The sequence below is a fragment of the Lynx canadensis genome, chromosome C1, assembly GCF_007474595.2.
Source record: "Lynx canadensis isolate LIC74 chromosome C1, mLynCan4.pri.v2, whole genome shotgun sequence".
NCBI lineage: Eukaryota > Metazoa > Chordata > Mammalia > Carnivora > Felidae > Lynx > Lynx canadensis.
This window is the reverse complement of record NC_044310.1, coordinates 10,768,309-11,048,645: the sequence shown is the minus strand read 5'-3', so window position 1 is coordinate 11,048,645 and position 280,337 is coordinate 10,768,309. Positions and strand designations below refer to the sequence as shown.

Here is a 280,337-nt window from a genome sequence, read left to right as displayed (position 1 = left end):
TTTTTTTTTTTTTCTTTGTGGGAGGTGCTAGGGTGGGAAGGAAGGAAGAAGGGGATTCAAGACCGTGTAATGTGGGCTTGGTCGGATGAGACAGGCGAGTTTGGAACAGTAAACGACGAGATCTGGGCACCGGGCGGGGGCAGGAGAATTATGGTTTTATTACTGGCGGGAAGGGGGCTAGAGGACACTGAGGCAGGGAGGGGGTTGAATGGGGCTGGACAGACCATCGCCCCAGGCATGGGTGTCCCTCTTGCCAGCAGTATAACCCCCTCCGAGCTTTTTTTTTTAAGTTTATATTTATTTATTTATTTATTTATTTATTTATTTATTTATTTATTTAAGAGAGAGAGAGAGAGAGAGAGAGAGAGAGAGAGAGAGAGAGAGAAAGCGAGCAACTAGTGGAGCAGGGGCAGAGAGAGGGAGACAGGGTCGCACGCAGGCTCTGCGCTGACAGCAGAGAGCCCCATGCGGGCCTCCAACCGTGAGATCACGACCTGAGCCAAATTCAGACGCTTAACCACATTTAACCGACTGAACTACCCAGGGGCCGCCCCCGCCCCCTACCCCCGAACCCCCACCCTCCGAGTTTCTGTAAAAGCGGAATGAGGATACCTTTTGGTTAGGGCTGGCTGCCTGGACTAGGGGCGCGCCCTGGGGGCGGTGCCCGTTGCGGGGTGTGTCTTGGGGGGCGGTGCGGGGCGCGGAGGCGGAGTCGCAAGGCGGAAGTGGTGCCGTGGGTGGCCTGGGGCGGGCCCGGGGGGCGAGGGGCGATGCAGGGGCGGAGCGCGTCGCGGCGGCCGGTGCCGGGGCGGGTCCTGGGCGGCGGGCGGGGCGCCGCGGCCGAGGCCCGGAAGCGGACCGAGGCCGCCCGGGTCCCAGCCGTCGGGCCGCCATGGACGAGGCTGACCGGCAGCTCCTGCGGCGGTGCCGGGTGCGGCTGGTCGGCGAGCTGCAGGTGGCCTCGCTCTGGGACGCTCTGCTGACCCGCCAGCTCTTCACGCCCGCGATGATCGAGGACATCCAGGTGCGCCCCGCTTCCAGCGCGGCCCGCAGACTTCACGTCCCGGCTGGGGTCAGCGAGGCCGCGCCGAGAGGGTTGCTGAAGGCACAGCATGTCTTAAAGGCCGAGCTCCTGCCTTCCCCTCCCCGCCTGTGCCCCCGGTACCCATCCCCTTTGGGGAATCATCATGTGGGAACCCCCTTTTCCCTCACGGCGTTGAGCGCACTAGATCGCCCAGCCGAACCGTGCAATACCGAACACCTCTTCCAGGGCTTGCTAGAGCGATTCCACGCCCAGCACCACCAGCGTGCACCGTTGGCTGCTGGAGCCCTGTGCTTCTGGCCGGGATGGAGGCTTGTGTTTTACTTGCTGGCATGAAGGTTCAGGGCGCCCAGCTGGGGTGTCACACTGCCTGGTTCTGTGTCCCTGGCTAAGTCATTGATCCACTGTGAGCCTCAGTTTTCTGGGCTGTGAAATGGGACAACAGTAGTATTGTGAGAGCTACATGAGATAGTGGGTGTGGAACACAACTGCGTCAGGCCCGGAGTGAGGGCTTAGCTGGCTGTGCCCTGTCCTCTTTGGCCAGCCCCTCCTGTGCTGAGTTTATGTTTCCTAAGGGGTTTTAGAGATGGGCGGGGGGGGGGGGATGCTGATGCAGGTAATGAAGAAAATAATAAAGTGAACATGTGAGGTTCTCTTTATTTTTTATTTATTTAAAAAAAAATTTTTTTTTTCAACGTTTATTTATTTTTGGGACAGAGAGAGACGGAGCATGAACGGGGGAGGGGCAGAGAGAGAGGGAGACACAGAATCGGAAGCAGGCTTCAGGCTCTGAGCCATCAGCCCAGAGCCTGACGCGGGGCTCGAACTCCCGGACCGCGAGATCGTGACCTGGCTGAAGTCGGACGCTTAACCGACTGCGCCACCCAGGCGCCCCGTGAGGTTCTCTTTAAAAGCAGTTTCATGGCTTTGTGTTATTTGACCCTCGCCACAGGCCTGTGAGGTAAGGAGGAGGTTCCAGGAGGTATTTCCTACCAGGAGGGGCAGTGGGTGTGTGCGGCTTCCTGGGGGCCTCTGGCCAGTGCCCTGTGGGCTGCTTGCAGACTGTCCATTTTCTGCATCATCCAGGAGCTTGGCCTGACCTAGTGAGGAAGTCTTTAATAGGGTAAGTGTCGTATGAAAAATTAGCAGTGAATATTAGTATTAGAAGAAGTCTCATGAGAATCTGCTGTGTGACCTGAAGAGTGGAAATGGTTTGAGACCATTTCCTTGCCTTCAGATACATTCACAGGGGTTGCAAATTCAGATGCCCGCAGAGGCCCAATAGATGGGCACCGCGGTGGGTGGCCCCCCCAGCTCCAGCTCAGTCTGGCCATTCCAGAATGCTGGCTCCGTGTTTCCAGATCTCTCACGTTATGTAAAAAGAAGTTGAAAGTCCTGATTTTGATGTCAAATTCCCTGATTCTAGATGTTAGCAACAGAGTCAGGTTTTCGAAGTACTGTCACATGAACAAGAGGCTGCCATTTGCCACCCCTGGTTTGGCTGAGCCACATGGGTCCTCATCCTGGCTTTGGTACATATTAGTAAGTCGCAATGCCTTGCTGCGACTCCGTTTCCCTCATCTGTAAAGTGAGGAGAATTGTAATTTAACCCCGTAAGGTTACTGAGGGGGGGACTAGATGAAATGATGCATTTAACACGGGGTCTGTCTTACTGTGAGTGTTCCGGAAATGCTGAAAGGCATTAGCTGTTTTGTTAGTGAGGATCATCTTTGCAGTGACATTACAGATCTGTGGCGTTCAACTTAGCGGCCGTTAGCCACATGAGGCTATTTAAGTGTAAGTCTGAAGTAATTAATGTTAAATAAAATAGAACACTTACAGGGCACCTGGGTGGCTAAGTCAGTTAGGCATCCATCTCCGGCTCAGGTCATGAGCTCGCAGTTCGTGAGTTCGAGCCCCGCTTCGGGCTCTGTGCTGACGGCTTGGAGCCTGCTTCAGATTCTGTGTCGCCCTCTCTCTCTCTCTCTGCCCCTCCCCCACTCACATTCTGTCTCTCTCTCTCAAAAATAAATATTAAAAAACCCGTAAACCTCGACCTTTTCTGCATCGTCACAGTCCACCCAATTGATGCCCAAATCCCGTGCATTCTCCTTCCTTATTAAAAAAAGTTTTTTTTTTTGTTTTTTTTTTAAATTTTTTTTTTCAACGTTTATTTATTTTTGGGACAGAGAGAGACAAAGCATGAACGGGGGAGGGGCAGAGAGAGAGGGAGACACAGAATCGGAAACAGGCTCCAGGCTCTGAGCCATCAGCCCAGAGCCCGACGCGGGGCTCGAACTCACGGACCGCGAGATCGTGACCTGGCTGAAGTCGGACGCTTAACCGACTGCGCCACCCAGGCGCCCCAAAAAAAGTTTTTTTTTAATGTTTATTTATTTCTGAGAGAGAGAGAGCATGGGGGAGGGGCAGAGAGCGAAGGAGACACAGAATCCGAAGCAGGCTCCAGGCTCCGAGCTGTCAGCACAGAGCCCGACGCAGGGCTCGAACCCACGAACCGTGAGATCATGACCTGAGCTGAAGTCGGACGCTCAACCGACAGCCACCCAGGCGCCCCTCTCCTTCCGTATTTTTCTGGTCTGTCCACTTATTTCTCTCCATTCCTGATGCACTGTCTTTGCCACCACTCGACCTGGCTGTGGCTCACCCCCTTCCACCGTCTACCCTGCCTCCAGCATGATTTTTCTCAGAGGCAGCTCTGACTCTGTCACTCGTAAAGGTCCTCAGCGGCTTCTCCCGGCTGTTTCGGCACACCGCACAGAGGCCCCCCCCCCCCCCCCCCCCCCCCCCCCCCGCTGCTGTTTCCCACTCCAGCTTACGTTTCATTTCTCTGAATTCGCGATTCACTTCCTAACGTTCCCTGGGGTCTCCGTGAAGACATCCCCTCCTGGAGGACTCCCTGGCTTCCCAAGGCTAAGTTGGATGGCCCTGGACCCTCCTGCTGGCACTTCTCTCCTTGGTGTCCCACTGTTGATTTGTCTGTTTGCATTCCGCGCCCAGATGTCCGCTTCTTGAGGACTGAGAATGTTCGCTGCTGTATTTTCATCACTTAGCACAGTGCTGGGCTCATGGGAGATGCCTCCAAAATGCGGAATGAATAGATAAGCAAAGGCTGGCCGGTGGCAAACACTCCGTGTAACTGCAGGCTCAGTTTTTGCCCTCGTGCCTGACTGGTCAGACTTATACCAGATGGGAAGTGTTGGGGGCGGGGGGGGGGGGGGACATGGTGAGAGTCCCAGGATATCGTGTGGCTAATAGTGCCGTGTCTTTTTTTCCAAACAGCATGCGGGCTCAGGGTCTCGGAGCGATCAGGTCAGGCAGCTTGTCATAGATCTAGAGACCCGAGGGAGTCAGGCCCTTCCTTTGTTCATCTCCTGCTTAGAGGACACAGGCCAGGATGCGCTGGCTTCATTGCTGAGAATGGGTCGGCAAGCAGAAAAGCAGAATCCACAGGCCATCAGACCCCTGGACCTCATGCCTGTGGTGGTTGGACCAATGGGCCTCAAACCAGAGGAGCTCAGAAGGAGGCAGTATCCTTTAAAGCCGACTCCGGAAAAACTCACTCCAGTGGTGTTGGGGCCCGAGGAGCTGTGGCCAGCCAAGCTCCGGCCAGAGGTTCTCAGACCAGAGGTGCCTAGGCCAGTGGACATTGGTTCTGGACCATTCAGTGATATCTGTGAGTACCAAGACAACGGTCGGTATGCAGTTGGAACTATGAGGTTAATGAACTTGTATATCCAGATCTCTCCCCAGGTGTGGGAAGTTCTCAGCCATTAGTTTTTTTTTAATTAAAAAAAAAATGGTTTTTGATGTTTATTTGCTTTTGAGGAAGAGAGAGAGACAGAGTGTGAGTGGAGGAGGGGCAGAGAGAGAGAGGGAGACACAGAATCCAAAGCAGTCTCCAGGCTCTGAGCTGTCAGCGCAGAGACTGATGTGGGGCTTGAACTCATGAACTGTGAGATCATGACCTGAGCTGAAGTCGGACGCTTAACCTTAACCAACTGAGCCACCCAGGAGCCCTTCAGCCATTATTTTTTTAAATAAGCCTGCTACCCCTTTCGCCCTCTCTTCCTTCTTCTGGGACTACAATAAAGCATAGATTGTTTCTTTTCATGATAACCCATCATTCATGTAGGCTTTCTTCACTCTTTTTTGTTCTTTTCTCTTTGCTCTCTGAGTGGGTAATTTCAAATGAGTTGTCTTCTACTTCACAGATTCTTTCTTGTGCATGATCCAATCTGATGTTGATGGTGTCTGTTGCATTCCTTTCAATTCATTCAGTGCATCCTTCAGCTCCCGTATTTCTATTTGGTTCTTTTTGTGTGGTTTCTATCTTTTAAACTTCTTGTTTTGGTCATGTATTGTTTTCACGATTTTGTTACATTGGCTTTCTGTGTACTCTTGTAGCTTACTGAGCTCCCTTGAAACAGTGATTTTGAATTGTCAGGCACATTGCAGATTACTATTTCTTTGGGGTCAGTTACTGGGAAATTACTGTGCTCCTTTGGTGGGGTCCTATTTTCTTGATTTCTCATGTTTCTGGAAGTCATGTGTTGGCTTTGCATTTGAAGGAGGAGTCAACTCCTCCAGTACTTGCTGACTAACCTCTTCAGTGCGTCCGATCTCGGATTTTTTTTTGCACCAGCTTCTCTGCTGGATTCCCAGAGTTCGACAAAGGTGGTCTCAATTATGGATGATGTCAAAATTGGTGTTCTTTGTTGGGGAAGGCAGTAGAAAACTCTTATTCTGCCATTTTGTTGATGTCCCTCTCTCACTTTGTGTATGGATACTACTGATTTGGGGAATGAATGAATTTTTCAGTCGTGGATGATAGTTATATTTTTGGGGGTGCAGTGAGATTTTGGAAATGAGCAATGGTTTCAGATTTAAGGCTGTGAACTGTAGGATTCTTCAGGAAGATAAAACCATTTCCTTTTTGTTTGGTTATTTAATTGAAGTTTATTTTGAGAGAGAGAGTGCGTGCAGGGAAGGGGCAGAGAGAAAGGGAGAGAGAGAGGATCCCAAGCAGGCTCTGCACTGTCAGCACAGAGCCTGACGTGGGGCTTGAGCTCACAAACTGTGAGATCATGACCCGAGCTGAGACCGAGAGTCGGACGCTTAACTGACTGAGCCACCCAGGTTCCCCTAAAACCGTTTCTAATTAAAAATGGGATGTGAATGCTCTTCTGGCATGGCTTTTTAAACTCATAAGAGGATAGTTCCCCGTAAGGGGTCCAGGCGCTCTGTGAGCAACGAACGGCACCATATTGTTGGATCATGAGAGTAGATTCCAGTGCAACTCAACTCAGCATTGCAGCTCTGCGATAACCACCCAGTTCTCTTTGTTTCAGAAAGAAAAGAAGTCCTAACTACCATAGAGGCTGGGGGTCATTGGACTTCTTGCTAATTGAAATGAAAACTCCTTTGACACCGAAGGAAACATTGCCACCGTTACTCGTTTAGTCATTCTGCCAATCTTTCCCGAGGACTTTCTGGGTGCTGGGCTCCATGGATTCCACAGACAGGAAGTGTCCACTCTCCTGGAGCTTCCCTCATGCCTTTCTGGTTTAGAATTTCGTATAGATGGAATCACACCACATACACTCTTCTGGCTTCTTGTCCCTGGCCGAGTGTTTCGTGGCTGTCCGTGGCAATGCACGTGTCAGCGCCTGCTTTCTTTTCAGTCTGTGGAGTGTTGCCTTGCATGGCTTTTATCATAAATTGCTTGTCTGTCGACTTGTTGATGAACATTTTGGGTTGTTTCTAATCCTGGGCATGAAGAATAAGGCTTCAGTGATCCTCCACGGCTGGCTCTTTTTAATGCCCCATTGCGCTCCTTTCTCTCGGGCATATACCCGGAAATGGAATTGCTGGTCAGAGGGTAGGTGTGTGTTTAACGTCATTGGAAACTTCTAAGCAGTTCTGCAAGGTGGCCGTGCCCCTAGACTCCCACCAGCAGTGCCGGAGGCTTCCCGAGTTCTTGCCCTTCTGTTTTCAAAGTCCCTTGCCCTGCTCCTGCTGGGCCAGACATTCACGTTTTTCTCTCCTTTTCTCTCTCTCCAGGTGCTCAGGAAATTTCGAAGCGAAATGCTGATTTGGTGAGTCTTTATGTGATTTGGGGCCAGCTCTGTTGGCCTTGGGCTCGTCTGCTCTGCACTTCCCAGGCCCTTCCCTCTGCCGGTGGGTCAGGAGCCCCAGCTGAGAGAGGGCCCCAGGCCCCCCCGTAGCTCCCTGGCCCTGGCACAGCTCTTCCCGGAGCAGGCTGTCCAACCCTACCTGCTCTTTGCTCCTCTGTGAAGTCAGGGGGTCAGACCTCACGTGAGGCGGGCCTCACCACTGGCCGTGGGACTGAGTCACTCCCTCTTGTTGACAGCATTTGTTGGTTTGACCCCTGCGTGCCAGTCCTGGGCCCCATGCCGGGATACCTGGGAGCGGACCCCTTGTGTTTCTAGCCCTTGTGGAGCCATCAGCCTAGCAGAGGCTACTTGCACAAAGAAATATCTAAATCTAAATCTTTTTTTTTTTTTTTTTAACGTTTATTTATTTTTGAGACAGAGAGAGACAGAGCATGAACGGGGGAGGGTCAGAGAGAGGGAGACACAGAATCGGAAGCAGGCTCCAGGCTCTGAGCCATCAGCCCAGAGCCCAACATGGGGCTCGAACTCACGGACCGCGAGATCATGACCTGAGCCGAAGTCGGACGCTTAACCGACCGAGCCACCCAGGCGCCCCCTAAATCTAAATCTTAAGTACTGTGACAAAAAGGACAGGCTGCGATGAGGGAGGATTCCAAGGGAGAAGGGGAGTCTGGCCGGGAAATGGCATCCATACTCTGAGGGTGGATCTGGGCACAAGTCTGCCAACACAGCGCTACCCCCGCCCCCCCGTGGCTCTCAGGTGCTCCTCGGACGGGACAATCTGTCTGGTCCTTTGGGGGCGAACGGCTCTGGGGGTTGAGTGCTGCCATGGGAACTGGTCTTCTCTCCCGAGCTGGCTGTTTGCGTGTCGTACCGTTCGTGCTCACGCCCATCTGGTTTGCCGTCCGTTTGCTTCTGCCCTGGAATGCCGGGTGTAGGCCTACTGCTCCTCGGTCAGAGAGAGGGCAGACCCCACTTTCTGTCCCACGTCTCCAGACCGTCAACCGCATGAGTGCAAACCTGGGGCTCGCCTTCGCTCCTGGGGAGTGCAGCGAGACCCCGGTTGACGTGGGTCCCTGTGCTTGGGCAGGCGTATGTCCTGAACGCGGACCCCTGTGGCCACTGCCTCATCATCAACAACGTGAACTTCTGCCTCGAGTCGAGGCTCCAGACCCGTACCGGCTCCAATATCGACTGTGAGAAGTTGCAGCGACGTTTCTCCTTGCTGCATTTCGTGGTGGAGGTGAAGCACGACCAGACGGCCAAGGTCCGGTCACTGCCTGTGGTCAGGGATGGGGGGTGGGCTGGGACAAGGGTCCTGGGAGAGACCCGAAAGCAAGCGACTCCCCGACACCCCCCCTTAGGACTGTAGCCCCGGGAGAGGCAGCGTGGCTCAGTAGGTACCAGTTCGGGCTGCAGGCTCAGAGAGACCTGGGTTGTGGACTCCCGCTCCCTGCCGCGTGACTCCGGAGTTTTAGTCTCCTTGTCTAGGCAGCAGGCACGGTACTCACCTCCTAGGGGCATCGTGAACAGCACCCAAGCACGGCACCTTGTCCCCAAGAACGGTGGCTACTGTGGCTGTTAGGACTGTCCTTACTGCAGTATTGGCCCTGGGAGCAGGGAAAGTGCTCTGCCCGGGAGGGCCCAGGATGGGGACCTGATCCGTCAATGGCCTGGCTCATCTGTGACCTTGTCTTGTAGCAAATGGTCCAGGCGTTGGTGGAGCTGGCGCGGCGGGACCACGGTGCTCTGGGCTGCTGCGTGGTGGTCATCCTCTCTCACGGCTGTCAGGTACGAGCTGCCCGGAGACGCTGCGCTGAGAGGCCATGAAGGAGCCCCGTCCCTTCCTGTGTCCAAGACACCCTGGGCTTTGTGGGCAGAGCCGTGGGGCCCTGTCTATCTCCTGTTGTTTTCCTGGGAGCCATCCGGCCCTCTGAGGAAATGGATGCCCCTCCTGGGAGAAGCCATCTGGGAGAGGCAGGGAGGAGACGAATTCTGCTCACAGAGCTCCTAGCCTGGATTTTGTTCAGAGTCGGGCACTGCACACAGGGGCTCGCAGCTCCTGCCTCCGTCTTGCATTGTCCCAGGCCCTTTGCTATGGGCTGGGTGTCAGGACACTGGAACCCCCTCTGGGCTTGGCCACTAATGTGCTGGGTCATCGTCGTGGCCCGGCACCTCCCGCTTCCTGGGCCTCAACTTCCTCATCTTTACAGCTGAGCGTTGGCACAGGTCAGAAGCTCCAAGCGGGAGGCCTGTCGTCCCCTGTGGGGGTTTCACAGTGTTTTCCAAACTGGCAACTGTCGCGCAAAAATCAGGATTTCCAGCTTCTCTTGAAAAGCCACAGTGGTCGGGCCTTACTAGGCCACATCCTCACAGAGCAAAACTCTGGCCTACAGCTGGGCAGGGACTGCCCCTTTTCATTCGTGGTGTGACCCCTGGACCGGCAGCATAGGCCTCACCAGGAAATCATGGGAAATTCAGTCTCTCAGGCCTTGCCACAGACCTTTTCACGGAGAGCCTGTGCTTTGACAAGGTCCCGTCCACATAAAGTTTGAGAAGAACTGGCCTAGAGCAGTAGTTCTCAATGCTTACCTGCATCAGAAGCTCCTGAAAGACCACATTGCTGGTCCCCACCACCAGGGTTCCTGATTTAGATCTAGGGGGGAGCCCAGGAATCAGCAGGTCTTACAAGTTCCCAAGTGATGCTGATGCCTCTGGTCCAGGGACCACACTTGGAGAACCACTGATCTAGAAGAAGCTGGCTGGCACTCTCCCATTAGGCTGTTTTAGCCATGGGAGTCTGAGACCCTTGGAATAGATGCTGACCAGGGCCCTTCCAGAACCAACCTCTGTCTAAATCAGCCTTATGCCCCTGGCTGGGGCCTTCTAAATGCTTGACCCCCATAAAGCCTCTGGACAGTGGTTGGATTCCTCCTCCAACTTCTTGGTTTTGTAACCGGGATTCTTGGTCTTCTAGGCCAGCCACCGCCAGTTCCCAGGGGCTGTTTATGGCACAGATGGCTGTCCTGTGTCCATCGAGAAAATTGTGAACATCTTCAATGGATCCGGCTGCCCCAGCTTGGGAGGGAAGCCCAAGCTCTTCTTTATCCAGGCCTGTGGTGGGGGTAAGCAGGTTCTCAGTCTCCCTGCAGGCGACTCTAGTGGGGAAGGAGCCGCCCCCCTGCCTCCTCCTCCGTCCAGCCCCTCCTGATGCCCAAGGGGGTGTGTCCAGGCAGTCAGAGGGTCCCAGACATGGTCCCTTTGTCCACACTGCAGTATCTCCCTCCGGTTAGAGTAGGCCCCAGCTGTGTCCACCCTGTAGAGGTTAGAGCCTCTACCGTGTCACCGTGCGGTAGCCTCAGGGCCTCATTCGGCTCTGGCAGCTTCAACTCCAGAGACTGAGTAGTAACAAAGCAGGGGACAGAGAAAAAAAAAAAAAACCCTTTCATTTTCCTTATCATTCTCCCGACCTCCCTCAGCTAGACCCTCTTTCCATTGGCCCAGAGGAAGGGAGGCCAGAGCTAAACCAATTATTAGAATTGCCAAAGGCCCAAGTACTGGAGATGTCAGTAATTTTTAAGGATCGTTTGGATCCTTTGCGATTTTGCCATATGCCCGACTTTAAACCTAAGTCCGACGTCACCATTACCTGGTTTCCTTATAAAGTGAAAAAAAAAAAAAAAAAGGAAGAAAGAGAGAACATTGTGTGTCCTGAATGGTGGGACATGATGGCAGAGGTGGGGGACACTGGGCATCCTGTCCCAGGCGTTCCCTTGGCCCAGGGCTCTTCAAGGGCAAGCATGTCTGAAAGGCATGCCAGTTCCTTGTCCCCCAGCCCCCTCTGCGTTGTTGTACCACGGAGCTATCCAGCCGGCCCAAAGGGGGCGCCATTCGCACCAGTGACCTGTACCTGTAGCATAATCTTCTGAACGCGTCCATCTGTCCCATACTGTTCCACGTTGGCAGGGGTGGTGTGAGGGGATGTGGCTCGTCTAGGTGAGCAGGCTCTGGTCACGTGATTCATGTGATACGTGTTTACTGAGTATCTGCTGTATACACCAGGCTGTGTGTTAGGTGTTCGAGATACAAGCTACACAGGGTCTCTGTCCCCTGGAATTTATAACGTGACTGGAACTGTATCAAGTCACTGTCGTGACCCATGTCCATAACTCGGCCATGGGTGACTGAGAACCCCAGGTTCGATCTTGGTGGCTACTTCGTTCCTGCACAAACACAGGCCAGCTAATCTCTAGAAGTCTTGGCAAGTAGGGATAACAACAGGACCCACGTCCTAGAGTCCCCGTGAAATATTTAGCGCACGAGTTGGTGCATGTGCAGCACTGAACGCAGTGCCTGGCTCATTTGCATCACTGGAAACCTGGACTCTCCCCCTCCCCTAACCCCAGAGCACCCCGTGTCACCTAAGAGCCCTCTGAGCCCAGCACAGTTACCTGAGAGTTCCGGTAATGGGAAGGTGGAAAGGCTGCTGCTCTCGGAGTTGTAGAAATCCTAGCTCGTCGTTGTTTTACGACCCAGAATGTGTCACCAAGTGACGTTGTTAACTCTGAAGCGAGTGGTCCTTTCCTGTGTGAATAGAATAAAAGATGAAACAGGCAAGGGAACTGTGGATGAAGGGCGAGCTGGGACACCTGCTTTCTGGAAAGTCACGCTTAGCTGGTCTTCCGGCTCAGTGCCCCCTCATCGCCCACTCTCGGCAGCACGGAGGGTCTTTCCCGTGTCGCTCTCTGGACTCCTCAGCAGGCCCACAAGGTCCGCGGGGATCTGGCCCGGGCCACTTTTCATCCCCCAGCCTGGCACGCTGTGTCCCGCCCCAGCGCCTTTCAGCCCTCCCTGTGCCATCCCTCTGCCTGCCCTCCTGGCCTACTCTTTAAAAAAAAAAAATTTTTTTTTAATGTTTGTTTATTTTTGAGAGAGACAGAGCGTGAGTGGGGGCGGGGCAGGGAGAGAGGGAGACACAGCATCCGAAGCCGGCTCCAGGCTCCGAGCTGTCAGCACAGAGCCCGAGGCCGGGCTCGAACTCACGAACTGAGAGATCATGACCTGAGCTGAAGTCGGTCGCTTATGAGTCACCCAGGTGCCCCTCTTTTTTTTTTTTTTTTTTTTTTAAGGGTTTTACTTTTAAATAATCTCTGTGCCCAACGTGGGGCTCGAACTCACAACCCTGAGATCAAGAGGCCTGTGCTCCACCAACTGAGCTGGCCAGGCACCCCTCCTGGCCTACTCTTAATCATCCATTCTTCTAGTTACAGCTTATTGTCTCTGTGTCCGGGAAGTCTTCCCTATACACCCCCTCCCTTGCACAGAGTCAGGGTTAGTCTCTGTGCTCACGCAGCCCCTGTCCTTCTCTTGTCACAGCGCTTTCTTCTTGTATTGAGATGGCCTCATCCCCTGGTCGGCTCTTCGAGGCCAAGGCCAGGCCCCTCTGGTCCCCCCAGACCTGCCACTAAGCTCACAGGATGGTTGCACCTTATGTGCATCCTAATTATTCGATTTGAAACAGAACCATATAAAAATCACATAAGCAAAATTTTAAGTAATGTAGACTCCCTCCACCACAAAACACCCACCTTAGTGGGAGGAGCAAGATTTCAAAGCTGCAATGCAGTGATCACGATCCTGCCTTTGGAATTCTGGGCCCTGCTCAGCCCCCCGGCCCGCTATTGACCTTGTGTGTAACGCTGTGGCCACACGGGGGCGGCACGGTGCTGAGAACAGAAATGCTGCCGGGTCTGCAGTCTGCACCCGTGTCCTGCAGGGTGGCCTCTTGGTTACGGCCATCTGACCGTCTGCCCTGGGTTTCGGTGACTCTTGTGTTGCTTTGGTAAAATCCACTGTCGTTACAACTTAAAACAGTTTTCAAATCCTTTGACGTGTCGTGCCCCCCACTGGTAAGAGGTAGGGGTGCGGACCCTGGAGCAGAGATCCCTGCCTCCAAGTGAGTAGCGCGGGTGTGGAATGTCAGTGAGTAGATAGCGTAATTCGGCATCTAGCGTGATGCACTTGGCCGAAGCTGAGCGGCCTCTGTTAGCCCGAGCTGTTCATTTTGGGGCAACCCCTCTTTAGACTTCTAGAAATCACTCCGAGAAGGCAGAAGGAGGAACAGCGTGTTGCCGCGGTGGTTGTGGGTTTTAGATGCTGATAAATCCTGCTGTGTGTTCATTTTTCTGGGGAAGTCAGTCTGCCTTACGGAGGGGTTTGAATTTGCGAGTCTGTCTGAGAACAAACCGTGTGTAAGACAGATAACCCCGGGGGCGAGGCTTTCGCATCAGGTTTGTCTGTCGCATGAGGAGGACGCGGGAATGGAGATTCCTGTCTCTCCCGGATTCCCCTTTCGGATCCCACCGTGTCTTCTCCGGCTTCCCCAGGTCGTCCCTCTGCCCACCTCTGCCTGCTTAAGCCATTCCTGTGGCTTCCCCCGCAGCAGTGCCCCAACCTTTCCTGCCACCCACATCTCAACGTCCCTGCCCCTGTTCCACTGCAAATCATTTCCAGACACCCGGGCAGAATCCCAGCCCCTGAAGGTTAGCTGTAAGAACAAAAACAGATTACCAAGTTCCCGAGTCAAGTGTATGGAGTGAGAGGCCCATAGATGTTGGGGCTATCATTATGGGGTTGCCAGAACCATCCTTGCCCTGTCTCTGCCCCCTGCCGAGGGAGCCGACTGAGCCAGCCGGGTGCCCCTACAAAGCCTTCTTTAAAATCACGGTTTGTGGGGCGCCTGGGTGGCTTAGTTGGTTAAGCGTCTGACTCTTGATTTTGGCTCAGGTCATGATCTCGCGGTTCATGAGTTCGAACCCTGTGCTTGGGATTCTCTGTCTCCCTTTCTCTCTGCCTCTTTCTCTCTCTCTCAAAAATAAATAAACGTTTTTTAAAAATTAAAAAAATAAAATCATGGTTTGTGACACACATAGTAGATACACACACACACACACACACACACACACACACACAGACTACCCCTGGGGTACAGAGCACCCACACAGAAACCGAAGAAGACACAAAAGAAGAAGACGGGGTCCTGCTTTCTGGGGAGCTGAATGCCCAAACAGAAACATCTGTGCCCTCAATTTACATTGAGACTTAGGTTTAAAAAACTGACATCGAACTCGCCTCTTTCCTTTTTGGGGGTGGACAGGGATAGAGTTGAGGGAACAGTCCGTCATATGACAGTGTTCCTTCCCTTTCAGACAACCGAGCGGAGAAAAATTGCCATTCTTGGCTTCTGTCTTACGAATGCCAAGTAAGGTGGATGTTGTGAGCAATTCGACCTTATGCAATCTTGCCTCGGCTGCTGGAAAGCACAAAGCCAAACGCACGGGCCGCCTCTAGCAAGCACGCGGAACCTTACAACATGCGTTTCTAGATCCCAAATGTACTCTTCTTCTGCCCTTGAAGTTTTACTTCTTCTCTATTTTATTCTACTCTTATCATTTGTGCCTGCTAAGCTATCTTTTAGGGAATCAAAGAAGGCATCAAATCATAGGTCATGAGATTTTGGCCATGTTTATACCTTCTGACCCAGTAATTCCCTAAGGAAATAATTCAAGTGAAGTCAAAACGCTCTACATAAAACAGGGTGCCTGGGTGGCTCAGTTGGTTAAGCATCCAACTTTGGTTCAGGTCATGATCTCGCGGTCCGTGGGTTCGAGTCCCGCATCGGGCTCTGTGCTGACAGCTCAGAGCCTGGAGCTTGCTTCAGATGCTGTGTCTCCCTCTCTCTGCCCCTCCCCTGCTTGCACTCTTCTCTCTCTCTCTCTGTCTCAAAAATAAACGTTAAAATAATAATAATAATAAAAATCCTCTATGTAAAGACACCTGTGGCCACGTGAGCCAAAAACTGGATATCATCTAAATAGCCAACATTAAGGAAATGGATTAGTGAGGGCGTATCACTGAAACAGACCATTATAAAGCCATTTGAACTAGCTGTGATGGGGACTGTGGAGACGTGGAGAAATGCTCCCGGAACAGTGTGCCCATGGGCCACAACCCAAAGGTTAAGAGGCAGAAATGGGGGTAGCTATGTCAGGCCTGCAAGATCCTGGATGATTTCCTTAGCCGTATTTTCTGTCTTTTCCATTTTAAAATCCTAATTCCCCCCCACACAGCAGCAGACCTGGAAAACAGGGGTCAGGGCAGGACTCGGGCCACACACAGCTCCCATCACAGAGCCATCGGGATGGCGACATGGCAGGAGGTTCTCCGGGCACAAGCTCCCCGGAGGGAGAGCTCACTGCAGGGTGCAGTGTGCTACTCCAGATAGAAAGCAGCTAAAAGGAGCTTCTGTAAAAGCAGAGGGCAGAGTGGCCCGGAGGGTTCCTTAGGGAAGGGTTTCTGGAGCCCTTCCGGGGGCTCAGGCACGCCCCCTTTCAAGGCTGAATAAAGTGAATTGTTTTTTTCATGACGTGAGGTTGACCGCTGTAGCCATTTTCAAGTGCATACAATTCAGCGGCTGGGAGTACGTTCACAAGTGTGCAACCATCACCATTCCCTGGTTCCAGAACTTTCTCATCGCCCCAGACTGAAACCTCATACCCCTCAGGGCTCACTCCCCCTTCCTGCCTCCTCTCAATCCCGGGCAACCGCTCACCTGCTTTCTTCTCCATGGATTTGCCCCTTCTGGGTCTTTCACATGAACGGAGCCAGATACGTGGCTTCTCGCATCTGGTTCTTTCGCTCCGCGTGTTTTTCGTGTCTACCCACATGGCCCTAGGTATCAGCACTTTATCCCTCTTTAAGCCTGGGTGAAATTCCAGTGGCTGTCTGTGCCACCTTCTGTGTACCCGTTCATCTGTCAGCGGACACTTGGGGTGTCCCCACCTGTTGCCTGTTGCGAATGCTGCTGCTGTGAACTTCGCTGTGCCAGGATTTCTTTGAACTTCTGTTTTTAGTTCTCTTGGGTGTGTACCTCTTAAGTTGCTTTTACAGCTTTTGTTTTTAGTAGTTACTTATTTTTGAGAGACAGAGAGACAGGGAGTGAGCGGGAGAGGGGCAGAAAGAGGGAGACACAATCTGAAGCGGGCTCCAGGCTCCGAGCTGTCAGCGCAGAGCCCGACGCGGGGCTCGAACCCACAAACCGTGAGATCGTGACCCGAGCCGCAGTCGGACACAACTGACCGAGCCACCCAGGCGCCCCTTGTTTTCACAGCTTTAGAAAAGCAATCTCTGCACCCCCCGTCCCAATTTCTACCTAATGGGTGTGCAAAACTTTTGTCACAGTAAAAAGTAAAGCTTCGGTTTCTGTTTCTCGCTCAGCGCTGGAACCCTGGCTCCAGAGGGAATCAGGCAGTCTCGGGCTGGGGCGGGCCGGGTGTCGCCAAGAAGCAAGGAGCAGGGGCTCTGGTCGGTGTTTCAGTGACGAGTGCTGTCCGTTTTTGCTTCCTGCAGAGCGGAAAGACCATGGGGTTGAGGTGGCCTCCACGTCCCCTGAAGACAGGACCCCTGGCAGTGACTCCGAGCCAGACGCTGTCCCGTTCCAGGAAGGCCCAGGCACCTTTGACCAGCCGGACGCCGTGTCTAGTTTGCCCACACCCAGTGACATCTTTGTGTCCTACTCCACCTTCCCAGGTGAGCACATCAGGTGTCCTCCCAGCCGGCGGGGCCCCCCGTCAGCCCTAGAAGCAGCGGTGTTGTTAAGGAGCGACCTGGGGGTGACTTGGCCCTGAGTCTTGCCATCTGCGGGACCCCGAGCAAGTCACTTCGCCTCTCTGAGCCTCAGCTAGGATGCAGAATTCAAGGAGGCCTGTGCTCTTGGGTTTCTGTGCCTCACTTGCCTCACCCGTGTCCTGGCCCCGCCTCAGTATTCTCATCTTTAAAATGGGAAGAGCAGTCGTACGTCAGGGGTCGTCGCGGGGATTAGCAAGGTGGCTAGCGCATCCCCGAGCACAGTGCCTGGCACGTAGCAGGCGTGACGGGCATTAGTGTCCTTCCTTTCTTAGCCCTTGGGTGAGTCACTTGACTTCTCGGAGCCTCGGTTCCCTTGCTGGGAAGGCGGGAACCAGAACCAAAGTCCCAAGGCGGTGGTGGCCTCACGACCACGCAAGAAGGTCGTGAACAGGACGGGGCGCAGAGATGTGTGGATGTGTGAATGGGTCCAAGTCCACAGGTGGCCCCAGTCGGGGTGTGGGGGGCTCTTAGCGGCTCTCCGATAAAGTTCCGCCTCTCTGCTTCTGAAGGTTTTGTTTCCTGGAGGGACACCAAGAGCGGCTCCTGGTACGTGGAGACCTTGGATGGTGTTTTCGAGCAGTGGGCTCGCTCTGAGGACCTGCAGACCCTCCTGCTCAGGGTGAGCGTTGCCGTCCTCTGGGAGAGAGAGGGGAGGCTTCTGGGAGGGGCAGCGTGTCCTCCTCAGGTGGGGCGGGCGGGGCCCCAGGCCCAAACCGGAGGTTGGCTTGCTGTGAGGGCTGGTGTTGCCGTTACTGTAACGGTGACAGTGACACTTGCCCATTACTCGGAGGGCTGCCTTCCCTGGCTCCTCTGAGGTCCCAGGCTGATACTGGGACCCCCGCTGGCAGAGGCAGCCCTCCGTGCCAAGGCAGCTCAGTGGCCGGAGCTGAGTGGTGTTCCTGAAGGCGGGTCGTGAGGCATGCCCCACTGTGTAGTCTTCTCGTCTTTTACATTTCTTTAAACATATTTTCATTTTTGAGAGTGAGAGAGACAGAGCATGAGTGGGGGCGGGGCAGGGAGAGAGGGAGACCCAGAATCCGAAGCAGGCTCCAGGCTCTGAGCTGTCAGCACAGAGCCCGACGCGGGGCTTGAACTCACAAACTCCAAGATCACGACCTGAGCCGAAGTCAGACGCTTAACCGACTGAGCCACCCAGGCGCCCCTTTGTCTTTTAGTCTTGACCCTCAAGTATATCCCCTTGTCTTGGGGGTCCCCTGGGGGGAGAGCAGGAAGGATGGTCTGATAGGGCCCCAGACTCACTCAGTGAAATGCCGCTCAGAGCACACATGGGCCTCTCCTGCTTGCTCAGGTGTTCTGTGTCATGAGAAGGATCTAGAAGGTCTGGGACCCCGCCTTCCTCCTGGGGAGGCTCTGGCTCTGTGCTTTGCTGAGCAGAGCAGCAGAGAAAGAAAAAGCAAGTACAGGGTCCCCACCTGGTACAACTCCAGGGGGCGCCATGACTCTGGGCAGGTGACCTTGGGAGCAGCAGGGGGGCCTTGCCGGTTGGGGGTGGGAGTCCATCAGGGCCAAGCAGTGCACTTGACTCCTGGGCCTCATCTCTTCTCTCAACTTTTCTTTAAGGAAACCTTTCAATTTGATTTGAGCCTTGTGAAGTTTTGAATTTTCTCATTTCTCATTTTGAGTTTTGTAAACTCATAGTGGAGATGCTTTTCTCTGTTAAACACTGTCCCTCCCAGCTCAAGGAGGTGGGAGGTAGAGCTGTTTATTTTTGTTTTTTAAAAATGTTTATTTATTTTTGAGAGAGAGAGCAGGAGAGAGAGTGCAAGCAGGGGAGGGGCAGAGAGAGAGGGGGACAGAGGAGCTGAAGCAGGTTCTGCACTGACAGAAGACAGCCCGACGCGGGGCTGGAACTCAGGAACCGTGAGATCATGAGCCAAAATTGGACGCTCAACCAACTGAGCCACCCAAGCGCCCCTAGAGCTGGTTTTTAAAGTAGGTTTTAAGGGGGCGCCTGGGTGGCTTGGTTGGTTGAGTGTCCTACTTCGGCTCAGGTCATGATCTCACGGTCCGTGAGTTCGAGCCCCGCGTCGGGCTCTGTGCTGACAGCTCAGAGCCTGGAGGCTGTTTCAGATTCTGTGTCTTCCTCTCTCTCTGCCCCTCCCCTGTTCATGCTCTGTCTCTCTCTGTTTCAAAAATAAATAAACGTTAAAAAATAAAAATAAAAAAAAAAATAAAGTAGGTTTTAGGGTTTTATTTATATATTTTTGTATGTATGTATTTATCGAAGTGTAGTTGACATATGTAGTCATGTTACATTAGTTTCGGGTAGCGATTTGACAATTCTGTACATTGTGCTATGCTCACTACAATAAGTCTAGTCGCCATCTGTCGCCATACAAAGTTATTACGATAGTCTAGACTATATTCCCTCCCTATGCTGCACTTTTCATCGCCCTGACGTATTTCGTAACTGGAAGTTTATTCCCCTTGCTCCCCTTCACCTATTTCGCCCATCCCCCACCCCCATCCCCTGCAGCATTATTTACAACAGCCAAGATACAGAAGCAAGCTAAGTGTTCACTGATAGATGTATGGATAAAGGAGGTGCGATGTCTATATATGGTGGAATATTACTCGGCTGTAAACAAGAATGGGATCTTGCCATTTGCGACAACATGGACGCAGCCAGAGAGTATTATGCAAAGTGAAATAAGTCAGACAGAGAAAGACAAATACCGTATGCTTTCACTCCTGTGTGGAATCTAAAAAAACAAAACAAACGAACAAGCAGAAACAGACTCCTAAACACGGAGGACAAGCCAGAGCTGTTACAGGGCTGGTTCAGTGGACATCCCCCTTCCTCCTTCTCTGGAACCCTTCCTTCCATCGAGAGAGCTCACGGACTCCCCTGTGCTCCTGTTTTCACAGGTCGCTAATGCTGTTTCGCAGAAAGGGATTTACAAGCAGATTCCTGGTTGTTTCAATTTCCTCCGGAAAAAACTTTACTTTAAAATGTAATGAGGCCAGGGCCCCTGCACCCTTTACCCCAAAACCTTCCTGCTCCAGGCCCAGCGGCAGTGGACGTCTGGTCTTTGCTACAACGACAGCTGTCACTCTTCGAAGGGGTTTGTGGCCTGTAGTGGGTCTGCTCTTTCCCCACCAGTGGCAGACAGGCTCTTAGCGGCTTCCAAATTGGAGACGGATGACTGGCGACACAGGAAGCGGAGCAGAAGAAAATCAAGGACACCCAGGACTCTTACCGGTGGCCTGTTCTCCGGCTAGTGGCTGTGGCCTATGACCCCTGTGTTTTCTGTAGAGTAAGGCTTTTTAACCTCAGTCTGATTGACATTTGGGGCCAGATGTTGGGGGGGGGGGTGGCGCGTCCCGTGCATGGTGGGACGTTTAGCAGCATCCCTGGCCTCTACCCTCTAGGTGCCAGGAGCACCTCCCCCTGCGTCGTGACAACCCAAAATGTCTCCAGACATTGCAGGATGTCCCCTGGTGGGACACCCCTTGAGAACCACTGATCTACAAGAAACTTTGGTTACAAACAAACCGTCTCTCTTAGATCAGCAAGTTTGGGGCTACTAGTCTGAAAAGCTGGAGTCTGCAAATCCTCAATGAGGTTTTAAAAATGATCAATTTTTCTTATATTCTAGTCTTAAAAAAATCTTAGGGGCATATGGACACTATTCCCCCCTTGTTTCCCCCCTCATTTTGCTCCAACTCTTTGTTTTTCCTTATAAAGGGGATTTTTGCTTTTCTGGCAACATTTCCCTGTCTCTTACTTCATGTGAACCCCACCCCATTCCAGGGAAGGATGACAGGTCTGGGAGCCGTGTCCTCAGGGAAGTTAGGTCACTGAGCCAAGGGGAGCGTAGATACGGCCCCACCCCTGAGGTCTTGTATGCGATCCTGACCCTGGCCAATTTGGAGCTTTTAGGGCCTTGGACTTGAGGATTGTTTGCTAAGACTCACCAAGATGTGATTCACGCAGTTGTCTCTTGGTTATTATCCGCCCCCCCCCCCCGCCTGTGACCTTTCCAAGTGTGAAATAGTCCCGGGGGCTTCTGGCGATTAGTTATCTGTGGTCACCTGCGGGATGGTACAAGGAAACAATCCAATTAACCCGACAGAGCCAAGCAGCGCTTGGCCCTCTGCCTGCTTCCTGCTTCCGGGCTCTGTACTCGCCCCTCATGCGAATCAGGTGGTCCTTGCCCGAGGCGCCCGCCCGAATCGTGTTCAGGACGAAAAGATGTTATCACACCTTTTCACTGACCTGGCGGGGACTTCCTATAAAGGGGTGGGGTGGGGGGGGGGGTCTTAGCCCGGAGTTCTGTTTGGACTTCCGAGCAGCGGGCCTGTGAACTCCTGAAAATCATACGCCGAATGTGTAGAGGGACAGGTGCTGAGATTTCATTTGTCTCTCAAAGGGATTGAGAGCCTCAAAAGTTTAACAACTAGCGCTGTTTGCAAGGCCACCCCCATGGCGTGTTTTCAGAGGCTGGGTAGCAGTGTCATGAAACATTTTACTGCCCCAACTCCATCGTCCAGTGACGCTGCTGGGGCCAGCTCTCCAGCACAGATACGCAGACCAGTGTGCAAGAATGTGTGTCCCAGGATGTTCGCTGCAGCAGTGGGAGAGAGAATAGGGAGTGGGTGAAAGTGTCACTCCTTCTATTCATAATATGGAATATTATTTAGCTGTCCAAAAGAATGGCCCGGATGTATGTACTGACACGTAAAATGTGACACAGTGCCGAGTGAAAAACACCCAGTTGCAGAGCAGTAGGAGGCATACAATGCTATTTTTGGTTAGAAAGCTATGGTATATGAATGTACCCATACGGACGTGTGATGTATGCACATAAATAAAGTCCAGAAGGCCATACACTATGCTGTTAACAATGATTACCTCTGCAAGGTGGAACCGGAGAAGTAAAATGAGGGGGACTTCGCTTTTTGACTCGATACGCTCCTAGATTCTTCCCATATTTTTACAAGGAGTATATGTATTGCCTTCTAAAGTAAAACTAAAAATCGTGGATACGAAGACGCACGTGTTGTCGCCGTTCAGCGAACATTTGTTGAAAGGACGAATGCCCTTGGCCACCTGTCTCCTGCCACCTCCCTGCTCGCGCTTTTCGTTGGCAGCCTCCTGACTTCGGCTCGTCACCTGTCTGGGTTTGCGTGGGCAGGTGTCCCCAAGCGCAGTGTGGGGCTCCAAGCTGCACATGCACGGCCCCCCTCCCCCCCGCCTTTCTGCAGCTGCTGGGGGGGCCTCCACCCGGGGACAGCTGGCTGCTGGGCTCTGCCAGTCCTGGAGCCCGTTAGCATATGTGCCTGTCCTGGCTGCTGTCCCACAAGCCCAGGGCCTCTGCCCAGCTGCCTCACGAGGCTGGCCTTCCCCGTTGATCCCCTCCGACATCTGGCCATGCTTTCGGCCGTGGCCTGCTCTGTTGTGCCTGTGTCTGCGCCTGGGAACAGCCAATGCTGGGGCCAAAAGGACAATTGTCCCCGGCAGTTGGGTCCCCGAGGTGCTGCCCGGACCATCTGCACGGTGACTTGCACAGCAGCCGGGGCTGGAAAGGGTCCTAGGATCTGGCTGGGCAAAGGCCCTGAGCAACTTTGCAGCCAGCCAGCCTGGGGCCAGGCTCCTTTGAAATGCTGGTGGCTCCTCAGAACCTCAACTCCAGTTCTCCTCTGCCCAGACGGAATCGTGGCCTTTCCCCAGGGGAGCAAACAGTAACCTGTGGATTAATGGGCACTCGCTTCTTGATTTTACACAGTTCTCCAGCAAACTTTTCTGGAATCTCCGGTGCCTGTGACCACCCGATGGCGAAGAGAGGCAGGGGGACAGACAAATGAACAAGGGGCCGGCGCGTATTAATGAGACGTGGAGGCAGCCACCTGCTTATTTTCACGGTGCCCGTCTGACAGTGTAGTTTTCCTCCCATGACCACATGCTCATGGCCGTGGTTTCATACTTGATTTTAAACTTTTAATGTTTATTATTGAAAGAGAGAGTCAGAGCATGAGCAGGAGAGGGGCAGAGGGAGAGGGAGACACAGAATCCAAAGCGGGCTCCAGGCTCCGAGCTGTCAGCACAGGGCCCGACGCGGGGCTCGAACCCACAAACTGCGAGATCATGACCTGAGCTGAAGTCGGACGCTCAACCGACGGAGCCACCCAGGCGCCCCCATACTTGATTTTGAAACAAGACTGTTGGTTTGACTCAAACAGTTCTCTGCAGATTACATTTAAAATAATGAAATCACATGCCCGCTTTCTCTTGTTTTGGGGCTCTGTGGCAAACCACACGCAACTCCCACTTGTTCTGGCTCCTGGTCTGGTTCAAGTCCATTTTACAGAAGAGTAAGTTGAGGCAGTGGCAATGCCAGGAGGTGGGTAAAAAACATCCGCGATCAGCATAGAGTCCTCCTGTTTCCTCCCAGCATCCATCACTAGACACCATGCCTCCTCCTCCCTCCCCCCGGGCCCCCCAGGCCCCTCCTCCATCCCCCCAGGCCCCCCAGGCCCCTCCTCCCTCTCCTCGGCGCCCCCAGGCCCCTCCTTCCTCCCCCAGGCCTCCCAGGCCCCTCCTCCCTCCCCAGACCCCTCCAAGCCCCTCCTCCCTCCCCCAGGCCCCCCAGGCCCCTCCTTCCTCCCCCAGGACCCCCCAGGTCCCTCTTCCCTCCCCCAAACCCCTCCAAGCTCCTCCTCCCTCCCCCAGGCCCCCCCAGGTCCCTCTTCCCTCCCCCAAACCCCTCCAAGCTCCTCCTCCCTCCCCCAGGCCCCCCCAGGTCCCTCTTCCAAGCGTGCCTCTCTTGTGATGTCTCCCTTTTAGGGTCGCTTACACCTGTTGCTGATTGTATCCATGGGTACGCCCCAGATTGGTGCCAGGTGGCCAGGTGTTTTTTTTTTAAATAATTTTTATGGTTTTTATTATAAACAAATGTGGGCCATTGTTTAAAAAATAGGAATTGAGCTGGTGTGGAAGCTTATGAGGTACTGGGTTTGAGCTCACCAGGAGGAAGCTCTCAGGACACAGTCACACTAACAGAGGGACCCACTCAGTCCTGTTTGCCTGGACTATCCCAGTCTAAAGAGAAAACCCTGAACTCTCTCAGTCCAGGGCAAGCTGCAGGACAAGGAGGTGGGGGGGACCCTTTAGAGGGACTGATTTCCAATCATCAAGGCTGTGGAGGTCTCAAATGATCAGGTTTGGGGCTTTACAGATAAATCTATTTATAGCATTGGATGGTAGGGCCTACATACAGCAAAAAGCAAAAATGAGATAAAATAATTAATCCTAAGGAACCTGCCCTTGCAGTCTCCGCGGCACAGAGCCCGACAAGGGGCTCGATCTCATGACCCGTGAGATCACGCTCCGAGCTGGAACCAGGAGTTAGACCCTTAACCCACTGAGCCACCCAGGTGCCCCTAATGAACCTACTCTTTTTTTTTTTTTCTAATGTTCATTTATTTTGGGGAGCGAGCGAGGGAGCGAGCGGCAGAGAGAGAGGGAAACAGAATCCGAAGCAGACTCCAGGCTCTGAGCTGTCAGCACAGAGCCCAGTGCAGGGCTCGAACTCATGAGCCGTGAGATCATGACCTGAGCCGAAGTCCAACGCTCAACTGACTGAGCCACCCAGGCGCCCCTAATGAACCTACTCTTAATCCCTGAAGAGCATTCTTTGTTTTCAAGCTCCCTGGACAGGGCCACCCTCTGTGTGCCTTTTGCTCACACAAATTGTGGGGTCCCAAGGAGGGGGACCCAGCAGGGGTTCCCAGGGGGCTCCTGCCCAGCTCTCAGGAGAAAAGAGTGGATTCTCAGGCCCTAAGTGGGCATTGCTCTTGTGGGGCCAGGTGAGCAGGACAGGGCCCATGAGGCCCGGGTGTGTCTGGTTCTCACCGAATTAATCCAGTCGATGTAGCTGGAGATCCAAGTGAAGGCTTGCGGTTGCGTAGTTGCAGGTGAGGGCAGACCCGAAGCTGACCTCGGCGCGCACTTCCCCCTGGCTATTAGTCCCCTGGCAGGGTCCTGCTGAGGAAGGTCACAATTCATCAGGAGGAACCTGGGAGCTTCTGTGGGGCCACGGAGGGCAGGGGGTGCCCGTTAGAGCCTCGCGTTTTACATGTTTGCAGTGACTTCATGTTGTTGCATCCTGGCTCGTCCTGTTCTCTGACGCCAGACTTTGTGGTCACAGCTCAAGACGACACCAGAGTACCAAGAGCCAACATTTATTCCTTCTCTGTGCCTGGAATGCAGCTAAGCACTTCATATGCCTTCTGTCACTTAATTGTCACAAAAACCTGCCACACATGACAAGGTGTTAGTACTATTGTAATTCTCCACTTGAACTTTATTAAGCATTTTTTTTTTAGAAAAAAATTTTTAATGTTTATTTTTGAGAGAGAGAGAGCATGAGTGAGGGAGGGGCAGAGAGAGAGAGAGAGAGAGAGAGAGAGACAGGCTCCAGGCTCTGAGCTGTCAGCACAGAGTCCGACATGGGGCTTGAACTCATGAATCGTGAGATCATGACCTGAGCCGAAGTCAGATGCTTAACCCACTGAGCCACCCAGGTACCCCTACGCTTTTTATAATATGCTAATCCTCATAGCAAGTATTTATGCCTTAAAAAATTTTTTTTATTAAACAAAAAATTTTTTTTTTTTAATTTTTTTTTCAACGTTTTTTATTTATTTTGGGGACAGAGAGAGACAGAGCATGAACGGGGGAGGGGCAGAGAGAGAGGGAGACACAGAATCGGAAACAGGCTCCAGGCTCTGAGCCATCAGCCCAGAGCCTGACGCGGGGCTCGAACTCACGGACCGCGAGATCGTGACCTGGCTGAAGTCGGACGCTCAACCGACTGCGCCACCCAGGCGCCCCTAAACAAAAATTTTTTTAAATGTTTTTATTTATTTTCGAGAGCGAGAGCATGAGTGGGGAAGGGGCAGAGAGAGAGAGAGGGAGACACAGAATCGGAAGCAGGCTCCAGGCTCTGAGCTGTCAGCATAGAGCCTGACGTGGGGCTCGAACCTGTGAACTGTGAGATCATGATCTGAGCTGAAGTCGGATCTTAACCAACTGAGCCACCCAGGCACCCCCTGACTGTTGGACTTTATGTCAAAAGGAGACTCACACTCAGGTGTCCCACGAGACAGGAAAGTTTTGAGGTTGGGAGTGGAGCATCTCATGAGAACCCGGGGGACCTTTGCGGAACCCCAGAAGCCTGAGGTTACAGCGTGAATGCTGTTTGGGACTCTGACCTTGGGCCATCCAAAGGGCCTTCTTTGCCCGATGCCACGTGGTCCTTGTAACCCTCATTCCATCTTCGTGGCAATGCCAGCCACAAACACAGCAGCGACTGTGTGCCAGGCATTGGTCTAAGTGCTTCCCATGGATTATCTCCTTCCCTTCTCTTACCCTGTGATGCAGGTGCTTTCATAATCCCCATTTTACAGATGAGGAAACTGCAGTGTGGAGAGAGGCTAAGTAACGTGCCCACGGTCACACAGCTAGAAGGCGGACGAGCTGGGCTTTGAACCCAGGCAGAAGTCTGCCTTCTTATCGGTCCATGCAGTCCTGCCTCCCCAAGGCGGCCGCCCTTTCTTCCAGACACCCTGGGGTGGTGAATGTGGGGAGAGCCCCTGCCTGGACAGGGGTGACCTGGCCTCCTCTCCCCTCCGAGCCCCGGGCCCCCGGCGCCCACTTACCCTGCAGCCTTCTCCGGTCCGTGATGTGGCAGGCATAGTTGTTGGGTAGGATGTCGCCCCACTGGGTCTTGGTCGGCGCTGGCCAGTCCGAGCAGGGCAATGTCGCTCCTAGGTCGGTGAAGAGGCGGAGCACAGAGAGAGAGTTGACTGTTCCCTCCCTGGTTTCATTTCTGATCTAGCCCCAGCTGGCACCATGGAACCCCCTTCCTTGGCCGGGCCGATTGTGAATCTTCCTTCTGGGGGGGCTACCAGGGACTGGATCAAACCCCGAGATTCCGTTTAAGTCCCCGGTGGAGCTGGGAGCCCCAGATTCCTCCGAGCCCTTTCTTGGGACTTCTCAGAAGAGAAAGGGCGAATAGGTTTTGTCTTGCGATGTGCGCCCGGATGGATTAGTCAGGGCTGCCCGGCCGGCTGTGTTAATAAGGGTTCTGAAGCTCGGTCCAAACTTGGGGATGGCTGCCCTGGCCTTGAACTTTGTGCATTCGGTTTGGGAAAACAGCAGGAAGTGCTCAGATCAAAAACCCCTTGGCTTCTACTCTTGACTCTCCCTCCCACCTTGAGATGTGCTGCCATCCACCCCTCTGTGTCACTCTCTTGCCCCGGGGAGCCTTTAGCGGTCGGCACTTGGTATTTCCCACGATGGCTGTGAGATCTCGCATCCCGTAGGCGCCGTGACAATGTGATGTCGACACTCCGTCCGCTGAGAGCTGGGGTCTGGGTTCCTTCCCCCTGGAGAGGGAGGCCCGTGGGGTGGGGCCGGTGATACCGGACAACAGTCCCAGCTGACTCCCCTCCCCGCTCCCACAGGTGCGGGAGGAAACCTTCCAGATGATGCAGTCCAGACACCACCGTGTGTCTGTCACCTCGCGAGAGATCCAGCGTGGGAACCACCCACTTGAACCCATTCAGCTTTCAGTCCTGAAGTTCGAGGGTGATTTGTTATGTGGCAATAGGTAACAGGAAGAGTGACAGATAGGACACCAGTAGGACAGATAGTAGATGCCCTCAGTGCTGACGACCTTCTCGGTTCTGACGCACATTCTTAGCCATCTGTCCCATGATGTCACTTCGGATAACCGCTATCGCCACGGGGCTGCTCCGCTCACTGGCCCCAGGACCACTGTCCCTGCTGTGACCAGTCCCTGGTCCTGGCAGTTCTCCCCTCGCCCCCCCCCCCCGCCCATCTCCTTCCTCCCCATCCTTGACATATGCTGTGTCATTTCATAGCTTTCCAGTGTCTTGTCTGTGTGCGTCTCATCCAGTTGACAAGCCCCTTGAGGGTAGGGGCCGCCAGGCTGCCTCAGGGACCCCCTGTGCCCTCTGTGAGCCGTCACGAGCGCTGGATCGCAGCAGGCTGACTGGACGAAGGAACGCCGAGGGTTACGGCCACAGGGCGTCCTCCTGCTCTCTGTGGGTCTGTGATGAGGCGTCTTCTGGAAGATTTGGCAGCGTGAGCTCTCTGGGCAGCCGTTCAGGAGTGGCATCTTGGGTTGCAGAAGTGGCTCTGTGTGTGGATAAATTATGCAGATTTGAAGTCCTGGCTGGGACGCTTCTTGTTCAAGGCCCTTCTGGAACTGCAGACCCGCTCTTTGGACTGGGAGAGGAGGGCTAACAGGGCATCTCTGGGTTCCGGGAAGGTGATGGGGAAGCAGGGAAAAGGGAAGATAACTGTCTGGGGCACCTGGGTGGCTCTGTCAGTTAAGCATCCGATTTCAGCTCAGGTCGTGATCTCACGGTCCGTGGGTTTGAGCCCCGCGTCAGACTCTGTGCTGACAGCTCGGAGCCTGGAGCCCACTTCGAATTCTGGGTCTCCCTCTCTCTCTGCTCCTTCCCCGTTCGTGCTCTCTTTCTCTCTCTGAAAAATAAATAAAAATTAAAAAAAAAATTAAGATCAGGCCCTCTGCCAGGTACATCACACCTCATTTAATGCTCCTTTCTAGATCTGTAACTTTGGGCAAGTTCTTGAACCTCTCTAGGTCACGGTTTCCTCATGTGTGAACGGGGGATAATAAAAGTACCTCTCGCCCAAGGCCGCTGTGCAGAATAACTAAGCTCGTTTACTAGCTGGGGGAAACATTTAGCACAGGGCCTGGCACAGGGGAAGCACTAAGCGTTGGTTTGTATGAGTGACAGAGAACTCGCTGGAAGGCATCTTGGGTTGCAGGGTTTCTGGAGGGTTGGTGACCCTCGACATTCTTGTCTATCCTGATAGAAGGCGGAGTTAGCCAGGCACAGACACCACACTCCCACAGGAGCATTGGGGTAGAAAGTGGGGCTCCCCTGAGCCTCAACTTCACAGGGCCGGGGCCCTCACGCGTCTCACAGGGCCTGGCACATAGTAGGTGCTCGCTCAACAGATATTTGTGGAACAAAGGCGTGAGTAAACCTGTAAGAGCTCTGGATTTTGTTTAGCGCCACCTGGATCTCAGGATTAGTGGTCACAAAGGAAGCCTGATGGTCCAGCAAATGTCCCCTGGCTCTACTCTGTGCCCCTCCCCGGGTTAGGGGCTAGAGATTCAGGGGTGAGGCAGGCACCGCCCAGCCCTTGCAAAGTCTCTGACGTGCCTCGATGGGGCCTGCACCATGACAGCGGAAAGGGCAGGGGTGAGTGGCCGATTCTGCCCAAATTCTCTCTTGGGCAGAGGACCCTCCTCTCCCCACTTACTGGGGCCGTTCTCCGCTCTCTCCACGGCTCAGACACGTCCCGCTGCACTTACACACCTTTCCTGCACGATGATTGCACCAAGCACTGGCTTCCGCGCGCGGCTTCTGTCACGTGCCGGGCTGCTTTCCGTGTGCTTTAGTCCCTGATCCTCGTAACATCCCTGCTGTCACCCCATTTTATCGAAGAGGAAACTGGGGCACAGAGAAGCCGAGGAACTCACGCGGGGCCACCCGGTCATTATCCGTCCGTAAGGCACCGGGCTCCACGAGCCCACCCCCTAACCGCTACCCCGCACTGCCTCACAGACACACGTAGGTCCCCGCGCGCTGGCGGGGTGACCGGTGTTTCTTCCTGCGTCCAGCACCCAGAGTCCAGTGCCCAGCACGGCACATGGTCCGTGGGGGTCAGCGAAGGTGCCAGGTGAACAGAGGATGGTCTGCGCTTATCTAGGAGGAGAGGTGGGCGGGGGCCGTTGCCATTTCCCTGCGGGGTGGGGGATACTTCCTGGGAGGCGTTGGAGGGCTCAGAGACCCTAGTTACCCCAGGATGTCCCTGCAGGGTATCTGGGACTCTTTGAAAATGTGAAAGGCCTTGTTGGGAGGGGTCAGCGGGTGGGCAAGGCAGGAGGGAGTGTGTCCTACTCCACTGACAGCTGTGGGGCCTGCAGACCCTTCCCTGTGTCCCCAGGTCTTGGCATGGAAGACCACCATCAGTGAGTGCCCCGGGTGAGCGGGGGACCTGCAGGCTTAGCGGGCAGGAGGCTCAGGTGGCTCTGATGGTCTTTGCCTCTCCCTCCCCTGGTTCACAGCCCCACCTGCACCCCAGGTGTCTTCGGGGCTGGCTCTGCCTCTCAGGGGTCAAAGCTTCTTCCCCCTCCCTGCAGGAGAAGCAAAGGAGGGCATGGGGTTGCACCCACTGCCTCCCGCCGGAACCGTGCCCCCCCCCCCCCGCTCCCCTCCAGCCTCTCCTCCGCATCTGCACCCCTGCCAAGCTAACCTGCAAGGGCACTCAGACGGAAGGGACCCTTCGTGGAACTGGTCGCGGTTCCAGTCCTTGAACACCGTGAGCTTGGGGACCTTGACACCAGTGAGCTGCGTTCATCAGTGGAAAGACTGCACCTGCCCAGCTCCATGGGGAGGGCCCGGAGGAGCCGGGGAGAAAGCCCCCGCCCCGCCAGCTGGAGGGTCGGCTCCCATAGTCCTTTGCTCTCTCCGTCCCCCCCGCCCCGCCCCCACCACGGTTAGGGACACTTCAGAGGCCTGACTCTGGACGATGTTGGGATGGGCCCAAGTAAGCCTGGGAATTTTTCTTCCCCAGGGACAATGAGTTCATTACAGCATAATAATTAGAACTACATAATAATTATAACCACATCATAGTAACTATAAAGCATACTAGAAAATAAAAGTTATAACATAAACTCATGGATTGGGCACAAAGAAAATAGGAGTCATTTGCCCTCACGGGCATTTTCTAATTGAATCTCCTAGCCCTCATTTTTATTTCTTTTAAAGTTTATTTATTTTGAGAGAGAAAGAGAGAGGGAGGGAGAGGCAGAGAGAGAGGGAATCCCAAGCAGGCTCCGCATTGTCAGCGCAGAGCCTGATGCGGGGCTTGAACCCACGGAACCGTGAGATCGTGATCTGATTTGAAACCGAGACTTGGGCCCCTAACCGACTGCGCCACCCAGGCGCCCCACCCCCGCCTCTATTCCTTCCCCACCACCTCACTGAGCTCAAAGACTAGGTGGGCAGTGGGAGAGTCCCACTGATGCCAGATAAGCAGAAGTCATTAGGGAGGAAGGAGGACAGGTGAACAATGAATGTCACAGAGACTCTGCTTTCCCTTGTGGGTCTTTATGACGTTAACCACTCACTTTCACTGAGCACTTACTAAGTGCTGGCCCTTTAACTCATCTCATTTAATCCACGCTAAATTCTATTGTCTGCTGTGTTTTTTTTTGTTTGTTTGTTTGTTTTTTGTTTTTGCCAGTGATGGCGTTGAGGCTTGGAGAAGTCATTCAAGTCGCTCATGGGAACCCAGTTCCAGATCTGGAGGCCACATCTAGCACCCCTACGAGGACAGGACATGGGTCTCCTCCTCACACCCCCTCGCTGCCCTGCCCAGGTTCCAACTTGCGGAGACTGGTGTGCTGGCTGGCGGGGCGAGCGGGCTGGGGTCTGGGGACCAACGGTCACCTGACGCAGCCGGCAGCTGTCAGGGCCCAGCTGTTGGCCGCCAGAGACCCTGTGCAGGGTGCAATGGCAGCTGTGCTGCGGGGACACCTGGTCCGGCAGCCACAGGGGGCGCCTCTCAGCTCTTCAGAGTCTCATCCCCGAGAGCAGGGCTGGGGTAAGGTGAGCGAGGCACCTGTCTCAAGCGCAAGATTTGAGGGAGCACCAAGAAACTCAGTAATCGGGTAAATGGCATTCTAATGCAATATTTAAAAAAATGTTTTCTCTGGAAAATGGAGCTCATCACGCCTACGGTGCAGGGCTCCCAGGATGATTAGTAACCAAAGCTCATGCTTTGTCTGATGGTTTGAACACTTGCCACGAACCAGACACTGTTCTGAGCTCAGAATGTGCATCAGCTCACAACACCATCACAGCAATCCCAGGAGGCACTGTTATTATTCCCATTTCACAGATGAGTGAACTAAGGCAGCCGAAAGAAATTTGTGCAGTATGGTCCGTGGCATAAAGGCCGTTAGATACCTAGCACTGTATCTTCAAGTGCCTGGTGGATCGTGAACTAGGGCCACAATCTTGGGTGAGTGTAGACTAGAGAGGTCTCTCAGCAATTGCAGAGCCAAAGTTATATTAATCCTGGCTTTGTTTAAAATTTTGATATTTTGTTCAATGTGAGTTCTTTTTGCATCAAGTTTGATTTAAAAACTGCATTAAGAGACTATTCATTTGGTGTGTGAGTCGTGTGGCATCCCCTTAAATCTTGTCCCAAAGTGGGGGCGTCTGGGTGGCTCAGTTGGTGGAGCGTCCGACTTCGGCTCAGGTCATGATCTCGAGGTTTGCGGGTTCGAGCCCCGCATTGGGCTCTGTGCTGACAGCTCGGAGCCTGGAGCCTGCTTCGGATTCTGTGTCTCCCTCTCTCTCTGCCCCTCCCCACTCACGCTCTGTCTCTCTCTCTCAAAAATAAATAAAAAAAATTAAAAAAATTTTTAATAAAAAAATATCTCGCCGCAAAGTAAATGTCTTGCTTGCCCCATCCTAGTCCCCACCCTGCTGGACCTGCCCACCCACCCCAGTAAAAACGAAAAAATCTCCCAGGGAAGCAGAAGCAAGGAATGTAGACTCTTCCAGGACTGACTGGTTCCCAAGGCAAGGGTACGTTTGCACGAGAGAGCGGCACCAAATGGCCCAGAGGGTGGGGCGATATTTTCTTGGGCAGCACTGGTTGGCTGTGCACAAAGGAGACCTCTGTGGGGAGAGCGGACGGCTCCTCTCCCAACTTTCCGGAGAAAAATTATCGCGGGAGGCTGAGAAAAGTAGGGGAGCTGGCACGAGCCACAGACCCAAGTTCTACGTTGTGAAATATTTGAAATATCCATCACCATTCTGTGAGAGAATCTCTCTTTAAAAAAATTGTCTTTTAACATTTATTTATTTTTGAGAGACAGAGTGCAAGTGGGGGGCGGGGCAGAGTGAGAGGGAGACCCAGAATCCCAAGCGGGCTCCAGGCTCCGATGTCAGCACAGAGCCCGACGCGGGGCTCGAACTCACGAACCGCGAGATCACCACCTGAGCCGAAGTCGGAGGCTTAACCCACTGAGCCACCCAGGCGCCCCTGTGATGGAAGCTCTCTTAGTGGAGAGGCCGGCATGGAGTCTGGACACTCACCCCCTTCCGGCTTCTTTGTTCCCAAATGGCTTACGCCAGCTGTGCTCACGCTGCCAGTCTGTAAACTGATCAAGCGTGTAACCCATGAACAGGAGTTCAGAAAGTGAGTTGTGATTTATGTGGAAACTAAGTAAAACGCTTGGAAGAAACTGGATAACCGTGACCTTAAAAAATTGCTACGGCATTAGGTGTCTGTGCAAAAGCTAAAAGATGGGGGAAGAAAGGCCATAAAAACGTGGAAGGGTTTGTGCAGGTTGCTTCATACGTGTCTCAAAGTCATTGTGCCATTTTAAAGAAAGGGAATTATAGGTGATTTACGAGGGCAGCGGTTTATATAAGACAGTTAAGAACTCAAAGGATTGATGAACACACCTATAGTTACAAGTTTTAAATTAAAATAAAATGTTTACAGAGTATGTGTGGTTTCTAATAATTTCCCTCTGGCCAGTTTTTCACTTACTCAGTCCCAATCATGTCAGAGAAGAGAGATTTTACTATGTTTATTTATGTCAATGCCAGCCTCACATACTTCCTTTGGGATTCCTACCGCTAACACGTCTTTGTGTCTGTGCCTCACGCAGCATCTTAATCTCTATATCACTCTATTTCCAGGTAAAGGAAACATTTACTTTCATTGGTAATGGCAGTTTGCCTGTAGTTGAGATTAATTTGAATAAACAGCACCGATTGGCTCCTTAAAGCAAGGAACATTTGCATAGGTGCTGTGAATGGTTCGTAGGGGAACAGTACATTTGCAAGCAAGCTTGTGGTTGGTCGCCAGAGTAAGACTGCACTTGAGAATTTGTGTGCGTGGAGAGCGGAGAGGAGCAGTTCTTTCCCGGAAGCCGGAGAAGACTCCTCTCCCTCCACCTCCAAGGTTGACCAAGGCCGTAGCAATCTAGTGACTTTTCCCATTTTGCCCTCCCAAGTCCCCACTGTTCCTCATCTTTGCCAGGGCAACAGACCCCACGGCAGAGGGCAAAAGGGGTGATGTGAGGTAGGTGAGTACGGGGTGCGGGGCCGGGGGGGAAGACGCGGAGGGAGGGTTTACTCACCTGTCAGGGCCGGGTGTCAGGCCTTACACCTTCACCTCCAACCATCCCGGGCAGTTGGGGCAGGTAAGTGGGCGGCACACAGCTGAAATTCTAAACAGAGAAAGGGTTTTGGGTCCAGGAAGTAGTGACCCAAACAATAGAACCCACACTTGCTGCATTCCCAAAGCCTAAAGAGAAAATGCTTGTTCTGGAAGGATCCCAAGAAGCCATGGAGTCCTGCCCTTTGCTCTACTTCTTTGGAACTCCACTCCAGCTTTCTTATAACCATAGGATTGAGTCCAGTGTGGGCAGGGAGGTCCCCAAACCACCAGGGGGAGGGGACTGGGAAAGTTCCTCTGAGTGACAGGGCTTACCCCCTACCACCAGTGCAGACAGCAGTAGGCCCCTGATCTTGGTGAGTCCGCGGGAGTCCTGTAAGTGTCGCTCTGCCTAAGGCCCTGGTTTTACGAGTGGGCTTACAGGCCAAAGATCTCCTAGGAGCACAGAAGATGTGGATTTGCTCAAAGCCAAGTGTGTTTTCAAGGAAACGCTGGGCAGATAGCACTCCAGGCCGGTGGTTCTCAGCGGGGCTGGTGTTCCCAGTCAGGGGACGTGTGGCAACGGCTGGAGGCATTCTTGGTTGTCATGGCGGGGCCCGGGGCACTATTGGCATTTAGCAGGTAGACTAGAGGTGCCACTAAACATCCTACAATGCACAGGGCCGCCCCTCAGAAGGAATTATCCTGTCCCCAATGTCAACGGTACCGAGGTTGAGGATTCCTGCTTTAGGCTAGGCCCTGGCTCGTTGTGTGACCTTGCGTTAGTCATGGAAGTCTCTAGGCCCAGGGCCCACCCATCTGTGAAACAGGGAGAGAAATGTGTGCTCAGTCTGTACGGCAATCTTGTGGTGGGGATTTGAAAAACACAAGGAACACGCTTACACAAGAAAAGCACAAGATAGGTCCACACAATTGGGGTTTGGCAGAGCTCTAGCCATGGAGAGAGAGAGAGAGAGAGAGAGAGCGAGCGCGCTGGCAGAGGGATGGACCAAGATGTGTTTTATTGTCTGCTCCCAAGACGACAGCAGTGTGCACCTTTTCCAATAACTTCATCTTCCAAATGGGGTCAAAGCAGGACCTTCTCAGAAAGGGGGCTGACACCCACCGAACACCACACAGACGTCAGATGCATTCGCATGTCTCATCTCAGCTTTACAAAACCCTGCGAGAGGGTTCCATATATCCGACGAGGAAGCTGAGGTTCAGAGAGGTCATGTGACTTGCCCAAGCTCGCACAGCCTCTGAGGCAGAGTGTGAATTCCAACCTAGGCTGATGCGTTTCCAAAGCCCCTTTACTTGATGTCCCTGGCGATGGCCTTCTGACTCTCCTCCTGGGACCGCGGGAAGCCCCTTATTTTTGGTGGGAGAAGGGTGGAGCAAATGAAGAGTTTCCTCACGCTTTCTTCCACCCTCGGTCTCCTTGTGGTCAGAGCCCAGCCCCAGGCAGGCCAGGCTCTGGTGAGACGGCCTTGCTCTGTGACCACAGCCAGAAAGGCAGAAATGAAAGTGGGCATCAGCAGTTAAGGCCTGGGCTCCAGTCCTCAGTCAGATTCAAACATTATGTCCTGGACGATTCACTTACCTTCTGGGCCTGGGTTTCTTAGTTCCCCGTCCAGGCCGTGTCACCGGTGACCCCTTGACCCCCTGAGCTCAGGAGTGATGCCCTGACTGACCTCCTAAACTCAGAAAAGCCCTAGAAGCTTCTGCTTATCAGCTTTTAGAAACGAAGAAACGTTCGAGGACCACGCCTGCCCTGCCGGATGAATCAGAAATCCCCTGACAGTGACCTCAGCTTCATTAGAATGTTAAAACCCCCCTCTGAATATTCATCTCAAGCCCTTACTGCTGCCGGGGCGTCCCAGCTCTGGAAACCATTCCCCAGCGATCTCCTTGTTGGTACAAATACGGTGACCTCCGCCCAGCGTAGTCTCGGTCTCTAGCTCACCAAGAAGCAGGCCGCCTTTGGTCCAGCAACAGCCTTGACTGCAGGATCGCCGTAAGGCTGAGAAAACGGGTGTGAAAGATTTCGTCATCACCCATGGGTAATTTGAAGGTGAGGGAGGTTGGGGTGCAGAATCCTGTTGAACTGGAGATCAGAGCGCCGGAATTCTAGTCCCAAGGTTTGTCCTGTACGAGGTTACTGAACAAACACCAGTGTGATGCATGTTGTGGGCTGGCTGTGTGACCTCGGGTAAGTCACACAGGCTCTCTGGCCTGGGACTGCCCATCTATCAAGCAGAGAGAGGGAGAGGGACACAAGGCCAGTCTATTTCACCACGTTGCTGTGAGGAGGTAAAGGTGGCAGAGAAACTTCATCAAACAGCCTTAAGCCGGTCATTGGGCCACAAAATGGAAAAGTCCAGGAGCGGTGTTAGCTTCAGGCAAAGCTGGATCCAGGACTCGGATGATGTCCCCAGGACTCGGCTTCTCTCCATCCTTCGACTCTGCCTTCCACTGGGAGGGGCCATTCTCAGGCTCCATTGAGTGGCCTGTAACAGCTGCAGATTCTTCCTTCCACAGGCACAAGACGGTTACAGAATCTCTGGCCCAGGGTTTCTCAACCGCAGCACTATTTTGGGCAAGGATTCTTTGTTATCAGGGCTGTTCCTTGCACGGTGGGATATGTGGCAGCATCCTTGGCCCCCACCCCCTAGAGGCCAGTAGCCCCTTCCCCCAAGTCATGGCAACCAGAAATGTCTCCGCATATTGCCAAATCTACCCTGGGGAGCAAAACGACCCCTTCTTCCCCTTTCCCAATCTGCTCTCGTAGTCTCCCACCCGCTCAACCTCAAACCCAACACAGAGGTGGGTGGGAGTCTTCCGGCAGGGCTCCCCGAGAAGCCCTGGGACTCTCTGATTGGACCGGCTTCAGGTCACATGCCCATGCCTGAACCAATTGCTGTGCTGGGGAAGAGGATACAGTGTGTTGATTGGCCAGGCCTGGAGCTCAAGTCCTGCCCCTGACATTGGGGTGCGAGGCTCCACCCAGGCCGTGGGTCTGAAGAGTACGGGAGGGGCGGCCTGGACACCAACGCGCAGGCTTCAGGGAGAGGGGATGGAGAGCCTGGGCAGGTGGCGGTGACGTGCCAACACAGCCTGCTCTCCCCTCTGGGGCTTCGTTCCTTATTTGTATGTTGTTGGGCAGCAAGGCAGTCGGTAAACTTCGCTGGGCAGGGAGATGTGGTTGTGAACTTCTCGTGGCTTTTATGACTCATGCAGGAGGATTCCTCTGAGAAGCCAAGTTCAGTGGTTAGGGCCGGGGGTTTACACCCTGGTGCTTCCGTGTAGTGACTGCATGGTTTGGATCCTTGCCGCTCAGAGAGCGGTCTGGACCATGAGCAGCAGCAGCACAGTTTAGGAACTGGTTAGAAATGCAGATCCTCCCTCCACCCTGACCTGCCTGTTCAGCATCTGTGGTTTTTTTTTTTTTTTTTCATTTTTATTTATTTTAATGTTTATTTTTGAGAGAGAGAGACAGAACGTGAGCAGAGCAGAGAGAGAGGGGGACACACAGAATTCCAAACAGGGTCCAGGCTCGGAGCAAGTCAGTGCAGAGCTGGATGCGGGCTCGAACTCACAGCCGGGAGATCATGACGTGAGCCGAAGTCAGATGCTCAACGTACTGAGCCACCCAGGCATCCCTATTTACTATTTATTTTTGAGAGAGAGAGAGAGAGAACAAGAGCAGGGGAGGGGCAGAGAGAGAGGGAGACACAGAATCTGAAGCAGGCTCCGGGCTCTGAGCTGTCAGCACAGAGCCTGACGCGGGGCTCGAACCCACAAACCCATGAGATCATGACCTGAGCCGAAGTCGGTCGCTTAACCGACTGAGCCACCCAGGTGCCCCGCATCTGCAGTTTATTTAACAAGAAAGCCCAGGGGGTTCTTCTGCATGTTGAAATTTGGGAAGAACCAGGTTAGGGTAAATTTCATGGCTCTTCCTTCTCCGTTTCTTTGCCCAGCAAATAGAAACGAGAACAATCCCATCTGTCTCTCAGCGTTGTTGTTAGAATAAAAAACACCGGGAATAGTAAATGTGCACCAAAACGTTCACCCTTAAATCCTCGGACCTGCGGGCCTCCGGCATTAGAATAGCACAGAATTCTTCAAATGCTTCCGTCAAAGGATCCTAGTAGATTGAGGTTGGAAGACTTCTCTGTAAAGGACCAGATAGTAAATATTTGAGGCTTGCGGGCCATATGGTCTCTGCTGCAACAGTCAGCCATTCTGTTGCAGCACAAAAGCAGCCATATGGCATAGCTGTGTTCCAATAAAACTTTATTTACAAAACAGAATTTGGCTTGTGGGCTCTCGTTTGTACTAGAGCAATGATTTGGGGTTTAGCACTCAGCAGTCACCACACAGCAAAATGTCTCAGAAGTCTCATTTCTCACCCGGAAGGCTTCATCTGAATTCTGCGGCTGACTTCATAGCCAGAGCTGGGTTTATTTTAATTTAATTTGTTTTCTTCCCACCCAGGCTTCAAAGAAAATTGATGCTTCGGGGAGAGGCTTTGTGTTTATTCTCTGCCTTACGCCTTCACCCTGGTCTGCCACCAAGTTAACCCTTGCAGACACATGCCCCAGCCTGGTAAGGGTGAGCTTCGGGGAATTGGCCCCAAAGGCCTTCTGGGAATGAGGCCCGGTCTCCTAAGGTACAAGAGAGAGAGGGAAGATTTGCTAATAGGGCCCAGATGTGAGATCAGTGGCACTAATGACACCTATCACAAGCCTCTGTTATTTCACTGGCTTCCAACAGGGAAGGGGGGGCGGAGGCCCATTTTACAGGTGGAGAAACTGAGACTCTGAGCGATTAAGGGACCCTGCTTGTCAGTGGTGGAATTCAGACCTCTGGCCCCATGAGCACCCTCCCTTCTGCCCTGTCGTAGTTCATGCTGTTCATTTGTGTCAGAGGTCCTGTGGATGGGCAGGATTGCCAACATGGGGCTGATTCCTCCCCCTCCCCTGTGTTCACGCCTTTTGCCATATCACTTTGCAGTGTCCTTCCGGGAGGAGGGGGAGAGACAGGTGGAGCCCAGCTCCCCCGGCCAGACCCAGACTAGACCAGCTTACCCATCCCAGACCCCTGGAGAGGAGTGATTCCAGCCGAAGTCATCAGGGCCACCTAACTGACCCCCGACTGACCTCAGATACGTGAACCAGAAACGCTGGTCATTGGATGCCTCGGAGGGTTTGTGGCTGGTGGTTATAAAGCATCATTACTTACCGCTAACTGATACGGTGCGTGCAAGGCGCCTGTGAACACCTGTGAGCCATAATTCGTTCAGTTTTCGGTCTCTCCAGACTCACCGCCAGCTTCCTTGAGGCTGGTCAGCACACCCACGTTTCACCTGTCCTTGTCAGGGCCACTACGAGGACCCCAAGGTGGGATCCTGAAGATCTGGGGCTTAGTGGCAGAATAACATAGTTGTTAGTCCCACAGGCCCTGAGGTCACACTGCCTGGGTTTAAGTCGTGGCGCCCGTTACTAGCTGTGTGGTCTTGGGAGAGTTTTTAAACCTCTCTGAGCCCTAGCGTCCTCATCTGTAAAGGGGGGATACTAATCAGGGTTGCCACGATTATTAAGAGATTGTGTTGGGTCGGTGCCTGGCACACGGACTACCCAGCGCTCAGTACCCAGCGACTGCATGAGACTCACAACAGCACTCAGGGCTCATTGGCATGTGGGGCTCTCAGCCCCTAGGCCAGGGTTTCCTCTGCCCGGGGAAGAAGGTGGAGGTGGGAGGGTCAGTGCCTCGCTGCCCCCTTTCCCTCGCCTCCAACCGTAGGTTTGTGACCCCTCGACAAAGCACACAAACCCTCGCGTCACCCAAGGGAGTCCTTCGTGTCCCCTCCCTTTCCTCTCCCCTGTGCTCCCACAGCGTACTCTAGATCTTGCCAGAAGGGAAGAGGGATGGCGTGGTGATTTCCTCCTGCTGCTTTAACAAATTATCACAAATGCAGTGGCGTAAAAACACATAGAGTTACTATCTTACGGCTCGGAGGTCAGAGGTCCACAGTCAGCCTCAAGCGGGGCTGCAGCAGCACCGGGTCCGTCTGGAGGCTCCAGGGGAGAACCCCTTCCCTGGCCTTTTCCAACTTCTCCGGGCCGCCTGCCTTCCTCGGCTTGTGACCCCTTCCTCCACCTGCAAAGCCGGCAGCGTAGCACCTTCAACTCGCCATCGGACCCTGCCCCCCTGCCCCCGCCCTTATATCTCCTCTGCCCCGACCCTCCTGACTCCCGCTAGAGCCCTTAGGATGACATTGGGCTCACCTGGGTGACGCAGGACGCGCTCCCATTCCCAAGATCCTCAAATTAATCGCACCTGCAAAATCTCTTTTGCGACACAAAGCAGCACGTCCGCAGGTTCTGGGGATCAGGCCGGACGTCTTTGGAGGGCCATTATTCTACCACAGACTGGCCTCGGAGGGGACAGTGACTCTGGGCCCCGAATCTGAGAATTTTACTCTCTTACTGAACCAACAGAACCGTGGATTATATTTTTATCGTTTATTAGCTAATAACAAGTCATTTTTTTTTTTTTTAATTTTTTTTTTTTCAACGTTTATTTATTTTGGGGACAGAGAGAGAGACAGAGCATGAACGGGGGAGGGGCAGAGAGAGAGGGAGACACAGAATCGGAAACAGGCTCCGGGCTCCGAGCCGTCAGCCCAGAGCCCGACGCGGGGCTCGAACTCCCGGACCGCGAGATCGTGGCCTGGCTGAAGTCGGACGCTTCACCGACTGCGCCACCCAGGCGCCCCTATAACAAGTCATTTTGATAATTCAATCGCATCCCCAGAGGTTTATAGAGATTTGAGACTGGGGGTGGGGGGCGGCTAGTCCACACGACACGTGTGCCTCTTAAGTAAGTACCGAATTATGCCCGAATTACTGAGCCCCTCTCTCCATCACCGCCTACGTGGACTGGTTCATTGCAGTAGCCTCTCAGCTGGCCTCCTTGCCTCCCCTCTTGCCTGCTGCTGTCAGATGAACGCTCTGATGTGTGCATCTGAACACGGCGGTCCCCTCTCTATCTATAACCTTTCTGTGGCTCTCCATTGCCCTCAGAATAAAGTTCCAACAACCTTCCACCACAACCACAAGGCTGTCCGTGAAAGGCCTTTGCTCACTTTCCAGCCCATCTCTTGCCACTCCCTGCTTGGGTGACCAATCATCCCAGTTTGCCTGGGACTGTCCCCATGTTAGCTCTGAAAGTCCCACATCCTGGAAAACTACTCCGTCACTCCATCCCTGCCCTTCACCTTAGGCTTTAGCAACACCTGCTGCTGAGAAACGTCTTCCAAGCAGCTATCGTGACGCTGCTCATCCCCTCTCTTAGTAGGAAAGCAACCCCTTATATTATCCCCGATGGTACCAGTGAGGGGTGTGCTGAACTTCAAGTAACTGACGACCTGGTTATGGTGGTTAAAACACATGCAGGTTTATTTTTTTCACATAAAAAGACATTCAGAGCATGGTTGCTGGCTTTGGATCTTGATGATATTGGAGCTCATAGCCGCAATTCTCTTGGCCACAAGATGGCTGCCTCAGCTCCAGGCATCACATCCGTATTCATATTCTGGCAGGGCAGTAGAGTGTGGTGGCCAAGAGCATGGGTTCTGGAGCCCGATTACCAACATCTGGATCCTAGCCCCATCACCTCCTGGTTAAGTCACCTTGGGAAGTCACCAGCCCTCTCTAGCCTCAATTTTCTCATCTCTAAAATACCTCATAGGGTTGTTTTGGAGATTAAGTGAGGTAATACATGTAAAACCTGTAGGACAGCTAGTTCCTGGCACATAGGAAGTGCTCAAGGTGTGTTAGCTTTTATTATTATAACTGTAAGGGACCTGAGGACATTTAGTATTTATAACCTCCAATATACATAACGATGGACATAAAAGGAGTTGTCTGGGAATGAAGTTTGGGTCAAGTCACCAGCAGCATCTTCTGTATTTGGGTACCTTCTATTCAGATTTTAAGACTCAGGGGCGCCTGAGTGGCTCAGTCGGTTGTGTCCGACTCTTGGTTTTCGGCTCAGGTCATGATCTCGCAGTTCATGGGTTCAAGCCCCACATTGGGCTCTGTGCTGACAGCTCGGAGCCTGGAGCCTGCTTTCGATTCTGTGTGTGTGTCTCTCTCTCTCTCTGCCCCTCCCCTTCTCACACTCTGTCTCTCTCAAAAAAATAAATAAACATTAAAAAAAAAAAAAGACTCAGCTTGGGCGTCACCACCTCCAGGAAGCTACCCTGGACTCCTCCTGCCAACTGACACTGGGTTAAGTGTCCCCTTTCTATGCTCCTGGTCTGTATCCCAACCTTCATACTTGCACCCAGTAAGTATGATCAAGAAATCTGTCTCTCGGTCTGTCTTCTGCAGAGCAGAGATCTTGTCTGAACCATGCCTGGATTCCCAGGACTGAGCTGATGCCAGGCTGCTTGAGGGCCTCTTTGTTGAGTAGATAAAGTCTTTCCTGAGAATCGCCTTGGCCTAGTAAGGTATGGGGGGGGGTCTGGCTGGTCCCTACGTCCAGGAGCCAGACTCTGATGGGGAAACCTGACAGCTCATGGGCCAGCCAGGGACAGCTGTGGCTGAGGGCTCTCCCAGCAGGAGTCCAGAGGCCGGGGTGGCGGCGCTCCCTCCAAGCACGAGTGCGTGGTCAAGGGCCCGGGGCCCAGGTTCCCACTTGGACACTAGATCTCTCTCTTTTTTGGCCCCACTTGCCCTCTAGTTGGCCTCAGGGGGGCTCCCTTCCCCGAGCCTCTGTGGCTCATGCATTACTGGCCCTCCGTGCCTGTGACCTCGTCCTGCTCTTTCTTCTCTCCGGACCTCTGTTTCCCTGCCAGTCTGATACAGCAAAAGCTTTTCCAGCTCGGACCTGCTGTGACTGTGTGTGGAGGTCACCGTTTCCCTCGAACCTGCGCCCCCTGAAGGAGGCGCTGGGACCCTCCTCCTTCTCACGGTGCCCAGCACAGGGCTGGCGTAGGTCAGCGCTCATTGGACATTTCTCAACCAAGAAAGCCCGAGCTGACAGCAGCCCTGGGGTCTGATCCGGGGTGGGCGATACTGGGGAGTCTCTTTCTCAGGGAGCCAGTGGTCGTCCCTGAGCAACGGGCATTCTCCTGTGGCCATCCTCTCTGGGCCGGGGAGCTGTTCTTGGGGAGACCCCACCCTCTCCGGGCCAGGGGGCTGTTCTTGGGGAGACCCCATCCTCTCCGGGCCGGGGAGCTGTTCTTGGGGGGACCCCATCCTCTCCGGGCCGGGGAGCTCTTCTGGGGAGACCCCATCCTCTCTGGGCCGGGGGGCTCTTCTGGGGGGACCCCATCCTCTCCGGGCCGGGGGGCTGTTCTTGGGGAGACCCCATCCTCTCCGGGCCGGGGAGCTGTTCTGGGGGGACCCCATCCTCTCCGGGCCGGGGAGCTCTTCTGGGGAGACCCCATCCTCTCCGGGCCGGGGGGCTGTTCTTGGGGGGACCCCATCCTCTCCGGGCCGGGGAGCTCTTCTGGGGAGACCCCATCCTCTCCGGGCCGGGGGGCTGTTCTGGGGGGACCCCATCCTCTCCGGGCCGGGGAGCTGTTCTTGGGGGGACCCCATCCTCTCCGGGCCGGGGGGCTGTTCTTGGGGAGACCCCATCCTCTCCGGGCCGGGGAGCTGTTCTTGGGGGGACCCCATCCTCTCCGGGCCGGGGAGCTCTTCTGGGGAGACCCCATCCTCTCTGGGCCGGGGGGCTGTTCTGGGGGGACCCCATCCTCTCCGGGCCGGGGAGCTGTTCTTGGGGGGACCCCATCCTCTCCGGGACGGGGAGCTGTTCTTGGGGAGACCCCATCCTCTCCGGGCCGGGGGGCTGTTCTTGGGGAGACCCCATCCTCTCCGGGCCGGGGAGCTCTTCTGGGGAGACCCCATCCTCTCTGGGCCGGGGGGCTGTTCTGGGGGGACCCCATCCTCTCCGGGCCGGGGAGCTGTTCTTGGGGGGACCCCATCCTCTCCGGGCCGGGGAGCTGTTCTTGGGGGGACCCCATCCTCTCCGGGCCGGGGAGCTGTTCTTGGGGGGACCCCATCCTCTCCGGGCCGGGGAGCTCTTCTGGGGAGACCCCATCCTCTCTGGGCCGGGGGGCTGTTCTGGGGGGACCCCATCCTCTCCGGGCCGGGGAGCTGTTCTTGGGGGGACCCCATCCTCTCCGGGCCGGGGGGCTGTTCTTGGGGAGACCCCATCCTCTCCGGGCCGGGGAGCTGTTCTTGGGGGGACCCCATCCTCTCCGGGCCGGGGAGCTGTTCTTGGGGGGACCCCATCCTCTCCGGGCCGGGGAGCTCTTCTGGGGAGACCCCATCCTCTCCGGGCCGGGGGGCTGTTCTGGGGAGACCCCATCCTCTCCGGGCCGGGGGGCTGTTCTTGGGGAGACCCCATCCTCTCCGGGCCGGGGAGCTCTTCTGGGGAGACCCCATCCTCTCCGGGCCGGGGGCTGTTCTTGGGGGGACCCCATCCTCTCCGGGCCGGGGAGCTCTTCTGGGGAGACCCCATCCTCTCCGGGCCGGGGGGCTGTTCTGGGGGGACCCCATCCTCTCCGGGCCGGGGAGCTGTTCTTGGGGGGACCCCATCCTCTCCGGGACGGGGAGCTGTTCTTGGGGAGACCCCATCCTCTCCGGGCCGGGGGGCTGTTCTTGGGGAGACCCCATCCTCTCCGGGCCGGGGAGCTCTTCTGGGGAGACCCCATCCTCTCTGGGCCGGGGGGCTGTTCTGGGGGGACCCCATCCTCTCCGGGCCGGGGAGCTGTTCTTGGGGGGACCCCATCCTCTCCGGGCCGGGGGGCTGTTCTTGGGGAGACCCCATCCTCTCCGGGCCGGGGAGCTGTTCTTGGGGGGACCCCATCCTCTCCGGGCCGGGGAGCTGTTCTTGGGGGGACCCCATCCTCTCCGGGACGGGGAGCTGTTCTTGGGGAGACCCCATCCTCTCCGGGCTGGGGTGATGTCTGAGGACCCACCAGGCTCCTCTGTGGAGGCAGGATCAGGAAGGGGGTGATTTGATCAGGCCACTGTAGTCCACAGCCTGTGAGATGTTGGGGGGTAAGTGTCTGGTGTGGCCTTAACTCTCATCTTTTGAGGCTACCATGTGGCTTTCTGGGGTTCCCTCTCCACCGGCACCCCAGCAGCATCCTCCACAGCCGAACCAGGTGGGCCGAGGGGGTCTCTCCCTGCATCCCTGGTGTGGAAAGGGGCAGCCCCTACAGAGCCCGGGGGCCCGCGGGGGAGGCACACATCACAAATGCAGGCAGCCTGAGGGGGAAGGATGTTTATTGGGGTTGTAGGCTCCCAAGGATGAATCACAGCTGCATTTTCTGGAAGAAGAGAGAACAACAGGGGATGGGACTTGGGTGGAGGTTGTGTGTGCCCCCTTCTGGGGCAGCACGAGGCTCTGCCGGGTGCCCGAGAGGAGGAAGGGGGCGTGGCAGGCAGCCCCAGGGCCTTGACAAGCCCGTCTCACCTCTGCCCAAGGGGTCTGAGCCCCCTGGGGACTTTAGACCACTGTGCAAATGGGGGCTCAGAACACATCCTGTCCCCCCCGGCATGAGGCTCCGAAGTCCAGAGTGACCCTCTATTCCCCCATCCTCGGGTACATGTGGCCACCCCTGCTGACCCCCTCCCCTGCTGGGCCCTGCTCTCATGGGGTTTCACTTTGGTGGCAGGGGCGGGGCCGGGGGGGACTGGTGTGGTGCCTGGGGTGGATAAAGGGATGAAGTTAGTGACTGTTTCCTTCCCTGCACCTGACTCAGCATCCGCAGACAGGAAGCCCGTGGCACTTCCCGAGTGGGCGAGTGAGTGAATGAGCGAAGGCGCGAAGGAGCGAGTGAAGGGATGGGTGGGGGGGTGGGTGAGGGGCTGGTGGGGGCGGGAAGAAGGGCCCGGAGACGGGCACCCACCTCATTGATCCAGTCAATGTAGGCGGACACGCGGGTGAAGACCGTGGGCTTCTTAAGGGTGTTGCAGCCCAGCCCGGAGCCAAAGCTCACGATGCCTCGCACCTCCCAGGAACCGTTCTCAGCCTGGCAGTTCAGTGGGCCGCCCGAGTCTCCCTGTGGCCGACGGGGCAGAGGTCAGCCCCCGGGCCTCCCCCAGAGGCTTGGGAAGCAGGGGCGGGTCACGGGGCTGGGGGGATAGGGGGTTGAGACCCCCTGTTTTGGCCTCGGCCTGTCCACGGTGAGGGAGGCGGCGGGGATGCGGTTTGGGAGTCCCAGGCTAGCTCTTAGGTTGCTGTGTGATCTTGGGATAAGGATAACCCTCTCTGTGCCTTGGCTTCCCTAGCTGTTCAGGTCGTGCCTAAGGCTCTGCGAGCTGCACAGAGAGGTGAGGATGCCAAGAGCCACACTGGAGACCCGGGGAAGCAAGGAAGGGTGGGAGTGGGGGGAGGGGTCGTGTGTTTGAAAACAGGACCGTTTCTGATGGTTTTAGATGTTTCTGGGTCAGGTTGCCTAAGCCCCCTGCCCCTGACTTCGATGAGGTCTCTTCGACGCTTGTTAGACTTGGTCCTCACATCAACCCTGTGCTCACGGTGCCTCCATTTTATAGCTGGGAAAACTGGGGCTCAGAGAGGGGAAGCAGCCTGCCCAAGACTGCACAGCTACCAAGTGGCGGGATTAGGACTCGAACTCGCTCCACACCCCTGCCCGCACGATAGCACGGAGGGGTGGGGCTGACAGGTTTCCCCTCAGCCTCCCGGGCCCAACCAGGGAGAGGGTTTGCTCATGCGGGTCCCCCCCCCCGCCCCCGCACCTCCTTTGCCCTCCTCACTGCCCCCTTCCACTTGGCCACGTGGGGCAGGGACATGGTGCGGGGTGCGGACACTCACGTTGCAGGCCGAGATGACGCCGTCCCCGCCTGCACACACCATGGTGTCCTTCACCATGCTTCCCCACCAGTCCTTCTGGGTGCACGTGGTGTGGTCCACCACGGGCTGCAGGCCCTGCTGGAGCTCGTCGGCAATGGGGCCGTTGGCTGGGGCGGGGGAGAGGGGGACAGATGTTGGCCCCGCGTCAGCCCGGACGGCGCCAGGCCTTCGGGGAACAGAGGGCTGGACGGGGCCGGGGCGGGACCCAGGTGAGCTCTGGCTACCCTCGGGGGCAGCCACACACACACACACACACACACACACACACGGGCCCTCAACCGAGAGGAATGACTCCGAGCCTGCGGTCCCAAAGTCTGAGTCGGAGACCCTTCTGAGGGTGGGGAAGGGAGCCCGCGGGAGGCAGAGCTCATCTGTAGGAAGCCCTCCAGAGATAACCACCGAGTTGACTTATCTTTAACTTGGATTCTGGGGTTTCCCCAGGGTCCATCATTTCCTTGTCGCGTCCGCCTTTGGTGCCCTACCATCCGAGGTCTTTCTTCCCCCCGGATTTTCCCAGGACAGACCTGCGTGTTTCTGTGAGTCTTCCGTGCGTTCACTTATTTGCATGCAGCCTTCTAACTTAGGCATATGGTTTTCCAGAAGCTCCAATCCCCTGCCCCCAGCGGCTTGCCTGGTTTATTTCGTAGTCAATTAGACCAGGCGCCGCTCCGAGTACTTGACAAGTTCCAAGCTTACAACACCCCTTAGGTGCCCTTGCGAGAGGGTCTGACACGTGGTAGGTGCTTAACAAATACGAGCTGTTACTATCACGAAGGTAAAACAGATGTGAAGATGTGGAGACAGAAAGGAAAAGGGTCGGGCAGAGGCGGGCGGTGCGCTTATCGTGGGAGCCGCTTCCTCCAGGAAGGCTCTCATGATTTGCCGGGGGCTGTACTCACTCCAGAGGCGGCCCCAGCCTGTGACGTAGCAGGGGTAGTCTTGAGGTAGCAAAGAGCCCTTCTCCGGCAGGCATGCCAACTGGATGGTGTCGCTCAGCTGCACGGGCTCCGCCAGCTTGATGAGGGCAATGTCGTTGCTGGAATCCAAAGTGGAGGTGGTAAGTGTGTAGGAGGACGCTGGCTCCGCGAGCTAAGGCTAAGCAGCCCAGGCTGTCAGCCGGGAGCCACGCCTAGGGTGACCAGGAGTCCTCCTTGAGGACAGCGAGTTTCCTAGTGGCAGACAGAGACGACACCCGCCTTCCAACACCGCGGCGCGCCCCTTGAGAGGAAACTTCCGTCTCATGTGCCTTCCCGTCATGTGAGGCTCTATGGAGGGGAGACTAGAGCAGGAACTTTCCGAGCCGCTGTAGGCTACGTACCAACGAGACATGACCTTAAAGCCAATTGGAAATGATCGAAGAGGGGCCCCTGCAGATGCGAGTTTTAATATTTTCATGTGAACAGATTGGAAGCTGGTGAGACTAGGCGGAGCTGGTTTGATTCCCTGTTCTGCCACGTACTGGGCTGTGTGACCTGGGATGTGTTCCCTCACCTCTCTGAGTCTCGGTTCCTTGTCTAGGGCTGTTGTGACAATTAAATAAGATTATTGCAAGATGGGCACGCAGGAGGCACTCAGTAACGGCGAGTCCTGGCTTGGCCTCTGGCTGAGAGACTTCAGGCAAGACACCGCGGGGGCCTCGGGGGTCTTTATTCCACGTGGAGGTTCTGGGAACCCTTGGCCAATGATGGAGACGGAAGAGGCGTCCGTCTCCATTTAGCATTTCTCCGTTTTGCATAAAGGGGTCATCTGCCGGCTGGTCAGGGTGAGGACGGGGTCCAGGGACGGGGTGGGGGCAGGTTCTGTCATATCGGGGACCCCCCCCCACTCTGCGCTTCCCCCAGGGGCCGTGAAACGGCGGGCACTCACCGCACCAGGAAGGAATTCCACTTTTCGTGGACAAAGATGGTGTCCACATTTGCGAACAGGGAGCCTTCCTCATTGTCCACCACCAGGTTGTTCTTGCCCAGGGCCACGCGGTAGGTCTTGGTGTTGCTGAGCAGAGGAAGGGGACTGGGTCAGGGTGGCTGCCTGCCCTTGCTGGCCAGAGGGGTAGGGAGGGAACTCGGAGCTTTGGCGGCCCAGGCCTGTGGCCACCGTGGGCATCGTTTTGGGGAAGCGAGTCTCCACCGGCACGGACCCTCCCCGGGGCGCAGGGTAGGGACCCTGCTCTCGGAGTCGAGTCTACCCTGATTCCCAAGGGGGGCGGCCCTGGGCCTCGGTTCCCTCATCTGTACGGCGGAGACGGCGTTGGCATCGCCTGCCCAGGTGGCTGTGACGCGAGCCGGTCCAAGCCGCCACCGCCTCTCGCCCGGATGATCTTGCGTTCGTTCCTGCCTCCCCCGTCTCCTGCTCTCCTCGCGCACCCCTGCTCGCACGCTATTTCTCACTCCTACCAAGTAGCCTCCCTCCTCCTGGTCTTTGCACTGGCTGTTCCCTCTGCCCGGAACACCCTTCCCTTACTTCCCTCGGGTCCTCCCCTGGCCACCCCGTGTAAAATGGGACCCTTCGGGGCGCCTGGGTGGCGCAGTCGGTTGAGCGTCCGACTTCAGCCAGGTCACGATCTCGCGGTCCGTGAGTTCGAGCCCCGCGTCGGGCTCTGGGCTGATGGCTCGGAGCCTGGAGCCTGTTTCCGATTCTGTGTCTCCCTCTCTCTCTGCCCCTCCCCTGTTCATGCTCTGTCTCTCTCTGTCCCAAAATAAATAAAAGACGTTGAAAAAAAATTTTTAAATGGGACCCCTTCCGCTTTCCAGCCTGCCTTATTTTTCCTCGTTGCCACTCGATACGTCAGATGGCCACTTGTTGAATGGCCTGTTGCTCTTATGCTAGAACGTAAGCTCCCTGCGAGCACGGAGTGTCCTCGCCGCCGCGTGCCCCGGCATGCTGTGGGCGCACAATAAATGCTTGCTGCATGAAGAGGTGAACGGCGAAGTTACTGGGTAGGAGCGGCTTCGGGAGCCCAGTGCCTGGGGTGTGTAGTAGGTGCTCAATAAAAGCAGTCATCAGGCTGGCACCCCGGGGCGGGGGCGGGGTCCCTGGGCGTCACCCCGCTCACCTGATGCAGTGGGCGGCTGTGAGGACGAAGCTGTTGGCAATCAAGGTGCCGCCACACGTGTGTCTCCACGTGCCATTCTTGAGGTACTGGAGAGAGATCTGGAGCGGGGGGCCACATGTCAGCCCCGGGACCCTCACCCCGCCACCCTCTCCAGCCCACCTCCCACCCCTGCAGCGGCATGCTTACCTGCCAGGGCCAGCTGTGGGGCCTGGCATTGTCTCCTCCTACCACTCGGGCCGATAGGTTGGGCAGGAAGCTGGGGACCCCGCAGCTGGAGGCTGGGGGATTCGGGAGGGGAAGCGCACGGGTGAGAGGGGCCGGCGTCCCCAGCAGGGAAGGGGCAGGTGGCAAGGGCACAGGCTTTGGGGCTGGGCAGACGCGGGCTCAGGTTTTACTGCCTGGGGAGGCCGTCTAGTTCTCTGGGCCTCAGCTCCCCTGTCTGTGAAATGGGAAGAGTGGCGCCAGCTTGGTGAGTTTGAACTGAGGACGAAATCAGACAACGCGTAGAAAGAGTTTGGCAAAAGGCCTGGCGCGGAGTGAATGTCTGAGGCGTTGAAGGAACTAAAAAGGCAGCTGCGTGTGTGCCCCCAGATAAAGCTGCGTCTCTCGTTCTCTCCCTGCTGTCCCTTTTTAGACCGCGGCAAAATGGGGGTGTGTGAGCACCGAATCCAGGGTTCCAGACCGTCAGAGCTGGGGAGCTGTGTGGAGCGGTCAGGAGCATGTGCTCTGCAGCGAGATGGACCGGGACCCAAATTCCGGCTCTACCGTTAACCAGTCATGTGATCTCGGGCAAGATCCTGAGCCTCGCTGAGCCTCAGTTCCTCGTCTGTAAAATGGAGGTGTTGATAGACCCTGCCGTTCAAGGTTGCTGCGCCAACCAAATCAGCTCCTGCCTGTCAAGGGCTTAGCACGGTGCCTGGCATATGGTAAACATGTAACAAACAGGAAGCTGCTATTATTACTTAGGACTGTCCTTGTCGTTAGCCGGAAGGACTCTCAATCAAGTGCTCTCATCTGTCAAAGGAGCCAGTGAGATCTAGAGAGGTGAAGTGGCTTGTTGTCCCGCCCAGAGTAAGTGACGTTCAAGCCAAGTCCCTTGATTCCTGTCTGGGAGAAGGTCACCAAAATGGGTGAACGAAGCATCGGTCCCCAGGGAAGAGATGCCAACGCTGAGAAAGCCAGGCCCTTAGGGTCCCTGGAGAGAGCCCAGGATGAGGCGGTGACTGTCCCCCGGCCACATCATCAGCCTATTTTGCAGATATGGAAACAAGAGCTGCCCAGCAGGCGAGTGGCTTGTTTGACACACAGCTGGTCGCCCCAAATCCCCTTTCCTGGAACTGGGGAGAACCCCCCGCCGCTCTCCTTGTCCCCGGGGAGGCCAGCCTGAGCACAGAGCCTGCCGGCCACAGCGAGTCCCCGCCCCACGGCTTACCACAGGCCAGGAGCGCGGCAAGGATGGTGAAGCCCAACATGTTGCGAGTGGGACTGGCTCAGGACCGAGTGGCCGTCGAGGTGGGCAGGGACACACTTATAGGCAGGTGTGGGGGTGGGACCACCTGCTCAAGGCCGAGCCGCCGCTCGGAGAGAAACCTGTTCCGACAAGGCCCTTTCCCTGACCTTGGGCGGTTACTGTTTAATTTGGGCAGGAAATGGGGCTGGCTCAGAGGCATGGGTTTCCCAAATCTCCCGAGACAGAGCAAATTCTGAGGCCCGCAGGTTTGGGGGGACCCCCCGCCACTCTGCCTGGAGCGTGCTCTCCTCCTCTGTCCCTAACTCACACTGTTTAATTAGCATTGATCGGGCACCTATCATTTATTGGGCCTCGTGCCCGGTGCTTCCCGCATTCACTCAATTGTTCCGACGTGAAGTAGGCGCTTTTATCCCTGCAGCGAGGAGGAGCAAGCTGAGACTCAGGGGGTCAGCGACTGCCCAGGGTCACACAGCTGGGTGACAACAGAACCCAGATTTGAAGCCGGGACTTCTAACGCCAGCCCGGGGTTCATCCTGCCGCGGTCCGCCGTTTCCTTCTCTCTCTTCCCCTTTCTTCTTTCTCCTTCATTCAACTCATATTGTCTGGTCTTGGGGTACCCCCTGCCTTCCTGCTGTGGATGGAGGCGGAGGGCCGGCAGCCCCTGGGAGGTGCCCGGTTGGCCGAATTCCTCCCCAGAGCCACAGTTATCTCCCTGCAAAGTCCCGGTCTCCCCGTCTCTAAAAGGGGCGGAGAGGACTAAATGCATCCCAGGCGACTGTTGGTCCCAAGGCGCCCTAACTTGAGCGTCAAGGTCGAGTGGCAGATGTGGGCTGGTGGCACTTGGTGTGGGTCCAGAGCACTGCGTGTCCAGAGTTTCCATCCAGAGCCCCGGCAGTCTGAGCTTAGTGTTCGGTTTCACCCATTTACCTCGAGGCCTGACTTGGGCCTGGCCAGTTCGATTCTCCTCTCCCTCCCCTTTCTGCCCTTTGGATGTTGTAACAGTGCTTATCTGAGGGGGCTAACTATTTTATTCAGCTTAAGTTCTTTCTTAAAAGCGAGCATCCACGACTTTGGTAATAGAAAGATCAAGAAACGTTTGGTCAAAAGAGACCGAAAGACAGGGAGCGGAAAGGTATGTGTAGGGGTCTTTCCTGCTGCGTTGGGGATCTCAGGCTGCGGGGAACTTTCTGTTGCGTTCTCGAGGCCGGTCCTGACAGTGGGGTCGGTGGCTGCTACACCTCGGACCCGGAGCAGACCCGAGCGCTGCAAAGGGTCAGCCTGGCCTGCAGACAGACCTTGTACGCGGAGAGGTGGCCTGAGCTTCGTGGCGGATCTTGGGAGCGGCGGGAGATCAGACTTCTGGTTTCTGGCTCCGTTAGTGACTTTCTGGATGGCCCTGGGTCTTGGGGAAGCTCTTTGGGCCTCAGTTTCTCTTGAGCAACGTGGGGAAATGATGAACTGGGACTTTGCTGGTGGACACTGGGGGACGCAACGACACACCCACAGCTACACGAGCTCGCGGGGACAGGCAGACAGACACACGCGCATACATGCGCCTCCCTATGTGTGCACGTGTCACAAGTGTAGCCCGTTCACTTATACACAGATACACGCAGGGCTATGTGCCTCACCTTCAAACATGTACACAAACCTAGAAATGACCCCAAACACACACACACACAAGTACTGAGGTACCAGATGAAGAGTCAAGAATTTTCTTCTTTTATGGGATGTTTGCAGAGACACTGACCTTTTTTTTTTTTTTTAATTTGTTTTAATGTGTATTTATCCTTGAGAGATAGAGACACCGCGAGCAGGAGAAGGGCGAAGAGAGAGGGAGACGCAGAATCGAGAGAAGGCTCCAGGCTCCAAGCCGTCAGCACAGAGCCCGACGCGGGGCTCGAACCCACGAACCGTGTGGCCACCGTGCGGATGGACCAGTCAGCCCTGGCCGGACCCCTCCTCGCGTCAGGTTAGGCGTAACTGAGTGGCTGCGTCTTTGGGGACCGTTCTGTGGCTCGTCATGGGAGCCTTCTCTGGGCCCCAGAAGGTGCCTCTGGCTGTGTCCCGGAGCAGCTAATTCTGGAGCAGAGAATTGTGTTCTCACTGGGGGCAAAGGGGCAGAGGTGGGACTGCCAGCCCCTGCTGGCTTGGAGCCCTGGTCAGAGGACGCCATTACCCCAGTGGTCCAAACTGTCTAAGTTACGGCGGTGACATGTGGTTGGCTGACCTGATTTTCTGGCCTTGGGAACAAGAGGTAAAGAAGTTGCCATGGTGGGGGTGTGTGTGTGTGTGGGGGGGGGGGGTTGTTACACTTGATCTTAGCCAAAGGCCGAGAAGCGATGGGGAGGGGTTGTTAATATCTGCAGAGGGGGGCTCTGTGGAGTGAATTTCCTGGATTAACTTGATGAAACGCTTGACTGTTTTGTTTGTCCAGACTGTGAGGTGCTGACGGACTGTGTACATACAGGCCATCCCTCCCTCCATCCCTCCCTCTCTCCATCCCTCCCTCTCTCCATCCCTCCCTCCATCCCTCCCTGTCTCCCTCCCTCCCTCCCTCCATCCACCCATCCCCCCCTCCATCCATTCATCCATCCCTCCACTCCTCCCTTCCTTCCTTCCTTCCTCCCTTCCTTCCTTCCTTCCTTCCGCCCACATTTGCTTGGCCTTGTGCTAGGCCTGGGGCTGCAGAGATAAGACCCCCTCACAACTGCTGGAGCTCCCTGCTGGGCATGGCAACAAGTGTTTCTCAGAGTGTTCGGGCCGAGGGCTGGCAGCCCTCTGAACGAGAAGAGGTTAGTTCTGGGAGCTGGGAGCTGGGTGGGGGTGCAGATCGCAGAAGGATTCCTTCTCTACAGCCTCCAGGTCCAAGATGAACTTGAGGACTTGAGGGTGTGAGAATGTTGGAATCCTCATTCTCACCACCCTTGCAGTCTGTGACTCCCGGGGCCTCCCAGGGCCCAGGCACTCAGGGCCAGCCTGTCCTGGAAAAATAATCAAGGGTGACTTGGCAGTGGCTGAGGTCGTCGAGGGGGTGGGGGGAACCTCAGGAGAAGCCGTGCCAAGGTTGGGAGCCAGGGGTGGTGAGAGCCTGAGAAATGGGGCAGGTGTCACTGACGGGGGCCCATATTTTCTAGTCGCCGGGACAGGACTCTCTGGTGGCAGCTGCTACTTGGGTGAGGGCCACTAAGGGACCAGCTGGGGGGGGGGGGGCGGGGGCTGGCAGGGCTTCTCCTTAAAACCAGATGTAAGTACTGGGGGTTCAGAGGCGGTCTGGGGGCTCACTGCAGGGTTTTGGTGTTTGGTGATGGAGGCCGAGGGAATGGGGCCTGGGAGGGGATTGAGGAACTACCTCCCTTTCCCACTCTTGGGCCCTGAACCACTCGGGCCTCTTCGCGCCTCAGCCTGTTCCCTCCGCTGGGGCTGGAGTGGGGGTCTCGTGCAGGCCGAGGCTGAGGGACCCCCCCCCCGGCGGAGCCCTGTTGGTGGAGGGTCCCGGTGTGGGACCGCTGGCTTGTGTCCTCCCATTTGGAGGGCTCGGGGCCCACATCCATCACCGGGTCAGCTGGAAGGCGAGGGCTCTAGAGGTTGAGTTTTAGCCCTTCCCTGTCAGGGTCCTCTCTGCCTTTCGTTCTGAGACCCTCTGAGCTAGGACATTAGGGGTTCTGATGTTCATCCCTTGGGAAAGGAGTATCGAGGGGCAGCGCTTCACCTAACATGCTGTGTTAATGATGGTGGCATTGTAGGCACTGGGTGGCATTCTCCAGGAAACACACTCCAAGGACGATGTCCTCCCCGTGCAGGGTCTGTGACAGAGCCCCGGTGGGCGGGCGGGGGAGGAGGGGGGTGGGGGATCGGAATGGCATCCTGGCTGCTGCAGTACCAGCCATGTCCACCTGGGGGCAGTGATGCCCAGCCTGCTCGCACACTCCCACACCCCAAGTCAGGTCGCACCCCCTACCTGGAAACTGCGGGGCTGGGAGGACCCTAGAGACCCTAGGCCACCCTTGCACTGGACAGATGAGGAGACTGACACCCGGTGGGAGCCTGATCTGTCCAAAGCCACACAGGGAGCACCCCAGGTCTTTCCTCATCGCCTATCACCACAGCCTGTGTGTGTGTGTGTGTGTGTGTGTGTGTGTCTTAGGGGTGGGGAGGCTTGAGGTGTCTCTGTGCGGGAGAATCTCGGGGGCTCTCGGGTGCATCCATCTAGAATCCTCAGAGTATTGGTGCCACTCCTGGTGCGTGTCCTCCTCTGAATCCGCCCGGCAGGGTGGCTGGATGCGCCCCCCCCCCCCCCAACTCCCCCAGCCTGTGTGCTTCTGGGAGAGTCTCTGGGAAATAGAACAGCACCCCCTCATGGGCTGGTTGTGAGGATTAAATTAGTAAATATACATACATACATACATATATATATGAGCTACGGCGTTTAGAGCAGCCCCTGGTGATAGGGGGTGGGCGTCCCTCAACCTCCATTAGGAAGACTCTCCTCCCTGGTCCCTGATGTGACATGGAGGCCACCTGAGCGCGCACTGCCCCAGCACCCAGGTGACTTGGTCCCCTTCCTTCCCTTCCCAGCCCCTCCCCTCTTCCACCAACCAACAAAAACCACACACACGTAAGAATATAGAATTTTATCTTATTTTAGTTAAAAAAAATAATTGTACCACCAAATGAAAAAGTAGCTTTCTTTGGGGGAAGGTGAGAAGGGAGGGAAAAAACAAAAGCGAGAAGCCGAAGGAAAAGAACTTTTTATAGTCATCTGTATAAACACATCCGCTAAGGCAAACGCAATTCAGGACCAAGGCTGCCGCACTGGGGTCAGCACCTCCTAATTTCTGCAGATTCTAAGGCCAAAAAAATAAAACCTCTGCAAATCCAACAGTTTTGTGGACTCTTGGGGGGCATTTTACTAAAATAAAGAGTTGTCATGTTTAAAAAGCAGTGACGTTGTCATGACACACACCGAAAGTTGCATAACCGTGGCCTCGGTGGCCATTCACGTGTTTGGACTGGTGACGGGCACAGTTTCACGACACGGCAACGGACACACACACTCACACGCACACACACGCACACACGGAAGTGAGCACACCGGGAGCTGCGCAGGACCGGGCTGGTGGCACAGGCTTGGCCGCAGCCCATCTGGGGATGGGCACAGGGAGGGCCGGGGTCCCCATGCTTCCTCAGGGGGTGGGGGTGACGGGACGGGTCCCATCGCTGGTGACAGGGTGGTGCACATCGCATGGGGAAGGATGGCGTGAAAGGGCCGAGCCAGGCCCCTGCTCCCCGCCGCCTGGTCCGTGCAAACCACTCAAAGCACTTCCCGGACGCCTCCCGGAGCACGGAGCCCAACACTAGTTTCCTTCCCAGTGAAGGGGCCAATCCCTCCTCCTCACCCTGCTCTCTCAGAGCCCCTGGGCCCCCCGGGCTGTTCCAGGGAGACCAGGGGGTGGCGTTTCTGCCCCCAGAGCCTTCCCTGCCCGCGATCCACGGCGTGGCCGGCAGTGTGGGCCCGTGAGGTAGATGGGCACGGCTGCCCCCTCACCCTGCCTGGCGGGGCCCCAGAGGGCCGGGGTCTCCGTGTGAGCACGGGGTGCCAGGGCCTGGGTCCCTTCACCGAAAGGGAAGCGCCCTCCCCTCTGGCAGAGAGAGGAGGCAGGGGCTGGAGGAACGGCTGTCGGCTGTTCGGGGGGGGGGGGGGGGCGGGAAGCCCTCGTGTCTCTGATCAGCCCCTTGGGTCGTGCTCTGCTCCAGAGCGCCTCCCCGAGGGGCAGGGCCCCCGGGGGGCAGTGTGGCCTGTAGGCTAAGGGCAGGAGGCCTCTGGGAAGGGAGGAGGAGAGTGTGTGGAGGGCAGGCACCTGGGATAGGGAGGACCCTAGGGCCGGGAGCTGGGCTCGGGGGCCGCTGCAATGCGAGCAGGCAGAGGGACGGCCGGGGGGGGGGGGGGGGGGGCGGGGCGCGACAGACGCGCAGGAATCGCCAGGGAGGGCTGGGCCAGGCGAGGAGCCAGCACTGGTGTCGCGGCCTCGGGAACAGCGGGGGGGGGGGGGGGGGGGGGGGGGGGGGGGAGGCAGGGCCGCCTTGGACACCCCTCCGCTGGCTCCGTTCACAGACGTTTTAGGTTTGAAGTACGGTCCCTTCGGATGGAGCCCGGGATGCAGGCCTGGCCTCCGGTCTGCCCGCCTCTGCGGGCCGGGCCGGGCGCCGGGGGCCGGGGGCCGGGGCCGAGCGGTCAGGCCGCAGCCCCTTGCTACTTGAAGGTGGACTGCAGCTCCTTGAAGGCCGCCTTCCGCTGCTTCATCTCCTCCGCCTGCTTCTTCCTTTCCTCCTGCTCTGCCTTGATCTCCTCCTCGAAGCGGCTGGACACGTTGATGGCCTGGACCTACAGCCGAGCGGGGACGAGGGGGGTCAGGCAGGGCGGGAGAGGGATCTGCCCCCAGGTGTCCCGCCGGCCCACGCCCGGCTCGCACCGGCTCTGGCCCTGGGCCTCAGTGTCTCCATTCAGAGCCTGCTGCCCGACAACCGGCCTCGTGGATTCACCGAGCGGGGTGGAAGCTCGAACGTACGTTCGGTGGCCACCGCCTAGTGTTAAGTCCCGGAAGGGGGGGCTTTCGATGCTGCTCTTCGGGTTTCCCGTCCCGAGAAGCCCGGATGCACACCTGTTCCCACTGACGATCCCTGAAATGGCCCATCAACCCCAGAAGCGCAGAGGGAGATGGGAGGTGACCTTCAGAAGGAATGTTCTTAGCTAACATGGGAAGAGAGAGAAACTAGGGAAAGCAGGTGCCCGGGGGCGGAGAATCCAGGAGCCCTACTTGTTCTCTCCACCTGAGCATGTGCTGCACGGGGAGCGCGCTGTGCACGGGGACGGCCTCTGGGGCCCACACCCCCTCCAGGCCGGGGGAGGCCCGTGAGCTGGGCCTGCTCTGCTGTCTCCTGGGCCCAGCGTTCAAGGACAGGTCTGCCAGGGGCAGCACAAAGGGGTCCATGTCCACTCTTTAAGAGTCTACGCCCTTCACCTGCCCGGGGGCCAGGGAGACAGAGGAGAAGCTGGCAGGGACCACAGCCTGGCTGGAAGGGGACAGAAGCCAGGAGTGCTGTGGGCCTCGCGCGGTCCAGCCCGGGCGTCAGTGCTCCGCTCCTCAGCGGGGACAGGAAGGACGAGCGCTGACCCTCATGCTAACTCGGGTCCCGTCACACCCCGGCCACCCCTCTCCTCGTGCCGGGGTCGGGGGACCCCCACCCCCTACCCCCCCGAGCCCCACACATCCTCTGGTTCCGCACCTTGGCCTCAAAGAAACTCTTGGCCCCCTTGACGCCCTCGGTGGAGACATCGATCTCGGAGAGGCGGGCGAGCACGTGCAGCCCGCTGTCCTCCTGTAACTCCCCAGCCGCTGCCTTGCGGAAAATCAGGAGGAACTGCGGAAGGGAAAAGGCACGAGGTGTCAGGGAGGGGCACGGGGCCAGAGGTCTGGGCTCTCCCCCTCCATGCTCTGGGCCCCTCCATCTCTGGGCCTCAGCTTGCCCACCTGTACAATGGGAGGCAAGGTGACACATCTCCCGCTCTCCCAGGATCTGGGGCTACTGCAGGCCTGTTTGCCCATGTTCAGATCCCACGAAGAGCCCCAAGCTACCCCTTTCATTGTCTCACTGCTCCTCAAACTAATCTGCTCAGAAGTTCCATTTACTAGGGGCGCCTGGGGGGCTCAGTCAGTTAAGCAGCTGACTCTTCATTTCAGCTCAGGTCATGATCTCAGGACTCATGAGTTCGAGACCCGCGTCGGGCTCTGCACCGACAGGGCGGAGCCTGCTTGGGATTCTCTCTCTCTCCGTCTCTCTCTGCCCCTCCCCTACGCTCTCTCTCAAAATAAATAACTTAAAAAAAAAAAAAGCTCCACGCACTGAGTCCTGAAAGTATACGATTGTGACCATTTTACAGACTGAGGCAGACTCAGAGGCAAGGAAGAAACTTGCCCCCAAATCTCAGCGGCAGAAAGTGACAAAAGAAGGTTCTGAACCCGTGTCCTGCCTCCGTCATCTCGCACTGCCTGCACCTTCCTCCCTGGACTCGTCCTCCCACCACCGTTCTCTTGTCCTGCCTCCTCTATGGTTCTTGCCAGTTCTCCGAACGAGGCCGCCCCTGTCCTTCGGCCTGGGCTGCCTGCGGTCCAGTGCTGCTGTTATCTGGCTGGGAGCCTCCACTGCCTCCTCCAGAGAACAGGCCTGCCCACGACTCCTGTCCCAGAGTGAGAACCCAGTGAGATCCAGGGTGTGAAGTCACCCAGAGCAGAGCCTGGCCCCTCTCGGACCACAGTCGTGTCACTTCCTCCGCCTGTCCCCCTCTTCTCCTGAGTCACGGCACTCTGCCGTTTCACTCCCTGGGAATCTCCCCCTCTGTGCTCCAGGGCCCTTGGAGCACAAGGCCTTTCTCTGGACTTCCAAAGTTGCACCCAGGGTCAGAAGTCACTCCATAAGTGCTTACTACATGAAGGAATGGATGTCCCTCCTTCTCACTTCAGGCACCTCAGGATCCCCACGGTGGCTGCTCTAGGATCCCCACTGGGGCGTCCCTCAGCCAACTATGAGCCATTCAACGGTCGAGCACAAGCCCCCCAGTCGTCCACGTGGGGAGCAGACTTACCTCCCGGAAGCTGAGCTTGCTGTCAAAGTCCTCATCCACCTCCTTGATCATGTTTTTCAGGCCCAGGTGGGTCTGCGGAGCCCCGAGCTTCTCCATCATCAGCTTCAGCTCCATCAGGTCAATGAAGCCGTCCCGGCCGGCGTCGTACCTGTGGGAGGGACGAGAGAGGCCAGGGATGTCCTGACACCTCAGACTTGACCGGTCAGAGCATCACAGGCTGGGCTGCAAGGAGCCTGTCATCCTATCCATTGCAGCTGGAATGGGCTCCGGGTCTGTGGCTTCCACTTGGTTATCTCTGATGACGAGGGACTCCCTACACGGCCCGCAGCCTCTTACGTGTCGAACACTGTGGCTGAAGCCGCAGCCTCCCTGCACTGAATGTGACGTGAACCAGCAGGGAGAAAGAATTCATGATTCCATGGGGTATGGACTGCCGGGGGGGGGGGGGGCTTTGACATTATCTCCAGGGTCAGCCTAGCACCTCTACCAGCGCTCGAGGGACATCTTGGCCCCGTCTCTCCCCCACTCCTGCCCCAACTCAGGAGAGGCAGAAGGTACCACATGTCACAGGGCAGGGCCGGAGGTCACAGGAGGGAGGTCCACTTCTAGTTTTCTGGGAGGTGGCCTGGGGTGAGTTCAGGGAACAGTCTGTGCAGTGAGTGGTGGGGACATGGCTGGGTGGCTGGAAAGGGCTGGAACACTGATAAGGTGATAAAAGCGTGCCTGCACATTTCAGGTCTGTTTTCTTCCACCAAAGGTCCAGGAGACGCAGGGACTGTGTGTGTGTGTGTGTGTGTGTGTGTTGTCTAAACACCTCTCTTGACTGGCCTCCCTGTGGCAAGCGCCTGGGTCAGAGATGGCCTCCCGGCCCGGTCCCCTGGCCGGGGAGGTGCCTTGAGTGCAGAATATATCACAGCATGACGGATGTGGGCACTGTTTGCACAGCCTAGCCATGCCCTCTTATCAGGCTAACCAAACACTTGCCCGGACCGCCTCCTGGCGGGGGCTGGGAAGAGAGTGGTCTCAGGGCTAAAATGGGCCTTCTGAGCCTAAAGAAACCTTGTGTAGTCCCCAGGCCTCAAGCTGGCTGGGTGAGTGTTGGTGACGGTAGAGTGACATTGAGGGGCTGAGCTGCAGAAACCTGTGTCCTGGTCTGAGAGTTCTACGTCCACACTTCATTTCTGTGCCTTCTTCAGGGCTCCCCAGTCCCCGTCCCCCAACTCTAGTTATATATAAGCTTCGCATGACCTTGAACAACTAGTAGAAACCACTTTTTGACGTCGGTCTTTGGGCCGGGAACTTTACTGTACTTAAGTCCGGTGAGAACCGTATTATATAAATGGAGGCTCAGAGAGGTTAAGTGACCTGCCCAAGGTCCCAGAGCAGTAAAGGAAAGGAGTGGAAGCCCAGCTCATAAACAGGCTCATAAAGCTGCACATTCGCCTTCCGTGTGCCCTGGGGCTACGCAGCAGGGTGTATGTGCAGGGGGTATAAATAGTTCACACACGAGTCAGTGGCTGGGAGTGACGCAGCACAGGGGAGGCTCTGGGAACCCTGCAGGGAACGCAGGTCCTGAGGCCTCTGTCCCCCGCCCTGCAGGGGTGGGGGGGGGGCTGGAGCTGGGGGCAGATGGGCCAGAGGTCCCTGCGGGCGAGGCTGACGCGAGAGGATGTGGTAGAGGGCTGTGGGCCTCAGGAGGGTCAGGCAGGCCTACGGTCCCAGGCTCCAGTTGAAGCTGGAGGGGCCCTGTGGGGGGCGTGGCAGAGGCCCCTCTTCCCATCTTTGGAGTCGGGTAAGGGGCCGCTGCCCGAAACCCTGTGACGTGCCGCGGACGGCGGCCTGGGGCGGGGGTCAGTCTTTCCTGGGGCAAGACACATGGGCGCTGCTGTTCAGGAGAACAAAACCCCACCGCTTTCTGGACGGCAGTGAAAAGTCAGCAATGACACGTCAGGGCTGGGGACAGACTGCCTGGGCTCTGGCAGACCTGCCTCTCGAGCCTCCGGCCAAGGCGTGATGGGGACTCTCTTGCAGGGGCACCGTGAGGACTGACCGAGCTCATACATGCCAAGCGCCCAGCACAGTGCCTGGCATGTGGAGCTGACTCCAGAAATGGGATCCAGTTGCCTTTATTAAGCTCCTACTATGTGCGAGGCATTTCTTTACAGCTTCTGTGCTCAGCAGTCCTGGAGGGTCGGGATTACTTCCCCACGTGACTGACCAGGGAATGGGGATTGTAGGGGTGAGGGCACCGGCTCGGAAACCAGCTGGCCAGGGACTCACACCCCATCCCTGTGGTTCCCACACTCTTCTCCGCCGGCCCCCCTGCACCCCCTGAGCGCCGCCTTTATTTACCGCTCACGTGTACGGATCTCTCCTGCAGCTGGGGGGTGGCTCAGTGTCAGAGGAAGTGCAGACAACGTGTCCGAACTTGGACAGAGACTTGGACTCTGTATTTCTTGGTTTCTGGCAGCTCCCAGGCCTGGCTGGGCTGCGGCTTGAACCACTGCCTGCATCAATCAAAGGTCAATCAATGACTGGGTCTGGGCTCTATCCCGGGCAGGCTCTGAGCCCCAAGGGGACAATGCAGGGGCTGGCCATATGCCAGCGGATCAATCACCAAGAGGAGGTGACAGAGGTCAGGTGCTAGGTGGGAGTTGCGTCCCCCCAAGGAGGAGACACTGGGGGGAGGCTGTTACCATGAGGCTTGGAGGGAGCAGGCAGAGATCATGTGCCCTGGGCTCTGAGGTGGGTGGGCTTTGGGTCACTGGATCAAGCAGGTGCCAGGGTGAATGTGACTGAAGATGGCCTTGAAGGTTCTGTGTCCACATCAACTCTGCTGAGACCGACTGGGGTCCAAACCCCAGATCTGCCGCTTGGCTGGCTGGCTGACCCTGGTTAAATCACCTGACCCCGCCCCCCCACCCCAATTTTCCCATTTATATCATGGAACTCAAAGGACCCATCTCAGGACAAAGGCACAGATTAAAAGAGACAATCCAGGTAGATTCCTAGCACAGAGCCTGGCCCACGGTAAGCACTTAATTAGCACAGCCGGTCAATAACGACGGTAATAATAATAGAAACATTGTTATTACTACCCACCTTGAGGATTAAAGATTAAATGAGATGACGAACATAAAATGCCTAGGACATAACAGGTGCTTAGAGCCTGCTAATTTCGTTGGAACAGTGGCCACTGAGAACTTTTTGTGTGCCAGATACTACATTAAGTGCTTTGCACACACAACATAAAAACGGCGCTGATAAGAATGAAAACGGCAAAGAAATACGAGGGCTTCTCCCTTGGGCGCCCGTCCTGATGGCGCATGGCTGTGACGAAATGCTTGCTGCAGACTGTTCTGGAGGCAGGGGGTGGGCAAGTTGGTCCGGGGCCACCCCCAGCATCTCCCCCTCCTCTGAGGCTCCCACGACTCCCCCCACGAGGCCCGATTCCCAGACCCCACCACTTGGGGAGGTGGACAGACAGCAGGACAGCCGTTTGCTCCCTCGCCGGCTAGAGAGAGAGCGGGGGAGCCTCAGCCCTGGGTTACTCTGTCCTTCCTCTCACAGGAAGGAAGGGACAAGGGGAGGGGGCTGTCACTGTGCCACCAGCAGGTTGATGACTGGCAACACAGGAGACACCCCCTGGCTGGGGAGACCCTCTCATCCATCACTCTCCCTGAGCTGGAACTGAGGGTGCAGGTGGCTCAGAGGGATCAGGGCAAGACAGGCAGCACAGCCTGGTCTATCTGCTTCATGATATGTGGGGGAAATTGGGGCCCAGAGTAGGCAGCAACCAGCCCAGGGTCCCACAGCGGGTGGACTGCAGGGTCCCCAAAGCCAAGGCTTTCCTTCTTCCCGCCTATCTGCGTCCTTCTCCTTCCTGGTCCCAGAGAGGGTCCCGAATTCTCAAGCTTGCAGGGCTGGGGGACGCGGGGTTGAGAGCCCGGCCTGGGGCCTGCCTGGGAGGGCCAATTCCATCGGGCAGGACTGGCAACAAAGCTCGCGGGCTGGGAGCTCAGCACTTTTCTGCAGCACCGGAGGGAGGCTGCGGGCCCTGGCACCGTGCCCACATTCCTACCCGCCTCCCCCTGAATAGTTCTCGGCGGGCAGGGCTCGGCAGCTGCCGCCCCGGATGCTGGTGACAAAATCCCTCCCATCTACCCTCGAGAGCGAGAGCGGAGTAGACGGTCACCGCCCAGACAGACTTTGCCTCGTTGCACCCTTGCGCGGAGCAGGTCCCGCCCGGCCGGCTGCTCCTCCGGCCTTGGCTCTCATATCCAGGAGTTACGGCAGTGGGCAGCGGCTGGCTCTTACGGTGTGCGTCCCTGCTTCCTAACAATATCATCCTTAGTGGCTACTCTTTGCTGAGCACTTACTAAGCGCCAGGCACAACGCCAAGTGTTCCGTATCAGACCCTCACAAGGACCCTGCGAAGCTGGCATGACTATCCCTCCATTACAGACGAGGAGACAGAGGCTCAGGGAGGAAGCCACTTGGCCAAAGCCCTGGTTGACAAGGACACGGCTGGGATCCGAACCCCGATCTGACGAAACACACATGCTTTTAGCTGCCATGTTATGTCCCGATGCTCACACACCCTGTACGAGAGAATCTCGGGCTGGGAGGGATACCGGAGGTGACTCATTCAGCCGTTCGTGAAGGTCAGATTCCTAACGCAGTTTTCCTGCTCGGGTCTTGGAATATCTCTGGGCACAGGAAGCTCCCTACTTCACTCAGGGTAGCCCATATCGGCTCTGGAACGTTCTATCGGAAGGTGGTTCCTCCCGCACGAGCCTCCCCATCCACCAGCTGTGCTGCACAGTCTGATGGCAGAACGAGGGGGAAGGTGGGAGCACGGGAGACCCCAATTTTGTCCCTTTGCTTCCTATCCCAGGCCTTTGTGCGTGGCTCCTCGGCCCACGGGGGTCCCCAGGAGGACAATCAGCTGGGGAGGGTGGTGTCTGCGGGCCAACGATCCCCCAGGCCCACCTGGCTTTGGTCTCGGCCTTCACAGGCCTGGTCCACCCCCAGTGGCTCCTAGGCCTCTACACACTTTGCCCCATGAAGTGGGAAGGTCCCTTGGGGCAGGAAAGTCCTGGACAACAGAAAAACTCGGGCTTTGCTCGCTGTCACAGCCAGCGGGCCCTGCCCACCTCCCTCTGCAGGTGGCCACCCACATGCTCGATGACAGCCACTCGGCCCTGCCCGTGGGGTCCTGCGTGCCCCCGCCCCCAGACTGCCTGACTCATGAGGGGAAAGCCCGGCCACTCACCACTTCCTCCAGCCCTATCTACAGAATTGGACACTCGATCTGTTGCCATGTCAGCCAAGGAGAGGGTGTGAGGGCGTGAGGGTGTGTACGTGCGTGTGGACGAGTGCACGAATGCTGCTCATGGCTCTCCCGTAGCTTTTTAGTGGACCAGGCAGCAGCCCCCCAGGCTGACGGCCATCTGCTGGGGGCTCTCAGGGCTTGGGACCTGCTAACCTTGGGTTCAAGCACAGCACGCTGAGCCCCATCTCCCCGGGCTTGTAACGTCAGCGGTGGGTGTCCTGCCAGTAATTCCTGCACTGCCTCCTTCCTGCCGGCGCTTAACGCTTATTGTTGCATCAGGGATCGCACCGAACACTCATGGAGCGTCTCTTACAGGCTCGTGTTTATTATTTCACTTCCTCCTTCCCTTAGCTGCTCAGACTTGCCTTCCCTGTAGGAAAATCTTAGGCCAGTGGCAGAAGTCCCCTGTGGGCGGCCTAGAGCTTCTTACACTTGAGCGTTAGGACGCAGATTCTGATCCGGTAGACCCGGGGCGGAACCTGGGCAACCACACTTCTAACGAGCCACCCTTTCTGGGTCCCGTGGGAGCGAGGGACTTGGAGTCGGACAGACCCCAGTTCACACGCTGTCCCCACTCCTTACTAGCGGCGTGACTCTGGACGGGCCACGCACGGAACCTCTGTGGGACCCAGGCTTCTCGTTTGTGAAAATAGTAGGTATGATCTCACCGGCTGTCATAAAAGGACTAAACAAGAGGCAAAATGCCCAGGAGGGAGGGGGCCGACAGTGGCCACGGTCTTAGTCACATGAGGGTCTCCACACGGCTCTAGCTGCCCCCTTCTGGCACGGGACTCTGGCTTCTCTGCAGTCAGAGAAAAGCGGAAGTCAGCCAAGGAGAGGGCTGCTCGGCAGTCAGAGGGAACTCGGCTGCCAGGACGGAGTGGGGACTGTCCCTGCTGAGGTCTCAGAGCGACTTGGCCTTGTCTCCTGCCTCCGGCTGGCCTGGCTTTGCTAAAGGGCCTCCCCTGAGGCAGCAGGGCCTGGTGCCTCACTGCTGAAGCCAGGCCTTGGACCCAGAGGGTACAGACGGACGGACAGACAGGAGAAGGCAGTCAGGAAGGTGCAAACCAAAGGGGAACCAAAAGTCCCCAGGCGGGGGAGGGGAGCAGTGACTCAGAAGCGGAAGGGAAGTAGGAACAGCAGAGGGTGAGCACCAAGTTCAAGAAATCCTCCCTCCCCAGGGGTGGGGCATCTTCCCAGAAAGCCGGGCTCCTGGCTGCTACAGGTGGAAGGACCTAACCTCTGTACCCACCCTCCCCCCGCAGAGGCCCTGAGAGCCCCCTCCAGCTCCCATCCATACACACAGCCCTCTTTTGGTCTCTGGGGCTCCCCGCAGGCAGACCTGCTTCCAATCCTGCCCCTGCCACTTATGATTACCTTGGATAAGTGACTCAACCTTCTTGAGCCTCAGTTTCCTCACCTGGCAAATGGGGATAACGATACTACCCACCTCACTGTGCTGTCGTTCGGATCCAATTCAATCCCTGAAATAGACACACAGGCTCCTCTGGGAGCAACTGGACCCGGTGTCTCCATTTAATGAGGAGAGGGCGTGGAGGCAGGGGGCTGGCTGCGGAGAGGGCATCACCATGGCATCTCTCATGAGAGCGTTTGGTCCTCGTGGTAGGAATAAATGGAAACTTCAATTTCTAGCCCCCGGGGCCCATCCTCTCTACTACCGTTGTTCAGGAGACTAAGCTTCCTGACGGCAGGAACTTTATTCTTCCCTGGATTGTCTAGAACTTAATACAAGCCGTGTTTGATGAATGCTCAAACGAAGGGCTTTTATGTTTTTCCACAGCATCTATGTTTTTAACAGCCCACAGGCGGGACATGATGGTGGACTCTTTACAAAGAGTCAGGACTTTTTAAGCTGCATCCCCTGAACTTTACCGGGTAGGGTCCCTAGCCCAGGGGGAAACTGAGGCTGAGAAGCTGAGCACCCTTTGCCCCGAGCCACGCAGTTGCACAGATGGGCGCTGGAGTCCCAGTTCTGAATCCCTCCAGAGTGTCGCTTGCTCTCTCCTTTTTCTCTGCCACCTGCCTTCCACGTAATTAAGTGATAATGAATTCATTTCCCTACTTTTTGTTATTTACGAAAGCCGCACGTAGCTGTCGATCAGAGCGTCTGTTCAGCAAGAGAAAAGGCAGGGGGTCTCATGCCGGGTCCCCATCACTCCGGCCCACAGCGTGAGGTGGTCGGTGGCCCGGCAGCTCTACGTGGGGTAAGTGGAGGCAGCCGACAGCTTTTGTGCAGCGACCTCCACACCTGCACAGACAACCACCGCCAGGGCTGGGGGTGTGGGTGACAGGAACAGTACTTACTTTGTGCCAAGCACCGGGTGAAGGACTTCACAACTGCCCTGTGAGGTGGGTGCCAGTACTCTCCCTGTTTTTAGGGTGACGGACGGAGGCCCGGAAGGTTTAGGTGCCGTGTCCCAGGCCCACAGCTGGGATTCAAACCCAGGACCACAGACCCCGAAGGCCCTGCTCTGAATGACTGTCCCTCATACTATCTTTCAGGAAGGACACCGGGGGACGTGCCGTGAGGCACAGGGTCTGAGGGGACATGTGGAGGAGGAGCAAATGGAGAAGAGGGGAGGCAGAGGCGTCCAGAAGGAGAGGGAAGCCTGCCTCTCTGACGCAAGGAGGGGTCATGAGACACAGCGTCTGGGGACGAGGCTGGCCAAGCAGGGAACTAGGGCATCTTCCTCAGATTCCACGGCAGGTTCAGAATTACATGGCTGCCTCCCTCTTGGGCAGGTCTCGACTCACGAAACCCCACAGAGCCTCGTGCAGGCTGCTGCTGGCCCAGAGGTGGGCCCCCTTGAGGCTCTGTGGGGTCATACCATTCCCTCTTTGGCTGGAAGGTTCCAGAAACAGCCCTGGATGGATGGGCAGAGACAGAGGTGGGGAGAGGGGTTAGAGGTGCTGGGGCAGCCTGAGGCCGCCTGGGGAGGGAGGACTGAACATCCAGGCTCCACGGACGCGGGGACCTCCACGAGCTGGGCACCAGGCCAGCCCTCTACAGGCATCACCTCCTCGCAGCCCCGACCGAGAAGCAGGGACCATCATCCTTAGTGTACAGACCAGGGTGCTCTGGCTCAGCCACTGAAAACTTCCCTGTGATCCCAAGCGAACCACCACACCTTTCTGGGTCTCACTTTCCTTTTCTGTAAAGTGGGGGGAAAGGCTGGAGTCCACCCTCGAGGTGTCTCTCCCAGCCGGCACCTGCACAGCTGGGTCGTGAGGTCAGAGGCGGACTGCCTCCCTCAATCTCCTTGACTCTCCTTCTGTCTCCCGGAAGGCCCTGGGAGGCAGTCTGGCATCCAGAAGGGTTCAGGACCTCTCAGAAAGAAGGAGGTCATTGCTGAGTACAGCCTGCTCCTTTTACAGATGGGAAGACTCGCGCCCAGCAAGGGCAGAGCCAGGAGGACTCAAGACCAGGCTTTCCAGCTCCTGCCTCCCCAGGAAGGCCAGCCCCCGGTTCCTTATGACCTATCTCTTGCCCTCAGCTCTGGTCAATAGCTTCCAGGAGGGCGGGGCAACCCTCCTCCCTGCCAGGGAGCTAGAGACCAGGGTGGAAGTCTCTCAGCAGGGTCCTGTTTGGACCCAGGAGGCTGCAGCCCCACCAGGACAGCAGGAGCAGAACAGGGGTTTTGTCCTTCCCGACAGCCTGTGTGTCGGCTGTTCCCGGCCGGGACTCAGCTGGGCTCAGCTGGGCTCGGCTGGCTGGCACAGAGAAGCCTTGTTTCCTTGAATACAAAACCGGCAGCTTTCTCTCTCCCCGCCAGGGCCCCCCCACCACTGCGGGCGGCACTTCCTTCCCTAGAAGGGCAGCTCCCTGGCCCCTTCCTGCCCCCTACACCGGCGGTCAGTCGTGCCAAGAGCTGGTTTGCAGGGGTGTTGGGAGGGCTTAAGTTCCCCCCTAACTTCATCAACATCAACCTTGTCAAACTAACACCCAAAAGCAGCCTCTCTAGCAAGTGAGTTTGCCTGCAAATGCAGCTTCAAGGCCATTGCTCTGGTCACGCGCCCTTCTGATCAAGCCGCAGCCTCCCAAGTCCCAGATCGTTTTGGGGGTGCATGGGTTCTCCCAAACAGCTCCGTCCTTTTTTTTTTTTTTTTTTTTTTTTTTTTCTGGCGGGGTGGAGGAATGCTGTGGAAGCCCAAGAGGAGGAGGATTCTGGGAGAGAGACACGGGACGGTGGTGGGTCCACAAGGTGGAAAATCAGCCACGCACATGGAAGGGGGTGTTGGCGAAGTGCATTTTCCCACACGGAAGCAGATGTTTGTGATGGAAAACCCAGAAGGAGGAACGTGGTTTTTAGACTCATAGACCTGAGTTCAGATCCTGGCTCCGTCATTTTCTAGCTGTGTGGTCTCGGCAAGTTATTTAACTCTTCCGTGCCCAGACTGCTCAGCTGTGCCACGGTGGTGCTAGTTCTAGTCATGGGAATGCTGGGTGGAATCGAGGAGTTAGTACCTAGCCACTATTGACGCAGGGATCATGGCTGCATTTAAACGACCCCCCCCACCCTCCCCACCCCCCGAACTCCCTGCCCCCAAGGCAGGGGGCAGGCTCAACAGGGAAATTCCAGACAGTGAAGCTATCTATACCTAGCCCTGGGCTCAAGGAGCTTTCTATCAGTTTGGGTTGGAATCCTGGAAATCCTGCTCTCCAGATGGTGCCAGTCTTTGGCGGGGAAGAAACTTTAGAAGAACTCCCGACAAAGACCCTGGAGTCAAAGAAGCAGGCTCCTCAGGGCCCGGAGGAGGGTTAAGGACTCAGTCCCCCGCCCCAGGCTGACCCTTGGAGAAGTATGGGGCTCTCAGCCATCCAGGTCTGGGAAACAAAGCCCTCTTCCCCTGTGTTGGGGCCAAAGGCAGAAGCAGCAGCAGCATCGAGAAGTGGGAAAGAGCCTTTCTCAAGCTGCAGGGGTTGCAAAACACCCTGTTCCTGGCTTCCTGCTTGGGCGCACAGCCCCATCCTGCCCTGCCAAGGTGTGCCAGCACCTCTCCACTCCAGACCATACCCTGGGCTGTTCCCCCACCAGAAAAGGGGCTGGGCAACAACAGGTGGGGAAGGGTACCAAAGGGAAGGGGGCTGAGCGCTTTCACAACATTCTACCACTAGTGCCCCCCCCCCCCCCCACTGTGGTTGTGAAGAGGTTGACTGTCCATCTCAGTCCCAACTGGATGTTCTCAGGGATGGACCAGAAGGGGACCATTTAGTCCCTTCACAGAGGTTTTAAGTGTTTTTTTTTTTGGGGGGGTGGGGTGGGGAGGGCTGAGCCGCAGACCTGGGGGTGCCTGTTCAATCTGCTAAGGGCACAATGTGTGGAATTAGAGGAAAAGGGAGGGGTGAGAACAACCAGGCAAATTAGATACGGAGGTATGGGGTGTCGGAACCCCATGAAGGAGGGAAGAGGGAACATAGTGGGGGAAGGGGGGAGAGACGGGGGCTTCTGACAGACTGGGGGGGGCAGTGACTGCAAAGCTGCTGGGGAGGGCTTAGGGCAAGAGGAGGGAGGGACAGTGTGTGGAGGGAGGAGGGGACCCAGCCCTGAAGGGAGGATGGGAAGGGGTGGTGCATACCTGCAGAGTGGGGGGCAGGGATGGAGGGGTCTCTCCCTGGGGAGACCACCCGAGGGTCAAGGACAGGGGCCCTGGATAGCAGGGTGGATGGGGTTGGGGTGAGAAGGTCTGAAGGGTCTTTGATGACAGTTTGCTACCAGATGCTGAATAATTGGAGGGGAAGAGGGGGGGTGTCCCTGCCCAGAACCTATGTTGAGGGGCATATGAGATAAGCAGAGGAAATCAAAGGACCCCGATGAAAACAATGTGTATGGCAAGGGGTGAAGGGACCGGTAACGTTTGTTGAGGCGCTGGGGGTGTGTAGAGGGGGGTGTTTTTGACCAGGAGGTGGGGGTGGGGAATTCGAGTCGCTAGGGAGAGGGAAAGGGGAGCCACGGGGTCTTCAAATCGCAGTGTGCGCCGGTGTCTGGTGAGAAGCTTCATTAACTGGGCAGGGGTCCTAGGCCGGAGACCCAGAGTCTTCGGACTCATGTGTATGGTGGTAGTGGGGGGCTCGAGGGGACTCGGGATTACCCAGGAGAGCCGCACGGTCCCCACACCCACACTGACCCCACAGGAGTGCGCGCGTCAGGTGTACTGGGGACCGCGTCACCGTGAGGAGGGGGTCGCGTGCCAGGGCCTGGGGGTCGCCAGACTCACACGCGCGGTGGGGAGGAGGTCCTGAAGCCTCGTGATTAAATGAAAGGGGCCGCGGGGTCGCCACCCCTGGTGCGTCGGGGTTCGGGGGCGCAGAGCTGGCGGCAGGGGGTCCCGCGCGGCGCGGGGTTCGGGGGTCTGGGGCCCAAGGCCGGCGCGCGGGGTGGGTGGGTAGGGGGCCGGGTCGGGCGGGCACTCACTGCTTGAACATCTTCTCCATGTCCTTGATCTGCTTCCTGGAGAACTCCTTGAACTCGGTGTAGGGGTTGAAGACGCGGCGGCTGGGCGACTGGGGCTCGCCGATGCCCTGGTTGAGGTCGGCGCGCCGCAGTAGCTTGGCGCTCAGCTCGCCGTCCGCGCTGCCCAGCGCCTCGGCCGCCTCGTCGGGCGCCCCGGCCGCCGCCGCCGCCGCCGCCCCGTTCAGCCCGGGCTGCTCCGGGGCCTCGGCGCCGCCTTCGCCCTCCATCTGCAGCCGCCGGCTCAGCTTGCTGGCCAGCTCGTCCGTGGCCATGGTGGCCCGCTCGGCGTCCGCCTGGGCCCGGCCCCTGCTCGCCGCGCGCCCGCACCGCCTCTGGCCGCGCTCTTCCTCTTCCTGACACTCCCCGGCGCCAGGCGCCGCCCCCGGGGGTGGGACTTAGGCCCCGCGCGGGGCCCGCCCGCTCCCCGCCCCCGCGCCCGCGCCCGGCCCTGCGCCGCCCGCGTGCGCCGGGGCTCCGCCGCCTGGCTCGAGGGCGCGGGGCGGGGGCGGGGTGCCGTGCCCCGCGTCCCCGCTCCCCCGCCGTCGGGGTTGGGGCCCCCGTAAAACTCCACCCCCCCCTTCCCCACCTCGCTGTGGCCCCTGAGCAGCAGAGGTCGTGCTGGGGGCCGGGGACCGAGGCGGGAAGGACGGGGATCCATCCCCTCAATTGGGGTATGGGTCAGGGCCTCGGAGGGACGCCGCCCCCAACCCCTTCTCCGGAATCCCCACGCCGTGAAGTCGTAGTCCCGAGTCTCTGACACCCCGTCGGTCGCCATGGAGACGACTCGCTGTTAAACACAGGCGTTCTCAGTGAGGGTTGCAGGGCTATGAAGGTGGATCCGGTGAGCGGGAACCCCCCGTTTAGATCTAACTGCGGTTAGAGCCGCGGGAGCTTCTGGAAAGGGCTGGACCAGCAATTTCGAGGGAGACTGGGGCCGGGCCTCAGCCCCGAACGGTTCTGGGAGACAGAGCGAGAGCTAAAGCGGGGAAGGGGCTGGTCCTCACGCCTGGGCCGGCACATCCCATGGATGACTTGGCAGAATAGAGCTGCTGAGCCCCGGTCGTCCCCTGGGACTCTGCTTTAGGGGAACTGGCAGGGACTCTGGCTCCTGCCATTTCGGTGAGGGCCCCAGAGGAGAGATGCCCTCTCCAAGGCTCCATGGGATACGCCTTCGGGAAGAAGCCTGAGAGGCTGTCTCTCTGTGGCCTCGTGTGTCACCTTAAAACTGCGAAGCTGTGGGGGAAGGGGGCGGGGGAGGGCTGGTTAATACTGCAGATTCCCAGGCCCCAGTCCAGACAGATCTCTGCATGGGGCTCAGAAACCTGCATTTTAACAAGCACCCAGGGGGAGTTCTGCCCACTGAAGTTTGAGAATCTCTAATCGAGAAGGAGGACTGTGTTTGGGGCTTATTCTCTAAGACACTGGGACAATGCTGAGGATCGCTTTGCAGAAACTGCTCCCACCAGTTCGTGCAGAGAAAAGATGGATGCAGGGCTTAGAAACCCATACTCTGGAGGCAGAGAGCACTTGAGAATGTAAAGCCAGCAAGCTGTTCCAGACCGATTTGCATAGAACAGACCCTCATTGGTATTTGTGGGTTTGCCATAGTTCAAGAATATTGCTGAATTAATTTAAAAAGCATTTAAAGAGAACAAAGTTGAGAAAAACACTTTAGGGTTCAGGAAATATGATGTTTTCATTCATTTATTTCTGAGGTTTGTTTGAGTCTCATGAAGATGCTCAGCTTAAATGACATTTTTATTGTTTTGAGCTCAGAATCAAGTTTCTGTTGGAGTTGGGCAGTTTACTTCAGCTACTTGGAAAAGGCAGGTTTCTGTATCACCAGTATGGGGCCTTGAAGGACCCAAAAGAAGTAAAATGGTTAAAAAAATTTTTTTTTAATGTTTATTTATTCGTGGGGGTGGGGCGGGCAGAGAGAGAGAATCTCAAGCAGGCTCTGTGCTGTCAGTGCAGAGCCTGATACTGGGCTCAAACCCACGAACCACAAGATCATGACCTGAGTCGAAGTTAAGAGTTGGACGCTTAACCGACTGAGCCACCCAGGCGCCCCTGGAGCCAACTTTTAATAGTGACGAGACTATGTGGGGGTTTGCCTTCTTGAAAAACAACTCACATATATGTGAAAGCCAGATATGGTTTTGGTTTGAATTATTTGGGTGGGCTGTGGGTATTAAAGTCCCCGGTCACTTACCCTTTGGGTTTATGTGGACACAGCCCTCAGAAGGCTGGCCAATCTCCATGATGCCGTGGGGGAATTCTTGGTCATTACCTATGGTGTCCTGTAAAAGGAGAGAGAGGATCGCCCAGGCCTGCTGCTCTTATCGTCAGGCAGAGCTCAGGAAATGCTGCCCAGATGGGTGAGCCCTTTTCACACCTCTTGTGTTGGTTTTCTCAAGGGTTCTCAGGGTTTTAGGCAGGATGAGAACTCAGTTCCCTGCCTCATTTCTGAGGCCCTGGGCCTGGGCCCTGCTGGTAGACACAACCATTGATCTGCCAACATCTGAGATGCATGCTGGGGGCTGCATTTTCCTTGAACTTTTTCCTTCTGAGGCCACTCATCTTGAGGAATGGCACCTTTTCAGAAATGAAAATAGTGGAGGAGGAGCGGCGGGGACTGCCCATGAGCAGTGACTGTAGAACTTCCAGCCTGTTCGTTAGGGGGAATCGTTTCTGAATGACCCTGAGGGCTGTGCCCCCAAGCATGGATCTGGGCAGAGAGAAACGATCTGGACTGGCTACACATTACAGCATTTGGTCATGTGGAAAGAATGAATCTTCAGGAAAAAAATCACACCCTCCGCAAAGGATTTTTACAGAGGCAGGGGTGAGCCAGAGCCAATTCTGACAATATTCCAGCGGCAAGGGAGCTCGGCGGACTTAGTCATCATTGACTTATGTTTCTCTTCTTCCTCCCACATCTACTTGTGTAACTGTCTTTCGGGGAGGGGCGAAGTAATATTAAGAAAAACAACAGCACTTCTGTGAAGAGGAGGGGGGGGAGGGATGGGGAGGGGTTGGGAGGAGCTCTTGCGATTTGGGGGCAGATGGAGTGGACAGTGAGGGGCATTCCAGAGCCTTACAGAACTGGGTGGTCCCCGCAGCCTGAGTTGCTAGAAAGGGATTAGAGAGGCCGACGGAGATATCGTTGGCTCATAAAGCACAGCACTCACTTAGCACTTTATAAATACCAGCTTACTGATTAATCATCACAAATGCTCTCCAAAAGCACCGGGAAACCCTTGACTGATTGAGAAAGATACACAGAGGTCAAGGTTCAGGGACAGCCCCGATAACTCTTTTGAGTGATTGGAGGAGTGAGAACAGGGTATGGGGTCACAGCCGGGTTGGTCTCAGGGGCTTTCTCGCCTCCTGCAAAGTCTGGAAGTTGTACACAGGGTGCACAGTGGGGGCGGGGGGACCCGCTTGAGGCAGGTGCTCGTGTGGCTGCTGAGCAGGACAGGGGCATCGGGCACCAGCTGCAGGTAGACCCATGTGTAGGTCATCAGGACCCCACCTATCCATCTGTAGAGCTCTCTTTTTGTGCTTTTCTTGGATGCGGTGAATCTCCTTGAGAACCAACATCATCTTTCCAATGAGTTGCATGTGCTCAACTGGGCAGGGTGGAAAAAAGGAAGCTGAGTGGGTTTTCTGCTCCTGTGAAATCCCAGGCAGTTCAATGTCCCAAGTTTACACCTGACAGCCCTATTGTAAAGTCTCCAAGCGAGTGAGTGAGTGAGTGTGTGTGTGTGTGTGTGTGTGTCTTGTGGTTAAAACCTAGTAAGGCTGCACCTCTCATACCTTCCTGGACCCCTTCCAAATATGGCAATAATATGGGCAGCTGATTTCGACTTTCATACCACTCTGTGAAAGCAGTGTGACTCTCCATCCAGGCAGTCAAGACCTATTAAGTGTATTGGGCACCAGGCTCTGGTCCTGGAATTCTTTTGGTCACTGGCAAAGGGTGGAGGGGTGGGAGGTGCCCAGCTGGAAGAGTGAGATTTGCTGGACACCACGCTGGGGGACAGAGAGGTGACGACAGTTTGAGCTGGACTGTAGCACTTGTTACAACCCACAACGAAGTTGTTCGTAAAGTGTCTGACACCCTTTACCCCCCTCCCCACCGCTGACACAACCTCCTGGGGCAAAGGACCTGTCTGTCTGGGTCAACTTTGGGTCTTCAGTGCCCAGCGTGGTGCCTAGTCCAAGATACTGCTGGAGAAATCTTTTTTTTTTTTTAAGTTTACTTATTTATTATTTGGAGAGCACACACACACACACACACGAGGGGGAGGGGCAGAGAGAGAGAATCCTAAACGGACTCCATGCTGTCAGCTCAGAGCCAAAATATGGGGCTCCATCCCACAACCGTGAGATCATGACCTGAGTTGAAACTAAGACTCCGATGCTTAACCGACCAAGCCACCCAGGTGCCATGAGAACTCGTGGTCGGATGAATGCATGATGGCATGCTCCGCCTGCGGGCTTGGGGCAGACGAGGCATTTTCTCAGTGTCCCCTCCAGAGCATCCGGTGGCCCATTTTTAGGTCTCAAGGTCACTGCCAAGAAAGAGAAGCTGCTAAAATGACACTTCTCTGCATCCACATGACTCAACACAAAAGTTAGCAGGAGCTCTTGAAAAACAAGCCTCTCAAGTGTCTGTGCCCTAGCGTCAGCGGCATCAGAGAGGGATCGGGGCCCGGTGACCTGCTGGTCCTTGGTCATTTATCAGTTCTCTGCTCAGCAGATAAGGTGGAAGAAACAAATTGGAAGGAACAGATAAACACTGCATGTGACTGCTGCAGGGGCACCCGAGGATTTGGGAGACTTGCAAGGGAAATCGTAAAATTAGCACAGTGTAGAGATAGGCAATGTCAACTGAAAGGGAGAGCATAGTGCGTGGGCCAGGGGCACCTGACCTAAGGTATTAACTGAGGAAAGCAGATGGCTCTTTCAGGAGGTGGCTGATAAACCCAGATGCCTGGAGGAAGGGGCATGTCCTGAAGACATCATTCATTCTCTCAGGTTTGGTCCTGCAGAAGGCAGGTCTTCCAGACTCACTGGAAAAACTCCTTTCTCTCCAGCTGCCGGGCTCCAACTGTGAAAGGTGGTGTGGTTTCGTGGCTAGGAACTGGGTTTGAACATCCCAGGGGGGTGGCCTCGGGTAAGTTCCTCTGCCTTTCTGGCCTCAGTTGCACTGTCTATAAAATGGCAATAACTGTCTCGTCCCAGAGCACTTGAGAGGATTAAATGAGAAAATGTGTCTGAAGTGTTTAGTGTGTGGTGCATGGTAAAATCTCAAGATGCTCTCAGTGACAGACATGATGATAGTCCGACTTCCTGGGAGTCAAGTGGCAGGGAAGAGCCACACCGATGTTAATAATCTAGTCTGGGGGAGAGTTTAACACAGAGATGGGCAAATCTGGCCCACTGACTACTTTTATAAACAAAGCTTTATTAGGACACAGCCACGCTCATTTGTTTAGAGATCATGCCACGATGGCAGAGTTGAATAGTGGTGACAGAGACCCGGTGGTCCCTGAAGTGAATGGCCCTTTACAGGAAAAGGGTTTTTGCTGTCTGGCCCTTTACAGAAAAAGTTTGCCGACCCTATCGTCTCTGATAAAGAACCAGCTGGTTTCTGGACTTCTCTGAGGAAAGGGATATATTAGAGCAGTTAAGAGTAAGACGTCTGGGTTCTGAGGCTCTTGTTCTGGGGCGAGTTCCTTCCTTACTCATCGCTTTCACAGGTAAGACGGGAGTGATACACACAGCCAGCACTAAGTGGGATAATGTCTGGACTGTGCTTAGCACAGTGAGTGTTTGATGGTTGGCAAGGACAGTATAAAAAAGTTTGCTATTATTAGCTATTGAACTTCAACTGTTGAAAGGGACAAAGAAACTCCCGGGAGAGGGTCATTCACTGCAGGCAGCTCTCTGTACAGAATGCCCAGCGGTAATCCCATAGGAAGCCCCAAAAGAGGGTGTGGACATCAAAGGTGAACTCTCCCGTGCAACATACCCAGTAAGTTAATGATTCTAGCTCCTCTCCAGGAGAGCAGCAGATCAGAATATGAAGGGGCAGCCAAGGTCAAGGCCACGAGGTCTAGCCACTATGTGGTTCCACATAGTAGGTACCCATTATGTGCTGCCTGAAGGAATGGAGGCTGGTTGTTTAACCACAAAAGGGATTCATCAGTCACAAAGAGAGATGAAGAAAACAACACCATTTACAATTGCACCAAAAAATAATAAAATACCTAACCAAAGAAGTGAAAGACCTCTACTCTGAAAACTATAAAACGCTGATGAAAGGGACTGAGGATGATACAAATGGAAAAATATTCCACGCTCAGGGATTGGAAGAATATTGTTAAAATATCCACGTTACCCCAAACAATCTTTTAAAAAAATGTTTATTTATTTTTGGGAGGGGGGGGAGGGGCAAACAGAGAAGGAGACACAGAATCCGAAGCAGGTTCCAGGCTCTGAACTGTCAGCACAGAGCCCGATGTGGAGTTTGAACTAAAAAATCGTTGGGGCGCCTGGGTGGCTCAGTCGGTTGAGCTTCTGACTTTGGTTCAGGTCATGATCTCACGGTCTGAATGACCCTCCCCCATTCACGCTCTGTCTCTCTCTGTCTCAAAAATAAGTAAACATTAAAAAAAATTAAAAAAAAATCATGAGATCATGACCTGAGCCAAAGTTGGTCGCTTAACTGACTGAGCCACCCAGGCGCCCCTACCCAAAACAGTCTAAGGGATTCAGTGCAATCCTTATCAAAATACCAACAGCATTTTTCATAAAACTAGAACAAATAATACTAAAATTTGTATGGGACCACAAAAGCCAAAGCAATCTTGAGAAAGAAAATCCAAGCTAAAGGTATCCCGATCCCAGATTTCATACTACATTACAAAGCTGTGGTAATCAAAACAGTGTGGTACTGGCACAAAAACAGACACACAGGTCGAAAGAACAGAATTGAGAGCCCAGAAATAAACCCATGAGCATACGGCCAATTAATCTATGACAAAGGAGGCAAGAATGTACAATATGAAAAAGACAAGCTCTTCAACAATGGTGTTGGGAAAACCAGACAGCTACACGCAAAAGAATGGAACTGCACCACGTTTTAAAATTTATTTTATTTTATTTATTTTTGAGAGAGAGAGAGAGGGTCCCAAGCGGGCTTTGCAGTGTCAGCACAGAGTCTGACGTGGGGCTTGATCCCATGAACCATGAGATCATGACCTGTGCTGAAACCAAGAGTTGGATGCTTAACTGGCTGAGCCATCCAAGTGCCCCAGAAATTGGGCCACCTTTTAGCACCCTACACAAAAATAAACTCAAAGTGGATTAAAGGCTTAAACGTGGAACCTGAAACCATAAAAATCCTAGGAGACAGCACAAGCAGTAATTTCTTTGACGTCAGCCGTAGCAACATCTTTCTAGACACAACTTCTGAGGCAAGGGAAACAAAAGCAAAAATAAACAATTGGGACAACACCAAAATAAAAAGCTTTGGCGCAGCAAAGGAATCAACAAAACAAAAAGGCAATCTACTAAATAAGATATTTGCAAATGACATATATCCTTTAAAGGGTTAATACCCAAAATATATAAAGAACCCTACACAACATAACACCAAACAGAACAAAACAAAACAACTCTCTAGGGGCGCCTGGGTGGCTCAGGTCATGATCTCATGGTTTGTGAGTTTCAGCCCCGCATCGGGCTCTCTGCCCCTCAGCACAGAGCCCACTTTGGATCCTCTGTCCCCTTCTCTCTCTCTCTCTCTCTCTCTCTGGTTCTATCTCAAAATAAACACATAAACTTAAAAAATAAACTATGTAGGGGGCTCCTGGATGGCTCAGTCGGTTGAGCGTCCGACCTCAGCTCAGGTCATGATTCCATAGCTCGTGAGTTCAAGCTCCACGTCAGACTCTGTGCTGACAGCTCGGAGCCTGGAACCTGCTTCGGATTCTGTGCCTCCTTCTCTCTGCCCCAACCCATTCACACTCTGTCTCTGTCTCTCTCAAAAATAAATAAACATTAAAAAAATAAACTATGTAATTAAAAAATGCAGAAGACCTGCATAGACATTTTTCCAAAGAAGACGTTCAGATGGCCAACAGACACATGAAAAGATGCTTAACATCACTCATCATCAGGGAAACGCAAATCAAAACAAAAATGAGATATCACTTGCCACCTGTTAGAATGGCTGATAAGAAATAACAAAGTATCGGGGCGCCTGGGTGGCGCAGTCGGGTAAGCGTCCGACTTCAGCCAGGTCACAATCTCGCAGTCCGGGAGTTCGAGCCCCGCGTCGGGCTCTGGGCTGATGGCTCAGAGCCTGGAGCCTGTTTCCGATTCTGTGTCTCCCTCTCTCTCTGCCCCTCCCCCGTTCATGCTCTGTCTCTCTCTGTCCCAAAAATAAATAAACGTTGAAAAAAAAATTAGAAATAACAAAGTATTGGTGAGGAGGAAAAGGTACCCTGGTACACGGTTGGTGGGAATGTGAATTGGTGCAGCCACTGTGGAAACGGTATGGAGGTTCCTCAATTAAAAGCAGAAATACCACATTATTCAAAAATTCCACTATTGAGTATTTACCCAAAGAAAATGAAAACACTAAATCAAAAAGATATTTGTATCCCTATGTTTATTGCAATATTATTTCCCATAGCCAAGACAAAGAAGCAACCTAAGGGTCCATCAGTAGATGATATGTATATATATATAACAAAATATTATGCAGTCGCGAAAAGGATGGGATCACCACTTTTGAGACGATGTGGATGGACCTAGAGGTATTACGCTGAGTGAAATATGTCAGACTAAGAAAGAAAAAAACCCATAAGCTTTCACACAGAAGTGGAATCTAAAGACAAACAAACAGGGGCGCCTGGGTGGCTGAGTCGGTTAAGCATCCCACTTTGGCTCAGGTCGTGATCTTGCTGTTGGTGAGTTCGAGCCCTGCGTCGGGCTCTCTGCTCTCAGCATGGAGCCCTCTTTGGACCTTCTGTCCCCCTCTCTCTCTGCCCCTCTTCTGCTCGTTCTCTCCTCTCTCTCCGAAGTAAAAAAAACAATTGAACAAACAAAAAGCAGAAGCAGACCCTATAAATAGAGAAGAAATGGATGGCTGCCAGAGGGTGGGGGATGGGCAAAATGGGCGAAGGGGAGTGGGAGATCCAGACTTCCAGTTATGGAATGGACAGGTCACGGGGATATAAGGAATACAGTCCATGATATTGTAATAGTGATGTATGGTGACAGGTGGCGGCTAGTGAACATTGGGTGCCAACTGTACTTAAAAAAGTGATTTATCGGGACGCCTGGGTGGCTCAGTTGGTTAGGCCTCCCACTTCGGCTCAGGTCACGATCTCACGGTTCGTGGGTTTGAGCCCCGCGTCGGATTCCGTGTCTCCCTCTCTCTCTGCCCCTCCCCCGCTCGCACTCTGACTCTGCCTGTCTCTCAAAAGTGAATAAATGTTAAAAAAATTTTTTTAATTAAGTAAAAAATTAAAAAGTGATTTATCAAACAGCACTCCTGATTTCTATGACGATAACACCGCAGTCATCCGGAAGATAAAATTTCTGCCTCCAATAGCGTAGGGTCTTAGGAAGAAAGCAACAGGCTCAAGAGGAGAGGAAACTCAAAATGGGGGGCCTTCTACTGCTTCCTGCCGTAGGATACAGGCAGAGGCGTCGTGGTGGGTTCCTGGGGGAACAACATGTTTAAAAACCAAAGCAGGCGCGTGGGGTCATGAATTGGCCCCAAATAGCTTGGGACACCGAGCACACGGACGCAAATGGCACATCTTGATGGAAGCGAGTGCAGGTTTGATGCGCCGAAACGGTCTGCCCTCCCTGGGCGCCCCACCTCCTGTGTCAGGAGGCCTCAGCACGAAACAGGGGGACACGTACGTTAGCATTAGCGGGTTTGGGGTTTCCTCTCCTCGTTGGTTTCATTCCTAAGACCCAGAAAAAACTGGAAACCATTCCAACTTACCAGGAGCACGCTTTGGCATGCAGATCTGGAAGCTATTTTTTTCTGCAGACACTCATGACTCTGGTTTTCACAGCAGCAGGCATGGGTGGCTTTGCCAAAAGCTGCTAGAGAAGGGCATCTTATCTGTGAAGTCACGAATCCAAGAATCCAAACAGGCCACCATCGGCGAGGGTGGAAGGAAGTTGTTTGCCTTAGCTTCTTGGGGGACCAGAAGATTGGGAGGCTTTGGGGACCGCAGGTACCCTCTACCCCGGGGGAGAGGCTGCAGGCAGCTTCTCCCAGCCACCAGTGGAGGCAGTGTCTCGGTAAAGGAGATGTTGGTTGCAAATAACAGAAAGTCAAACCAGCTGAAGGGAAAGGCGGGCATCCATGGGGGAAGAAAAGTCGGCTCCTGACCACCCTGCCTCTTCTGCTTTGTTTGTCCTTTGATTCTTAAGCGTCCTCATTTTCTGTGAGTAAACTCCCTTTCTGCGGGAGTGAGCTACAGGAGGTTTCTGTTGTTGGCACCCAAAGAATCTTAAGTGATACAAAGGGTCCTAGTGGAACCCAAGGGCAGGCATTGAAATTGGCCTTCCCCAAGAAAAAAACCCGGGAACCAGACAGTCGTCAGCAATCAAGGTAATCAATCTGTGTCCTTGGAATGCCTTCAGCTTCAAATAACAGAAAACCGAATGTGGGCAGACTGTAAAAATTTGGAGTCCCTCCCAAAATGACTCTGGCCGTGTGATTTGCTTTTGTTTGATGGGATGTTAACCACCACCAGGCACAGACACTTGATAAGTATTTGTGCTTTGGGGCTTGCTCTCTCCTGCTGCTCTGGGAACGCGTGCCCACCGCCCTGTGAAAAGGCCTGGTCTAGCCTGCTCAGTGATGAGAGGCCATGACAAACAGAACCAAAAGGTCCCGGCTGAGGCCTCTCTAGACCAGAATTTCTCATTCTTGGTACTACTGACACTTTGGATCAAGTGAGTTTTTGCTGTGGGGAGGCCGTTCTGTGCACTCTGGGACGTTCAGCAGCATCCTTGGACCCCTCCAGTCGTGACAACCCAAACTGTGTCCAGATGTTGCCCTAGTGTTCCCTGGGGGGAGGGGTGCAAAACTGCCCCTGTATGGGAGCCACCCCCTTAACCCAACTTGCCTACCAGCGACCAGGCATGTACGTGGGGTCACCCTAAACCATCCAACCGCAGCCAAGCCAGCCCAGATCAGTACAAGTGCCGTGGAATCATGGCTCGACACACGGACCCACGAGAAATAATAAATCTTTGTCATTTTCCATCACTAAGTTTTGAGCGGTTTGTTCCATGGCACAAACGGGTGCGCCTGCCTGCGGTGGCTCAAACAGGGGTTTGTGTGACACGGCAACAGGCACAGAGGGAGGCAATGCAGGCACGGTGTGGAGTTCAGGGCGGCCGCCAGGCACTTGCCAGGCCTTCCTTGTCCTTCACTCCTCTGTCCTTGGAGGTGAGCGCCGGCCTCTTGCCTGTTGCCTGACGTTGTCCACGATGGCCGCTCCAGCTCCAAGCCTGAGCTCCAGGGATGAAAAAGGAGACAAGGCAAAGGGACAAAGGGCAAAATACTCTTTCCTAGTGGAGACTTGCCTTTTATTACAGAAGGTAAGTCCTCCCCACGGGCCTTGGCTCACAGGTCATTGGCCAGAACTGAACAACATGGCCAGCTCTAGTTGCAAAGGAGGCTGTGCAATCAAGGCGTTCAGGCTTCAGCCCATACGGTAGAGGAAGGCGATGACTAGGGGGCTTGTGGTGTCCGTGTCACTGTCTCTCTGGGAGTCCTGGTTTCTTGTCTTTCTTGTTGTGTATCTACCCCACCCTTCTCCTTCTGAAGGCTGGTTTTTGTTTCTCCGAGCACGAGTGGGGAAATGGCCACTCCAGCCCTGGAACTGCATCGACTTTCAGCTCCAGTGCCGTTAGGGAACGATCTGCGTGGCATCCCAGTGGCCATCTTTCAAGCACCAATGGCAAAGATAGCATTAGCCCGGCTTGAGTTAGAAGAGAAAGCTGATTGGTCTGGCCTGGCTTGGGGATGTACTGCTCAGCCAATAGGGTGTGGCCAAAAGAACCGTATTAGGTAGGGCAAATCTGATTGGTGGAGGGGGTGGTGGTGCGTTTTCAGGGAGACACCCTCAAAATGGTGTATCTAGTTCGAGGAGTGGAGAGAAGAGATTGCCATCGTGGGCTGTAATGTGATAGGGTAAAAACTAACGTGTCCTCAGAAGGCGTAAAATACAGTGAAGTCATACAGGCATTGCGTTTACCTTACGCAAATTCAAATACACATGTGCAACCAACAAAAACATCTTTTCCCACACGATTTGGCTTCCAGACATGAGCCAGCTACTTGAACGGCTGCCTGACTAAGTGATCTTTTCTGGTGCTAGAGAAAAACTTGTTTTGGACTTTGGGGATGTGGTACAGTATAAGTCATACCATGTTCTTTATGGAAAATTTCCAGGATCTTCGGGAGTATTTTTAAGGTCAGGTATACCTTTCTCACTGTCTTTAGCTCCTAGCCCTGCGTAAGATGTGCTTTCAGTGGAATATCACACAAAGAACATACCCTATCTCCTTCCGGTTTTAATCGGTATGAAGAATCCATTTGGCTTTAAAATATCAAAATATTTTTATTGTGGCTTCTTAAAAATAATAATAATAAAAAAAAGAAATGGCATTCGTGACTTCTGGCTCTTCCTCCCATTTTGTTTGGCTGTCCCGGCCACACCAGAAAGGCAGCAAGCGGACAGATGGACGGAGAGAGGGCAGAACACGGGAGCAAGAAAAATGAGGGTTTCTCCAAACCCTGCGAAAAAGGGGTGTGTCCCCCTGGGCAGTGTGTGCCCTGGGGCGCCTGGGTACTTGGTCTGTCCTGGGTGACTGGCTCCTGAAAAACTGGGATAGCAGAACGGGCAGTATGGGAGGGGAATCAGAAACCGGGGTCCAGGCCCCACTTGTGAATCTAGACAGGCACTTTAACCTCTCTGGGCCTTCTGCATCTGTAAAATGGGGATCATGATACAATTTACCTCCCAGAGTTTGGGGGGGGGATTAGGTGAGAAGAGTGCCATGTTATTACAGACGCGGTAAGACAACTGGGCACGCCCATTTTATTATAATAAACTCAATATGAATGTGCTGTACCACAGACAGCCTTAGACCTGAGGCTGCCATTCTGTCCTGTGGCCCCAGTACCGGTCTTGTGTTTTGCCAGCTGTGGGTTTCTTGGAGCTCTGCGGAGGTGGATGTGTGGGTACCCCACGACTCAAAGGTGGAACCCCAGAACTGTGTCCGCCGGGCCTAGGAGTCTGCTTCAAACTTACATTTTTCATACGCCTGAGGGTGTATACCCGTGTAAGTAATTTCAAACAGAACCCCTCTCCCTGCACCTTCCAAAATACAGCATCGCGCAAATATCAGTCTAGGAAGCAACAAACTGGGGTAACAACCTTTAAAGTCCTAGAAAAGCATCTTAGTATTTTGACACAGAAGGGTCACACACGGGACTCACGGAGCATCATGCGAGGCCCGACGGGATGGCATTTCTAGTTCCTGCTACCGGGCTTGGAAAACAGAAGGCTCTGGCTGGATTTGCTGGCTGTTTCTCCCTTCGGTGTCTCCCTTTCTTGGTCCATCTTTTGGGTGGCTTTTCTGGCTCCAACCTTCAATGACAAGAGAAACACATGCACAGATTCTGTAATTGGGGCAAGGTCTCAAAATGTTCCACTCAAATGATTTTTTTTTTTTTTTTTTACTGAAAGAAAAATGTTTGCTGTAAAAAACCATCCATATATATTAATCATATTTATATATATTATATTTATTAATATTATATATTATATATACTATATATATACTATATATACTATTACTATACTATTACTATATATAATATATATATTATATTATATATACTATACTATATACTATACTAATATACTATTATATATATACTATTATATATGTATATATATATACTAATAATTATAGAGAGAGAGGGAGAGAGGGAGGGAGAGAAAGAGATACATAAAAAGAAACTAAAGTGAGGGGCACCTGGGTGGCTCAGACGGTTATGCATCTGACTTTGGCTCAGGTCATGATCTCATAGTTTGTGAGTTCGAGCCCCGCGTCTGGCTCTCTGCTGTCAGTGCAGAGCCCGCTTGAAATTCTCTGTCCCCCTATCTCTCTGCCCCTCCTCTGCCCTCTCTCATTCAAAAATAAACTTGAAAGAAAAAAAGAAGCTAAAACGATTCACCATGATCACACTACCCGAAGGTAAGCGTCACAATGTTTTGTTGTGCACGCTTCCAGATATACAAACAACATTTCCCCCTTTTTTACAGTTTTGTGGTTTTGAAAACTACGAGCTTCTTATGATGGGCACATTCATTGTGATGGAATCTCTGTCTCCTGGAAAGCTGTCACCTAAGTGCCTGTGTCTTACGTCTCTGATGTTGGAGGGGTCTGTCTAGGTCTTTTCTGAGCGCTGCCCCTCCTCCCCGACACCTCGTGTGACGCTGTCCCTGGTCACAGTTGATTGGATGCTTGGCATGGGCTGTGCTTTTCAGATGATCACGCCCAGGATTTGGGGGTATCGGCTCTGAGATGCTACTTGCTCCCTGAGTCGGTCCTTTAAGCTGGGGCCAGGGAGGGGGGAATGGTGAGGTCATCTCTTCCCGTCCCATATAACTGGAGAAAGTAGAGATGAGCAGGTACAGGGAGACGCAGAGAAGGGGTGGGGTAGGGAGATGATGCCTGGGACCTGAGGCTTACCAGTTCCCTTTTGAGGCCAGACCTCCTCTCAGCCCTTGGTTTTTCTGACGCACGCACTCCTGTATCCCTGTAAAAGCCCCTCTCCCCATTTCTGAGCAGGTTCCCACTAGTTGCCCCCCAAGAATCTCCCTCTGGCACATTTCTGCGTACTGTACATGGGATCGTAGCTTGAAGGTTTCTTTCCAACAGGCTTCAAATTCCAGCCCTATTTCCTGCAAGTTTTGGACTCCAACCATGAGGACACATGCCCTTGGGTAGGAGGGGGGGTTGGGAAGGGGGCTGGTGGGTGGTCAGGTTTCAGCTCCGCCACTTACTCTATGACCCTCGGTTTCCCCATCTGTCAAATAGGGGCCAGAATAGCCATCCTGTCTTCCTCAGGGACTGAGAGAAGATTCCGGCTGGATTTTAAAGGAAGGGGCTGCTAGGCCCATCTGTGGAGCTCTCTTCACTCGGGAGGTATAAAAACCACCTCCTGAGGCCTGTGCCAGTGGCTGACAGGGGCCTTATATGTGCTCTGAGACCGCATCCAAAATCATTTCAGGGTGAGAAGAGCTAGCTTCCCTACAAGAACCTACATAGGAAATCTTGGTCGGAATGCCCAGCGACAATGAAAACAGACAGCGAATGTCAAAACCCTCCCCCAAGCCACCTTTCCTTTACATCCCTTTTTATTGGATTTTCAGTAAGATTGCCGGCCCTGGATGGTTCCCGAGCACCCGTGCCCTGGCCTGATGAGGTTGGCGGGGAGCAGAGGGCAGAGGGCCGACCTGGGAAAAGGAGGACGCTGAGGCACATGGGAGGAAGGGCTGGGAAATCACGCAGTGCCCTCCCTGAACAGGGACCACTGGCGAGCGCCATGCATTAGGGCCTAGACGTCTGGAAACCACATGCATCACCTTTGGAACGAACGGGCAGGGATAGAAGCTGGGCATTTAGATAGTGACACCCAGCTGGAAATGAACTCGGGACACACCGGGTGGCCGCCTCAGGCAACTAGAAGCCGTGGGCTCTAGAAAGGCCCCTTCTGTTTGTTGCCACCCGGCCTCAGGGCTCTGCTTAAGCAGCTCCTCTTTGGGGAGGCCCTGCCTGGCCCTTGCACTGGGTGAGTCCTTGTGAAATATGCTCATGAACTCAGGCAGCCGACCTTTGTTCCCAAAACATCGCGTGCAAGGTAATTATTGCATCGTTATTGTATTTACTGAAAAAAAAAAAAATGCCGGAGAGTGTAAGCTAGAAAGGAGGGGGGGTGGATTTTGTGTGTTTCTCCTTTGATCTAACCCCACAGTGCTCACCCTTGTTTCCATTATTGTCCCCCACTAAGGAGTCTTCTTAGACAACAGATTCTAATTGCTCCAGTCCCATGAAATTTTAATAGGACAGATAGCACTCTATATGTGTGTGTGTGCGCTTTATATATTAAAAAAAAATAAATTTCGCCCCCTCAAGGGGTGACCTTACCCCGACTGGGAATTCCTGATTGAACCCCAACACCTGGACAGTACCTGCCACGTTGTAGGCTCTCAGTAAATATTCCTCGAGTAAACGAGGGCTGGGACAGTACCTTTTTGTCCACTCTCCCATCGCTCCGTGTGGAGGCTGGCATGTGTTAACTAGGTTTTCCATTTTAGCATCCAACTCCCCCCAAACTATAAATGACTTTTAGCTGCAGTGGGAGACAGTACAGAATCACTGAATGGCATTACAAAGGAGGGAAAACCAAAACCCGCGGGGCCTCGGAAGGGAAGGGGGTGCCATTTCTGAGGCTTGCTAGAAATGGAGACTCTTTTACGAGTGAGCAGGACTGAAAAGCAGATTTTACACGTCCTTTTTCAGGATGGTCGCGGTGATTCCCTCCCTCTAAAGACACAAGGCACACAGTGGAGAAAGGGGATGGCCAAGCTACACTTTGTAAAGAATGTGGAGAGAACCTTTCTGCACCAAGGAGATCCTAGACACCCAACCTCTAAGCTCGGGCTGGAGGGCTGGGAGCAGGGTCAGGCTTTGCTCTTAGCTGGGGTACCATCTGCCACATTCTGTTACGCCCAGACACGGCCTGAAGTTCCGGGGAGCTTCACATCTCAGAGGAGCACAATGTTCCTACAACATCTAGGGACCATCCTGGTATCTCCTCTGTCACCTTACATCCCAAGGTGGTCCTCGGACAAAAATCCATATATATATATATATATATATATATATATATATGGATGAATAAATGACCAGTCTCCCACTCGTGCCCACTTGGCAGGCTGGCAAAGCTGGGGGAGCCCTCAGGACACTCTATCACGGTAACGTCCTGCTCTGGGTAGTAACCACCTTCCAGCCTTAGAATAAGGGTGTTGGTTGAGAAGAGGGTTGCATCTTCCAAAAATGTCCCTTACCTAGGATAGCTTTGGTTTTTCTAACGCTAATTTTGTTGTCTTGCAATTATTGTGACCTTGTCTCAAAAGCGAATATGGTTCCTGTTTCTTATTCAACCACAGTGTGGTTAGCTTTCAAGCTTCCTGAGAGCTCACCTCTATTTTCTGCACAGTGGGAATGTGGTTGGGTCAGCTCCAGTTCCAGGGCTGAATTGTGAATGGCAGCGTTTCAAAATGTTTAAGATTTCATAGTCTCGACTCTCAACTCTTAAAAAAAAAAAAAAAAAGAGTATTCTAGAGGTGTTTCCTCGAAATTCAAGAGAAAAGTCACCCGAAGTGTATCTGGTTTCTTATTGGGAGGTTTATTACCTAAAGCAGGGGAAGCAGTGCTCGTCTGGGTGCCAGATCTGCAATGAGCCGCACCTCTTATCCAGCTGTGTGGCTCCGGACAAATAGCTTAACGTCTCTGACTTTCAGACACCTCGTCTGATGACGGAGGACAGAAACGAGAGCTGCCCCGTGGGTTTGTTGTAAAGATTAAATGGGATGATGCACACTGAGCGCTTAGCTCTGTGCCTGGCACATACTAAATGCTCGATACACAACACATGTGCTGGTATTTTTGTCAACTGGCTTTTCCGCTGACGTCCTATTGTTCTCCTTTTCCTTCTGGCTCACCTGGAAACCTGAGTTTTGCATCTGGTTCTTCACTGTCTCTACAAACATTCGTCTCTTTAATACAGAAAGAATATTGACACAATTTAGCTCATGCGCTTCTCTCAAAGAAAAATGGTTTTTCTCAACTTTCAGATGCCACCCGTTTGGATGAAATGTCGGGCTTTCCTAGGGATGGGGGTGGGGTGGGGATGCGCACGTGCAGAAGGGGGCATGGCCTCCGGGCCATGCTACCCTGTCCTGCCGAGCTCCGTAGGGATGGCTCTCTGTTCCGGATTCCAGAGGAATCTGAGAGGTGGAGGCTTGTCCAGCAAGGGGCCTTTGGGGGGGAACCCTGCGGTTCTCTTGGAGGATAAATCTGCTTTGGGTGGAAGTGGAGCCCCCCTGATCGACGGAAGAGGCTCAACGGACGTGGGCTTCTACCTTGGCACCCAACAGCCCGGGCATGACGAAAGCCACAGCGGCGAACTAACCTCCCCGGCGGGGACTGCGAGCTCCTTGGGAGCCAGCATCACTGCTGCAGCTTGCCCTTTCCCTGGGACTGGCTAACTGTTGCTGACCCTGGTGTCCTCGAGACCTCAGGGACAGTTCGCTGAAGGAAGAGCATCTCCCAGGCGCTGGGGACGCAACGGTGAGAGAGAGCGGGGGGCCTCCCTCGCCGATTGACACTCCAGCGGGGGACCGTGCAGGGATATCGGGAAGGCGGGAAGGCGGTGTTTCTCAGAGAGCCCCGAGCATCTCCTGGGGAGGTGCCAGCCAGAAGCCTCCAGGGGGCCGGGGAGGTAAAAAAAGTGGGTGAAGTGAGCCGGGTGGGGGGGTGGCGACAAACCCACGAGCCCGGCGCCTTTCGAAGGGGCCTGCAAAACGCCGGCTCGTGGGCCTGGTATCACCAGATCTTTCTTCCCGGTTGCCCAGAGAAGCTGGACATCCAGAGTGTTTCGTGAGAGTGACCTATTTGGAGAGGTTACTTAAAAAAAGGAAACCCTTGAGCCGAATGGAACGCCTCTGTGGGCTGCCATTTTGCGACATCCGCTTCAGAGCCTGCCCCCTCGGCTTCCAGTTGGTTCTAGTAAATATTTGTTGGCAGGGTTGCCAGATGAAATACAGAACGCCCAGTTAAATTTGAATATCCGCGTGAAAAGATAGATATATATATAGGTATAAGTATGCCTCATGCAATATTTGGGACATACTTCTACTAAGTGACTCTTTGTTGTTTTTCTGCAGTTGAAGTTTAACTGGGCATCCTGTTGGGTTTTGCTTTCCCTTAGATCTGGCAACTCTGTTGGGTGTTCACAAAACTCGCGGAGGAAGGGAGTGGGGCCATCTTTGGGATGGGGCATGGGTACGTGCAAGTCTCTCTCGTATCCGCAGAAGGGTGCTAACTCCATCCTTACGGCAACTGTCTAAGGAGGCTTAGGGGCCCGCATTTAACTGAGTTGCTCTCTGGACATTTTTCGTGGAGGAGGCCTTGAGCCTGCAGCCCCTCAACATTCATCACAGACTCAGCCGAGAGGCGCTAAGCTTAGCAGATAGTCACCAACCAAATTCCCAGATAACTGTAAAGCAGTAGTTTTAAGCCAGCAACCTCCTTGTTTTTTTTTTTTTTTTTTGGTTTTTGGTTTTTGGTGTTTTTTTTACCCAGCAGAATGCTTCAAGCAAAATCCCATGAGGAACTTGGCATATAAAACAAATAAGGGAGAACTTTTCTGGGGGAAACCAGGCGTATGTATGTGTGTGCCTGTGCGTGTGTGTGGGCTGGGGATGTTGACGGTCACGCTTTTCCACGGCACCCAAGGGCTCCAGGGAACCCCAGTCTGAGCATTGCTCCAAAATATCTTCCTCGGATTGAATGCAATCGGTGGACAGCTGAGCGCTGAAGGGCAGATCTTGGGCCCTCCTGCACACCGGCTTTTCCTGAACTTTCCTGAACTCGCTGGGCTGTAATGACAGCAGTCTGTCTCAAGAGCTGTCCTCAGACCTGGCCCTCAGACGTGGCCCAGCCAACGCTGAGCGGCTCTTCGTAGGGATATCGTTCATTGGATCACGCAGCGTCCTCTCTAGGGGACAATCCAGTGCCATCGTGTTCTAAGAGCACTGAGGTGCACTGCATCCATCGTTAGCTCATGGACGCCATGAACTCTGGGTTTTCCAGTTCCCATTGGCTGCCAGAGAGCCCAGTCACGTGTGACTCCCCCTTGACAGGTAAGAAGGGCGTTAGAGTTGGCACTCTCCTCCTCACTCTTGGCTCCTTTCACCCATTTATTTTACTCTTAGGGCGGGGGGTCTGGGGCTCCCCACTCCTCTCTTCTCCTTTTCTTATGACCTTGCCTCCAAGTCCCCAAATCACTTAGTGCCTAGAATGGTTGCTCAGCCCAAACCACACCTGCACCTGCCCTGTGCCTTACCTCCAGATAATAGGTTCGTTGCTTGCCCCTCTCTTAGGTCATCTGTTCAGACTGCAGGCAAGGGAGGGGCAGGGGCTGGGGCGGGGGAAGGGAAGGCAGTGGAGGTGTGTGGATGTTTCCGGCACAGCACACGGTGGCTCGTACACCCCCTTGAAAACACCGTATCTGCTTTGTGTCTGGCTACAAGATCAGAAAACCTCTCCAGACCTGCCTCTCTCTCTCTCTTTGAAGGAACAGTTGCGAGAGGTTCGTTCTTTTGCGCTTCCCTGTTCGAGATCCTCTAAACGTTCCTGAGTGAAAATATCAGGCGAGCAAGAGAGCGTTTAGTGTGTCCGGACCTGTTCCACTCTGGGACGCACCTCTGAGGTTTCTGGGAGACCCTGGGGCTCACTGGCGGGCAGAAGATGCGGGCAGGAAGGGCTTCATCTTCTAACCACGCGCCGCACCGCACAAACCACACTTCACATTCTCATCCTTTCGTGGGCTGGAGGGTACGGCCCCCACCCCCTACCCTCCCATTCTTATCCTGTACACCATCTACCGATTTCTACTCCTCGGTCAAAAGCACCCAACTGAGGGATCCTGGATTTAAAAAAAAAAAAAAAATTTTTTTTTTTTAAACCTGGATCTTGAGAATGCTTGGGCTCGACCTGTTTCCGATTCTGTGTCTCCCTCTCTCTCTGCCCCTCCCCTGTTCATGCTCTGTCTCTCTCTGTCCCCAAAAGAAATAAACGTTGAGAATGCTCGGGCTCGAGAAAAATTTCGGAAAATTGTGATTTGAGTAGGGTAGTGAGGACATCGATGACGGTACAGAAGGTCGTATGGAGCAGTCCTGTGTGCTAAGGGTCTTGTATCCACACTCTCCTTGAATTGGAAGCATTGGGTTACGAGCCACCTCTATTCTCATCTGAAGGATGAGGGATCTGAGCTAATTAAGCAGAGCGAAGGTGGTGTGTGTGTGTGTGTGTGTGTGTGTGTGTGTGGAGAGGGGGCGGTGGTCTAGCCCCACTGACCCCACCCGGCAACGCTGTGGCCACGCCCCTTGGCCAGGATTTGATTGGCTGGAGACCTGAGGGGCTTCCCCAGCCAGAAGCGGCCAGCGCACCCCGGAGCCTTCCAGACGCTAGGAGCCCTAATAAAGGGCCAGGAAGGGGAGTGCGTGCTGCCCCGATGGCTACTTCTGTGCATTTGAAATTCTCCCATTGAAAATTCCAGCCTTCGCCCATTCACAAAAAGTATCTGAGCTCTTCTTGGCCGGAGCCCTGGTTGTATTCACCAACTCTAAAGGGGACCTTCACAAAACAGCTGCTGGCTCCCGGAGCCCCGGGATCGCGTCTCGGGGTTTGGCGACAGCGTCAGCCGGCGGGAAGCTCTTTCAAGGACCTGCCGGCCTCGCCCCACCCGTCCACGAGCTGCCTTTTCTCCCCCCCGCCCAGGCCCCGTAATCGTGCTTGCTGTGCGCCTGGCACTACAGGCTTTATGGCATTTAACCCTCCCCGGGCCCCGTTGTTAATCATCTTTGGGTGCTTTGGGTGTTGAGGAATCTGAGACGCGGGGGGCATAAACCAGTGGCTCGGGGTCACTCAGGGCCAGGGGTGGGGCTTCGACTCTAGCCGTTTGGCTCCAAAGTCCGCCTCTGAACTCGGAGAGACACAGCTGCCTTATACGGTGGTGTGGGAAGCGGATGAGACCGGGCGCAGCCTGCACGGCTGTCATTGTCCCTCTGTCACAGGGCCAGAGCTCCAGACCGGGGGCCTTCCAGGGTCCGGAGCTGATGACCGCGAGGTTCCCTGTGAGTGCCCAGCACTGAGGTTTTCCCCAGTATTTTACATCAAGTCTCATTGCCACAGCCAAAGGTATGAGTGTGGAAGTGTGACTTTTGATTCCAGAAAGTTCTGCTTTGGCGAACAGATGTTTGAACATTGACACTAAAAACTACTTCCTGCTTTTCGTTTTTCCTTTTTGAGGAGGGTGATGGTTCTGCCGGTCTAGTGCCTCAGCCACCCCGTTCTCTACGGATGGGGGGAATTTTATACGTGAGACTGAAACCACGAAGGCTCCTTGTGAAGATGCTAGGTGTCAAACTTAAAACAAAAATCACTTCCATGATGAATATGTTCCTTGGAGGGAACTGAGGCCAAGACAGATCCTGAAGTTCCCTTTAGAACGCAGCAAAACCCTAAAATCTATGTTGGTGGTTGTTTTTCCTCCTGATAAACAGGAAGTTCTGACGTGTTAATAATACACCTTGCATGCCAACCCTAGCCCTGGGATGAGCGGAGACCTCCTGGGAAAGGAGGCGCACAGAGCAACGGGTGGGGAGAAGCGAACTCGGGCTGGGGAGGGCAGCAGGCCTGGGGCGGGGGTGGCGTCCCGTTTCTGCTGCCCGGCAGCCAGGTGACGCTGCCCTCTGTCAGCCGCTCTGAATGGGCGGCCACTCGCCAGCATCCCTCGCGGGGCTGATGGGAGGGATGAAGCATGTGTCGTGTGGAGCAGGTGCCTGTCCCTCGGTACGTGCCCAGGAAATAATGCCACCGGCAGCGCTGTGATTGTGGCTCTGCTTTTCGTAATCTTTCCCTAAATTGTGACTTCCATGAATTTGAAAGTTCTCAGCCCCGGCTCTTCTGGGGATACAGATGCAGGTTTGACTTGGCCACTTCAGCTCCTTCTCCACAGAAGGATGTCTAGTGCCCAACAGGCTGGCATGGCCCCTGCATTGTGTATGAATGAGGCAGCTCATGAATAATGCATGTAAAGCCTGATTATGTAAATCCTCAGGTTTTCTTACATTTTTAGCCAGCCCCATGACAATGGCCTTTTTTTGGGCCCTTTGCTGCCCCATTCTGTGGTCTGGTGTCTCAGCTTTGGGGGCTAGCCTGCCAAGTCCTGGGGGGGGGCACCTTAGGGAGGGGTGAGCTCTCTGGCGGGCACATCAAAGGAAAAGTCAGAGCTCTGTCACTGGCCCAGCTCTCCCTGGTTGCCTGGTGTGAAAGGAAATCGTCCTTTGCCTGAGGCCTGTGATGTTTAATTCAAGACTGTGGACTCTAGAAACCCCACATCTAGGGCTCCTTCTGAGCACGATGGCTGGATTCATTTCTAGCGCTATAAGCCAGGGAACCTGTGGTCTGGGAGGTTTGCAGGTTGGAGGGCAGGCTTCTGCGAGTAACTTGTCTGACCAGGGCCTCCTGGTTGGGGAGGAGGGCACCCTTCTATAGCCTTCTATGGCTTGGCCTCCTTAGAGCTCCTGCAGGCAACGCACACACACACACACACACACACACAAATATACACACAGAAACACACATTACAGCACACACACACTTATTATACACACTCACATACACGCACACGTGCAAGCATGCATGCATAAATACACAGCCCTGAGCCAGGCAGACTAACAATTACAAGAAGAACGGGGAGAGCCCAGCAGAGAGCTCGGAAACTAGAGTCAGAGATCTGGGGCCAGGTCTAGGCTCTGCTTACCAGCTGCTACTGTGTGAGCTTGGGCAAGTCTCTTAACTTTCGGAGGCTCAGTTTCCTCATCTGTAAAACGGGACTCATCATACCAACCAGGCAGACCTACGAAGGCATGAGTCACCCCGATCAGGGCTGCAAAGCCTGGGTGGAGCCCGGTGCCTGGAGATGGTCACGAGATGGTTATGAGAATTTTCCTTGTTTGTCCTATTTTAGTTTAGGCAAGGGTTGAGAAGAAGGGAGAGTCTGGTTTGGAAATGAATGCAGGAGCGAATGGCTATGGGTATAAACTGCAGAGAAGACAAGAGAACATCTCTGCCAGAGTTTTAAAAAGGGGGGCGGTGCGCCTGGGTGACTCAGTCGGTGGAGCGTCCGACTTCGGCTCAGGTCACTATCTCACGGTTCGTGAATTCGAGCCCCGCGTCGGGCTCTGTGCGGACAGCTCGGGGGCTGGAGCCTGCTTCGGATGCTGTGTCTCCGTCTCTCTCTGCCCCTCTTCCACTCATGCTTTGTCTCTCTCTCTCTCTCAAAAATAAACAAGCATTAAAAAAAAAAATTAAAAAAAAAAAAAAGAGAGCCCCTCTGCCGACCACGGGGCAGGCACAGGTCTGCCGGGAGCTTCCGAAGCACCTGTTTGGCTGTGGGTCACGCGTGCCTCACCGTCAGCTGCAACTCTCTCGGGTCTGAGGCAGAGCTTGCCCCAGTGACCCCACGTGCAGGCAGCTGGCCACACGGAGGAGAGTGGCATCTACCCGCCGTGAGCCAGGCCCTGGGCTACCCGCTCTAGAGGGAGCACACGTGTCCCTCGCCGTCTGAAGCCACACGGCCTGTGAGTTCACACCGTGAGAGCCTGGATGGTGAGGGTGCCAGCACTGTGCCCACAACAGCCCTGCAGGGCAGGGGCGGTCAGTTCCCGTTCACCGGTGAGGAATCGAGGCGCAGAGAGGGGAAGGGATTGGCGCGAGGCCACGCAGTGAGTGAGTGGGGGGATGTGAACCCAGGACTAGCTGACTCCCGTGCCGCGTGACAGAGGAGAGGACAGGTTGAGGGGAGGAGGTGGCTGCTTTTGGCTGGATCGCCAGCCTGAGTCTCAGATCTTGGTTTCTCAAGGCAATGCTACGGCCAAGTTCCTGCCAGGAGCCGGAGCTCTCGTCCTCCTGCCCTTCCTCCGGGTTCCCGCAGCCCGGAACGCACGCCCCCCGCCCGTGCCTGTGGTGGGCAGAGTCCAGCTCCCCTTTGCAACTCAGTGCAAAGGTGTCACCCCTTGGAAGACACCCCTGGGACGTTCCGGGCTGGCCGAGCGCCTGCCTCTGGATGACACAGCTTGCGCGCCCTTCAGACAGAGACTCTATTTTTTTATTTACTTTTTAATGTTTATTCATTTTGAGAGAGAAAGAGTGCGAGTGGGGGAGCGGTAGAGAGAGAGGGAGACACAGAATCTGAAGCAGGCTCCAGGCTCTGAGCTGTCAGCCCAGAGCCCGATGCAGGGTGCGAACCTAAGAACGGTGAGTTCATGCCCTGAGCCAAAGTCAGACACTTAACCTACTGAGCCACTCAGGTGCCCCAGACAGAGACTTTAAATCATTAAATCAGCCAGCAGTCAGCGCTTTACCTGTTATGCTCTAAAGGATTATGTTCTTCAAGGACACGCATCCATCTGTCCCCGTCCATCCATCCATCCATCCATCCATCCATCCATCCATCCAATATTTCCTATGTCAACTATGTGCTGAGCACTCCGAGTAGTGAACCCACATCTTTATTCACAGGGAGCTTTTTCATCTATGTATCCCTACCACCTGGGAGAACCATCAAAATACAAACAATAGCCACTGGTTAGGAAGACACGGATAAGCTACATTAGGAGTTTCAGAGGGGTTAAGGAAGCCACCTGAGGTCACACAGCAAGTGGCAGAACCAGGGTGTAAACCCGGGCGTGTCTGACGCCCCACGGGCCACCCCGGGCGCTCGCTTTGCCATTTCCAAAGGGAGCCAGGGGGCGGCCTCGGAGCTTGCGCTCCCCGCCAGGCCCTCTCACCTTCTGCTGCCTGATGGCCCTGTTGAACCTCTTCTCCTGGTACAGCTGGAGCTCCACGCGCCGCAGGGCCTCCTTCAACAGGGCCTTCTCTTCGGCCTCTTTGTAGATGTTGTCCTCTAGCTTGGCCACCTGTGACTGGTACGTCTGCACGGATACTTTGCTCTGCCTGAGCGGACGGGAGAGACACGGCCTCTTTCTCCCGCATCTTCCTCCTTCGCCACCGATGTCCCCAACCTGGGAGAATCTCAGAACACTTCCCTAGGCGGCTAACTCGGTGGCTTCGTCGCCAGCAGATTTGGGGCGCACGGGGCAGGACAGATACCTCATCAGCGGCCTACGTGCTACCAGCCCCCCATGTCCCAGAGAGGGTAGGGGAGCGGCGGCCGCTGAAACAGGGCGGGGCCTTGGAAAGCACACAAGGCGAACCCTGAGTCAGAATTCGTACGAGGCGCCTCTCGCTCGTGGCGAGCGAGGGCAGGATGAACCCCGACCCCCTCGACCGCTGCTTTCTCGCAGACAGACTCGCTTCTGTCGGGCCCCAGGCCCCCTCCCCCGAGGCCTCTGCCTGTCCCGGACCTGCGTCTGCCGCTGCCCGAGGTTCAGCCGCGAGAACAGACACCTGGCCCTTTCTGCGGGGACACGGGCGGTACCTGAGCTGTTCTATGTCTTTCTCGTAGCCTCTCAAAAGCTCCTCTTTTCTCTCCAGCCGGCTCTTGAGTTGGGTGATCTTCTCGAACACCAGATCGAGGTCCCTTTGTCGGAGCTGGTTGACTCTCTCTCTCTCTTTGGGGGAGAGGTACTTCATGGATATGTGACCTGACATGTCCTTGATGTTCATCAGGCTCCCGAGTGTTTTGCTCATGTCCATGTACTACGAGGAAAGCGTTTGGCAGTTAAGAGGCCTGGCGCGAGACCGCTGGAGGCCACTTTGAGGAGGCAAGCGTCTAATTTTGTTTTGTTCAGTTTCTGCAATTGCAGAGAACGAGCCCGTGCTTGGAAGTGAATGCGACCGGGCTGTTAGTGCGACTTTCGTTTCCTCCGTATCCATTTACGCTACGCCTTTTTGAGAACCAGGGGGAAGAGTGACAACAGACATAAACATTCATGCTAACTACCCAGTTTTTCAAGGAATTGCAAAGTCTGGGCCACGCTGGGACAGTAGATGGGTCCTGCAGAGCTCTTTTATAACAACGAAATACGCACGCGAGGCTCGTGTTTAGTTACCCTATCTGGTGGTTAACAGTGACTGCAGGGGACCCACGTTTGGACGGGGGAGGGGGGGGGAGGGGGGGACCACGCTGGATGCACCTACCAACTTTTCACTGAGATCTAAAGCCTCAACCACATCCATCTTCCCTGACTTGATGTCCGGGACGGCTGAGTTGACAGGGCCGTTCTGAGGCTGGGGGGAAAAAAAAGAAAAAAAGAAGTAAAAACTCTCTCTCTCGGCATTCCATCGTGAACTTCTACATCCTGGAGGTAACACCCTGTGGTTCCCGAAGAATGACTTTAAGAGAGTTGATTTGCATGTCGGTTCCTGACCATCCAGTCCGAGTCCTCTGTCGACTGTGCTGCTACCCTTCAGACTGTGACTCTCTTTGGAATGACACATCACTCGCCTTGTTCTCTGGTTACTGCCGGTCTTCCCTCCGGACCAGTGGTTCTCAACCGAGGGGGTTTTGTCCACCCTCTCCTGCGTGCCCCAGGACCTTTGACAATGCCTGGACACGTTTTTAGCCGTCGCCAACTAGAGATGGGGAGTACTAATGGCACGCAGGGGGCCGAGGGCACGGATGCTGCTAAACACCCCACGGTACGTAGAACGGCCTCTGCCACAAAGAATTACCCGGCCCAAAATACCAGTTGTGTTCCGGTCGGGAAACCCCGGTCTAGATGACGAGCTTCCTTGCTTTTGCTCGCTGTTCCATTTCTCGTGCCCAGCATGGCACCTGGCACAGAATGGCACCTGGTGGGCATGCTTGTTGAATCAGTGAGACTCCTTTTATTAAAGGAGTCTCCTTTTCAGGCAGCAGAGACGATACCCTCACCCGATTTGGCCAAACCCTCCCCCAGTGCTGGAACCTGGTGGGCGGCCATCACTTCAGGCCCACGCTGTTTAGAAACAGTGCTGAAGGGTGTTTGCAGCTGTGCCCTAAGACCCTATCAGCCAGCTGGCTGCTGAAAGTCCCTACGGACCGCACGGAAAAGCCACCGGCCAGATCGGGGAGCCTGACGGACCACAAATAACTGTCATAAATCTCCCCCCAAAGCAGATTGGGTTAAGTGCTCGCCGTGAGCATCTCTTGGCCCGCAGCATTTGCTGGCATGATACTGTAAACGTCTGAGATTAAAAGGAAGCCCAGCTACAAAAACGGAAAGCTCAGAAAGTGACTGGGATAGAAAAGCATGGACTCTTTGTCTCCACGTCTATAGCGAGGAGCGTAAAAGAGGGGACTTGATGACAGTCAACGGGGCACACCTGCTGCAAGAGAGTGTGAAGCATCACTGAGCGTGCCTGGCTCTGGGCGCTGTCCTCTGCACCCCTCTTCTGGTTCCCTTCTTCCCCGATGGAGGGTCACCTAAGGCAGAGTCTGGTCTACAAGGTTCAATCATGCAGTCCCCTGGTCCTTGTCTGCAGACTAGCAGAGGGCTAGGGACGGGCTGCCACAGACACAGTCCTGGCTCTGTCATTCATTATGCTGTGACCTTGGGTGACGTACCTGATCGCCCGAAGTCTTGACTTTTCCTGTCTGTAAGATGGGCATGATAGTAACTCCAACACAAGGCCGCTGGGCGGGGTGACTGACAAATGAGAGTTTAGCTCAGTGCCCAGCACCCAGGAGGCACTTCACTGATGTCAGCCAGCCTTCCTCCAGCTCCTTCTTTTAATTTTTATTATTGCCAAGCTTGGAGGATTGGGGTCTTCTGAGAGGGTGTGTGTGTGGGGGGCGGTTCCTGCTCTGCGGTGTTGGTGGTTGGAGAGGGTCAGGGCTAAGGCAAAAGTAAATCTTGGAAGCAGGTTAGGATATGTTCTTAGCTGAGTCTGCCTTTTTCTGGAGACTGTCCCTCCCCTTCCAACCTCAGACAGTGGGGGGTTTATCCAGAAAGCCAACACATTTTTGAAGAGTCACATTCCTAGCGAGTGTCTAGAAAAATTGCACAGGGGAATATTGGTACAGATAGGATGATTTTCTTCCTTCCTTCCTTCCTTCCTTCCTTCCTTCCTTCCTTCCTTCCTTTCCTTCCTTCCTTCCTTCCTTCCGACTTCGTGCCCAGCACGGAGCCCAATGTGGGGCTTTTATTCATGACCCTGAGATCAAGACCTGAGCCAAGGTCAAGAGTCAGATGCTCAGCCAACTAAACCACCAGACACCCTGTTATTTCTTCTACAAGCCTGTGCGTGGTTTAGATCCAGCTGTGGTGGGGCGCCCGGGTGGCTCAGCCGGTTGAGCGGCCGACTTCGGCTCAGGTCATGATCTCACCGTCTGTGAGTTCGAGCCCCGCGTCGGGCTCTGTGCTGGCAGCTCAGAGCCTGGAGCTTGCTTCCGATTCTGTGTGTGTGTGTGTGTGTGTGTGTGTATGTCTCTCTCTGCCCCTCCCCTGCTTGCTCTCTGTCCCTGTCCCTGTCTCTGTCTCTCTCTCAAAAATGATAAACGTTAAAAAAAGAAAAATTTAGATCCAGCTGTAGCAGCAAGCTGAGCCCAGGGGATCCCATGAGTGACGCCGACCTGAGCTGTCCACCATCACGTGTCAGACACCCACCAGACATCCATTTAGGGTACAGGGCACCTTCACCATAACAATCGAATCACTTCTGAAAATCCTAGCAAATAAAACTATTTCCCTTAAGGAAGGGGGGTTTTCTTGAGTGACGCTATTTAAATACCTCGAAACTGTCATTCACAGCTACAATTTATTAAGTGTTCGCTCTGAGCTAGGTGGCGGGGCTAAGCACTTACCACCGCCACCTCTAAATCTTCATCATTTCCCAGCTGGGGAAGGGAGTCCCAGAAAGGCTGAGCCCACCCAAGGCCACACGGCTTGCAGGGCTGGGATTCTGACACGGGCCCCTCTGATTCTAGAACCTGTGCCTCTTAATCAGCCCTCCTGCTACCCTTTACACGTTCGTGTTCTTCAGTTCGCCACGAAAAGCACACTTGAGGCAAACTCACGGCGTAATGTTAAGAATTAGCCTGTTGAGCTATTTTCTGCGGAACAGAACACATAACGTGAAAAGGAGGGCCCGCCAGCGATTACCCTGGCCCAGTGTCAGTGCAAGGGTTTACCACGCTGGCCACAAACGGAAAGCAACCTCTCTGTTCAGACACGGGGTCACCGCTATGGCAAAGCCACCGAGGGGTCGGCACAGACGCTGGCCCGCCAGGGAGGGCCGGCCCTGAACCTCTGACGCTCACGGCTGTGCCAGAGCGCACAGCTGGTGTCTGCCCTCAGGCCCACGCACTCCACGTCTCAGTCACCGTGGGGACAAACTTTCTTTGGTTACCGCTCTGATCTCTATTCTTGAGAAAGCTGGCACGTCAGGTTTTGCGTCCGATGTCTTCTGGACATTTGTTTCCATTCTGACAGCCTTTAAGTCTAGAAATGATTCATTCGGGTGGTCCTTATGATCTATAAAACAAGTAAGTGAGAGTCAAAAGAAAGGGTCGGGAAGAAGTTATTGTACGTAATGATCACAGCTGCTCTTTACGGGACCCTTACCGTAGGCCGGTGCTGATCTCCAGCCCCCTCCCTTGGCAGGTGAGAAATAGGCCTAGACAGGTAGGTGGCTTGTCCAAGGTCACACAGCTAGGAGGAGGCTGCGGCCTCGCAGGTGTCAGTGCCAAGGCACAGAGGGTGAACTTTCAGCTACAGGAGCAAGGACGGAACTTGAACCCTGGCCTCTGGGTCCTAGCTCAGCGCTTCCCCCAGCAGTGTCTTGAGAATGCTATCCCCTCTAAACAGGGTGTTCGAGGAGGTTCCCCAAGGCCGATCCTTGCAGTGTTAGTCTATGACCAAGTTCCCGCCGGGCCACAGCGAAATGAGAAAAAGGAGGACAATGCAGTGACTTTTCCATGAAATCCTATCTATTTAAATACCAAGCCTTGCCCTTGACTCTGAGACCATGCCTGCCATCTCTCCTTGTATCACTACGTCCTTTCGGTTATGAAGTGATGGGGATAGGAGACAGTGGTCCTGGCCGATTGTCGGCGTCCAGAGTGATCCCTAGAGTCTGGGGCTCAGGACTGTGAGCTGGGAGAGGGAGACCAGCAGGGAGGGAACTTACTTGCTGAGGATGCCTTCTCCAGCTCCTTAATTCGTGCACGCAGTTCAGACAAGGCTTTTTTCTGACGCTGAATGACTTCCTCATGTCGGGACCCTTTGCACTTGGCCCCTAGATCACTGAAGGATTCCTGCGGCCAGAATGGTTCAGATAGCAGCGTTATTGGGGGTCAGAATTTCTCCCTTATATTCCAAGAAACACATACAATTCATGGCTAGCAGGGACCCTGTCACTCAGTACCTTGGAAGCTACTATAAGGGGCTTTGGCACAGAAGGGATTTAAAATTTTCATTTCAAATATAAAGTCACATCTAGGAAGATTTTCAACTTTCTTACCTACTTAGCATATCTATAAATAAAACCCCCTCTCTGTTCCCTCCCCACATTTTATATTTTATTCTAATATTCTGCTCAGCCCGGGTTTCTATTTGTTGTCATTTTGGATCTTGTTTCAGAATAATCCCATCAAATCCTGCTGCAGGAGGGGCATTTTTTGGATGAGAACACATGATATTTTCTTCTTGACAGGTAATAAGGATGCTTGTCCAATATTTGCTAGGGGGGGAGTTTGACTGGCTCATGGTTGGTCTGGAGAGAGGAAAACCTTTCTCTGAGACTTCTGGAGCCTCTACTGTCCAACAGAGGTCTCTGCGATGAGGGGAATGTTCCATATTCGCACCACCCAATATGCTAGCCACCAGGCACAGAGCTAGAGTAGGGCTGATGAAGGGCATAGACAAGGAGAGGTCTTCTCTTATCTTTAAAAAAAATTTTTTTAAACGTTTATTCATTTTTGAGAGAGAGAGCAAGAGAAAGACAGAAAGCATAAGCAGGGGAGGGGAAGAGAGAGAGGGAGACACAGAGTCCAAATCAGGCTCCGGGCTCCAAGCTGTCAGCACAGAGCCCGACACGGGGCTCGAACTCACGAACTGTTGAGATCATGACCTGAGCCGAAGTCAGACACTCAAGCGACTGAGCCACCCAGGCGCCCCTTGGTCTTCTCTATCTTTTAAGGGTCATATCTACCTTTCAGATTCGGAAGAATCCGAGGTTCCATCTTTCAGAGGAAGTCACATATACACAACATTTGCATGCAGTTTCTGGAGGTTCCGGGACCCCCCTGAAGCCCCCGTGTGTCACACGGGCTCCGTGCGAACAAAGTCCCGTCTCCAGTGGTGTTCCCAGAGTCCAGCCCCGTGCCCCAGCTTAGTAGACGCGCAATAGTTACGGAGACTGAATGGACCAAGGTCAGAAACAGGAGTGGGAAGGAGCCTGTCCTGGCTTTCTGGCCGGGACCAGGCTCACCAGCAAAAAAGAAGGGGGTGCTCCACCCGTCTGCACTTAGTAGGACCTCATTTGACCTGGATACTGTCTTCAGCCTCCTTATAGACTGCACGGCTGGTTCACTCTTCCTAGGTTGGTTCTATACTAGCCTTGCTGTATTTGAGAGTGTAGGTCAGCCCAGGAGTAAACACCTGAAATGTCGTGTGTGTGTGTGTGTGTGTGTGTGTGTGTGTGTGTAAGATACATGTGTGCACACGTGCAGGGGTGCAGAGAGGAGAGCAGGGGCTACTGACCTGGGGGTTGGGGCAGCCACAGCAGCGAGGCTGGGTGACAGCCTTTATTCTGTCTGAAGAGTATGTCTGAGCCCGATGTGACCCTTACTCATGGCTCTTCTGGGAATTTGTTTATTTAGAGAAGATGAAGATTCTTTCTCATACAACTCTTACGCCCTCTGACCCACTCTGGCTTAGAAAGCAGGAAGTAGCCCGAGTTTGGAAAGCCATTCTGAGGAGGAACAAATACTTTTTCCCTTTTATCTTGCAGCCTCCCCGCCCCCGCCCCGCCCATCCTCTTCCGTGAATCCCCCCACATAAGAGAAATTACTAATTTCGGCATCAGGTCAGCAACCCATTCTGGCAAACTCGTGCAGAGCCTGAGGGGGTCTGGTGCGAACAGGAACCCCGTGCGCCTTCCTCTGTGCCCAGCGCTGGGCCTGGCATACAGCAGACGTTCAGTAGGTGCTGGAAAAGCGAACGAATATGGGCTGCGTCCCGCACTAAGAGCCTGGGATTCCAACGGGTCGGAGACGGGAGTGAGACCCGCTCCCCGCCCCACCGAGGCTGCCCCGAGGGCTTTTAACTTCTGTTAAAGTGCGCTGGACAGCGACGGTGACAAGGACAGCTGGCTGGGCCGCCGAGCCCTTTCGTTCGAGCTGCGTGCGGTCCTGGCTCACTGCTGTTTGGCAGGGGGACGGCATCTTTGAGGAAGCAGGGAGGCAAGCTGACACATTTGGCCCCGTTTCCGAGTGAAAATCCAAAGCCCATTGCCTGTTCTCTAGTTTCCTAAAGCAAAGGGGAAAAGGAGGTCCTGCCGGACTCCAGGAAACCCGAGGCCTCGAGGAACCACTGCAGCCCGCGGTCAGCCTTCCACGGACTGTGGGAGGCACCACGGCCCCCGCCACGGGGGCAGAATGTGAGTGTCACCTGCGGGGGCCGCGTGGCATGGGCTGCTCTCACTCAAAGACACGCGCCCTCCCGGGCCGGCGGGGGGCTGTGCAGCCGGGGCTCCCAGGCAGGCACCCCCAGAGAAGTCACCGAGAGACAGGCCTGGAGCGTCAGTGGTGTGGCTCTCTGGGAGGGCAGTTTGGCTCCTACCCAGCATGGTTCAGGACGCCCTCCGGACCCAGCACTTTCACATCCGGGAATCTGTTCTGCATACATACCTACAAGGACATCAACTATAGCAACGTGTGAAAGTAGAAATAACGTATAAATGTCCACCAACAGGGGACAGGGCTGGATAAAAGGGACACCGTGGAATTCTATGCCCTCGTTTAAAAGAACGAAGCAGGTTTTTGAATACTTACTAGAGAAGGTGGCCTTTATATTGTGTCAGGTGGGGAAAAAAACAAGTTGCAGAATGAATATATACGTATGGCTTAATACCATCATTCTGCAAGCAGATTATATAGACATGTATGTATAGGTTGTATGTGCTTATGTGCATAAATCAAATTTGTTTCTTTATGACCCCGTGGGGTGGTGGCTGTCCTAACTCCTGCTTCCCAGACAAGGGGGACGGCACATGTAACCTCCCTGGGGTCAGCATTTCCGAGTGAAGGAGTCCCACTCAGGGATGAAACCCGGGCAGCCTGGATGTGAGCCTGGCCTTCGAGCACCGCACGACCACGCCTGTCTGGAGGGTAGGGCAGTCTCTGTGAGGCAAAGGGCTGAGGACACAACGTGACAAATAGCATGCGACTGGCAGCGGTGACCTCCAGTGACTGGGGGGTTGGGGGGGGTTGGAGGGCCAGACGGCCGCTTTTCACTTTGAACGTTTCACAGAAGCAAGTGCCTACATTTGGAACTCAGAATGAAAATATTAATCAGCATCGAAGACAGCCACCACTGGGCTCCCGTGTAGCACATCCCGCTGGCCGCCCGCGACCGGACGGCACTCACCTCCTGACTGCTCGAGAAAATGTCAGTGTGGACAGGTTCCATCTGCACTGAGATGTCACACATCTGGGTCATGTTCTTGGGCTTCTGTTCCTTTTCCTTGTGCAGCTGGACTCGGTGTTTCTCTTGAGAGGCCCTAGGGCAGAGAAGATGAGTCACTGGACAGCAGGACGGCTGGCAGCATGAGGTTCCGGAAGCCACGAGTGACCTTTGTAGCCACTGGCAAAACGGGAAAAAGAACTCTGTGTTTACAGGTAACCGAAACCCCCAGGCCTTCAAGTCTCCTGCCAGCAGGTTTCTAGAGAATTTAGTTTCAGGGGACTTCAAAAGTCGTGGTCAGGACAGTAGGCACCTGTCCACCCTTGTTTCCCATACTAGGTCCGTGGGACACCTGCTGTGGCATTCACTGGGGACATGTACTCCCTGTCTGCCGTTTCTAACACTTTTATGTGTTAACCCTTCTGTTTCACGTAGAGTCCCACGAGCCGGAGACTCTCCTTGTCCCATTTTACACACAAGGAAAACAGACACACAGCAATTTGCCGACGATCGTGAAACTTGTAAGTGAAGGAGGCTGGCTTTGAAGTCGGGCAGCCTGGGTCTGGAACTTGTTCTTTCAGCCACTGGGTGAACCTGCCTTGGCTATGAGCCATGAAGCACATAGAGCTACAGGGTTTTTCACGAGATGTGGATTTTACTCAACCTTTCTTGGAGAAAACATTACTCTCAGGTCAAAATAAGGATACGTTACGGATGAAAATGCAAACTCAACACGTATTTTTATGGATGAAAATGCAAACTCACATGGACTAACCCATGGGACGACAATGAAATTTCACATTTATTTTAAGCTAACCTCTGGTACCCCAGTTCATACATTTGTTCAATCGATATTCATTAAGTTCCCTATGTGCCGGGCACCATGCAAATGCTGGGGAGTCAACAGCAGGCAAGATCTACATCGGGGACCTCGTGGGGAAGGCGGACAATTAAACAGTCAATAGTAGCATAGCTATGTGAGAAGTGCTAGGCTGGATGGAGTCCAGGGGATGAGGGACCCCAGGGAGAGGAGGAGCCCTTGGCTATGTTTGGTGGGGGTGAGTGACAGAGGGCTTCCTGGAGGAAGTGGCATTTAAGCAGAGACCTATCACTGGAATATGGGGCAGGGATGTTTGAGGAGCATAGAACTAAGCAAAACCTTCCTTTACATGATAAGGCTGTGAAGCATGAAATACATGTCACCCATCCATCCACCCACCCACCCAACTACCCACCCATCCATCCATCCATCCTTCATCCATCCATCCATCCACCCACCCACCCAACTACCCATCCACCCATCCACCCATCCATCCATCCATCCATCCATCCATCCATCCTTCATCCATCCATCCACCCATCCACCCACCCACCCAACTACCCATCTACCTACCCATCCATCCACCCATCCATCCATCCATCCATCCATCCATCCATCCTTCATCCATTCATCCAGCCAGCCACCCAGCCATCCTTCATCCACCTATCCATCCATCCACCCACCCAACTATCCATCCATCCATCCATCCATCCATCCACCCACCCAACCAACTACTCATCCACTCATCCATCCATCCATCCATCCATCCACCCACCCACCCACCCAACTATCCATCCACCTACCCATCCATCCATCCATCCATCCATCCATCCATCCATCTATCCATCCTTCATCCATTCATCCAGCCAGCCACCCAGCCATCCTTCATCCATCTATCCATCCATCCACCCACCCAACTACCCATCCATCCATCCATCCATCCATCTATCCTTCATCCATCCACCCACCCACCCATCCACCTACCCATCCACTCATCCATCCATCCATCCATCCACCCACCCAGCCACCCAACTACCCATCCACCTACCCATCCATCCATCCATCCATCTATCCATCCTTCATCCATTCATCCAGCCAGCCACCCAGCCATCCTTCATCCATCTATCCATCCATCCACCCACCCAACTACCCATCCATCCATCCATCCATCCATCCATTTATCCTTCATCCATCCACCCACCCACCCATCCACCTACCCATCCACCCATCCATCCATCCATCCATCCATCTATCCTTCAGCCACCCACCCACCCACCCACCCACCCAACCAACTACCCATCCACCTACCCATCCACCCATCCATCCATCCATCCATCCACCCATCTATCCTTCAGCCACCCACCCACCCAACCACCTACCCATCCACCCATCCATCCATCCATCCACCCATCTATCCTTCAGCCACCCACCCAACCAACTACCCATCCACCTACCCATCCATCCATCCGTCCATCCATCCATCCATCCATCCATCCATCCATCCATCCATCCTTCATCCATCCATCCATCTCTCCAGGATTTACTGTGTACCCTCTCTGTGAGAGGCTCCCTGGGCACTTGGGTATCTGGGCTCCCCACCCCATGAGGACCTTCCCACACACCTGAGTGCCTCCTTGAGGACCTCCAGCTCCCTGTCCTTCTTTTCCACCAGGCCTGTCAGCTGCACCATCTTTTCCTTGAGCGCTTTTAGTTCGTTGCTTTGTTGCTGGACCAGGGCCACGTTCCGCTCCAGTTCCATCTTCTGCTTTTCATTAAGCTCCCCTGGGAGAAACAGGAAAGCTGGGGAGGGGGTCTCCTGCCTCGGGTCTCCGCCAGGGCCACAGCAGCTCTTCCAGGCCTACAAGAACCACGAGGCGGGCCTACCCTCCAGGAATTCTCCCGGACGTGTATGTGTGTGTGTGTGTGTGTGTGTGTGTGTGTGTGTGTGTGGTGGGCGGGGGCATTAGGAATGGCCAGGGTCTGCTTGCACCTTAGCAAACTACAGCAGAGTACAGCCCCAGGTTCCAGAAGCTGTCAGGGCCCCGCCTCTGTGCTTCTGGCATTTTGAGCTCCCTGGCCGACCTCCAGCTGCCTGCCTCTGCACCTGTTTGCCTAAGGGCGTTCGTGCTAAGGACTCCGGAGTCTGCTCTCAGCCTCCAACCGAGGCAGGTGAGACTGGCTTCCTCCCCCTCAGGCGGGCAGCCTGGAGGCTGATTTGTACCCTGCTCCCCGCGTCCTTCCCCCGCAGGGCTCAGCCCCAGCTGCCCTCTCTGCCCTTGACTGACAGCACAGCTGTTATTCCCGTCCCTGTCCCGCTTCTCTGGCCCTTCCTCCACTGCCTCCCCCTGGGATCGCCTCTCAAATACACCACCTGCCTCGGAATTCTGGAATTCTGGCCTCAGGGTCAGCCTCTGGGAAAATCCAAGCTGAGACACTCGCATGGCCTCAGATTTTCATGGTAACCCGGCAGGTTAGTTACCAGGAACACCCCCACTTCACAGATGCACAAACTGAGGCTCAGAGAGGTAAAGTGACTTGCCTAAACAACTCATGGGACTAGCAAATAGCAGACCCAGAACCGGGTCCAATGTCTCCTGATTCTAGAGCTGGACTCGGCGGCCTCTCTACTACACGTTCTCAGACCTCAGCATGAACGAAAATCGCGCTTTGAAAAAGTCAGCCGTGAACGCCTTGGGAGCATTAACCGTTACAGCCGCAGGGAGCAAATGCCACTGAAGGTTTTGGGGTGCACGGGGTTTGAGGTGGGGACAAGAGGAGTGTTCCTCGCCCTCTGTCGACTTCCCTAAACCTGGTTTTATCTCCTGACAGCCTGCCTGTGCCTTTCAGCCTCACGGAGGCTGGAGCTGGGAAGGAGGAGAAGGGCTACGAGAAGCCGGGAGAGGCCGAAATAAAAGAACGGGGGTGGGGGTGGGGCGAGAAGAGCAAAGTCGGAATGTTCAGCCAGACTTGCTCTCGCTCTTTTGTCCCTCCCCAGTGTGAGGGGCCCCTGCCGTCCGGCCAAGTCCAGGAAGCAGGTGTGATGTAGGTGATTTTGCATCAGAGGCAGGGGAGGTGTGGAGAGATTACCCCCGCTCTAGGTCCCAGAGCTGGGGAGGGCTAGGGTTTGTGCGGGCCCACGACTCCCTCCCTCCCAGCCTTTGCCTCCAGAGACAAATCCTCTTAGGTAAAAGGAGATTTCCCCCTCCCCCAAAGAAGCTGCATCTCAAGGCGGAGAAGATAAGGCAAGTGGCCCCTGATAAGGCACGTGTCTTGCTGACTGAGGTACAAACGCTGTGACCGCCCAGGAAAGCAGGTCACTGGGATTTAAAAATGCGGTTTAAACGTTTATTTTATTTTTGAGAGAGAGAGAAAGAGAGAGGGAGCAAGCGAGCGAGCGTGGGAGGGGCAGAAGGGAGGGAGACACAGAATCCGAAGCGGGCTCCAGGCTCCGAGCTGTCAGCACAGAGCCTGACGTGGGGCTCAAACCCACGGACCGTGAGATCATGACCTGAGCTGAAGTCGGCCGCCTAACCGACTGAGCCGCCCAGGCGCCCCCGACCTTTCCAGCTCTTAAGCCTGTTCTTTCTCGAAGCGGGTCAGGAAGCCAAGAGACACAGGCCATCATACAAACCTCTCAAGTCTGACATTCGGTTGTGGGCTTCCGTGAGGTTTTTCCGTAACCTCATGATGACCTCCTGCTGAGACAGGATTTCCTTCTGAGCGGCCAGTAGATCCCCTCTGAAATTCACAAGAGACGGGCCACGTCAGCTCACCCCGGGCTCGGTGGCACCCCCAGGGCCTGGACCCGGACGGGGCCAAGTAGAAACGCAAAGTGACCCTCCATCAGTGGCGTCCACGGGACACCAGTCCCAGCAGAAGGGATCGGCGCGTTCTTTAAAAATCCTCAGAACAAAAACTGAATGCGATGCAAACACACCCGCGGCGAGAGAACAGAGGATCCCCTCTGGATTTGGGCTGAGGCCGAGATATGACAAGTGTCTCCTTCTTTCACAGACGAGGAAGCTAAGGTACAGTAAGGTGACATGACTGGGGGCCCAGGGCCCCACAACCGGAAGGGGTTGTATTTCGGGATCCGGGCATAGATCCACCCAGAACTTTCCATGCCACCATCCTGACTTGCAAAAGGAACTGAGAAATTCAGGTAACAGCAGGACGGCCCCGGACTCTGCTCCTCTTCTCTGCTCTCAGGACATGGCCAGAAGCAGGGGTCTCCGGCCTCGTGTGCACACACCCCTCAGGTACTCACATCAAGGTGTCACCCACTTCGTCTTTGACACTGGTCTCCGTCGGAGGCACCGCCGGGGGCTCTCGCTGCATCACCTCCTCCTGGGCTGAATCAGGGGGACACGCGAGGGTCATCGCTGTCCTCGAACACCTGCGTCTTTTCCAGCTTAGCAGCCCTTCCCACCCCGCCGCCCTCTCTGCCTAAAAAGCCCCACATGTGTTCTGTGGCGCCGGCTGGCTCCCACCCACCGGCCACGTATGAGCGAGCGCACGAAATCTTCCCGGCTACTCATTTTCAGATGGGAAAATGGGCACAGGAGTGACAGGACCTGCCGGTGGCCACTCGGCTAAGCTGGTGACAGCCAGAGCCCGAAGCCCTGGGCCGCGCCTCCTCCCTATCCCTCCTCTCCTCCCAGACAGGTCTTGTCCTGTCCTCGCCTCCCACTTACTCCTCACCCTCAGTCACACGCTGGCCCCCTCACTTTCAATCACCAGGGGCTCATGGAATGTCTGCTTTATGGCGGGGACCGCGCTAAACGTGGGGTCACAAGGAAGTAGTCATTCTTGGGGTCCCAGCTTAACCGTCCTCCCTCTGACCTGGAACTGGCTTGGGAAACTGAGTCCTGCTTCATGCCCTTGTCACAGTGCCCTGTTCACCCTGGGTCACCTGTCAGGGCGGGAATTCGGTTGACAACCAAGACCATGGTTCTCAATCAGGGGCGAGTGTGCCCCCCCACCCCGGCCAGGGACACTTGGCAATGTCCGGAGATGGTTCTGGTAGTCCCACTGGGGTGGGGGGTGCTGCTGACGTGCCGGGGGTGGAGGCCAGGGACACTGCTCAATGCCCACAGTGCGCGGGACGGCCCCCGCGACAAAGGCCTAGCCAGTTCCAGATGTCACTGGAGCCGGGGTCGAGAAACCCTGGTCCGAGGCCTCCAGTTCCAGAACTCTCCCCCCGAGAGCTCAGCGTCTTTGCAATGTATTGCGTTGCCTGGGTCATTTGGGGTGAGTAAGGGCTCACAGCTCTGAGTTCTTTTGTCAGCCCCTTTTGGGTTTATTTTTTAAGAGACCAACACTGGCTGGTGACGAAAGTCCATTAGACAAAGTCGCAAATTGCTGAGGGCAGAGAGAAGCCTCTGAAAGGCCCCCGCGCGGGATGTTTTCATGCGGAAAGGACACCCTCTGTCATGCTGCTCTGATACCCTCGGCAGCCTGTGCGTCCCCACCGGCTCACTGGCTCGGCACAAAGGACGTCCCTTCACATTGCCGTGACTTCTGTCTGACGTGGGCCTCGAGGGCCCCAACCTTGCGGTGTAACGGGAAGCAAAGAGCATCTGCAGACAGTAAATGAGCGAGGGGCAGCCTTCTCCTACCCATCAGCCTATGGGGACCCGCAGGGTGACCAGGCCCTGTCCCGAACGCTAACGCCTGCTCGGCATTTCTTTGGACCGACCTGGGTCGTTGTCCTTCAGAGTTGCAATCTCTCCTTCTATCTTTCTGTGGCGCGCGGTCACTGTTTGCAGCCTTTCTTCCAGGCTCACGATCGTCTGGGAGTGCTGTCTGATTTGCTCCTTGTATTCCACGACTTCGGTTTCAAATCCGTGTTTCTGGGCTTCCTGTTCGTCCCGGAGGGCCTTCACTGTGTGCTGCAGCCGCTCCTCCATCACGATCTGGGGGAACAGGGGGTCCGTGTGCTCCTGGGAGCCGGGCGTGACGCCACTGACGACGAGAGCGAGCTGCCCCCTTGGCACCCACAGGCACGGGACTCAGACCCACCTCGGGGCCTTTGCCTGGGCTGTCCGTTCTGCATGGTACCCTCCTCCCCCAGCTCCTCGCACGGCCGACTCCCTCTCGCGCGCGTCAGGTCTCAGCTCCGATGGTGCCTCCTCGGAGAGGCCCTTCCTGACTGCCTGTCTAAAGGAGAAGCCCGAGACAGCTCTCTAGTCCGTCATCCTCTTTCACGTTCCGTGGTCTGCACGATCTTGTTTCTCTCCCATTCCCGCGAGAACGGAAGGTCCGGGGGAGCAGAAACTCGCCTTAGTTACCAACGGACCCACAGCCTGGATCCCTGCTCGGTACATGTTGGTTGAATGAATGAACGGACAATGTTGTAAGAAAAGGCCAAGGCATTCGTAGCTCTTAAAAGCAAAAGCTACCAATCATCACCAAGTGGGGAGTCGGACCCCTTCCCGTGGCCGCCCTGCCCGTCTTCAGTGCCTCATTCCTCGCCCCCTCCTGCTTCTCCGACCACACGTTTCTTGGCTCTCTTGCTTTCCCCCCACATCTACCGGACCGCCAAAAGTCCGGGGCACTGTCGAACGTGGAGACCCCACCCGCGCCTAAGCCTGAATTCTTCGTCTTCTCTGCAACAGAGACCCTGCCCCACAAGAGCCACCGTGACCTCCATGTTCCCATCAACATGTCACCCATATGCCATCGTTGCCCTGGGTGCCCTGACAGCCCAGGCTGTCTCGATCAGCACCCTCCTCTCCTTGGTGCTCATGTCCCGTCAATCAGTTATCGAGTCCTGCCATTTCTCTTGTCGGAACTCCTTCTGGCCTGCTCCTGTGCGCAGGTCCTTATGAGCCTAGACTCTGTAATGGCCACTGTGTGCCCCGGCCTGAGCTGGCCTCTCCTACTCTAGTCCCTCTCAAATTCACTTTTGGGGCGCTTCTGCCCGATGAAGCCTCTATTACCTCCTTGCCCACAGACCTGTTGGTTGTGTGTACGAATGACAAATGAGTGAAATATTGAGCCCCGAGGATGGAGGGCCTTGAATGCCGAGCTAAAATTTTAAGCCATCACCTTCAAGTCTGTGGAATAGTCATTGATCGCTAAGTTCTGGGGCTGCTCAGTCCTTCAGCCAGATGCTGTAAGGACCCTGCGTTACACCTTACGACGCCTGGAGAGAGGCCATCGTAGCCTCTGTTTACCTTTCAGACTAGACCACTGCTTCTCAATAGAGGGTGATTTTGCCCCCCACCCCCCCAAAGGACATTGGGCAAAGTCTGAAGACATTTTGGGTTGCCACAACCGGGGGAAGGATGCCACTGACATCTAGCAGGTGGAGACCAGGGGCGATGTTAAGCAGCCCGTGACGAACAGGACAGCCGCACACAGGAAGGGGTTATCCAACCTGGAACAGAGCAGTGCCCAGGCTGAGAGCCCCCGGTCTAAATCACGAGTTCTCCCTGTATCGTGATCTTTCACTGAGGGAAAGAGTCTCCCGTCCCCGGAAGGCACCAGCTCACCATTTTTGTCCTGGCCGTTTCCAGTTCGGCTAACGTTTCGTTTAATTTCATGCTGAGGCTCTCAGCTTTCAGGCTCTCGGCCATCTTGGTTTTCTGAATCTCTTCTATCATGGCCAGCGCGTCATTTAACTTATTATTTAAAACCTCTTCTTTTTGCACTTTCAAGTCTATTTCCTGGACAAACGGCAAACAGCAGATTAACAGAAATTCAGGAATAAGCGTTTACCCTAGCCGCCCCCCTCCCCTTGCTTCCAGAGAGGAGGTGCTTTCGTTCTGCCACCTGGAGGGCACTGAGTAAGTTTTTCTTCTATTTTACGAGGCGACCCTTTAAATATTTGAGGAGGGATGTCATGTCTCTGTCTAAATTTATTTTCCGGGATAAATGGGCCGAGCTCCTTCGGCCCTTTGCCACAGGGTCTGCCTCCAGCACCTTCCTCCCTGGCTTCGGAGGGAGACCCTCCCCTCTTTGCTCTGGGCTCCGGCAAGGTGGACTCTAATCGCCTCGTTCCTCTTCCTGGAACCCGCTCTCCCAGCCCCGGACTGTCCAATTCCACTCTCCTCCCTGGGTCCCTCCTCAACCTCGTGGAATGTGAGCTTTGTGACAGGTCCTGTGGTGGGGGCTCCACAAACTTTGTTCATTTACTTGACTTTATTTTTTGTAAGTTTATTTACTTATTTTGAGAGAGAGAGAGAGAGAGGGAGAGAGAGAGTCCCGAGCAGGCTCCGTGCTGTCAGCGCAGAGCCCGACGTGGGGCTCGAACCCACGAACCGTGAGATCAAGACTTGAGCTGAAATCAAGAGCTGGACACTCAACTGACTGAGCCACCCAGGCGCTCCTACTTGACTTTATTTTGAAAGAGGGGAAAATCTGGGGCACCTGGGTGGCTCAGTCGGTTAAGTGTCTGACCAGCTCAAGGCATGATCTCATAGTCCGTGAGTTCGAGCCCCGCGTCGGGCCCTGTGCTGACAGCCTGGAGCCTGCTTCGGATTCTGTGTCTCCCTCTCTCTCTGCCCCTGCTGCTCGCACCCTGTCTCCCTCTCTCTCAAAAATAAACATTAAAAATTAAAAAAATAAATAAATAAAGAGGGGAATATGGGTGATGGGCATTGAAGAGGGCACTTGCTGGGGTGGGCACTGGGTGTTGTATGTAAGCGACGAACCACGGGAATCTACCCCCAAAACCAAGAGCACACGGTACACACCGCATGTTAGGCAATTTGACAATAAATTATATTAAAAAAAAAAAAGAGTTTTAGGTTCACAGCAAAATCAAGAGGAAAACGCAGAGCCCTCTTACGTGTGCTCTCATCCCCCGCCAGAGGCCCCGCCCCCATCATCCACACCCCGCACCAGCTGGTACCTTTGTTCTAACTGATGAACTGGCATTGACACCTCACGGTCACCCAAAGCCCATAGTCTACTCTAGGGTTCACTCCCTGCCGTGCCCTCTGCGCGTCTGACCAAACGTATGAGGACACGAATCCACCATTACGTTATCACACGCGGTAGTTTCGCTGCCCTGAAAGTCCTCTGTGCTGCACCCATTCACCCCTCCCCTCCGCCGACCCCTGGTCCTTTCGCTGTCTCCGTACTTCTGCCTTTTCCAGAATGTCACAGGCATAGTTGCAATCACACCGTGCGTGTGCAGCCTTTTCACAAGCGTTGTTTAATCCAACCTAAAATACATTCTTGAGGTGTGGCGCCGGGCACTGTCAGACTCTGTTGGTGGCAGTGCGAACTGGCATGACCTTCTTGGAAGGTCACTGGGAACGTACATCAAAAGGCTGAAAACGTTTACCCGCCGTGACCCAGTGATTCCATTTTCGGGAATCTGTCCTAAGGACGTCGCCTCACACCTGCACAAGGACCGATGCGCAGGGATGTGCAGCCAAGCGCTGTTTTTACTCCGATGAAAACGCAAACAGCCCCAGTGCCCAACCACTGGGTGGGGGAGGCGGGGGAGGTAAATAAACTGGGGTCCATCCAACGGAGTGCAAACCCAGGTTATCCGTCCAAGGCAGGTATTGGAAGAATGTTCCATGACCTACAGACATTTTTGTAATGTATTAAGTTAAAAAAAAAAAAAAAAAGCATTCAGATCAGCGTACACAGTGTTAACAGGGTAAGTCACTTTGTAACGAACTGCTGGGTGTCGAGGTCTATGATAATGATCAGCACGTAGAAGGTCTGGAAGGAATCCTATCAAAATGTCACTAATGGTAAATGCGCTCAGTGGACTCATGGGTAGTTTTAAATTTTCTTCAAAATTTTTAGAGCAAATAGTTGCTCCTTTTATCACTGGGAAAGGAAACGGATTTAAAAACAACAGGAAAAGCCCTTTTTTCACCGTGTGACTCGTGGGAGCCTCGCCGGGGAGTTGCTCCAGTCCCTTCGTGTCGCCACTGAACTCCAGCCGATTCTGTCTGGGGGCCTTACCATCGCTGTCACCGTTGAGAAATCCCAGGGCGGACAAGGTGCAGACCTGGCCGAAGAAGGTGCTCGCTGAGGACACTGGCAGGCCTGCCCCACAGAGCAGCCTGTCACCTACAGCTCACGGCAAGACCCCCCCGGCTGTCCCGGCGAATCCACAGCAAGCCAACGGGTTCTTTGATGGGCCACGAAGCCACCCCAGGGCAGAGGACAGTGCTCGGCATCTCTGCTCCTTGCCGGCAGCTCGGTCGCTTCCTCGAGGACAGGGACAAAGTCCACCGTCCGCACGGGTCTGGATTGATGTTTCTTCTCCCTTCTCTCCTCTTTCTCTTATGCCCGCTTCGGCGAACCTCAATCGTTCCCTTGTTCTTCTGTGTAGACGAGTGTAACAGCACGGGAATAAACAACTCTGTGTCTGGGTGGTTCTTTGACCTTGTACTTCCCTGGTCTTTCCTGGTAAATGGCGAGTTCCTGGTGAGGGGGGTCCTGATTCTCCGTGTCTGGTGTGATGCCACCAGGGTAACTTGCGGGCTGTCGCAAGACCTCAACCCTCTGATGTCACTGTCGTTCTAAGGTTGTTGAGGATGTTGTTGGATACGCTATGTGATGATCCTTAGGAGAGATCCTCTCGGGGTCGAGTACAAAGAATGGCCCAATATCCGTGAACAATCGGCCCATTTTCTTTCTTTCTTTTTTGGCCGTGCTTTGAAATATTTATTTTATTTTATTTTATTTTGTTTTGTTTCGTTTCGTTTCATTTCATTTTATTTTATTTTAAATTTATATCCAAGTTAGTGAGCCTATAGTGCAACAATGATTTCAGGAGTAGATTCCTTAGTGCCCCTTACCCAGTTAGCCCATCCCCCCTCCCACACCCCCTCCAGCAACCCTCTGTTTCTTCTCCATATTTAAAAGTCTCTTATGTTCTGTCCCCCTGCCTGTTTTTATATTATTTTTGTTTCCCTTCCCTTATGTTCATGTGTTTTGTCTCTTAAAGTCCTCATATGAGTGAAGTCATACGATATTTGTCTTTCTCTAATTTCACTTAGCATAATACCCTCCAGTTCCATCCACGTAGCTGCAAATGGCAAGATTTCATTCTTTCTGATTGCCGAGTAATACTCCATTGTGTATATATACCACATTTTCTTTATCCATTCATCCATTGATGGACATTTGGGCTCTTTCCATACTTTGGCCATTGTTGATAGTGCTGCTATAAACATGGGGGTGCATGTGTCCCTTCGAAACAGCACACCTGTATCCCGTGGATAAACGCCTAGTAGTGCCATTGCTGGGTCGTAGGGCAGTTCTATTTTTAGTTTTTTGAGGAACCTCCATGCTGTTTTCCAGAGTGGCTGCACCAGCTTGCATTGCCACCAACAAGGCAAAAGAGATCCTCTCTCTCCGCGTCCTCGCCAACATCTGTTGTTGCCTGAGTTGTTAATGTTAGCCCTTCCGACAGGTGTGAGCTGGTATCTCATTGTGGTTTTGATTCGGACCATTGTCATCTAGACAGCTGTACAGCCACCTGCGTCTTCCCTTCCACTGTAACTGCTACAGTAAACCCTGTGACGGTTCATCAATTTCACTGATTCACATTTTTTTTTTGTTTTTAGCATCCACCTCCTTCCTGATCCATTTGATGTCCTGACGAACCTACTTGAAAAATGTTAATTTCTCAGGGCACCCGGGTGGCTCAGTTGGTTAAGCATCCGACGCTTGATTTTGGCTGAGGTCATGACGTCTCGCTTTGTGGGACCGAGCCTCACATTGGGCCTTGTGCCCACGGTGTGGAGCCTGCTTGGGATTCTCTCTCTTCCACCTCCCTCTCTCTGCCCCTCCCCCGCTCATGCTCGCTCCCTCTCTCTCTCTCAAAATAAACAAGTAAACTTAAAAAAAAAAAAAAAAAGCAGTGCCCGGGACTGATGCTAATCCGGATGTGGGTTACTGACACTCACTGCTCTGGAGTAGTGTTGTTCCAAGCACAGCACATCACTTGGGCGGCTCGTCCAGTCCCCTTGGGATTGGTGAGTCCACCCTATAGACAGAGATTGCAAATCTCTCTCTTCCAGGGGGTGAGGCCCAGGGAATGGGCATTGAAAACCACCCCAAGTGATCCTATGCATGCTAATGTTGGGGAAACTTTCTTCAAAGAAAATGATCAGAAGAGTGATGTGAATGGACTCAAAGGCATTTTTAGTCCCATCCGGTCTTCAAAATCCTTTGAAATGGTATTTACCTGCATTTAAATTTAACCCCCTACAGTGAGGTTGTGTGTTTAATCCCTTGCCTTGAATTCTGCGATATTAACTCGTGTGTGTGTGTGTGTGTGCGTCCCTTGTACTGTTGGGACCCAGGAGGAGTGAATTGTGTCCTACAGCTAGGAGGTGCCTAAGATGGGGTCCTGTGCAAAAGCCTGGGCTCCCACTGTGTCTGCTGCTCCCAGGGATAATCGTGAATGCAGTTTGACTGGGAAGGTCGTGATAATCACAATGACAAGTTCCGGTGGAGACATCGCTGTCGAGGTGACTGGCAATTTAGGCACCCATCTCCTGACATCCCCTCTTGGGCCCCAGGCAGCTGAGCCCACGCACAGGATAGGAGGGAGAGGAGGGGACAATGCAGGGTTCTGGAGTCAGATAGTCCTGGGTTTGGTTCTGCCCCTCCACTTCCTTGATGCGGACTCATAATAATAGTAACAATAAAAAATAATAAAAGCAGCTAACACACAGAACATCCACTGAGTGCTGCGTGCTTTTTTATGTGCGGGTGTGCTTGTTAGCGATCAAGCCTCACAAGTCGATGAGGCTGATCTATTGGCATCACCTGGACTTCCTAGGTGGGGCACCACAGGCACAGAGATGGTAAGAAACTTGCCTCAGGCTGCACAGCCAGCAAGTGGCAGAGGTAAGATCTGAACCCAGCCTTCCTTCCTCTCCGAGACTCTTACCTCCTTCTGCTTGGTTATTCGGTTCTCCAGATCTTGCACCTTTTTCTTTTCCTTCTCTATGGCCTCTTTTGCTTTGTGTTTCTCGTAGGCGATGCTGCTCTCTGAGATCTGGAAGTCAGAGACAACCGGTTTGAGGGAGTGTACTCGAGAAAGGAGGGACAACGGAACCTTGAGGGAAGCCAGGATTGCTAATCACGGAGATCAGTGAGTCAGGGTTTGGGAGCGAGGGCTCAAGGAACAGGATACTCGCGGCCCATCGGAGAGAGGGATGCAAGTCTTGGCACGCCCGCCACGGCGAGAACCTGGAGGTCGTGTCTGGTCAGTCACCGCATAACGGAGAGGGTTGTTCATCACTCAGGATTTCTGGGCTGTGTTCAGGAAGTGACGCGCTGGTGAGTGGTCGGGTCCAGGCATTTGGAGCTGGGCCACCAACTGCACCGGCCTGTGTTGGCATCGGTGTGGGCCCTTGTTGGGAAGTCCCTGGCTTCTCGGGAGATGGGGCAGGAGAGCCTGAGTTGGGGGGGTGGGGAGGGGCGCCTCCTGTCCCAGCAGGCCTGATGCCTGTGGCTTCAGTCTCTGGCCTTCAAAGGCTTGGGTCCACAAATGGATGTGCAGGACCCTTTGGAACAGAGAACATATAGCCTCCAGGTCCGGTGACGGGGAGGGGACTGAGGCCCAGCCTCGCCTACACCAGCCCAGGAGGTACGCGGTGCAGGGGGGTCGGAAAACTCTTATTTGCTGCTTGGAATTCTTGCCGTTGTGCTCCCGTACAAACACAAAGTTCACCAAAAAATATTTTGAATTTATGCATATATGCACAAAGCCCTGAAGTGATACATACTGAAATGTAAATAGCGGTTATTTTGGGGGATTGAGATTATGGCAATTTACATTTCCCTCTTCCCGCTGGTATCTTCCACATTTTGTTGAGCGAATGTACGTTATTTGGCAAAAAGAAAATGGATCGGAAATCGGAACAGGGAAGACGACTGCTGGGGCTGGGACGAGGCTCCGGGGATGCGTGGCCCTGGAGAAGACCGTCTTCCCGACGGCCCTGAGGTGTCCGCGGCCTCCCTCCGCCCTGCCCTGCCCTGCCCTGCCCTGCCCGGGCCTCCCACCCCACCTGGGCTCTGACTCACCTCCCGGCACGAGCTTGGCATTTTCCCACTGCCAAGTCTGCTTAAGACGGTCCGGCCCCCGCCCCGCCAGTCATAAGAGGCTGCCAGCCCCCTTCCGCACGCCCCGTGGGATCACGCGCTGCCCGGCTCGTCACCGTTGAAGATAATGACGACGATGCCGACTCCTCTCGAAAGGCCGGCAACGTGAGTGCCGGCCACCGTGCGCTATCTCATCCGCAACCCCCCAGATGGCATCTGCCCGGTCACCCACCTTTGACCCGTGAGCACACGGGGACTGCGGCGGAGGAAGAGGACGGGCAGCGCGCAGACATCATGCCACCGGGGAGCGGGGGCGCACGCTTGGGCACCTGGGTCCCGACCTACCCGTCCTGCCACCCGGCTTCCGGAGCCTGCCTTCCGCGTCCTCCTGATTAAAACCCCAGCCTGCCCAGAGGCACAGACCTGCTTGTACGCTCGCTGCTAGTCTGGCACAGAGGCCACCGCCCCGCCACCGCAGGGCCCCCGAGCTTCGAGACCCCACCCCTGGCCCACTTGTATACGGGACCCTCCGGGCACAGCAGCTGACAACAGTTTGACCTCACTTCCTGCCTGGGCCGACGGGGTCCTGCTGCCGAGGTCTCTGCTCGACTGTCTGCCCTCCCCCCACCCCCCACGTGGGACAAACCACCCTCCCCACCCCACCTGGACTCTGACCTCACCCGGGTAGGTGGCTCATAACGAACACAACGACTCCGCACAACAAATCTCTACGGTGGTTCTGTCTCTACAGCCACGTTACAGATGGCTGCACAGAGAGGGCAAGGTGCTTGCCCGGGGTCACACAGCCTGGTAGAGCAGGGCTGGGGACATGGACCAGAATCGACACTTGTAGCCTCCCAAGCGCTGCTGCTTTCCCCCGCGTGGCTCCCTTCCCCGACCCCTCATTTGGCTTCCGTCTCGTTCCAGCTTTGCTCCCTTCGTCACGGCGCTGCCCCCGTCCCCCTGGCGAAGCCACGTCCCCGTCCTCTGCAGTTGGGCCACTGTGGCCAGTGGCACTTTCTCCCCCCGGATGTTCCCTTCGTGCTCCGTCGCCCCTCCAGCTCTCACTCACATGTCACCCCTCAGAGAGGCCCCCCCGCCTGCGGTCACCTCTAGCCCGCCCGTTTGATCTTCCCCCAGGCTTGGGGCTCTGCGGTTACCCTGTGCATTTATGTGGTGTCTGTCCCTCCAGCCTAGTGTGGAGGCCCTGGGACGGCACGGCCCTGGTCCGTCTCGTGCTCAGCCGTATCCCCAATGCCCCACGGGGCCTGGCACGTGCCGGGCGCTCAGGAAGTATTTGCGGACGGATGAACGCGACAGGATTAAACAATCCATGGAGTCATTAGCCCTGTTTCTGGAACTTCCAGGGGAGCCGGCACGTGTCCAGTGCCCGTGCCCCCCGTGTCCCGGAGCCCAGCTCGTGGAGCTGTCACTACGGGTCGCCTCTCCCTGGCCTCCAGCTCCTGAGAGCCCTTCGTTGATTTCTCGGGGGGCCGGAGGACGGTGTGGGTGTCTGGGCTAACCTGAGTGACACCCCCCCTCTCAGCCGTGGGCCGGCCTTCAGTGGTGGCTCCAGGCAGGCGTGGCTGCTGGGCCCAGGCCCGGGCTGGCAGATGCCTCCGGCTCTCCCCGGGCACGGCACTCGGGCCTGCCCGAATCACTGTCACTCTCTCCCTGCGGGTACGCTTCTTCTCATCCATCCCAGACCCTGGTACTTATTTGCGTGACTGCCACGTGAGCGTGTCCACGCCGTCTTACTCTGCACTGCCTGGGTCTCCACAAAAGGTCTATGAAGCCGGGAGACCAGAGCCAGGAGCCACGCTGGGCCGTGTCACGAACACCTCTGAATGAGGAGGAGGAAGGTGCTGGCGGAGGGACTGACCCAGACTCCAGACCAAGGGTTCTCTCCCAGAGCGCGTCTCTCTTCCCTGGGGAGCCGAGCGTCTACACGCAAGGCGCGGGTCTAGGTACTCTGTATACATCAATCCGCTTGGCCCTGAGAGGCAGGGACTGTTACGACTCCCATTTTACAGAGGAGACAACTGAGGCATAGGAGGCTAAGTGACCTGCCCCGGGTCCCACGGCTAGTAAGTTGCGTGTGACTTCGGCCGCGTGCTGCCCAGTGCCTGCCCACTTTCCTGCCAGACTCTATGTCCGGGCGCGGAATCGCGGCCTCGCGCCTGGCTTCGGGGCTCCTTCCGCAGGGGTTTGGACGGCCCCACTTCTCTCTCTGCTTCTCATACCTCCTTCTGTTGGGTCAAGTGGTTCTCCAGATCTTGAACTTTTCTCTTTTCTGCCTCTATCGCTTCCCTTGCTTTCCTTTTCTCGTAGGCCACGCTGCTCTCCAAAACCTGAAAATCAATGACCAGCCTTTTTGGTCGCCTGCACGTTTGGGGTCGGGGCGGGGGGGGGGGGATGCTGCTCATTATGCTAATGGTGATAGTAGCTAAAACTCTGGGTTGGCATCACGTGCCAGGGCCCGTGGCTGGCACTTCACATCCAGCGAACCCTCTCCCGGGTGGAGGAGTCGGTGGTCCCATTTTATAGATGAAGAAACCGAGGAACAGACGGTGAAGGCCCGGGGTCATGCAGTCTGTTGGTGGTGAGGTCAGGGGTTGAGCCCTGTGCAGAGGAAAAGTGCCCTGCGCGTGCACAGAGGCCCTTGGTGAGGGGCAAGTGAACAGGTCTTTTTTTAATTAAAAAAAAAAAAAAATTTTTTTTAAGTTTCTTTATTTTGAGGGAGACAGAGACAGCGCAAGTGGGGAGGGGCAGAGAGAGAAGAGACGGAGAATCCCAAGCAGGCTCCAGGCAGAGCCTGACGTGGGGCTTGAACCCACGAAACCAGGAGATCATGACCTGAGCCGAAACCAAGAGGTCAGACACGTAACTAACGGAGCCACCCAGGTGCCCCCGTCTTATTTTGGAGTCTGAGCTCTCGTCCCTGTGCCAGGCAGTCTCTCTGATAAGAAGGAGAAGCTCATTAATAGTGGATTTCCTATCACTGAAATAAATCTCTTAAAGAGAATCAGGCCTCAGGATGAGGGCAGTGTCCCACACTCATGAGCCACAACAGACCAATTTCTGGAAGGGGCGGGCTGGGGTGAACCTCACAAGTGACGCTCTAAGAGGACGGAGGGAAGAGAGTGTGGTTAGGCGCTCGTGCTCGCGGAATTTTATTTAGGAAGTTATTTGCTGATACGCTATTCAGTTAAATGGCCTCATGCAAATCACAAAGATACGGATTAGTGGCGAGGCCCCTGTTTCCAGTCACTGCCAGAAATGGCACCTCAACTTTCAACGGGGTTGAGTCATAAGCATCAGCTTGGCTGCAAGACGTCTGGAACTCGGAACCTGGTTTCCGTTATATAACCAGTGGTCAGGGTCCCAGGTCAGCCTGCGTGGCGTTTTTAAGCCGTAACATGGCTGAAATACTATATATTTTGCAGTGAAAAGCCGTTTAAGAAATCCCAACGCTCAGCTGTTCCCATAGCACCCAAATGAAACAGAAAAGCAGTAACATCGTGGATTTTGAACATGTGAGGTGGGATTCCGGTAAGACATCTTCCTGTAATTTGTGAAAGAGACTCCAGGCCACTTCCCAGGGACTTCGACTCGTTCCACGGCCTCTGATCTCACAACTACACTCAGGACCTTCCTCTCGGCGGCTCCTTTGAAGGAGAAGAAGATTGTCCCTTGCGTGACTCACACACACGGGCTCTGTCCCCCTCAGCCGCTTTGCTCCCAAGTTCCTGGGCAGGTAATGGGAGTTAACCTCTAGCGGTAACCTCAAAACCCCCATCATGAACTAGCATTCTGCTGTCCTTAAAGATTCATCTGGAAATGTGGCAGCAGGTCTAATAAAAAGAAAAATCAAATACCAGTTTGAGGCTGGTTGGAGTCTGTGTCTGGGACTTTTATCTCAGAATCTGCGTCAAGAAACCCCAGAGAAAAAAAAAGAAAAGAAAGAGAGAAACTGCCGAGGGGTTCTGTCAGGAGAGGCGGGCCGACGACGTTTGCCTGGGCCTGGGGTGAGGCTCCTCCCCGCTGTGAGGCTGACCTCATCGCGCTTCCTTAAATATCTCTCCTGAAGTCCCCTATGACCTCAAAATCTCTAAATTCAAGGGCCTTCTCCAGGCTCTTGAGCTGAGCCGTTGACCTCTTGGTGGCATTTGGCCCCAGTGAACCCTCAGGAGTTTCTGCTCCTTGTCACCGTCCCCGGAGAGATAACCCAGGGCCAGGCCTCAGTGACACTGTTTACCTGGGGCAGCAGAGCACGGCTGTGCAGGAGACCTGGGACATAAACATCTTCCCTCCTTGGATCAGATCAGATTGACCTTATGCCTCCCGTGGTGGGTGGGCGAGGACTTTGCTCTGAGGAGTGAGGGTAGGGAGGGGCTTGATGGGGAAGAAGTGCCTGGACAAGAGACACAAGTGGTGATCACGGCGACATTTACTGAGCAGCAATTCTGGGTCCGACACTTCACTGCACGTGACCGCCAACGCCTCACGGCCACCGTTTAAAAGAAGGGAGGTACTGAGACCTCTGTGGCCAGTAAGTCGTCCAGCCGGGATCCGAACCTGTGTCTCGTCTGGCTGCAAGGCCTCTGTGCTGCTTCACAACTGAAGAGTTGACGAGAGCAGTGCGTGAAAGAGACCTCGAGGTCCAAGGGCGACCCCAAGATAAACCTGTGTCGACAATGTAACGGCGCTTGCCCCAAAGCTGGCGTGGGAACGTCAGTACAGGTATGACGTCTTCGAGGAGGGAGCAGAGTCCTGGCCTGGGCCACCACGGCCAGAGAACTGGGTCCGGTTTGGGAAGAAAACAGCCCATGGGTTGCAAACTCAGACATCTACCGAGGCCAGACAGGTACCGGCACTAAAGTGGGCTGCGTTTACCGCAACAGGGTGTGGTGAGGGCTGTGGGAAATCACTGCTACTTGGCTGAGCTCCCGTCCAGTTCCACCAAGTGGAAATGGGGCCAGGTCGGCTGACTTTTCAGGAGAGGAAGGAAATCTGGATTTTTTAAAACTGTTTGTTTATTTTTGAGGGAGAGAAAGGGCATGCACACGAGTGGGAGTGGGGCGCAGAGGGAGGGAGAGAGAGAATCCCAAGCAGGCTCCGCACTGTCAGCGCAGAGCCTGATGCGGGGCTCGATCTCACGAACCACGAGATCATGCCCTGAGCTGAGATTGAGAGTTCGACGCGTAACCCACTGAGCCACCCGGGTGCCTGGAAATCTGGATTTTTAAGTATATTTTATGAATTCAAAATAAAACACTCTGGGGCCAAACGTTAACATGTCCACACACCCTTTCCAGCCAGTGAGCAGCCAATCTGTGACTTCTGGACAACAGGACAGGTCAGGGGAGGGGACCAAGGCCAGGCTCCAACCCTGGGATGCACACAAGGAGACACAAGGGCATTTGGGTCTGGAGAGAGCAGGTGCCTCTATTTCCAAGCAGCTGAAAGGTTATTATGTGGACGAGGAGGGGGACAGGTCTTACAGGAGCCAGCGATGCTCTTCTGGGAGAATGAGTTTGAGGCACTTAACCAAAAGGAAGAATTTTCTGCCAGCCGAAGGCATCACCACTGGGACGGACTGCCTGGCCTGTCGAAAATTCCTTAATGGTGGAGCTGAAGGCTGGATGATTTTAGGATGTCGTTGGAGGACTGACACAGCCCTGAAGTCCCGGGACTCTGTACCTTCTCCACAGCTATGCTTTGGGACATCATCTCTAGGCCGAAGATGTTCAGGTCACCAGCCCCAACTTGTCTCCCAAGTCCTCTCTGTGACTGTATTTTGTGCTGTTTACAATTTTTCTGACTGGCTGTCCAGGTTACAACTCCAGAGCTCTCTCCCTGAGCTCCCAAGCGTCCCGGGGTAGCAGAGCCCTCCCAAGGACTGATCGCTGTAGGAAAGCTCTGTCACGCTCTACCCCCGTCACCTGTGGCTCACTGCCACGTGGCCCTCAAGCCAGGTTTGGGCTTGAGCTCGCTTCCCCACCCCCCCCCCTCCACCCCCCCGTCCACTGCATACCTCCTTCTGGCAGGTTAAGTGACTCTCCAGCTCTTGGACTCTTTTCTGTTCATCTTCTAATGCTTCCTTCCCTCTGTTTTTCTCTTGAGCAATGCTTTCCTCCCAAACCTGAAATCCAATGGCCATTGTTTGACAGACACAGTTACCATGGCAGGAATCTGGCCTCTGTGCCAGGAACTGCAAGGGTAGCTTTTTGCTGCTCACCACAATCCCACGGGGCAGACGGGGCAGCTAGGAGCAAGGGACCCAGAGCAGGCAGGCTCAGATCGGAGCCCGAGGTCGGTCCTTCCTGGGGGCAGGATCTTGACGGGGCTCAGGCGGACTGTCTCCCCCAGCTGCTTACCTTCTTCTGGCGGGTTAGGCGATTCTCCAGCTCTTGGACTCTCTTCTGTTCTTCTTCTAATGCTTCTTTTGCTCTGTTTTTCTCTTGAGCGATGCTTTCCTCCAAATCCTGAAAGTCAATGACTGTTGTTTTAACAGACACAGTTACCATGGCAGGAATCTGGACTCTGTGCCAGCCACTGCCCGGGTTCGCTCTTTACTGCTACAATGACCCCACGGGGGGGAGACTGTGGGCAGCTAGGAGCAAGGGATCTAGAGCAGGCCGAGATCAGAGTCCCAGGTCAGTCCTTCCTGGGTGCGTGACCTTGGGCAGGTAAGAAGCAAGAGAAGCCCCCGTCTCACTATCTGTACAACGGGGACAGAAACGGTGCTTCCTGCGTTGGGTGAGCGTGAGGGGCAGACAAGAGGCTGAACGTGAACTGCTTGGCATGTGGTCACCATTCATTAATAAGGGTCGGTCGGTTAGTTCTTCCGTGATCTTCACTTTGCAGAAGGGGAAACAGAGAGATTGAGGAATCTGCCAAATTTACTAGTAAATCACAGGAACAGGGATTCGAACCCGGATCCATTTGACTCGAGAGCCTGTGTTTCAAACCTGGGGTTGGCAAACTAGGGCCCACTAGCCAAATCTGGCCTGCTGTCAGTGCTTTGTGAATAAAGTTTTATTGGCATACCTCCTTGCTCACTGTTTGTAGATTGCCTAGGACTTCTCCCGCACTATGACGGCAGACCTAAGCAGTCGCGATAGAACAGTGTGACCTGCAAAACTGAAAATATATACTATCTGGCTCTTCCTGCAAAAAGTTCGCTGACCCCAATCTAAACCATTTGTGTGAGCAAACGGTTGTATGTTGTTACATGTTGTTACCTACGTGTTGTTAACCGTTCGTGACAAAAAAGTATTAGCTCGATGAAAGAACCTAGAATTTCTTACTAGTGAAAGAGTGTCCTCAACAAGTCAGGATGTGTGAGAAGGAGTTCAACTAATGAATTCTGACACACGTATTTCGAGAAAGGGTGGGGGTGATGGGGTCGTATGGTGTGGGGAACCCCTAGAGTTAAGTCTGCAACAGGACTTTCAGATGAGTCCCTTGGGTCAAGGAGATCGACTAAGTGTCTGGGGAATGATGACCCTCAGCAGGATAGTAATGACCATGAGCAAGGGTGCTGTCTGGGCAGGCACCTGACCGTGCTCTCTGCTCCTCGTGGGCTGGTGTGTGCCGAGGTTTGTTCTGTTTAAAGGGGGTTTGAAGCCAGCCCTCGAAACCCTGTCTGCATCAGGACTGAGGTTATAAATGCGCGTCGGGGAGGCTGGTACCCAAGTTGGTGTTGAACATGGTAGGGCGGAAATACCGTATACCCACAGTGGAAAAAGTCAACCCCAAATTAAAAGTGAAATAAGACATTTGGAAAGGGAGAGGGTAATCAGGGAGGAGCGAGGAAGCAGGGGGAGAGCTCTGTGAGGCTTTTGCAGAGTTCCAGCTCTTTCTGGTTTTATTTTCCTCTCTCTCGAATGACACACTGGCTTTTTCTACGTCTAATTGACCTTCGAAATGGACTCATCTGGATTTAAGGCTATTAATACTGCCTTACGTACAATTTTGGTCAGATGGTTCTTCCCTTTTTAGTCTTTCTAGTCCTTTTTTTTTTTTTTTTTCATAAAAGGCAGAAAGGCAGAGAAAGGGGCAAACAAAAAAAGAGGTAGAAGGAGGAGAGAGATTTCTTGAAATAACCGGGCATGAATCAGAGGCTTAACGAGGCAGAGAGGTCTGCAGAGCTGACGTGTGACAGAGAGGGATGGTCCGAGCCGGAAGTCAGAACTGGCAGGTGCAATCTGCCTCGGGGGGAAGAGCTGGGGTCCAGCAGATCTGGGGCGGCTGTCTCGAGGTGGGTGGGAGCAGGCAGGGGCAGCCTGTAGTGGTTATCACCCGTGGCTGCATTCTGGAACCACCCAGGAGCACTTTGAAATCCGAGTGCATGAGCCACACCCTCGCCTCAATTAGATCAGAGCCTGGGGATGGGGGTGGGGGAGAGGTGCAAAGTGCTAGCACTCTTTAATCTAACTGACAAAAGCACAGCCAAAGTCAAGAGCCACTGATCTAGGATGATGGCAGTGAAGTAAATTCATGGCCGTCCCTGAACATCAAAAAGGGCTGAATATAGGCCAAAGGTGAGAATCGACTCATTAAATGCAGTTTCCTGGACTTCTCCAGAGATTCTGATTTAGTGGGTCTGGGCTGGGGCCCGAGAATCTGTATTTTTAACACGTGTCCAGTTGGTTCTTATCGGGCAACTCTGGGAAAACCTTCCTCTAAGACTTTGCTGCTGAAAAGGTAGTCTAAAGACCTGTGCTCTCAGCACCAGCTGGGAGCTTGTTAGAAGTGCAGAATGCCAGTTTCTGCCCCAGACCTGCCGAGTCAGAATCTGCGTTTTAAAGCCTCCCCAGGTGCTTCGTGGGCACCTTTAAGTTTGAGAGGTGCTGCTGTAAAGTATCTCCTAGCTGGCTTGGGTTTTAGAAAAGTAAGTAGCCATTTTGTCCATTTGTTTCCTATGATATGTACATGAGAGCGGAAGACGGAAATAATATGAAGTCGGTCCCGCACGCCCTTAGAAGCGGTCCGTCACTTGCAAACCAGGACCTGTAACAGTGACCTGAACTTGTTAAATCAACTGCGATATCTAAGCAAATAAGCTACCGTTTCCAGGAATTTCAGTAACCTCGATGTTTCAAGCCAATTTCGCTGTGAGTTTTAGAACTCAAGCTTCATGTCAATTCCTCCAACGTTACTCACTCATTTAATTAATTTAGTTCCATAGCACTGAACAAGGAGTTGTTGAGATTTCGCCCTCTAAGAACACGCCCTCGGGAAAGGCCACTCCGTCACTTTCCAGGAGTAGAGACAACGACAGGGACCGCCTTACCTCCTTCTCTTCCAACAGCTGCTTGATTCTGTCTCTCAGCTTCTCCTCTTGCTGGAGCCTATCCTCATTCAGCTTCTCCTTCTCTGCCAGATGCTCCTGCAGCTTCTCTTGCATGAAAGACTGCTGAGCTTCCTGAGAGCTGTGGATCTTGATCTGAAACGAGAGGAAAGGAAACTGAAGCTGATGGGGGGCGGGGAGGGGGGGAGGGAGACAAGACTAATTAGAGGAGTCATTTCAACTTGTTTTCTTTGTATAAGTTCTTTACCTCTGGGGGCAGGACAAAGGTTTACACAAAACTTTCTTAATGCTTAGCCTAGTTGCCAGTAGTGAGGCAGTTGAGTTCAGTGGTTAAGAACTCAGACTCTGGATCTGGATAGAATCTCAGCTCTGGTTCTTTCTAGGTGCTTCTCCATTTAGAAGATGAGGTTAGTAATAATATCTACCTCTTAGAGTAAAGATTAAGTGAGATCGTGGGGTGCCTGGGTGGCTCAGTCAGTTAAGTGTCCGACTTTGGCTCAGGTCATGATCTCACAGTTTGTGAGTTCGAGCCCCGCGTCGGGCTCTGTGCTGACAGCTCGGAGCCTGGAGCCTGCTTCTGATTCTGTGTCTCCCTCTCTCTCTTACTGTCTCTGTCTCTCTCTCTCAAAAATAAGTAAACATCTAAACAATTAAAAATGAAAGATTAAGGGAGATTGTGATGGAAAGCTTTTAACACAGTGCTTAGCACATAGTAGGTGCTTAGTAAATGGCAGCTAGAATTATTAGTTATTATTAGCTGAGTGGAAGAGAAAAAGCAGTTAGTTAGGGTCAGAAGGCCTGAAGTTTTGTCTTGATTCTTCCATCAGCTAGCTGTATGACATTGAAATAGTCACTTAGCCTCTGAGGCTTCATGTCCAGACCTGTAAAATAAGGAGAATGGACTAGATCGTGGACCGACAAAGGACTATCTACAGGCCAAATCTGGTCCCCTCCCAATGTTTATAAATAAAGTTTTATGGGAACAGAGCCATGCCCATCGTGCTCATTCATTTATATACTGTCTGTCTATGGCTGCCTTTACAGCAGCAGAGTTAAGTAGGTGTGACAGAGACTTTATGGCCTAAACTATTTATCACCTGGCCCTTTGCTTTAGATAAAGTTTGTTGACCCCTGGACTACATGGTCTGTGGGGTTGATTGCAATGGTTGCAATACCTTCCCTTCCCTCTATCCATATGTCTTCGGCTATGTACCTTTTTTAATTTATTTTTTAAATATTTATGTTTGAGAGAGAGAGACAGACAGACAAAGGGCAAGTGGGGGAGGGCAGAGAGAGAGCGAGACACAGAATCTGAAGCGGGCTTCAGGCTCTGAGCTGTCTGCCCAGAGCCCGATGGGGGCTCGAACTCACGAATCATGAAATCGTGACCTGACCCGAAGTCAGATGCTTACCCGACGGAGCCAGCCAGGCGCCCCTCTGGCCATGTGCCTTGCAGTGCCCACCCATATCCTGCCCTGACACTGAATTCAGCCATGTGACCTGCTTTGGCCAACGGGATGTTAGCAGACGTATCCCGGCAGAGAACTGAAAAGCATTCTACGATCGGGCTGCTTTCCCTTGTACTTCTGCGTCGCCATGGGAACGTTCCCAGGCTAGCCTGATGGAGGATGACAGACAGATGGAGGAGAGAGTAGAGGTGTTCCAGCTGAGGCCAGCCTCAAGGGCCAGCCAACACCCAGATACTTGGGCAAGCCCGTCCAAGATTGGTGCACCCACCTAGCGGCTGACCCTAGACACGTGAGCCACGAACAGTAATTGTGGAATGCCACTGAAGTTTTGCGGGTGTTCATTACACAGCATTGTATGTCAGTAGCTACGAGAGTGGTCCGATCCCTAACCATCAACTGCCTCTCAAATGTTCACATTACGCAACTGTTGCTAATTCGTCTCCCTGTACTGTTGCTAGTCGTGTTGTTCCACTGCATTCAATAAGCACAATTTTCAACATGTGGTGGTATTTATGTCTTAATTTAAAGAAAATTTTTAATTAAGTTCGAAAAAGAGAGAGAGAGAGAATGAGTGAACGAATCCCAAGCGGGTTCCATCCCACCAACCGTGAGATCGTGACCTGAGCTGCAATCAAGAGTTGGATGCTTGGGGCGCCTGGGTGGCTCAGTAGGTTGGGCGACCGACTTCGGCTCAGGTCACGATCTCGCAGTCTGTGAGATCGAGCCCCACGTCGGGCTCTGTGCTGACGGCTCGGAGCCTGGGGCCTACTTCAGATTCTGTGTTTCCCCCTCTGTCTACCCCTCCCCTGCTCACGCCCTGTGTCTGTCTCTCAATAAGAAATGAACGTTAAAAAAATTAAAAAAAAAAAAAAAGACTTGGCTGCTTAACCAACTGAGCCACCCGGGTGCCCCAAGATGTGACGGCATTTAAATCTTTCTGATAATTCTGACAGAAGGAAACAAGCATCCTCTCCTTGCCCTTGCCCTCCTGGGAGATCTTAGCCACCCTGTCTGAATCTTTTTGTGTCAAACGGAGATACCATGTCACCTCTTGGGGAAGGTGGACTGACTGGTTAACAGAGAAAAAACAGTGCACAGTGCTATATAGATGCCAAGGAGGAGCTGAAATGAACTTTCAAAGTTAAACTATTACCTGAAGTTCCTGGCTTTGGTTTGTAATTTTCTTGTAATGTATCAGAAGATATTCCAGATACAGAGACAATCCTTGAAAAAAGAAGCAAAGAGAAGTATTAATTCATTTCGCCTCCTTTGCTTTCCGAATAACGTAGTAACAGAGCTTGCGCACAGGTGGATGAGGGCAACGCTGTCCTCCCACCAGGAAGACCGGAGTCTCCGTCCGATGTGTGGTTTAAAAATGGTTGGCCAGTCTTGGCTGGGCTCAAATCGAGTTTCTTGTTGAAGGTGGAAAGTAAAACCCATCCGCAGAGCACCTACTGACTGTGTCCACTGGGTGCAAAGCCCCGAGCCGAGTGTGGGGGATGCTACGAAGCCATTCGTCAAGGTTCAGTCTGAGAGACGGGGTCTGACTGCCTGATAGGAAACATGCCGCGGCTCCAGCTGGCACCTAAGTGACTACTGACAGAGCGGGGGAGTGTGAGAGCCTCAGAGGAGGGGAGATCATTCACCCAGAGTGATCACAGGAGGCTACCGGGCCAAGGAGCCACCGGGTGTGGGCACTGCTGGGTAGGCAGCATTGAGAGTTGGCGGGGAGGGCATTTCTGAATGGACGCTGTGGAAATGGCAGGCTACGTGCTGACGGCCCTCAAAGGTAACCGGGTCCCGATCTCTGGGAGCCTGTGAATGCTTCCTTACGGGGCATGAGGAACTCGGCAGATGTCATCAAGTTAAGGATCTTGAGATGGGGGGTGGGGTGGATTATCCTGGCCTACTGGGTGGACCCAATATAATCACACGGGAAGACCAGACAGAGGACGGGCGATGGGACAGGAGCAGAGACCGGAAGATGCTTCACTGCTGGCTCTGAAGATGGAGGAAAGGCAAAGAAATGGGTCCTTTCCTAGAGCCTTCGGAAGGACCCGGTCCCTCTGACACCCTGACTCGAGCCCAGGGAAGCCGATTTCAGGCTTTAGGCTTCGGGCTGCGCGAGAACACACGTGTGCTGTGTTGAGGTGCTGCGTTGGTGGTATTTGTTACAGCAGCCATAGGAAACTAATGTGGGGGTGAAGGCAGGTGGGGGGTCGGGGAAGGGAGTGCACAGCCCTCGAGGGCGCTGAGCTTAACTGGGCTGCTCGGACGCCGCCAGCAGGGAAGCAGAAGGTGGAGCTGGGGGGAAGGCTGGGGTCGAGTGGTGGCCGGTCCGGAACAGTAGCCACAATGTGTGAACTGGCTCCAAACGTCACTGACGTGTACAGAGTAGGTCCCGTGTGCCCGGCCCTCTGCCAAGCGATCAGTGCATCACCGCACTGTGTCACCGGATCGTCACCCCGTGTGACAGGGGAGGCAGCCGGGCTCCGAGACGTGCGGCTGCCGAGTGCCGCGAGGCTGGCAAACAGCTGAGCCGGGCCTCGGGCTCGACTCGGTGGGACCCTAGCATCCGTGTCACTGCTGCTTCAGTTGCCGATGGAGCAGGTGAACTAACTGCCTTGACGAGGAGTGTTTTCTTGTTTTGCTCCTTTTGTCTTTTCAGAAAAATAGCTGAGGCGAATTAGAGGCGGAGGAACTAGCACGTTCCCTGATGGCAGCACCGTGGATAGGCTGGGCTAGACAAATTCTCTGCTGTGGGGGCTGTTCTGGGCACTGCAGGACGCCAGGAGCGCCACCCCCCGTCTTGGGCGTGACAACCGAAATGTCTCCGGACGTTGCCGGATGTCTCCTGGTGGCTGAATGCCTTCCTGAGAGTTAGAGGCTGGGAGCCCACGGACGTCCAGGTCTTTAGGGCCGATGTTGTAAACTAGGGTGGGAGAAGGGAGAAATGGGGATAAGCAAAAGAGAGAGAGAAAAATCTCCTCTTAGGGGTAGAATGGTGGCTCCATTGTCAGACAGAGAAGACAGGTGAGGGTGGTGTAAGGGCTGGTGAGGAGGCAGGAGCTACAAGCTCGGTGTCAGACGTGTTGAATTTGAGGTACCAGAAGGACTCTAAGGAGAGGTGGTTGGACGAGAGCAGGACCACCCCGGCCCAGTCCACCCAAGGTCTTCATGGGATCAGGAGAGACCACCCTTCCTCCTGGTGGACACGGCCCCTGCCAGGGGTCCCACCTGCTGCCTTATGTGGTGCCCAACCTGTACTTCCATTCTTGGTGGCACGGCATGTGGAGATGTGCACGTGGCCATCGCCGCCACGGGAGTGGTTGTGGAAGTGCCTGGATGGAGACTGCCTTCATAAGAAAGGAAACGAGAGAGGGGAGGGCCAAGGACTCCACTGGAGGAAACACTCAGGTAGGGACAGGAATAGGGGAAAGGGGCTGCTGAAAACAAATGAAGAAGGTCAAGAGACAGGCAGGGTGCACCAGGCCTGGGGGAGCCAAGGGCTGAGCGTGTTTCCTGGAAGAGATCCGAGAGCGTTGGGGGAGCCGGACAGAATGCAGGCTGGGGAAAGATGGCGGGTCTGCCAGTCCAGGCGGGGCTCCATGTCAGTTACACGCAGGGGTAAAGCAGGCAGGCAGAGCCAGAGTAGGAAATTTGCAATGAAGACACAGGGCGTAACACACTTCTGCAAGATCCAAGGTGGGATGGGAGTGCCAGGAACAGAAAAAGAGCTAAAGAGGCAGCCGGTTCCAGGGAACGACTGCCATCTTGAAACGCATGTTTGATGGCAAGAGAAGGATTAAGAGGAAGAGAAAAGCGGTTGATGCCAGAGAAGGAAGTTGTAATTCCAGACCTTGTGCACGGGTTCCCCTGGGAGGGACAGAGAATGGGAGACACAGGGAGGGAAGAGCTGCATCTGGCGAAAGCAGTGAGACTATAGCGGGAATTTGGAGGGGGAAGGGAGAAAAGGTGGGGGGAGAGAGAGAGAGAGAGAGAGAGAGAGAGAGAGAGAGAGAGAGAAAGGAAGGGAGTTGAATATGTTCATGCCTGGGGCCTTGATCCCTGGCAGTGCAACTTTCTGAGAATTTCCAGCCTGCAAGAGTAGAAGAGTAATATTATAATGATAGCTATCAAGTATTAAGTACCTGCTGTGTGCCAGGCACCACGCCAGGAGTTTTACACGTGATATTTTCTAGCCATGATAAACAGCCCAGCAAGGAAATGTGTTTGCCCTTGTACGTGAAGCAGCAGAAATTCAGCAAGGTTGAGCTACAGAGCTGGGAAGTGGTAGGCGCAGAATCTAGCCCCGGGTCTGTCATTCTCTTTTAAGTGACGGGAGAAGTGCTCTGTGAGGACATCAAGATGGCAGGGAAGGCAAGATGGCCTGGGTAATGTTGGCGACGGCTATAGGAGCAAATGGATTTGGGGTGGCTCAATTGGGGTACAACCCGTGACTCAAGAACCCAAGGGGAGGGATCAAAGCAGGAGTGGGGATCCAGAGAGGATTAGGGAGAGGAAGGACTCAAGGATGTCGAAGGAGAAGAGGGAGTGTGTGATCGTGCGTCTGGGTTCCATGATGAGCCGTAGTCATTACGGGGTTTCTCTCTTTTCGAGAAGAGGCAATTCTTCATTATATTTCTGGCTACAAAAGTTATATGTGTCTATTACACAAACCCAAACATTACAGACATCCATAACGTGGAGACTGTTCCCTGCTCTAGCCTCCCTGGCTGGCACACAGTAGGCCTGCAATCAACAGTTGATGAATGACCAAGTGAAGGTGAAGGTCCTACACAGTCCCACCACGCTGGGAAAATACTCCCAACACCTGTGTGTCTTTTTCTTCGGACTTTTCTTTTGATTCCGTACCGATACTTAAAAACGGGAGCACTGTGCGTATTGTATTACAACTTGGCTTTTTTCATGTAAAAATGCTGCATATTTTGGATATCTGAGAAAGAGTGATTTTTTATGGATGCAGGGAAGCCTTTTATCTGTAACAAAGTCTTGCAGAAATAGACACAAACAACTGACCTTGCGAGAAAAATGTAGAGTTCTTTCTTTTCCTTTATCAAAAGAAGCCGAGAAACCAGGCAGGAGGAGTGGGGGCTAACTTTCAAGGTCCCTCTTGAGACGTTTTGCATCTTCCCAGATGGACCACACAGCAAATCCTTGACCAGTCACATCTTTAGTGGCAACACCGACCTTCTGAGCCACCGAGGACAGTGGCCAACAATACTCCAAGTCGAGTCTCCCTTAACATTAGTCGACCTGCCTTCTCCCGGGGGATTCATTTCAGGGTTTATAGACCCAGTCTGTTAGGTGAACTCTATCTTTTAGGACAGTATTGGAAAAGGCAGGTAGCGTGGTGGTTAAGAGTAGGGGCTGGGGGGCGCCTGGGTGGCGCAGTCGGTTAAGCGTCGACTTCAGCCAGGTCACGATCTCGCGGTCCGGGAGTTCGAGCCCCGCGTCAGGCTCTGGGCTGATGGCTCGGAGCCTGGAGCCTGTTTCCGATTCTGTGTCTCCCTCTCTCTCTGCTCCTCCCCCGTTCATGCTCTGTCTCTCTCTGTCCCCAAAATAAATAAACGTTGAAAAAAAAAATGAAAGAAAAAAGAGTAGGGGCTGGGAGGTCAGAGGAATCTGAACCAAATCCCACCTTTACCAGCTGGCTGTTGAGACACTGAGCCCATGGTCATGACTCTGGGAAGGAGGCCTGGGAAGGGCTCTTGTGGGTTCAACCCAACTGAGTGCTCATGGCTCGGAAAATCCCATTTGCTGCCAAATGGAGATGGGCGAGAGGCTGCGGGTCAGGTTACCTTGGTGAGAATAAATCAAGCTGGAGAGCCCGTGCGTATACCTATCTGACCCACATTTAGGTCAAATTAGGTCCACAGGTATTTCAGGCTGGTGACAATGGCAGCTCTCGTTTATTAAGTCTTACCGCGTGGCCCAGGCTCCGTGATCGGCACATGCATCTCAGCATTTTAATCCTCACAACATCTCTATGGGACTTTATTCCCATTTTACGAACAGGTAAACGGGCACGCGGAAGTCGAGCAACCTTCTCACACAACTAGTAAGCGCACAGCTGAGATTCAGACTTGGCAGCTGGTCTCCGAAGCCCGGGCTCAGAAACATTCTGCTGTGTCGTGCAAATGGAGTCTTCCTTGGGCCTGGCTCGTGGTGCACATCAGAGAGGGCAGCTCACCTTGGGGAGGGAGAACTCTTAGCTCCGTCTCTGCCCAAGCTGATGACAGAATCTGTCCTCTAGGAACTGGGTGTGTACCTGGTACCTCTCTGGATCTTCAGAGAGAGCGTGGGGTCACAGACACACACGCATTAGGATCACAACGACCTGTTTGAATCCTGACCTTCCCATGTGGCAGTTGTGTGACCTTGAACAAGTTTCTTAACATCACTGAGACTTGCTTTCCTTACCTGAAAAATAAAGACAATAATAGTACCTCGCTCGCTAGGATATGGGAGGATAAAAGGACACAACACAACACACATAAAACACCTAACATGGTGATAAGTTCTCAGGAGCAGCTAAATAAACCATGGTTCCTACCCTTTTCTCGGGAACTGGGAACACAGAAGGCCTTTAGGAGTGTTTGTGGATGGCGGTGAATGACCGGGGACCCCCTGCTGGCCTCGGCGATGTGAAGTACCTGAGTCTCCCTACCATGCTGGAATACTCACAAAAGCAGTTTTGGGGCCAGTTTCTTCGTTTCTAAAATGAGGATAATAGTACCTGCCTCGCCGAGTTGCTGTGAGGATGAACTGAAATGATATATGGAAATGCTGAGAATAGCTTCTGGAAGAGAAGGGCTCAGTAGTGAATGGTGACCACCATCATCGCAGTCATTGCCATTATCACCTCTACCATCACCACCATCGCAACCTGATCACCGCCACGATTGTCGTACTCAGCACTACCACTGTCCTCCTCACCACCATCATCACCACCGCCATCATAATCATACCACCATCACCCTCCTTACTTACTCAGACCCCGACTGTCCTCATCATCCTCACCATTTTCACCACCCTCACCACCACGGCCACCGCCATCCTTGGGTAGATGGTTCTGGGCTAGGAATGAGGTACGGAAATCCTTAACACAGAGGATAGAGGGAATTCTCTAGTCCATCCCTTTCTTTTAGTCTTTTGGGACCTTGCCATAATCCTGCTCGTACTGGAAGAGAAAATGCCCTTGCCATCAACTTCTCCTGCTGAAGGAATGAAGGACAGGCCCCACTTATTGACCTTTTTGTTGTTACCCTCCATGCTTCCTGTCTGACTCCTTAGGACCTCGTAGTTGCAATCATGGAATACAGTCTGTGTTTCCCCCACGGGTGTTCCATAGGACATTATTCCCAAAGATGTTAGATGAGGGCAAGGACAGTAGAAAAGGAGAAATATATTTTGGGAACACTACATTCTTTACCTCGTTTTTCTAGATCCATAGTGCTTCTTAGTTATAGGAGGAACTCTGCAGACCTGAGAGGGCAGGTCTGAGAAATGCTGCCTGAAATAACTCGAATCGCTGGCCTGAGACTTTATAATTCACTTTATAATTCACTTCTCTTTATGGTAGCATGTGTATGACTAGATTTCTGGACGTAAGCTACAATGACTAAAATGGCCTTGAACATGGGGAGGGGACAGTACACACGTGGCTTGGCCCCACTGTTACTGGGATAGAAATGATGGTTTTTGTAGGCACCCCCTATGTGGTATATGCCTTTCTGGGTTCTGGAGATATACCACTACTAACATCTATTTCCAGATTAGACATACAGGGTAACAGCTGCATCCTTCGCACCCCATCTGGAATGTCTCACAGGCACCTCACACTCGTCTTCTCCTTCAAACCTGGTCTTCGTGCAACGCTCCTTAGACTGGATTTTAGCGAAGGAAGCGCGTCTGTCCTTTCACACAAGCCAGAAACCTGGAGGTCTATAGACTCCCTTCTCTCTGTCACTTCTCTTCTAACCATATCCAATTCCGCCACAGAGGCTGTTGATGTGCCTGGGGACCTTCTCTCTTTCCCTATCCCACCCCTGCCCTAAAGCCACCATCATCTCCTGGGACGGCGTCCCAACGATTCCCTGGCGCTCCGTGTTGGCCATTTTCCCACACATTTTCCACTCCCAGCTGAGACCGTTATCTCCAAAAGCAAACCTGTTCCGTCCGTTTCCTACTTAAAGCCTTTCATTGGCTCCTTGCTGCTCTTAGGATAAAGCAGGGCTTCTTACGGGGGCCCTGCCAGCCCGAGGGGCACAGCCCCCGCCCACTTCCCCTGCCAGCCCTGTCCCACCTCCCACCCCCATTTCTTTCAGACCCTTCTGTTCTTTATGCTCCCCTCCCCGCCGCCACACAGCTCTCTTGGCCCAGAATTCTCTCCCCTCCCCTCCCCTCGCCTCCCCCTTTTGCCAAATAACTCCTACGCGTCCTACGCGTCCTACGCGTCCTCCTACCCTGCCCTCCCTGACCGGCTCAGAGTCCCGCGCTTCTCCTTTGTAGCACCTGTCACCATCCAAGTTTTATGTGCGTGTGAGTTTTCAGTTAGTGCCCAACTCCCCTCCCCAAGACCACAAGGTCTGTGAGGGCAGGGACGGTGCCTATGCCCCCTCAATACTTCACTACGAAAAATTTCAGACAAAGTTAGAGGAATTTTATAGCGAACACCCATACACCCTCGACCTGGAGTCCACCTGCTTCTGACCCCACTACATCTCTGCCCTGCACAGGGCTGGTGTCTCGTAGGCACGCAATGAAACTTTGTTGAGTGAAAACGGTTCAATGTCCTTCCCCCTAGAAGGCGATAAAGATAAGGCGACGAGATATGTGTTCAGTCGTGTTCACGTCAGCACTATCTGTGAGTACGGAAAACGGGAAACAACCTAAATGCCCACGATAAAAAAAAAATGTACAGGTAGTGCCTATTCTGTGCCAGATACTATTCTAAGTACTTTACATATACCAATATTTTTCAGTCCTCACAACAGCCTTGCGGTGGCTATTCCTTATTATCCTCATTTTATAGGCAAGCAAACTGAAGCAGAGAGAAGGTAAGTTACTCGCCTAGAACCACATAGCTGTTTCCCCGGGAAGATGCTGTGGAAGTTACGCCCGAAACAGAACGGCAATGACAACATCAAATGCTGGCAAGGATGTGGAGCATCGGGAACCCTCTCACTCGCTGCTGGCGGGGATGCAAAATGGGGCAGGCCCTTTGGAAGACAGTTTGGTGGTTTCTCTCCAAACCAACCATCCTCGTACCACATGCTCCAGCAATCATACCCTCCGGGGTTTACTCAAAAGGGGTAAATGGACGGCTAAACAGATTGTGGTACGTGCGGACGGTGGAGTATCATTCAGTGCTAAGAAGAGGTGAGCTAGCAAGTCATGAGAAGACACGGAGGCAACTTAAACGTAGATTAGAAAGAGAAAGAAGCCGATCTGAGAGGTGGTAGGATTCCAGCTGCACGGCATTCTGGAAAAGGCAAAACCGTGGTAAAAGGGAGCTGGAGGCTGGGGCGGGGGGGGGGAGGGACGGACAGGTGGAGAGCAGAGGATCTTGAAGGCAATGGAACTGTACTGCGTGACCCGACGATGGCGGATACACGTCATGATACCCCTGTTCAAACCCCTAGAATGTGCGACACCGAGAGTGAACCCCAACTCAAAGCATGGACGCTGGGTTTAGCACTGATGCGTCAGTGTGGGTTCCCCAGCTGTGACAAATGCACCACTCTGGTGGGGGATCCTGACAGCGGGAGGCGGGGACTGTGCAAGCCGGGGGGCAGGGGGCACACGGAAGTCTCTGTACGGTACTTTCCTCTCACTTCTGCTGTGAACCTAAAACTGCTCTATAAAATATATATATATATATATATATATATATATATATATATATATATATAAAATGGTAGTTCCTTCTGAAAGGGAGGATTTAGCAGAATTTTGATTTAGTTTTCCTTTTGCCTCTGTCACGTCTCATTTTTCTTCAGTAATCATGTCTCACTTGTTTTTTTTTTTTTTTTTTTTTTTTTTTTTTCCCACCCCAGGAAAATCACTTCTCCAAGTCAGTCTGGAGAAGGGAGTTCTTGGCCACATCCCTAAGAAGCCTTCCTCAACAGATGTCCCCTCGCAATAAGATTCAACGCGACATTTCAGAGTCATGCAACTATGGGAGGAAGAGAAAAAAAAAAAGGAAAACGCGCCAGTCACCTGCGTCGGAGCTGGATAACTGGATCCCGACGTCCCCGAGGAGACGCTCCGTGTCCTCCAGCCAGGACAGCGCCAGGCGCAGGATGTCCAGTGCCACCTTCTGGAGCCCTGAAACGGGCGGGCTCACCTGAAGGCTCTGAAGCACGTCCACCTCCTTCTTCAGGTCCTTGCTACAGCAGGACGTTTTCATGCACGCCTGGCAAGAGACGACACCATGAGGAGCCCAGACGCGCGCCAGAAACCAGCACCCGGACGGCCGCGCTCCCGACCCTGCCGTGAAACGGGCCGTGCCACGTGCTGGCCGCGCGGGGCGCGCTCCGTTGTATTTACCCCCCCCGTTTTGGGGGCCGCTTTGGCCTTTGTTTGTGTGTTTGGACTCTTAATTTGGACTCTGGATGGTCAGAGAGACCCCGCTTTTAGGTCTCTGCAATTCCAAAGCCAAATGGCCCAGGACCACGGGCTGAGACGAGAATCGGATTGGGGTGCTTCTGCACGTCAAACTCCCTGTGGAGATGAACAGAGGGGCTGGCCAGAGAGTGGGGTTTCCTGATTTGAAAGGGTGCTGACGAGCCCGCGTCTGCACAGACTCCCCAAATAGCAGCTGCTTATTTCCAGAGGAAGCAGACAGGGCTGTCTGCTCGATGGGCTCTGTGCCCGCGTGGGAGCCCTGGGGGTTCAGGCCGACTTCTGGTCCCAGTCTCCACCGGAGTCAAAAGCAAAAGGGGCAACAGACAGACAGACAGACAGACAACAAAGACCACCAGGCTTTCCATCGCTGGGCAGAAAAAGAAGCTGCAAATAAAGAGTAGGAACATTTCTTTGGTTTCTCTGGAAATAATAGGGGGCTATTTTTTTTTTTCCTGCTGGGGTCGGGGACCTCCCCAAGTCAGTACTAGGAGTGTGTCGGGCGTCTTTCCCTTGGCCACACCAAGTTCACCCGGGGCTCTTTGTTTTCTATTCCCAAACAAGTTTCTCCAACAAGAGAAAAGGACAAAAAGAAAAAAGAGCAGAGCATTTCTGCCCCACCTGCTCCAAAAGCGCTGGGTAATTTCCCAAACAAGCAGCACAAGAATGAGGCGAAAAGAGGGGCGCCTGGGTGGCTCAAGTCGGTTAAGCGTCCGACTTCAGCTCAGGTCATGATCTCACGGCTCGTGGGTTTGAGCCCCGTGTCGGGCTCTGTGCTGACAGCTCAGAGCCTGGAGCCTGCTTTGGATTCTGTGTCTCTCTCTGTGTCCCTCCTCCACACACACACACACACACACACACACACACACACACACACACACACACACTCTCTCTCTCTCTCTCTCTCTCTAGATAAATAAATATTAAAAAAAAAAAGAATGAGGTGAAAGAGACGTTTGTAAAGAGCAGAGGGGGGCCACCTGGCAGTTGTCTAAAGATGTCTTCAGCTTCTCAACGTTCTCTGTGATTTCCTCCCGTTTGGAGCTGTGGAGCTGAGTCTCCTTCTGCAGGGTCCATTTTTTCTGCTGAAGGTTGATGCTGTCCTCAGTGACCTGGGTAATCTTCTCTATTAACTGGTGAGAGAAAAGGAAAGAAAGGTTTACGGCACAGGGCGGCCCTGGGAAGGGAGCTGGGGGCATTGGGTTGAAGCTCCCGGCTCGACAGGTGAGAAGGGAGGTCCTGACGTGTGCCTTGGGGATGGCTCCGGAGGAGGACATTGGCTCTGTCCCCAGGATGTGTTTCCCAGGATCAGAGATGACTTTTAAGAGCCAAGGATCTGTAACGCTGTCACGGGTCTGTTCTAGATACTTCTGCACTGTGGTGGTGATTCATAACACGGAGCCTGATGCTGTGGGCTCATTAATAGAAGGTCAGTGTCTGCAGCCGCTGTAGAGCAGGTCCTGGTGTGGTTTCTTATGTGTGTTGACACAGAGGGATGGAAAGAAAGTCGGGAAGGACGACGAGGCAGTCATTACAGCCAGAAGTCCATCCCCACTGCCCTCTTTTCTCTTCGGAAGGAAGGCATGGTTTACGGAGAGGCCGCCCCCCCACCCCTTTTTTTAAGGTGCTAACGAAAGGTAAATGCGTGTGTCTGGCGACCAGAAATAGGCCTGAGTGGTTTAATTTGATTTTCAGAGAAACGTTTCAAGGGAGTTTAACTGGCTTTTACTTTAAAAGCCAGGAAATCCCATAAAATCAAAACAAATCTTTATGGTGTAGCAACAGCGTGAAAAATATGTGCCATCAACCAAAACCAGAAACATATGCTCCCCGTGTCTGGGGGCCCGGGTCCCGGGGAAGGAAGTGAAAACTCCAGACAAACCTGCTGATCGGTGATGGATCTGTCCAGGAACGGCTTCACCTGTCCGTAGGTGGCCTTGATGATTTGAGTTCTGAAATGCTCCAGCTGTAGCACAGAAAGGGAAGGCGACAAGAGTCGGCGGGGCCGCCCGGAGCCGGCAAGCCCGCGCGTGGCACTTCCAGCGCCAGGGTCCGGGAGTCAGAAGGGTCCGCGCGCCTTTAGTGGCCGCCACGGGTCACTGAAACGGTCACCTCTCGCCGGAAGGGGCGGGGCCCGCGGAAGAGAGCCGGACAGCAGGCTTTGATGACTGTTTGGGTCTGCCTGCCTAACCCAACCCGCACGCGTGGTCAGCGCACGCGCTCGCGCCCTCGGAGGAGCCACTTGCTGCCAATTACCCGGCGGGGAGTCTGGGGCCGGGAGGCTCTTCCATAATTGCTGAGCTGGTGCCAGGCTGTGAAATAAATATTGAGGCTGTCAGCCCCAGGAGATGGTGCAATCAGCTCGGGTGCCCGGGCAGAGAACAGTGTGCTCCCTTCTGCCATTCTGGGCCTTGGACCACGCGTGTCCTGGAGACTGTGCCTACGGTCTTCGTGTCCCCAGAGCCCGGTGCAGTGCCTGACGGAGTAGGCCCTCAGTCCCCATTCACCGAACGCTTGAATGCAGAGACGTCGGTCACATCAGCCAGCTTTTATTGAGCGCCTCCTTGGCGCGGGTGTTTTCAGATCGCAGCTGACGGAATGGCACAATGAGATTAGATCGGGGCACACAGAATGACGAGCTCGAGGTGTCCAGTTCCACGAGAAGAGGGGGCAGAGGCAGCCCGCCTTTCTCCGGGAATGTACCAACATGGCCCGGGGTTTTGGTTCGCTGGTAAAATACGGTCACTGCCTCTAAAACGGAGCCCTGAAGGGACCGTAGGTGCCACCGAATCAACTTAAAAGTCAAAGGGTCCCGGGGCGCCTGGGTGGCTCAGTCGGTTAAGCGTCCAGCTCTTGGTTTCAGCTCAGGTCATGATCTCATGCTTCGTGGGTTCGAGCCCCTGCGTTAGGCTCTGCGCGGACAGAGCAGGGCCTGCTTGGGATTCTCTGTCTCCCTCTCTCTCTGCCCCTCCCTGCTCACTCTCTCAAAACTAAGTGAATAAACAACAACACAAAAGTCAAAGGGTCCTAATATGCACAGGTTTACTATATGCTGGGGAGTTCTGGGAACCCAGGAGTGGAACGGTGAGTCTTCTAGGGACACCCCTGCAATCACCCGGCCCAAAGCTGATGGGGGGCAGGGTGGTGGTCTCGAGGCACTCCAGGCCATCCTCCGGATACACAGCCAAGGGGAGGGTCCTAACTAGCCCAGGAAGAGAGCACAGCTCGGGGGTGGAGGGGTAGGTCCTCCTGAACGATGGGCTCAGGCCTGGAGCTGGGGAGGGGCAGAGTCTCCGACAGAGAACAGGGCCATGGAAATAAGGGCGTGGGATGGGAAGGTGGCAGAGAGAGGGCTCACGCTCTGTCTTTTGAGTCTGGACCCGGAGGGCTCTCAATGTCTCTGAGGGTCCTCCGGGATGACTTCTCCCCAGAGCCACAACCCGGACCTTGGTGCCTGGGCAAGTGACAAAGATCACGCCTTCGGACCAGGTGTGCATTGGGGACTACCGAGTGCAGAAAAGGTGCACAAAGGAAGGCTCAGACCGGTGGGCTCTCTGCCCTCGCTGAGTGGTGGCACCTGGCGGGGATGGCACTGGAGCGGGGGGACATTTGTTGAAGGGGCTTTAAGATCTGCCCAATAGTCAGCATTGTTACTAAACTTGTATGCGCCTCTGACAAAGCCCGGTCACGCTGCCCACTTAAGGCTCGGAAGGGCTTTGGGAGCTGGGCCGCGTGGGACGGAGGCGTGGTTCTTAACTTTTTTGGGTGGTTCGAAGACCCTTCTGAGGATCCAACGAGCGACACGGTGAACCCTCTTTGCCAGAAAAACGATGGCGCCAACACATACACGCACAACTTGTTCTTGGGTTGCCTGGAGCCGTGCTTTGCCAGGAGAGAACCCCTTGAGAAGTCCAGGGTCAGGTGCCCTTGGAGGGCCATATTCTGGAGGGTCGGTGCCCCCATCCTGGCTTCCTGTTTGCTCTCCCTTAGCCTTCGGTGAAGTCTCGTCTGCATCTCCTGGCCCTCACATCTGTGTCACGCATAAGAGGAAGGGCCACTGGGCCATCTGGGGCCCGAGTATTACAGAAATGGCATCCCCAGACCAGCCCGTCAGCCTGCTCACCACCCTGCCCAGGGACGTCCTCATCTAGCGTGAGCTTTGACATTCTGGGGTGTTACTTTATTTCCTTAAGGACACCGACTCTGACACTGCGGGGGGCCCAGAGGAAGAAAAATGATGTTAAATGTCAGGACAAAAAAAAAAAAAAAATGTGAGGAAGAAAGGATTAGAAACACCGTGGGATCAAGAGGCTCAAACTCTTCCCAAGAGGGAACCGCATGGCGGGGTAATTGGGGCCAGCACGGAGCCGGGACGGGCTGCCTGGGCCTCAGACAATGGCGAACTGTTCGTGTGGGCAGCTGCCCAGCAGGAAAAGCCTGTTCGTGGTGCCCACGGGGGTGCAGGAGCCACACGAGGCTTCTCCTCTGGGATAAGAGGGAGGATTCAACCAAGGCCGACGCCCTCCTCACTCGTCCCCACCAGCTGCTTGGGTGCAGAGGACCCACGGGGAACGTGGGTGGGCCGCTGAAGGGGGCTCTGGAGCTCGCCTACCTGACCTACTGCCCTTTCCAAATTGACTTTAATGAGATTCTCTCTGTTCCCCATTTCTTGCAGCTGGAGCAATTTCCTTCTGGAATCCTCCTGAAGCTTCTCTTCGACCTGAAATGATGACGGAAGCATGTGCTCGCTGCTAATGGGACAACGCACTCCAGGGGAACTCCTCTAGCAGGTCTAATGGCCCTGTGGGGGGGGGGGGGAATCCCGGGGGGGGGCAGGGGCGGCTGCAGCCCAGGTGGTGGGGGTCACAGTCACGCACAGGGTGGAGGCGGGCTCACAGGAGCCACCCTCCTCCAGGGGAAAGGGCCGAGCTCTGCACCCCGGGCTCAAATGCATCCTATCGCAGGCTCCAAACCTCTGCTGCGTCCCCAGCAAGTGCTGTGACCACCGCGACCGGTGTCCTCATCTGTCAAATGGGGATGATGATCCTAGTACGCCTCGTAGGGTTATTACGGGGATTCAAAATGTTTAGAGTAGCGCCAGTGCTGCTTGAGGGTCTATAAATGCACCAGCCGTTGCAACCTGTGCAAGTGGACAGGAATGTCCACCATGCGCCTTATCGGGCTTATTATCGTAACTGTTTGTCATTGCTGCCTTCGGCACTCACCGGTGAACTTTAGGGACTTGCTAAACAATGTCTTTTAAGAAGCACAGCCTGAAAAGAAGGAGTTTGCAGCGGGAAAACTTGCCCATCTATTTCCCCCTTGCTTGGATCATAGTCAAGGCGAGGGGAGCTTTCAGGTGCTCGATGCTGCCCTCTGCTGGCTTTTATGGGACCCTGCGGCTGCGCTGTTCGTTTTCGAACATTTTGGAAGCACCTGTCGGGCCCAGGGCCCCGGCACTACTGGGCCAGCCAGCAAACTCCCCTGAATAAACGTGAGGGTGCGGTGCTGAAACACCTTCACGAGTTGTTTCTCGGTGGGGCTGAAGAGGGAAGCCACAGATGTGAAAGGCTCAGGAGAGCCCTGTAGAGCTTTGTTCTGAGCAGTGGGGTTCAGCAGAAGAGCCCGGAACAAGCGATGGGACTTCGGAAAAGCCATCCAGCCTCTCGGGGCCTTCGCTTCCTCCCCGTACATCCCCCCGCATCTAAACACGCTCCAACTTCTATTTCAGCAGACTTTGTTATATGCTCTGAAAGCCCAGTGCAGCCCCAGAGGACCCTGCCCTCACCCGCGCTCCCCACCCGGTGGATGGCACCCCCGCTCCCCACCCCAACGCTCGGGGTCGTCCTCCGCCGCCTCCCTGCTCGATCTCCCACGCCCAGCGATCTCCAAGCCCGTGCTTGGATCTCCTCTCCAGGCACTGAGGACCTCTGGGCCCCGAGAAGTGGCCTCCTCCCTCTCGTTTCTTTCCTTCCAGCACATTCTTCATGGTGCCGTGAGAGTGACCAAGCCACGGAGCAGCTCGGTCTGGCGGAACTTTCTGTGGCGACGGAAACGCTCTGTGTCTGGAGCCAGACACACCTGGCCTCCCGTCCCGGCTCTGCCACCCGCTGACAGCGTGGCCGTGGGCTGGTCACCTTACCAGGAACTGGGAGCCCCGACCCCCAAGTCTGTAGACTGGACAGGATAAACGCTTGAGAGGGACGAAATGTTTGGCACAATGCCTGGTACGTGAGGGGTTATGGCCATCGTGTCCATCGGTATCACCGACCACAATGCAATCACGCCAGTTCCCTGTTCACAAGCCTCCGGCAGCTCTCCGCCGCCTGTGTGGTATGGCACCTGAGGGCCGGACTGATGCAAAACACCCAGCCGAGGATTCAAGAAGCCCACAAGAACTCCAGGCGAGGTAAGTAAAAAGGAACCCACGCCCAAATAAATCGTAATACAGCTGCTAAAAATCAAGGGAAAAGAAAAAGTTACAGGCGGCCAGAGAAGACAGATTACATAAAGGTCCCGCGCGCGGTTACACATCTTTTTTATTGAGGTTTGTTTTTTTAAAAAATTGTTTTATATTTATTTATTTTTGAGAGACAGAGGGAGACCAAGTGAGAGTGGGGGGTGCAGAGAGAGAGAGAGAGAGAGGGAGACCCAGGATCGGAAGCAGGCTCCAGGCTCTGAGCGCTCAGCACAGAGCCCGACGCGGGGCTCGAACCCACGGACCGTGAGATCATGACCTGAGCCCAAGTCGGACGCTTAACTGACTGAGCCACCCAGGCGCCCCTAGGCTTCTAAATGACTTGTAAAGAGAAACAACGTGATCCAAGAGACAATCAAATGATGATGGGCCTAATGCTATCTGTAAGGTGCTGAAGAATGCTATTGCTAAGTTGACAGTCAGTCAAAATGTGTTTTAAGAACGAAGGTTAAATATTCATTTCCAAAGATGTGCGTGTGTGTGGAAATCTGGGAGAATTTGTCATCAGCACGGCCACGCCGAAGAAAAACACCAAAAGATGTTCTTCAAACAGGAGAACAATGATCCCAGATGGATGATCAGAGATGCAGAAAAGACAGCAGAAAACATAATGTGCGGGTATGAATACTGACTACGTAGAAATACTGATAAAGGTCTTCTGGGGTTTAAAATGTAGGGAATAGTTTAGAAATGGTAACAACAGCATACAAATCTGGAGGGGGCGAGTGAAGTTAGTGTTCTAAAGTCACTGCCTTATCAAGGAGAAGGGCACAATTATCAGCTAATGTTGGATCTTGGTTAAGTCAAAAACGCAGATTAGAGTCGTTAGGCTGACCATTCAAAGAATAGTTAAAGAGTGAAAAACTCAATTAATATTGGATTTTGGGAAGTCAAGGCTGAATGCTGTGGTCTTGCTATTGCTAAAAGAGTAGTAAAAGAAAAAAGATTTTCCAAGCTCGTAGAGAGAAAAATGGAACGACAGGAAACCACTAACTCAAAAAAGGGCAAGAAAGGAAGAAAAGGGAACATTGCCTAGATCGTACAGGTGGCCATGAGCGGGAACATAGATTTAAACCCCAATGCACCAGCAACCACATCATATATAAATGGGCTAAAAGGCAAAGAGTGTCAAAGTGGGTTTTATAAGGACGATATGCTATTTAGAAGAGATAGGTCTAAAACTTAAAGACTGACAGAGAAAGTAGGAGCAAGATACGCTATGAAAATTCTAACCAAAAAAAGCCAGCGTAGCTTAGATTAATGACAAAGCAGACGTTAAGGGGAAAGTACTACTAGAGTTAAGAGGGACATTTTATGATAAGCAAAGGGATTTTTTTCCACTGAGAAGTATTAAAATTCTAACTTTATACGAACTCAGTAACGTATCGCTTCTCGGCCTTTGGGCTAAGATCAAGTGAACCTGGTAACGTAACCTCAAGACACACAAAGCAAAAGCTGGCGATACTCAAAGCAGAACACACAAATCCGCAATCGTGAGATTTTTAAAAAATATACCCCTTCAATGACTGAGAGAACACGCGGCCAAGAAACAACCCAAAGACCATTTAAGTTTGAACGACATCATTGGCAAGCTTGGTTTAATGGATCGGTTCTCTTCTGGATTAATTTTTACAAGTAAGAGTGGCAGTCAGTCTAGACTAGTGGTTACACGTGGGAGCACTGGAGTCAGACAGACCTGGGTTCAAGTTCTGAGTCGTACAGATACTTTACCTGTGTGAACTTGGGGAATGTCCTTTGCCTCTGCGAGCCTCAGTTTCTCAGCCCTGAAGTGGGGTTAATACCGGTATCGACCACACGGGGTTGTTGTGAGATTCACGGAGATGATGAGTGCAGAGAGCCTGGCCCAGGGCCACCCCGTCCTTGTCTTACCTTACTCTTTTCTCGCAGCGTTTTGGAGATCATGTTCTGTTCAGTACAACTCTTCTTCAGCTCCTCCCTGAGCTTCCTCATTTCTTTCTCCATGTCTTGGATTTGCTGAAACAGTTTCAACAACAGGAAGTAAGAGTTGCTGAATCTTCTGAATCTCTGTGGCTCATTTCCTTGGGTTCATTAAGGCAGAAACCTAATCTGGTATGAGCTTAATTGCTTCCCTTGGGGGAAAATTCTACATCTGCGGGGCAAAGTAGATGTTTTTTTCAATTGATATATGGGAAATTGGGTATAGGAAAATGATTAGTTTCTTTTGAAAATCAGCACAGACCCTGCATTAAACAGTACAAGATGTCCATCAACTCATCAGAAACTCTTCTGAGAAACTCTTTTCGAAATCAGTCTAAATAAGGGCTGCTTGGATGACACAATGGACACAGTCTGGAAGGACAGGACAGGGAAATTTTTCTTTTTTCCCCCTTGAGGCAGAAAATAGCAATGTTCCTAACACAGAGAAGAGCACGTCTCCCGGTGTCTAAGGCGCTGTATTTCCCAATGAATGGAAACATACATGCGAGAGGATTCAGCTGGCACAGGGAATGAATGATTTCATTTCAGTACTCGTATTTTTGTTATTTGTTTCCAAAGTCGTCGTCTACATAAGCCAAATGATACCTCTCCTTTTTGCTTTGTTTTTATGAATTGGTGTAAAATTGATATGTTCCAGTAAAAATACTTCAGGGAGAATTTCCTGTTAATGACAGTGCCCCTGCCTATGATAAACTGAGACGGTGGAACAGGAAGGTTTGGGCATCACAGAGCCACGGGCAGGGGCCACAGAGTGTGTCCCCAGCCCAGCCCAGCTCCTGCCCGGCTCCAGGGCGAACACGGTGAGGTGGCCAGAACCCACGCCCAGAGCATCCTGTCTCCCTATTTTCACCCATCTCTTCCTTGGGGCTGGAGGCAGCATTTCAAAGAATTAGGAGACGATGTTAACAAGCCATCATTAAAGTCCCGAGCTGGTGCTATCCAATGGGCCAAGGAACCCCTCCCCAACACCCCCAAAACCCTGAAGGTCAAAGTCTAGCCTTTCTGGGGACACCCAGGAGGGAGGAGGTTCAACTCACAATTTTGCAGAGTTTTAACTCTTTCCCTTGGGCTTCCTGGTGCTCCTTCTGAGAATCCTCCTTTCTTAGTTCTTCTTTCAGCATGTAGCACTACACAGAGAAAGGTCAACAGGCCGCGGGGTTGGCCGTGGGTCCAGAGTCCCCATATTTGCCCCTAAGAACAGTTCCTGTTGTTTAATCCAATCACATCCCCAAATTCCAAGGGAGGCGAGGCCATTTGTGTCAGACGAGACGCTTGGAGTTCCTAGTTCACCCTCTCACGAGTTCTGGGGAGAACATGTCCAAATTCTTCTTTTAAAAAAATTTTAAAAAATGTTTATTTATTTTTGAGAGGGGGAGAGAGAGAGAGAGAGAGAGAGAGAGAGAGCGCAAGCAGGGGTGGAGGAAGGGCAGAGAGGGGAGACAGAGAACCTGAAACAGGCTTCACACTGTCAGCGCAAAGCCTGACGTGGGGCTTGAACCCATGAACCATGAGATCACGACCCGAGCTGAAGTCAGATGCTCAACCGATTGAGCCACCTGGGTGCCCCTAAATTCTTCTTTTAAGAGTCAGCAATCTACACCACAGGGCAGACCCAGCTTTGCAGAGTCTGGGTACTAAGGGTGGAGGAATTGGGTGTGTTTTCCTCTGTGACCAGCCAAAAGTGGCTTTCAGGAATACACAGAGGAGCTTCCTAAGTGAACCTGGAAGGCTCTTAGAGCTTTCTGTGAGTCACATCTCAGAGACACATCTGCCCCGGCTGAGGAAGCGTAAAGGAAACAGCTTTTCTGGAGGGCAGCTTGGCAACACGCATTCAGAACATAAAGATGTGCCTTCTTTTGACCCAGAAATTGCCACTTTAGTAGTATGTCTTAAGGATGATGATCAGAGAAATCAACAAATCTGTAGGTTCGAGGGTGTTCCTGACAGTATTGTTAGCAACAGAGGAAAAAAAAAAAAGAGGAAAAAAAAAAAAAGAAACAACCCATGTTTGATAACTGGATCGTTTTATTACCTTGTGCACATCCAGGAAAATATTATGTAACTTTTAGGACCAGTGAGATATTTTGTAGCTTTTAGGACCCATGATAGGAGCTTTTATTTATTAACACGGGAAAACACTAAGTAGTTAAAATATAAAAAAAAAAATTGTGTATAGTATAAAATTTTAAATATTTTTTTTAAATTTATAATAGATGGAAACAAGTCTGGAATTTAATATACATTCAAATATCAATGTGGATTTCTAGGGGTAGCACTGTCTTTTCTAGCTCTTTAATTTTGCTTTTCAACCTCATCTACTTCTTTTCCTAAAATTAACACGCGTGACAAAGGGAAGGAGAAAAAGGAAAGACGGGTATCCGAGAGGCTCACGAGAGCCTCACCCTTGGGGGCCTGATAGTGGAGAAGAAATACCTCGTTCCAAGGGCGATGAGGAGGGGGAAATGGGGAGAAAAAGAATCCAAATGTACTTCAGGAAGTTGGATAATCAAACAGGCGCTGTTTTCCCGTATCTCTTCCCCTTGGCAATCCGCATGCACCCCCATAAAGCTGTGACCCCCTGTGTCCAGGGCGTCAGTCTGCCTGGGAGAAATGACTGTGCAGGGCTCACCAGGCGGCTGGCCAGGCGCAGAGGCAGAAGAGCACGACTGAAATCAGCATCCCACTTCTCAGAAAATGCCTCTGTTTCCCCCCGTTTCACAGATGTGGAAATGGAGACCCGTTCCGTTACCACAGAAGAAAGCTCAGGGATCAGATCCCGGTCTGTCCGGCCCCAAAGCTGACGCTCTGCCTTTTCTCAGTTCCAAACAGCGTTGTGCTAAGCACCAGATGTTACTCCTTGTGCCTTATCTTTGGAACTCCAAGATCTGTCTCCACCCCGGTAACCCTGATCAGACGACCACTGTGAATCTTTGAGCTGTCGCCTGAGATGACAGCTATTCGGTTTTACCTCGACTCAGGGAAACAGACAAACCACACAAATACCGAGGAACCTTCCTGGAGGCGCCTGGGGGCTCAGTCAGTTGACCGTCTGACTCTCGATTTCCGCTCGGGTCCTGGTCTCATGGTTGTGAGCTCAAGCCCCGCACTGGGTTCCGCGCTGACAATTTGGAGCCTGCTTGGGACTCTCTCTCTCTCTCTCCCTCTCTCTGCCCCTCCCCTGCTCATGCTCTCTCTCTCTTTCAAAACAAACAGACAAACAAACAAACAAACACCTTATTCTACAGGATCAGGAGTCTAAAGTCAGGATTGCGGGGTGCCTGGGTGGCTCAGTCGGTTAAGTGTCCGACTTCGGCTCAGGTCACGATCTCGCGGTCCGTGAGTTCGAGCCCCGCGTCGGGCTCTGTGCTGACTGCTCAGAGCCTGGAGCCTGTTTCAGATTCTGTGTCTCCCTCCTCTCTGACCCTCCCCCGTTCATGCTCTGTCTCTTTCTGTCTCAAAAATAAATAAACGTTAAAAAAAATTAAAAAAAAATAAAGTCAGGATTGAAGGACGCATTTGCAGAGTCAAAGTTACGTTTAAAAAGCTCCTTAGCTTGCACAGAAGCTGGCCCCTCGTGTGCCTTTCGTGTTTTGGGCCACCCGCCAGTCAGACTCCCTGTGCCTTCCCTATGCCCTCGGCCACCAGCCTCCTCTCGCGGTGGTGGGAGAGGAGAGAGTAGCATTCGAAGCTGGGGGCCAGGTTAAAGGGGATGAGTCATGGGACTCTGCTGGTTGCTTTTTGGGGGGCATCGCTATGGTGATGGTGACCTGACACTCACTCTGGAGCTGAGGGCTTCAAGCTGATGTTCCTTTTCTTTGTTCTCACTTTTTAGTTGGTTCACCTCTTGTGTGAGTTGCTGAATTTGCTCATCCCTTGTTGACACTTCCTTTTGCAAAGATGACACCATCCCTGTTAAAGAAAAAAGCAAAGACCCGCAGAGGTCAAAGAGGCAGTAAGACTTACTGTCAGCACAGCTCTCAGCCAACCCGTGGCCGAGCCCCTTCCAAGCCCCGGCCACACTTGGTGCTCGTCTACACCCGAGGAGGATGCGTCCGGGCTCCCGGAGCTGGGACAGGGATAACACTGAAGTGAGCTGAACGGTGTTTGTTTAAGACCTCGGTGGGAACAAGAAGTCAGCGAGTGTCGCCGCGAGACGGAAAGCCTTTCGGGGCCCCTGTGGGCTCAGGTTCGGCAGGAGGCGACACGCCATGGGGAACATACCTCGGGACCAAAGGCCCAGAACAGGGGAGCACCAGGAGCTTTTCACCAGAGCCACAAAAAGACTTGTGGCAGAAGGAGGCTGTCAGGGGTGGGGTTCGCGCTCGCCTGACTTTGGAACCTGTTTCTACCACTTAGCATTCTTGGACCTGTTACTTTCCTTACGAGTACCTTTCACTGTATCTCCCCCACAGAGTGATTATGAGGCTTTGAAAACATATAGAGAACATAGGAGAGTGGCTAACTCACAGTGTTTGCCACATGGTGGCACCTACTATTTTTTGTGGTAGCCAGCTCCTAAAATGGCCCCAGTGATCCCCGCCTCCCAGATCAGGCCCTTGCACAGCACCCTCCCACCACGGGTAGGGCTGAGGTGTTTAATCAGTAATGATACTACGGAAAAGATGGGACTTCCTAGGTGGGTCATAAAGGACTTTGCGGCTTCCCCTTTGCTCTCTGTTGGATCACTCACTTAGCGGGGGAAGCCCACCGCCATGTTGTGGGGACACTCAAGCCACCAAGGGAGAGGCCCACGTTGTGGGGAGCAGAGGCTTCCAACTAACAGCCACACGGGCGAGCCATTCCGGAAGCAGATCCTCTGGCTTCTGTTGGGGCTTTAGATGATGATGGGACAGTTGCCCCAGCCAACATCTTGACTGTGCCTCATGGGAGACCCTGAGAACCAAGTCACCCCCAGATTCCCGAGCTCCAGACGCTGGATGAGACACTAAATAGTGGTGGTTGTTTCGGCCGCTACATTTTGGGATAAGCGGTTACGTAGCAGTAGGTAACTCATACATTACTGGGCTCTCGTATTGAGGACAAGTGGAAAGAAGAGGGCAGAGGTGCTGTGGGGTTGGATTATCTCACATGGTTCTTTTCCGATTATGCCCAATTTTGTCGGTAGGTAACAATCAAGAAGGTACGTGAAATAAGGGACAAGATGTTCCAGAATTTCCTTTCAACAATAGGCTCTGTCACAGGACACAGTGAAGTTACTCTGAAAACAGGTTGGTCCCTTTGGGACTTGCCTTCATGCTTTGTGAGGAGGGACCAGAACTTTCATCGGGATGTAATCTGGCCTTACAACTGAGGCAACGCGTTTTGGTTTTCTTTTTTTGTTGTTGTTGCAGATAAAGGTTTGTTTTATTGAATAATTGATCTGTGTTGTTGCTGAAGCCACAAATGTACAGACGACAGAGAGGGGCTTCTTTCTCGGTCTCTTCCTCTTCCTCCTTGGACAGAGTCTTGGCGATTTCCTCCTCTTTGGCCTGGAGCCAGTCTTCACGGCCCTTCGCGGGCTTCCTCGGTCTTAGGTCTGCGGGCCTCCGCGGGGTGAGCCAGGAGCTTCTTGCGAGCCTTGCCTCCCTCCAGCTTCTGGATGTGCTCCGTGAGAGTGTGCCTGTTTCTGAACACATTACCCTTCGCTTTCAGGTACGGGCTGTGAGACACGTGTGGCGGGCAATCTCCTTAGATTCACGGTATCTTCTGAGCAGCCGACACGGAATTCTCATCCTCCCCATCCAGGTCACGTCTCAGGCATTCGAGCGCTGGCGGTACCTTTTCTCTTACCAGTGTGCGTATGCCTGCCCTTCTGGCGGGCCAAAGTGTTTTTCCGGCATCGAACCCCGGAACAGACGGTCACAGGCTTCTGGATGATCAACCCATCTCTGATCAGTTTCCGGATCTGCTGGTGGGAGCCGGCATTGGCGGTTTCATGTGTCTCACTGGGATCCAACCAGACCTTCTTTGTGCCACAGCGGAGGACCCGGGAGGCAAGCCTCTTTCGAAGCCTGAGCACGCTCATGGGTGCGGCCGCGGCCCCGAAAGGAAAGCGAGGCAACCCCTGTTTGAGTCTCTACCAGATACCGTGTGTATTAGGAAGCCTCTCTGTTCCGGATGCTGGGACAGTGAACCATTCCAGGCCTGTGTGAGCTTTGCGACTGTTCCCTCTGCATCGGTTGGGTCCTCTTTCCCTGTCCGCGTGTGTATGCTTCTCAGTACTCGGCTGAAGACTGGCGGGGGGCGGGGGACCCTCTAAAGGTCACCGGGCGCGGTCTCTCTGCACAGCCTCTCCTCCCGGGCACTCTGCCCAGCAAACTGTGGCTGCGTGGGCCTCTCCAATGCCGTCCCCTCAACCCGGGGGCCCACTGGGCTGTGCCTGGGTTCTCCTTCCCATGCTGTGGTCGGGAGCCCGTCTGCAGGCAGTAAGCTGGGGCGATCGTCTGCTTTGTTCCCTCTCCCCTGGGTCACTGTCACGTGGAAATAATCGTTTCAGATGCCTTTTTTCTTCTTGTGGTTGTTTCAGGCAGGAGAGCCAATCCAGTCCCTGCTATCCCATCTGCCCTGTACGTTTTCCTTGCCTCTCTCATCGCGGAAGCAGGCGCTGTGATGGCCTGTGTCAGCCTGGTCCCTGAGGGGCTACAGCACGGGCCAGGCCCCTGCTAACCCATGATGGACCCCAGATGGAAAAAAGACATGAGCCCGTCTGTTGTAAGCCCCCGAGGCTCAGCACAGCCCAGCCCGGTGCTTCTCAAACTTGAATGTGGGCAGGACACATCTGGGTCTCACCGAAGGGCAGATTCCAGTTCAGGAGGCCTGGGCTGGGTCTGAAACCCTGTGGTCCTCTCGAGGACCCAGGGCGTGCTGATGCGGCTGGTCTGGGGACCGCACGTTGAGTGGGTCCAGCCCACCCCCAGTGTTACCCCAACCTGGGTCTGTCCAGTCCCTGAGTGGAGAAAGTGGTATCCAAGAGAGGCCTGAAGCATGGATGAGATCTGACAGGCGGGTGTCCGGGAGGGAGACAGGGGCCCGGCGTGTTATGTTCCTGGTGCCCAGAGCAGCACCCGGCCTGCAGGAAGTGCTCAGCAAATATCCGAGGGCGTTGTCAATCAACGAAGAGCGTAAAAAGGCTTGACAAGTCGGGGGGGGGGGAGGGGGTGCAGGTAGGGGCGGTAAACTGCAGAGTGAGATAGAGGAAAAGCCGGCGGTCAGGCTGCCCCGGCGCACGGCCTACAAGTTCACATAGAGATAGATGGCGATTCGACGTGGCTCAGCGCTGTGCTTGGCTTTTACAGCTCTGGCCGTGTCTCCTGCTGTGTACCAGGCGCTGTGAGAGCAACACGCCCAACCCAGGCTCACTGCCTGCTCCCCAGTCACCTGCTTCGCTCCTCCCCCCGCCTTCCTCTGTTCATGGCTTCATCCTCTCCAGGTCTCTAGGCGTGTGATTTCTCTCTAAAAATCCCAGTGGCTTCCCATCACCCTTAGACTAAAACCCAGACTCCTCCCCAGGATCTATTCCCTCCTCCCTGCCTCCCTCTCTGACCCTGCCCTCCCCAATGCCCTGTTCCCTGCACTCCAGCCACACTCACCTTCAGCTCCTCTCACATGGCCACAGGCCCTTTGCACTTGTGATCTCCCTACCACACTGTTCCCTCTGGCTTCCTGACTGCTCTTCCTTTTCGCCTCTTCAAAGACCCGTCCTTGCCTACCCACTGAGCTATTCTCCCTTTGCTTCAGCCCCCGAAGCATGGGGCTGCCACACTGCCCAGTTTTCTCTGAAATGGGCTCGTTTATGTACCTACTTTTAGTGTCTGTCACTCACTCCCAAGTGTGAACCCGGTGAGTACAGGGAGGGTGTGCTCAGGGCTCTCTCTCCCCAGTGCCTAGAACAGGGCCTGACACCTAGTAAGTGCTCTATAAACATGCTGAATGAACGAAGGGATCCAGGCTAAGAAACAGCCGTCCCTGGACAGTGTGTTGGTTCCCACCCTAAGGCTTTTAGCACACAACCACCTCTGTGGGCCAACTAGAAAATATTTTCACGGGGGCCTGAGTGCACTGGCGTGAAATGGGTGAGATGATGGGTGCCCTAACGTGGTGACCCCACTTTGTCCACATTTGGGCTTGCCATCGAAGGCCAGCTGGCCGAGGCCGACGCTCAGCAGACACAGCTAAGAGATAACCTTGGCTCAAATAATTACCGGGCCCTGCCCTAGAAACTGGATGGCAAAACCCCTCTCTCGAGGGTGCACTCGAACTCACTGACACAGGCCACTGAGAAGGTGTCTGAGGCTGTGCCCCAGATCAGGGAGCAGTGGCTCGGTGGTGAGCTGGCGATGTCTGCCGTGGCCTGGGAAGGAGGGGGAGGGCATCAGCTCTCAGGCCCAGGTCAGAGAGCGCTCACCTGAGGTGACGGCATTGTCCTTCCTCAGGTTCTCGCCCTCGTGCTTCAGGGATGTGATTTCTGAGTTCCTCTCAGACAGGGTCTGGCAGAGCACCTGGTTGTAGCCTTTCTGCAGGGCACTGATCTGTGGGAGGAGGCGACACACAGTCAGAGGGGGCTTGCCCAGGTCTGCCGGATCTGCTGGTACTTCTCCGCAGTTGGGCAACAGATTTGGATTGATCTTTGGTGGGGTGTCGGGAAAGCCGTGCTTTTGACTTCGAACGGGAGAGGGCCTGTTCCTTCAGTGATCACCATGTCCTATGGAATGAAACCATGAACCTTATCTTTGCGCCCAGAAAGTGGCTCGGGAGCAGCTGTCACCGGGGATACCTGATCCCTCAGACACCTCCCGACCACCTTTGGACTCTCAGCCACAAACAGACCAAGTGTTGGTTCCAGATCGTCCGGCACTGACTGGATGGCAGAGCAAAGTTCGTGAAAGGGAAGCAGGTTACGAAAGTAATTCACTCAAAAGATAACAACAGTAGCTCGTAGCTCGTGGGACGCTCGGAGCTCACAAAGCCTTTTCACAGATGACACTTCGACAGCTCCTCACAGCGCCGCAGAAGGCCGAGGTTCCCGTCAATGCTCCCATTTTCTCCCATTGAGCAGACAGAGTCTCGCAGAGTCTCCCCCTGCGCGGGATCACATGGCTAGGCAGGAGCGGAGTTATGATTCAGCTAGCGTCTAGGTGCCCAGTTCTAGCTCTTTCCACCTTGCTGGATGGCTCTAGGAACCAGCATAGAGCAACAGCGTGGACCCGGGAGCCCTCCGCCTCTGTTTCTGGCACTTACAGGCTGACGAATCCAGGGAGGACACCGGATTCTGTCTCACTGATTCACTCTGTACGTGGGGTGATGGTGGTCCCAACCGCACAGGATGGGTAAGGGGATTTTCATAAGTTAGGGCATGGACAAGTGCTCGGATCACGCCTGGCACACGGCATACGGGTAGGAGCCGTGACTACCCTCTGACCTCACCAGGTGTGTTTTACCTGTGGCTTCTCAAGTCTGTCGGGGGGAAGGTAGGTTGGCAGTATTTTCACGGGCATTCGTAAGCCCTGCCGCGGCTCACTTCAACACCAGTGTGACCGTTAGGCAGAAGTGCCGTGATTCCTGTTAACACGCTTATCCTGCTGTAGGTGAAGCGTAAAAAATGATGGGGGGGGGGGGGGGGACGCACTCAGGTAATGCAAGTGAGGGCGCAGGGGGCCTTGCCACCAGGTGGCGCTCATAGTCCTCGTTCTGGGTTTCTGTCCCTGAGACTTGGCATTATGACTGGTAAAATTAACAGAAGCATCAAGGCTTCACGAGTTTTCTGGCTCATTTCATGAACCATCATTATTCAGGTTCTATGACAATTGGGGCAGTTACACTTTCTTTCTCCCCCGGGGGTATCGGAGACACTGGAGAGGGGGCATTCGCTAGAAGGTGGTGGGGACACAGATGACTGTCCCCCACGCTCTCCAAGGCTATACTTTTGCATGTTTGTGCTTTTGAAACTCTGAGTGAAAACACCTCGTACTGTTCTCGGCGGGGGGTGGGGGGATGTAACTTTCCCATAAAAGGTACTTGGAATAATTTTTAAGAGTATTTTTCCATGCTTTTATCTGCGTGACACCAGAGGCACAGCACAAGGAGACAAACTTCCAGAAGGGATGGGGAAACCACATGCCCTCCTGCCCAAAGATGCCAGTGCTTCTGCTTCCGACAGATATAATGGAATTCAAACTATGCATCAGAGTTTTTAGGAGTTCAGATTTCGAGAAGACGCCAGGCTCCAAACGTCTTTGTTTCTTTCCCTACCGAAATGAGTACCCATATTGTCTGTAACAGGCACACATCCCAAGAAGTTTCATGTCTGCTCTCCTGTGTAATAAGATGGGCAGTGAGTCATAAGAAAGCTAATAGTGTTAGGAGGATAGCTTCGAGAGAGTAATTTGCCTGCTAATGAGCACAGGCGTTCAAGGGCACGCAGAGGCAAGTACTTTCTAGTGATACTGCAGTGGATGGGAGACCTTTCAGAGCAGGTCATGATGCACCCACTTTCGGGGGGACCAGGGAGCACCTAGCAATCCGAACAATAAACCGACCTGCCCATGTGGCTTCTACTCCTGGCTGAATGTTCTGCAGGTGGCAGAACATTTGAGAAACTACAACGGGAGCCGACAGAACTTGATTCGGGTTCGAACCCACCGAAGCCTCCAGTTCAGATACGCCTTGTTACAAAATATTCTCTTTCGGTTACCAGTAAAGATCAAGGGGTGGGGGGCGGGGAGGCAACAGAACGATGGGTTGGTGTAATTCTTTCCAGACGCTCTCTTCGTGAGAAAACTTGTTTCCAGATCTCACTAGCCACTTTGAACACACTCAGAGATAGGAGAGGATTACGTGATGTTATCTGTCAAATATGTTTGACTAAAAAAAAAAAAATTGTATGGGGATTAATTCACCCCTTGTCCACGGATCTGGGCAAGACAGGCCACCTGCACTCAGGAAATCTCTGAAATGGGAGAATAACTGAAAGGGAAATTACTCTGTCCGACAGCAAAATTGGGTTTAGATTAAGCAAAGAAAAGATGCTCATTCAGGAGTCGGCTACCCGTGAAGGCGGCCGTCAAGTAGGAAATCCTATAGAATCTGCTGCTTTCGTTGGTTTTCCTAAAACACGTCTGAGGAGTCATTTGTTCATTTAAATAAATTTAAATAGATTTATTTATGTATGTATTTATGTATGTACGTATTTATTTAGGATCTCTCTTGGGAACACAACCAAGGGAAGGCAAAGGTCATACCTGCCTCGTCCTCTGCCAAATTCCCAGAGCCCAGAAGAGGGCAGGGCACACGGCAGTCACCCAACAAATCTTATGTGACTGAATGGACGGGTGGATGATTGATGGAATGAGTGAATGAATGAACAGACGGGGTCCTAACAGAGCCCTAGAAGGTAACTGGGTCCACTCTCTGCCCTCACGGAGCTTATAGTCTCCTGGTAGGATCTCCTAGGTTCACCACGCACGACCTCAGTCCTTTTCTAGGGCACCGTTTCTAGGATCGAGGCCACGCACCTTGAGTTGGTCACAGAGGGAAAGGCCGTGAACAGGCAAGCAGAGAAAAGAGGCCCCAGGCATGACTAGGTCTAGGCAACATTATGCACTGAGACCACAATTCATCAGTGGCCAATTTTTTTTTTTAATTTAAACCAACTTTGTTGACACATAATTTATGTACCAGGTCAATGGCCAATTTTAAAGTACTTGAAGAAATCTGGGGGGGGGGGGCGCGGGGGGAATCTAGCTTGTATCAAGAGAAAAGAATGTGACTATCCTGGACAGTGTGGAAATTCCGGGTGGAGAATTTCTGTCTGATGGCATTGCCTGCAAGTGAGCCAGCAAGTGCCTTCGGGGTTGGGCGAAGGCTTCGGTGTTTGGAAGACTGGGGATTCCTCCTCCTCCTCCTCCTCCTCTCTAGCTGACTGCCCACAGCTCTTTCTGGCTGGGGCTGGGTGGATGTGAGGGCCAGTCACTGAAGCAAAAGATCTGGGTAGAAACAGGAAGCTCAGTGAAAGCGTGAGGTCTCCGAAGGGGCGGACCTGCATTCGGCACACACCCGCTGCTCCTAACTTACTGGGCAAACGGAACAAGCTCCCCGTGGTCTCTGAGCCGGCCTCAGTCTCCTCCTCTGTAGAATGGTACATGTCAGAGACGGTGCGATTTAAATAAGCCAACGGACCTACGGCACTCGTGCCGGGTGCCTGCACGCTATAGGCGCTTAACAAAGTTAGCACGGTTCTACTGGGCTATGTGCGCCGGGCCCCCGATTCCTGGGATTTGTGCTCATACCCACCACGCTACGGGGACTACCCCTTTCGTGTCTATCCGCGTGGCTCCCCTCGTGCTCCCCGGCTCTACCCAGGAGCTGTCGCCCTGTGTCCCGATTCTAAGGCCTTCACCAACTTGTCTCTGAGTCCTACCTGGCTTTTCAAGCTCTCGATCTCTCTCTGTTTGGCATCGATGTCTTCATCCAAAACCTGGAAGTTCTGTGAGGTGCCCCTCTCCTTCTGCCTGGAGGAGGTTTTCTCCGACAGCCTCTGACTCAGGTTGGCCACTTGGTTCTGCAGGTTCGCTATCACGACGTCTTTGTATTTGGATTCAAGTTCAAAATCCGAGAGACGGCTGATTTCTTTCCCCAGCAGCAGAATGATTTCATCCTGGGTGGAGGCCAGATGGGGAGTTTACTAGGTGTGGGTCCGGGTGCAAGGCTGAGCCCATTTAAAAAAAAAAATGTAGGAAAAACGCGGCGTAATTCTTTTGGGAAGGTGAGGACAGGTGGGGAAGGGAAAAGCAGACTTTCAAAGTCATCCTCATAACGTGGAAAACCTCACAGAGACAAGAGTTTGGTGAAAATGATACACCTGTATACACACTCCTGTAATAGATGTTTATACCTCACAGGCACTGAAAATTTCCTTTCTCATACAATTATACTTTTGTGTTGAGAACCAGCACCCCACACGGGAGCTTTTGTTGCTAGAGACTTTAGTTCTAATATTTTTGTTTACAATATTCAGCCTAGCACGGTGGGGACCTAGGAAAGGTCGTTAGGAAAATGACATTCTATTTGACCACACGCTGCCTATAATGAGGGCTATTTTTTAACTTAAAAAATTGAATACGTTCTGAAATATTTCTTTCTCCTCTCCTCCCTTCTGGTACATCCTGCCTCTTTGCGTTATTCACGGAAAAATGTACTCCAGGTAACCGAGCCTGTAAAGTAAAGGAGACAGGAGTGGTGATTTATCTGTGTGGGCTCGTGTAAACTTGGGGTCGGGGGGTGGGGGGGGAAACAACTGCCAGCTGACTTTACCCCCAGGTGTAATTGCCCCAGTTCTCCACGTCTCCGAAAGAGAAGACTCTGCAGCCAAAGAATGTGTTAGGCTTTTCCCCCAAAGGAAAAGAAAATAAGCCCCAAACTTCTCACCAGAAGTCATCAAGACAGCGTCAGAAAATCTGAAAAACAAGTCCTCAGGTGTATTTGCAAATGGAGCTGCAGAATTTCTGCTTTTCAATAGTCCCTGCTCTTCCCGCGATTTTCCATTGGTCGGAAGAGGGGAAGTGGCTTTTTTGTAGGCCAGCTCATTTCCTGGGGAGCTAGCTACCCAGTCAGCCTCACGCCCTGCCAGCTCCCTGGCCCAAGGAAGGACAGGGTTTCCGACTTGAGGAAGCCTCTCTGACATTGCCAGTTGCTGCCAAGGGCCTTTCTCTGAATCCCTGCAAATGCCTGGGGCAAAGTTTCAAGGGGTGGCATGAAACACCTGGGCAGCCGCGTCTGTTCCACCCAATTAAGGTCAGCCGGGCGCTTATCGTTTATGCAACAAACATTTATTGAGCAGCTACTACGCGCCAGACCGTGTGCTGGGTTCTGGAGCACCAAGAAGCCTGCAGGGTGTGGTGTCTCTGCGGCCTCTGCCTTTCTTTGGGAACAAGCCCCCCCCCCCCGCTTCCTTGAGAAAACACGCCCCCTTCCCTGTGGTCTTGGTAGGGCCGTCAATCATGTGCCCTGCTCCTTCCTGTCCCGCCTCCCATGTGCACGTGACCCAAGCTGGCCAATCAGGGCTTTCTCAGGGACTTGGCGCCTCTGTTACCGAGGGAGAGCATCTTGCCTCCTTTTGGATCACGAGCTTTAAACTTAGAGGCTTGTTTGCCTGAATTGGTCTTTTCCAACGCATGAAGCCCGCGTGCCGTTAGAGAGCCGAACTCCGAGGGAAACAGAAGGGAGAGATCGGTAGTAGGGAATGTTCTGGTGATCTTACTTAAGCTCCTGTACATCTAGCCATGCCTGAAACTGGTAGGCTTTTAAGTTTTCAAGAAGATGAGCCGACAAATGCCTTTTGTTTTGTTTTGTTTTGTTTTGGTTGCTTCAGCTGATTTGTTTATTGGCACTTTCACTTGAAGGAGTTCTGGGAAGTCAGGGCGTAAATGGCTTATATAAATAGAAAAAATTATAAATCTGGTTGCATAATATTTCCAGCGTAAAACTGGGATGGATTGAAGACCGGCTACAGATGCTCTGCAGCTCCTGCCAGCAAGCAGCAGAATCTACTACCCCGAATGTGGGCTGGTCCCGTGTCTTGCTTTGACCAAGGGCATGTGGCCGAAAAGATGGAGAGCAACCTTCAGGCAAGTTCTTAAAAGGCCGTAGAGCTTCTGTTCTGGCCCTCCGGGAAGCCCGGGGCTGCCGTGCTGTAAAGGAGCCCCGGATACTAAACCATGCGCAGAGAGATGCCCAGCGTGCCAGGCGTGCTGGCTGAGGTCCCGGACGTGGAGAAGAGGCCATCCCAGACCACTGGCTGGGCCAAGGGCTGGCTGACTACAGTTGCATGAGCGAAGCCAGGGGACGCCAGCCGAAGAACATTCCAGGTCAACCTGTAGATGCTGGGAAGTAATAAACTGCTGGGTTTTTTTGGTGTGTGTGTGTGTGTGTGTGCGTGTGTGTGTGTGGGGGGGGGCGGTTTGAGTAGGCTCCACACCCAACATGGCGCTTGAACTCACGACCGTGAGATCAAGGGTCTCAGGGAGACCAGCCAAGGAGCCCAATACATTACTGTTTTAAGCCACTAAGTTTTTTGTGGTTCGTACACAGCAATAGACAATTGGTGACAGTATCTGAGCCTGGCTTCTTGCCTCTCTGCGACGCTTCCAAAGTCTGGTCCCCAGACACCTGCCACTTGACGTCACAGATTCCCACGCCTAACCAGGACCCCAAGTGGTTCTGCTCCTCACAAACTTGGAAAATTGCTGCAGGCTCAGGCCCTGGAAAGAAAGATAATGCAGGACTGCCTCTTTTAGGATAATTTCAGGGTTATGTCTATGCAGGGAGACATCAACCTGGCTCCTTCCCAGGATGGCTTGAATTCACCGGTTCTGGCCCCCATTCCCCTTTCATTCTAAACCTCTCTGATTCTTCAACCAACCCGTCTTCGCTCAGGCCTCGGCATCAGTGCTCACACCTTCCCGCCAGGAGATGTGTACTCCCCACCCGTGTCCCACCACTCGTGGCTGACCAAGCAGCTACCGTGTGGGAGTCAGGAGTACCAGCTTCCAAGTTAACCCGACCTAGGGTTGAATGCCAGCTCTGCCCCTCACACGGCGTGACCTTGGGCAAGTGACTTAACCTCTCTGAGCTTCAGCTCCCCCATCGGTAAAGTGAGGGGGGTACAATCTCTTTTGAAGACGGTGAAGATTCATGAGCTAACTGAACAGTCAGGTGCACAGGACCCCTCACCTTATCCTGCTGGTCTGAGTCCTGGTCCGCATAAATCTCCCCGGGAGGTCCTGCCTCGGGAATCCCTTCGGCCACTGACGGCTCTGACAGTTCCACAGCGTTGGTCCACACTAACATACAAGATCAACAGAGAGCGTTACCTTAACATGGCGAGGGTCCCTAAGGTCTGGAAGGCTATTTTCAGACTAACCTCATAGTCTTTTCCCCCATTACTAGAAAATTACAAAGCGATGTATACGCTCACTGAGCAATGGCGAACACGCATGACAGGAGTATGAGAAAGGGAAAGAGCTGCCTCATCCCAGGTCGCGGTGTTAACCAGGCCGGTGGGCTTTGGTGTGTCTCTTTCTAGGCTTTCCGCTAAGTCACGTAAGAGCTGATGACCTTGGGCAGGCCATTTACTCTCGCCACACCTTGGTTATATCACTTACATGTTAGTCTCTGTTATAAAGAGCACTTTGAGGATTAAATGAAGTAATGATGTACAGCAGGGGCTGGCAAACCACGGACCTAGGGACAACCTGGCCATCCAGCTGTTTTTGTAAATAAAGTTTTATTGAAACAACAGCTACAGTCATTCACTTATATATTGTCTATGGCTGCTTTCCAGCCACAACGGCAGAGTGGAGTAGCTGTGACAGAAACCATAGAGCCCACAGAGTCTCAATTAACAGAAAAAGTTTCTCTTTTTTTTTTTTTCAACGTTTATTTATTTTTGGGACAGAGAGAGACAGAGCATGAACGGGGGAGGGGCAGACAGAGAGGGAGACACAGAATCGGAAACAGGCTCCAGGCTCCGAGCCATCAGCCCAGAGCCCGACGCGGGGCTCGAACTCCTGGACCGCGAGATCGTGACCTGGCTGAAGTCAGACGCTTAACCGACTACACCACCCAGGTGCCCCAGAAAAAGTTTCTCTTTACAGAGAAAGTTCCCTACCCCTGAGCATTACCTTAACATTCAGCACTAAATGTCAGCTATTTTTTACTGCAATTATATCTTTAAAAGAATGGATTTCTACTGCAGAGATTTTTATCTGGCTCATTTTTTCACCTTACAATGAACAAAAACATCTTCCCACGTCACTATCTATAGCTATGACACCTTCCTTTTTCTTTTTTTTAATATAACTAGGAGTTTGTGCCTTTTAATTCCCTTATACTGTGTTTTTTTAATTATATTTTTAAATGTTTATTTATTTATTTTATTTTTTGAGAGAGAGGGAGAGAGAGTGAGTGCCAGCAAGGGAGGCGCAGAGAGAGAGAGGGGACAGCAGACCCGAAGCTGGCTCCCACTGACAACAGCCAGCCCGAGTTGGGGCTTGAACTCACAGCCCATGAGATCGTGACCCGAGCCAAAGTCAGATGCTCAACTGCCTGAGCCACTCAGGCACTCCTATACTCTGTTCTTTTTAATGGTGGCATTGTAGTCCATTATACAAGTGTGCCAAACATATTTATTTAACCAGGATCCATTTTATAGATGTTTAGGTTTTCCTGATTTTTCCTTATCCCCTGCCCCCCAATATGACAAGGGTTTTTCATGACTTTCTGGAGTCCTGGCATCATTACGTGTGGAGGTCCCACTCTGCACACAATCCACTCACACGAACACCGATTAAATTTTTTTTCAGCGTAGAAACTTTGGAAAGACTTCTGGATTTCTGCTTATGAGATCATTTGGCTTTAAGTGGGGTTTTCAATCTCCACCTGACTGACTTCTGGGCAATCGCCGCACATTCTTGGCTTCTCGTGAGGTGAGAAATTGAACCAATTGTTTCCAAAGGTCACGAAACGTTAATGAATGTTAACACTGACAATGAAGGAGGTACACACCGTCACGTTTGTGGGCATTTTATTTAATCATCCATTCGCTTTGATTCTGCATTTTGTATTCATGCATTTCAGGGCCAGTGATTTTCTGCCCCACCCAGGTCTTGAACGTGTCTGTGGACTCCAGAAGCACGAGTGGACATAGTCAAAGGCCCGGAGGAGCACATGGCCTTGTGCGTTGGATGAGCGGCTGCGGCCACAGTATCCCTCGCCGCGCAGAAGGAAAGGGGCCTGGGCTCCTGCACCAGAACGGGCTGGGATCCCAGCGATGTCCTCGTTCTACCTTGGGGCGGGCTGGATTTCTTATCTGCTCCTTATAGGCAACAAAACAAATTGGCCAAGCAAAACTCTTCCAAGAGGGAAGGAGCCTTCTTTCTCAGTTGTGCTCAAGCTGGTCTCCCTGTGGAGGCAAACCTATCTGAAGTCAGACGCCTCCTGGTGTAGCTGGACCTTGGGTCACGTCCCGTCCCGGGTTAACACCGGCCATCGCTTCCCATGCTTTTTACAGGGTCCCCACGTTCCTCCTCTGGGAGCACACTCTTCAGCCACGCCGACCGACTCCTTGCACTCCAGCCTCGGCACTCACCTTCCACCTGGAATGCTGTTCCCTCGCCTTTGCACTTCAGGGTAAAGGTCGCCTACCTTTCCGGGGATACCCTCCTGATCCCCCAACTAAGTCGGGTCCTTGTAGTTATGAGCTCACAGGGTACCAGGCACCTCGGCTGTCGGGTGTTGTCGCGGTTACCATTTGATAGACGTTGTTCTGTGATCCTCTCGCTAACGTCCGTCTCCCCGACTGAATGGTAAGTTCCGTGAGGTTGGGGACCATGTCTCAGTCTGTGCCCCTTGAGATGAACTTACTGCTGCCATCTGACAGATGTGTAAACGGGCAGAGAGAGGGAAATCGTCTGCCCAAGCTCACAGGGCTTGAAGGAGGCCGAGCTCCCGTGCGAACCCGCACCTGTCTCAATTCTGTTGTGCACTTACGGACCGGGAAGGCGTTGCAGGGTAACAAAAGCTCAGGGCCCGGCCCGCTCATAACCAAGAACTCATAGCAGGCTTGTTGCCTTCTGTGGCACCAGTGCTTTCCCTACGAAAACGCCAGAGCTCACAAAAACGCAGTGAGGCAGGTGCAGCTTCAGCACCCCCTGGTTGAGAAGCCCAGGTGCAGAGAGACTGAGGCCATGCATCCGGCAAAGGGGCAGTCGGGTCCGACCCCGCCGGTCTGGTTCCAGGACCAGCACACTGCGGAGTGGTGAACGTTTGTAACGAGGCCGTGAACGAGGAGTTTGGGAGCTGGTTCACCGTGACAGCCCCCGTCACCGAGGAGCCGTTCCGCACGGAGTCTCCTTGGCAAGTGATTGCCAAGGACTGGATTGGAGGAGTCACAAGACGGAGGTTTAGCAGCTGCCTGATGAAACCGGTAAAGAGACCAGCTGCCCTGGTTGGCCAGGGGCTGCGGGGCTTCCTGGGACGGCGGGACTTTCAGCACCAAGGCCGGGAAAGACCCAGACGAACCGGGACGAGTTGGTCTCCCTAGAAATAGTCGAGAAAAGCAAGCTCCCCACGCACTTACTTGGTTTCCTGTCACCATGGTGGGGGCCTGCCGCTCTGTGGACGGGGAGGGGGCCCTGCTGGGTGCTCTGGGCTTACACCACTCCCGGGAACGTGCCTCCCACGTGCCGGTGGCATTCCGCGTGGGGGGCGCAGGCCCCGCGCCCAGGGCCCAAAGCACCAAGATGGCGGCTCCTTGTCTCTGTCAAGCACTTCCGGCTTCCTCCCTGGGGAATTCCGCGAGGCCCTGCCGCGAAGGGCTGGGGGAGGGGCGCGTGCCCAACACAATAAGGGGCAAGAGAAGGGCTTGGGAGGGAACGCCGCTCGCTGGTTCCAGCAGCTGCCTGTTCTCCGCCCCCCAACATCCCCCAACCAAGTTCATGATTAGAAAATTTGTGTTCAAAGCTCACTCCCCCCACCCGACCCACTTGGGCCCTGAGCCGTTGGATCCTAACTTAACTGTCTAGTGCAGTGCTGTCTGATAGAAAAATAATGCAAGCTATACATATAAGGCAGTTTAAAATTTTCTGGTATTAATTCCATTAAAAGGGTAAAACGATGAAATTAATTTTGATAATAGATTTAACCCCATACGTTAGAAAAAAACCCAGTATCATTTCAACACATAATCAAGACCAAAAAGATAGAGACATTTTACACTCTTTCTTTGGGGGCACTATGTCTTTGAAATCCAGCGCATCTTAACTCGGAAGCTAAATTTTCTTTTTTTTTTTTTTTTTTTTCAACGTTTATTTATTTTTGGGACAGAGAGAGACAGAGCATGAATGGGGGAGGGGCAGAGAGAGAGGGAGACACAGAATCGGAAACAGGCTCCAGGCTCTGAGCCATCAGCCCAGAGCCCGACGCGGGGCTCGAACTCACGGACCGCGAGATCGTGACCTGGCTGAAGTCGGACGCTTAACCGACTGCGCCACCCAGGCGCCCCGGAAGCTAAATTTTCAATGGGAAGACTTGATCTGTATTTGGGCTTCACAAAAACTTGCAGTTGAAGCAGATTTGCATACTCAAGATGTTCCAGGCGTACTTAAAACCTTCCAAAAACTGAATCAGGTGTCGGTTTTGCAATTTAAATTAGTGGAAATTAAACATATAGTTCCTCAGTCACATTAGCCACGTTAGCTCAATCCACGTGTGGCTGGTGGCTATCACATCTGAAAGCACTTGACTGGAACATTCTCCCTTTTGTTCTCCTTCTTCACTTGATCTCTCCTTTCCTGCCAACATCTATAACTGGGTTTTTTTTTTTTTTTTTTAAAGGAATACAGGAGAAGTGAGATACACACACACACACACACACACACACACACACACACACACACACACACTAATTCTACGGCAAAGGCTTTGAGTATAACATCCAGCCGGATTCTGGAGGCCCCTGTGTCACATTACTGATGGTCACAAGGCCTGTGGCTTAGTTTTTCAATGTTCAGCAGACTCCCTGTTTGATGCTATATATGTGCAAGTTGTTTACTTTTCAGCCTAGGGGCAGTCAGTCGCCCCAATCAGGAGTCCCCACGCTTGGGGTGGCCGGGCAGCATTACACTGCACAGGCCACAGTCCAGAGGCAGGTGACACCGGAGGCTTTCCTGATTAGCAAACCAGAGGCCAGAAATAGGTTTTTAGTTGGTAAAAAGGGTGGCCTATTACCCTTGTATGCTTTATGTTAGAAACAGGCTCCCAAAGGGCAAAAGCAGGAAGGTATGCTTGCCGGTCGGCTGAAGTACTGGGGAGCCCTGCTTGTGCCCCCACTCAGGGAGGGTCCCGTGTCCAGTCCTGGTTTAGATCTCTGCTGTCTAATGCCATCTCTGGGAGTAACTCCGGATGCCTCTGTGCCCCTGTCATGGCGGACTTGAATGAACTTTTCTACTAGGTGATGGTCGGAGCCCTTAAAGGACAGAGTCCAGACTTCATCAAACCTACAGAATAGGCTGAATGATGTTTGACATCCCTTTGCTATGTTTACTGGAAGTCTGCACGGGGTAGAATTTATCTGAGACTTGCTTTCCTTGCACCCAGACAGGGAGGTGCTGGAGTGGTTTCCTGTCACCCGTCTCAAATGTCTTTACTGGCTCCTAATACCTATCGAGGAGAGACCCCAAGGGCCATGTACGACCCAACTGGTTTAACTCAGTTCACAACAAACCCTCTAGTTGCTGGATCATTTGGAGGTCCCAGTGGGGAGAACCCCAAAGGAGGGATGGGATGGCTGGGACAGTGGGATGGCAGGGATGGGGGACAGAGACACTTTAAGAAGTTTTAAGTGGTGGCTATTTGCCAAATGGGAGAGAAGTTGCTTCAATATTTTCACAGCCATCTGGCTTTCCTGGTGCTTATCAGATAATTATCAGTCCTCACCAGGGACAGCATGTGGGTGCCTTAATTATCAGCGTGTGGGTGTCTTTAGGATTTGGACTGGGTGCTTTTCGTTGTGTGGTGGCCAGCCTCCAAGATGGCGCCAATGGTTCTTATCTGCTGGTATTCACATCTTTGGATTGTCCTCTCCAATAGTGGATGGACTTTGCAATCATCAGCTCAGCTGCCATAACAAAAGAGCACAGACTGGGCAGCTTAAACAGCGGAATTATATTTCTCATAGTCTGGAGGCTGGAAGTCCAAGATCAAAGTGGCATCAGGGTTGGTTTCTCCTAAGGCCTCTCTTCTTGTCTTGTAGATGGCTACCTTCATTCTGTGTCTTCACATGGCCTTTCCTCCATGTGCAGGCATCCCTGGTCTCTCTCTCTCTCTCTTCTTATAAGGATCCCTTATAAGAAGTTTTAGAACACATGGCCTATGGTGATGCGGAAAGTAGAAGATGTTCCTAATGAACTGGGTGATGGAGCCCAGGCAGAGTGCTGGAAGGTGCCACCTGCCCTCTTCCTGGCACTTACCATGAACTGCAGGAGGGGAGAGAGGCCAACAGGGGGACTGTTGAACCACAAGGAGCTGGGACTTGATAGGACTTGAAAATTCCCTCCCTCTCCAGATGGCAAATGAAATGTAAGATGTGGGTTGGGCAAAGACCAAATCAAGGGCACTCTCAGGAAAGCACGCTCCAAAGATGAAGCTGAGTGTAAGACTGTAATATCCTTTGTCAAGAAAGCAGAGAGATCCAAGCTGGCGTGTCAGGGAATGATTCAGGTAAAACACAGGGCTTCTAAGAAGGGCTGTCCCTCCCATTCTCAGCAGAAGCCCAAGGCAGAGGAGGGTTTGTGTCAAGAAGGCTTTTGCCTACTAGGGTGAACCCCAAGAAGGAACACTACCAGTGTGGACTGACGGAGATGGAGACCCACAAAAGCAAGAGAAGTCTATGACCCCCACGCGTCTATAGGCAGGTAGCAGACTATAAAATTGCACAGCTGCAAATGTGATACCTCTCATGGAAAAGGCAGGAGGACTCAGAGGGCCGAACCAAGGAACCAGAGGGCAGAGGCAAGAGCCATGAAGGGTCATTTCTGGGCAAGAATAGGTCTAAGTCCTAATAAAGGAACTTCCAACATTTTCCTGGCTGGATTTCAGAATTGCTTTGGGCCAAGGACTCCTGTGTGTTTCTTGTTTTTCCCCTTTTGAAAAGAAGGCATGTCCATAAACTCTGTCCCACCAGACTATGTTGGGTGCATGAGGGACAGACAACCCATGTCTTCAGTTCACAGTCTTCAGATTGCTGGGAATGGTATGTAAGAACCTGAGCTTAAGGAACTACACCCAGTGAGCTCCACCTGTACCTGGACTTGATTTAGATGATGAGCTTCTGGAATTTAGACTGATGCTGGAATGGGATGAGACCCTGGGTGCGGGGGGAGGCGCTTGGGAGAGGGTGAGGGAGTTGTGCAAGTGAGAGGTGGTGAATCATTGAGGACCAGAGGACAGACTGTGGTAGCCAGTCTCTAAGACAGGGCTGCCAGGAGTTCTCACCTCCTGGTATTCAGGGCCATGGGGAGTCTTATCCACACTAGATAGAGCTGACCTGTGTAACCAGTAGGGTATTGCAAAAATGACATAGCGGCTTCTGAGGCTTGGTCCTAAGAGATGTTGTGGTTTCCATCTTGCTCTCTTGGGCCACCTTTTCAGGAAGAGCCAACTGCCATTTCAGGAGGACATTCCAGCAGTTCTCTGGATAGGTCCATGTGGTGAGGAACTGGGGCCTCCTGCCAATAGCTATGTGAGTGCGCCATCCTGGAAGCAGATTCTCCAGCCCCAGTCAAACCTTCAGATGACTGCAGCCCTGGCTGACAGCTTACCTGCAGTCTTATGAGAGACCCTGAGCTACAGCCACCCTGCTAAGCTGCTCCCAAATTCCTGACCCACAAAAAGAGTATCAGATAAAAAACCCACGTTTGGGTTTTTTGTTTTTGTTTTAGTTTGGGTTTTTTTGTTTTGTTTTATTTTGCTTTAGGCCACTAGAGTGTTTTGTTTCTGTTTTTTTGTTTTTTTGAGAGCGAGAGAGCATGTGTGCAAGCAGGGGAGGGGTAGGGGGAGAGGGAGGGAGAGAATCTTAAGCAGGCTCCACGCTCCGCGTAGAGCCCAACATGGGGCTCGATCTCACGACTGTGAGATCATGACCTGAGCCGAAATCAAGAATCAGAGGCTTAACCAATTGAACCACCCAGGCAGCCCCTTGGGCCATTAAGTCTTGGGAGAATTTGTCATGCAGCAATTGATAACATATACACCGCATGTTAATTTTACATCAAAAAGACAAAAACTGTTGAATTCTGATTAATGGTGTATATATACTAAAATATTTAGGAAGAAGGCTACAGATGTGTGAAATTTATTTTGAAATGCATGAAAGATGGATTAATGAATGAATAGAGGGATGGATAGACAGATATGCAGTAGAGAGTATAGCAAAATGTTAATGGTGGAATTAAGTGGGAGGGTTTTTGTAAAATTCTTTTTACTTTGCAGTATGTTTGAAAATTTTCATATGAAAATGAAAGGGGGAAATGGCTGAGTAATTTCTCAACTTCATTTGATGTTGATGGTCCACAAGGGTTCATTTGATGATGATAATGATGATGATAGTGGTGAATATAACTGCATTTCATTTACTCCTCAGTTTGTATATTTCACAACAATAACTATTATTTGAATGGCTGAGGGAGGTGATCAGGTGAATGGTCTTGAGTGACACCAGGCGAGGGTGTGGAGCCACAGAGAGACCTGGGGACCCAGAGGACAGAGAATGGATTCTTCACATCACAGGCATGGAGGAAACCGGGGTCATGCCAAGGACTAAGTCAAGTCAAGTTGGCTACTCTGCCGGAGAGGCCAAGAGGATAGTGACAGATAGGAAGTCCCCTCCCCAAATGTCATGAAGCCTTCAGGGGAAGAGGGTGAGGGAAGGAAACTGTGGAGATTGGTCCCCAAAGTGACCAGGCTGTGAATGATAGTCACTGAGATAACTAGCCTTAAATCGGACTGAAAAATGTTAGATCAGACTAGATTGAATATGTCACGTCTGGGATGTAATTTTCCTCAATGAGCCTCAGCCTCCTGTCATCTGTGAAATGGTAATAAAATATTTAAAAGCTCCTAAGGCTGTTGTGGGTGAGGGGCATTTCGGCTGCCCATATTTCTGCACATCTGAGTCAAAGTTGTAAGTTTACAGCCTGCTATGTATTCACACACATACACACACACACACACACACACACACACACACACACACAGACTGACACACACCCACGCCCGCACGCTCGCCACGGGGGTACCAATGTGTGCATTTGTGCAGAGCACAAAGTCTGGAGGGTCAGGCCCCAGAAAGTCAACAGGGGGTGCTGGGTGGTGAGGGTGACAAAGGATCTTTAACTGTTTTCTTACTTTCTGTTTATCCCCGAGTTTTCCATAATTGACTATGTTCTACTTTCAGAATCGGAAAAAACAAGCAAAAACCAAGACCCACCCGCGTGGCTATAAGGCCATCCCAAAACCACCACTGGAAGTGCGAGCGAATACCTTGCTTGATGATGGGAGGCCTGTGGATGCCATCCATCACAAAGGAGAACATCTTCCCGCTGGCGCTCATGGGCCGCTTGTGACAGGCAGGAGGGACCATGGTGGGCCTGGGAACCCCCTGGGACCAGCTCCTCTGCACTGGTGCTGGCCGGATCCCCAGGGGGAAGGGCATCTGCAGAGGTGGGGGGGACTGTTGCGACTGCTGTGTGGCCGCAGGTGGCTGTGGTCTTGGCCAAGGTACCGGGCCACTCATCCATGGGGAGGAGACCTGCAGGGGCAGAGAAGAGAGTCAGAGGAGGGTCCGATCAGCTGGGGGTGGTCTCCACCTTTGTCCCAGCCATATAATTGCTGCCCTAGGGCTCAGCTTCTAAGTCACTTCCCCAAGGAAGCCCCCTCCCCCGTCCCCCGCCAGACCATCCCCAAGTTTGGGATGGCAGGCCCCACCGTGGGTCACACTGCACCATCACACCACCAGTTCCTGGGGACAGCCTTCATGTGGCCGAGAGGGTCACAGGCATCACCCTGTTTGATACACCCAACACTCTGTCATGAGACTGAGGCTGAGCGAGACCTTGTGACTTTCCAAGATCCTAGATTTGCTGGTGAGCCTCTGAGCTGGCAGAACGTCACCTCCAAGAGGATAAGGGCTTTCTGTCTATCTTGCTCACCCCTGTGTCCCCAGCACCTAGAATAATGCCTGGCACATACAGAGCAGGCCCTCCAATACTGGTTGAAAGAATGAATGAACAAATCCCTGAGATTCACACCGGGCTCTTCAGGAACCCCAGCCTGCTCTCCTTCCATCCACACTCTGCATCTGTTGGGCACTTCTAATGCCATCTGCCCCTCTGAAGCCAAGAGCTCTGGGACGGCAGGGACCCCGCCTGTCTCGTTAACCTTTGATCCTCAACATGTACCACACCCGACTCTTGGGAAATGCTCCATAAACGTCTACCGAGGGATTGTTTCATCATCTGACCCTAGGAAGAGGCCTGCGGCTACTTTATATGGGAAGCACACCCAACCCCGTCTAATCGTGGACAGACACGTGCTGAGGGATGCTGACACCTGGCTTCTGCCTGGGTTTAACGCTTCAGTGGTGGTTTCTCCCAGGGCCTAGTGGTTCAACCGTAACATTGGGGTGTGCTATCATTTATTGTTCCTTCCTTATCTATTTCTCATGATAGTCCTGCCGAGCAGAACTCCTATATTACAAAACGACTCCTATATTACAAACGAGGCATGGTGAGGTTAATGAGTTTACCCAGGCTCAGGTAGTGGTGGGGAGGGAATTGGGAATGAGGTCTGATGACCCCTGTCTCTGTCTCACCTCCCCCACTCCAATTCTCTTGGCAGAAAAAAACACACCGAGTTCAAAGGTTTGCCACTATGTAGGGCCACGCATCTATTCCCCCCTGCCTGGGGCTCATGTGTCTCCTGTAGACGGGAGAGAATATGAACTCAGAGACACACAGTGAGAGAGAGACACTTCCAAATACGAGCACCTACTCATAGAAATTCCTACAGCTTCAGTTAGATTTAAGAGGAAGATTCTCCATTCATTCAGGCTCTAGACTTTCCCCAGCAAGTCAAAGATCCTGTGCGTTCTCTCTGAAGACTTTTTCTTGGAGTCCGTGAGGACAGCGTTCAGGGAAATCAAGCTCCAAGCTCCAACTGCCTGGGGACATCTGGCCCATCATTCATAATGACACTGGCCCACTTTAAACCTGTTTCAGGAACGGACTTGGCAGTGTTCCAGGGCTGCTTCTTCCGCGCACTTTTCCAATTTCTCTCCAGTGTCAACATCTCAGCCTCTCCACCTGTGCTTTCTTCCTTTCGTTATTCCCCAGGGCCAGGGTGTCCCGCTCCTGCCCTGCACTAAGTTCCCCATCCATCCTGTCGCCTCCCCACCTCGGAGGGTCTGTCTTGCCTCAATTATTTCTATAACATTTTCCCACCAGTTAAATAAATATTCACTGGCCCATGGGCCAAAGGTGAGAAGGGGTAAATTCTAATGTGCTAAAAAACAAATCTGGAGGTCGCTGGGAGGCGTGGAAGAACTCCCCTTTTGTGCTGGGATCCTCAGGTCATACGTTCACCGCTAACTAACGGCAAGGGTGCCAGCGGGAGTGAGCCCGTCCGGCACGTCCAACACCATCCACTTCCCCAGGGGGCAGCCCAGACCCCACTCAGGTCTTTTGGAGCGGCTGGCGAATCCCCCGCCCAATCGCTAAGCAACTTATGAGTGGGGCTAAGCACCCAGCCAATCATATTCCCTGGCCTCAGTGATTGGCTCAGCGGTGAGGCGTGTGATCCAATCAGAGCCAAAGGGACCCAGGGAGCCCGTGGCCGGACACCAGGGTCTGGAGTGGTCTGCGGACTTGACAATGTAGCCTGCCTGAGGGAGCGGGGCCGAGGCCTGGAGAGCTAGAAGCCGCTGTTGCTTTAATCGTGGTAAATCACACGTAACGCCACATTTGCATCTTAACCGTTTTTAACCGTACAGGTCGGGAGTGCCAAGGACACTCACGTTGCTGGGAGACACATCTTCAGAAGGTTTCCATCTTACAGAACGGAAACTCTGTCCCCATTAAACACCACCACCCCCTTCCCCCTCCCCCAGCCCCTGGCACCCACCATTCCACTTTCTGTCTCTGTGAATTTGACTCCTCTAGGGACCTCAGGCAAGTGGAACTGTACCGCCTTTGTCTTTGGGCGACTGGCTGATTTCACTGAGCATTGTGTCCTCAAGGTTCATGCGCGTTGTAGCAGGTGTCAGAATTCACATTTTGTTTAGCCATTTTGGGGCACTTGGGTTCCCATCGACTGCTGTGAACGTGGAGTTGCACGTGGGGAGCTGGCTTTGAGCCCTGGCTGGGGCGGTACCCTGAGCTGCTCAGCCCCAGTGAGGCCGCCTAGAGCTGGTTTCTGTCACTTGCAGCCCAGAGCCCTAATGATAGGGTCCCTAAGGGGGAAGGAGCCAGGGACATATACATGCACGAAAGGCTCCATTTGGCTTTTCGGATTCAAAAATAAAATTAAAAATAAAACTATAAGGCTTTTTGTTTTCTTTCTCAAGCTTGTTGGTTGAGGGTGGCTTTAGTTGGAAGGTAAAAGTTGATTTTCTCTGGTTTGCATGCTTGCTCTATAATAAGCAAGGTCAAGGTTTTCTCAGAAATCGCTGCCAGGACATAAGGAAACAGGCAGGGGTAAAGCAAACACAAGAAAAGGACTCACGTTAAAAGCTAGTTCTGGGCTGTGGTCACATTAGAATGTACCCCGAGCTTGGGGTCAAGGTCAGTTATCAACAAGTCTGTTTTTAGAAACGTGAGTTTAAAAATACACGCTAATGCCTTTTTTTCTTTCCCTTTTCCCTTTTCTCTGACCATATGGTATGTTGCATGTTTTTTGTTGTTTTTGAGGGAGCATATGTTACACCCCTGATTTCTTCCACACTGTCTTTAAAATAGCAGGTTGTCAACCACCTGGATTAGCCAGGCCACACCCACTACTGAATTTGTATCAGCTTGAACAAACACCCGTCAATAATTTACTCAAGAAAACATAACCCAATTTTTCAGATTATCTACTTGTTCTTGATGTTATCTTTCCAGTGTGTGCTTCTAGCCCTGTAAGGGGTGCAGGTTGAATGGGACACCCTAAAATAACCAAGGGAGTTTGCATATTGGGTGCCTCCAAGACCCACACACGCTGCCAGGACGCCCCGGAGGCTGGGCAGACGGTGAAGCCGACTTTGCCCTTGGAGAGCCTGTCACGTGCTCTGCTGTTTGTAATTGCCGATATTTCTCCGGCGATGAGCCACCACGTCAGGAAGGCACCCGGGTGCCAGAGACTGTGTTGTGCTCTCATCTAATTGCCAGAACAATCCCAGAGGTGGGGGAGGCATTTTTGCCCCCATGTTGTGGATTAAGAAACTGAAGCTCAGAGAGGGTAAGTGACTCGCCCAAGGTCCCCCAGCCGGGAAGCGATGATGCTGTTTGACTCTAACACCTGGGCTCTTAGAGCTTCGAGCTCGTTTGAAGTCATGATTTTTTTTTTATAACTGCTTTCCACACTCACAGAAGGGTCTTAGATGATCGGTTAACAGGGAATAGGAAATTTTCTAAGTTACAAAAAAGAAAGGAAGAAAGAGACGGTGTGAAAACCACAAGATGTTGCACGCGCTGCTTGGAATCGGGATTCCAAGGCTCCAGGCTCTGGGCTGTCAGCACAGAGCCCGACACGGGGCTCGAACTCACGGACCGTGAGATCATGTCCTGAGCTGACATCGGATGCTTAACTAACTGAGCCACCCTGGTGCCCCCATGAGAGCCAGGTATTAAATGCCCAGGAATTTTGTGAGCTGGTTGATAAGAAGCCATTAATAAAAATTAAATTATATGAACTTACAATTAAACGATAGTAGAAACAAAAGTAACATAGCCAACACTCACCCTTCCGAATTATATTACATTATTTTACCCCTCTCCATGCTCTTGAGGTGATTTAACCCTACATGTGCGTGCTACCTCACGTCTCCCTGTATCTCTGTATTCAGTGATGTTTCCCTGGTCTCTTGAGATTGGCCATGGTGGGAGTATTTACACCACAGAAATAGCAAACACTGTAAATCAGAGCTTGATCTGTTTTGTGTTGTCAACTGTCCACACTGAAGAAGCTTCTGGAGAAAATGTTAACAATGCAGGGCACCTGTGTGGCTCAGTCGGTTAAGGGTCCAACTTCGGCTCAGGTCACGATCTTGACGGTTCGTGGGTTCGAGCCCCACGTCGGGCTCTGTGCTGACGGCTCAGAGCCTGGAGCCTGCTTCGGATTCTGTGTCTCCCTCTCTCTGCCCCTCCCCCATTCTCTCTCTCTCTCAAAAATAAATAAACATGAAAAAATTTAAAAAAAAAAAAAAGAGGAGAGTTCTGACACTTGCTACAACACGGACGGACCGTGAGGACATTACACTCTGTAAGCGAAGGGAGATGGTCACCAACGGACAAACACTGTGAGATTCCACTTCTGTGAGGGGCCCGGAGCGGTCAAGTTCATAGAGACAGAAAGAGTGGCGGCTGGGGGAGCAAGGAAGAGGGAGGGAGCTTTCACGTAACGGGCACAGGGTTTCGGATTGGGAAGAGGAAGAACGTTCTGGAGATGGCTGCACAGCAGTGTGCGTGCAGTGACGGAACTATATGCTCACAAGAGGTTCAGACGGTGAATGTTTTCGGTATTTTGCCACCATTTTAAAATCTAAAAATGAAAAACAAACAAAAATAACGAAGTGCCTCCAAGGTGTGGGGGAGGGTGACAGAAATGGATGGAAAGGTTCTTGAAGCGGGTGGTAGTGACGGCTACGGAACCCCGTAAACGTGCAAACACCGAACGGCACACGTACAAACGGGTGAGGTGTGTGTGGTGCAAGTTATATTTGAGGAAGCTGTTAAAAGCAGGCAAGCAAACGTGGTCCCGAGGAACCCTTTGGGGGTGATGAGTTTGCTCACTGCCTTGATGATGGTCCGTCTGGCACACGCCTAAGTCAAAGTCGATCAAGTTACATCCTTTAAACACCTGCGGCTTTCTTGCCTGTCAGTCTATCTCCAAAAGCCGGTTTTTAAAAAGCGGCACAGGGGTGCCCGGGGACTCCGTCGGTTAAGTGCCCCACTCTCGATTTCGGCTCAGGTCACATAACCTCGCGGTTCGTGAGTTCGTGGAACACAGGGCTCCACGCTGACCTTGCGGAGCCTGCTCGGGATCCCCTCTCTCTCCTCTCTCTGCCCCTCCCCAGCTTGCACACTCTCAAAAATAAAGTGTCTAAAAAAAAAAAAGCGGCACAGTTTTCCATATACGAAGAACTCCTTGTACTTTTTTAAATGACGTCCCCTTTTGATGGATAGCTAGCTTTCAATTTTCGTGTCCCTATAAATAACATTTCCATAAATACCTTTGTGTGAACACAGGCAGATGTCGTCTGTCCCCCTGTCCCCTACTGGCAAGCCACAGAATGAGAATCTCCCAGGCAGGGGGCCTGGGAACTTGTAATTTTGTCGGACGTTCCAAATACATTCTTATAATCAATCACACGTGTTTGACAAACATTGACTCACGCTTCACAGACCTGGGTTTATAGGCTTGGCGTTTGAGACTCTGTTTTCTTTGGTTCCTGAAACAATCTGTAAATGCTTTAGAGGAGGAGTTCCAAATTTAGGTTTTCCTCGTGTTGGGGGCACGTCGGAATCACCAGGGAGCTTGTGAGAACGCATATTCCCCAGTGCACACCCCGTTCCCAGGGAGGTTGGGGAGGGTTGCCAGATTTAACATAAATATATAGATTTAAAAAATCTAGGGGTGCCTGGGAGGCTCGGTCAGTTAAGTATCCGACTTCGGCTCAGGTCACGGTCTCGTGGTCTGTGAGTTCCAGCCCCGCGTCGGGCTCTGTGCTGACAGCTCAGAGCCTGGAGCCTGTTTCAGATTCTGTGTCTCCCTCTCTCTCTGACCCTCCCCCTATTCGTGCTCTGTCTCTCTCTGTCTCAAAAATAAGTAAATGTTAAAAAAAATTTTTAAAAACCTAAATAAAATACAGTGTGTCCAATTAACTCTGAATTTCAGATAAACAACAAATAATTTTTTTAAGCATAAGTGGCCTTTTGCAATATTTGGGACATACTTATACTAAACAATTATTTGGTGTTTATCTGCAGTTCAGATTTAGCTGGGTGTCCTGTATTTTATCTGTCAATCTTTAAAAAAATTTTTTTAACTTTTTAATTTATTTTTGAGAGACAAAGAGAGACAGAGCATGAGCGGTGGAGGGGCGGAGAGAGAGAGGGAGACACAGAATCCGAAGCAGGCTCCAGGCTCCGAGCTGTCAGCACAGAGCCCGACGCGGGGCTCGAACTCACGAACCGTGAGATCATGACCTGAGGTGAAGCTGACACTTAACCAACTGAGCCACCCAGGCGCCCCAACTGTCAGCCTTAAGTACGAGTCCTTGGGCCTGGGTGAGGCCCAGGGATCTGCATGCTTGGTCTGCTCCCCACAGGGTTTGAAGTACTGGGGGGTCCTTGGAGCCCACGTTGAAACCTTGATCAGGTCAACACCTTCCGGGTCAGGAGCCCCTCCTCGGTGCTGCCACAGGACCCTGGTACGGTCCATGAGCAAACACACTTTAATGATCTAAGGGGGATAAGGCAGCTGTGCAGTAGCAGAAAAATCTGTCCCCCATCTTCAAAGCCAAAGGTGATGGATGTGACATCGTGGCCCCTGCAGCCTGAGGGATTCTGTTGATCTGCCTGGGGTGCATATTTAGGGCTGCCTGAGGGCTCAAAACCCCAGGATTCTGTGTAGATCCTCTAAATTTAATTTGCTTATACTCGGCCTTGTCCCAGAAAGGACTTTAAGCCTTGGAGGTCTCACTCAACGTAGCATTCTTGGGGGTGGTGAGATAAATGCGCCATCTCTCTGGGACACGCGTGGCAGAGATTCATTCCGTGCTCACCGGGAATGGGCGCTGTGCTAGTTGTACGATTATAATCATCTCAACCCTCAAGATGAGCCTGCAAGGTCATTGCTGCCATTGGCCCCATTCTGTAGGTGAGGAAACAGAGGTTCTGAGGGGTCCGGTGGCTCGCTCAAGAGCGCACAAAAGTATACAAGTGGCAGAGCTGGGATCCTGATCAAACCCTGGGTTGCTAACCCCCTCCTCCCGCCCCCATCCCACCTCTCGTAAACAGCACGTTCCTCGTGACTGAGGTTTAATGGGTAAGTTCTGTATTACATTTGGCTTAAACCGCGGCCACGTTCTGGGTCAGGACCCCGGGGACATTTCTGATCGGGGGCATAAGAACAGCTGCTAAGCGTTGAGTGTCTGCTCAGGGCGGACGCTGACTTTCGGGCTCTACAGCCGGATCAATGCCAGGCCGTGCTGGCAAGCCCGAGACCCAGGCCTAGAAAGAACCCTGCTCGGGGGCACAGAGCGAGGAAGCTGCAGACGGCTGATCTGCCTAAAAAGAAGCATCCATCTCTGAGGTTTCAAAAGCGCATCCTGCCTTCCATCTGCCCTGATCAAGCTTTGCATTTTCAGCAAAACGCTACACTTAGCTCTGGGTTTGCCACGGTGCAAAATTTACATGTCATTCCAGGAAATGCCCAGAAGAGGGCGCGAGGACTCACGCCCCGCCAGGATCCACCGGGATAGGTGTGAACCTTGCCGGGGTCCAGTCGGTCAGCGTCACCGGTGTGCATGGCGTGAAATCCGAGGGGCGCGCGGCGGACAAGGACCACCCTTCGGACGCACAGGGGTCTGGTCTCACCGAGGATGGGTTTTCGATGACCAGTTCGTAGGTCAGCCCTCCAGACCCAAATCTCAGGATGTCTCCGGGTAGCAGCTTCACGGCCACATTCTGAATGTGGCACTCGTTGACGAAGGTGCCGTTTCTGGAATTGAAGTCCTGGAGAACAAAGCTGTCCTCGGCCTCATTATATTCAATGAGCGCATGATGGTTGTCGATGTCAGGAGACTGAAATACATAAGGAAGGCGGCTGTAACCAAGAAAACAAGAATAAACAGCAGGGGCCCCTCACATCTACTGCTGAGCACTGGGTATCAGAAGGTGCTAAGCGCCTCGCCTGGCTGGCTGGTCACCACAGCCCTCATTTAAAAATGATGACAGGCAGAGTCAGGGAAGATAGCGACCCGGCCAAGGTCACATGGATAGTGTCCGGTGGGGCTGGGGTATGCGTTCTCTCTGACTCCAGACCCAGAGCAGGTGCCCAAGTTGTTGGCTGGGGATCCGGCAGCACGGAGGCAAAGGGAACTCTGTGGAGTCTGGACGAGCACGTGTCTGGCCAGGGAATCGGCCACTTTCTATATCCCTGACCCCACACAGGTATGCTTTTGGTCGTCCCGAACGGCAGGACAGAAAGCAAAAATGGCCCCACACCCAAACCAGAAAGGTCACTTGGCAAGTGACCACTGTCCACCTTCCTGTAAGGAAAACACCAAGTTCATGGAATAAAGTACATAGAGTTAAACGGGGGGGGGGGGTTCCTAATGATTGGCGTTCATTAATTTTGTGTTCAACTCATTAAAAAAATAACATTTCAAAAAATATTACAGAAAATGAGAACTGGAAAAAAAACACAAAGAAGACATTAAAATCACCTAGGCTCCCATCCCCCCAGAGCCGGGTGCCGTGAACATCCTTCTAGTCTTCTGTCTGTGCTTACAATCTTGTGAAAAAGTTGAAAGAAAATTGAGATCACAGCACATCACCTAGTTTTATAACTACCTTTAGAAAACCTTGGTGTGCAATGAAGATTTTCCCATGTGATTAGCTATTTCTATTGCTTCTTAAAAGCTACTCAGAATTTATCTAATCGAAGATGATCTACTTTTTTTTTTTTTTTGTAAGTAGGCTTCATGCCCAGCGTGGAGCCCACTGTGGGGCTTGAGCTCATGGCTGAGATCAAAACCTGAGCTGGGATCCAGAGTCGGACACTTGACTCACCGAGCCACCCACGTGCCCCAATGATCTACTTTTTAATAGGAGGCCTGGTGTGATTACATTTCCAAAAAGAGAGGGACCCCAGACGGTGTGTCTGTGAATTGGCAGTGGAGGGCAGAAGGCTCTGCTGTAATTTCGCTTTGATCAGAAGACCGAGCAGGGCCCAGTGGCCAGAAGGAAATACCATATTCCCCTGGCCGTGGGGCTCTGGACTGTGGCTGCAGGGCATATGTGAAGCCTTTCTCTTTTCAGGACACTGCCTATGAGACATCCACTTCAGCCTGCAACTTTGCAATTATTTTCTAAATTTATCTTCTCGTGGGGCGCGTGGGTGGTTCAGTCGGTTAAGCGTCCAACTCTTGATTTCGGCTCCGGTCATGATCTCATGGTTCGTGAGATCAAGCCCCGAATGGGGCTCTGTGCTGACACTGTGGAGCCTGCATGGGATTCTCTCTTCCCTCTCTGCCCCTCCCCTGCTTGGACGCACCTGTGTGTTTTCTCTCTCTCTCTCTCTCTCTCTCTCTCAAAATAAATAAATAAACATTTAAATGTATCCTCCTGGAGTGCCTCATCCAACTTTCATACAGAGTACTTGCACTTAGAAATCGACAGTGAAGTCTCAAAATGCAATAATAACCAGTCACTTGTATCAATAATAGACTAATTGCTTATGTTATGCTGTTATATAGCAATACAACAGCTTGTATTAATAGACTATATTAATTAAACATTACATGCCAGGAAATGTGCTAAGTGCTCTCTTGCATTATCCATTTCATCTACACAACAGCCCAAAGGGATAGTTCTCTATTTTGTAGATAAGGAAACTGAGGCACAGAATGATCACATTTGTGCAGAGTTACCCAGCTTGACTACCCTGGCTTCTACTCGGATTTGCTTGATTCAAATGTCCGTGTTCTTACTCACTTTGCAAATTTTTATCATACACTTGGGCACTCAAAATATTGAAATGCAGAAAGAAAGCAGGAGTAACTATATTAATTTCAGAAGGAAAAGACTTCAGAGCCAGGAGTATTCTCAGGGATAAAGAGAGGATGCAAGGATATGATGATAAAGGAGTCAGTTCTCCAAGAAGACATAACAATCCTTAATTGTATGTGCCTAATGATGAAGCATCAGAATAAATGAGGCAAAAACTGATAGAGGTTCAAGGAGAAATAGACAAATTCATTATGAGAGTTAGAGACTTCAACATTCCTGTTTCAGTAATGGCCAGATCCAGCAGGCAGAAAGTTAGTAAGGATAAAGCTGAACTGAACAACACCGTTAATCAATTAGATCTAATTGACAGGCACAGACAATTTCACCAAACAACAACAAAATGCACGTTGTTCTCACGCTCACATGGAACGTTCCCCAAGATAGACCCCATTCTGGGCCACAAACCATAACAAATTTAAAAGGACAGAACTCCTACACAGCATGCCTTCAGTCTACAATGGAATCAGACTAGAAATCAATAGCAGAAAAATAACTGAAAATTACAAAATATTTGGAGATTAAACGACACACTTCTAAACAGCCTGTGGGTCAAGGAGAAGCCTCAAGAAAAATTAAAAAAAATTACCTAAATGAAATGAAAGTAAATGCAAATGAAAATACAACTTATCAGAATTTGTGGGATTCAGTGAAAGCAGGGCTAAGAGGGAAGTTTATAGCATGGAATGCATACACTGGGAAAGAAGACAGACTTCAAATCAATAATCTAAGCTTTCACCTTGGGAAAGCCTAACCCAAAAAGAAGAAATGAAACAAAAATTCAGACAGAAATGAATGAAATAAAAACAGGAAAATAATAGAGAAACATCAGTGAAACCAAAAGTTGATTCTTTGAAAAGATCAGTAAAATTGACAAGCCTCTAGCAGGCTAACCAAGAACAAGAGAGAGAGAGGGTACAAGTTACTAAAACCAGAAATGAAAGAGAGAGGTTCACTACTGATCACATAAATATTAAAGATAACAAAGGAATATTATAAACAATTCTATGCCCACAAATTTGATAACTTAGAGGAAACTGACCAACTCCTTGAAAGATACAATGTACCAAAACTCATACAAGGAGAAATAAATAACCTGAATAGGCCCATATCTATTAAAGAATTTTAATCAATAATGAATAACTTTCCAGAAAGCACCTGGTTCCTGGTACAGAAAGCACCAGGTTCAGATGGGTTCACTGGTGAATTCCATCAAACACTTAAGGAAAAAACGATACCAGTTCTCTACAACCTCTTTCAGAAAATCGAAGCAGAAGAAACACTTCCTAACTCATTCTGTGAGGACAACATTAGTCTAATACCAAAACCAGATAAAGATATTACAAGAAGGGACAACTTCAGACCAGTATCTCTCATGAACACAGATGAAACATCCTCAACGAAATATTAACAAATCCAATCCAACAATGTATACACCACAAGCAAGTGGGATTCATTTCAGGTAAGCAAGGCTGGTTCAGCATTTTGAAAATCAATTAATGCTGTCCATCACCTCAACAGGCTAGAGAAGAAAAGCCACATGATCATAGTCAGGTGAAGAAAGAGCATTTGACAAAATCCAACAGCCATTTGTGATGACACACACACACACACACATACACACACACACACACACACACACACGTGGCAAATTAGGAATAGAGGGGAACTTCCTCAACTTGATAAAGAACATCTACAAAAACCCTAAAGCTAACATCATACTTAATGGTGAGAAACTAGAAACCTTCTCATTAAGATCAGGAACAGGACAAGGATGTCCTCTATCACACTTCTTTTTTAACACGGTACTGTGTCCTAGCCAGGGCAGGCAATAAGACAAGAAAAGGAAATAAAAGGTATATAGATTGGAAAGGAAGAAATAAAACTGTCTCTATTTGCAGATGACATGACTGCCTATGTAGAAAATCCCCATGAATCAACAAAAACACTCCTAGAACTAGTAAGCAATTATAGCAAGGTTGTAGGATACAAAATTAATATACAAAAGTCAGTTGCTTTCCTATATACCAGAAATGAACAACTGGAATCGGAAATGAAAAACACAACACCATTTACATTAGCAGCAGAAAGAAAAGAAAAGAAAAAAAAAGAGAAAGAAAGAAAGAAAGAAAGAAAGGGAGGGAGGGAGGGAGGGAGGGAGGAGGGAAGGAAGGAAGGAAGGAAGGAAGGAAGGAAGGAAGGAAGGAAGGAAGATAGATTAAGAAAGAGTGAAAGACCAGACAGACAGACTTAGGTAGAAGTCTAACAGAATATGTAAAGATATATATGAAGAAAACTATAAAATATTGATGAAAGAATCAAAGAAGATCCAAATAAATGAAAAGATAGCCTGTGTTTATTTGCAATTCCTTAAATGATACATGATGGTCAGCATCTTTTCATAAGCTTATTGCCATCTGTAGATCTTCTTGGGTAAGGTGTCTGTTCATGTCTTTCGCCCAGTTTTAAATTGGGTTGTTTGTTTCCTTATTGTTGAATTTTAAGACTCATTTACTTTGGACACATGTTTATAGCATCGTTATCCCTAAAACTGAAGCCACCAAGATGTCTTTTAAAAGGCGAATGGATAAGCAAACTGTGGTACATCCACACAACGAAATAAAAGTCAGTGATGAAAAGAAATGCGCTACCGAGCCAGAAAAAGACACAGAGGAACCATGCAAATGCACATCACTTGGTGCAAGAAGCCGGTCTGAAAAGGCCACAGAGTGTATAACTTCAACCACATGAAATTCTGAAAAAAGTAAAACTATATAGAGACAGTAAAGAGGGCAGTGGTTTCCAGGGGCTCTAGTGGATGTGGGGTGGGATGAACATGTGGAACACAGGGGGTTCAGGGTGGTGACACTATTCTGTATGACGCTGCGGTGGTGGGTACTTATCAGACATGGGCCGAAACCCACAGAATATGCAATGCCTAATGTCAACTATGGACTTTAGTTAGTGACAACATATCAATATTGGTTTGTCAGTGGTAACAAATGTCCCATGTGAAAGCAAGATGTTAATAATAGGGGAAGCTCTGTGTGTGCTGGGGGCGGGTATACGGGAACTTTGTACGCTATCTGCTCAATTTCCTATAAACCTCAATCCGTTCTAAAAAAAAAGAAAGCATTTTTTTAAAAAAACACTACAGCACGTTAGCTCTTTGGGAAATTCCACTCACGTCATGGTCATCCCCATACCCACTGATCCCTACGCTCCATGAACCCTGCATAACCCATCGAGGAGAGAAATTCTATGTGCTGCATTTTGTTTTCCTTTTCCCGAGCCTCGTTCCTCTCCGTTCCTCAGTAGCTGCCTGGCCATTACTAAGAAATCAAAGTTTTGAATGACTCCATAAAAGTGGGAGGAGCCTCTGCCACAGGTTAGGCCAAGAAAGTGCTTCCTGGGACTATCTTATAATATGAGACCCTCCGCTTCCTTGGAGATTTGCTAAAAGCTATTACTGGACAGAAGCCCTGCTGCTAATATAGGCTGAATGTATGAGCTCCGTCCTGCTGAGCTCTCCCGCTACTCACACTGGGTGTGAGCCACTGGGTGACTCAGTTGGATAAGCATCTGACTCTTGACTTTGGCTAAGATCATGATCTCACCGTTCATGAGACTGAGCCCTGCATCGGGCTCTGTGCGGACAGCATGGAGCCTGCTTGGGATGCTCTCCCTCTCTCTCTGCCCCTCCCCCACGCTCACGCTCGCCCTCTCTCTCTCTCTCTCTCTCTCTCTCAATAAATCCACTTTAAAGAAATTAAGAATAATATCATCATACGATCCATCAAGCCCACTTTTGGGTAAACATCCAAAAGAACGAAAAGCAAGGGCTTGAAGAGAGATTTGTACACCCGTGTTCACGACTCTACTCCAACAGCGGGGAGGTGGAAACAACCCAGGGTCCACTGAGAAGTGGGCGGATAAGCAAAATGTGCCGCGTACATAAAATGGAATATTATTCAGCCTTAAAGAGGAAGGACATGCCGACGCACGCTACAACGCGGGCGGACGTTGAAGACATTACGCCGAGTGAAATAAGCCAGTCGTAAGTAGGCGACGGCTGTATGATCCTACCAGTACGAAGTACCTAGAGTTGCCAAGCTCACAGAAACAGAAAGTAAGACGGCGGCTGCCAGGGCCTAGGGGGAGGGGGGAACTGGGAATTGTTTGACGGTTTAATGGGCATAGAGCCTCAGTGTCGCAAGATGAGAAAGTTCCGGTTGGTTATACAACAGCATGAACGCACTTAACGCTGCTAATCCGTACGCTTAACAAACAGTTCAGATGGTAAACGTTATGTTTCACCGCAGTTTTAAACGTGGCTAAGACGAAGTGTCTCACCCAACATCAAGATGCACGTGGCACTTCTGGGACCGAGATCTGTGCCCTTGACTTGTCCCCTATGCTTTTCAGAGTAGACAGTGGTTAATTAATTAATTACATTATATAACGTTTATTTATTTACTTTTGAGACACAGAGAGACAGAGCGCCAGCAGGGGAGGGGCAAAGACAGAGGGAGACACAGAATCCGAAGCGGGCGGCAGGCTCTAAGCTGTCAGCACAGAGCCTGACGTGGGGCTTGAACTCATGAACCCATGATCTGAGCTGAAGTTGGATCTTAACCAACTGAGCTACCCAGGTGCCCCGAGAGTAGACGGTGATTTAATAGTGAGAGAGGAGTGGGGTGGAACTGAATATGGGCCATGCATTTAAAAAAAAAAGTCTCCTGCAGGGGTGCTTGGGGGGGGTGGGCTCAGTTGGTTAAGCATCTGACTCTCGATTTTGGCTCAGGTCATGATCTGGCGGTTCATGGGCTGGAGCCCCACGTTGGGCTCTGTGCTGATGGTGCAGAACCTGCTTGGGATTCTCCCTCTTTCTCTCTGCCCCTCCCCTGCTTGCACACGAGCTCTCTTTCTCTCTCTCAAAATAAATAAATAAACATTAACAACTATTTAAAAAATTAAGGCAATTCAAATGAGGAAAGAGATGATCTTTCCTAAAATATTTAAAAAAAAAAGTGTCCTGCATTTTAAATACCTTTTTTTTTTTTAATTTTTTTTTTTCAACGTTTATTTATTTTTGGGACAGAGAGAGACAGAGCACGAACGGGGGAGGGGCAGAGAGAGAGGGAGACACAGAATCGGAAACAGGCTCCAGGCTCTGAGCCATCAGCCCAGAGCCAGACGCGGGGCTCGAGCTCACGGACCGCGAGATCGTGACCTGGCTGAAGTCGGACGCTTAACCGACTGCGCCACCCAGGCGCCCCTTAAATACCTTTTAAAAGTATTTAATGAGTCCATAAAATACTGAGACTTCGACAAATCTACTAATGACAAACATCTGCTCTGGTGACCGCTGGGCTTTGAGGAAGCCTCCCTGAGAAGCCGTTAGCCTGCCGCAAGGCTCCTGATGTATCTGGAACCTTCCTTCAGAGCCAGTTCTCAACCTTCAGCTTCTGGAACTCAGAAACCCAGTCTCAGAGCACGACCTCCTGACCCCCATCTTCCTCACCCTCCCCCCCCACTTCCTCTTTGATTCCTCGTGACCTCTGCTCCCTCACCCACTCCACGTGGGCATTCCCCTTCATCTGCCCTGGCCTGGCCCACCACCTCCTCCAACTCCACCTCTGTCCCTGTCTCCCTGCCACCCTCACACTCTGTCCTCAAGTCGGCCCAGTCTGGTCACATGCTGCTCTCTTCAGGCTCCCCAGCCACCGGTCCCTGGTGCTTGGCTTTTCATTCTACCTTGTTAACAGCCTTCTAGGTCCTCACCTTCTGTGCCCTGTCACATCCTCCACTTGCCCTCCAATCCTCGCCCACCCTCTCCCCCTGGCCCTCTGCCCCAGCAGGCCGGCCGTGGGGCTGCATCATGAGCTGATGGGCTCCTTGTCTCTGGGTGTGGCCAGTGGGGGATCAGAGATCTGAGCAGGGCAGAGAGAGGTTGGGGTATTTATTCCCCTTGCTCCCTCCCTGTGGGGACACCATGGGCTGGGTCCAACCCTCCACCAAAAGCCACAGCTGCCGTTGGGGATTCCAGGAGATGTAACCCCCTCACCCTTCAGGTCTGGGGGGTGGGGACAGCTCCTCACTCTCAGTGGCTCTGGGTGCCACACCATCCTGGCTGGTTTCTTTAAGCCTGACTGCCTCTGTCGGTGTCCCTTCATGAAGCACCCACTCTGGACGGCCCTCTGCTCCCTGCCAGGACCCAGAGTTCCAGCAGTGAGCAGCTCCCCGGCATGGCCTTCAACTCCCCTTCCTGCAGCTGCCAAGGGGATCAGAGTGGTCTTGCTGTCACCCCGCCTGGTCTGGTCCCGGCTCACCGAGGGTCTCCTTCTTGTATCTTCTGGGGCGAGTCTCTTGCTTCTCTCTGGTTGCTTCCCTTGCAAAAGTGGGTTTGATACGCTGTGCTACACAGGACTGACAAAAGGTACCGTTTGGAGGAACTTTCAAGGCAGTAGGATAACACTTTTTCAGTTAGGTGGGGTCTGCGTGAGTGTGTGTGTGTGTTTGATCTATTTTTTTTACCTTTTGGGTCTTGGCCAGTGCATCCCCCCCCCCCCCAGCACATCCCCCTTACTGCCTCGAGAAAGAGACGTAGTGCAGAAAGAGTGAAAACTGGGGTTTCCAGGAGAATGAGGATATGGGGAAACTGCTAGGCTCTGGCGAGACGTGAGCCTGGGAGGAGAAGGGAAGGGGAAATGTCTCTGCTTCCCTCTGTCACAGAGACCCTCCCGCCCAGGTCCTCCTGGGAAAGCCCCGTGGAGGGGCGAGGCCTCAGGAAGAGGCTGGTTCCTAAAATCAGCCTGCCTGAGGGTGCTTTCCAGCCTCCGACCCGCCCTGTGTGACCCCAAATTCCTCATCTGTAAAATGGGGAAAATGACAGCGCCTGCCTCGTAGGGATGCCGATCGTCAGGATGAAATGAGTGAACACGCACGGACGTGCCAAGGACGGGGCCGGGCACCGAGCGAGCCCTCGCTGCGTTACGGACACGTTACTGCTCCCTTCTCCGGCCCGGCCACGGCCTCTGGCTCTGCCGCTGCCGTGGCTGCTTCTAGGCCTCCACGCCGGCGCCTCTCCCTTCACCTGCCCCCAGCTCGCACGGCTCCTGAAGATTCTACTCTAGGGCTGGCTCCCTCTCCTTCCCGCGGGGCCGCTGCAGAGCCTTAATTCTCCGACGTGTATTTTCAACCCCTAGCTCATCCCCAGGCCTCCCTGTGCCCACCTGCCCCTGGATGCTGACACGCTCACCTCCTGCCTCCTGCCTCCTCCTGTCCCCTGTAACCCTCTCCGTAATGACGGTAATGGCGTCGTCACACGCCCAGCCCACGGACCACCCCTCTCCACGGCTGCTGACATTGTCCCTACTAGTTCCTCCAAAAAGCTCTCCAACAAGCCCCGTGACACCACACCCTCCCCATGGCAACAGTGCAGCTGAGAGGCAGGATTGACTACAGTGGGCAGAATGGTCCCCAAAAGAGATCTACGCCCAAGGGACCGTGCAGATGTAAAGGTTACTAGTCTGTGATCTTAAGAGAGGGAGAGCATCCTGGACTGAACCCTTAAAAGCAAAGAACTTTCTCTGGCTGGAGTTGGACAGATGAGTCAGAACAGGGGATCAGAGAGATCTGTTGGTTTTCTTTTGTTTTAAATATTTTTGAGAGAGTGTGAGTGAAGTGGGGAGGGGCAGAGAGAGAGGGAGACGCAGAATCCAAAGCAGGCTCCAGGCTCCGAGCCGTCAGCACAAGGCCCGACGCGGGGCTCGAACTCATGAACTGCGAGATCATGACCTGAGCCGAGGTCGGGCGCTTAACCGACTGAGCCACCCAGGCACCCCGGGGATCTGAGAGATTTGAAGCAGGAAAAGGCCTTGAGCCAATGCTGCTGGCTCTGAAGGTGAAGGGGCCCACAAGCCCGGAATGCGGGCGGCCTCTTGGGCTGGGAACCACTTCCGCTGACAGCCAGCCCGGAAAGGGGGCCTCAGTCCGTAACAGCACAGGTTAACTTGCGCCAAGCACCCGAACAGATCCGGGAGCAGATTCTCCTTGGAGACTCTGGAAGAGCCCAGGTCCGCTGAGCACCTTGATTTTGACCTGGGGGCCCAGGGACAGAGAAACCAGCTGAGTCCACCCCAACTTCCGAAGTACAAAACCGGGAGACCATCCCCCTGTGTTGTAAATAGAACACAAATACAATGGCCCACATTTACTACGGTACCGACACACCAGGCACTGATCTAAGCCCTTGACAGCGATTCGCTCTCAAAACGCGGTCCCTGCAACCACCCCCAGGGCACGTATACAAAGACCGCAGCCGAGGACAGCTGCATAACTTGTCTGAGACCCTCCAGCCCACGAGCGGAGCCAGGCTCTGAACCGGCCGCCCGGTGGGGCAAGGTCACGCACTTGACTGCTCTGTCCCGGGGCCACTCCGTCTGCTCTTCTCCCACCCAAATAACAAAGATCACCAACTCCTCCCCAGCTTAAAAGCCTTTTGGTGAGGGGGAGGTTCCTCTTCACGTGCTTAGCCTGGCTTCCATTTTGCAATGTCACCACCAACATGCCATTTCGTCCTTTTCTCCCAAGCCAAACTGTTCCCCAAACATCTCTGGACCTTTGCACATGCTTTTTCAACACCTGGGGTGTCCTTTCCTACTTGCTCTGTCTGGAAAATCCTCAGACTTCCTTGTCTTTCCTTCTTTTCTTTCCTTCCTTCCTTCCTTCCTTCCTTCCTTCCTTCCAGTGCAAGCGGGGGTGGGGGAGAGAGAGAGATAGAGATAGAGAGAGAGAATCTCAAGAAGGCTCTACCCTCAGGGCAGAGCCTGACACATGGCTTGATCCCATGACCGTGAGATCAAGACCTTGAGGTGAGGGGTGCCTGGGTGGCTCAGTCGGTTAAGCGTCCGACTCTTGGTTTCAGCTCAGGTCATGAGCTCACAATTCGTGAGTTTGAGCCCCGTGTCGGGCTCTGTGCTGACAGTGCAGAGCCTGCTTGGGATTCTTTCTCTCTCTCTCTCTCTCTCTCTCTCTCTCTCTCTCTCTCTGCCCCTCCTCCTTTCTCTCTCTCTCAAAATAAATTAAAAAACTTAAAAAAAAAAAAAAAAAAGACCTGAGCTGAGATCAAGAGTCAGACACTTAACAGACTGAACCACCCAGGCCTCCCCAGGCTTCTCTTTAAAGAGGCAGCTCAAGTCTGGCCTTCTCTGAGGAGCTCCCTGACCCCCCGAGAGGATTCTTGTGGGGGGCTTCAATTCACAACCCCCACGCTCCTGATCAGCGGGTGCCGCGTCAACATTCCGTCCCCACACAAACCCCCCACTGGAGGGCGCCACCCCAGCTAGTCGCATGAAGGACAATCACAATATGCACGTCGTGTTTCACGGACAGTCCTCACTCTGGATTTCACCCGATGGAACCTCCCTAGCTTAGTGAGCTACTTTGATATTCCAGGGAACTCGGAAGGAATTTCAGATATTCCCAAAGCTAAATTTACACTCAAGGGATGAAACTTCTTCTCTCTGGAACTGCTGAGTCAGACAACCCGGAATCTGAAACTTGGCCCCCACCTCCCCTGTGACCAGCTGTGTGATTTTTCACTTGACCTTTCTGCGTCCCATTTGCACATCTTTAAATGAGGATAACAGTGATAATAGCAGTTCCTACACCACAGGGTTGTTTTGTTTTTTTTTTTTTTTTGGAGAATGTAATTTTCTGCATACATACTCAGGATGTACAATATGTATAAAGTCATGGGAGGTAAAGCAGTCTATGAATGCATGCTGTAGCTGTTTGTATCATTTGTGTTATCGAAAAGATTGTGATCTTCTGCCTCACGTCCATTGGAATGGCTACTATCAGAAAAACAGGATAAGGGGCGCCTGGGTGGCTCCGTCGGTGAAGCATCCGACTCTCGTTTTTGGCTCAGGTCACGATCTCACGGTTCATGGGATCGAGCCCCGCGCCAGGCTCCGCACTGACAGCTCGGAGCCTGCTTGAGATTCTCTCTCTCCCCCTCCCCCCACCCCTCTCTCAAAATAAACAAATAAACTAAAAACAAAACAAAACAAAACCAGGATAACACAAATGTTGACGAGGATGTGGAGAGAGTGGAACCTTGTGCCCCGTCGGTGGGAATGTAAAAAGGTGCAGCTGATGTGAAAAACAATATGGTGGTTCCTCAAAAAATTAAGAATAGAATTATCGTGCGACCCATCAAGCCCACCTTTGGGTATACATCCAAAAGAATGGAGAGCAAGGGCTTTAAGAGATACCTGTACGCCCTTGTTCATGACGTTATTTACAACAGCCCAGAGGTGCAAACAACCTGGGCATCCACTGACAGAGGAGCCGATAAGCAAAATGTGCTGAAAACACGCCATGGAATATACACCACGGATGAACCACAAGAGGGCAGAAGCTGTCTGAGTCCACTTACATGAGCACCTACCGCGGTCAGATTCACATAGACAGAAACCAGAAGGGTGGTGGCCAGGGCTGGCGGAGGGGGACAGGGTTTTGTGAGACGGGGAGCTCTGGAGGCGGACGGGGGTGATGGCTGCACCAGGTAAATGCATTTAATGCCGCTGAGCTATACTCTGAAGAAATGGCAAGATGGAAACTTCTGTGTTATGTGCGCTTTGCCGCGATAAAAAAATAAATAAAAAATTTTTAAAAAGCGAGCAAAATGCGATCAGCCCTTTTCTATGAGCTTTATCCCCCCTGGAAGCCCTCCACCTGCCGGAGGGAAGGTAGGTTCATAAATGGCTGTGGTGGGAAGTGATCGATGAGACCGGCCCCGGGTTCCGGCTGCCAGCTCTCCAACAGGGGAGAGAAGAGTTTCCCGAGGACAGAGGAGACCTGCTCTGTGTCCGGGCTGTGATCTTCAGGGGATTTCTGAGCAGGGGTGAGAATGCTTCTCCGGACCAGGTCCACCTGTCACCCCGTCTCTCAACATGCAGGGGTTCGCTCATAAGAGAAGCACAAATTGGAATGACACGGGTGCGATGTGTCATCTGTTAGGTCAGTGGAGATCCAATCGGTAGACAGCACGCACCGGGGAGGGTTGGGAAACGGGCATCCTTTCTGGCAGGACACCGCGTCGGTGGACCCCTGGTGGCCTATTTGGAGACGCCCATCGGAGGCACAGATGTTCGTGGCCTTTGACACAGCAGATATACCCACACGTCTGAGAAACGACGTAAACGAGGGGACGATCACCGCAGCCTTGTTTAATAATAATAAACAAGAATACGATGTAGGCTCTGATGGTTGTTTTTTTTTATGTTTATTTTATTTTTGAGAGAGAGAGAGAGAGAGAGCATAAGCAGGGGAGGGGCAGAGAAGGGGGTACAGGGGATCGGACGCAGGCTCTGTGCTGACAGCAGACAGCCCGATGTGGGGCTCGAACTCATGATGATGGTTCTTTTCCAAGAGGCAGCCCAGAACTGGCAGGAGCCAAAGGGACAAGCGTCAACCGGCTGTCTGGGTGCTGGGGTGTGTGTTAGATCCGTCTTGCTCCGTGATCCTGAGATCCCCCGCGAGAAGGGGGTGCAACACGCGAGACCGTTCCCATCGGGAAGGAGCCAGCTGGTAGGGCGCTGTGCACCCAGGGCGGACAGGCCAGGGCGGAGCAAGCACCCCCCCCCCCCCCCCCCCCGTTATTTCGGTCCTTTGCTCTGCTCCTTCACCCCCCACCCTCCCTGCCACAGCGCTGCGCTGCCTTGGGCTGTTCTATAGCTCGGTGTTGGAGGGGATTCAGAAACCTCCCCGGTGTGTGGCCGGGTGAGTTCTCGGGGAGGGGCTGGGGTGGGTCGGCTGCCCACTGTTGAGCTCTTCCTTCTCCTCGCCTCTAAACAGAGTTCACTGGAACAGCATGCACGCTCCTCCGTCGACACAGGGGCTCCCACAGCATCACGAGGGGGGAGCCACGGGTGGCCGAAGAGAGAGAGGGAGGGCGCCGAAGCACGATCCTGGAGCCATCTCCACGGGACCCCACTCCCGACCTGAGTCTGGGGAGCGTGTCTCATGTGAAGATTCCCAGCGGGGCAGCATGTCTAGGGGTTCACGTTTAACAAGCACTCGGACACGTGCGGAAAATTCGACAACTACGGGCTGGCAGGATTTCTTCACTCTGGAAGAACTGAGCCCCTTTCTCAGCGGAGTCTGAGTAACAGCTCTAAACTCCAAAAATCACAGTTCACAGGCCACAGCCAATCACACAAACTAAAATTCGCGAGGTTTATGTCTGAAATGAGCAAGGCTGAGGCTTTTGAACGGTGTGAAATGCGAGAGGGGAGATTCTGAACGGAGCCCCTCGTTGCTAGTCTGTGTGTGGCAGCCAGGCCGGTCATTTCAAAACTTCCAAAATGGAGGTCGCCTCCCTTGCTCAGAATACCCCAGTTTCTTCCCATACGCTTCAGACAGGGTGGCCTGAAGGAGGCCTACTCATTTCTTAAGCTCTCTTCCTTCCCACTCTTCCTTCTGGACACACTGGTTTTCTCTCAGTCCCTTGGGCTCATAATATGCTCCTCTACCCCAGGGCCTTTGCACATGTCCTTCCCTTTCCCCCTTGTCCATTAAGTTGTCCTTATCCTCCATGTTCCTTTTCTTTAGAGCCCCAGTGTGAATAAAACAACATATGTCTCTGTGGGATCCCCTGACTTCGGTGTCTCTCTCCTGGGAGCTTTCTGATTGCACGGACCATGCCTGATTCTGCCATTGCCTTATCCCCAGGTTTGCCTCAGTGCTGAGGCTCCAGGTAAATATTTGTGGAAGGAATGAGTGATAACAGTGGTAAAACCTGGCCCCGCCAACACAGGCTTCCTATTGCCATTGGGGAACCAAACTCCTTACAGGATACAGAAAAAGGTCTGCAGCGCGAAACCCTGCAAATATCAATATTGGTTTTTCCCTGAGCCAGAGGATGACACGTGATTTTTATTTTCTCCCTTACACTTTGCTTTCTCCCAGTTTTTTTAAAACAATAAGCACGTAACTGCCTTCTGTTATCAGAAAAAGTGAATGGTGGCAACATAGAAGGACATCGATGACCAGAACAATCGGTCAGCCTGGCCAGTTGAGTCTAAATCTCGAGAAGTATGACTGCCTATTTTTTAGGACTTACTCAGGTAAGTAAAACAATCATTTTTATTTGCTGGCTGTGCCCTCTGCCTAATTTTGAAGAAGGCTTTTTATTAATATGGATTTCTGAACTTTGTTTAGGGGAATGACCTATAGTAGCACAAATAACATGAACTATAAATCGACTGTTGAATTATTCCTCAGCGTGGACCATAGCTAACCAAGGGCGATTCTTTTTTTTTTTTTTTTTTTTTGATTTTTTAAAATGCTTATTTATCTTTGAGAGAGACAGAGTGCACGTGGGGGAGGGGCAGAGAGAGAGGGAGACACAGAATCGGAAGCGGGCTCCAGGCTCCGAGCTGTCCACACAGAGCCCGAGGTGGGGCTCGAACTCACCAACTGCGAGACCATGACCTGAGCTGACACTGGACGCTTAGCCGACTGAGCCACCCGGGTGTCCCCAAGGGTGATTCTTCTAATCAGAAAGACCCAAGGAAGTCAGCAGAGAAGCGATTTCCACTTTGTCTTGTTTTATAAAACTAGAAAATGCTGTCACGTCTGCGGGTTCCAGGTCTTCAAAATGGACCGGTGTCCCTACAACCCTTTTCAAAGCAAATCTCCTCTCCCAAATCCATTTAAGCTTTGGGAAGAGGATTTGTCTAAGAGCAGACAGAAGCACCCATCAAAAGTCTGCTCACAAAATATTTGGCAACTCGTGTGTCATCTGTTCTCTGGGGAGCCAATATAAGCTTGTGCCTCTGGAAACACAGCTGATTGCTTCATAAATCAGTGCGACTGTGGCTGGCGGTGGTGACTTACTTCTTAAACTAAGTCTGAGGCGCGGGAGGCAGTCAATTATTTTTATACGGTGAATGCAACTCAATTCCTGTCTGTGTAAAAATTGTCCTCATTAGTTCCTTTTTCCGTACGGTTCCTCGTCTCGCCCCTGTCTGTGCACTTTTGAGGATTCTTCTCAGTCTCCATTTTATGAGCCCATAATAATGACCATGGTGTCATTTAGTTAGAAGCACGTGCCAGGCAGTTTCTGTGCATTTCTCATGTAATTCTCACAATGATCCTGTCAGGTAAGTGGCTTATAGGCAGCGAAAATGAGCTCAGAGAGATCAAGTCATTTGCTTCAAGTCACACAACCAGCAAGTGACTTAGTGAGATTCAAACCCAGGCCTGTCTGTCTATCTCCAAAGCCTGTGCTTTTAATTTTTTTTAAGTGTTTATTTAGTTTTGAGAGAGAGAGACAGAGAGAGAGAGAGAGAGAGAGAGAGAGAGAGAGAGAGAGAGAGAGAGAATGAGAATGAGTGGGGAATGGGCAGAGAGAGAGGGAGACAGAGTCCAAAGCAGGCTCCAGGCTCTGAGCTGTCAGCACAGAGCTCAACATGGGGCTCCAACTCATAGACTGGGAGATCATGACCTGAAGTCAGATGCTCAACCGACTGAGCCACCCAGGCACCCCCAAAGCCTGAGCTTTTAAACATTACTATAGTTTTCTAATATCATACTCAGGTTCAAAACACAGATCTCTATTTCTACCTTGGCCAGACAGGAAATAAAACTACCCAAGACCTGTCCCTTGTTATGATAAAGAAGAATCTGCAATTCTTTTCCTTTACCCTGACTGTGCACTGAACGGGTTTTCTGTGTCCTTGTAGGGAGACCACACCATGGATGAGAACCTCAAGGGGAGGTCCACTGACTTATTTTTAAGTCTGAGAGTTTATGATAAACACTCTCAGAAACTAGGAAAAGGCAAGTATAAAGACTTACGTTGCTCTTATCACTTTTATGCAACAGAATGCTAGCCAGTGCAATAAAGCAAAAAAATGAAATTAAGGGTATTCAGATCTCCTTTCCTGAAAGGAGAAATAAAACTGTTTTTATTTGTAGATGGCATGACTGTTTATATATAAAATCCCAACAAATCTATAAAAACTTTCTAGAAAGCTCAGTTACAGTTGCAAGATATCATTTAAGTATACAAAAATCAATTGTTTCTCTATATTGTCAATGAACATGGGGATACCAAATTAACACTATAATACCATTTTCAAGTTTATTTATTTTGAGAGAGAGACAGAGTGGGGGAGGGGCAGAGAGAGAAGGGGAGAGAGAGAATCCCAAGCAGTCTCCATGCTGTCAGCAGGGAGCCCAATGTAGAGCTTGAACTCATGAACTGTGAGATCATGAACTGAGCTGAAGTCAGATGCTTAACTAACTGACCCACCCAGGTGCCCCAACAATATAACATCACTTATAATCATTTAAAAAAAGATAAGATATTTAAGTATATATCTAGCAAAACATGCACAGCGCTGGTATGCTAAAAATGACAGAGTATTTGTGGAAGAAATCAAAGACCCCCTGAAAAAAAGGAGAGACATACCATGTTCATGGATTGGAAGACAATATAGTAAAGATACCAATTCTCATACTGATTATAGGCTTATATACAATTCCTATTAAAATTCCAGCAAGAGGGACACCTGGGTGGCTCAGTCGGTTAAGCGTCTGACTCGATTTTGGCGCAAGTTATGATCCCACAGTTTTGTGGGTCTGAGCCCTGAATTGGGCTCTGTGCTGGCAGCATGGACCCTGGTTGGGATTCTCTCTCTCTCCCCCTCTCTCTCTCTGCCCCTCCCCCTCTCATGCTCTCTGTCTCTCTCAAAATAGATAAATAAACTTAAAAAAATTTTTAAAAAAATTTTTTTAACGTTTTTATTTATTTTTGAGACAGAGAGAGACAGAGCATGAACGGGGCAGGGGCAGAGAGAGAGGGAGACACAGAATCGGAAGCGGGCTCCAGGCTCCGAGCCGTCAGCCCAGAGCCCGACGTGGGGCTCGAACTCACGGACCGCGAGACCGTGACCTGAGCCGAAGTCGGACGCTTAACCGACGGAGCCACCCAGGCGCCCCAAAAAATTTTTAAAAAAATAAAGAAAATTCCAGCAAGATATTTTGTATATATAGACTAGCTTTTACTAAAATTTGTGTGGAAAGGCAAAAGAATTAAAATAGGTAAAGAGACATTTTTTTAAAAAAGAAAAATAAATTGGGAGGAACCGCTCTGCCCGATTCAAGACTTTGCATAACTACAGTAACGAAGACCATGTCGTATTGGTAGAGGGACAGACACCTAGATCCACGAGACGTAACAGGAAACTCAGAAACAGCTCCCCCACAAGTATGGCTAAGTGGTTTTTGACAGTTTCAAAAGGAGTCCAATGGAGAAAGGATGGTCTTTGCAACAAATGGTGCTGGAGCCACGTCATATCCCCATGCAATCAAAATGAACCCGGACCGAAATCTCACATCATATACAAAGACGAACTCAAAATGGCGCATAGGTTTAAACATAAAGTATCTATCAAGCTTTCAGAAGAAAATGTAGGAGAAATCCTCGGGAATCAAGGACCCGGTGACGTGTTCTTAGACATGATTCGAAAAGCATGAGACTTCAAAAAACCTGAAATTTATGTTTCGAAAGTCAGGTAAAATAAAAGACAGCGATAACACGAGTTGCTGGTGAGGATGCAGGGAAACCGTGTCTCATACACCGCTGGTGGGAATGCAAAATGGTCCAGCCGCTCTGGACAACAAGTCTGGCACTTCCTTTGGAAACCATACACTTACCACATGATCCAGCAAGCACCCTCCCGAGCATTTATCCCAGAGGAACAAAAACTTGTGTTCACACAAAAACCTGTGCACAAATGTTCATAAGCGGATTTATCCGTAACAGCCCCCAAATTAGAAACAATCAGAATGCCCTTCAATACGTGAACGGTTAAACAAATGGAATATTACTCAACATCTATACCACGAAATATTACTCAACAATAAAAAATAACAGGTGATCTCAAGGACATTATGCTGAGTGAGGGGAAAAAAAAAACCACAAACGACCTCAAAAGTTCACCTGGGGTATAATCCATTTATATAACATTTTCAAAATGTTATACACATCACAACAGTCTCCGAAAGCTCTAGAAAGGGCGAGAGGCCGTTGCCCAAGCCAGGTACTTCAGACAGCCCTCGCTGTCAGGCCCAGAGCAGGGGTCAGACACCTGCTCCATGCCCCCCTTCTAAATGGGTGCTGGGGAGGGGACAATGGGTGGGACATCTGTACACGTGGCCAGCAGAGGACAGACGGCACATCACACTTTGCCTCATACCCATCCCTGCTACACGTGCTGGGAAGACCCAATATATTCGGCGGTTGGGTTACTGGCAGCACGTGAAACACAGATGTAAGCCAGAGGGTGCGCTTTAGAAGAGCCTGGAATCCACACGAACGAACGGTAAGGCTGCGTGGAGGGGGGCGGGGGGAGGTGCTGGGAGCGGCGGGAACAGCTCTTACCTCTAAAACAAGGTCTGAGTCTTCATGCCTTCCAACAGTAGTGCTTTTATTCAGGACAAAAAAGCCTTCTGCGCTCTTTAGGTAGGCTTTCATACTGTCTGCTTTCCCTGTATAAGGTTTTCAGAAAAAACTCCGTCAGGAAAATGCAGTCTTCTGGCTACTCAACACCACCACATTGAGAGTGGGACGAAACGCACCGTATTGTTCCAAGGAGAAATCAGCAGGGGTAGGGGAAGGTAGACGGACTTCCCCGATGATCACACTGTTGATTCTGCAGATTTCTGAGACTCCCTTTTAAACAGTGACATTTAACGAAGATGAGCTTGGTTCTGACAATCAGACAGGAGACTTTTTTTTTTTTTTTTTTTTTTTACGGGACTCAGAGCACAAACCACCAGTAGCTGAAAAAACCCAACGACAAATCTGAATTCCACTGATAATCGCTGTGCGCCTCCCATTAAGCACAGGGGGAGTTATCTGACACAGCAAGTAATGGTGTTCCTAACCCGCCCGCCCCCTACTAGCTCTGTGACTTTGGGTGAGTTACTTCTCTCTCTATGCCTCAGTTTCCTCATCTGTAAAACGGGATCAAGAATACTCTGTACCCCGAAGAGTTCCGTGAGGATGAAATGCAAACATACGTGTGAAGCATTCAGAGTGGACATCTGTGCTATTATTATTATTGTTCCAAATCTTGGATCTAAAGAATTCTAAGCTTCTACAGAATTCCTGAAACTGATGAGTCAGTCGGTGAGGGAATGGACTTTAAATGATAGTTTCTTTGAATCATCGTGAGTCACTCCGTTCCTTGATACACTTAAGGGAAGAGGGGTGACTTTGAAAGGCAAAGTATTAAGACTCTAGCTTGGAGATATGTCAGGACTCTGCACCTATGTTCCCCCAATGTTTTGTTAGGAAGATGTCCAAGATGCAGGACCGCTGAACGAACTCCTTCCTGTCCACCACCTAGATCCTACAAGTGACATTTTGCTCTTTTTGCTGTACCACACCTCCATCCATCTATCCATTCACCTAACCATTTTATCGCCTGATGCATTTCAAAGTAAGTTCTACACTGGTTTCCTCACATGGAAAAACGTCAGTGACTTCAGTAGGATCCAAAACGCTAATGATTCATATGGTGCTTGGATTCTGATTCGAGATACGTCCAGTCACACAGTGTGACATCCCCCATCGCCACGGCCAGGCCAAGGAACGGAAGTCCCTCTCGTTTCAACTGAAAGGTCCCTGAAACGTGAAGCTGTCGGACTGCGGAGAAAAACAAAGACCCTCTCGTTGTGATCGTACAGAGTCTCGGGTCTGGTTCTACTCTTCATCGACGTCTCCATCATCAACTATTGAATCCCTACTAAGTGCCAGGCACTGTGCTATCCTTTTACACACAACTGCTTCTTTTCAACCTCAGCACAACCCTGCGGGGTAGGTATATTGGTACTGTCCCACTCTACAGTCCCTCTGAGACTCGGAGAGATTAGGGTCACTCAGCGGCAAGTGTCAGGGAGGCAACTCTGAGCCTCTGCGTGTAACTGCTGGACCATCCGCCCGCAGCTCAGCCTTCGGCACGACTCCGCTAATACTGGGTGGGGCAGAGCGGGCTGGGGGGAGCTGCACTGTCCGTTGACCCTTGGGATGTGCAGTAACAGAGAGTCCTTGACAACCAGGATTCCACCCCCTGAAAGGAAGAAAAGACCCCACGGGTGTTGGGGGGAGTAAGAGAAATAAAAATAAGCCAGATAGTTTATTTTCTATTTGTAAACTCCGAGAGCTACAGATGCCTCATAAGTATTGATGATCTCACAGAGTGAGAGATACATTTTGTTAAGTTCACTGTCACTAACAGAAGGGGATAGGCATCTCCTCTTCCAAAAGAACCATGCTCTGTTGTCATCAAATGACTTCAATTATTTACTTCAGCTGCAGAGGGCCACGTTGTCAAGCCACACGTTCAAACCTAACGCAAACCTGGGAGAAACGTCTCTTCTGCAGGAAAACCACGGGAAATGCCACTAAACTGAACCCCAGAACTTGGGCCAGGTGCATGTCTGAGTTTTAGCTCTCACCCCAGAGGTTCCCAGGGCTGGTGCCTTCTCTCTGCTCAGATGTCCCTCCTTGTGGCCACCTGCCACGTAGCCTCGTTTCCTTCCTTGTACTCATCACTCTCTGACATTTTCTTGTTCCTTTCTTTAGTTGTGTTTGTTGTTTGTTTCCCTTTCGCTGAGATGTGTGCTCCAGGAGAGCCAGAACTGTGTTGTTTTTGTTAAGGGACAATTCTTCACGGCTATCTCGTGTTGGTACCCATCTTTGGAGCAAAGGCATTGACAAATTTTGTCCTGTGTCTTCTGCCAGCATCTATAAGCTGGCCAGGCTAACTTACTAGCTCACACACAAGGTAAAACCTCAGACCCTTTGCAGTTCCTGACAGTTTTGCTGGTTACCCCATCTCCAGCACCTGGAGCAGTGTCTGACACACAGTAGGTGCTCAATAAACACTAGCCGAATGAAGGCAAATACAAACGGCACATCAAAGCAAATCTGTGCAGCCAGTTGGCTACGAATCTCCCTATTCAGCGTCTGCCTTAGACATCCTTCTTGGAAAACCTAAATTCCATCTGTAGCTTTTGGGTTGGACGATATTTCTCCACCTTCATCTTGCCCTGTGCAGTCACTCCCCTGCCTGAAAACACGGTAGAAAGTAATTTGAAACGTGTTAAACTCTGTAAATTCGTTCTTAGTGCCCTGAAGCACCAGGCATAGGAAAGAGCAAAAGAACCTCAGTCACCTGCCCTGGCACCCCGCTAATCCCGGCTGTACCCCATCGGATAGCTTAAAGCGGCACATGTGGTGCCAAGGAAGGTTCTGGAAGCTCCCGCGCAGGCTACTTCCGGAGGCAGAGTGGGTGGGGGGCCTGCATTTTAGGGAGGACGGACTGCTGTCGGGACACCTGCTCTGGGGTGCTCCCGGGGACCCAAGTGTGGACCGGAGAGGAGTTCGAGCTCGGGGTGGGTGGGGCCGGGTCCCGAGCCTCCTCTCCAAGCTCTCAACCTCGCAGGGCCGACCCGGTCGGGGCCCCAGGTCTCCGCCCGCTGCCTCCTCCCGGTGCCGCACTCACCTGGCCGGAGGGAGAAGCCCACGCCCAGTCGCCCTCCGAGAGCCCCGCGGGCTCGGGAGGCGCCCGGCCGGCTACCCGGGCGAGGCGGCCTGGCCGCGCTCCCGCGGAGTCTCCAGCCGGCGGCCAGCACCCCGCGCGCCCGCCCGGCCTGTGTACGTGCGTCGCCATGGCAACGCCGCCGGGCCGCCGTGAGGGGCGTGGCCTGCGCGGCGCGCGGGGGCGGGAGGCGTGGGGACCCCGGCGGCGTGCGCGGCGAGCCCTCGAGGAGCCCAGCCTGCGGCGGCGCCCTGGGGCATCCCCGGCCCGCCACCAGGGGTTCCCCAGGCCCGGTTCACAGATGGGGACACGGAGGCTCCGAGGTCACAGGGATAGGCCACGGTTTTCCAGGGAGGAAGGAGCCGACGCGAGAATCCTTCCTAACTACTATCCTTTGCTCTGGCTGGAGGCGTGAAGGCGGGGTGGGAGGGCGAAGGCGCTGAACCCGGAGAAGCTCAGGGGTTGGTAGCTCCTGCCCCCCCGAATCTCTAGTCCTCTCTGCTGCAGACGAGAAAATAGAGTAAGCTGGGGGGGACCACCACCCAGGTGGGATGGGGATGGGAGGGGGATGGGAGGGGGATGGGAGAGGGATGGAGTGGAAGGAACGATTTTGAAAGAATGAGGCTTTTTTCCCATGTGCTGGGAAAAGGATATTTCCAAACTGCCAACCCCACTAACAATGTTCCTGCCCTTTCTTGTCAAAACTGACGTTTATTCATTCATTTGTTCTTCATCTCTACAGACATCCCCTGGGTCCCCAGAGTTGACCTGCATCAGTCACCACTGTCCCTGAAGCCCCCACCATGGGCACCGGGCTCGAGGGAGGAAACATGCAAATCCCAAGAACTCCCGCCACCCCCATGTCACCTGTTTCAGACCAGCCCCTTCTGCAGGGGAGCAGAACAGCCCAGCTGACTGCCTACCCGGAGAATGCTTCCAATCCCTGGCAGGAAATGGCTGGCAAGGTGCCTCAAGAAAAACTCAAAGCGTTTAGGAAAGATGAAATATGGGAGACTCTACCCCAGTCAATCAGAACAAGAGCTAAGAGAGAAATCATGGAAATGGGTATAGCGAAGATGCTCAAACATGCCTAGAGGCTTTTAGCAATGCGGATTCCCCGGCACAGACCCGATCACAGATCCTGAGTAGGCGGATGTGGAGCATGGCCCAGGAATGTGCATTTGTTACAAGCGTGGCAACCCCCTGACTTACGCAGTAGAACTGCAGAGACCTTCCCTGGAGCCTTTCCATAGAAATCTCTTCCAGGGCCTCACCCAGCCTGGAAGGTTCTGCCTGGGTCAATTCTGCACAACCAGAAAGACCCCAGGCATAAAGTTTGAGGAGTGACCACAGAAACTAGGGCCTGATTAGTAATAGCTTCACAGGAACAGAGAGGGTCAGTCTCAATTCCCCAAGGCCTTTCTACCCCAGGGCCTTTGCACTTACTGTTTCCTCTCCCTAGAAACTACTTGCACCAGAGATCTCCTTCACCTCCTTTAGATTTTACTCAAATATCACCTCACTTAAAATTCTTTAAAAAAACAAAACAAAACAAAACCCAATAGAGAAGAAGGAGCAACAAGACAAGAACAAAACAAAATAAAAACCCTGACACTCTATCCCTCTTCTTTTCATGTTACCGCTTGTCATTTCACATATTATCTTATTTATTTATCTCATTTGTCTATCTCTCTGCCCCACCCTCTAGTAGAAACTAAGCTCCACGAGGACAGGGATTTTATTCTGTTTAGTTCACTGCTGGATCACCAGTACCTAGAACGGTGCCTGAGTGCGAGAGTGAGCAGGGGTGGCCCTTGACATCCGCCCACAGCTGCCTGGCCTCCTGCCTTCTCGGGCTGCTGATCTGATCTGTCCTTATCCCAGGACGTTGGCTTGTCTAACCACCTGCCTGGACGGTGGGCTCATGGGAGGCCTGAGCACCACCCCTACCTGCACCCCCACCTCTATGCTTGCCTTTAATCCAGTTCTCATCCTCAATACGAGTGGAGGGGGTAGACTTGCTTACCGCCGGGCAGGCCATGAGCTGAAGCAACCCATGGGGCCCGATCGGCTTTCAGAGGTCATCTCTCAGTGAAGAACGTTGAACTGAGAGCACAGCCGACTTTCAGACCCGCTGGAGCGAAACTGCTGAATCTGGACTCGACTCCCCTCCCCACAACATGCCGCCGTCATCTCAAAGGGAGCGTGTCCCATTTTAATTTCAAAAGCAAAACAAAACACCGCAGTAACTTGAGACTTTATGATTTCTTGGACTGAGAGGGAGTTGTAACTTGCAATTAAACAATGATGGGGGGGGGTAGGGGCGCCTGGGTGGCTCAGTCGGTTAGGCGTCTGACTTCGGCTCGGGTTACGATCTCGCGGTTTGTGAGTTCGAGCCCCGCATCGGGCTCTGTGCTGACAGCTCAGCCTGGAGCCTGCTTCGGATTCTGTATTCCTCTTCCCTGCTCACGGTCTGTCTCTCAATAAATAAACGTTAAAGAAATTAAAAAAAAACAACAATGATGGTTAAAAATACTTCTGAAGGAAGACATAGAGGTTTCTAGATTATATGGGCTCCTTGGTGATGCCTGTAATCAATCAATTTTATTGAGCTGTGCGTAGCTACCAAGGCCATATTGTATCATGACTGACGTACTGGTGTCTGAAGGGCCTGTGTTCAGATCTCAGCTCCATTGGTCCCATCTGTTCCCATACACTGGACTGAATAATGTTAACCGAGGGCTTTCAACTTGCTGGGTGCTGTCTCACTCCTACTTGTGGGTCACTGCATTGAATCCTCGCAATTAAGCACTTAGAACAGGGCTGCTGCAGAGAAGACCCAAAAAAACCATTGGCCACGATCATTATTTCTAGCAAAGCACTCCCATTTTGGCAGGAAAATATGGCTCAGAGACAGGTAGGAATGTGCCCAAGGCAGTACAGCTAAAATATCTGGCAGGATTGGAATCTAGATGAGTATGACAGGAAAGGTACATCCCCCGGGACTGCAGGCGACCCAACCACAAGAGGACCCACGCTCCCCCTCATCTTGGGACTGGCCAGGCTCCTGTCTGCCCTGAAGGCCCCAGCTGGCGGTGCCCGAGGCAGGGAGGGAAAGGAGCCTGACCGAGAGAGGGCAGTGGGGGCAGGCCTGCCACCAAACTTGGCCTGGACCCTGGGCTTCCTTTCTGGGGGCCCTCTGCCCCCGTGGAACCTCCTTCTGTGTGAGCCACCGTCTCTGGGCTGTCCTTGACTGGGGAGGGCACACCCACTGCACCCCCTTCCCAGACCTGCCTGTCGTTCCTCCTGGTGCCCTTGTATTTCAAATCGAAATGAATGCCGGCCCACCAGGAGGTGGGAGGTTTGCCCAGGCTCTGTAGGGTGAGGGAGAGCCAGAGAAAGTGCAGGAACAGGGAGCAAGGGAGAGCAGGAGGGAGAAAGAGACCAGGACCAGCAGGAAGTAGCCAAGCAGCATGACAGATGGGAGAGCAGCCGGCCGGCTGGAGGCTCCACAGTCACTGATAACCTGGCCCTTCAGGCTTTGGAAAAACGGGGTTTTATTTTTATACACACACACACACACACACGCACACACTCACAAAAATAAATGCAAACCCCAGAAAGGACACCTGGTTAACGGAGGGCTTCTCTGCAGCTCTCCTCACCCTTCTCCCCTGGCAGAACATGTGAAACCATGAAGGTTTTTCTCAGGTGGATTCTTCCATTGCTGCCTTGGTGTCTCTTGCAAATCTGTCGCCAAAGTCAACTCCCCTTGGTTCCTCGGGCTTTGCCACGGGAGTGGGCGTGTGCCTCCTGTTTGTAAAGTGTGCTGATCCTGGATCCCACCGCGGGTGTGGTCTGCTGATCTACTCTGTCTGTGCCTCACTTCGGCCACCTGCACAGGTGCGGATAGCAAGGCCCGGGTGGTGAGGATTCAGGGGTTAGTGTGTGTTTACTACTCAGCTGTGCCCAGCACAACAGGCTCCCTCCGTGAGTGTTCGCGATTCTCATTGTTGGTTTTGTTTGCTTGTTTCGTTTTCTGGCTGAGGTGGGAGGATGGCCCAAGGTCACAGACACCCTGGGGAGAGCTCTGATTTGCATCAAGACTCAGTCCCGACTCAGAGCAAACCCGACCTCTGAACAGCCACACATCATCTTGCCCCTTGCCCCGGGATCTTTCTGGGTGTGGGTGTCAGAGACAGGCTGAGCTCCCTCCCCTGGTGACCCCTGGAGGGATTCCCAACAACCCACCTGGTCTCTATGGGGTCGCACCTGCTGGACAACTCCATAAAGTTCTACTTTCAGGCATCGGGCCAAACAAACCTCTGCTAGTATTTCGCGGGTGACAATGAACCTTTATGAATGTAGCAAGAGCAGCTAACGCTTCTCTAGGCTTGTTAGGCACCAGCCACTATACCGTGCGTGGTTTATTTAATTCTTAGCCCGACCCATTTTACACAAGGGGGCGCTAGTCCGGTTATGCATCTTGAAAGAGGTCAGACCAGGATTCCACGCTGGCTGTTTGACTCCAGAGTGCTTCATTTTTCTGGTAACCTTTTTATCGAAGAACAGCATAATTGGAAACATTACAAAGTGCACCAGTCATGAGCGTACCCTTGAAGAATTTTCACAAAGTGCATGTGTTCACCTGGCCAGAACCCAGACCCGGAAGCAGATCGGCCACCGTTAGAGCCTCCTGTGCTCCCTTCGAGGCATTACCCTCCCGCCACCCTGACCTCCAACGTCATCGATTCGTTCTGCTTCGTTTTGAGCTTCATCTAAATGAACTCTACAGATTCTATTTCCTGCCTGGTTTCCTTCACTCAGCATGATGTTTGTTCACTCCCCGTGATTCGGCCTTGTTGTCTGATGGCACGGGCCCCTTCGTTCCCCTGCTGTACTGCATTCCCCGGTGGTAGTCATCTATTCCCGCATGACAAGTGATGACAACCTTAGTGGCTCAGAACAACACATGCTTATCACCTCACAGTTTCTGTGGGTCAGGAACCCGGCCACCGCTGTCAGCGGCTGCACCAAGGGGCTGGCCAAGGCCAGGGGTCTCATCTGAGACTCAGGTGGGGAAGGATCCACTGTCAAGGTCATGTGGCTGTTGGAAAGATTCAGCGCCCTGAAGGTTGTTCGACTGAGGGCCTCACTTCCTGGCTGACTGTTAGCCAGAGGCCCCCTGTCTTTGTTTGCTGTGTGGGCCTCTCCCCGAGGTGGTGGCTACATCAAAGCCAACGAGAGTCAATGGAGGGAGTCTCCTAGTGAGGTGGGAGTTATGATCTCATGTAACATAATCACAGAAGTGACATCGCCATCACCTTTGCGGCCTGGTGTTGGTTAGAAATATGGTACAGGTCTCACCTGCGCCCAAGGGGAGGGGATGACCCAGAGGTGTGAACACCAGCCATAATTGGGACCTATTGTGTACCTGTGGCTTTTGGTATGCCTAATGCACGTATCTCCTGGATATATAGCTAGGAGTAGAATGGCCGGGCCATGACCCATGCGCCCAACTGTAGAAGATTCTGCCAGACATTTTTCCAAAGTGCTGGGATCATCTGCCACCCTTGAGCAGTGTGTGAGCGTTCCAGCCAGAGCACCTGCTTTTTTTTTTTTTAATGTTCATTAATATTTTTTTTGAAAGAAAGAGAGACAGAGAGTGAGTGGGGGAGGGGCAGAGAGAGCGAGGGAGACACAGAATCCGAAGCAGGTTCCAGGCTCTGAGCAGGCAGCACAGAGCCCAACGTGGGACTTGAACTCACGGACTGTGAGATCACGACCTGAGCGGAAGTTGGACGCTCAACCGACTGAGCCACCCAGACGCCCCGCATCACTTGCTTTTTTTTTTTTTTTTTCCAACGTTTATTTATTTTTGGGACAGAGAGAGACAGAGCATGAACGGGGGAGGGGCAGAGAGAGAGGGAGACACAGAATCGGAAACAGGCTCCAGGCTCTGAGCCATCAGCCCAGAGCCTGACGCGGGGCTCGAACTCACGGACCGCGAGATCGTGACCTGGCTGAAGTCGGACGCTTAACCGACTGCGCCACCCAGGCGCCCCCATCACTTGCTTTTTAATGCTATGCTCCTCTCTCTCCTTACAGGGGCCAGTGTGACCTGGGATTCCTTGGGACAGGAGGTCCTAAACCTGGCCCCATGTCAGAATCACCAAATTTCTGGCAGGAATCCTTGTATTCTCCACCGATATATCCCTGGTGCCTAGAGCATCCCCTGAGGTAGTTGGGCTCAGTAACCTTTTTCGTTTTGTTTTGTTTCTTAATTCAGTGAATGAGTTTAGGAACTGTTGCTCAAGAAATAGGCCTCAGGGAGGGTGTGAACTTCTGAAATCGGGAGGAAACTTTGATGTGTCTGAGCCCCTTGCATTTTTCTGGGAAGAGGGCCCAGAGCCTTAACCAGAGTCCTCCCAGGAGAGGCTAACAGCCACTGTGATTGGATCCAGTCTGGCTTGGTTATGTGATCACAGTAAGAAACAGCTGGTCCTGGGCAAGGACAGAGTTTAGAAGTGAGAAGAGAGACAGCGCTTGCTTGGAGAGCTCGCAAACTGACCCCTCGCCGGTTTTGACTTTTGACCCATGGCGACTCTGGGTACGGCGAGCCTAGCCACTGCCTGGCCTCTTGGGGCCAACAGCAAATTCCAGGAACCTCAGTTTCCTTCTGCCGAAGCTGACAGGAGCCCCACCTTTCCAGCAAACCTCTCACTTTACCTAGTTTGAGATGACCTCATCGTTTGTCACCCTCTCCCCTGTTTTCTGGAGGTTTCGCAGCATCCTCCCGCTGTCTGCATTCTTTTATCGTTTGAACAGAGCTCCTATTTTCTGTTTTGGGTCATTCCCATCACATGCTTATTATCTTCCTTTCCGAGAGCAGATCAACCTCGTGCCCCTCTAGACGTTTCTTCTCGGGTTTCCTCTGAATCATTTCATTCGGTCCAGATAACGTCCAGCTTTTCCGCCTTCCTCGCCGCACTCAACATAGACCCTCTCTTTTCCCCAGAACAACCGTCCTTTCTTTCCGATCCCTCGCTGGAGTCCTCGTCTTTCACCGTGGTTTCTGACTTCTCCTGACAACGGATTGTTTTTTGAAATTTAAGTCTCAAAGATCATCCCTTCTAATCTGGGTCTGAATTTGGATCACCGTCAAGAAGCAAGGAGGACAGGAATGTTGCTGGGTAATTAGGATCCTCAGCAGAAGGGCTGAGCCTTCCAGAGGGCGTCAGAGGGACCTGGGGGGAGAGAGAGGGAGGTACATTCTTCTGCTATGGGGTGGCACTTGGAGCGGGGAGGGCTCAGGAAAGGCTCTTTTAAGAAAAAGGAGGCATTTTACCTGCATCTTGAAGGATGGGTAGGATTCCAGGTGGCAGAGCAGGGAGAGAAGATTACATGGAGGGAAGAAGGGGCATTGGGAACAGAGGACAGGCTAGAAGACTGGTGATCAGGGAAGCTAAGTATGTGGTACAGAGTAGGCGGGGAGGCCAGGTGCTGACACTGGACACTGAAGGCCCATGTCAGCTCTCAAATACGTTTGTTTGGCTCTCGTAGTGTGTTAAATACTTTTAAGTAGTTGCTGAACGGCTTGGCCTCCTTCTGTGGAGTGACAGAGAAACCGATTCCAACTGGCTTCATCATGAAAGGAAATTCACTGGTTGCCATCAATGAAAAGTCTAGGGGGAACGGCTGGATTCAGGCCCAAGTGACGTCATCAAGCCCTGGCCTCTGTCCAGCTCTCAGCCACGCTTTTGGCCATGTGGATCCGACCTCAGACAGAATCTCTGTATCATGGTCACAAAAGGGCTGCCACAGCTCTAGCCCTTGCATCTTCTTAGCTTTGAATCCCACGGGGAAGAGTGAGAGTCTTTTCCCTAAGGTTCCCCCAAACACCTCACTGCTTCTCATTTTCTATGACTGGGGAATATATCGATTCCTGAGCCAATCCTTGAGGGCAGGAGACTGCTCTGCTCCGACTGGCTGAGCTTGGGGGTCCACACTGGCTTTGAGAGAGCGGATGGGGGAGAGGTGTGGGGGGATCATAACACCATAGTATTTTATTTTGTTATTATTTTTGAATGTTTATTTATTTATTCTGAGGGGGGGAGGGGCAGAGAGAGAGGGAGGGAGAGAATCCCAAGCAGGCTCTGTGCAGAGGCCAACACAGGGCTCGAACTCACAATCCGTGACAGCAGGACCTGAGCCGAAATCAAGAGCCCAACGCTTAACCAACTGAGCCGCCCAGGCGCCCTGAGGGACCACTTTAATTTACGTTAAAATCTGGATTAATGCCTTTTCTTGGAAAATGGGAACCCAGGCTGTGTTCTCACCCGTAGATCAGCTGTCTGTGGGGGTGGAGGAGGGGTCGCCCTCTTTAGACACGGTCTGTGTTCTCCCCCCCCCCCCCCCCCCCTGCCCACTGCCCACATATCCTCTCTGGCCTCTGGGAGCACTTTAGTTTTTATCCCCAGCATAATTTGATTCTGTAGATAAATCTGTTTTTCCCACCAGAAGGGAATCACCAAAAGCACAGATAACTCTCCCTGTGCTCTCATAAACTCCCGAGGACAAATGCCTGCCGTTTTTGATAGTCTCATTCCTCACTGTTTTATTTTATTTTATTTTTTTTTTTTAATTTTTTTTTTCAACGTTTATTTATTTTTGGGACAGAGAGAGACAGAGCATGAACGGGGGAGGGGCAGAGAGAGAGGGAGACACAGAATCAGAAGCAGGCTCCAGGCTCTGAGCCATCAGCCCAGAGCCTGACGCGGGGCTCGAACTCACGGACCGCGAGATCATGACCTGGCTGAAGTCGGACACTTAACTGACTGCGCCACCCAGGCGCCCCATCATTCCTCACTGTTTTAAAAAAGATTTAAGGGATGCCTGGGTGGCTCAGTCGCTTAAGCGTCCGACTCTTGGTTTCAGCTCGGGTCCTGATCTCACGGTGTGTGGGTTCGAGCCGCCGCGTCGGGCCCTGTGCGGACAGCGCAAAGCCTGCTTGGGATTCTCTCTCTCTCCCTCTCTCTCTCTGCCCCTCCCCCACTTGTGCTCTCGCTCTTTCCAAAGAAATAGACTTAAAAGAAAAGGTTTAACGCGTAGTGATTTCAGAAGCTGCATCTGACAATTCCAGTATGTGAAGTCCTTGGCGTGGGTGGCTGGGCGGGGACCTCAATCTATTATTTGTTGCTGGTTCGTACTGGCTTGTTTCTCAGATGTGTAGCGATTTGATTGGGATCTCATTTCTGATCGAAGTTCACCTGTGGGAATCCTGAGGGGTCTGATCCCTGCTCATCGCATTTTTGATGCCCCGGAGATTGATCAGTAGCAGCCTATGCCATCCACTCCCAAGTCCCCATCAGTTTTCTTCTCCCAGTAACTTTTTATTTTTAGTTTTAATTGTGGTAAAATACACATAATGTAAAAAGCACCCTAGCCACGTCCAGTATGTTCACACTGCTGTGTGACCAACCTCCAAAACGTTTCTATCTTAAAGAACTGTAACTCTAGGGGCGCCTGGGTGGCGCAGTCGGTTGAGCGTCCGACTTCAGCCAGGTCACGATCTCGCGGTCCGTGAGTTCGAGCCCCGCGTCAGGCTCTGGGCTGATGGCTCGGAGCCTGGAGCCTGTTTCCGATTCTGTGTCTCCCTCTCTCTCTGCCCCTCCCCCGTTCATGCTCTGTCTCTCTCTGTCCCAAAAATAAATAAACGTTGAAAAAAAAAATTAAAAAAAAAAAAAAAAAAAAAAGAACTGTAACTCTACACCCATTAAACAGCAACTCCCCATCCCCCACCCCCAGCCCCTGGCCACCGCCCATCTATTTTCTGTTTCGATGAATTTGACGAGGTGCGTCGTGTAAGTGGAATCTTACGGTGTTTGTCCTTCTGCGACCGGCTCATTTCACTGAACGTCAGGTCCTGAAGGCTCATCTGTGTGGGAGCTGGTATCAGAATTACCTTCCTTTTTGATAATATTCCTCAGTGACATTCCATTGTAGGCAGGTACCACATTCCGTTTATCCATTCATTCGTTGGCGGACGCTTGGGCTCATCGACTTCTCAACTAATAGTTTTAGCTTTCTTTGAGGATCGTGCTCGAGATCCACTATTTCCTTTGGGTTGGCTAAGTTGTGATTTTTCTGATTGCTACTCCTTTGGTAATTATTGGTTAGAATTCTTCTAGAAAGAAGGCTTTTCCTTCACCAACTATTTGTTTATGTGTATCATAAAACACAGTTTGTTCAGGAAAGGCAGAATAAATGATTGGTTCTTCTCTTTTATGTATCAGTATTCAAAGTCAGGAGCAACTGCTAAAGTGACTGTTGAGTTTTTAATTTTTTTTTTAACATTTATTTATTTTTGAGAGACAGAGAGAGATAGAGCAGGAACAAGGGAGGGGCAGAGAGAGAGGGAGACACAGAATCGGAAGCAGGCTCCAGGCTCGGAGCTGTCAACGCGGGGCTTGAACACATGAACCATGAGATCATGACCTGAGCTGAAGTCAGATGCTTAACTGACTGAGTCACCGAGGGGTCCCTGATGAGTTTTTAAAAATATCATTAGGAATCTTTTTTTTTTTAAGTTTTAATTTATTTATTGAGAAAGAGAGAGAGAGAGAGAGAGAGAGAGAGCGCAGAAGTGGGGGAAGGGCAGAGACAAAGAAAGAGAATCCCAAGCAGGCTCCACGCAAAGTCTGACGCAGGGTCTGAACCCATGAACTTCGAGATCATGACCCGAGCCGAGATTAAGAGTTGGACTCTAAACCAACTGAGCCATGCAGGCGCCCCTCATTAGGAATCTTTGATTCAAAAATCTGTAGCTATGTTGTAGCCCATTAAAGTCATTATTTAGTTTGATGATCGATCACCAGTGCCATCTCAGGGGTCCACCAAGATAGGCTCTGTGTCCTTTGTTTTTCCAGGTGGAAACCACACAATATTGAATTATAACCCCATGTTTGTGTTGCATTGGGGTGGTCTTTAGGCAGACATCTTTGCTGTAGTTTTCCTTCCCCAAACAAGGAAGTTGGACAAGACGAGCTCTGGGTACATTCCTGTTCTAAACTCTACTTTCTACAGCATTTTCACACATAGCTTACTCATTGGACTCTCCCAGTCTTGTGGCTCAATCCAGTTGTCAACATCTCCATTTTACACACGTGGAAATTGCCCCCTGAGTGAGAATATTTTTTCCAATTCCCCGTACTGAATTTTCCCCCACTAGACTTCAAGCTATGGTTCTCAGTCAGGGATATTTTGCATCCCAGGGGACTCGTGACAATGTCTGGAGGCATTTTTAATTGTCACTCATGGGAGAGGTGCTACTGGCATCTAGCTGAGAGAGGCCAGGGATGTTGCTAAACATCCTGTGATGCACCGGACAGCACCCCTCCCCACCCCCCACGTCAATGTCATCCAGTCCCAAGTGTCAATAGCACCAAAGCTAAAAAACCCTGAGTTGAATCAATCCATAGAGATGCAGTCATATGCCTTTTTATCCAATGTTTATTCAATGAAAGGATGTATAAAAATGTACCTATCTGAGGATTCAAGCGCACACGAAATGGAATGATGGGACGCTCTGTTCTTAGCATATCCACAGAACTTAGCCACCTGATGTTCTCCTACGTTTCCCCTTCAGTCTTATTTCTGGTTCCTATTTTGCCCCTGGAGACTGTTCTATTATTGGCCCAAGGGAAGATTAATGGACAATTTTCCCTGCTTTCAGGCCAATAGGAAAACTTTAAGCCTTGATTTCTTCCCCCCCTTATCTTGGGAAAGAAACATCAAAATCAAGTTTTAGCACAAATAGCAGTCAGCTTTTTTGGTCCTGTTTCTTTGCCATTTTGATCGATTGAATGGATGTTTTCAAGAAGCTTAGCATTATTTTTTAGAAATCGTTAAAACTATTGCACTCTTCTGCTCCCAGCTTCTCCCGTATCCCTTCTCCTGCTGCATTCGTGCTGATTTAAAACAACCCACTTGGTGCTGAAATGAATTTACCACGGGCAAGTGCTAGAATGGTGTGCCCTTTACTGATCGAAAAGTCAATTTGTGGGCTGGTACGTTGAAGCTGATTTTTAAAAACACAACTAATTTGTCAGAAGCAAAACGCAGCATTTGATCTTATTTTATGATTTTATTTTACTGGCTCAATTTTTCAACGTTAGGTAAGGCAGATGTATTTATTCTCTTGCCTATTTCAAGTATTCACACCCTTTCCCTTATAAATACATGTTTGCAGTTTATCATAGTTGCTACCACATTGTTACATTATCTTTCTCTCTTTTGTGATGTATTGAAGTCCGCACTAATAATTTTTCTAGACTGGACATAACTGCCAAGATGTTTTCTAAAATAAGACATCTTGAGGATAAAGACTAAGAATGTTCTCGGGTTTAAAGTTTCCATGCACCGCTCACATTTTATACGGTATTGAGCCCAGCATATCCCTGAGAAGCACGCTGTATTATTGACATTGGGTTGTTTTTTTTTTTTCTGAGAAGGCTTTCAGCTCAGAAAAGATCATGCCATAATTTCTGCTTCAAATTATATTGTAGCTGTTTTATTTTTTTATATATCTTTCATTAGTATGCTTTTAAGGAACCTAAACTTTTGAAAAATCTATTTGAGTTTGTAAATACTATTGACTATTATCTTTCCCACATCCGTTAAATTACAGTTAATAAATTCCAGTGCAGAGTTTTAATGCGCCGGGTAAGGGACTGGGGATGGAGGAAAGAAGGAGAGACCTGTTTATATCATGCCATGCAGAATTAGATTTATAGTTCTGGACTGGGAAGGGATAGGAAAACAGTCTCTTCTTATGTAAAAGTGACAGTTTTTTTTTAAAGGAAAATGGTAAATAGCACACTTGGGCCGATATCTAAGGATGACCATTTCTTTTTTTTTAAGGCATTTTTAAAAATGCTTATTAATTTTTGAAAGGGGGGAGGGGCAGAGAGAAGGAGACAGAGGATCCAAAGAGGGCTCTGAAATGACAGTAGAGAGCCCTAGGCAGGGCTTGAACTCACGAACCGTGAGATCATGACCTGAGCGGGAGTTGGACACTTAACTGACCGAGCCACCCAGGCACCCCAACGAGGACTGTTTCTTGCTTTTTTTTTTTTTTTTTCAACGTTCATTTATTTTTGGGACAGAGAGAGACAGAGCATGAACGGGGGAGGGGCAGAGAGAGAGGGAGACACAGAATCGGAAACAGGCTCCAGGCTCTGAGCCATCAGCCCAGAGCCTGACGCGGGGCTCGAACTCCCGGACCGTGAGATCGTGACCCGGCTGAAGTCGGACGCTTAACCGACTGCGCCACCCAGGCGCCCCTGTTTCTTGCTTTTTGATGGAGCTGACATCGGGTAGCCAGGCTCTATCCGGGTCTGATTCTCCCCCTGTAGAATTCCTGGGTGTGGCTCAATCACCATTCCCTGTGGCGTAGTCCACGAAAGCTGACCACGGAGGAGGTTTGTGGGGGAGAAACGTTTTGCAGCCACATTGGTTTGGGAAATGCTATATCCTGCAGCATCTGCTTGGAGATTCATAATGTGCATAAGCACATGAGAGACTTTCTAGAATTCTCTGCACTCAGATATCTATGTGGCTCACTCCCCACTTTTCTTCAATGTTGCTTCCCCAGAGACTTGCCCTGTCCTCAGATAGGCGATCGTCTTTTGCTTCACCTTTCTGCACAGGGCTTCTCGTTTTCTGACATTACAGCTCATATTCATTTATTTGTTCATCATCTGTCCCCTTCCACCCAGAACATAGCCTCTGTGTCAGCGGGGACTGGGTGCGCGTGTTTGCAGCTTATCCCTAGCACGTGGCCCACAGTAGATGCTGAGTAAAACTGTGCAGAATGAATAGACTTTGTCTCATTTGTGGATTCACAAATGAGTTTAATCAGGGGCTCTTTTTTGCTTCCACTCATTAGAATCCAGGGGGGGAAAGCTTGAGGAATAACCAGGGGAGAGGGGCTCTAAATCCTGATTAACTGTGGCCTTCCTGGCACTTGCTTTCTTAGTATGAGCCACTCAGTGCTGTGTACTTGGCAAGCTGGTATTGGGCTGGAAAGCGAACAGAATGGACTGACTTGTCCACCATCCGTGATGGGAGTTGCTGTCTGGTGAACCGAGGAAGAGAGCAACCTTTGGCCTCAATCATCCGCTTATGGCTTCCCCTTGGTCAGAGCTGTAACCAATCTGAGAAAAGTGAAAATAAAAATCGAGCACAGGCAGAGCGTCCTCTACGTGCCCAGCACTGTCTACAATGCAGAGGCAGTGCCCGCCTTCAAGGACTTTGGCTACATTTAGGCTCAGAGCTCGAAAGGAGAATTTATTGGGAGGACACGGCATCTCTTATGGAAGGAACCCAAGGGCTGGGCCGGGCTTCCCAAGGGACAAGGACCAAGGGCCAGAAAGTCATCAGAAGACAGCTATTTCTGAGGGTTTTTTAAAAAAATGTTTATTTCTGTTGAGAGAGAGAGAGAGCGTGCGCGTGCACAAGCGCGGGTGGGGCAGAGAGAGAGAGGGAGACACAGAATCTGAAGCAGGCTCCAAGCTGTCAGCAGAGTCCGATGCGGGGCTCCAACTCATGAACCATGAGATCGTGATCTGAGCAGAAGTGTGACGCTTCACCGACTGAGCCACCCAGGTGCCCCGTCTCTGAGATTATGGTTCACGTCTGCCTCTTTCTGCTTCTCCCCTTGCTTCACTCATCTGTGGCCCATCATGATGGCCCCCAAATCCCTAAGACCCCATCACCCAAGAGCCTCTGCACCCATTGCAGGACCAACCAATTCCTGGGAGAAAAGTAGCTAGCACAGCTCAGCTTCTGATTGGTTCTTCTAGGTCATGTGGACACACACCTCAGGTCCAATCAGCTGAGGCCTGAGAGACTGGTGCTCACGTGACACCAACGTGGCTGCTGAGATTCCTCCTTTTGGGTGGAGGGCTAGGTGGGAATTGTCTCTGCTCTTTCTTGGCCCTGGGGCTTTTTAGTTCCAAGAACAAGTGTGTGGCTTCTTGAATTTTCTCCCATATCTCTGTCCTTTTATATTTAAGAACGGAAACATGATGACCGGGCAAGGGCTGGAACTTTATTCCGGTTTTGAGTTTTTATTTTTTTTATGGTCACAAGGTAGAGAGCCCTGATAGGTCTGGACCAATGAGCAAACAGGCTGAGTGTGCCTTGGGGAATTTTGAGGTGAAGGTGGTCCCCACTTAATATGGTGGGTAATTTTTTTTTTTTTTTTTTTTGCCTGTCTGGCACTGTTCAGATCTCCACCCAATAGCCAACGTTCCCAGCTAACATTCTCCTCGCCTTTCCTGTAGACGGAGGTGAACCCAGCCTCTGCACGTTACATGTGATATGTAACAAATGCCCACAGACTTGGTGGCCTAAAACCAGCAGCAGCTGGGCCCAGAATTAGGTCCTGATATCTTTTGGGGTTACCGGTCAACGCACCACAAGCCCCAAACCTTTCCCCCCCCCCCCCCCCCCCCCCCCCAGGAGGGTCTAGGCGGGGCGGACACCTTGCTAGGTGATCTACCAGAGCCCAGATTGAGGGCCCTTACAGCAAGCTGTTTCTTAGCTCATGAGCTATTCTCCTTTTCTTTTTCTTCCTGTTTGTCCTCTCAGGAGGAAGCGTGAAGAGTAACCAAAGATCAAGTCCCGCCCACAGATACGAGGAGAGCCACAGGCGGGCTCAGCAGCGGGCTGGGACCAGGCAGGCCAGCCCTCTGGTGTCCTAGCCACGAAGCAGGCCCTCAGAGCTCCCTTTTAGCAGATGGATTTGTATAAGGAAAGTGAAAGTTTGGAATTTAGGCCCTGTTGCCAACCCCGAGATAAGGAGGTGATTCACTTCCTATCTGCTAGGAAACACGCAGGGCCTCAGGATGGCAACCATGCAGAATTCATTCTTCGCCTAGCCATGCAGACTCCACTTCAAGCTCACCAATACCAGGAAGGCACCCCTGGGCCCGGGTGCGTCTTCCCAGACTCCCCCTCCACGGTCAAGACCGTGACCCCAGACGTCGCTCTTCCTCCCCTCTGGTTCGGCCTCAGCAGTCTGCAGTCCCCATGGACATTCTCTTTCGTTGGACTGCTTTCCTGGGCTCCCCGGGTAGGCACTTTGCCCTCTCCATGAGGACACGCTCACCCGGCCCGGGTGAGCATACAGCCCAGCGGTTCCCTCTCGCCTGGCCTCAGGAGGGGGACGTTGGGAGGATGTTTAGACAGGGAGGAGCTGCTGTCTAAACAGCCACAAGGTTCTGTTGGGCGTGTGGGTTGACGGAGCAGCCCCAGCTCTCGGGAAGCACAGTTCCTCGCTCTCGTTCAAAGTCTGGAAAAGCTCTTTACGCTGGGTCACACAGTAGGGCGTTTAAAGGACTCAGGCAGTGGAGCCAGGCGGCTTGGGTTCAAACTCCAGCCCTGCCGCGTGCTAGCAATGGGACACGGGGCACTTTAATAAGCCCCGGTGAGCTAACCTGCAAAATGGCCGTGAGGCCAGGATACAGAGGAAGTGGGATAACCTATGTGAGATACTTAGCACAGCGCCTGGTAATACGAGGTGTTCCATGCATATCAGCAATTCTTTTTTAATTTTTTTAATGCTCATTTATTTCTGAGAGGGAGATAGAGAGACAGAGTGCGAGCAGGGGAGGGGCAGAGAGAGAGGGAGACGCGGAAGCGGCTCCGGGCTCTGAACCGTCGGCACAGAGCCCGACGCGGGGCTCGAACCCACAAACCGCGAGATCACGACCTGAGCTGAAGTCGGACGCTCAACCGACTGAGCCCCCCCGGCGCCCCTGCATGTTAGCAGTTCTTACGATCAGCGGTGTTTCTCTCGAAGCAAGCCAGTGTTTTGGAAGAGCCGCTGCAGGAACTCAGCACCCGAGTGTAGTCCATATCAAATATTTTATTATAAAAAGCTCAGTTGCATGGCATTTTCGAAGGAACAGAGCATCTCATGGTATGCTTTCCTTTTTTGCCCTTCCACAGGAGAGACTAGGAGAGGGGGCCAGGAAAGACTCTGATGGAATGCATCACCGGGCCTTGGACCCTCAGGGACTCTGAGAGAGCCCCCCCACCCCCCACCCCGGGTCTCGCTCCCCCCCCCCACCCCGCCCCCAATCATTCAGCCCCTGGTTTGTCTTCATTCACGAACCGGCCCCGTGTCCTTTCTCTAAGGCTGAGTCACATCTCCTGCCCACAGCTCAGGACTCCAGTGAGGAAAGCAAAGGCACGATAACTTGTTTTCTCTTTGACACAAAACAGTCCTAGTGGAAGCAAAACAAAAATCACAACCTAAACCAGCCGCTCGGGGTCCTCTCCCGATCGGAAAGAGGGGTGTTGTCGCCAACAACTCCGAGTCGGGGGAGGAACAACAGGGAAGGTGCCTACGCGGCGGCCCCGGCGGGGTCCACGTCCCGAGGCCCGAGGCGGCGGCTCTTCCGGACGCACCTGCTAGGTGAGGTTCTGTGGACGTCAGTCACCCCCTAGTCCCGGGACCCCCCCACCCCCCACCCCCAGCCACCTCGCTCTGGGCGCATCCGGCCCCTCCGCTTCTCAACTGCAGCTGAAGTGGCTTCACTGGGGGTCCGTGGTGTCGAGGGTGAGCAACCGGAGGGACACGCGGAGCGAGGTCGTCAGTCGGGTGGCCGGGCGTCCGAAGGCTTCTCGTGGACCTCGTCGTACCGTGGCGGGGGAGTCAACGGCTCGATGGAGGGGGCAGGGGCGTTTTTGTCCGGGAGGTTGATCCTGAAGTCCTTGAGGTGGAGCTTTTCGGATTTAATCCTTCGCACTTTCAGCGGCTTCAGGCGCTTGGCCAGCTTGGAGTTCTGCCTGTCGGGGGGATTCCCTGCGCCGGTCTCCGCGTTGGCCCTGGCTGCCGTGGGGCTCGACTCGTCGAGCCCCGTCAGGGACTCGTAGGAGGGGAGAGAGATGCTCATCCTCGGGTTCTGGTCCGGTTCCCTCGCCTCTGAGTAGTCTGTGTTCATCACCTCCTCGTAGCTGGGGACATAGTACCTTGAGGAGGCCTCCTCCTCCTCCTCCTGGCTGCGAGATAACACACAGCGACAAGGAGAGGGTTAGCACGGACTCATGCCCCTGAAAATCACAGGTAGAAGAGCTCCAGATCCTGTGTCAGCACTGGGTCCTCCTACAGGAGTCGGGTGCTGTTCTAGGTACCTTAACACATACCAACCACTCTCATCTTCCTAACAACACTGTGAGCTAGGTACTATCACTGTACCCATTTTGTGGATGGGGAAGCAGACACATCGAGGTCATGTGAATTGGTCATATATCGAGGAAGCGGGAGAGCAGGCACAGAACACCACACTCTCAATGACTACACTGTCTTATCTGGAAGCGTTAACACAAGGACGTATTAAGCCCCCTTTGCTTTTAAGCCTCCCACTTAACCACATGCGGGATGGGCTATTCTCGTGCCCTGCTGGGTCCTTTGGCCAGAGGCAACACGAACGTGCATGAAATCGCTGCCGATTTGAAGCAAAATGGTTTTCCCTAGGTAGAGAATGAGTATCTGATATAAAATTTATATGTATTGCAAGTGATTCTGTGATTTTTGTCTTCCAAGTTCACTACAAGACTTAAAAGACAGGTCAGGTCCTCAGGCTTACTCTCATTTGACTGTTGAAAGAGAAAACCAGAGAGTCAGGGTGTTGGTTGTTGTTGTTGGTGGTGTTTTTTATACACTTGAACCTTTGGGTGATAATGGCCGACATCTGACCCTCACTGTTTGTCCCTGTTTGTTCCTCTCGTGTCCCTTAGCCATGCGTGTGCTCACGGCCATGAGCACTCACATGGCGAGGGTGGTAATTACAGGGGACTGATTTCCCTTCTTTGTTCTTTTCTGTATTTCCTAAGTTTTCTAGAATACGCCTGCACGATCTTTTTATCAGAAAATGGACTGAATTTTTCCAAACTGAAAACAACTCCCTTCCCGCTAGAAAGATAACAAACTTGCAGAAAATCCAAACAACACGGGAAAGCCTAACGCACAAAATAAAACCATCCCAAGTCCTTCCACCTGGACACAACCACTTAACACTCTGCTGTGCACTTTTCCAGACTCATCTGTAATCCCACAGCTGCGACATTTGATGAGATTAGGACCTTACCAAAGATGCTGTTAAAACCTCCTTTTCTCAACGTGGTGCATACGTGGTCCCACGTTAGCAACTGTAGGTCGACTGTGGCTGCGTAGAATGCCACCGAAGGGGCGTGCCATGATTTAGCCTGAAGGATGGTTAGGTTGTTTCTCAGGTTTTGCTATTCTAAGCAATGCTCTTGAATAGATGGGTACAAATTCCTTTGCACTTGTGTGATGACCTTCCAAGCATCGGCTCTCGGGAACAGAATGGATAGGTCCACGCATCCTCAATACCTCCTCTTACTATGAAACTCCCCTTCGGAAGGGTTGTATCAATCAACACCCCCATTTCCCTACAGCTCTCCAACACCGGGGGCTGTCTGCCTTGGCCATTAAGATAGGCAAAGAATAATGATACCTATTTGTTTGTGTCTCGTGACTAATGAGGTTGGACATCTATCGTCTGAACATGTATGAAAAGCTTGCTTGTATCTTTTGTCCGTTTCCCCATTGGTGTGTTCATCTTTCACATTTATTTGGAAGGGCTCTTTCTATAGTAGGGATGCCAACCTTTATCATCTGTTCCCCAATTTATCGCTTATCCCTTGAATGTGTTTGTGGCGTTTTTTGGTCCAACAGGATGCTGCTTCCCAACCTTTTCTTTTCTTTTTCTTTTCAGTTTTCTTGTTTAATGTTTATTTCTGAGAGAGACTGGGGGGGAGAGGCAGAGGGCAAGGGGGCAGAGGATCCAAAGCAGGCTCTGTGCTGATCGCAGAGAGCCTGATGCGGGGCCCGAACTCACGAACCACGGGATCGTGACCTGAACCGAAGTCGGGCGCTCAACCGATTGAGCCACCCAGGTGCCCCCGCCCCCCAACCTTTACGATGCAAGGCGTGTGCGCACAGCATGCTGGGGTGAATGGACGAGCCGTCTGCCTGATGTGGCTCTGGCCACCCCAGGCCCCATGCATCTTCCCTGCGGGTGTCAGAATCTTGGTACGTCTGTAATCCATTCATACCACATTATTTGGGACTCTCCGGGATAGAAGAATAAAGTTATTTGGGCAATTAGAGATGGCTGTACAGACCTTAGTGGGGGCGGGGGGGAGACTCTACCCCTAGACTAAAGGGGCGGTCTCCTAGAGTCTCCCAGACGCAAACGGTGTCTTCGGGGAGCCCTGAGAGTGTGCCCACGCATGTGTCCCCCCACCTCCGCCCGCCACGGTCTGGGGGGTGGCCAGTCCTCACCTGTCTTCCTCTGGGGCATGTGGCTCGGCCCCCGCCTGGTGCTGGATGTGGGCCATCTCCTCGCCTTGTCGTTGCTTCCTCTTGTCCCGGATGCTCAGGCAGATGGAGAGCAGCAGGAGCATCACCCCAGCCCCGACCAGCACGTAGGCCACGGAGAAGGTCTTACTCTTGAGAATCCCGCTGCCGATCTCTGTCTTGTTGTTCCCCTGGGCGGTCGGCTTTTCGGCGGCGCTGAACCCGGGCACCAGGTTCCACATGGCCATGATGACCCCGAGAACCAGCATCCCCAGGCCAATGGCGGTCAGCGCATAGTGGGAGCCGTTGGCCTTCGACTGGGCCATCATGCAGGGGTGGGGGGTGGGGGGGGCGCGCAGGGCAAGGCCGGGCTCCAAGGAAGAAAATCAATAGATAAGGGCAGCAGCAGCCGCCACAGCAACCCAAAACCCGCTCAGCGCCCTGCACAAAATCCCTAGGGCCACCCCAAAGAAACAGCGGCTGAGCTCTCGAGGGATGGCTTCGGGCAAGTTCGAGGCATCCTGTGTGGACGGCTGCGGCTGAGAGGTCTGGAAGGAGAAAGCAGAAAGAGGAGAGGGGAAGATCAGTTCGGATCTGAGACGCTCTTGTGAGCACAGCGGCCGTACTGTCGAAGCGGCCACGAAGCAGGACGGAGCCACGGGCTCTGGCGGGGCCTCGCCTTTGATGCATTCCAGATGTCTTACGTGCTGCGCTCGGCTCCTTCTGTGAGCCTGCGGAAGGAGGGCTGACCCGCCTACCCCTCCCGAAAAGGAAAAGCGGGACCTTTCCATGCAGGAGACCAGAAAGGTCAGAGCTCCGGGTCCTTAAAACAGTTTGTGGAATTCAACAAAGTGCGGTAGAGTCTGAGCTCTCACTGGGTCCGGCGAGGAGCGAGAACGAGGGGGAGCCTGAGCCGTGGTCCGTAGCGGTACCCAAATCGCCTGGGTGACGGGCATCCGTCAGTGAAACGTCCCAGTCCGCACAGCCTGCGGTCCGGCCACCACCTTCGATGGCTCCCCATTTCCTGCAGCAGAAAATCCAGGCTCCAAGGATCACGCCCGTGACTGCCTACCCCCACCATCTCTCGCCTCGCCCTTCTCTGCACGCTCCCCCCCCCCCAGCATCTCTGCTGTTCTCTGGTCACCCCTGCTCAGCTGCCCCTTTCCGTGGGCTCCCACAAGCCCCCGGCAGTGGCTGTGGGCAGTCTCTCTTCCTGTGACACATCCTCTTTATCTCTGCACCTGGGACATGGACTCCAAACACGTTTGCCGATTCATTGAATGAAATGAACAGAGGCCATCTGAAGCCATCCTATGAGACTAGCTTCCCTTCAGCCATATGGAGTTTTGTTTTCCTTTTTTTTAATGTTTATTTTTGAGAGAGAGAGAGAGAGGGCATGTGCTCAGGGGGGCAGAGAGATTGGGGGCAGGGGGTGGGCAGAGGATCTGAAGCGGGCTCTGTGCTGTTAGCACAGAGCCTGACACGGGGCTCGAACGCACAAACCGTGCGATCATGACCTGAGCTGGAGTCAGACTGTTACCCAACTGAGCCACCCAGGTGCCCCGGGGTTTTGCTTTTCTTAAAGGAGCAGAAGCCTGCCCATTCCTCATCATAGCTGCTGTGCCCGGCTGGATGAGACAACTTCTTCCCCCGAAGTGGCTCGGAGACTCCGTGCTAAAGGGAGCAGCCCCTCGTCCCGGGATTCCACAACCATTTGTTGTCGGGAAGAGTGAGCAAGATAAGCAAGTCCCCTGAAGGTTTAGCTGAGAACACTCTCAGGGGCCAGGAGGACCAGCGAGCAGCGCCCTTCCTGGCTAACTGCTCCTCAGAACGTTATTCCCGGGACAGCAACCTTTGTAGAACAGTAAAACTTGACAGATGTTTGGCTGGGCAAGGTCCTGTTTTCAATTGTGCATTCTTTCCAATCTTTCCAGAAGGACGGCTAACCAGGCCACTTGAAATCCAACGCCGCAGAGATATTTTCTCATCAAACAATGGGCTCCATCTGAAACTGGCCACTTTGTTAAAAAATACTCTAAAAATATTTGGGATAATATCCTTTATCGGCTTGAGGTCTGTTCCTTCTTTTTTGCACTCAACAAATATTTCTTGCGCATCTGCTAAGCAGTGTTAGGCACTGGAGAAATACTGGTGAGCAAGTTAAGGGCTGGTGGGGCTTCCGGGACAGCAGGAAAAAGCCCACAAGGAATAACAACAAAATGGGAAGAGAGTGTAGAAGCTGGAATTTGGTAGGTGTGTGTCCTATGGAAAGTCTCGGTGACAGAGAAGTCCCAGTTCACATAATAGGGTCTGCACCCTGTTCGTGCTGTCCTACGTGTATTTGTATGTATGCATATATGCACGAATCCTGGTGTGTGAACATGTATGTGTGTGCGTGCAGGGCACTGAACAAGGATCCATTCCTCTGCAGCCAGTGGCGGTGGGACCAGCTGAAAAGTCTACCGTATACACAAGGGTATTTGTTTCTTACAATATCACTCACAGCCAGCAAAGGAAAGGATGAGGGGATCGGCGGTTCTGCCACATGGATCTGAGATGAGACCGGCAGGGGAGGGGCGGGGCGGGGGCTCTGGGGGTAAAGGTTCAGCCTGAAACTGGTGTGGGAAGCAGATTAAAAAGCCCATTACTGAGCACCTGCTAGGGGGCCCTACAGGTAGGCCTTGAACGTGGGAGGCTGACAGTGTGTTTTCTAAACCAGTGATCGGGGCCACTTTAACATTCTACCTTCCCTGCTCTCTCAACTCCAGCTTCGCCGTATCCTGTCACATGAGTAAAACAAGCCTCAGATAAGAGTCACCGACAGAGATGAAAATGTCAGGATTCATACATTTGGGCCTGTTCAATTGTCAGTGATTGAAAACAGGCACCAACACCCAGGATGGGTAATGGTATTGGGATAAGTCATTTCATATAATTTTTCTAAGTGGCAAATTTTGGCATTTATGGATCAAAAGTTTCAAAATGCTTATACCGTTTGGCTCTGTAATTCCAACTTGTAAGACTTATGTACAGGGCAAGGATATTCATCATACCTTTGTAGCAGTGGGAAACTAGAAGCTACTGAAATAGCCAATAATCTGCATCTGGTTAAATAAAATATGGTACGTGTGCTTATTAAATTACGGTTTCAAGCCGGCTAATGATACGTTTTAAAGTCAGACAAGGTTAAAAAAAAAAACCGACACGTGCAGTGTGGTTATAATTTTAAAAATTCTATACACAGACATGTATATATGAGTACATGGGAAGGAAGACTGGATCCTTCTTACGTTAAAACAAAGAGACAAAATATTTTCACGCATGCAAACATGTTTGTAAAAATCTCAGAGGAGGGGCACATTCCTAATTTAGCAATGATTGCTTCCGAGAACGGAGAGGGCTTGGAGCGTATAGCTTTCACTCAATTTCTGTATCTTGAAGGTGTTACAACCAGAACAACGTATTTTTGCAAGGCAACATAGGTTGGTGGTTAAACATGAACTTTGGAACCAGTTTGGAAACCGGCTGCCTGAGCTCAGATCCTCACTCTACTTTCCTACCTGTGTGACTTCGGGCAAATTACTTAACCTCCCTGTGCCTCAGTATCCACCACTGTAAAGGGGAAATAAAAGCCTTCTAGTATTCACCTCATAGGAGAGTTTTGATAAGTGAACAAGGAAAGTTACATAAAGCACCGAGAACTGTATGTGACCAGCACAAGAGTCAGTCCTTAGAGAAAGGTTTGTTATTTAATATTATTTAAAGCTTGCATTGTCAATGGGGTGAGACCACCCACGAGGGGGGCAAAGATTGCATGGTGTTGGATATTATAATGGCTTGGGGCCCTCCATAATACATAAGCAGATACACAAACACTATTTAATGTATTATATTAAATTTCAAAACACTCAAATTATGCATACCACGGTGGTTTTAGTTGTGTGTGTGTGTGTGTGTGTGTTGTGGGATTAGAATGATTTTTGTTGTCTTTTTCTTACTGGGAGACTAAGGACTGGAAACAGAAACGGGCCTGTGGTGCCTTTAGAATGAACAAATGAAATAAAGGTTTTTGGGTTGTGGGTTCGTGGCAGGGTTACGCTTCCAATGGTCGCTCAACATCGCTCGTCGATTGCACGCTCCCTCTGGAGCCCAGGATCCCGTTGGGTTCACCAGGGATGTGGAAACCCAGCTCCCGAGCCGCAGCTGATGGCTGTTTATGTTGTTTCTGGCTTGCTGACCCACGTTATATTTAGCATGATGTTCTTTCCCTTTCAAAAATATGGAAAGAAGCTAATTTTGTGCTCGGAGGATTTGGACCACATAGTTTCCAACACGTCCTTAAAACAGGGCAGCCTTGGCAGGCAGACTAGGGTCCCAGCTCAGCCAGACTCATGGACCCATCGCGGCTCATGGTCAAGGCTGCCCTCAAGGATAAGTGAGTGATTCTACACCTGGGTGTTCAAGAAAAGTTGTTAACTACTTAAGAGAAGCATCTACCTGTTGTTACCTGGGGCGCTCAGGGCAGGCTGGGAAACAATTCTTCATACTAAAATCTTAGGGGCGCCTGGGTGGCGCAGTCGGTTAAGCGTCCGACTTCAGCCAGGTCACGATCTCGCGGTCCGTGAGTTCGAGCCCCGCGTCGGGCTCTGGGCTGATGGCTCAGAGCCTGGAGCCTGTTTCCGATTCTGTGTCTCCCTCTCTCTCTGCCCCTCCCCCGTTCATGCTCTGTCTCTCTCTGTCCCAAAAATAAATAAACGTTGGAAAAAAAAAAATTAAAAAAAAAAAAAATCTTGAATTAAGGACCCACCTGTAAGAAACCAGAAACACAGCTTTCTAAGTAAGTGGTGAGAATTTCTTCTCCTTTTTTTTTTTTTTAATTTTTTAAAAAAATGTTTATTCAGTTTTGGGAGACAGAGACAGAGCATGAGCGGGGGTGGGGCAGAGAAAGAGAGGGAGACACAGAATCCGAAGCAGGCTCCAGGCTCCGAGCTGTCAACACAGAGCCCGACGCGGGGCTCGAACCCACGAACCGTGAGATCGTGACCTGAGCCGAAGTCGGACGCTTAACTGACTGAGCCCCCCAGGCACCCCAGCGGTGAGCATTTCAATTTGAGATGCTTCCTGGGTGGGTGGGTATGTGTTTTCTTTGTTTTTTCTTGGGGGAGGGAGGGCATCGGTTGGGGTACATGCAAGAAAGGTTGTCCCCAAAGAAACCAAGACTCTGGACCAAAAAAGTGGGGCCGCGGAAGGATGACATTCTGGTAGCTGCATTTACCAGACCCTTCAAGTGCTCTGGAGACTCAAAGAAGAGGAAACACTCCCCCAAGTCATTTTATGAGGAGTGTATAACCTTGATCCCTAAAGTAGATAAGGACAAGGCAAGAGAGGAAAATGACGGGCCCATCTGATCCACGTGCACACAAACAAAAATCCTAAACAAAATATCAGCAAATGGAATCCCACGATGTCTTTTTAAAAGCAGACAATTACATAATACATCACCATCAAGTTGGGTTTATCCCCAGAACGTAGGGTTGGTTCAACACGAGAAAACCGAGTGATGCCAGGCACCAGGAAAAAGCGTGAGCCACGACAGCACCATCCAGTGGAGTATTACACAGCCATGAACACAAAGAACCCGCAGCTACATGCACCGATGTGGCCCATTCTGGCAAGCGTGAGGTTGAACGGGAAAGCAAACCTGGCATGTTTCCATTTATGTGAAGATCCGAGCGAGGCAAAACCAAACAACACGCGTCTATTTTTGTAATAAGAGGAAGAAATGCAAAGGTTGCAAAAACTAAAATTCAGGATCATAGCGACCTCCCTGGAGGAGTGAGAAACAGTGCCCGGGGAGGGTGAGAGAGAAGGGTACGTGGGTGTTTACTTATGACGTTATTCCTTAAACTTCATAGATCTCTTATAGGGGCCTTTTCGATTGGTTGAATTATTTTGCGGTAGGAATTTCCAAAACCATCAACATTTTCCCCACACTCGTAGCATAAAATCCAAACTCCCTTGTCCCACCAGATTGGATTGGCTCCTGCCTCTCTCATTTCTTCTCCCTTGGCTCATCAACCCTCCGTGGCTTCTGTTCTGTTTTTTACTCGCACCGAGCACGTCCTGCCACAAGGCCTTTGCGCTTGGTCTGGCTACTTAAAAACAATTTTTTTTAATGTTTATTTAGTTTCGAGAGAGAGAGACATATGGAGCGCAAGTGGGGGAGGGGCAGAGAGAGAAGGAGACGCAGAATCCGAAGCAGGTTCCAGGCTCCGAGCTGTCAGCACAGAGCCCGACGTGGGGCTCAAACCCGTGAACTGCGAGATCATGACCTGAGCCAAAGTTGGCACTTAACCGACTGAGCCACCCAGGTGCCCCTGGTCTGGCTACTTTTTACTACTTCTGTCTCTCACCTCAAACTCCACCTCCTCAAAAAGGATATCCCTAACCACTCTGTATACAATGCCCCTCCTTCACCCAGCTACTCTTAAGCCCCATGCTTGTTGGTTCCCTGATGACATTCCTTCCCACGGATGGATGACATTACCTCACCATCTATAGTAGTATTGTTTTGTTTTTTTGTAGGCTCCCTGTCTCCCCCACTGGAGTATAAACCCCCTGAAATAAAGCTCTTGTTAGGGAAGCCAGCAGGTGCTTAATAACTAACTCTTCATTGAATGAATATCTCGCAAGTTAAAAAGTTTAACCAATGTCCCATATCAATTTGGGGAAATTTCTAGTCCACAGTTGGCACCGAGGGGGAGAGGATTCGTTAGAGCAACTTTCAGCAGTATCCCGTGTGCAGACCGCTTGCCAGCAACATGGGAGAGGTGCCCAGTTAATTGTGATTTCCATTCTGACCCGAAGTGGTGACTCTACCAATGTCCCCTGGTGCTCCTAGGCAGGAGTGGGCAGGGGTGAGAGCCCTGAGCCTCCTTCCTTTTGGGCAGCCGCTGTCTTCCCTCCCATGAGCACCCTTGGCCCAACCAGAGCCAGCATGGATTTCCGGGGTGGGGGCGGATAGTCACAGCTCTGGACACTGGACGCCCCACTTGGCTGACACCCGAGTGTAGCCACCCCACACCTAGAGGGACCTGCTATGAGTCTGATATGAAGACAACACTTGGAATAAAATTGAACGAAAGAAAGGGAAAAAAGGCTCTGCTCTAGCTGAAATGGAGCAAAGGGCCCCAAACGATGGTGGAGTGTTCCCTGGCCCGGGTCCCGCTGAACCCCAGAAATTCTCTGGAACGCAGTTCAGAAACCAAGGATCTGATCTAGACCCTTGAGTGGCCACGAAGCTTGCCCCCTGGCCCCAGAAGGAAGGCACAGCTCCAGCCCATCCAACCTTCCATGGGAGGGGATCTTAGTCCTGGCAGAGTGACCAGTTCCCGGGACAAAGAGCCTCCTTGACCAATCTCCCTGTGCCTGAGCTCTTCCTGCCAAGCTGCATAATTGGGAAAGGGATCCCCAGCTTCATTCAGGGAACCAGGCCACATTCCCATCACAAAGGAAGAACTCAGTGGGGGCCCTCTGGGCCAAGTTTCAGCCCCTAGTCCCTTTTGTCACCAAGTTCCGGTCCCATGCAGGGGGGAAGGTTGGGGGGACCCGGAGGAGAAGGGCTCTGAGCCACCACTGCCACAGCTCCCCTCCAGCCTGGGAGTGTCAGGCCACCTCCCTACCAACCAAGGTCAAAGGCATCAGGTTCCCATTCGTTCAGAGCATGTTCTTGTAGACTGAGCACTCAGGAAGAATGAAAGGCATGTGGCCAAATGAGTCATAAAGGTAGAGGGGAGGGAAGAGGGTTGCCTGGGCCCGGAGAGAGCTGACGGTGAAGGAAAAGGTGCTAAGCGATCTGCAAGGCAGAGCCACAACTGTAGGAAGAGTAGTGTAAGTCCCAGCAGCAGCCATCCTTCAAGGAGCGAGGAGCCCACTCTCTCCGAATCTCAGAGAGGTTACATAATTCGCCCTAGGGCACACAGTGCTAAGCAGCAGGCGAGATTCACAATCAAATCCTGCTGACTTTGCCCACGTTCCTCCTTCCCTTGCACGACGCTGCTCCCTGGGCAGGGCAGGCAGGCCAGAAACGAGCACGGCAGTTTATTCTGGGAGATATTTCATCACAGAAGCATGAGGGGTAACAGGTGTCCCTTTCTTTTAAAATGGCTTTCTAAGGAATTTGCATCTGACGATTGCTGGGTCCCTATTGTGTGCCAGGGGCTTTGGGGGGACACACGGATGTGTGAGATACTTTTACAGTCCAGCGGGAAGACAAGTGATTCTTTCTTATAGAAGGGAAGTCAGCATCAGGTAAGAGTGAACGTGGGTCGGGTGCCGACTCTGTGCCAGGCCCTGTGTCCAGCTCCTTCCACGTATGATCACTTAATCATTACTATTTCTATTTTACAGATAAGGACACAGAGGCTCAGAGAGGTATAGTGACCTGTCCAAAGTTACACAGCTAGTATACAAGGCAGGTATAAGGCACGTCTGATTCTAAAACCCATAAATCACAAGGCAGTACTGATAACATGGGGCACAGAGAACGAGCCTACAGAAGGGGCAAGGGATTACCTTTGAGGGAGGTGGGGGAAGGAAGATCCAGAAGCTTTGCAAGGCCTTGAGGTGTATGTAAATTTACCTTGGGTGGAGTTTGGGGGTAGGAGGGGATTAAGGGTGATCTGTGGGGAGGGTTCAGTCTGAGACACTGCACAGAGATGGGAGAGGGGACGACAGTTCCCAGAACCTAACACTTGCTGCACTGAAAAGAGGCAGTTTTCCCCTCCCCAACGGAAGATCTTGGGGAATTTAAAAAAAAAAAATGTTTATTTTTGAGTGAGTGAGAGAGAGAGAGAGAGAGAGAGAGAGAGAAAATCTGAAACAGGCTCCAGGCTCTGAGCCCGACGCGGGGCTCAAACTCACCAACAGTGAGATCATGACCTGAGCCGAAGTCGGTCGCTTCACCAACTGAGCCCCCCAGGCGCCCCAGATCTTGGTGAATTTTATAAGACCTGACATCTCCAGTCTCCCTGCTAATCCATTTAAATATTGGCGCCTGATCCTTAATCGGAAGATAAATTCATTCTGAAGACTCCAGGAGCCATAAACAGAAGCAGTGAGCTAAACCAGGTATCTAGTCTTTGGGAGCTTGACAAGGTGTCTCTCTCTAAGCAAGTGGCTGGCGTGTGACCCTATTTACAAGGCTGGCTGGCACCAGGGAGCCAGTCCCGAGGGCTCCAGCCACATTCAATATTTCTTGGGAAATGTGACCTCGCTGTGTGTGTTTCCCTGCCAGGACAGAGTCTGGTGCCCATGAGACGCAGGGCAGGAACCAAGGCTCCCATCGTCCTCAACTCAGTGAGTCTGACACCTTGATCCTCCTCCAGGCTCTGGGGCTGGGCCACCAGTGGCCTCCCTCTCTGGAGAGCCAGGCCGAGCACGGGCACTGACCACCCCGCCCGGCCCCAGCATGTGGCCAGCTGCAGACACACCTATTACTATTTCCTGGACGCTCCTGTGTGCCGGGCTCACGCGAAGCGCTCTGCGTGGGTTGAACTCATTCATTCCGCCCAAGCATCAAATGAGAGAGTCGCTCTTATCCCCACCTTGGTCCGTGTCATCGCTGAATGCACTGAGGCACAGAGAGGTTGAGAAACCTGCCCCGGGTCTCACGGCGTGTAAGTGGCGGTCCTGTGCGCAGCCCCTCCTCATCCTCGAGGCAATAGGACACCAGCCTTTCTGCCAAGTCACCAAGACAGGACCTGTAATCAGTCCCACCAGTGAGGCCAGCAACAGGTCATTCCCCAGAGACAGGGAGCCCCCGCGACTCCGCTGCTCGCTTAGTGTGCTGGCTAACCCGGGCACCACGTGGACATAGCCTATGTCCTTGTGCGGGTCATTTTGGACACTGACCTGCTTCATTTGTTTCTCCTCCCCAAGAGGCATTTTTGCAGCAAAAAGTAGGCAGAGGGGAGAGCTTAAATCAGGGACTGGAGAGACTGTTTCCGAGTATCGAGCGCTCCCAGCACGCACTGGGCTTCCCAGGGTGGACTCTGGGCCCCAGGCCGTGTTCCCATCTCGGCCCGGCGACTTCAGTCACCGAGAGGCCTCCTCTCGTCACCGTCCGCTTTAGCCGTCTCACTGGTCAGGGAGCCGGATGGGGATGGAACTCATGGGTTGTTACGCGTTACGGGCTCAAAGTTTGGGGGTATAGGTATTTATTCATTCGCTCAACAAAACATTAACTGGGCGTCTACCACGTTCCAGGGCTGGCTGTAAGTGCTGGGGATAGAGGAATGGCCAAAACAGACGGAAGGCCCTGTCCCCGGAGAGCTCACGGACAACCACCTGTCTGGGAAAACTCCATCCCGTGCTAGATGGGAAGACAAGCGGAGAACAACGACGCCCGCACCTGACACGGAGGCCGGTGGTAGGGGGTGCTGGGCGGGGGGCGGGGGGACTTTAAATGTGGTGGTCATCGGGGCGCCTGGGTGGCACAGTCGGTTAAGCGTCCGACTTCAGCCAGGTCACGATCTCGCGGTCCGTGAGTTCGAGCCCCGCGTCGGGCTCTGGGCTGATGGCTCAGAGCCTGGAGCCTGTTTCCGATTCTGTGTCTCCCTCTCTCTCTGCCCCTCCCCTGTTCATGCTCTGTCTCTCTCTGTCCCAAAAATAAATAAACGTTGAAAAAAAAAATGTGGTGGTCAGGGAGCACAGTGACTGAGAGAGTGTTATTTGAACAGGGCTTTGAAGGAGGCCGGGGAGGGAACCATGTGGCTATTTGGGTGAAGGACATTCCAGGCAGAGGGAACCAAAGTAAAGAGGCCCCGAGGCAGGAGACTGTCTGGCTGTTTCCAGGGACAGTAAAGCTAGAAAATCAATGAGCGACTGCATTAAGGGTTTCCTTGCACCTGGTGGCGGGCAGAGAGGAACCGCTCCGGGTGTGTTAGCGGTCATTTCCAGCCTATAGAGGAGGTGAGCATCCGTCATTTTTACAGAGGCCCGGAGGGGGTGAGAGGCTAATTCAAGGCCCTTGGAGTTGGGGGCAGAGAAGAATCTGGGGTTCAGCTCGGGCCTATTTGCCACTCACCCCTCTGTGTCTCTCAGAATTTGGGAGAAGGCATGTAGGAGGCTGAATGATGACCTCCCCCCAGATATCCCAGTCCTAATCCCTGGAATTTGTGACTGTTAACTTTAGGTGGCAAAAAGGACTTTTCAGATGTGATTAAGTTAAGGGGCCTGAGATGGGGAGATTAGCCGGGATCATCCGGGCGGGTCCAATTTAATTACAAGTGTCCTTACAAGAGGGAGGCAAAAAGGTCAGAGGAGGAAGTGAGAGATGTAAGGTCGAAGCAGGGGGCTGCGGTGATGAGGGGAGGGGCCACGAGCCCGGGGGGATGTGGGGGGTGGGGGGTGGGCACCTACTGGCCCCCGAGTCAGCAAGGTATCACTTTCTCCCCTCTAGCCTCCAGAAGGAACCAGCCCAGCAGACCTGCTGACTTTACCCCGTGAAACTGACCGCAGGCTTCTGGCCTTAGGAACGGCAAGAGAGTGGATTTATGTTGTTTTTAGCCACCAAGTTTGGGGTCATTTGTTACAGCAGCCACGGGCAATGCACGCAGGGCACACCTTCCTCCGGCACCTGCTAATTCTCAGCCCTTCACTCGTCCAGCGGCTCATTTAATCGGACACAGTTCCTCAATCCTGATAAAATGGACCCCTCGGTGGATTTTGCACCTCTTCCTCGCGTGGCCAGGCTGGACGGAGGAGGGCTGGGCAACCCGGCTCTCCTGCACCGCACTTACATTTTAACCAGAGATTTCTCCGGAGGGCAAGCCTGCACTTGCTCTAACTTGGCCGGGGTAAAAACTGCGGCAAAGGCATGCGTCCTCACGCTGTATCAGCAGGCACCCGCTCTCCTGGTGGCCCAGTTCCTAAGCCCTCAGGACAAAGCTAGGCAGGCGTTTATTTTATGTGGTCCTTACGTGGGGGTTTCTAACCCAAACTGGAGGTGTGTAGAGAGGACAGGCAGACCTTGGCAGGCCAATGGATGCTGCAGAAGCAAAGCCCTCCCTGTTCCCAGGCCTTTATCAGGGCGGCCCTTGACTGGGGAGGGTAGGACGCAGTCCGAGAGCAGTCATCCTGCCCATATCTGGACATTTTCTTTTTTAGCCACAGTGATGCTGCTTCCACGGAAGCGGTTCCCAAACCTTCTGCCAAGCGCCTTTCTGGAATTCGCTCAAGCTTGTCCAGCCCTCTCCCAGCCCTCTCTTCCCTTGCTACCTGTGATTCCCACCGAAAGCCCCCCAGCCAGACCTGCTTTCGCCAGCCCTGGCCTCCTCCTGCTTCCGGTTTTCAGGATGTCACCAGTCACACCAGATTCTTTTTCCACCTGTCACCTCCTGGGATCATAGCGGCAACAGTGAACGATCCCCTAAGCATTTACCAAGTGCCAGGCCCGGTGCTGGGTGCTTTCCATGCATTTATTGTTATTGCTATTAATTGTATTCAGACAATTTAATATATCATATTTATTACTTAAAATAATTATTTTTAAAACTTATTATTCATGATCACATTAAAAATTTTTTTAATGTTTATATTTATTAAAACAATTTTTTTAACATTTATTTATTTTTGAGAGACAGAGACAGAGTGTGAGCAGGGGAGGGGCAGAGAGAGGGAGACACAGAATCCGAAGCAGGCTCCAGGCTTTAAGCCATCAGCACAGAGCCCGATGCGGGGCTTGAACCCACGAACCATGAGATTGTGACCCGAGCCGAAGTGGGATCTTCAACCGATGGAGCCACCCAGGCGCCCCTTCATTATCACATTTAAAATGTCCAAGAACCCTGAGGGGAAAGTTTCTAGAGTGATCCCCATTTCACAGAGGAAGAAACTGATGTTCAGAGAAGTTGAGACACCTGCTCAAAGTCGTCCAGCGCATGGCACAGCAAAGATCTGAACTAGATACGTCTGAGCCGAGAGCTAGCTCACTCCACCCACCTGCTGCCTCCCAGCGCCCCATATCCCCACGGGGAGCCCCTTCCCCACACCCTGGCTGCTTGGAGCCCTTCCTAGGCTGACCTCAGTCTCTGTGGTCCGGCGGTAGAATTCCTTGTTTCCCTTTGTGTTATTTCCCCTCCATAAAAACCAACTTCTCCCCGTGTGAGTCACTCGGCCCCCTGCAATCCTGATACTCATCTGGACATATTGTAAATAATTGACGCTGGAATGTTTAATCATAAAACTGGGGCTGAGGTTAAAACGGGGCAGCCCGCAGGAGACGGGGACGAGAATAACAGCTCACGGGGGAGGCTCGCTTTGTGGGGCTTGGCACCTCTTACACGTTGGGAAAGGGAGTGAGAACGACCCTCGGTCGAGTGCTCACCCACCTCCGCGAGTGGGCGTGCTCCCCAACATCGTTTCCCTTGTTGCTCCCAGCAACCCGGGAGGAAAGCGCTACCCCCACCATCCCCCTCTGCAGAGAAGTCAGGGCACAGCCCGCGCACGGGGGGGGGGGGGGCTCGATCCCCTCTGTCTGGCGACAATCAGAACAGACACAATCGACCTCACAAGGTTGAGGAGTGTTTTATCCACCTTAGGTGAACAGAGCTAGCTAGGTATACAGTAAGTGCCAAGACACGGCACAGGGATGATGGGAGGGATGACATTTGGATTCTACACTCGCCACCACCTGCTCCCCCAGGTTGTAAGGCCTCCTGGGAACTGAAAAAGACTCACTGTGCTTCCTTGGCAGCCAGCATGTGACGTCGAAGCGGCCTCCTCCTGGACAGATAAGCCCCGATGAAACTCCCGAGGCGCAAAACCGTTTCTGGGGGGCGCCAGAGGGCACGCCTTGGCTGCCCTTCCTCCCCGCCGCTGGGGTCTGTAAACGCCAGTCGGGCCCCCGCTCACGTGCTGGAAAAGGCGACGACCTCCTCGGGATGCACCAGAGCCAGCTGGCTGGAGCGACATGTCACCCGGAGGGCGCAGCTCACCTCCAAGGTCAGTTCACCTGATCTTTTCTTCTCCTACCTGTGCTGGAGGGCGGGTAGTGCCGACTCACTGGCCGGATATCCTCAGTAGGGTGGTTTTGTTCGGGCGGTTCATGGTTCCTAATATCCACTCTGCCCTTCCTCCGCTGTGAGAAAACTCCTGATGCTCAGTTTTCCAGGGCTTCCCAGAATACAGAGCATTACCCAGCCTCTTGAGAGGCTCGCCGGGCCACATGACTAGGTTCCACCCAATGGGACGTAAGCAGATGTGTGTGTCAGGGGAGGGGGACATTCAGGAAGGGTTCTTAAGTAGAAGGGACATCTCCCTCTCTCTCTCTTTTGCACCTTCCTCCTTCTTACTGACTGTGGTGTAGATGTGATGGCCGGAGCTCAGCAGCCATGCTGGAGCATGAAGTAGAGGATGGCAGAACAATAAGAGAGGAGGATCCCGGGTCCCTGGTGATTGCTGAGCCACCCTCCCAGCCCCAGACGGCTGAACCCTGGACTCTGTTTACATGGAAGAAAAACAAAGGTTTATTCTATTGAACCTATTGTTATGTAGGGCTTTTCTACACCTACACCAGCCCGGGCCTGGCTGAATAGTAACAGTGAATTTGTTTTTATTTACAAGCCTAACAGCTAAGCCAAGGATAGTGCTAAAAACTCCACCTATAGAATTTATTTAATCGTCACACGAACTCCAAGGGACAGAGGGTATCGTCCCATTTTACAGATGAGGACACTGAGGTCTTGCCTAAAGCCATATGGCAGGTCTGACTCCACTCTCCCATCCTGCCATTAAGCAAAGATAACCAGAGGGGAAGTATGGCCAGCAGACTCGTAAAGTGGCCTCACAATCCATACCTCCTGGTGTTTATGCCCTTGCGTGACCCCTCCACTTGAGTGTGGGAGGAATCTTGGTTCGCTTCAGGCCAGTAAAATACAGCAAATGTTGGGATGACGGTTATTATGTGAGATTATATCACAAAGGACTGTAATGCCCACCTTGCAAGGAGATCTTCTCTTGCTTATTGACTTTAATAAAGCGAGTAGACACTTTAAGGGGAGATCCATTTGGCAAGGCCCTGAGGTAGGCTCCAAATGACAGCAGCAGTAAACGAGGCCCTCGGTCCTACAGCTTGAAGGGAGCAATTCTGCCGTCAGCCAAGACAGCTTGGAAGCGGGCCCTTCCCCACTCGAGCCTCCAGATGAGAACCCATCCCTGGCCCACACCTTGACTGTGGCCTGGCAGAGGACCCAGCTAACCTGTGCCTGGACTCCGCACCCACAAAAACTGTGAAATACAAAATGTGAGTTATTTTACGCCACTAGGTTTGTGGTAATTCGGTATAAAGCGCCAGACCAAGAGGGGAACTTTTGTTGCCAGTAGGCTCTGGCGAGATTAGGGGCGGTCAGTGAAGGAGCCCATCTCTTGGAGAAAGGGGCGAGGACCGGAAAGGGTGGAGAAGTCTGAAAGTCAGGTCGGGAGGCTGGCGACAGTGGGAGCGAAGCCTGGAGGCTGACTGTGGGCAGATGCGACTGTGAGATAAAGGCACGACGTTCCAGAACCAGACCTGGGCCGCAGATCAGGAAGGGGGCGGGGGGCGATGGAAGCTCAAGGCAGGACTCTGTATGACTCCCGGCTCTTCCACTCAACTAGCTTATATCCTATAGAGCCTCGGTTTTCTCATCTGTAAAACGGCTGTGACTATACCTTTCCAAAGAGATGACGCACAGAGAAAGTGCTTGTCGGTGGAGCACTGGCCTGAAAGCAACCTTCACAGGAATGAGGGGCACGAGAGACTCAGCGTGGGCTCTCTGGGCGCTCGAACCTTAAGTGGGGAGAGAAGACAGTCTGGACGAAGAAGCGGAGAAGGGCTCTCAGGCAGAGAGGCGGGGAGCGGGGATCACAGGGTCCAGAGGTTCCGGGAGGCGGTGCAAGGAGGGAGGGGCAGTGGTAAGCCTCACCACGTACCCTGGAGAGGTTCAGAGGATGCTGCTGTTTCACCTGGGCCATGACCATTCTCCATCCTGGTGGAACAGCACCCTGATTTTCCTTTGCCAGGACCTCCCCGCTCTCAGTCCAGTGTCTGGCCCTAACTCTGGCCACTGAGGGCATGCCCCACAGCAGGGACGGTTGCTGGGAGACAAGGAAAGTGGAGTGGGGGAGGGGAGAAGAGGGGACTAAAATATTAGCGACGATCATAAAACGGGAGCGTGGCCTCACGTGGCCACTGAAGACGGTGTGGCCCAGGTGAAGGGCTGGATTAACCCAACCTCCTGAGCTGAGGCCCAGCCCCCTCCGCCTGCCACCCCACAAAGAGACGTGCCGGGTCCCTAATTCCGCAACAACCCAGCCGCAAGAAGCCGCAGAGCCGAGAGCGGCCAGTATAATCCCAAACTGGACATTAGTGGGGATGGACTACGGCTGCTGAACTCCAGGGGGGGGGGGGGGTCATGACACCAGCCGCACCCAGGTCACCGTCTGGATGGGCGTCTGACGTATCCAAGAGCTACACTGTCCAATACAATCGTCACAGCCACACGCGGCCGGTGAGCTCTCGAAATGTGACCGGTCTGTACTGAGATGTGCTGTAAAAGTGTAAGCTACAAACACCAGATTTCAAAGACAGAGGAGGGCAACAAGATTATCTCGTTAATATTTTTAATCAATTTCATGTTGAGGTGATAGGTGTATCAAGTTAAATAAAACTGATGAGTTTTACCTGTTTCTTTGGACTTAAAAAACAATGTGGTTACAGGAAACTGAAAATGACACCTGGGGCTTGTATTCTAGCTCTAGGGGATGGTGCTGTGCTGAAATATGAGTTCTCCAGGGGGAAGACTTTGGTCTGTTTTGGTCACTGCTTTCCCTCTGTTCTAGAAGAGGCCTGGCACGTGCAGGAGGAGCCTCATAAATGCTGAATGAATGAATGAATGAATGGCATGACAGAGTAGTATCGTGGAACATACAGGATTTTAGAGTCTGTCCAACCTTTGTTTAATTCTGTGTGCCTCTGGCAATGCCCTTCACCTCTGTGAGCCTTGTTTTTCTCTGTAAAAGGCAGATGCTGGGGGCGTCTGGGTGGCTCAGTCGGTTGAGCATCCGACACTTGATGTCGGCTCAGGTCATGATCTCGTGGTTTGTGGGTTCGAGCCCCGCATGGGGCACCGCACTGACAGCGTGGAGCCTGCTTGGGATTCTCTCTCTTCCTCTCTCTCTCTCTCTCTCTCTGCCCCTCCCCTGCTCAAGCTCTCTCTCTCTTTCTCTCTCAAAATGAATACATTAAAAAAACTTAAAAAATTAAAAGGAAGATGCTGCTTTCAAGGGTCTGGTGACACAACCTAAGCCAGCTCTGGTGTAGGACTGGCACACTGTTAGCTGAGGCTGTCGGCGGGTGTGGAGGCCCGAGGGCTCTGTCGGAGAGCCGCTGCTGTGTGCGGTGCGTGAATGATAAACCCAAGTTAGGCTCCAGGCTGTGGCCTCCAGCAGCTGCTAAGAGGTTTATCCCCGAACAGAAGTGCCTCCCCTATTGATCCCGTGGCTGGGAGCGCAGCGGGTTTCCCCATCCAGGCAGGCACCTGCAGGCTTGAAGAGGGAAGCCGAGAGCCGGCGTCAGGAGAGGCACGCACCTTGGGCGTCTGCATGGGCCGTGATCGAGAAACCCCCAGAGAGATGGGAGACGCTGTTCTGTGGGGCTTCTCAGGGTCTTTTCCAGAGGAAAAACAAATGGCTAGTGAAAATATGTCTGCATTTCAGACGCACTACACAGGAACACAGAGGGACAAGGAGGAGGGAGCCCTGGCTGTACTAACACCTAGCGGCAGGGCTGGGGGTGGGGGTGGGGGCTCTGGGGGCCAGTGGGAGGCTCTGGACCTGTGACTGTTCATCACCGGCCTGCCAATGCAGGGGCAGATCTGAAAAATGACCACCGACCCTCTCCTGAGAAGGGCTGTATTCGTTTCCTGATGCTGCTGTGACAAATCACCATAAACTTAGCGGCTTAAAGCTACGCCAATTCATCCCCTTACTGTCGTGGAGGCCAGAAGTTCTAAAATGACGGTGTCAGCAGACCTGCCTTCCCCCGGATGGATTCAGGAGAGAATCTCTTTCCTTGCCTTCTTCAGCCCCTGGAGGCTGTCCACACTCCTTACCTCCTGGCCCCCTCCTGTCTTCACAACACTCCCCGGCCATCTGTCTCCATCACCACACCTCCCTCTCTGACACCCCTCACCCCTGCCCCCTCTTACAAGGACTCTTGCGACTACAGCACGCCCCTGGGATAATGTGAATCTGCAAAGGCCTTGGATCACGTAAGGTAACATTTATCACAGGCTCTGGGATTAGGTGGACATCTCGGGGGTGGGGGGACATTATTCGTTAATGAATGTGTTATCCAGCCTACCGTAAACGCCCTCGGCACAATCCTGTCCAATCTCGGGTTCACTGGCCTTCCAGGACTGTCCTCCAGGATAAGAAGCCCCGCTCTGGTATCTCACAGCACGGCTCTTGGAGCCCCAGAGGTACCCGGCTATAGACAAGGCACGTCAGACGCAAATTGCAGGATTATACATTTTACAAAGGGCCTTTTGTTTTCAAAAGCATGTGTCTTTAAATCATGATAAGAACAGCTAACGTGCATTGCTTACTCTGAGCCTGGATTATCTCACTGAATCTTCACAAAGAAGCGGCCACCATCACCCCCGTGTTACAGATGTGGACACCGAGGCCCGGAGAGGTTACATAACTTGCCCAAAGTCTCATGTTAATAAGTAGCAGAAGGAGGCTGCTGAGTCCAGAGTCCCTCTAAAATCCTGCCTCTCATCTGCCCTCAAGCCAGGCTTTGAAAGAATAATGAGTTTTTTAAATGTCTATACAGTGCTTGTGTGAACAAGGCCCTCCTTTGTCCACTGTCCGCAGCCACAGTTTGGGGTTGCTGATGGAAGAGAAATGGGGGGGACTGGGGTTCGTCCCCTGCCACTCGGTGACAAAGACAAACACCAGCGTCTTCAGTAACCTGCTCGGAAGCCGAGGGTCAGGGCTGAGGGCTGACCTTGCACCTCTCCGCCACCCGGGCCCGGCCCTGTGACCCGGGGCGTCAGGCGGCTGGTCACATGTCCCAGGACTCTGTCCCTTTCTCAGACGCCACAGCATCGTGTTGGGGGTTGCAATTCCTCCCTGGCACGAAGCTGGACACTTGAATGTCATTTTTGTAATCATCCAAACACTCCCTGGCGGCCCCCTCGTCCTCACTGTAGAGCAAGGAAGGGGGGCTGAGGTTGGTGAGCAGGTGCACACTGCTCCGAACCAGCGCTGTGCGCATTCGGACCCGGATCATCTGCCTGGAAGCCCCACAGCGGGTGTCCCCGTCTCCAGCGCATCCGCGGGTGTCCCTGTCGTGTTCCCACCCCTTAGGTCAGGAGCTGTGCCAGATGGTCTCTACCCTGCAGGGGGCCCAGGCAGTGCAGGACTTTATGACCCCGATTCACCAATCAGTGGAGGGACTGTAACCACACATCTGGGCATAGAATTACTGAAGCAAAGGTAGCCAGAGGGGGGAGGCACAGCACAAGTCAAGACTGCTCTCCGAGTCAGGAGAAACGTCCAGGCTGAACAATAACAAGGACAATGACTAACAACAATGATGATGACCCTGAAGATAAAATAGCCCCTGTCTCCTGAGTACCGCCCACAAGCTGGGCGAGGCTGGGGGATGCGCCGGGGAGGGTGGAGCCTGGAGGGCAGGAGCAAGGCTGTGGACCCCTGGCTCCTGGCAGTCTCCCCACAAACATCAACCGGGCGCCCACAACATGCCGAGCAGAAGTCCAGGTGCCGGGGGACGAGCACACAGGCCCTCTCTTTACAAAAATCCAGGATCAAGTTGGAAACTCCCAAACAGGCAATCGAGGGTTATCTATGATTATCACAAAAGTCTCTGCAGGGACCCTTTAAACGAGGCCCTGCTGTGCTCTCCACAGCGCCAAGTTGTCCAGAGCCTGTCGCACAAGTCACTCCCAAGGAGTGTCCCCGGAGGTCTGGGGACCGGGCTACGCTGGGCCCCGGGAGCCAGGCTGCCCAAGGCCACCTGGACCAGGGCACAGGTGCCATGTGGTCAGGCGGGTGCTCCTCCCGGCCCTAAGTCTGGGCGCGACCAAGCCTGGCCAATCGGATCTTCCCATTTCTCAAAGGGCGGGGCCTGAGCCAGCCAGGACCAATGTGACTTAATTCTTCCTGGTTGAGGAAATGCCCTTGAGGGGAACCCCCAGCGGGGCCCCTTCCTGGCTGGGTTTGCCAGAGGGACTGGAGGTAGCTGGTGGCCATCTGGTCCTCCCCTTTGGGGGGCGGGGGGTAGGCTGCTCCAAGAGGGAGCCAGCGTGGAGGAAATGTGAGCGGAGGTGAGCCCGACGCCAGAATCCATCCAGGGGGACCTTACCGATGTTTCAGTTGGATGAACCCAGATAAATCCTCTTGCCTAATAAAACAATAAAATAAAATAATGACTTAAAAAAAAAAAGCCCCCAAAGCAAAACCAAACTGGCCAGTTGCCCCCATTCTTCCCCTTTCTGAGGCAAGTTTGGTGCCGGCGAGTGAGCAGGGATCACCGCCCTCCGCGAGGCCCCACCCCCCTCACATGTGCTCTCGGATTGCCAAGTCAGGCCCCGAGCACCTGCAGAGGGAGGCGTCGGCGTTCTGGAACACACGGTCAAGAGTCAAGGTCTGCTTGCAGGTGATAGGATCGCCTTCCTTGGTGGGGATGTTTTGAGGAGTCATCCTCAGGGTCACTGTCAGGGTCACTAAGACAGCTCTCTGGCCTTGGCAGTGACTGAAGAAGGATGTGGTCCCGGGACTGAAAGCTGGCAAATCTCTCCCTGGGCCACACTGCCCTCCAACATGCCACCCCGATAGATGCTGTCATAAATCACGAGGTTGGGAATGCCTCTAGGCCGTTGGCAGGAATTACAAGGCAGAGAGGAGAACCAGGCTTGCCCTTGGAAACTTACCGCCAAGGTTGTAATGCACATCTAGCGAACGGATACACACACAGGAAGAAAGAGGGAAGGGCACCGGGCGAGCCTGTAGGGACAGGCAGACGCATCCAAGGGGACGCCATCGCTCTACCCTGTGGGCCGGGCACTGTGCTGGGCACCGAGAGGGCGGTCAGCGGCACTCTGCCCTCAGCATCCCGCAAGCCCAAGAGGGCGGAACAGAAGAAATATGAAGGGGGGGGCGGGGGGCAGTGGGCAGGAAGAACAATGAGGCACAAAGGACCCAAAGGAGGGAAAAGTGAGCAAAAACGGAGTGACCCCCGTGAAAGCACAGAAGGAGGAAGAAAGGCCACTAGAGTCAGGGGCAAGGAGGACCCGGCCCCTGACAGGCAAGGGGGTGGTTGGGGAGACTGCCGGGGGGTAGGGTGCAGATACAGCACCGGGGTGTGGGTGAATTTTTGGAAGGGGGGTGAATCCCGTGCTGGGTGCCCACTGGGCAGCTCCTGCCTCTCTGGTCAAACAGCCAGGCCTTTGTCCTCCAGCAGCTGTCACAGGGGCGGGCCCAGCATATGCTCTGTGTGCACAGGTAGGCCAGCGGGCACAGAGGACTCCAGACCCCGCCTGCTGGGCAAACATCTGCCACCCCACATTCGCCGCAGTGGCTGCTGAGCACAAAGGGGACCCAGCAAGCAAGTGGGGCCCTGGGGAGAGGCCACACCCTAGGATGGCCCCCCCCTTCCCTTAGGTAAAGGCCAACCTCCCCTGGACGTGGACCATGAAGGCCTCCTCCGTGGCCTCCCTGCCTCCTGGCCTGCCCTCTCTATGCTGCTTTTAGGCGGGTCTTTCCAAAAGGCAAATGTGATCATACCACCCTCAGTCAAGATCCCTCCATGGCTCCCCATCACCCTCCTGGCCCCTAGCACCTGCCTGCCGCTCCCCCCCAGGCCCGGGCTGATTTCCATGCACTTTCCACGCACAACCTCATTTCATCCTCCCCACACCTCTGTGTCTCCCCCCGTTCCACAGACAGCTGAGGGTGGGAGAGGGTAAGTAACCCAATACCAGCTTCCCACCATGGCAGAGTCACCGTCCTCATCTGGGCTCAAAAGCCAGCTCATCTGTGACTGCTGGCTCTCTCTCGTCCTTCCCATCAGCCCCTGTCATCCCCAGGGTCCATCTCTTCCTTCTTTTCTGTTTCTTTTCTACCCCAGGGTAGAGCCTGACACCTCACTGTCCCTACCTGGCTTCCTACCCGCGCGGTCTTTCGTTTCTGTCCAACCCATCCAGCATGCTGCTGCCATTTTGATCCTCCAGAAACGGGCTTTTTCATCCTGTCACTCTCTCGCTCAGAAACCCTCGGTGGCTCCCCATTGCCAGAGGATCAAAGACCGAAGTCCTTAGCTTGGTGTTCAGGCCCTTCTGCCCAGCTCGAGGGGTCTGGGAAACAGGTGAGGAGCCTTCCCAAGGAGCCAACCTGAGGCATCCTGGCCTCGCTAGGGGTTCTTCCTCTCCCTGCTGGCCTGCTGGGGCAGGGAGGGGCTGGCTACCGCAGACCATAGCTGTATTTCAGACACTGAGGTCCTCGTGGCTGCCAGAGCCGACCTCCCTGGCCTGTGGGGTCCCTGCCTGGGGTTTTCCAGGGGCAGGGAACACTTATTTCCACTTTGGGGGCTCCGTGGGGCCTCCTGAAGGACGGGAGCATGGGGACAGGAGGGTGGTCACAGCCTCAGCACTCTGAATCTGAGACTCCGCACGGCTGTGGGGCTCCACGGGCAATGGGGTTACCGCCTTTCCCTTCTGCCACAGAAGGGCATCAAAGCAAAACAGAACCCAAACAAAAAGTATCTTCTCTTCTCCTACTGCCATCTAGTCATGGCGGAAAGGTTAGTGTGACAGTAAAAACAGTAGGAGAGAATCTTGGGAACACAGGGCATGCCCTTAGATGACCTCGATTTTTATTTGGGGAAAATTTAATACACTGTCCTTCGTCTTCTAATTCTGCTGTGAATTGATGAAGGGATTCTCACCCACAGGCCAGAGTCTACATGCAGCATTTAGAAGCTACAAGGCTAAATTATGTCTCCCTTGCCAGCCATTGGAACCAACCTCTCATACGGATGTGACCAAGGGAAAAAAAATCAGAAACATACCCTGTTACCACGCATCGCGTTAAAAATCTGAGATTAAAATCCCAATAAATTAAGAAGAGACACTTTATTATAAAAGGGTTGTCCCACTTACAAGAAAGTCTCAGGCCTCAGTTTTCCCATGTGGGAAATAGGAGGTCGGGTGAGACTATAGATTATCCCCAAATTTCTTCTGGCACTGAAATGCTCAGATTTCCTAAATTAGTCCCTGGTAAGAGAAGGCCTGTATCATAAAGATATGCAGGGTTTTTGTTTGTTTGTTTAAAATTTTTTTTTAATGTTTATTTACTTTTTTTGGGGGGGGAGGGGCAGAGAGAGAGGGAGACACAGAATCCAAAGCAGGTTCCAGGCTCTGAGTTGTCAGCACAGAGCCCAACGCGGGGCTTGAACTCATGAACCGTGAGATCATGACTTGGGCCAAAGTTGGACGCTTAAATGACTGAGCCACCGGGGAACCCCTATATGCAGTTTTTAGAGAGCTCTTTAGAGAAAAGAATTTCCCAAGTTTTAGAGGAAATAGGTTTTAGGCTACTTGCCCATCTCCTGGCCCCTCTGGCCTGGCCGTGACCTTCATCTTACGGTGAGAGCAGAACAGATTCGGCAAAGCAGATGCCCCCCCCCCCACTAGAACCTCCCCCAGAACCTCCCCCATGTTTTGAACACTTGCCTCAAATGTATGGGAATCTGCGTATATGCACAGAATAGCGCCTGGACGGCTATGTAGCAAACCCAGTGGTTATCTTTGGGGTGTGGGTGGGGTGACAAAAGGGGGCGATGTCCTTCAGACCTCCTATAGCCTCTGCACCAGGCTTTCTCCACCTCAGCGCCACCGATGCGCCTGGCTGATAATTCTTGGTCGTGGGGGGCCACTGATGCACCTGGCTGATAATTCTTCGTCGTGGGGGCCATCCTGTGCATGGCAGGATATTTAGCAGCATCTCTGGTCTCTACCCACCAGATACCAGTAGCACCTCAATCCCAGCTGGGACAACAAAAATGTCTCCAGACTTGGCCATGTGTTCCCCGGTGGTGGGAGAGGGGAGATGCCCGTGCCAAGAACCACTGCTCTAATGATTGGTTTAAGATTTTTTTTTTTTAAAAGAAGCATGTGCAGTACGTTTTATTAAGATGATTAAGGATATCTCCATTCAACACTCTGGCAGGTGTTCTCAATTCTCTTTGCCCCAAGATGTCGAATGCACCCACGTCCAGATACACCGACACCTACTTCCGTCGCTGGAAGTATCCATTACCCGGATATCTACATCTGCCTCCTGCTTGGTCCCCCTGCTGCTGCCCTTGCCCCCATGGCAGCCACAATGGGCTTCCAAACGTGCCCTTGAGTATGTCACAGCCACTGCCTGGCTCCCCACTGCCCTGAGAATAAAATCCAAACTCCCCACCTGCCCCCCCGGGCAGGCTGTCGTCTGGACCCCGGCTCCCTCTGCCTTCTTCCAGGCTCTGGCGGCTCACGGCGGGGTCCCCAGCTTCCCGGGCAGCCCTGGAGCTGGTTAGAAAAAGCGGAATCCCAGGTCCACCCCAGACCTCCTGGCTCATTTCTGCAAGTGCATCGTCAAGTTCGTAAAGAGCTGCTCCAGTCTGCTCCTCCCCCCACCTCCGACCACACTGCCCGTCACAGTGGCTCCTTCTCACTTTTTACTTACACGTCACTCTCGCGGTGAGGCATTCCAACGTCTTCGATCGAGTAAGTTGCCTCATGTGATTCCCTGTCTTGGCGCCCTGCTGGTTTGGGACACAGCTATGACTGCAGCTTGTAAGCGTCTTGTTGGTTTAGCCTGTGTTTTGTCTGTCTCTCTCCCCCGTATCCACACCCCAGAATAAGCTGAATGAGGTCAGGTGAAGGGAAGACAGAACCAGACACACCGAAGGCATTCTGCAAATATTTTTGGCATGAACAATAGTCACAAGTATTACAACCTTACTGCCTGGCAATACTTTGTTTTCTACATGGATTATCTTGTTTATTCTTCGTGAAACCTACGAGGTGAGATGGGTAGTATTTATGATAATCCCCATTTTGCAGATGAGGAAATAGAGGCACATGACACAAGGTCTCACAGCCGGTGGCAGGCTCCCCACCCGGAGCTGGGTGGGGACAAGATCTGGCCCCGCGACGACACCCGTCACCACCGCCCAACCCCACCTCCTTATTCCTAACCAAAAAGCATCTTACACACGTACTCTCGGGGGCTCGACACTGAAAAGGATTTCCTAGTGAACGGTTCTACAAAATAAAGAATTCTGCTGTTGGGAAATCATCATCCCTTCATGTGCTTTTTGGGAAAATTACATCTTTGTGTTCGGAATCTGTTTACGCCGGGTCTGTCTCTCCAGATGGTCCCAAAGACTGTTGCTATAAACCATTTTACCTCCAGACACGAGTCCAGAAACAAACCCGACAGGGAAGACACAGGGATGTTCAAGTGAAGGAACGGTTGATATTTCGATGCCCTCTGTCCGGCGGGAGCACCTTCACCCCTTGTGGCCACCAGGCGAGTCACTGTTCATCTTTGGACATCCATCCTTTTAGGACCCTCCCTGTCTGCTCTCTCCAAGGAGCACCAGCCACGCCCCTTGTCACTCACTCAGGGCTGTACCAAGTACTCCCTCCACGGCAGCTCCGTGACCCTCCGGGCACTTATGACCTTGCCCGACCTCCCTGAGAGCGATGGCCATGTGTCCCCACGGCCTTATCATGGGCACAAGCTACCGCGTCTTCCCACTTCCGGAACCTTCTCACTGCACCACTCCCGCCATGTCCCAGGCGCTGTGCTAGGCTGTGCGCGGTAGCCATCTGTCTTAATTTAATCCTCAGGTCAGTCCTTTACGTGAGGAACGTGGGGTCTCAGTTTTGCAAATGAAGAAAAGAGCCTGAAGCTCAGACAGGTGAAGTGATTTGCCCAAGGTCACACAGCCGGTCAGTGAGAGACCCCAAAATTTGAACGGTTCAACTCGGAATGGGCCTGGCGTACCGATAATCGCGTTAGGGAACACCAGGCACGGTGCCGACACCTTCGCTGCTCGATCTCACAACGGCCCCGTGGGGAGGGGGCACGATTGTGCCCATTTTACAGATGAGGAAACTGAGGCCCGGAGAGGCAGATGGGCATATATTCAAGGTCGCATAGCCAAGAAGAGAGCGGGGATTTGAACCCAGAAGGGACACACCAGGCTGTGCTGCCACTCTGCTTGAAGCCTACGGCGATCACACATTTTTTCGTCCATTTACCTATTTTTTTTTAAGCTTATTTATTTACTTTGAGAGAGAGAAAGAGACAGCACGAATGGGAGTGGGGCAGAGAGAGAGAGAATCCCGAGCAGATTCCACACTGTCAGCACAGAGCCTGACGCGGGGCTCGATCTCATGAACCGGGAGATCATGACCTGAGCCGAAATCAAGAGTTGGACGCCCCACACATTTTTCACTGAGAAACCAGCATGCTCCAAATCTCATGCAGGCAGCCGGATATCACGGTTTGACTTCTGTCTTCAACCCAAGGGAAAGAGAAGCCTGAGAAACCCACGCTGTGGTCCCCAAAATGCAGGCAAACAACCGGTCGATCAATCAATCACACAGACTCAACACACAAAAGGGTGGCTCGTCCGCCTTGAGCACGGTCTTGCTGAGCTCCGGTCTCAGAGCCAGCTCAGTGTGGCGGGAAGCCTGCCGTTCGTTTGGCCGTGACAGCACCTGTCGGCCCCGCATCTCTCCCGATGGTGGAAACAAGATGGTCAGGAAACAGAGCTTGGGATGAAGGTTTGGAGTGTTTAAAGTGAGAGAATCCGAGAGAGGGTTTAATCGCAGACCTTCAGATTCAACTGGACGTGGTCCAAAAAGGCTTTTTGCCGCCCCGGAGTCTGTCCTGTGGCCTCCTCGAAGGCCTGGAGGGCAGCTTCCCAAGCACCTGCAGCCTGGAGCCCCCCCTGCCCCCCCAGCTCGGTCCTGAACCCAGAGGGGCTCGTGACCTTGCAGGTGACAGTAAATAAAGCTGATGGGTGACGGGCTTATCGGGTGCTGGGTGCCCATCTGTGTGCCGTATACCTACTGACTCTTTCGTCCTGACAACCGCCTTATGGTCAGTATGAGCACCCCCATTTTACAGATGAGGAAACCGAGGTGGGGCAGCCACTTGTCCAAAGTCCCGCAGCTGGTCGAGCCGGGACTTGAACCCATTCTCAGAACTAGCACATCCAGCCTTCCTGAGGCAGGGCACATCTCTCACTCAACCAGAGATGGATTCTGATTCCAGGACACGGGGGTCTTCTGTAGTGATTCCCCCCCCCCCGCCCCCCACAAAGCTGATGGCGGGCATGGCGCAGTGGGAGGCCTCAGGAGTGACACAGCCCCAAGTTTTAATTCCAGCTCCTCCAGCTCCTGCCTGTGTGACTTTGGGCCACGGACCTGGCTTCTCTGAGCCTCAGATTGTGCTCTGTAAAATAGGGGTAAGAATAGCACCTAACCCATAGGGTTATTAGAAGCGTTAAATTAGGTAATAATAATAATAATAATAACAGCCAACATTTACTACATGCTTCCCATGCTCAAGGCACTGTGAAGAAAGAAGTATTGCCATCCCCTTCATTTCACAGACGAGGAGCTCAGAGAGGCTAAGCCACTTGCACAAAGACACACAGCTAATTGCGGAGATGTGGGGACCTGAGCTCTGGTGGACTGAGCCCAGGCTCCTAATGACTGCATCCTCTTATACAGTTCAACATGGACACAAACCAATCAGCATGGTGTCTCTAACACAACAGTTCTCCAACACAAGCCCAAATCGTGATTATCTGGAGGGTGGCCGGGGAGACAGAGCCCAGAGAGGGCCTATCTAACTCTGCCCGATGCCCGGCATCTGACAGACGTCTGCAGCCCCGCGTGGAGTCCTGCCCCCTGATCCTAGCATAGCAGACCCTGTGATGCCTGGCCGACAGCCAGGATCAGCCCGGTGACTGAGGGCGCTTTGTCCGTGGCTTAGAGCTGGTCTTGCCGATCATGGGGAGTCAGGCCCAGGGCCAGACTTTGACCCCAGTTAGGTTTATGCTAAAAAAACCCCAGACTAACAGTAAGTGCTTGACATCTTCAAAGACTCGACTGTCTTGGCCAGAAGAGACTTTTGCAGTTAGAGTCTGGGGGTGCCCATCCCAGGTTGGGGGGCAACGCTGTGCTACTGATTGAGACGCAGATGCCCTTGGGTCCCCTCCCAAGACCTGCTGACTCAGAGTTGTTGGGGCTGGGGCGGAGGCGGCTGCTTGCTCATTTGTTTATTTGTTTGCCTAAGGCAGAATTTATATATAGTAAAACGCATAGATCTTAGTGCGCAACTTGAGTTTCGACAACTGTATACGTGTATACGTGTAACCACTGGCCAGAGTGCCCTGTGTGGTGCCTTCAGCCAGTGAACCCCCGCCGTCCCCATCCAGGCAGCCGCTGATCTGCTTTCTGCCATGATGGGTTCACTGAGCCTGTACTAGAAGCTTCTCCCAATGGACTCATACAGCGCGTGCTCTACGTCTGCCTCGTCGCGCTCCTCCGCGGAGCTGCCAGTATGTGTGGTCTGTTTTGTTCTTTCTCTTGCTGAGCAACAGCATCACAGTTGACCTGTTCCCCTGCGGAAGGACACCTGGGCTGTTATGCCGAAAGCCACCATGAACATTTGCATAGGAGTCTTTGCGTGGGCCCTTCTCTCGATCAATCCCCAGGAGCGGGGTTGCTGGGGGCACAGGTAGAAGAATTTATCTTAACCCTCTCCCCAGGTGCTACGCCAGTCCAGCGCGGGTAGGATTCCCTGCCGTCCTCTCCCTTCAGCCCCCTCTCCAGGCGGGAGGCCCCCGGAGGTGACGGGATCACAGAGGAATCCGTTTTCCAAACCAGTGACCGTTCCACATTTTGATCCACGTTGGGCTTTGAAAGCTGAACCGAATCTGGACGGTGTGCTCTGACTGATGATGTCAGCTGTTCACACCAGGGCTCAAAAGCCCAGGGAGATGGCACCAGGAATATTCCGGGTACCGAGGCTTTAACCGAGTCTCGTGGCTTCTCTCCCTATCGTCTACGGATTGAAGGCGTTGATCAAGACCCATCATTCACGGCCCTTCCTCTAAACCCGACCAGGGGCCCTCAGGGACCGCCCCCTCCCCATGCCAATTTAGCCCAGGCAGTAAAGCAAGATGGTTAGAGTCAGTGATGATTAGATCCAGTGATGATTAGATCCAGGGGAGCCTCGCTCCCCTCATGTGTAAAATGGGGACGCTTAGCAGGGCCACCTCATGGTACCGGAGGAAGTTCGAAACAGTCCCAGATGTACAACAGGGAGCGGCAGAGGTTGGCTGCGCGGCAGAAGGGGGTCAAGAGGCAGAGGGAACGGGAACATGAGGCCCGCCGTTCCCTGAAGTCCCCTGCGCCCCCAACCTTGCATAGGTAGGGTGACGCCCGCTAAGTGAGCAGGTTCTGGGGCTCCGTTACAGGCTTAACAGAACCAGAATCTGGGGTGGGGCCCAGGATCTGCTTTTAGCACGCTGCCTAAGTGGTCCCGATGCTCGCCAAAGCCTTGAAACCCTCATCCCGAGCGTGGAGCCAGGCAGAGCCTGGGAAGTCAGCCGGGCACGAGGGTGCAGAGACCAGTGGGGTGGAAGGAAGGGCAGTTGAAGCTTTCTGGAAGAGCCACCGAACGGAAGGAGGCCAGGGAGGACTGGAGGCGGATTTATTCCCCCGCCAAGACTGGCTCCTGCCTCTGCCCGGGAGTGCCAGCCAGAGGGGCCTCATGTGGCTCTGGACTTAGGAGGCCCCGGGTTCAACGCCCAGCTAACACCCCTTCCTGGCTGGATGAACTTGAACGAGCTATTTCAGGTGAGCTGTAAAAAGGGTATCATAAAATGTCGGGCTTCTCTAACGCATTTGGCAGAAGGAGGGCACGAGCTCGAGTGGGTAGAGCGTGTAACGCCAGGCCGGGCATCCGTCACACGGTTATTGCCGACGTTACACCAGGACTTCACCTTGCTTCCGCTTTGGGCCTGGGAATGCATTTCCTGACAACCGAGAAACGTTCCCCAACCCATACGACCCAGGGACAGGGGACACAGCTCTCTCACGCGTCTGGCTGGACAGCCTCTTTGCCTCCGGCCGCGTTCGCCTTCTTTCTGTCTCAGCTGTAACGCAGCTCCTCCAAGATGTCCCTAGGGTACCCATTTGCTGAGCTCTGTGCGGGCCGAGTAACGGGTCTCCCGCCAGCCAGGGAGGCCCGGGGCTGCAACCTGAGTGGGGGGTGGGGAGCAAGCAACTTCACTGCACTGAGCCTCAGTTTCGTCATCTGTAAAGCGATGACATCATAATAGAACCCACCTTAGTGCGCTGTTGTGGGGCTTAAGTAAAACAGGCAAGCCGGATACACCGGGGAACCTGATGCCTGGCCCCTAGTAAGTACTTAACAGATGTGATCACAGACCTGTGGCATCCCTGGCCAGGGAGGTGGCTGGTAACTGTTTTTTAGGACCCCTCCCCACATGGCTGGAAGCCCGTCCATGGGGAAAGGAGATTCTTCCGGGCTGTTTAGGGCGTGCTGTGGCGTTTAGGTGGCTGAGGGAGAGTCTGCCTCCGGCCACAGCGCATTCAGATTTCAAGGAGACCTCCGCGGTGGGGACCACGAGGCCCAGGCGGGATAAATGGAACCAGGAAGGACCCTGCGTTTGTCCCGTCCGTGTCCCTCATTTCAGAAGAGAAGGCGGGGGCCACTGTGGAGGGAGGAGAGCCAGAAGTCAGCAATCTCATCCGTCACGAGTGGGGGATGAGCACCGGGGAGGGGGCCTACGGATGCCCCCGCCCAACCCGTCATCCCCAAGTGACAGGAAGGAGACATCCACCAGAGACCCAGGAGATGACAGAGACCCAGGAAAGTGGGGCCTGGAGGGACTCTGCCCAAGGTCCCCAATAGCAGGTGGCTGGGCCAGGACTTGAACCCTGTCTCTAAGGCTCTAACACCAGCGTTCTTACATTTGCCTCCAGCCAGGGACCAAATCAGGCAATCTTAAAAGAAAAAAGACAGAAACATAAAACACACATGAAAACAAAAATCCCAAACCAGTATAAAATCCTTGCAGAAGCACAGAGGGTCCCAGAGAGACCACGTCCACACTGGTTACCAGGTGGCCACAAACAGGCCCTCCCTCCGGTCTCAAACGCACTGCCTTTCCCCAGGATGAGCTGTTTTTGTCAGGCTGTGTCCCCTTTTGTCGTAAGACCACCCGCATCACTTCAGCATCTTCCACTCTCCCTGCCCCTCTCCTTCCTCCTTCCCGATCACGGTGCAAGAGCTCACTATTGTCCCGGCGACCTGGTCTGGAAATCTCAGTGACCGCGGGCATTCTCTCCCCTCTTTACTCCACCCCTCCCCCCCCCCCCCACCGCCCCAAACACGCACACCTCCAGGTCCCCACCTGGCAGCCTGAGGGCTGGATCTGGCCCGTGGGATGTATCTTACTCGGCCTGTGAAAGGTTATTTACGGAACATGGAATGGTGACCAGCACTGACAGCCATGGGTGATCTCCGACACAGAACTTGAAAATCTGGAAACCCTGGCCCCAATCCTCACAGGTAGCAAGCAGCTGGTGCTGAGTCAGAGCTGTGTCCTGCGGAAGGGGCCCGCCTTCTACTTTGCCACGATCCCCGCCACTCCCTGCTGCCTCATACCTGGCTAGACTCTCTCCTCAACAGCCCCGCTGCCCCCTTTCAGACACGTGCATTTGCAACTCCTGTCCACTGCCCCGTGCAGTGGGTCCCAGCCTCGTTCCTTCTCCCTTCCCAAAGCCTTTCTTTGGCCCCCAGTCGGCTCTCCTCTACTTCCCAGGCACGGTTCATTGTGATAATTACGATCACCCACTTCTCTAAGGCTTTCTCAGTCCCCAAGTCCAGCCGTGACATCCCTCCAGCCCCTGTGTGGCTTCAGAGGAGTCCCTCACCGCCCGCAGGACAAACTCCAGCTCTTTGTCCAGGAGCGTCTGGACCACCCCATTCAACATTCCTTCCTATGTCAGTGTTCCCTGGGCACCTGCTTGGGGCGGGGGGGGGGGGGGCCCTGGCACCAGGGACGGACAATCAATGAACACAACAATGAACAACAATACAGGGTGAATAAAAACAGGGTGCTTTCTCCCAGGAGAAAGATCAGTGCCATGTCAGGGACGTGTCCAAGGGAGGGAAACAGTCCTGATGTCCCCCCTCCGGTCACATGGCCCCGCGCTCTGCCCTCTGCATGCTGTCTGGTCTCCCTGCCTTGGCTTTCTCCCCTCCCCCCGCCGACCGTGAAGGCCTAACCTCCTTCCACACCCAGCTCTCACGCCCTTTCTCTGTGAAGCTTCCTCGCATGGCCAGCGTCGTCCACGCAGGTCACGTGTATGAGCCTCCCGACCCTGGCCACTCGGGGGGGTCTTGAGGGTGTAACTTTCATGCTACTTTCTCTACCTGCACTTGAAGTTAAGCAGGCAGGGCTTCATACCTGAGTTCGTCTTATCACGGCCTCTGGGCATTTTTACATTTCTCTGGGACTCTTCTCACACTGAGCCCCGGAAAGGTACACATCACAAAATCTCAATGACTCTCTGCTGACTCCATTCATTCAACAAACGTTCCCTAAGCGACACTGGGTGCCAGACACAGGAATGAGCAAGACAAAGGCCCGTTTCCAGGAAGCCCGTCTTCTACTGAGAGAGAAACAACGTAAGGGTTGGGATGAATTGTTCAGAAAAGAAAGAAGAAAAAATCAGCATCAAGGTGAAGGTGGTTCTTCCTCCAGAAGAAGGCCTCTCAGAGAAGGTAACAGTTCAGCTGGGACCAACAAGGCAGTAGCACAGCAGAATGGGAAGGTGGGAGGAGTCCCAGGTGGGGACAGCAGGGAGTGCAAAGGCCCTGAGGCAGAAATAACCTCAGAAGGTGGGCAAGGCAGAGGGGCAGCAGGGAGCCAGTAAGGAAGGTACTGCCCTAGCCCAGGGCAAAGCTGACAAATGGAGATGAGCTTATTACGGATTTGATTGGGGAGAGAGAGATGGGGTGAGGGGGCCAATGATTTTAGCCTGAGCAACTAAGAAGACACTAGGGCACCCTTAAGGACTGAATTTAAATCCATGTGTTGAAGCCCTAACCTCCAATGTGATGGTATTTGGAGATGGGGCTTTGGGGAGGAGATCGGGTTAGATGAGGTCATGAGAGTGAGGCCTTGGTCTGATGGGATTCGTGCCCTTATAAGAAGAGACTCTACATAGCGCGCGCGCGCTCTCTCTCTCCCTCTCTCTCTCTCTCTCTCTCTCCACACACATGTACCAAGAAAAGGCCACGTGAAGACACAGCAAGAAAGCATCTGTCTGCAGGTCAGGAAGAGAGCCCCTCACTGGGACCTGACCATCCCTCCTTTCCTACCCTCGTAGCAGCTGAAACGCAAAACCCTCTGTGTTCCTTTTGGGTGCTCATGCTTGCTTTGGGGATAACGGCTTCTTTAAAAGCCTATTTCAAAGCCAAGGGTCCTTTTATCAAGCAGCCTGGCCCACGAGGCATCGCTTTGATCCGCGGAGGAGCAGCAGACTCTGCAAAATCTTCCAGCTTTGCTTTCTTGGAAAAGTAGTTCGTTCTATGGCGCAGACCCCCAAAAATTCACTGAATGTCAGAATGACAGACACGAAAAGGAAAGACGGTTATGGAAATGTTCCAAGAAAACTTCCGAGATTCCAGATTTAAGAAAGAGTTTTGAGATGAAACAGGCCTGGAGGTTGGAATGATCTTGATGGAACCATTTTGGTGCAAAGATGGAATTTGTGGGGCACCTGGGTGGCTCAGGCGGTTAAGCGTCTGACTCTCGGTTTCGGCCCAGGTCACGATCTCACGGTTTGTGGGATCGAGCCCCGCATCGGGCTCTGTGCTGACCAGTGCAGAGCCTGCTCGGGATTCTTTCTCTCCCTCTCTCTCTGCCCCTCTCCTGCTTGCACTGTCTCTCAAAATAAATAAATAAATAAATAAACTTAAAAAAAAAGATGGACGGGGCGCCTGGGTGGCGCAGTCGGTTAAGCGTCCGACTTCAGCCAGGTCACGATCTCGCGGTCCGTGAGTTCGAGCCCCGCGTCGGGCTCTGGGCTGATGGCTCAGAGCCTGGAGCCTGTTTCCGATGCTGTGTCTCCCTCTCTCTCTGCCCCTCCCCTGTTCATGCTCTGTCTCTCTGTCCCAAAAATAAATAAACGTTGGAAAAAAAAAAAAAAAAAAAAAAAAGATGGAATTTGTGAAGTGTGCCCAATGAAGAAATGAGCAACTGCTATTTTTTTGAAGAAAATTTAAAAAAAAAAAGTATAATTAACATACGGTGTTATATTCATTTCAGGTGTGCAACATAGTGATTCAACAAGTCTGCACATTACTCAGTGTTCATCATGACAAGTGTGCTCTTAATTAATTCCCTTCACCTATTTCCCCCATCGCCCCCGCCCAACCTCCCCTCTGGGAACCATCGGTTTGTTCTCTGTAGTTAAAAGTCTGTTTCTTGGTGTGTCTCTTTTTTTCTTTATTCGTTTTGTTTCTAAAGTTGCACACATGACTGAAATCATGTGGTATTTGACTTTGTCTATTTTATACTCCCTAGATCCATCCATGTTGCTGCAAATGGCAATATTTCATTCTTTTCACGGCTGAGTAATATTCCATTATATATATATATATATATATATATATATATATATATATATATATATATATTTTCCCCCACATCCTCACCAACACTTGTTATTTATTGCGTTTTTGATTTTAGCCATTCTGACAGGTGTGAGGTGATACCTCACTATTGTTTTGATTTGCATTTCCCTGATGATGAGTGGTGGTGAGCGTATTTTCCTGGTCTGTTGGCCATCTGTATGTCTTCTTTGGAAAAATGTCTATTCGTGTCCTCTGCCCATTTTTATTTTTTTATTTATTTATTTTTTTTAAATTTTTTTTTTCAACGTTTTTTATTTATTTTTGGGACAGAGAGAGACAGAGCATGAACGGGGGAGGGGCCGAGAGAGAGAGAGAGACACAGAATCGGAAACAGGCTCCAGGCTCCGAGCCATCAGCCCAGAGCCCGACGCGGGGCTCGAACTCACGGACCGCGAGATCGTGACCTGGCTGAAGTCGGACGCTTAACCGACTGCGCCACCCAGGCGCCCCTCCTCTGCCCATTTTTAAATTGGATTCCTTGGTTTTTTGGTGTTGAGTTGTGTAAGTTCTTTATATATTTTGGATACTAACCCTTACTCAGATACGTCCTTTGCAAATGTCTTCCCCCATTCAGTAGGTTGTCTTTTTGTTTTGTTGATGGTTTTCTTTGTTATGCAGAAGCTTTTTATTTTTCTCAAGTTTATTTACTTATTTTAAGAGAGAGAGTGCAGGAGGGACAGAGAGAGAAGGAAAGAGACAGAACCCCAAGCAGGCTCCGTGCTGTCAGCACGGAGCCCGATGCGGGGCTTGAACTCACGACCCGAGCCGAAGTCAGATGCTCAACCAGCTGAGGCACCCAGGCGCCTCAAGTTTTGTGCAGGGTGTAAGAAAGTGGTCCAGTTTCATTCTTTGGCATGTAGCCGTCCCGTTTTCCCAACACCATTTGTGGAAGGGACTGTCTTTTTCCCATTGTCCATTCTTTGCCACCTTTGACATAGATGGAACATAAAAGTGTGTGCATTTATTTCTGGGCTCTCTATTCTGTTCTATTGACCTTTGTGTCTATTTTTGTGCCAGTACCATACTGTTTTGATTATCATAGTTGGGTAGTCTATCTTTTTTTAAAAATTTTTTAATTTTTTTTTATTTTTGACAGAGTGAGAGGGAGACAGAGAGAGACAGGGTGTGAGTGGGGGAGGGGCAGAGAGAGGGGGAGACACAGCATCCGAAGCGGGCTCCAGGCTCTGAGCTGTCCGCACAGAGCCCGACGCGGGGCTCGAACCCACAAGCCACGAGATCACGACCTGAGCGGAAGTTGGACGCTTAACCGACTGAGCCACCCAGGGCGCCCCATGGGGAGTTCTGATCCTGCTGATTGATGATCTGAGCAGAGCATCGCTGGGGTGGGCCACAACTGTAGCGGCCAGAGGTCCTGCAGGGAGAGCTGGCGAGCCCACAGCCAAGCCCCCGACAAACCCCCCGCGGGCTCAGAGAGGCAGCGCCGTGGCAAAGGCTGAATGATCTGTTATGGCAGCCTAGGCTGTGTCAACTCGGTTAAGCTGAAACTGCTGTCCCCAGAATCCCCCTCCCTCTTGGCTCAAGGTTCGAAGTGGCCAGGAGAGGAATTTGTAGAAAATCTGGAAAGAAACTGCACTCGCAAGGAAGACGCAGCGATGGGCGGGCGCCACGCGGCCCAGCCGGTTTGAGCCGGTCCTGCTGTCTGATCCGTGCCCAGCTCTTCCCTCTGACTGCTGGTCCCACTGACCGACAGTGTCCCCAGGCCTGTCACTGGACACCTGCTGGGCACCCACTGGCAACAGCCTTCTCCACAGGGAGACTTGTGGCTCACACAGGTCTCACCTTGGTGGCTGGACATCCGGGGCCCTCAGCTCCTGTGTCACTTTCACTTCTGACCCCCCCCTCCCCCGCCATGACCGTGTAAGATCTAATTCTTATCACAAATCCCCAATTCCACAGGTCGCAGTGGCCCAGTGTTCTCGGTTCAGCCCGAACGAGGTCATCACCCACACTTGCCCGCAGACCTTTCCACCTCGGGCAGTGGTTCTCCAAGTGTGGTCCTGGACCTCCAGCATCAGCGCCCCTGGGAGCCTGTTAGAAATGCAAGTTCTTGGGCCCCAGCCCTCCAGACCTACTGCATCAGAAAATTCTGGGGAGCTTCTGACACGTGCTGAAGTTGAAGAACCACTCACGCGGGTAGGCACTTAAAAAGCCTTCCTCCTCCGTTTCTGCCCGGGATGATGAAAAGGTTCTGGAAATGTATATGGTATTACGTTACTCATGTAATTTTATGTTGTGTGAATTTCGGAGGCCTCCCCTTATGCCCGCGAACGTTGGCATTTATTGAGACATTGTGCTAATCGCCGTATCACGCTCACCCCAACCCTCCAAAGGTGGCATTACTAGTCTCCCCATTTAATCGATGTGGAATCCAGGGAGTCTGACCCAGAATCCATACTTGTAGCCAATATGCCATTAGGCCCAGAGCACTGACTTATCTCTCTGTGCAGGAGACAGAAACCAGACGTCAGCCAGTGCGGCCCCTGGTCTCCACTTAGAAGCAGTATCTCAGGCACCCGGCTTTACCCTGCCCTGCAGCAGAGGCCGGGGCGGGGGTGGGGGGGGGGTGGGGAGGAAAGCGGGTGTAGACTGGCCCGCTCCCAGGTCCACACCCCCAGGCCTGTTGCAATAAAGCCCCCCTCCCCTGGCCGGCCCCAGGCTACTGGAAATGGTTCCTTTGGATTTGGAGTGAGTTTATTGGAATGGAAAGATTTCAAAAATGTTTTAAGTTTATTTATTTATTTTGAGAGAGAGAGAGAGAGAGAGAGTGCGAGCAGGGGAGGGGCAGAGAGAGGGAGAGAGAGAAATCCCAAGCAGGCTCCTCCCTGTCAGCGCAGAGCCCAGCGAGGGGTTCGAACTCACAAACCGTGAGATCGTGACCTGAGCCGAAACCAAGAGTGGGACCCTTAACGGACTGAGCCGCCGAGGCACCCCTAGAATGGAAAGATTTTTTTTAAAGTGATAACGACAATAGCAGAATCTAGAAACATATTGCGCATTTACTGTGCGTTTAGTACTTTTTCCACATAGATCATTCAATCCTCACAAAATCCTAAAACCGTCCTCCTCATTAGGAGAAATTCGGCCGGTGCCCAAGTCACTTGAGGTCCTGAGGGCCAGCGCTTGTACGTAAATCTGTAATTTTAATACAAAATAATACATGTTTCTCTATAGGAAATTTAGAAATGGTCGCTATCCAGATTTTTACACCCTTTGTGTCTTTTTTAAAGCTAAAAAATGCACCGCCTTTATACTCTGCCTTTTTACAATATTAGATTAGAGTTGTCTTTCCATGATGCTCAAGGTCCCCATCACCACCACGTTTCGCAGCCACGTGGCATTCCTGCGCGTGGACGTACCACACAGTCTCATCCAGGCCTTCATGTGGGACGTTTGGGTTGTTTCCACAAGAAGGCACTTCAACTGGGGAAACACGTGTGAACGAGGGCGCCGAAATTTAGCGAAACCTCCTCCCTACAACAAGCAGCAATTTGGGGCACTCGGCTCTGCAGGGATGGTGTCTGTGGCGGAAGGACCCGCGTCCCGGGCAGCAACATAGCCGATACAGGTTTATTTGGGGTGCAGACGTTTGGGGGGGGCAAATGCTTTCATCTTTGTGTGCAGAAGACGAGGTAAAAACGTCTGTGAGGTTTACCCATCTCACTCCTTAGAAAGAAAAGCTTGATCCCTTGCAACGAGGTGCCAATGTTCTCCAGAACACCAGCGCGTCTCCCTACCTGCCAGTTCCGAGGTGACACAGCAGGTGCATCGAGCTAAACAGCAGTGCTCTCGTTTCTCACTAGAGTGTGGTAGTTAAGAACACAGACTCTGGAGCCAGACTCCCTGGGTTTAAAACCCGTCTCCACAGCTAGTGGGTGGTGTTATTAGCTCACCAAGCCCTTGGAATCCAAGCACACTGAAGATGGAAGGAGCCTGGGTCTCTGAATGACTATGTCCCCGAAGTCCCCACCCTCCCCACCCAGCAGGCTACATTGTGACCCGACTGTCTTGAGCCTTTGAGATGTGAGGCTGTTTGCACAGTAGCTGGCCTACTCCTGCCTCAGTTTCCCCATGCCACTGAACTGGGTGATTTGCAAGTGACGAGTCACTACACGCAAAACACTTAGGCTGGTGCCTGTCACAACTGCTGTGTACCTTCATACTAACGTTGGAAATGCCTTGTAAGGTCAGACCCTCCCTCCCTGCAGCCGACCCAGGATCTGCCTCCTTCGGGGCCACCCCACAACTCCAAGAGTACTGACCCCACTTGGGGCGCCTGGGTGGTGCAGTCGGTTAAGCGTCCGACTTCAGCCAGGTCACGATCTCGCGGTCCGTGAGTTCGAGCCCCGCGTCGGGCTCTGGGCTGATGGCTCGGAGCCTGGAGCCTGCTTCCGATTCTGTGTCTCCCTCTCTCTCTGCCCCTCCCCCGTTCATGCTCTGTCTCTCTCTGTCCCAAAAATAAATAAACGTTGAAAAAAAAATTTAAAAAAAAGAGTACTGACCCCACGAAGGACATTTCCCCAAAACATTCCTGACACTCATCACCAACCAGACGTGGCTCTGGCTGCCAGGAATTTCCCTAAAATCTTTTTGAATGTGTCTCAGCCTGAAATCCTCTCGTAGGAAGCAAATGTGTGTCCTCCTGTGAGAAGTTCCCAGTAAATGGATAACTCCATCCGGGGCAAGAGCATACGCGTGTTGTTCTAAAGCTGCCAGCACACTTCCCCACAGGCAATGAGTCAGTAGAAACATGCAGGGCTGAAGAACTCCGTGAACTTCATGGCTCTGGCTCAGCCAGGCACGGTTCCCCCTTAGCCCGGGACGAAACTGTCCAATCGGAGGTTCCATCAGCTTCCATCCACACAACGAGGCACCAGCGATCCAGAAATTTGGAGCTTGTATCCGCCCCCCAGCTAATTACACATTTAACTACTTTCTATCAGTAAAAGGTTGCTTCTCTTGTACCCGCTCACCGTGCCTTTTTGGGTAAGCCATGTTTCTTCGTGTCCGTGTGTGTGTGTGTGCGCGTGTGTGCACAGACCCTCATGAAAGCTACTGACGCCCCAGAGAAAAACGCAGAGGCAGACGGTTTGCCGTAAGATTTCAGGTGGCTGGTGGGTCCTCAAAGGCAATCTGAGGACCTTGACATGAGTGATTACATGTTTCAAAGGTCCCAACAATTTCAGAACGATCCTGACAACTCTTAACACGTGAACATCTAAAAGCAACACTTAAAAGCATCTTACACCCACAGGGAATTTCTGGAAGCATGTACAAGAAACCCACGAGCCGTGGCTATCTCTGAGGAAAGGCACTGGGGGTCTGAGATGAGCGGGAGGTTTACATTTTTCCATTGGCTATCCCTTTTACGGCGTTTGAGGTTGTTTTTTTGTTTTTTTTTTTTTACATTTTTACTGTGTGTAAAAATTTTTTTCTAATCAGTTAATTTTCTAATTGAAAAGAGTCAGTAAAAAGTTCTTTAAGTTAAGAACTAAACACAACCCGTTGTGACTGCCATTTCTGTGACACGGGGCAGGGACAGATCACCATGGGGGAGAGGTCAACTTACTTCCTGGCAGAGGAGGACCCACGTGGGAGGGGGGAAAGGCAAAACATCACTCAAGGAGGGGTGACACTGTTTTTCCTGTTTCTCCTTCAACACAGGTCATTATAGTTCCAGATTGAGGGGTTATTCATATTTCATTAGGTCCCTACCCAGCGGGGTGCTGGCAGTAGGAACTGGGAAGAACCTTCTTATGGAAGTTCAAGGGGTGTGCACTCAGCCCCATCAGCTCTGCACCAGGCAGGGGGTGATGAAGATGTGTAAATGCTAGAACAAAGCTGGAACGTGGAGGGAGACATAGAGTGGAGGCTAAACGGCCTCCTACCACAAACCCCCTCCAAATACAAAAAGAGTAGATCTCTGTTGATCAGATCGAAGCACATGTAATCACCTTTTCTGAGGGTCGTCTGTAAAGGGGCAGCCAGAGCCCATATTTTGCTCGGCTGTGCTGGGGACCACACGAGGCCACGTGTGTGAAGCTCTTGCCTCTGTGAGAGGCACACAGTAGGAGCTCGGCAAGAGTCTGCTACTCCCTTCCACCCTCCCCTCCCTGGTCCTCAGCATGAAACTTTTAAGTTTGGCCACTTCATCTAAAGATCCACTCACCAGACACAGTGGGCAACCCCACTCCTTGGTATTTGCGCGAGAGAAATGAAAAACGTACGTGCACAGTAAAACCTGCGCGAGAACGTTTATAGCGGCCTTAGTCATCACCACCCCAAACTGGCAACAATCCAGATATTGTTCAGCAGGTGAGGGGATAAACAGACAAACATTTGCTACATCCGTAGGATGGGGTAACTCAACGTGGAGGAACCTCAAAGCACGACACTCCATAAAAGAAGCTGGACTCCAAAGGCGTCACAATCTGATTCTATTTGTTTCTTAGATTCTTTTTTCAAAGTTTTATCTATCTATCTATTTATTTCTCTTGAGAGAGACAGAGAGCACAAGTGGGGGAGGGCAGAGAGAGGGGGACACAGGATCCGAAGTGGGCTCTACGCTGACAGCAAGGAACCCACGTGGGGCTCGAACCCGCAAACTGCGGGATCATGACCTGAGCAGAAGTCAGACGCTTAACAGACTGAGCCACCCAGGCGCCCCTCTCCTCTTCAGGGCACTGATCCCATCACGATAGACCTACTCTCAAGACCTCAACTAACAGCTAAGTATCTCCCAGGTTCCCGTCTCCTAATACCACCACACTGGGAGTAGGGCTTCAACCTACGAATTCGGGGCAGAAACACAGCCTGGAACCGGTCGTTTTCCCCGCTGCAGATGAGAGAGCCGCTGGGTGTCCACAAGGCACCTGTCGCAGCTTTTTAAGTCTGGGAAGCAGGAAGCAGACGCTCAAGGTTGAAATCATCCAAGACCCGCCTGGGCTAGGGGCCGGTCCGCGCCAGCCCTCTGCAATTCACCAACACCTCACCTCGTAGGAACCCTCGGGGAGCCCACTGCAACCCTAGGAGATTGTTTTTTTTTAAAAAGAAAACATTTTTTCTCTTATTAGAAAAACCATGCTTCTTTAGTGAGCCAACATTAATAAATCTAGATTAGCAGAAAGGAAATCAACATCACCAGTGACCCCACCATCCGTACCGACTGATAGTATCTAAGATGCTGTTCAGACTTTGTGTGTTTTGTAAGCAAACATACCTTTTTCTTTTTCTTTTTCATCTTTCGACAAAAATGAGATCTGGCTGCAACAGGGCTTGGTGACCTAACTTTTTTTTTTTTTTTTTTTGTAACGTTTATTTATTATTGAGAGACAGGGTGTGAACAGGAGAGGGGCAGAGAGAAAGGGAGACACAGAACCGGAAGCAGACCCCAGGCTCCGAGCTGTCAGCACAGAGCCCGACGCGGGGCTCAAACTCACAAACCGCAAGATCATGACCTGAGCCGAAGTCGGACGCTTAACTGACTGAGCCACCCAGGCGCCCCAACTTTTAAAATGTTGGTAAATAACGGACAATTTTGCACATCATCAGTATTCAGCTAAACCATAACTTTTAGTGGTTGAGGAATATTCCAGAACATGGAGGACTCATAATTTACATAACCAACCAATCTCCTATTGCCAGACACATAGCTGGTTTCTAATTTTATTGCTATTTTTCAAAATAACAGTATTAGGGTGACTGGGCAGCTCCGCAGGTTAAGTGTCTGTCTCTTGATTTCGGCCCAGGTCATGATCTCGAGGTTCATGGGTTCAAGCCCCACATCGGGCTCTGTGCTGACAGCGTGGAGCCTGCTTGGGATTCTCTGTCTCCTTTGCTCTGTGCCCCTCCCCCGCTCATGCTTCTCTGTCTCTGTCTCTCTAGAAAGTAAATACACTAGGGGCGCCTGGGTGGGTCAGTCGGTTAAGCGGCCGACTTCGGCTCAGGTCATGATCTCGCGGTCTGTTGAGTTCGAGCCCCGCCTCGGGCTCTGTGCTGACAGCTCAGAGCCGGTAGCCTGTTTCGGATTCTGTGTCTCCCTCTCTCTGACCCTCCCCTGTTCATGCTCTCTCTCTGTCTCAAAAATAAATAAACGTTAAAAAAAAAATTAAAAAAAAAAAGAAAGTAAATACACTTAAAAGAAAATCAGTATTGAAACGAACTCCTTAAACAGTCATGTTTCTTCTGAATAAAATCCTAGTATTGAAACTGCTGGGTTTTTTTAAGGCTTTGACACACATTTCAGACAGTCCTCATGCCCACCATGAGCTCGTGAAAGATTAGTATTCCTTTTTTAAGCTAAAATTTTGAAGCGTTCAAAACATTTCAACTTTCATATGTGAAAGATGGTATTGTTTTAAGTGGTATTTTCTTTACTACAATGGGGTTGACTGTTGTTTTTTTTTTGTTTTTTTCCACGTGCTTATGAGCCAAGGGCACTTCTCCTCCTCCCCCTCCTCCCCCCTCCCCCTCCTCCTCATCGCTCTTCTCCCTCTCCCCCTCCTTTTCCTCCTCCCCTCCTCCTCCCCCTCCTCCCTCCTCCCCCTCCTCCTTCCTCCCCCTCCTCCTCCTCACTCTTCTCCCCCTCTTCCTCCTTCTCATTGTTCTTCTCATTCTCCCCCTCCTCTTCCTCTCCCTCCCCCTCCTCCTCCCCTCCTCCTTCTCCTCGTGGTTCTTCTCCTCCCCCCTTCCTCCTCCTCCTTCATTTTCATGCTCTCACCTGCTGTGCTGACAACTATATCACAGCACGTATGAAACTTTCTTGGCATAAACCCATTTTGCTAGTAGTAATGTGAATTTCTTAGTTTTGTGATATACACCATGTTATGTAAGATACTAACACCAGGGGAAGCCGAGTGAGGATATAGGAAATAGGAACATAGGAATGTAGGGAAACTAGGATATAGGAAAACTATACTATTTTTGTGAGTTTTTTTATAAATCTAAAATTATTCCAAAATAAGGGGCACTTGGGTGGCTCAGTTGGTTCAGCGTCAGACTTTGGCTCAGGTCATGATCTTGTGGTCTGTGAGTTCGAGCTCCGCTTTGGGCTCTGTGGGTTCTGTGTCTCCCTCTCTCTCTGCCCCTCCCCTGCTCATGCTCTGTCTCTCTCTCTCTCTCTCTCTCTCAAAAATAAATAAACATTAAAAAAATTAAAACCCTAACTTTAAAATAAAATGAAATAAAATAATTCCCAAATAAAGAGAGTTTGAGTTTGTTTTTGTTTTTGTTTTTTGAGGAGTTTTGTTCTTGGACAGAGGATGATCTAGGCAGAAAAGCAGAAGGAATAGAAAGAGAAAACCCATCGAAGTTCATGGGTGGGGGTGTAGGAGGAAGGTGGAGATAGGAAGTGGGAAGTGGTTCTAGTTCCTTACTGCCCATCTGTTGGTGGGGGGAGGGTTGGGGAAGCGGCAACAGGTCTAGCAAGGTAAACGGAGTCTGAACTCTAAGGAGTCCAGTATTTTAGTTCTGTGAGTATATGATTATTGGTTTGTTATTTCATTGATTTGTGTCCTAGTTTACAGACTCCTCATTCCTCCCCAATAAGGAGTAAGCTCCAGGAGAGCAGGGACCATGTCTCCCTAATGGACCATGTTCTGCCCAAATCCAGAATCCCTGGCCTGTAGAAAGAATGCAATAAATATCAGTCAGATGAATGAGTCTCGCTTCCAAAATGACTTTTTTTTAGAGGGACCTGCGTGAGAATTCTCAATTCTAAGAACTGAGGTGGCTAGGTAAGCAGTGGTTTCCAGCTTGCTGTTTCATTTTGTTTTCAAAGGCAGAGAACTTTTTTAAAGGAATCTTTCATACCCCTGATATCTGGAACATGAGTAAGCGGCTTCCTTCCAGCTGGCCCCGCCTCCCACCACTCAGCTCTATCCCTGACTGTTTCTGGGACCCGTCCAAAGAATTCCAAGTTCCCTGGGATCACAGCATAAAAAGCAGTGGACTGTTACAGCATATACACAAATTAACTCACAATGGATTGAAGACTTGAATGTAAGACCTGAATCCACAAAACTCCTAGGAGAAAACGGAAGCAGTAAGCTCCCTGACATTGGTTTAAGCGACGTCTTTTTGGATCTGACTCCAAAAGGCAGAGAAACCAAAAGCAAAAAGAAACAATTGGCATATGGCAAACCGAAAGCTTCTGCGCGGCACGGAAAACCATCAACAAAACGAAAAGAAAACCTCCTGAATGGGAGACGACATTTGCAAACCATCTATCTGAATGGAGGTGAATATCCAAAATATATAAAGAGCCCATACAGCTCAATAACAAAAGAAACCCACAACGAATCTGATGAACAAATGAGCAGCCGATCCAAGACCCTTTTCCAAAGAAGACATCCAGATGGCCAACAGACACATGAAAAGAGGCTCAACGTCACTCACCATCAGGAAATGCGAATCAAAACCGTCACGAGGTATCACCTCACATCTGTCAGAATGGCCGTCATCAAAAAGATGCGAAGTCATAAGCGCGGGCAAGGATGTGGAGGAAAAAGGGAATCCTTGCGCACCGCTGGTGGGAACGTAACTTGGTGCGGCTGCTGTGGAAGACAGGACGGAGGTTCCTCAAAAATGAAACCTAGAACTACCCTATGATCCAGCAATTTCACTACTGGGTATTTTATACAAAGAAAACAGCACTAATTTGAAAACATACATGCACCCATATGTTCACTGCAGTATTATTTGCAACAGCCAAGACACGGAAACAACCTAAGGGTCTATCCGTGGGTGGGTAGATAGAGAAGATGCGATGCATATATTCATTTATATGTATGTATGTATTTTATGTACATATATTCATTTATACATATAAATGAATACTACTCGGCCCTAAGAAAGAATGAAACCTTGCCATTTCCAACAACACGCGTCCACCTCGAGAGTATTAGGCAAAGTGAAATAAGTTAGAGAAAGACAAATACCACCTGATTTCACAAATGTGTGGAATCTAAAAAACAAAACAAAGAAAACAAAACAAACCCCAGGCTCATGGATACAGAGACCAGAGCAGTGGTGGCTCAGGGGAGAGAGCAGTCAGGTGGGGGAAGTTTGTACTTCCCGCAAAATCAAGAAGGTCACAAAATAAATAAGTCACCGGGAGTGTAACGTACAGCATGGGGAATACAGTCAATAACACTGTACGAACTTCGTCAGGTGACAGATGGTAATTTGGCTGTGTTGATCATTTTGCGACACACACAAAGGTCAAATCACTGTGTCGTATACCTGCAACTCGTATAATGTTGTATGTTAACTGTACCTCAATTAAAAAAGAAACCCAATGGACGGCAGCCTCTCTGCCCAAGGTTCTGACCACGCAGCTGGAAATACATTTATCCGGTGACTCGGTGCGTGTCCACATACATATACCTGACGTGACAGTCTTACTAAAGAATACTTCTCAGGACAGGGGATGCACTTTCTTTTCTAGTCTGCTTTCTTCTATTTCACTTTTAGAAAGCCAGTGGAAAACTACGTAACTGATCTTATTTTTTATTTTTTTATTAACAAAATTTGTTTTTCATGTTTATTGACTTTTGAGAGAGAGAGCCAGAGTGCGAGCGAGAGAGGGACAGAGAGAGAAAGAGACACAGAATCCAAAGCAGGCTCCGGGCTCCGAGCGGTCAGCACAGAGCCCGACGCGGGGCTCGAACTCACAGACCGCGAGATCATGACCTGAGCCAAAGCCGGACGCTCAACCGACCGAGCCACCCAGGCACCCCTACGTAACTGATTTTAAACCCCACTTAGTTGCCGCCCGCAGTCTGTAGGCATTAGCCTAAGGGATCTCCCGGATCATTTCTAGTATTGGCAATTTATAGGGCATCAACAAAGCTGTGATCCTGTTAAGAGCCCGAGAGCTGCCGGGAGAACCAGTCCCAAAGGTGAAGTGGCCAACCTGGGTCACCTGAGTGGGTACCAAATTCTCTGCTCATGTTTGCCATTGAAATACTTGCTGTCCAAGAGGCAGGCAAACCAAACACAGTCTTGATTTTCCCAGGGACCCGCACTTGCCACCCCAGGGCCTAATCCTGGGAAGATTCAGGGCAAGGGGTGATAAAAGCGGGCAAGAGTACCTGGCTGGGTTAAAACCGAACACAGAAAAAAAAAAAAAAAAAAAAAAAAAAAAAAAATCACAGGAAACAGAGGAAACAAAGCTTTCACCTTCCCCCCTATAATCTTTGGATCACACCCATCCCGCCCGGATGGCTAACCTCCTCCATTTCTAAGAGGCTCCCTAAGAAGAGATTTTTGCTTTCGATTTTGTAAACAGAGCCCTTTCCCAAACACCATGGCAGTGCAGAGACATGGCCCCCTGAAGTCCCACGGTGGTGAAGAAGTTGCATAGCGTTACAAGATTTTGGTTGCTGGAGTGTTCTGACAGAGCCACACAAGGCTGGCCTCCTGAGTACCTTCCGGCCACCAGATAGCAGAAGCATGGGAGACTGGCGGGTTAGAACCGGTGTGGAAAAACTCTCACTGGGGAAAATACCTGTCATGATGATGAACTGAAAAGCCAGGATATTAAATAGCAGAGCAAGCAGGCAAGCAAACAAAAAATCTGCATGAACACCAAAATATCAACAGTGGTTGCCAGCATATGGCGAGGTTTTCCGTCCAGGTTTTCTACCAGGGGCATGCAACTTCCCTTGCACTCCGGGGGAGAAAACAACTTTAAAAGCCTGTCCGGCCGGCGGTACCTTCTAGGGAACTTTTAGAGGGGCAGCAAAAAGCTTCATCACTCCTTACCCCCTGGCCTTACCATCGGGTTTGAAATTGTCAAGGTATCTACTTGAAATTGTCAAGGTATCTACTCCTTGTTATGCATCCCCCTCCCCCGTCTTCCAGGGCCCTCAGCATTTGCTCCTCCTAGACAGGTCACCGGTGGTGGCCTCGAAGAACACCTGCCAGGGCGGGGCAGAGAGAGAAAGCGGCTCCTGGAGACGGGGGTCCTCTGACTTTACTGTCTTGTTTTTGTTTGTTTGTTTTGTTTTTCAAGAACCATCCTGGAAATCATTCGGGCCCAAATCAGGAAACTTGGGTCATAGTCCTAGCTCTGAACTCAAGCAAGCACCTTCCCTTCCCTGGGTCTCAGTTTCCCCACTTGTAAAAGAAACAGACTAGACCTCCTGATGGCTGAAGTCCCCTCTGGCTCCGATATTCTAAGAGCCAGGCATTCAGGTTTAAGGGCTGCAAAGGCTGATAAATCTAGGGCAAGAGAGAATACGGGGACTGTTGGCAGCTCAGCCCAAGTAAACAACTCTGGATGGAAGGCAGGGCCAATCAGCCTCTGGAGATAAGGGTTGGGACTGAGGGGAGGGAGGAGTCAAGAATCAGTGTGAGGCCACAGCTAGTGGGAGAGCTCAGCACGGCCCCTGGGAGGGCTGCCTCTGGCCAGGGTCTTGGGGCAGTCTGGGCTGAAACGGGGAAACCCGAACAAGCAACCTGTTTCTTTGGGGAGCCAGAGCTCCCAGGAGAGGCAGCCAGTGTGCCAAGGGCTCGATCCAAGAGAAGGAGAACAAAAACTGTTAACAGGCCAAGCGGGCCACCTGTCCAGGCTGGAGAGAAGCGAGACTCTATATGAAGCAAGACAGAGATCCTGAGAAACCACCAAACGTGTGCTAAACTGGGCTCTACAACAAGTCTCTGACCCGATTGTGGTCAGACCTCCTGGGAGAACGCAGAGGACCCTAGAGCGGTCAAGTGGGTTTCCATCCCAGTTCTGCTGCTGCGTGCCCTTCCCCTCTCTGAGTTGTTGTTTGTTGTTTTTTTTTTTTAAGTCTTTTATTATTTATTTTGAGAGAGAGAGAGTGAGCATGCACGGGAGAGAGAAATGGAGAGAGAGAGAGAGAATCCCAAGCAGCATGGAGCCCAATGTGGGGCTCGAACTCACGAACTGAACTGTGAGATCACGACCTGAGCCGAAATCAAGAGTTGGACTCTGACTGAGCCCCCCAGGCATTCCTCCCCACTCTGAGTTTTACTCCTCAAATGAGTGTGGTCCCTTGCACCCAAGACATTCTAGGGTCCTCCTGTGGCAGGTGAAAGTGAAGGGTAACTTCCATCCAGCACGGAAGGTTCTCTTACAGCTGCCAGTGGCGAGAATGACCCATCCGAGCTTCACAACCAAAGTGAAAGCAAAAGCCCGGAGCCAGAAGCAGACCCTTCACCACATTCTGGAACTTTCCTAGCGCTTAGGGAGAAAACTCTGCTGGGTCCCTCGAATTCCACCTTAATTTGGAGCCCCGGGGAAGAGAGGCCCAGAGCCAAAGCCCTTCATGCTTCAGCCTTGTCCAGCCCTGGGGCTCTGCAGGGTTTTACTGCCAGGCCCACGGAGGGAGAGAACATTTACCAGAACCATGACCCGAAAAACAGGAGCCCTGAAAGAGGCAGGTTGCCCAGGAGACGGGCTCCTGGCTCAGCCTCCAGCTTTGCCATTCTTCACACAGAAGCTCCTGGGTCCTGTGCCTCCTGGAGCCAGGGAGTGGGGAGCCATAGGTGGGGGGAGGGGGGGAGGAGGGGCGCTTGGACCCTGCCAAGGTCCCGGGCACTTGCCCGCTCTCTCTGGTAGAAGACAGGCTGGCAGCTTGGACCCCACACCAAATCCACAAACGTCACCCTTGACCAGCGGGCACGTGTTAAGACCGTGTGTTAATCTCCGCCTCCTGTGTGGGTCTCCACTCCAGCACCCCCTGCTTCATTCCCACTGCCCCCAGCCTAGAGGTCCGCCTCCTCCCACCCCCTGCCCCCAGCAGCCTTCCCCAAACTCTCATGTGACTTCACACAGCCAGAGTTATCTTGCTCACATGTCAACGGGATCCAATGACTCCCTTGCGTCTTTCTTGTTCAGTGATCCATACCGAGCACCTAGAACAGTGCCTGGGCCACGGAAGGCAGGCACTCTGTCACCATCTGTTGAATGACTCCAAGGCGCTCACATGAGAAAGTCCCATCTGTAACGACCAGCCCCCTGCCTATTCAGTCTAGCTCATTCCAGCCGCTCCGTTCCCTTCACTTTCTCCACCTTCCCACAAACCTGCCTGCCACTGCCTGAGCACGCCCCTCCAGGCCCAGCACACCCCATTACCTCCACACCTCTGGGCCTTTGCTTATGCTGTTCCATCTACCCAGACACCCTTCCTCCCTCTCCCTGGGGGACTGATACACTGTTCAATATTCCAACATTCTTTTTTTAGCAGGACCTCCTCAGCCTGAGTTATTTTCTGTCTCTTGTTCTCCTCTAAGCCCTGTGACATAATTTCCTACAGAATACTTGCTAGGGGCTAGGCATGAAGGTCCCACTTAGGAGGGCATCATTCCCAGAGTACAGATGAAGAAACCGAGGCTCGGTGAGGCAGGTCACACACAGTGAGCCAGTGCTGGGGCCTGACTGTATCACCGCCTCCCAGCAATGCTTGTCATTTACCAGTCACGAGGCTGGGAGCTTTTAAGGCCCCTGGGCCCTGCATCCCTGGGGCAGGCCTGGCCCTCGCGCAGCTCCCAGGAGGTCCCAATCACCCAACCCCTGGACAGAACCTCCTGAGGAGCAGATACACCGCCAGCCTCCTCCCCTTCCTCTCTCTTCTGCCTTTTCTCCCAGGCTGGGCAGTACCTCTGGCAGGCTGCAGAGGAAGTGTTTGGAGGGAAAGGGGCTCCTTCCCAATTCCACGTCTTCCTATAAACTTAGGTCGAGATCCTCGTGTGACAAGTCTCCAAAGCGCAAAAGCCGTTCACAGGTCCCAGAGCCGACCTTTCAACTAGAGAAGCTATGCTCCAAACAAACCACGCAGAACGAAAACCAAAATCCAGCCCTACAGGGTAACCCCTCTCCAGTGGCACTTCTGGGCTGACCCCGGCCCCGGCCCCGCCCCCGCCGCCGCGGCCCCGCCCACCCAGGCCCCGCCCCCGCCGCTCCCGCGGAGCCTGGGTTCCCAGGGCCCGGACCACCCGCGCGGCTTGGAGGGATCTGGCCGGGGGCCACCCAAGCTCAACCGAGAGTGCACAGGTGCCGCACGGCAGCGACCGGCCGGGGAACCGTAAGGACATCCAGGTTCCCTGTCCCCCCACCTCTCGGTTACGGAAAGCTTGCTTTCTCTAGGTGACCATCCCTGTCAACCAGACTTGGCGCTCCCAGGCCACACGTCTCCCGTCAGGAAGCAGACAAAAGATCTGGGTTGGACGGCAGGCAAGTACCTGCTGTGTGCCAGGCACGAGTGCCCCCGCCTCATCCCAGGGGGCAGTCATGCGCATTGAACAGCGAAGAAACTGAGTTTCACCCCACTTTGCTCGCGCCCGGTTTCTCACCGTTTTGTTGTTTTTTTTTTTTTCTAGTACGTGAAACACACACTCCGATCGAAATCCCTGAAAAACCTCGATTTCCACAAAAGTTAGGGATGGGAGAAGGGGGGTCCATCGCGCAGCGCCAGGGTGGTTTCCGGGGACTTCCTGGGAAGCTCGGCTCTAAGCACGGGTGGAAGGTGCCTCTTGGGGGAGGCCAAGGGTTCGAAACCCGCCAGGCGGAGGGCACCTGTCCCCGCCCACGGGGAGCCCCGGAGGCCGGCCGCCTTCCCCCGGCCGAGGCCAGCGCGATGCCGGGAGGCGGGGGGTCCCGCACCGCTGGGGCGCGGCTCCGGCGACTGCGGGTTCCGAGTCCTCCCGGCCGCAGACCAAGGACAGGAAGCTCCCGGACGGACGGACGGACGGACGGACAGACAGACCCAGACTGCCCTCGACTCCCTCCCCGGCCGGGCGGGGAGCCAACACTCACTCCGCCGGGCGCCGCGGAGCGGAAGGCGCGGCGGCGCAGACTCACCCGGGCGGCTGCGGGGCCAGCTCGGTCACGGTCGCACTACCGGGGACCGGGGGCTCCACGACCCCGTCCCCTCGGGCTGCCTCTTCCGGGGCGCTGTGATCCCAGGGCTCGGGGAGTCCCGACCCAGCGAGGCGGTGGCGGAGAGGGCGCACCGCCCGCGCCGGGACCGGGATGGGGACGCAGGAAGCGCAGCCTCGAGGCGCCGGCGTGCAGGAGGGAGGGACGGCGAGAGGCCGAGGGCGGCGCCGGCCCCGAGCGGCCGCGGGCCCGGAGAGGCGCCGCCCACCGGTCGACCCTCCCGCCCTGCCCTCCGCGCCACCCCCGGGCCGGCGGCACCCACGTCCTCGGGTGGGCTGGGGGAGTGCCGGGCGGGGAAGCTAGGCCAAGTCCTCCCCCGCCCCCTGCCGCTAGGAGTTGGCGAAGCAGGGGTGGGGGGAGGGAGCAGGGTCCAGACATCCCCAACCCCGGGCCGCGGAATGGGACGTGGGGGTGGGAGGCGGGGAGGGTGACTCGGGCCGGGAGTCCAGGTTAGTTAAGGGTTAAGTAGAGCTGGGAGACTCCCCCGCCCCGGAGGCTGGTACGGCCCTGCGGACCCGCCTGCCGCGCCTCTACCTGGCGGGACGCTCACCTGGCCGCCCGGTGCGCCGGCCT

General features: G+C 52.8%; 5 protein-coding genes, 1 long non-coding RNA gene and 1 pseudogene across 21 annotated transcripts; 1 reads left to right on the top strand and 6 right to left on the bottom strand.

Moving 5' to 3' along the window:
• Window positions 1-855: 855 nt before the first annotated feature.
• CASP9 (caspase 9) lies at window positions 856-21,738 on the top strand. Of its 2 annotated transcripts, XM_030327120.2 has the most exons (9): window positions 858-1,024; window positions 4,343-4,736; window positions 7,124-7,158; window positions 8,288-8,464; window positions 8,899-8,988; window positions 10,175-10,322; window positions 16,606-16,785; window positions 17,394-17,503; window positions 19,774-21,738. In XM_030327120.2, the coding sequence occupies exons 1-9, from the start codon at window positions 893-895 to the stop codon at window positions 19,861-19,863; spliced, it is 1,356 nt and encodes a 451-aa protein (XP_030182980.1). In that variant the 5' UTR covers window positions 858-892; the 3' UTR covers window positions 19,864-21,738. The 2 variants fall into 2 exon arrangements, with proteins under 2 accessions (XP_030182981.1, XP_030182980.1); XM_030327121.1 differs by lacking the exons at window positions 8,288-8,464; window positions 8,899-8,988; window positions 10,175-10,322 and having other exon boundaries at window positions 856-1,024.
• A 6,660-nt stretch (window positions 21,739-28,398) lies between these two features.
• LOC115522117 lies at window positions 28,399-35,924 on the bottom strand. Its single transcript, XR_003971257.1, has 3 exons — window positions 35,766-35,924; window positions 34,146-34,235; window positions 28,399-28,423 (listed from the first exon to the last, which is right to left on the bottom strand). It is a non-coding gene; the product is annotated as an uncharacterized LOC115522117 (long non-coding RNA).
• Window positions 35,925-45,457: 9,533 nt separating this feature from the next.
• On the bottom strand, window positions 45,458-51,633 carry LOC115522114 (chymotrypsin-C). Of its 2 annotated transcripts, none has more exons than XM_030327721.1 (8): window positions 51,550-51,633; window positions 50,304-50,395; window positions 50,118-50,215; window positions 48,932-49,057; window positions 47,965-48,101; window positions 47,027-47,172; window positions 46,101-46,253; window positions 45,458-45,518 (listed from the first exon to the last, which is right to left on the bottom strand). In XM_030327721.1, the coding sequence occupies exons 1-8, from the start codon at window positions 51,587-51,589 to the stop codon at window positions 45,504-45,506; spliced, it is 807 nt and encodes a 268-aa protein (XP_030183581.1). In that variant the 5' UTR covers window positions 51,590-51,633; the 3' UTR covers window positions 45,458-45,503. The 2 variants fall into 2 exon arrangements, with proteins under 2 accessions (XP_030183581.1, XP_030183580.1); XM_030327720.1 differs by lacking the exon at window positions 51,550-51,633 and adding an exon at window positions 50,781-50,935.
• A 4,574-nt stretch (window positions 51,634-56,207) lies between these two features.
• Window positions 56,208-72,383, bottom strand: EFHD2 (EF-hand domain family member D2). Of its 2 annotated transcripts, none has more exons than XM_030327722.1 (4): window positions 72,002-72,383; window positions 60,233-60,380; window positions 58,876-59,010; window positions 56,208-57,973 (listed from the first exon to the last, which is right to left on the bottom strand). In XM_030327722.1, the coding sequence occupies exons 1-4, from the start codon at window positions 72,310-72,312 to the stop codon at window positions 57,842-57,844; spliced, it is 726 nt and encodes a 241-aa protein (XP_030183582.1). In that variant the 5' UTR covers window positions 72,313-72,383; the 3' UTR covers window positions 56,208-57,841. The 2 variants fall into 2 exon arrangements, with proteins under 2 accessions (XP_030183582.1, XP_030183583.1); XM_030327723.1 differs by lacking the exon at window positions 72,002-72,383 and adding an exon at window positions 62,585-63,111.
• A 12,791-nt stretch (window positions 72,384-85,174) lies between these two features.
• FHAD1 (forkhead associated phosphopeptide binding domain 1) lies at window positions 85,175-207,591 on the bottom strand. Of its 8 annotated transcripts, none has more exons than XM_030326293.1 (32): window positions 207,538-207,591; window positions 204,408-204,514; window positions 184,754-184,960; window positions 176,442-176,709; window positions 167,076-167,185; window positions 163,765-164,001; window positions 159,754-159,877; window positions 155,128-155,258; window positions 152,387-152,476; window positions 151,260-151,364; window positions 147,504-147,611; window positions 144,774-144,857; window positions 143,872-144,024; window positions 142,487-142,682; window positions 133,395-133,465; window positions 130,755-130,907; window positions 127,834-127,941; window positions 127,491-127,598; window positions 123,697-123,804; window positions 120,297-120,404; window positions 114,913-115,086; window positions 113,115-113,331; window positions 111,684-111,768; window positions 111,048-111,154; window positions 109,039-109,198; window positions 106,561-106,693; window positions 103,100-103,226; window positions 102,320-102,444; window positions 99,128-99,217; window positions 98,466-98,686; window positions 97,816-97,981; window positions 85,175-85,749 (listed from the first exon to the last, which is right to left on the bottom strand). In XM_030326293.1, exons 2-32 carry the CDS (start codon window positions 204,498-204,500, stop codon window positions 85,633-85,635), a joined length of 4,284 nt encoding a protein of 1,427 aa, XP_030182153.1. In that variant the 5' UTR covers window positions 204,501-204,514; window positions 207,538-207,591; the 3' UTR covers window positions 85,175-85,632. The 8 variants fall into 8 exon arrangements, with proteins under 8 accessions (XP_030182153.1, XP_030182158.1, XP_030182152.1 ...); XM_030326298.1 differs by lacking the exon at window positions 85,175-85,749 and adding an exon at window positions 97,452-97,576; XM_030326292.1 differs by lacking the exon at window positions 85,175-85,749 and having other exon boundaries at window positions 97,452-97,981.
• Window positions 155,483-157,374, bottom strand: LOC115521300 (annotated as a pseudogene).
• A 16,895-nt stretch (window positions 207,592-224,486) lies between the features above and the next one.
• On the bottom strand, window positions 224,487-279,891 carry TMEM51 (transmembrane protein 51). Of its 6 annotated transcripts, none has more exons than XM_030326146.1 (3): window positions 279,687-279,891; window positions 227,954-228,516; window positions 224,487-225,645 (listed from the first exon to the last, which is right to left on the bottom strand). In XM_030326146.1, exons 2-3 carry the CDS (start codon window positions 228,295-228,297, stop codon window positions 225,237-225,239), a joined length of 753 nt encoding a protein of 250 aa, XP_030182006.1. In that variant the 5' UTR covers window positions 228,298-228,516; window positions 279,687-279,891; the 3' UTR covers window positions 224,487-225,236. The 6 variants fall into 6 exon arrangements, with proteins under 6 accessions (XP_030182006.1, XP_030182010.1, XP_030182009.1 ...); XM_030326150.1 differs by lacking the exon at window positions 279,687-279,891 and adding an exon at window positions 278,487-278,670; XM_030326149.1 differs by lacking the exon at window positions 279,687-279,891 and adding an exon at window positions 242,003-242,143.
• Between the last annotated feature and the right edge of the window lie 446 nt (window positions 279,892-280,337).

Coding starts and splice junctions, on each gene's coding strand:
- EFHD2 (XM_030327722.1), bottom strand. CDS start 72,312: ATGGCCACGGACGAGCTGGCCAGCAAGCTGAGCCGGCGGCTGCAGATG. Junction 60,381..72,001: donor ATGGAGAAGATGTTCAAGCA/GTGAGTGCCCGC, acceptor TCCCTCCCACAG/GTACGACGCCGGCCGGGACG. Junction 59,011..60,232: donor GCAAGCTCAGCTTCCGGGAG/GTAAGTCTGCTC, acceptor TCCCTTCCGCAG/TTCCTCCTGATTTTCCGCAA.
- TMEM51 (XM_030326146.1), bottom strand. CDS start 228,297: ATGATGGCCCAGTCGAAGGCCAACGGCTCCCACTATGCGCTGACCGCC. Junction 225,646..227,953: donor CATGCCCCAGAGGAAGACAG/GTGAGGACTGGC, acceptor GTTATCTCGCAG/CCAGGAGGAGGAGGAGGAGG.
- FHAD1 (XM_030326292.1), bottom strand. CDS start 204,500: ATGAAAGCCTACCTAAAGAGCGCAGAAGGCTTTTTTGTCCTGAATAAA. Junction 155,259..159,753: donor GGACAATGCCGTCACCTCAG/GTGAGCGCTCTC, acceptor TTTCTTTAACAG/GGATGGTGTCATCTTTGCAA. Junction 151,365..152,386: donor AGTTAAAACTCTGCAAAATT/GTGAGTTGAACC, acceptor AAACTGTTTCAG/CAAATCCAAGACATGGAGAA.
- CASP9 (XM_030327120.2), top strand. CDS start 893: ATGGACGAGGCTGACCGGCAGCTCCTGCGGCGGTGCCGGGTGCGGCTG. Junction 1,025..4,342: donor CGATGATCGAGGACATCCAG/GTGCGCCCCGCT, acceptor TTTTCCAAACAG/CATGCGGGCTCAGGGTCTCG. Junction 7,159..8,287: donor CGAAGCGAAATGCTGATTTG/GTGAGTCTTTAT, acceptor GTGCTTGGGCAG/GCGTATGTCCTGAACGCGGA.
- LOC115522114 (XM_030327720.1), bottom strand. CDS start 50,838: ATGCTCCTGACCGCTCCACACAGCTCCCCAGCTCTGACGGTCTGGAAC. Junction 50,216..50,303: donor CCCACAGCTGGCCCTGGCAG/GTAAGCATGCCG, acceptor CCCCCGCTCCAG/ATCTCTCTCCAGTACCTCAA. Junction 47,173..47,964: donor AGGCTGGGGCCGCCTCTGGA/GTGAGTACAGCC, acceptor CCCCCGCCCCAG/CCAACGGCCCCATTGCCGAC.